We start from the raw sequence: 229,555 nt of genomic DNA on the forward strand, positions 1-229,555 counted from the left end.
TAAGATAAAGGCATAATTAGAGAACAAGAACTCTTGGAGATTCAAAATATGAGAGCTGAAGTCTAAAGACTAGAAAATAAAGTTGAGGAAATCTTCCAGAAGATAGAAGAAAAGACAAAGAGATGAAGAATAGCCAACATCTGACTACCAGCAGTCCAGAAGCACAGAACAGAGGAATGGAGGGAAAGAAATAATGAGACAAGTGATACGATAAAATTCCCAAGAATTGAGGAACATTTGTTTCCAGATTGAAAGGGCCCACTGTAAACAGCATAATAAATGAAAATAAATCTACACTGAAGTACAAAACAGTGAAGTTTCAGAATATCAAGAATAAACAGAAAAAAAATGTTTCCAGATAGGAAAAAAATAAGTCACACACAAAGGATCAAGGATGAGAATGGCTTTAGACTTAATAACAAAACCAGAAGCTAGAAAGCAATGGATTAATTCCTTTATAACTCTACTGGAAAATTATTTCTCACCTAGGATACTCTACCCATCCAAATGATCCATCAGAAAGAAAGGTAAAACAAAGTTCTTGAAACTGCATTTTCCACCATGCCAAGTTTCAAGAACTTTACCTCCCATGTGACCATTTTCAAGATGTTATTGAAAAAAGTGACTACAAAAACAAGAGCATAAGCCAAAACAAAAAGGAAAAATGGGCTCCCAAAAACAGCAAATTTCAAATAGAAGAGAGAGAATTCCAAGAATGGTGGCCAAGGGAGATCCCAAGATGATAAGAGTGCAGCAGGCTTGGAGAGCAACTAGCCCAAGTGAGTGGCAGACGCCAGGCTCAAGGAGGGATATTTCCAATGAAAAAATACATGGAGGGGACCCAATGGATCTGACAGATGTTGAAACTTGAAAAGTTTTGCAGCTCTCTTAGGAAGTTTGGAGAAGGATGAGTAATCGGCTCAGTAAGTTAAGGAAACCAAAAAATGGCATAATTATTAATTCCAGGAAAAAGAAAATGTTATATAAGAAAATATATTTAAAGTCCAATATGTGGCTCAGCTATAAATAACTATAGAGTCACAACAATGAAAACATTAATGGATTTAACAAAAGTTATAACTATATTGAAAGAATGGGGTTAGGAAAGGATGCACATATGTGTGTGTTTGTGTATAGAATTGGTAAGAGACTTCAGTCTTTATCTTCCACAGTTAGTAAGAAGTCAATAATGTCTAAAATTGAAAAAAAATTTAAATTGCAGTATAAACATGTTCTTTATAGATATGGAAATAAACCCCAGAAAAAAAAAAAAGCTAAAAGAAATGAAAGTGATTTTTTCTGTGAAGAAAGTTTGGCAATGGGAAGGGATATAGCACTGTATTGCTGTTATTCATGATAAGTCTTAGAGTGCCACTTGAATGTTTAAACTATGTATATGTATTACTTTGATAAAATGTAAAATTATATTTTAAAAGTGAATTAATAGGTGAATTAACAAGTGCTCTCCCCATGAAGGGAAATAGATGTCATTCTCAGTCTGACACCTCAACCATTTCCTCCTAGGAGGAGCAATGTGATTTGTTGGGTGGTTAGAGAGTCTAGATGAGAGGTCTTTTGTTTACTTGTTTCATTTTTTTCTTTCTTTATTCCTTGTTTGTTTTGAAAATAAGAAAGTCATAGAAAGAGAGTTCTAAGATAGATAAATTGATTGATGGATGGGTAGTGTTTCCCATTTGAAGTGGTCTTTGAGTTGCAGCCCCTGAGGCAGCCCCCCCATCTCATGCCTTGTTAGTGGAAAACATAGTAAAAGCATTTTAGATGCCTTTAATCCTGGAATTCCACTTTTAGATATTTATCTAAAAGAAATAATCATGGAGTTTTCCAGAGATATAACATCAAGGATGGTCATCATGGCAATGCTTATAAAAACTAAAACAGATAAATTGTAATTTGTTTTAAAACCCAGAGCTTTTTGGAGAAAAGGTTGATTTCAGGACTTGGGCAACGAAAATACAAAATGTGCCTGGAGTATCTTGTAGTACCAGAAAGTAAGGAAATGTTGAAAAAGCAAAAGGATAGAGCATGTCAAAGGGACACAGGAACCAGTCTGAAAGAACTTCCAGCCAAAGCCAGAACAATTTAAGCAAAAAAGTGAATAATGTATGCTGGATTATAATTCAAAGTATAAAATAAATATACATTACTTCATATTAATATTAATAAATGATTGCATAAATAAATGTGGAAGAAGAGACTAATTTTCCTTATAGAAAAATTCTAAGTGATCTGTAGTTACTGCTATCTTTAAGAAGTGAATGAAGTTTAATTCCCTCTCTTCTCCCACCTTCAGGGTATGCTAGACTTGATGACTCACTTCCAAAGAACAGAGTTGGGAAAGACAAAAAGCGTATTTTACAGTGGAGAAACCTGGCAAACACTACCTTAACCAATTAATGAAAGTTAGCATCACCAGTGATGTTATATAGATATAAACAATCCCTGATATAATGTGACAAGAAAGGTATTTCATCTTTGTGGTTTCTTTCCAAAAACCCACAAACCCAGTCTAGTAATGAGGAAAACATCAGAAAAACCCAGGTTTGAGGACATTTTACAGGATATCTAGTCAACATTCTTCGAAACCATCAAGGTCATGAAAACCAAGGAAAGACTGAGAAACTGTCACAGACCAGAGGAGATTGGAAAGATATGACGACTCAATGTAATATGGTAGCTTGCATTGGATCCTGGAACAGAAAAAGGACATTAATGGAAAAACTGGTGAAATCCAAATATAAGCCTAGAGTTTGGCTAATAGTAATGTACCATTCATGATCTGCTTTTTAGTTTTGACAAATGTACCATAATAATATAAAATGTTGCCAATGGGGAAAACAGTAAGGGGTATTCAGGAACTCCGCATTATCTTTGCAACTTTTTTTGGGGGGGGCACAGAGTCTTGCTGTGTCACCCAGGCTGGAGTGTAGTGGTGCGATCTTGGCTCACTGCAACTTCCGCCTCCTGGGTTCAAGTGATTCTCCTGTCTCAGCCTCCAGAATAGCTGGGATTACAGGAGTGCACCACCACGCCCACCTAATTTTTGTATTTTTAGTAGAGACAGGGTTTCACCATGGTGGCCAGGCTGGTCTTCAAGTAATCCACCAGCCTTGGCTTCCCAAAGTGCTGGAATTACAGGTGTGAGCCACTGCGCCCAGCCCTATCTTTGCAACTTTTCTTTTCTATTTATTTATTTATTTATTTATTTATTTATTTATTTATTTATTTATTTTTCTGTTGCCCAGGCTGGAGTGCAGTGGCATGATCTCGGCTCACCACAACCTCCACCTCCCGGGTTCAAGTGATTCTCCTGCCTCAGCCTCTCAAGTAGCTGGGACTACAGGCACACACCACCATGCCCAGCTAATTTTTGTATTTTTAGTAGAGACGGGATTTCACTATGTTGGCCAGGCTGGTCTCAAACTCCTGACCTCGTGATCCGCCTGCCTCAGCCTCCCAAAGTGCTGGGATTACAGGTGTGAGCCACCATGTCTGGCTAACAACTTTTCTATAAATCTAAATTTATTCCAAAATAAAAAGTTTATTTTTAAATTCCAGAAAGTATAATAGGGCACCTGCTTGAGCACACAGGTTTACCCAGAGTACTGGTATTAGTGTTCAAAATCAGAGAATATTTTGTAACATCATAAAATATAGATTTTTTTTTCCAAGATGGAGTCTTGCTCTGTCACCCAGGCTGGAGTGCAGTGGCACGATCTCGGCTCACTGAACTTTGCCCGGGTTCAAGCGATTCTCCTGTTTCAGCCTCCCAAGTAGCTGGGATTGCAGGCGCATGACACCAAGCTTGGCTAATTTTTGTATTTTTAGTAGAGATGGAGTTTCACCATGTTGGCCAGGCTGGTCTCGAACTCCTGACCTCGTGATCCGCCCACCTCAGAATTTTAAAGCTAGAAGGAGACTTAGAAATGAGTCTGCACCCTTCACTTTTATAGATGAGAAAACTCAGTCTCTGATTTGCCCAAGGTAACATCATTAGCAGCAGAGCCAAGATTAGAATTTATCCAGGTCTTAACACTCCCAGTTAAAATGTACAGAAATATTATGGGGTCAATTCCTATTTTGGAAAGGCAGAGAACCAAACAATACGAATCAGAATATAAAAGTTAAGAAATCATTATGCCTTCAATATTTACAGCTGGGACTTCCAGGTTCTGGTTCCCCATGTAAGGAGCTTAAATGGCATCAATCTGTCCTAACAACAAGTAAAAAGCTAAACAAACTGAAAATCAACAATTCTTCTTAGATCCATCAGAGAAGTGAGGTCACAGGACAAACCACTGTCCCCAGAATTGGAGAGACAGACAGGTGGATATACAGAGAATCACAGCTCCCCAGAACACAAACTCATTTGCACAGGAACCAGTACCAGGGTAGGAAAACCTGAATTATCATTGTTAAATCACTCAAGGCTCAGTGTGGACAAGTATAAGAGTCAAAAACTCCAGGGAGCCCGAGTCATAAAGAGGCCCTCACACTTTGTGAGTTTTACCTACAGGAGCTCGTATAAGAACCATCAAGTTCTCATAGCAAAGATTAGAGAAAATAGCAGGTAGCAGAGGGACAGAGGGGAGTAACCATTTTGAAATATACTAGAGCATTTCGTTCTTCTTAACAAGGCCTGCTGTATTAGTCCGTTCTCACACTGCTATGAAGAAACACCCGAGACTGGGTAATTTATGATGGAAAGAGGTTTCCTTTATAAATTCCACATGGCTCGGGGAGGTCTCAGGAAACTTACAATCATGGCGGAAAGCAAAGGAGAAGTAGGCACCTTCTTCACAGGGCAACAGGATGGAATGGGTGCAAGTAGGAGAAATGCCAGACACTTAAAAAACCGTGAGATCCCATGTGACTCACTCATTATCATGAGAACATCATGGGGGAAATAGCCCCCATGTTCCAATTACCTCCATCTGGTCCCGCCCTTGACATGTGGGGATTACAAGGATTACAATTCAAGACGAGATTTTGGGTGGGGACACAGCCAAACCATATCACCTGCCCTCAAGAGAAACTATTTTACAAGAGCCTAACCTAATGGGAAAGAAAATACCCCACTACAGCCCTCTCTTGCCATCCTGTACCACCTAAGTGAAATCCACCTGAACCACAATTAACACAATTTGTGAAGTTCACAGTCCAGAGGCACAGGCTCACTAAAAGACTGAGACCTAATCATAGGGCTGTCAAACACTTCCTCTCCCTTCACATCTTGTCATCACCTCACTAAAGGTCTGTTTACCCCAGTTCCTTTTACCTAGTACATCATGTTCACCTTTCAACAAAATGTTATAAGGCATACTAAAAGGCAAAAAACACAGTTTAAAGAGACAAAGCAAGCATCACAACCAGACCCTGATATGGTATGGATGTTGGAATTATCAGACTATAAATATAAAATAACTATGATTAATATGCTAAGGGTGAGTGGAAAAAGTAGACAATTTGCAAGAATAGATGGATATCGTAAGCACAGAATGGAAATTCTAAGGAAGCATAAAAAGGAGATGCTACAGGTTAAAAACACTAACAAAAATGAAGAATGCCTTTATTGGGGTCATAGGTAGACTGGACATAGCTGAAGAAATAATTTCTGAGCTTGAGGATTTGACAATGGAAACTTGCAAAGTGGAAAAGCTAAGAGAAAAAAACTAAAAATAAATAAACAACAGTATCTAAGAATTTCAGGACAACTGCAAAAGGTGTAACATACTCATAATGGGAATACCAGAAAGGGAAGAAGGAAAAAAGAACAGAAACAATATTTAAAGCAGTAAAAACAGAGACTTTCCCAAATTAACATCAGAAAACAAACCAAGGATCCAATAAACTCAGAGAACACCAAGTGAGATAAATTCCAGAAAAACTACACCTAGGTATACCATTAAAACTGTAGAAAATGAAAAGTAAAATGACTGTTTTTCACTTACACATAAACTATATTAATCAGATACATTGTTATAATTATTATTACTTTGAACAAACTTATCTGTTAGGTCAACTCACAATAAGAAAAATAGAAGTGTTTCTTTTACCTTCACTTATTTCTTCTGTGATCTCTTCCTTTCCTTATGTAGATCTGAGTTTCTGACTCATATTATTTACTTCTCTTGGAAGAACTTTTAACATTTCTTGCAAGGCAGGTCTACCGGCAACAAATTATCTCAATTTTTGTACGAGAGTTTTTATTCCTCCCTCACTTTGAAGGATAATTTTATAGGATAAACAATTCTAGGTTGGTGGGGTTTTTTTTCTCTTAACACTTTAAATATTTCATTCTACTTTCGTCTTCTTTATATGATTTCTGAGGAGACATTGGATGTAATTCTTTTGTGCCTTTATAGGAAAGGTGGTTTATTTTCCCCTCTGGCTCCCCAGCATCACACAATATACCATGTAACAAACTGGCACATGTACCCCATGATTCTAAAATAAAAGTTGAAATTACAAATAAATAAAGTAAAAAAAAAAAATTCATGAATTAGCAATGGCCATGCTAGCACCAAATATATACCAAACACCTCAATAAAGAAAGTTGCAGAAGGAAGATTGCATTTTACATACACAAACAAAAGGAAACAAAAGAAATCAACTTTAAATATAAAGACACATATAGATTAAATATAAATGGATAGAGAAAGAGATATCATGCTAACACTAATCAAAAGAAAGTTGAAGTAGCTGCCTTAATTTCAGAAACAGCAGACTTCAGAGCAAGAAAAGTTATCAGGGATAAAGAGGGACATTATATAATGGTAAAGGGGCCAATTCTCCAAGAAGACATAACAGTCCTTAATTTGTATGCATCTACCAACAGAGCATCAAAATACATAAGGCAAAAACTGACAGAACTACAATGGGAAATAGAAGAATCCACTATGATAGTTGAAGATATTGACACCCCTGTATTGGAAATGGACAAACCCAGTAGGCAGAAAATCAGCAACTACATAGTTGAACTCAAAATTCATAGCTGCAGAATATCATTATCTTCATTCTTTAAATAAGAGCAGGAACTCACTGGCAATATGTAAGATCTGCCACAGAGAACTTAACAGGGACTGGAGGACATATTTCCCACCACTGACTGCACTACTTCCTCCTAAAGTACTCCAGAAAAATATGACATTTCTTTTTCTGGAAATCATTAGAAAACGTTGTTCACTTCCTGCAGAATCAAGCAATGTTTCCTGAAATCCCAATTTTCTTTCCACCATGATTTCTGGGACCACAGGAAACACTGTGACAAGATTGCAAAAGAAAGAAATGCTCCCTCTCCTTTTTCAAACCTAATTTGGTACTGATAATGTAATTTGGAAATCCTAACTGCATCGACCATGGCTAAGATAAACATGTAAAGTGGATCCCCATGTGTGGGCACATGCATGCAAAAGGGAAGATTAACCTGAACAGAAGGGGTGGTGGGGACAACTTGAGAATGCAGGGCCTAAAGAATTTGGGCAGCAGAAGTATGCTGATGAGGGCTAACATAGGTTGTGGCAGCAGGAAAGACGGGGCAGAGCTGAGCATGTAACAGAGAACACAACAGAGTACAATCCCAGACGAAACTGGCTGGAATGGACAATTAACACAATTGAATCAAGTAACACTAAGGCTGGAAGGGGAGAGATTTAATCCATGAAGCCCCGACTTTCAACGCAATTCCACAAACATAACTCAAAGTTGGATCCTGTGCTTGACACTGCGGAAGCAAAACTGAGTAAGGAACGGGCCCCACCCAGGAAAAGTCCACAACTTAAGTGGGAAAATGGACACGTAAACAAAGTGCTATAAATGAAAATGGCAAGTGTTGTCAGAGGTGTGTATAAAATGCTATGGGAAATGGGAAAGGTAAGTCATTAATTCCGCCCTAAGGGATGTGAGTCCCTGAAAGTTATTTAGAGAAAGGGACATTTCAGCAGAACATGTTAATTGAAAGTAAATGTTCAAAATGATAAAGTGACAAGTATTCCTGGTAGAGGTGTGGAACAACTAGGCATTTACTGGCACCTGCAATGGGGCCTCAAAGCCATGCTGGTAGCCTTTGACTATACCTCTCATATACTCCCATACACCTCCCATAGTGGGTCCAATAGTGGCCCACAGAAGATATGTCTACCTGGTACCCTAATATGACCTTACTTGGAATTGAGTCTTTGCTGATATAATTAAGGTAAAGATCTCGAAATGTGATCATCCTGGATTAGGGTGGCCCTTAATCTAATAATCAGTGCCCTTGTAAGAAACAGAAGAGACAGACACAGAGAGACACAAGGAAAAACCACATGACTAAGTAGAGATTGGCAAGATGTGTCTACAAATCAAGAAGCACCAAGGATTGCTGGAGCCACAACAAGCTAGGAGAAGGAGAGGCATGAAATAAGACCAGGGGCAGTGACTCATGCCTGTAATCCCAGCATTTTAGGAGGCTGATGTGGGAGGATTGCTTGAGGCCAGGAGTTCAACACCAGCTTGGGCAACATAGCAAGACCATCTCTTTAAAAAAAATTTTTTTGTTTTTTTTTAAAGAAAAACATGGAACAGATTCTCCCTCAGAGACTCCAGAAGGAACACTGCTGACATCTTGATTTTGGACTTTTGGTCTCCAGAACTGTGAGAGAATACATTTCTGTGGTTTTTAAGCCACCAAGTTTGTGGTAATTTGCTACAACATCACTAGGAAATGAAGAACACACCCTTTCATCACGATAGGATCCCAGGTTACATGTGGTTCATAGACCTGGCTAACTCACAGGATCCTCTCACATGGGAATGTGAAACAAAGTCAGCTGAGTGGAGCTATCAGGTGATGGGTTCTGGCAGCCCTGTTTTAGACATGCGAGAAAAGAAAGATGGCTAAGGAGAGAGTGAATAAAAGCAAAGAGAGAAGCAAGGGTGAGAGTCCATGTGATGACTGACAGTTCAGTACAGGTGCTCATGTGGAACACAAGAGACCCTGTTGTATTAAGTCCCTGCCTGTGGATGCCCATGACATTGCCTATTATATCAATGCAATAAACTGCTGCTTATTAAAGTAGATTGAACATGTTTTTGTTCCTTGCAACCAAATGATCCCTGATGTAACCATGATGCTAAGAAGTAACTTAGTTTTAAGAAAACATGAGGAGGTGAAAATAAAATGGAAATTGCTAAACAAATGAATAAATTCAAAGTGTAAATTGATTGAGAAAGAAAAGGTAACAAGTGGAAAATTTTAGCAATAAAAGGTCTCTGAATAGAAAAGCAAACAAGTTTTATTTTATAATATAGCACATTGATTGTTTCAGGCCCCAGATTAGATATTCAAATCAGGAGAGAGAATGATAAAGAGAGAGTGTCAAATGGTCCAGAGACAGAAATAAGCACAGTTCTACTGACAACCATTTACATCCCCCCATGGAGTAGGTCTTGTGGTCCCTCTGCCTTGGATCAGATCTCAATATCTTAATCCCAGATTAATTACTTGATTCCTTCAGTCTCTAAAGATGTAGAGAAACATAGCATCTACTATGTGCCAAGGATGGTGGCAGGCCCTGAGATACAAAGATGAAGATTGCAGCCATTATCAGTCAGTGGGCTCATCAAGGAAAAATGTAGAAATGGGCCATCATTACAGCAATGAGAAAAATACAGGCATAAGAAAAACACAGGAATATTCAGGGCAAGCATTTAATTTTGCCTGCAAAGTTCAGAGACAGCTGCCCAAAGGAATACACATTTGAGCTGAATCCTAAAGAAATGAATAGACAGATGTACACCAGCAGAATAAGACAGCAAAGGGCAGTCTAAACACAGAGAACATACAAAGCTTAGAAGGTGGAGAGAATGAAATTTACTATTCCAAGAACAGCAGGTCCTTCAAAATGCCTACTACATCCCAACCCATGAAGGCAGGACATTTTTTTCTGTTCTATTTGCTATTAAATTTCCAAGTCAATCATCAGAATGTAAGTTCCACAAAGGCAGCGATTTTGTCTTTTTTAGTCCTTGTGAAATCCATGGAGCTTAATCCAATGTTCAATTCCCAAACCTTACGTTACTAACCTCATCTTAGCAGCACTTGACATAACTGATTCCTCTCCCCTTGATACTCCATCTTCTCTTGGCTTCCAGGCAGTAGTGTGCTGGTAAATGTTTAACAACAGGTTCTCCAGAAAAATTTTCAAAAGTTCCGATTTGTTGCCTTTGCTGATTTCTGTGATGTAAGTACTCCCACTATGGCCAATTTCAGTCTACCAGCGTGACTGCTGAGTTAGAAAGAGATGAACAGTAGTACACCCCATTATGTAGTATTTCCACCACACAGATGCAACAGCCATAATCTCAGGAGCATAGATACTAGTAAAGTCTACCAAAATAATTTAGAAGTGGGCCATTTCTTTTTAGCCCTGCCGAAGTCAGGTGTCTGGTCTGTTTTGACACCAGACCACATAAGAGACAATGATGTTGGGCAGCAAAGGTGGCGAGGGGTTTATGTTGAAGGTCCACGGCTTGCCCTGGTCTTGCTTGGCCGATGAAGTGCAGCGTTTCTTTCTGACTGCAAAATTCAAAATAAGGCTCAAGGTATTCGTTTCATCTACAATAGAGAAGGCAGGCTGGGTGACAAGGCTTTTGTTGAACTTGAATCAGAAGATGAAGTCAAATTGGCCCTGAAAAAGGACAGAGAAACTATGGGACACCGTTTTGTTGAAGCATTCAAGTCAAACAACGTTGAAATGGATTGGGTGTTGAAGCATACCGGTCGAAATAGTCCTGACATGGCCAATGATGGCTTTGTACAGCTTAGAGGACTTCCCTTTGAATGCAGCAAGGAAGAAATTGTTCAGTTCTTCTCAGGGTTGGAAATCGTGCCAAATCAGATAACATTGCCAGTGGACTCCAGGGGAGGAGTACAGGGGAGGTCTTCGTGCAGTTTGCTTCACGGAAAATAACCGAAAAGGCTCTAAAGAAACACAAGGAAAGAATAGGGCACAGGTATATTGAAATCTTTAAGAGTAGCAGGGCTGAAGTTAGAACTCACTACAATCCACCAGAAAAGCTTATGGCCATGCAGCGGCCAGGTCCCTTGACAGACCTGGTTCTGGCAGAGGTTTTAACAGCATTGGCAGAGGAGCTGGCTTTCAGAGGATGAGGCATGGTGCTTATGGTGGAGGATATGGAGCCTATGACAATTATAATGGCTATGGCTATGGATTTGGGTCAGATGGATTTGGAAGAGACCTCAATTATTGTTTTTCAGGAATGTCTGATCACAAATATGGGGATGGTGGCTCTACCTTCCAGAGCACAACAGGACACAGTGTATACGTGTGGATTACCTTACAGAGCTACTGAGAATGACATTTGTAATTTTTTTTGACTGCTCAATCCTGTGAGGGTACACATTGAAATTGGTCCTGATGGCAGAGTAACTGGTGAAGCAGATGTTGAGTTTGCAACTCATGAAGATGCTGTGGCAGCTATGTCAAAAGATAAAGCAAATATGCAACACAGCTATGTAGAACCCTTCTTGAATTCTGCAGCAGGAGCCAGCGGTACTGCTTACGGTAGCCAAATGATGGGGGGCATGGATTTGTCAATCCAGTCCAGTTATGGTGGCCCAGCCAGCCCGCAGCTGAGTGGTGGTTATGGAGGTGGCTATGGTGGCCACAGCAGCATGAGTGGATATGACCAAGTTTTACAGGAAAACTCATGTGATTTTCAATCAGACATTGCATAGGTAGCCAAGGAGCAATGAACAGCAGCTACTACAGTAATGGAAGCTGTGCATCTATAGGTGTGAATGGAATGGGAGGGATGTCTACCATGTCCAGTATGAGTGGTGGATGGGGAATATAATTGATCACCGACCCTTGCTCAATTTTTTTTTTAAGAAAAACCCAAAACTTCAGTTTAACAGTTTCTGCAATACAAACTTATGATTTATGCTTACACTCTAAGTAGAAATCAGGATTGTTATGAAGACTTAAGGCTCAGTATTTTTTAACACAATACTCATCTAGGATGTAACAGTGAAGTTGAGTAAACTATAACTGTTAAACAAGTTCCAGCTTTGCTCAAGTTAGTTATATTATAGGATGTTCTTAAGCAGTAAGTGTATTGAGGTAAAAGGAGTTGAATTATGTTCACTGTTGCCCTTTGCTGCATTACATTGAACACTGTGTAGATGCATGCTGAAAGACATGGGATTTTTGTTGTAAAACTCAATATAGGAGCTGTATCTGTCTACAATTAAAGTGAAACATTTTGGCTTCTTTGTTAATTCTAGTTTTATTTAATAACCTGTAAGGCACACAAGTTTAAGTTTTGTTTTTTTTTAAGTTAATGGGAAAAATTTGAGACGCAATACCAATACTTTAGGATTTTGGTCTTGACGTTTGTATGAGATTCTGAGGCCTTGATTTAAATCTTTCATTGTACTGTGATTTCCTTTTACGTATATTGCGCTAAGTAAAACTTGTCAAATAAATCCTCATTTTTAAAAAAAAATTAAGAAGAAATGAGTTTTGAGTACTACTTTTTAAAAGTACAATTTATTTAAGTTATATAATTTTTATTAATGACCATACTTCAACCTGTTTACTAAATTCCAGAAAATTTACCAATCAGCCCTCGTGAACTGACAGAAGCTGGTTCCAGGATACCATGGCTTCTGGAGCACCACACTCTCCTGGTTCTCCTCCTGCCTCACCGGTCTTTTTTCAGTCCCTTTACCTAGGCCTCCTGTTCTCCCTGACCTCTCTATGTTAGAGTGCCCCAAGGCTTAGACAGAAGGAATGGAGGGAGAAGGAAAGATGGAAGAGAGAGAGGAAAAAAAGAGAAAATCTACAAATGACTTATTTTTACTTTTAGCATATTTGTATTTTATGACATTTTGAAAAATACAACTTTACTGTTTAATTATAAATTACATAATCTTTGTAGTGATATGGCGTCTAGAGCTGTGCTGTCCAATGCAGTAGCACTAGCTACAGGTGACTACTGAGCAACTGAAATGTGACAATTCCAATCTGAGACGTGCTGGAAATCCAATACATACAAGGTTTTGAAAAAAAAGAATGTAAAATTCTCATTAAAAATAATTATATTGATCATAATTTAAAAACACTTTGGGTTAAATGATATATATTATTATAGTTAATTTTATCTTTTTTACTTTTTGAAATGAGGTTCACATTGTGATTTTTTTTTTTTTTAATATGGAGTCTTGCTCTGTCACCCTAGCTGGAGTGCAGTGGTGTGATCTTGGCTCACCGCAACCTCCGCCTCCCAAGTGATTCTCCTGCCTCAGCCTCCCGAGTAGCTGGGATTACAGCTACCCGACACCACCCCTGGCTAATTTTTGTATTTTTAGCAGAGACAGGGTTTCACCATGTTGGCCAGACTGGTCTTGAACTCCTGACCTCACATGATCCACCAGCCTCAGCCTCCCAAAGTGCTGGGATTACAGGCTTGAGCCACCGCTCCCGGCCTCACATTGTATTTCTATTGGACAGCGCTCCTCGAGATCTTTACTCCAGACTTGCCTCTACCTCTCTCCTCCTCTACTCCGCCTCTGAAAATCTTCAGCTGCACTATACTACTTTTTGGTGTTAAGTCAAAGACTATTTTCCTGGCCCAGCTCAAATGGAGGTTGCAAATATGTTACTGTTTCTTTAAACTTCTGACTCCCTCCTTCTTCCTTCAATTTAATAATTATTAAATTATTGTAATTAATAATTATAGCAGGAACTAATTACACAGCAATCTGCCAGTTAATAATTATAGCTCTATGAAAACAATAAGAATCACTGGCAGCCTTTCCATCCAGGTTCCTTATCTGAACCACAAAACACAGAAAAGAATTTAAGTGACTCTTATTTTACCAAGAATGGAACATAATTAGTACCAATCTAAATGTACAGAAGAGAAGTTAATTCCTATCACATACAATATGTACTATATACAATGGATACCTTTAGGGAATCAGGCTTAATTCTTGCACAGAGCCCTGGCTGAGAAAGGCCAGTTGACGTGGATATCCAAAAGGGCAGACGGAATTACTGAATGTTGAGCAACTGCAATATCCTTGAAATACATTTGTGGTCTTATAAGCAGACACCCTGATGGATAACACTCTTTCAGATTACTAAATTCTGGTTTGTTTTCAAAAAATAAATCTCTAGACTGTATAGTTATGCCTTCTGCAGTGCTCACCTCCAACTCTATACCTTCAAGAAGAAACAATCCCATTCCCAGGGCTTGGGAGCTTAATAGGCTAATCACGGAATATGGTTGTGGTTACACTAACTCAGCAGGGAAAGCTGCAGTAAAATGCCCAAACCTCTGTGCACACTGTCCCTAAGAACAGTGATGTGAATAAGAAACTTTCAAATGCAGTTTCTGAAGTCTCCTTTTCTGAAATATAATAGAATCACATAACAACTTTCCGAGGAAATACTCACCTGTGGACTCCACTACATATTCATGCCAAGCACTAAAGCAGTACCATGCTTTCTGGAAACTCTACCAGCCTTTCAATCATTCACCTCATTAATCTTCAAAAATATTTCTTTAAGACCATGAAGGGAAAGTATTATTTGCATTTTCATCACATAATTAAGCATAGCTCACAGTTTTTCCACATCATTATAATTAAAAAAGAAACCATGAAGAACCCATAGACAGTTAGCAGTTGTTCATTTCTTCCTTCATTGTTTTATTATCAGCTGAAAACCAGTCAGTTTGCTACAGAACTTTGCTATTCAAACTGTGGCCATGATCAGTCACATGGGCATTAACTGGAAACTTGTGTAGAAATGCAGATTCTGGCCAGACGTGGTGGCTCATGCCTGTAATCCCAGCACTTTGGGAGGCTGAGGTGAGAGTATTGCTTAGTGCCAAGAGTTTCAGATCACCCTGGCAGCATGGTGAGACCCCCATCTCTACAAAAAAAATAAAATAAAAATAAAAATAAAATAAAAAATTGGGCCAAGTGCAGTGGTTCATGCCTATAATCGCAGAACTTTGGGAGGCCGAGGCAGGCAGATCAGTTGAAGTCAGGAGTTTGAGACCAGCCTGGTCAACATGATGAAACCCCGTCTTTACTAAAAATACAAAAATGAGCTGAGCATGGTGGCGCATGCCTGTAATCTCAGCTACTCAGGACGCTGAGGCACAAGAATTGCTTGAACCTGGGAGGTGGAGGTTGCAGTGAGCGGAGATCATACCACTGCACTCCAGTCTGGGTGACAGAGTGAGACTCTGTCTCAAAAAAAAAAAAAAGTTAGCTGGTACTGGTGACATGCATCTATAGTCCCAGCTACTCAGGAGGCTGAGGAGGAAGGATCACTTGAGACCAGGGGTTTGAGGCTATGATTGTGCCCCTGCACTCCAGTCTGGGCAACAGTGTGAGACCCTGTCTCTAAAAGAAGAATAAACAAATAAAAAAGAAATGCAGATCCCCAGGCTTTGTTGGACCTGCAACTCAATTCAGAGTTCTCCTTCTGCCCAAGCCTGCTCCTGCCCCTTCCCATTCACAGGCATTGATAAACACCCTATGTCCCAAAAGTCCCAAAGTAAAGCAAGCACAGGAAATTTCCACAATACAAGAGGAAGTTGGCCATGCAGCTTGGCGTTTGGCAATATATTAGGCCATGAATATTTATTGAATGAAGGTATAGACAGACCAATCACTGTCTCTTGCAAATCTCACAGCAATCTTTCATATCCAAATTTGTATCTCTTCTAGAGCCATGTTTCTCAACATAAAAAGTTCACTTTTTTTTTTTTTTTTTAGATGGAGCTTCGCTCTTGTTGCCCAGGCTGGAGTGCAATGGCATGATCTCAGCCCACTGCAACCTCCACCTTCATGGTCAAGTGATCCTCCTGCTTCGGCCTCCTGAGTAGCCGGGATTATAGGCATGTGCCACCATACCCGGCTAATTTTGTATTTTTAGTAGAGATGGGGTTTCTCCATGTTGCATCCCCCCACCTCGGCCTCCCAAAGTGCTATGATTATAAGCGTGAGCCACCGTGCCTGGCCCACTCTTCTTATCAACATGAAAATCTGACTCACTCCTACTCTCAGAGATAGCACATAGTCGGTGACTTTCTCTACTTGAAAATCTCTGACTTATTGAAGATAGAGTCAGTTCTCTGTGTATCCCATGAGACCAAGAAGATTTAGTCTAACATGACTCTATAATTTTTATTGGGAATGTAATAGGCTTTTTTGGTTTTGATTTTAAATAAAGAAATCTTTATTTTCGGTGAGTTACATTCAACTTTCTGTCTCTTACTTGTTAATCTTTTATAGACAAGATGCGCAAGCTGCACAATTGGGTCACTCGGAGCCTTACAATGAGAAGGTCCCTGAATTTGGTTTAATGCCTTGCTATTGCTGTCTTGAAATTCTTAAGTTTCTGAGCCCAAGCCCCATATTTTCATTTTGCACTAAGCTCCACAACGTATATACGTATATAGCCAGTCCTGTCCACAGGTCTGGGTTTTTGTTTTGTTTTGTTTTGTTTCTTTGAGATGGAGTCTCACTGTCGCCCAGGCTGGAGTGCAGAAGCGCGATCTGGGCTCACTGCAAGCTCCGCCTCCTGGGTTCACGCCATTCTCCTGCCTCAGTCTCCCTACAGGCACCTGCCACCACGCCTGGCTAATTTTTTTGTATTTTTAGTAGAGATGGGGTTTCACCGTGTTAGCCAGCATGAGTCTCGATCTCCTGACCTCGTGATCTGCCCGCCTCAGCCTCCCAAAGTGCTGGGATTACAGGCATGAGCCACCGTGCCCGGCCAGGTCTGGTTCTTAATGAGGGGTGCTAATCAGAATCATCTAATTCCTTTCCCAAATACACATGGCAACCATAACTAAAATTCATCATTGCAGTTTGCATTACTTTGTCTCTACTGTCACATACATTTTCTGTGATTCCTAGGCTTTCGTCTCTGGTCACATCCTATCTCTCCCATGGCTTTCTTTCCTGGCACAAAGGATGGAAGCTGAGCCCACAGCAGTGAGTGGAATGTAGCATAAGTACCAAGGGGATCCTGGCACAACCAGCCAGCTACCACTTATTGGGCACCCACATATTAACATGCTAGTGCCACACAGTCCCTTCTCATGAAAGGCTCACAGTCTCAGCAGAATGTGAAACATACTTACCACCAAATCAAAGTGAGCCAGTAGGGAAGCCTTCCTAGAGTGATGGGTCTCAAACAGAACTTCAGAAGAGGAAAAACATGTGGCTCCACAGAGTGAGAGCATTCTGAGTAAAGGACTGACAGGTGCTACATCCCAGAGCACAGTGGAGAAGGAGTGTTTGAGGAGCAGAGGAGTGTTTTTGCCAAGCCAGAGCAGTAAGCTTATTGCGAGCTATGTTGGAAAGACCCTCCCATAGCTCATGTGCTGGATAACTGGGTCTCATAAATTAGATGAAAATTAAGAACCATTGTGAACCTCAAAAAAAGGAACAACAGCATCAAAATGCTATTTGGGAAGGATAATTCACTGGGAATAGCCATTTTCCAAATGGTACCCTAGAAGAAGAACTCACCATTCTCTTTCTCTTTCTTCAAATAGTTCTTGAAATTCATCTTCTTGTGACACTCCCTCACTTAATGAACATGGAATGAATCATGCTTACAATGGTACTGATGTGGTGCAGGTAGGCTCCTCAGTGGGCACTGAGCTAAGTATTTGAAAAGGCTTGTTGACTGTGATGAGAGTTCTGCCAGTAGGGCTGCCTCAGTGTAGCGTCAGGCTTTGTCACATGGGTTAGTCCATTCTTTTTTTTTTTTTTCAAATTACAACTTTTAATACATCATTAATACTAATGATTAAAAATTATTGCATAGTCTTATGCATTAAAACATTTTCTGAAAGTAAATGAATTATATAAAAGACAAATAACCCTTTAAAATGTGGATGGCCTTTACTACCTCGATCTTCTATCCTTTTTTGTCTTTTCAGTACTTTTTGTCGATGGTTTTCTCATTATCTTCCCCGCACTTTGGGCAATACCATGTCCCCTTTGGTTTATAGGTAAGTGAAACACATGAAAAGTGAAACCATTCGATTGGACACTGTTCATTGTCATCCTATCATCTCCCCATAAGACACTTGGTTGCATAAGCAGTATGTAGGTTCATTAGGATCTATTGCAAACTCAACAGGTGAAGCTTCCCTTTCCTGCTTGGCTTTGGAGCGTTTATTTTTCTTTGCTGACTTGGATTTCTTTTCTTTAGGTGGCTGATCATCACAGTCTTCAATCCCATTTGCCATGTGACATAAATCACGGCTTTCACTGGTCTGCTGTCTGCGGAGTCTTCTTGAAGATCTTTCTGGTTGGCTGGAATCCATCTTTGCTTTATCTGAGGCTCGTTCACTTTCAGCAGGATCTTGGAAACACTGTGAATGTAACTCCATTCGTCTTGCCCGATTTTCCACCATTCGAGCAACAATCTGTATTTTTTCATCTCCCAGTTTTTGACTATTAATTAGTGCTCTCTGGAGAAGCTGCTGTAGACGTTTCTTCTGGTTTAAATCATCTTCTTTCTTATATTTTTCACAGACATCATCAATTTCCTTTAACGTTTGCGGAGCCAGGATCCGCGACCGTCCAAGCTACTGATCGCCGTCCTGATCCATTGGTTGGGAAAGAGATTGGAAACATCACCACAAAACATGCTGCAAACCCCGACTCGGACTCCGCTGGGGCCGAACCAATGCCCCCGCACAGCCCCGACTCCCTCCCCAGCAGCCGGCTCGCCGCCGCCCCTCTCGCGACCAGCCATTTTCCAGGCCTGTGTTAGTCCATTCTTGCATTACGATAAAGAAATGCCCGAGGCTGGGTAAAGAAAAGAGGTTTGATTGGCTCATAGTTCTGCAGGCTGTACAGGAAGTATAGCAGCATCTGCTTCTGGGTGGGCCTCAGGAGGCTTCCAATCATGGCAGAAGACAAAGGGAAAGCAGGCACATCACATGGCGAAAGAGGAGCAAGAGAGAGGGACAGTGAGGGGGAGGTGCCACACAAGCAACCAGGTCTCATGAGAACTCACTATTAGGAAGACAGCACAAAGCCATGATGGATCCACCCCCATGACCCAAACACCTCCCACCAGGCCCCACCTCTGCCTCCAACACTGGGGATTAAATTTCAAAACGAGATTTGGGCAGGGACAAATATCCAAACTATATCACCACATGAGAATCAAAGCATCTGTTTCCCTGAACGACACAGAGCACAGAAGCCACCTACCTACCTTCTCAGGAGAGGATGACAGAATCAAAGCCAAGGTTTATAAAAATCAAAACCCCTACCAGAAAGGGGTTTTGTCCCTGAGACTAACCACTGCCTCTGACACAGATCTGCCCCAAAGCTGGGACAAGGGATACATCACTGTGTTAGTCTGTTTTCACATTGCTATAGATACAACCTGAGAGTGGGTAATTTATAAAGAAAATAATTTAACTGACTCACAGTTCCACATGGCTGGGGAGGCCTCAGGAAACTTATAATCATGGTGGAAGGCGAAGGGGAAGCAAAGGCACATGTTACATGGCGGCAGAAGCAAGCGCGCTAGAGGGAGGTGGGGAAGTGCCTCACTTTAAAACCATCAGCTGTCATGAGAACTCACTCACTATCACAAGAACAGCAGAGGAGAAATCTTCCCCCGTGATCCAATCATCTCCCACCAGGCCCCTCCTCCGACATGTGGGGATTACAATTCGAGATGAGATTTGGGTGGGGACACAGAGCCAAACCATATCAATCCCACACTGGTAACTGCAATCTTTTCCTTCATTCCTTGGAAGTCTGCAGGATATGTAAGGTGAAAGGGAAGAGTGAGTTAATCTGTTACAAAGTAAAGCCTGTCATAAGGTGGAATATGAGAGCTGATTTAAAACTTACATGTACTCTGTATTTATCCTAAGGGTCCAAAGAAGCAGATAAAAATAAATCAAGGTCTAGGTCTACGTGGTATGGAACCACCAGATCCAAACACAGCCTGCACTATTATTGGGGTGCTTATTATAATGCATGAATGGAAATCAGTCTTGGCCAAGTAGAGCTAAAGCCAGAGAGCACAGGACTTACATTGCAATTTGTCAAAGAATTTTGAAAAAATCAAAAGACAGTTGACACAGATGGCCATTAAATCTTGCTATATGGATAAACTAAAAAACCAAAAGATATGTATGCACACAGAAGGTATCCTGAAGACACTAAGAATATAAACATCCCATTAACCAAGTTGGGATGAAGCTTTCTTTCTTGGAAGATTATGTGTACTCTTCATTTTGTTATCATTGTGTGTGTGTGTGTGTATTGTTGTTGTTGTTGCTGCTGTTGTTTTGTGAGAAACAATTCTGTAAGATTCTACATTAACTACAACAAGGACGTTTTGTGTTCTGCTTTTGTAATATAGCTTTTACGTTGAAGATTACTTATAGTTATATTTGTGGAAAATGTCTTGCTTATTCTAGGTCATAGAATGCTGAGTTCAGACTTTGGCTTAGAATGTAGAAAACTGCAAGAGAATGTATGTCACTTCTACACTAACAACAAAAGCCAGATTACATACACATATAGTTTGGTGGCCTGTGTTCCTCTTAGTAGTCATGCTCCAAAGAGGGTGACTACAGGGTACATTGAGGGTGGCCAGGTCTTGGGAACAGGAGCTCTCAGCCTTGACAAAGACTCCCTGCCCCAGGATGGCACAGCAGCAGCAAGGCTACTGGCCCCGAAAGCACTGCCTATGGAGCTGAGAGCACCACAACTAACTTGGAAGTAAGCAGTGTGGACAGGCAATTGATAACTGAAGAGTTTCCCGAGGGCTTTAGTGGTGCTCATGACCCTGGAACCTCAGCACAAGCATGAGTGTGTGTGACAAGGTGAGGGGTTCCCTGCTAATGACTGAGATAAAACTTCCAGCTATTCCAGTAGGATGGGGACTGTCAGATTCAAGTTGAATTTTTAACGCTGTGACATTATTACATTCAAGACATGTGGAATAAGATTCAAACCCATACCCTTGTTCTAAATGGTATATCATTCATGCAATAATTTGCATTCTGTGGTAGACAGCTTCTAAAATGTCTCCCAATTCGCACTCTTATATAATGTTCTCCTGAGTGTATGTTGAAACTAGTGAGTGAGTCATTTCTAACAGAGTACAGTAAAAGTAACGGAATGTCACTTCTGAGATCAGGTTAGGAGACTGGAACTTCTTTCTTTCTCACCCTCCCTCCAGCCCTCTCACTCACCTGCTCTGATGAAGTCAGCTACCTTGCTGTAAACTGCACTAGGGAGAGGCACTTATCGTAAGGAACTCAGGGCAGCCCTTGGTCAACAGCTCATAAGAAACTGAGACCTTTAGTCCAACAACCCAAAGGAACTGAACCTTGCTAACAACCCCAAGTGAGCTTGGAAGCAGATCATTTCCCAGTTAATCCCTGAGATGGGTGCATCCTAGCCAACACCTTGATTGTATCCTGTGAGAGACCTAGAACCAGAGTACCCAGGTAAGCCATGCCCAGGCTCCTAATGCGCAGAAAGAGTGAGATAATACATGTAGTTTTTCTGCCACTTAGCTTTGGGGTAACTTATTATGCAGCGATGGGTAACTAAAACAAATTTCAAGAAGGCAGAAAATGAACAGAAGGTGTTACTATACATCTACCTAAACATGCTGTCTATATCTAAAGTCTAGCCAGTGGTTCTTGAGCGGGGTGCACATCAGAATAACCCAAGGCTAAGGGGAATGTTAGAAGGGAGAATATATGGAAAAGGTAAAGCAGGGTCACACAAAAGAAGGAAGGCAGAGTCCATTTCAGGGAGTCCAGTGCCTGAGCCTCTTGTTCAGTCATTGGCAGAGAGGGCTGTCAGGACCACTATCCCAAAATTTGGTCTCCAAATCTTTTTTCTATAAAAGGGCTTTTGCTTGCCACATTTTTTATGTGGTCTCTGAGGATCCTTTGGTTTCCTCCTCCTATCTACCATTTGAATTTAGTTCCCAAATTGCATTAAAGACAAATAACAGTGCAGATGTTCACCACTGGAATGTCATCAGAATCTTATCCCCAGTCCTTAATCCTAAACAGGTTTAACAGTTGGATTTGGGGAAAATGGTTCCAATTGGGTGCTGAAGCCCACAGAACATTCCACAGTTTCATTTGTTCTGCCCTGGCAGAGCTTATGATAGTTCACAGCAGTCCCAACAGAGTCAAGTGAGAGGATCCATTGCATGTGTGAAGGGTCTTCCCAACTCCTTCCACTTTAGACCCATCAGCTAGCCAAATGAGTGAAATTTCATTTTTAGTCATGTCACTTATTTCTCAAAATTCTTCAAGCTATTCCCAGAAAGGCTTGGCATGATTTAAGATTCCAAAAATCCCTGGAAAAGGTAAACATCAGTAAGGGAAAAAAAAGGATATATGATCTGATAGGGTTTTTTTTAGACTATGTTGACCTTTACAGAACAAGAGACTTTGGTCAAAGAAAAAACAGAAAAGAAACTGTATTCTTCTCAGCTGGCAGACAAAGAATTTACATAGTCTTGGGAAGCTCACTGGAACATGTTAGGAAGGCCTAAAATGGAGAGGCCAAAGACAAAACCTGCCAAACTCTAGATGTGATGTAGACACTGTTTATGATGTAAAAGAATACTGTATCTCATCAAACCTAAGACTTTTTGATGCCAGGGTTTTCTTGACTTTACACAAGTGTCAAAAGAAGCTTTTCATAGAACTAGATCGTAAACTGTTACCTGACACTACAATTGTAGGACATCAATTGTAAAATGCATCCTGCTTTCAGAGATGTTAAAGTGTGAGAAAATGTGCCTTCTAGAATAGATGAGAGTAGTTTTGGGCCTTGACAATAGAAGTGATTTCCTACTTGAGGAGCCTGGTTCCTGGCAAAAAAAAAACCTGAGTGATTTTTCAGGACTGATCATAGGCAATTACAAACACTTTCTCTGACAGGCCTCATGGGTGAAAGCTGCTCTCTCCACATCAGACTTAGTGGCACTGCCAATGCACTGCAGTCTCTGGAAGTCATTACAGTCCCCTGGCCCACCATGACCTTACACGTAGCTGCATTCCTGGCTCAGCTGCCTCCATTTAGAGGTATCCTTATCGGGAAAACTCGAAGACGATTTGCTCCACCCTGACTCAGTGCTTTTGCACTCCTAGCCCTTCCCTCTGCCTCCTGCTAGGCCCTGGGCCCATAAAACTGCCCAAGCCTTTTGTTTGGAGCTCTCAGACAGTGAGGACAACTCCTCTCTCTGTGCTGGTCTACTTGACTTTCAACTAGTGGGCCATTCCATGGGGGCTGCGAGAGGAATGGAATGGAGCAGGTGCTTTCTCTGGTTTAGACTCTTGTTTATACTATTGCAATAAGTGATGAAAAGCTTGACTGTCACTTTCATTTTGATTGTCCTTTAATCCAGTATTCCAACAACACCTGGCAGTTCAGCACTCTCTCTCCAGTTGAGCCGAGCTCCTGACACTACTCAAGACAAGAGAATGCAGTAAAGCAATCTGAGCACAAAGCATGGAACAGTCAGAGGTTCTTATGTTTATTACCCAGGATTTCTATGGTGTTCTTGTTTTCTGTGTACTCAAGCAAATGTTAAGCAACTGCCACTTATCAATCACTGAGTTGGATGTGCTAGATGTGATGACACTCAATAATCAAATGGGAAACAATTCACAGCATTGTAGATACATAGTATTTGGTTGACAAAATATTTGGTTGTTACCATGAGTGAGAAAGAAATTCAGGGAAGGGAGGGATCAATGTGAACTACAGTAATCAAGGAAAGCTTTGTGAAAGAAGGTCGACTCGAGTAAAGCACTGAACTAGTAAAATTTGGGTAGTACAAAAGATGTCTGGGCACTAGGGTAGAAGAGTCACATTCTCAAAGAATAGAGTGCTTTTTTCACACAGGATATTTGGCAGGTTAGATTTTCAAAATTAGATGTGCATGCCCCTATAACAATAAAATTGTTTCCTCTGCAGAGTGACATGGAATATGGAATGGGACATAATTATTTTCAGAATTTCAACCCTAATTGTTTTGACTACATTCATGTTTACTTTATAATGCCCAAATGCAAACCAATGGATTACAGAAATGACAGCTTAAAATTTTCCTCCACAATTGGTTAGCTAACCGTTATGTGGCAATTAACATGCAATTTGACCAGAATTGCCAGCCATTGGGCTAGAAAGAGGCATTCTCCAAAAAAAGGTATTGATCTAAGTATCTGCACTTCGCATGTTTACCAGGAATAAGTTTTTGAAATAAAGGTTTAGCTTTGGAAGTCTGGCTTTCCTCCAGCTATTCAATTAAATTAGCTTATTTATTAAGCACTACTTTCAATTCTATTTTAGACATTTTAAAACTACATTAATATTTTCAATCCACAAACATTTTTTGAGCTTACAGTCTAAACTCAATCTAGACTCTAGAGTTGTAGTGTCAATGTGGTAGCCACTAGCCACATGTGGCTATTGAGCACTTGAAACATGGCTAGTGCAATAAGAAATTGAATTTTAATTTTATTTAATGTTTCTTAATCTAAATTTAAATTTAAAAATTGAGACTTGATTCAGCTGTTGGAAAACTTTCAAGTATGTTTGGACAACTTGGGTGTGTGAATCTATAACTACACATTTCATACACTCTAAATACAGATCAAGTATTTCCAATGATAACTTAGCGTCCAAATTGAGATGTAAGCATAGGCAAAATACGTACTGGGTTTCAAAGATTTAGCACATAAATGTAAAATACCTCAATAATCATTACATTTGACTACATGTTGAAATGACAGTATTTGGGATATATCGACTACATATATGGCTCACATTATATTTTTACAGGACAGTTCTAGAGTAATGATTTGTCCAAGAAAAGCTTAGACAACACAAGGCCACTTTATTACAAGACATAGGAATTGGAGAAGCTCTACTGCACCTCAACTCATGATCATTTTCTGTTCCCCTTTTACCTTCTTCTTCCTCTCCTTCCTCTAACAATGATGTGTACTGAACTCTTAAGAGCTAGAAAGATTGCTGACCCAAGGTTTAAATGATTTACAGTAATTTCTCTCTCGTTGATAGAGGATTTTAAGACAAAAGAACAGTATAATGACTTGGCAACTCAAATACAGGAGTATATTAGTAGCCCAATGGAAAAAAAGGTGTGAAAGAAACAGCTTTGCTTTTCCCCACGGACTGTCTTAGAAGTCATTTTCTAATAAGTCACTAAAACTACTTAATCACTTTTTTAAAGTTTTAAAATCCTGAGTTCTGGATTATTTATGAAAGATGAAATACGATTACTTTATTCCAAATTGCATTTATTTTATAAATATTAGATACTAGATTTTAAAAATCATCATGAATGGAGAAGAGCTTTCAGCCAAGCATTCTGTACCATCACAGAATGGATTTCAGTTATCATTATCTATATTTCCATGGTCACTCTCCTTCATGCTGCAGAAAGCAGAGAATGGGAAGGTGCCTTATTTAAGAACTCTTAGCAGCTTACACAGATTCCTTGATACGTGAAGATCAAGAAGTCTTGTCCTGACTCAATTTACTACAGAAATCCATTGACCATCCTGGAGAACAACCCATTTCATCAGTATTGGCAAAAACTGCTAGCTGATTCCCAGCTTTCTGAGCACACAGATAAGGCCACATTTCCCAGTCTCTCTTACAGTTACATGTGACTAAGTTTGTAACAGTGGAATCTGAGATGTATACGCCTATTTCTTTGCCTGACCCATAAAAATGTTCCACAAGTCCACTTTGTTTCTCTCTCCTCCCCAACTCTTTCCCTTTCTCTGGCTTGATGAAGAGAAGCATAAAGATCTTGGAAGCTGTACCAGACTGCAGAGCCACAGGATGGAAGGAACCTGGATTCTTAAGTAACTACTGGGAAGGACACCTACCTACCAGGAATACCCTTTTTGGACAGTCAGGTGAGCAAAAAACATACTTCTATTTTGTTAAGCCACTGAAGTTTTGGGGTTGTAACAGCAGCAAATGTCACCCTAAAGATATAATGAGCAATCCAAAGGACTGTAATTTAGCCTAAGGATAAACTATTTTCACAACTCTTGGTATCACCACTGAATAGCAAGACAGCACCTCATCCTTTGATCCCAATGATATAGGAGTTTAAAAAAATTATTTAGGCAGACAGTGAGGGTAAGGAAGTCCTTGATCAGGTTTCCCTTTTAATAAAAAGCAGCCTTCAAATCATTTCTTTTCTAACAAAAAGCAGCCTGTAAAATTGAGCCGCAGACATAGAGAAGCAAGCTAGAAGCTTCCACGGGTGAAAGCTGGCAGCTGTGACAATAGGAAAAGGCTACCTAGGGGCTAGGCATGTTCAACATGGTGGCTCCAACTTCCCTTTTCTTTGTCAGCCATATGTACAGTAGGGAGCAGACAACATGGCACCAGCCAGGTAGAAAATCTGTTTGCATAATAAAAGATTAGATTGGGGTGGCCAGCTTCTTCGACTGTTATATAAACATCACACCTGGTTCAACCAATCTTTGGGCCCTATGTAAATCAGACACTGCCTCCTCAAGCCAGACTATAAAACCCTGTGCACTTCACCATGGGACCAGAAGACCCACTCTGGCATCCCTCTCTCTCTGCAGGAGAGAGAGTTATTCTCTTTTCTCTTTTGCCTATTAAACTTTCTGCTCCTAAATCCACTCCTTGTATGGCCGCATCTTCGATTTCCTTGGCATGAGACAATGAATCTCAGGCATTACCCCAGACAAACAACACCACTTCACCACCTTTTCTCCACCCCCTTTTATGTGACTGGACAGACACGTAAACAGGTGAAGAAAGAAGGAAACTGCCAATGAGCATATGAAAAGGTGCCCAATATCACTAATCATCAGGGAAATATAAATTAAAACCACAGTAAATGGCTAGAATTAAAAACAACAGTAACACATACTGATGGTGAGGATGTGGAGCAAACAGAACATTCTTATAATGCTGGTGGCTATAGTAAATGGTACAACCATTCTGGAAAACTCTTTGGCTGTTTCTAATAAAAAGTTATACCCTATGTTCCAGCAATTCCACTTCTGAGTATATGCCCAGAAAAATGAGTCCTTGTGTTGACCAAAAGACTTGTAGTAAAATATTTGTAGGAGCTTTGTTCAAAATCTGAAAACAATCCAAATGCCTGTCAATAGGAGACTACAAAAATAATTTGTAGTTATTCATATGATACAATAAAAAGAAACTATTACACAAAACAACATGGATGAATCTCACGGCTATTATGTTGAACAAAAGAAGCCATATACAAAAGAGAGATACTCTATGATTCCATTTATATGACGTTCAAGAACAGGCAAACCCAATTTATGGTGATAAAAATCAGAATAGTGCTCTGGGCCAGGGAGTTGACTGTAAAGGGGCAAGAGGAAACTGTCTAGGGTGATAGAAATGTTTCACATCTTGATTTAGATGATGGTTACAAGGAGCACACATAGGTAAACATTTAAGCTGTAAACTTAAGATTTGTGCATTTTATTGTAGGTAAGTTTTATTTCAAATTAAAAAAATTAACTTCCCCAAGATCACACAATTAGTAATAGGATTCAAACTTTTGTTAATCTGAGTCATTTCACCAGAGTAGGGTTCATTTTCCTAGTGAATTACATACACAGATGAGAAAACTACAGGTTTGTTACTATTTAAATAAGTGATTGGCATTACTCTCAGTACATATAGTATTCACACTACAATAAACTGAACTTATTTTGGCACGTATACATTCTAAATTCTACTCCAAATGATAGTGTTTTCTTTGTGGCATCATAGCAGCAGTAATTCTGTTTATAAAACTGAAGTAAATTATTGGAACCAAACTTTCCACCTATCCAGATGACTGCTAGCCCAATAAAATACCTCAGCTGAAGAACAAACATGTTAAGATAAAATTGCCAGAACTTGTATTGCAACATTTAACTGGCATGAACACACTGGGAAGTATGCTTAGCTGATTGGCATCAGTGGATTATCATGAATAAATCTCCAGTAATGGAACAATCTAAGATTAATGAAACAATTGCTAGAGGAGGTATATAATAAGATGCCAAGATGGTCAATTAACAGGCATCACTCTTGCTGTATGATATCCCAAGGGCAAACTGTATCACAATAGAGATTCAACCACTAGAGTTGGCAAAGTGATCACTGACTTCTTAAGAATCAACTCTCTAAAATCGACAAAGCAGTTAATGCAATACCAGAATAAGACCTGAGCATTAAAATCCAAGTGCACCAGCATTCAGCTATGATACTGAGCCTTCTTACACAGGGCTGCCTCTTAAAAATACTTTATGTAACTGTATGGACTGTGTGACTTCATCAGATGGAGATGTGGGGGAAAAAATCTAGTTATTATCTTCCTTTTACACATAAGCAAATCAAAGCCTAAAGCAGGTCATTGATAACGCTAGGTACTACACAAGTCGGCAAATACAGCCAATGTTAAGGCTACTCCAACTAGTATCAGGCTTACTTTGTTATACAGAAGCAGCTTCTCCTGCTATCCATAATTTTTAAAACTATTTTAAAGTGCTTTGATTTCTGTTGAGAATTCTTCAATCTCCCACACGGTAAGCCTCATTCCAAAACTAAAACCAAGTTAAAATATCCAAGATGGTGGGATAGTAAGTTCCTATGTTCAGAAGGAGAGGGAAAAGATTTTTGATTCTGAAAAAGAATCCCACAGAAATATGAGACTCTAAATCCAGAAAACTCTGATGGAGACAAAAAAACTTTCAAGAAATCTCCCACAGAAAAGTGTCTTCCAGATGACCTACTTTGATGATTTGATAAACATCCTAAAAATTACAGCAAAACAATGAATCACTTAGGTAAAGATCAAAGAACTGGGACAAATCTCATTTGCTCAGTGTCCAGCATCAGTGTCCCCACACGCCAACCCCTGGTCCCCTGTCCCCTCCTGGTATGGAATCCCTCATGGCACCATCTGTCTCTAGAGCAGGGGTCAATGTGCAGTTCTTGGCTCCCTTGGGTGGGTCTGTTAATGGATTTCAAGGAGGTTAAAGGTTAAAGCCCCTGCAATTTTATGTAAAACTTGGTTCTATAATTTATGTGATCCAGAGAGATCAGAACTGCTATTCTAAAGTGAGAGCCCGAGGAAAACCCGCGGGTCCAGCCTAGCTGCGCCGCGCCCCACAGTGCCACTCACCTGGGTGTGGCCAGCCCGGGCTCCCGGGGCAGGAACCGCGGTGACTCTCGGCTCAGTCCCCCGATCCTACCGGGCCAACCTCTCGCTCCGCCCCTGGGAAGCCTCCCGCCGCTGGCTGGGAGAGCGTCAGGACCACCGGGTCAGGGCCGCCCGTGGAAGCCCGCCTCCGCGAGCTCGGGACACGCGGGCGGAAGCAGCTTCGCCGCGGCTCCCCGCACACAGCCACCCACCAGCCCGCCCCGCGAGGCGTTCTCCCGGCCAGGGCCCCGGGACATCGGCGACTCCTTTCTGGACTGTTTCACGCTGGAGGTACTAGGATCGCGCTTCGGTGTGGACCGGGGAATCTAAATCCAACAGTGAGCATAAGCACATACTGGCAAGTCGAAGTTTTTAGAAAATGCTTTAGAAAACAAAATACCACCCTATTTCCAATACGCTAAAAAAAAAATCGATGAAGGCCACACCGAACAAAATGAAAAAATGACTGCTCCCAAGTTAGGGCACTAATGAGAGAGAACTACGCAAACCAGCACAAGTGTGAAGCTATGGGGAAGGTGCGAGGGGAAAACTGACCACTGCTGTCGTCCTATATAATAAAAATGTTATCAAGGCCAGGCACTGTGGCATGTACCTGTAATCCAGCACTTTGGGAGGCCAGGAGTTCGAGATCAGCCTGGCCAACACAGCAGGACCCTGTCTCTAGTAAATAAATAGGGGAAAATGTTGTAAGTGCAAACAATGAAATCAGAAAAGACATATCTACTCCACCCCCAAGATCCCAGGGACTGGTGGAACAGGTAGGTTATCCATCCTGTGTGATATCAGGTACCCCCTGATGTTCCTTCCCCACTACATCACCATTATTCCCCAACTCTCACATATGTAGCTGGTGTTTGCGATTCCACATTTTGAGCTTCCTTTTAGCTAAGGCCACAGTCTTTCGCTCCTATTAAAATGCAAAGAATTCAAGGAAGAAAAGTTAAGCCTTATCAGTCACATCTCAACCTCTGCCTTGAGAGCAGACCTTGAAATAATTAGAAAAAGGACACTCAATTCTAAGGGCTGAGGGGAAAAGTACAAAAATGGAATAGCTTGCAGAATCTGACGAAAGCTGATCTTGAGTTGCATTAAATATACCAAACGGACCCTTACAGTGGTTAAACTTACATGACTTTTTGACTTTATGATGGTGTAAAAGCGATATGCATTCAGCAGAAATCGTACTGTGAATTTTGCTCTTTTCCCAGGCTAGCAGTATGTGGTGGATGGAGACTGTGATGATGGGCAGCAGCAGCCAGACACAGCTTTTAGCCAGCCATGAGACCACGAGTGTAAACCACCCAAACGCTACAGCGTTCTGTGTGGATGCCCAAGTGCTTATTCTCCAGCCTCACCAGAAGAGAAATTGATTGCCCTGTCACCGTGGCATCCCTGTCATCCAGCAATTCTAGATGTTTCAAACATTCTTCGGCCCAGTGTGCTTTCAGCTGTGTACGTTAATAGTGAGTGCCCATATACAACCAGTTTTTCACTTTCAGTATTCAATAAATGAGATGAGATATTCAACACATTATGAAATCGGCTCTTTATAGATGAATTTGCCCAACTTTGGGCTAATGTAAGTGTTGTCAGCACGTTTAAGGCAGGTTAGGCTAAGCTATGATGTTTAGCAGGTTTAGGTGTATTTAATGGATTTTTGGCTTACTGCTATCTTCAACTTACAGTGGGTTTATCGGGATGTAATTCCATTGTAAATTGAGAAGCATGTGTACCTACAACTTATAAAATGATCAAGGGTTAAGATATCTGACACCAAGCAGCAGAAAAACAAATGATCAATATAAGACATGATTTCTTAGGTTAAATTCCAGGAATTTAAAAAGCACTAGTAAAGCAGAAAATTCACTATTATTAAGCAACATTTAAACATATATAGAGTGAGCAAGCAAGCTCTGGAGAATTAAAAACAATTGCTAATAAAATGGTTGAAAGTAAAAAATATATACTAGAATATAAAAGATGAAAAAAACACAAAAGATACAATAGAGAATTCAGTTCTGGAATCTAATAGAAGCTCCAAAAATAGAGAACAGAGAAAACTTGGGGAAAAAATTATCAAATACAAAAAACACTCCTAGGGACCAAGAAAAAAAAAAACAATTTTCAAAGCACCCTGAGTATCACACAAAAGTCGCATTCATCATAAAAGTGAAGACAACCAATATCTTTTGGGATCTTTTAAGAAAATTAACATCAAACCTAGGAAGGTAATATGAAAAATGCATGATTTGTCTCCTGCAAAACAAAAAAACACTACAAACAGGGTAAACAAATTGCTCAAAAATTGTGTGATCCAAATTCAAAGCAAGCTGGTATGTGGAATGGCTTTGAGCAGTTTTCATTTGACCCTGACACTTCCCATTCTCCCTGCAGACACAAAAGTCATAAAATTAGGAAGATAGTAAAGGTGAGGCAATCAAGACTGTATGAATTGGCCCATCCAGTGAACAATATTTATATAAACACATGCTTTTGATTTTCAATTCTGGAACCTGTGTATATAAGGGAGACTTTATGGTTATCGAAAATGCAAATGTTAACTTGGGAAATGTAAATGTGCAGTTTACAGATGTTATGACATACAAATAGAGGAAAGGAAAAGGTGCCTTTAAAATCATCTCACAGGTATACTTCTAAGGCGAGTCAGAGATGTGAGTTAAATCTTTATATATCAAAGTCAACAGACGTCTGGTTGGTGAGATAAAAAATACAGGTTGAGCATCCCTAATCCAAAAATTCAAAATCCCAAATGCTCCTAAACCTGAAACCTTGAGCACCAATGTGATGCCTCAGATTGTCCACATGGGTGACTGAGATAGTGACACCTTAGTTTTCAGACGGCTCAAGGTACACAAACTTTGCTTCATGCACAAAATTACTTAAAATATCAAAACTTATCTTCAAGTTGTATATGAGGTATAATGAAACAAATGAATTTCATGTTTAGGCTTGGGTCCCATCTCCAAGATCTCTCATTATATATTATGCAAATATTCCAAAATCCAAAAAAAAAATCTGATATCTGAAACATTTCTGGTCCCGAGCATTTCAGATAAGGGATACTCAACCTGTATATGATGGCAGTGAACAGAAATTGTTAATAATAGCTGATTGTTGGATGTGGAATGGCAATTTGGAAGGGGAGGGGCAGAAAAATATTGCTTTCTATTATAAATGCTTCTATGGCATTTTCTTTTCTAATTTATGCATGTTACTTTGATAATTTTTAAAGAGATGATTCAAACCTATACCTAGAAATGAGGAGAGTAATTAAACATAGGGACATTTACAGTTCATCTGTAATGGCGGTAGATGTATGATACATTTCCTTTCCTTTTTTATATTTGATTCAGTAATGCTACTATGGCACTCTGACAAATCAAGCAAAAGCTTAAAAGGAATCAGTTCAGAGGGAGCAATCTCTTAAAAAAAAAAAGCAATGAAAAAAATGAGACAAGACTGGCCTATACTCTTCCTAAACGAAACTAGAAAATTAAGACATACAGATATTACAAATAACAATCCAAACACCTTCATTCATTTAGCCTTTCCCAGAAGTGAGATAACAGAATAAAAGTGAAATATGTCCCATATTTTTATTAACTGAACTTCCCTTTTTGAGTTTTTTTTCTTGTTGTCAACATTTTTTCTTTTTATTATTATACTCGAAGTTCTAGAGTACATGTGCACAACATGCAGGTTTGTTACATATGTATACATGTGCCATGCTGGTGCCCTTTTTGAGTTTCTATGTTCTTTGTATTCTTCTATTAGTATATCCACATATAAAGAACACTGATAACCACTGTGGTCATAGTAATATTTTTCCTTGTCTACTTTTCACTATTTTTTATGTAGGCAACTAATCCTTCCTTGAGTGATCAAATCTGTTGTTTCCTTTTTGATTTCTGTTCCCTAGCTTAAAGTCAACCCTTCAAAGGGTTAATATTTAACTATTAGCTTTAATATTTTATAATTCACATGAAGTTAATTTTAAATATGGCATGAGGTAGGCATCTACCCAGTTATTCTAACACTATCTGTTGATATGCCTTCCTTTTTCATATGTGATGCCTCATTTATTAACTAAATTCCTATAACAAGATATACATCAGGGACATGTCACTTTGGATTGTTTAGGTGAACAGTAACACTTAATACCAATCATTTTTGTCTCCCCAGTATTTACACCTCACTGGGTCTTAAATATTTGGGTTCGTTCATTTAACAATTAATAACTTCGGGCTGGGCGCGGTGGCTCACGCGTGTAATCCCAGCACTTTGAGAGGTGGAGACGGGCGGATCACGAGGTCAGGAGTTCGAGACCAGGCTGGCCAACATAGTGAAACCCGTCTCTACTAAAAATTAGCTGGGCATTGTGGCGCGTGTCTGTAATCCCAGCTACTCGGGAGAGGCTGAGGCAGGAGAACTGCTTGAACCCGGGAGGCAGAGGTTGCAGTGAGCCAAGATCACGCCATTACACTCCAGCCTTAGCAACAAGAGCAAGACTCCATCTCAAAAAAAAACAGAACTTCATTATTCTAGGCATAGTAAGTTCAAGATATATAATGGAAAATGAAGAAAGACAGAGTTCTTTCATCAATCTTAAAATATGAATCAAAAACTTATGGAAAGAGTAAGCAGCATTGTTTTTTGTTGATAAACGGGTTTGAGTCCTAAGATTGATTTTCATTGCCACATCTGTGCAGTAATGTATATTATACATTAATATTTAATTTATGTAAGACTTTGTTCACTGCACTGGTTACGCAAGACACAAAAAAACAGTTTCAAAAATATAGGAGTTTGGGCTAGGATACGCAACAAAGAAAAATTTAAAGTGCTGATGGAAAACTTAAGGGAAAAGTGTTTCATCCTTTATTTCAAGGAAAGATTGTACATTATAAAAATAAACATTGTTATGCCATTGAGTACAGAGCTCCCATCACAAATATTTAACCATTTTCATCATACATCTGATGATCTAAAAATAAAAATCACTTTGAAAGGCTTAAGTATTCTACTTTTTCTTAAAGATTATCACATTATAGTGACACACTACTGTTTTAAAGACTCAAGTAAAAATGAGACCCAGTAATTTTTAACCAAAAGTGAATCATATCCTATTTGCTTGTTTTATAAGATCAATAAACACTATAGTAAGACTTGGCATTTAAACATTAAACATGTCTAAGCCCCCTAAAGAATATACCAGAAATAAGAAAGACATTTAGAATGCTTTAATATTCCCAGTTAACACCATTTGTATCAGTAACTGCAATGTTGTAAGTTTTAGCATCTCACGTAACTAGTCAGTAAGGATTTTTTTTTTTTTAAGTGTAGGAGTGAGAATACAAGGACAGGAGCTATGAGAATGTTAAGTTTTATACTTCTGTTAAAAACTCAAAAATCAAAACTATTTTCTTCTCTGCATCAAAACCACAGACTTGAAGGATGTTTTGGCTTTAATCCCATGACTCATCATCTACTGGATTGGGAGCTTGTGAAGAAGAAAACCCAGCTGTGTTCAAAGTGCTCTTGCCCTGGTAATTATTTAAAAAAAAAAAAAAGAAACAAACAAACATTTAATTTTATGACAGCTTTAAAGTTACATCACTCAGACTGAGAGCAAGGACTCAAAGTATCTACCATGTCTTCCCCAAATAATCAAAGAACTTTATTCTCACTAAATCTGATTCACCTGAAAAAAGGCTCCTGTCAAATGAGGAAATCTAAATTGCACAAAATGTTTCAAGAAAAATTTTTTAAGTCAATAGTTTTGACAAGTGGGGAAAACTTAATGCACTACACTCAATGAATCAGCATAAATATTTAATTAACATGCTCATTGTTTCTGTATAAAGGCGGTGTTCAGCCTATAAAAACCTGACATACCAGAAAAGACTTGTAGCCTCGTGGCTGGGCGCAGTGGCTCATGCCTGTAATCTAAGCACTTTGGGAGGTTGAAGCAGGTGGATCACTTGAGGCCAGGAGTTTGAGACCAGCCTGGCCAACATGGTGAAACCCTGTCTCTATTAAAAATACAAAAAAAAAAAAAAAAAAAAAAACAACAGCTGAGATGGTGGCACATGCCTGTAATCCCAGATACACCGGAGGCTGAGGCATGAGAATTGTTTGAACCTGGGAGGCGGAGGTTGCAGTGAGCCAAGATCATGCCGCTGCACTCCAGCCTGGACAACAGAGCCAGACACTATCTCAAAAAAAAAAAAAAAAAAGAAAAAGAAAAGACTTGTAACCCCAACAGGTCCTGTATTTTATATTAATTAATGTCAGAATTCAAAAATTAAATAATTCCATCAGAAGTTTAAAAGATTCCAAATTAAAATTTAAAATCTGGGAAAGGAGACTGTTTAGGCATAAATCTCAAAGTTAATTCCTGACCTTTAAAACCAAAAATATGTATATACATAAAATGTTAATGAAATAATAAAGTAGCTACCTTCCAGGCACGAAAACAATGGCTTGATTATTAAATATTATAGTTACTTCACAATATTAAGCACATTAAGAGTAACTAGAAGACAAGTTCTCAAGTTTTCCTTTCTACTAACCTTTCTGGTATCAACTGATGCAAACACGTTTCCTCTTGTACTACCACTGAAGCCAGGAATGTATGTACTAAAGGCAATTTCTTCCAACCATGCAGGAACATCCTGTTGAGCCTTTAAAAAAAATTGACTTCATATGCAACATAAAGTATTAAATATTGGAAAAGTTTACTTGTTATATACATATGCATAAAATGTCTACTTTCAACAACAAAGTAAGAAAACTACCCATTCCATCATAAAAGTTTAACTTACATCTGTCAATACTTTTACTAGAGGCTGTGCTAAATGGTTATCCGATTCAAGATCAAAAAAGGAAATTGCTCTGCCAGTATTCCCACAACGACCAGTACGCCCAATTCGATGAACATATTCATCAATGGTAGAAGGAAGATCAAAATTGATAACATGTTGCACATTTTCAATATCCAGCCCTCTGGCAGCTACTGAAGTAGCAACAAGAACTGGGCACTTTCCAAAGCGAAAATCTCCAAGAGCTTGCTCCCGCTCTCTCTGTTCCCGATCACTTGAAAGAAAAGAAAGCATGTTATTAGAACCACTCTTAAAATCATTGAAGTGAATCATTAAAGTTCAACATACAAATTTCTTTTTAATAATAGTAAGAATAGCAGCATTTGGCTGGGCGCAGTGGCTCACACCTGTAACCCCAGCACTTTGGGAGGCTGAAGCAGGTGGATCACAAGGTGAGGAGATCGAGACCAGTCTGGCCAACATGATGAAACACCATCTCTATTAAAGATACAAAAAATTAGCTGGGCGTGGTGGCATGCACCTGTAATTCCAGCTACTAGGGAGGCTGAAGTAGGAGAATCACTTGAACCGGGGAAGCAGAGGTGAGCTGAGATCGTGCCATTGCACTCCAGCCTGGATGACTGGGCAAGACTTCGTCTCAAAAAAAAAAAAAAAAAAGAATAGCAACATTTAACATTAATGTTCACTTCTTACATACCAGGTACTATACTAATTCCTTCCAAGCTACCATTTTATTTAATCCTCACTATAATACTTTGAGTTGCAAAAATTATCCCCATTTGCAAATAAGGTAAAGTAACAGCTAATATGTAGAGACAGACTACAATCTCAAGTCTGACAAAAATCAAATCCTATTATAATCTCTATGCTTTATAGTCTTGACATAAAATATACAACTACTTGATTAGAATGCTTGCTTAAAAACATATTTTTAAAGTATAATTTCACAACACTATATACTACATGATATTTTAGGATCTACTAATAAAGTGCCCATAAAACTGTATTAATATGACATTTTAAAGCACTCCAATTTTAAAAAGCTCTAAGAAAGATTAGATTTAGCAAAGGAAAATTTGATAAGGGGCCAGAGATCCTTAAGTGAGATCTCTTGAGAAGTTTCCACTCCTTATTTTGAGAGTAAGGCAGACCTTTATCTTACCCACCACAACCACTTAGTTCTAAAAACTAAGAATGAGGATGAAAAATAATAGTTTAGTACTCCTGGGTATTATCCCTTTCCTCATATAAAGGAGAATAACAGTTTAGATCTGAGAGAATTCTGAATCCCAATCCTAGGATTATATCATATTAGTTATATAAACTGATGTTTCTTAAATACCAAATAGAAGTCATTCCCCTAATAGGTAATTATATTCATCTACTCACCCATGAATACTTGTAGTTGATATTTTTTCTTGACAAAGAAAAGTTGCAATAAAATCTGCTTTTTTCTTAGTTTCAACAAAGACCATAGTTCTTTCATCCCCTACAAGACAATGAAATTATTAATATTCAAACTTCAAAATCAGGAAATGAAAAATAAAGCAGGGATAGGAGGCAGTGCTTGAATATGAAACTTTGTCCACCACTGTATTTACTACCAGCACCACAGCCAAGCCTGGTACACAAGAGGGACTCTAATTCCAGAATGGATGTCAAAGACACAGGACTGTTTTCCTAGTTTAGGGATTTAAAAAATTAGCTTGTCTTTCCTCCTCCCAGGCCAACACAAGAAGTAGAACCTTAGGGAAAGGTAAATCGTATCTGCCTGCCAACTCTTAGTAATATAAAATTGTCTCAGTCCTTTCCTCCCCTCCATTTCCCTCGCTCTATAAATGTTTTTTGCTGTCTACCTCTCAAGATAATCCAATCTTTCATTCTCCCATGATTGCCCGAGGTGTTTACAATAGTGGCATCTGACCTGGGGCTGCTTATAATCAGTGTTCCAAACATTATCTCTAATTCAAATCCCTTCATTCCCAAAATATCTTACATATTAAAAAATTAAATGACAACCTTATCCCAGGGTCTTAACTTGTTAAGGAATATTTACTCCTTAAAATATTTAACCGGTAGAAATTCAAGCATGGGCCGGAGATTTTCCCACACGGAATTTCCCTATAAAATGTTGGAAAAGAAAGATAATTTATAGCTTTAAAGCATATAAAAATGTATTACTGTTCATAAGCTCTCTCCCCATTTCTCTGTAAGCTCACTTCATTCATTTATTCAGCAAACATTTAGTGCCTACTAGATGCCTGTCATGTTTCTGTTGGAAATGCGGAAATAAAAGCCCCTGCTTTCACTATGGGGAGGCAAATAAATATTATGCATTTAGTACTAAAAAGGAAAAAATCAGCAAGATAAAGGGTCCAGAGATGATTACTTTAGATACTTTAAGACAGGCTTATTAGACAGGCCTACTTTAGATACCCCAATTAGATGGTATCTTAGTAAAGATACAAAGATAGTGAACTGTGCAGGTATCTAGGAAAAGAGCTTAAGGAAGAGTGAAAGACAAGTCTAAGCCTCTGAGAAATGCATTTTTTTTTTTTGAGACGGAGTCTCGCTCTGTTGCCCAGGCTGGAGTGCAGTGGCACAATCTCGGCTCACTGCAACCTCCGCCTCCCGGGTTCACGCCATTCTCCTGCCTCAGCCTCCCGAGTAGCTGGGACTACAGGCGCCTGCCACCATGCCCAGCTAATTTTTTTTTGTATTTTTAGTAGAGACGGGGTTTCACCATCTTAGCCAGGATGGTCTCAATCTCCTAACCTTGTGATCCGCCTGCCTCGGCCTCCCAAAGTGCTGGGATTACAGGCGTGAGCCACTGCGCCCGGCCCCTACAGAAGTATTAACACATTAAATTATAAAGTCTCTTAAAGGAATTCTATTCAAATTTGTTTATAAAGATGAATAAAAGAGAAATGTTATCAAGGTAAATATTCCTAAAATCTCAGAAAGAAATTGAACTTGTACTTTTGAAAAATATACTTTAAACTATATTAAACTTTTGAAAAAACATATTACAAGATCAGAATCATTTTAAGAATCCAAGTTTACATAATTAAGTGAAATCTTTGGTAAATGAGACTAATACCTTTAGTTAAAAAAAAAACCAAAACATCTTTTCCCTATTATCCCTATTAAGTGTAAAGCTTAACACACTTACTCTACTTGGGTTTGTTTTTCCTAATGTATAGAGGTTTACTAGCCAAATAAGCTAGTATTATTCCTCCATGATGTTTAAGAGTATGAAAACGGAAATCTGTGTTCAACTAAATTTAGTCATTTATTCAACAGTATTTATGTTTTGAAAAATATCATCTTGAAGATAATTTCCAAAATCTTCAGGTAACTGAAAACAGTAGACAATGCTTGTGTATGACATCTCCCAGTTTCCCATCTCCCTGCTCCCAATTTCCTTTATGAAATAGAAGTTACTATGATTAAAAGATATAATTAACATAAGTGGTTGCAACTACACTAGGAATAACAGTGACAGAAATAAAAACTGTAATTGTTTTTGTTTCAAGGAAAAAAAGTAGTTTAGTGGCTTTCAAACATTTTGGTCAGTGTTACCTTTAAACTCATAAAACACTGACAATCCTGGAGTTTTTCTTGTGTGTTTTGATATTTACCATATTAAAAATTAACACCAAGATAATCTTTATTTGAACAATATTTGCATATTAAAATAAATAATTCTTAGTATAATTATGAAAACTATTTTTACCTTGCAGACCCCATTAGGGGATCTTAGAGAACCTGGGGGAGACACATTTTGTCCTAAAATGTCAGTTTGTTCCAGAAAACTGAAAAAGCACAATGAAAGATAAAACTTGGAAACTGAATTTTATCTGCTTTGATTTAAAACACTTGGGTCAAAATAAGCTATAAAAGGTGTTAATATTCTAGCAAAGGTCACTCAGTTTGGATGGAATTACTTTCTTAATTTACTGTTTAATGCTTTCACTTATGAGAGTTTTTTTTCCTCAGAGCCATTACACTGGATAAAAAGTTATTCTTTACCTTCCTTGTAATCAGCCTAGACAGCAGAGATTCTGTTGACTTTATTAGGTCTGTTTAAAAAAAAAAAAAAGACTAAAGAAGGGAAAAAAAGAAGAAAAAAAGACTAAAGAGAAAAGGTTCCCTATTTATGAAAGAGCTGTGGTTATTTACAACCATGTCACTATGTTTACTTCTAAATGTTTTGTCACTTCAATTAAATTGATAACCAAATAGTTTCTCTGATACCCACGAATCCTACACTAATCAAATATTCAACTCTCCTCTGACAACTCCTTTTGTCTTTTTAAGATCAAATTAAAAATTTAGAAGAAATTCACCTAGAAAACTTTTGAGATTTCTCAGAGAGAGCCCCAGGAAAAGCACAAAGGTTTATTATTTCACCTTATAAAGGAAGGGATTCTAGAAATTTTTTTTTAGATGTATTACTATTTAAGAGTTGTATGGTAAGAGTTGTCAAACCAGAAAAGACTACACTTTTCCAAGATTAAAGAGAATAGATAAAATGTTAATACAGGTTGAGCATTCCTAATTTGAAAATCCAAAATCCCAAACTCTTTGAGTACTGACATGATGCTCAAAGGAAATGCTCACTGGAGCATTTCAGAGTTTTGGATTAGGGATGATCAAGTGATAAACGTACTGCAAATATTCCAAAAGTTAATTTAAAAAAATCTGAAACATGGCCGGGCATGGTGGCTCATACCTGTAATTCCAGCACTTTGGGAGGCCAAGGCGGGCGGATCACCTGAGGTCAGGAGTTCTAGACCAGCCTGGCCAATGTGGTGAAACCCCATCTCTACTAAAAATACAAAAATTAGCCAGGCGTGGTGGCAGGCGCCTGAAATCCCAGCTACTGGGGAGGCTGAGGGAGGAGAATTGCTTGAACCCAGGAGATAGAGGCTGCAGTGAGCCAAGATCATGCAGTCACACTCTAGCCTGGGCGACAAGAGCGAAACTCCGTCTCCAAAAAAAGAAAAAATAAATATGAAGCACATCTGGTCTCAAGTATTTTGGATAAGTGATACTCGGCCTCTATTTTTTTTGTGTGTGTGTATGCTTTACGGGAGTCCCTCATGATTTGTAAGTTCTCTCACCATCCAAAGTATATTTTTACCCTCAGGAGAAACACTGCTCAAAATTCTATAAAGTAATTCTATAGAGTTTCCCTATATTTATCAAAGTCCTGAAGGTATGCTGCCTGATCCAACAGTACAGTGTTGCCAATCATAATTTCACTTTTTAAAACGTCTCTAAACTTACCTCTTTCCTAACTTGAATCTAACATCTTCTTCAGTGGTTCTTCACTAGGGATGTACATCAGACTTACACATGGCATTCTGTAAAAATATAAATGTCTGGACCCTATTCTACATCTACAGGTGAACTCAGTTCCCATTTTGTCTTTCATTGTGCTTTTTCAATGTTCTGAAACAAACTGACACTTTATGACAAAGTAAGTCTTTCCCAGAGTCTCCAAGATCCTCTAAAGAGGTCTGAGAGGTAAAAACAATGATGTCATAATTATACTGCTAAATCTATTTACTTTATATTCTTGATATGAAAAATTATATCTGCCCATTTTCATAAATCAGGTTTCTTCTTTGAAAATAAGCTTAATGAGGGGTGGAGCCAAGATGGCCAAATAGGAACAGCTCCGGTCTACAGCTCCCAGCATAAGTGACACAGAAGACGGGTGATTTCTGCATTTCCAACTGAGGTGCCGGGTTCATCTCACTGGGGAGTGTCAGAAACTGGGTGCAGGACAGTTGGTGCAGCACACCGAGCGTGAGCTGAAGCACGGCCAGGCATCGCCTCACCTGGGAAGCGCAAGGGGTCAGGGAATTCCCTTTCCTAGTCAAAGAAAGGGGTGACAGACAGCACCTGGAAAATCAGGTCACTCTCACCCTAATACTGCACTTTTCCAATGGTCTTAGCAAAGGGCACACCAGGAGATTATATCCCACGCATGCCTCAGAGGGTCCTACGCCCATGGAGCCTCGCTCATTGCTAGCACAGCAGTCTGAGATCAAACTGCAAGGCAGCAGCAAGGCTAGGGGAGGGGCACCTGCCATTGCCTAGGCTTGAGTAGGTAAACAAAGCGGCCAGGAAGCTCGAACTGGGTGGAGCCCACCGCATCTCAGGGAGGCCTGCCTACCTCTGTAGACTCCACCTCTGGGGGCAGGGCACAGACAAACAAAAGGCAGCAGAATCCTCTGCAGACTTAAATGTCCCTGTCTGACAGCCTTGAAGAGAGTAGTGGTTCTCCCAGCACGCAGCCGTACATCTGAGAACAGACAGACTGCCTCCTCAAGTGGGTCCCTGACCCCCGAGGAGCCTAACTGGGAGGCACCCCCAGTAGGGGCAGACTGACACCTCACACGGCCAGGTACTCCTCTGAGACAAAACTTCCAGAGGAACGATCAGGTAGCAATATCTGCTGTTCACCAATATCTGCTGTTCTGCAGCCTCCGCTGCTGACACCCAGGAAAACAAGGTCTGGAGTGGACCTCCAGCAAACTCCAACAGACCTGCAGCTGAGGGTCCTGACTGTTAGAAGGAAAACTAACAAACATAAAGGACATCCACACCAAAACCCCATCTGTATGTCACCATCATCAAAGACCAAAGGTAGATAAAACCACAAAGATGGGGAAAAAACAGAGCAGAAATACTGGAAACTCTAAAAATCGAGTGCCACTCCTCGTCCAAAGGAACGCAGCTCCTTACCAGCAATGGAACAAAGCTGAACGGAGAATGACTTTGATGAGTTGAGAGAAGAAGGCATCAGATGATCAAACTACTCCGAGCTAAAGGAGGAAGTTCAAAGCCATGGCAAAGAAGTTAAAAACCTTGAAAAAAAATTAGACAAATGGCTAACTAGAATAACCAATGCAGAGAAGTCCTTAAAGGACCTGATGGAGCTGAAAACCAAGGCACGAGAACTACGGGATGAATGCACAAGCCTCAGTAGCCGATTCAATCAACTGGAAGAAAGGGTATCAGTGATGGAAGGTGAAATGAATGAAATGAAGTGTGAAGAGAAGTTTAGAGAAAAAAGAATAAAAAGAAACGAACAAAGCCTCCAAGAAATACGGGACTATGTGAAAAGACCATATCTACATCTGATTGGTGTACCTGAAAGTGACAGGGAGACTGGAAGAAAGTTGGAAAACACTCTGCAGTATATTATCCAGGAGAACTTCAATCTAGCAAGGCAGGCCAACATTCAGATTCGGGAAATAGAGAACGCCACAAAGATACTCCTCGAGAAGAGCAACTCCAAGACACATAATTGTCAGATTCACCAAGTTGAAATGAAGGAAAAAATGTTAAGGGCAGCCAGAGAGAAAGGTTGGGTTACCCACAAAGGGAAGCCCATCAGACTAACAGCTGATCTCTCGGCAGAAACTCTACAAGCCAGAAGAGAGTGGGGCCCAATATACAACATTCTTAAAGAAAAGAATCTGCAACCCAGAATTTCATATCCAGCCAAACTAAGCTTCACAAGTGAAGGAGAAATAAAATACTTTACAGACAAGCAAATGCTGAGACATTTTGTCACCACCAGGCCTGCCCTAAAAGAGCTCCTGAAGGAAGCACTAAACATGGAAAGGAATAACCGGTACCAGCCACTGCAAAAACATGCCAAATAGTAAAGACCATCAAGGCTAGGAAGAAACTGCATCAACTAATGAGCAAAATAACCAGCCAACATCATAATGACAGGATCAAATTCACATATAATAATATTAACCTTAAATGTAAATGGGCTAAATGCTCCAATTAAAAGACAAAGACTGGCAAACTGGATAGAGTCAAGACCCATCAGTGTGCTGTATTCAGGAGACCCAGCTCATGTGCAGAGACACACATAGGCTCAAAATAAAGGGATGGAGGAAGATCTACCAAGCAAATGGAAAACAAAAAAAGGCAGGGGTTGCAATCCTAGTCTCTGATAAAACAGACTTTAAACCAAAAAAGAACAAAAGAGACAAAGAAGGCCATTACATAATGGTAAAGGGATCAATACAACAAGAAGAGCTAACTATCCTAAATATATATGCACCCAATACAGGAGCACCCAGATTCATAAAGCAAGTCCTTAGAGACCTACAAAGAGACTTAGACTCTCACACAATAATAATGGGACACTTTAACACCCCACTGTCAACATTAGACAGATGGAGACAGAAAGTTAACAAGGATATCCAGGAATTGAACTCAGCTCTGCACCAAGTGGACCTAATAGACATCTATAGAACTCTCCGACCCAAATCAACAGAATATACAGTCTTCTCAGCACCACACCACACTTATTTCAAAATTGATCACATAGTTGAAAGTAAAGCACTCCTCAGCAAATGTAAAAGAACAGAAATTACAACGAACTGTCTCTCAGACCACAGTGCAATCAAACTAGAACTCAGGATTAAGAAACTCACTCAAAACCGCTCAACTACATGGAAACTGAACAACCTGCTCCTGAATGACTACTGGGTACATAACAAAATGAAGGCAGAAATAAAGATGTTCTTTGAAACCAATGAGAACAAAGACACAACATACCAGAATTTCTGGGACACATTCAAAGCAGTGTATAGAGGGAAATTTATAGCACTAAATGACCACAAGAGAAAGCAAGAAAGATCTAAAACTGACACCCTAATATCACAATTAAAAGAACTAGAGAAGCAAGAGCAAACACATTCAAAAGCTAGCAGACGGCAAGAAATAACTAAGATCAGAGCAGAACTGAAGGAAATAAGAGACAAAAAAAACCCTTCAAAAAATCAATGAATGCAAGACCTGGTTTTTTGAAAAGATCAACAAAATTGATAGACTGCTAGCAAGACTAATAAAGAAGAAAAGAGAGAAGAATCAAATAGATGCATAAAAAATGATAAAGGGGATATCATCACCGATCCCACAGAAATACAAACTACCATCAGAGAATACTACAAACACCTCTACGCAAATAAACTAGAAAATCTAGAAGACATGGATAAATTCCTGGACACATACACCCTCCCAAAACTAAATCAGGAAGAAGTTGAATCTCTGAATAGACCAATAACAGGCTCTGAAATTGAGGTAATAATTAATAGCTTACCAACCAAAAAAAGTCCAGGACCAGATGGATTCACAGCCGAATTCTACCAGAAGTACAAGCAGGAACTGGTACCATTCCTTCTGAAACTATTCCAATCAATAGAAAAAGAGGGAATCCTCCCTAACTCATTTTATGAGGCCAGCATCATCCTGATACCAAAGCCTGGCAGAGACACAACAAAAAAAGAGAATTTTAGACCAATATCCTTGATGAACATTGATGCAAAAATCCTCAATAAAATGCTGGCAAACCGAATCCAGCAGCACATCAAAAAGCTTATCCACCATGATCAAGTGCGCTTCATCCCTGGGATGCAAGGCTGGTTCAATGTATGCAAATCAATAAATGTAATCCAGCATATAAACAGAACCAAAGACAAAAACCACATGATCATCTCAACAGATGCAGAAAAGGCCTCTGACAAAATTCAACAACCCTTCATGCTAAAAACTCGATAAATTAGGTATTGATGGGACGTATCTCAAAATAATAAGAGCTATCTATGACAAACCCACAGCCAATATCATACTGAATGGGCAAAAACTGGAAGCATTCCCTTTGAAAACTGGCACAGGACAGGGATGCCCTCTCTCACCACTCCTATTCAACATAGTGTTGGAAGTTCTGGCCAGGGCAATTAGGCAGGAGAAGGAAATAAAGGGTATTCAATTAGGAAAAGAAGAAGTCAAATTGTCCCTGTTTGCAGATGACATGATTGTATATCTAGAACACCCCATTGTCTCTGCCCAAAATCTCAAGCTGATAGGCAACTTCAGCAAAGTCTCAGGATACAAAATCAATGTGCAAAAATCACAAGCATTCTTACACACCAATAACAGACAAACAGAGAGCCAAATCATCAGTGAATGTCCATTCACAATTGCTTCAAAGAGAATAAAATACCTAGGAATCCAACTTACAAGGGATGTGAAGGACCTCTTCAAGGAGAACTACAAACCACTGCTCAACGAAATAAAAGAGGATACAAACAAATGGAAGAACATTCCATGCTCATGGGGAGAAAGAATCAATATCATGAAAATGGCCATACTGCCCAAGGTAATTTATAGATTCAGTGCCATCCCCATCAAGCTACCAATGCCTTTCTTCACAGAATTGGAAAAAACTACTTTAAAGTTCATATGGAACCAAAAAGAGCCCGCATGGCCAAGTCAATCCTAAGCCAAAAGAACAAAGCTGGAGGCATCACACTACCTGACTTCAACCTATACTACAAAGCTACAGTAACCAAAATAGCATGGTGATGCTACCAAAACAGAGATATAGACCAACGGAACAGAACACAGCCCTCAGAAATAATGCCACATATCTACAACCATCTGATCTTTGACAAACCTGACAAAAACAAGAAATGCGGAAAGGATTCCCTATTTAATAAATGGTGCTGGGAAAACTGGCTAGCCATATGTAGAAAGCTGAAACTGGATCCCTTCCTTCCACCTTATACAAAAATTAATTCAAGATGGATTAAAGACTTAAATGTCAGACCTAAAACCATAAAAACCCTAGAAGAAAACCTAGGCAATACCATTCAGGACATAGGCATGGGCAAGGACTTCATGTCTAAAACACCAAAAGCAATGGCAACAAAAGCCAAAACTGACAAATGGGATCTAATTAAACTAAAAAGCTTCTGCATGGCAAAAGAAACTACCATCAGAGTGAACAGGCAACCTAAAGAATGGGAGAAAATGTTTGCCATCTACTCATCTGACAAAGGGCTAATAATATCCAGAATCTACAATGAACTCCAACAAATTTACAAGAAAAAAACAAACAACCCCATCAACAAGTGGGCGAAGGATGTGAACAGACACTTCTCAGAAGAAGACATTTATGCAGCCAACAGACACATGAAAAAATGCTCATCATCACTGGCCATCAGAGAAATGCAAATCAAAACCACAATGAGATACCATCTCACACCAGTTAGAATGGCGATCATTAAAAAGTCAGGAAACAATAGGTGCTGGAGAGGATGTGGAGAAATAGGAACACGTTTACACTGTTGGTGGGAATGTAAACTAGTTCAACCATTGTGGAAGACAGTGTGGAGATTCCTCAAGGATCTATGACTAGAAATACCATTTGACCCAGCCATCCCATTACTGGGTATATGCCCAAAGGATTATAAATCATGCTGCTATAAAGACACATGCACACGTATGTTTATTGTGGCACTATTCACAATAGCAAAGACTTGGAACCAACCCAAATGTCCATCAATGATAGACTGGATTAAGAAAATGTAGCACGGGGAGAGGAGCCAAGATGGCCGAATAGTAACAGCTCCGATCTACAGCTCCCAGCATGAGCGACGCAGAAGATGGGTGATTTCTGCATTTCCATCTGAGGTACCGGGTTCATCTCACTAGGGAGTGCCAGACAGTGGGCGCAGGTCAGTGGGTGCGCGCACCATGCATGAGCCGAAGCAGGGCGAGGCATCGCCTCACTCGGGAAGTGCAAGGGGTCAGGCAGTTCCCTTTCCTAGTCAAAGAAAGTGGTGACAGACGGCACCTGGAAAATCGGGTCCCTCCCACCCGAATACTGCACTTTTCCGACAGGCTTAAAAAATGGTGCAACAGGAGATTATATCCTGCACCTGGCTTGGAGGGTCCTACGCCCACGGAGTCTCCCTGATTGCTAGCACAGCAATCTGAGATCAAACTGCAAGGCAGCAGCGAGGCTGGGGGAGGGGTGCCCGCCATTGCCCAGGCTTGCTTAGGTAAACAAAGCAGCCCAGAAGCTAGAACTGGGTGGAGCCCACCACAGCTCAAGGAGGCCTGCCTGCCTCTGTAGGCTCCACCTCTGGGGGCAGGGCACAGACAAACAAAAAGACAGCAGTAACCTCTGCAGACTTAAATGTCCCTGTCTGATGGCTTTGAAGACAGCAGTGGTTCTCCCAGCACGCAGCTGGAGATCTGAGAACGGGCAGACTGCCTCCTCAAGTGGGTCCCTGACCCCTGACCCTTGAGCAGCCTAACTGGGAGGCACCCCCCAGCAGGGGCAGACTGACACCTCACACGGCCAGGTACTCCAACAGACCTGCAGCTGAGGGTCCTGTCTGTTAGAAGGAAAACTAACAAACAGAAAGGACATCCACACCAAAAACCCATCTGTACATCACCATCATCAAAGACCAAAAGTAGATAAAACCACAAAGATGGGGAAAAAACAGAGCAGAAAAACTGGAAACTCTAAAAAGCAGAGCGCCTCTCCTCCTCCAAAGGAATGCAGTTCCTCACCAGCAACGGAACAAAGCTGGACGGAGAATGACTTTGACAAGCTGAGAGAAGAAGGCTTCAGACGATCAAATTACTCTGAGCTACGGGAGGACATTCAAACCAAAGGCAGGGAAGTTGAAAACTTTGAAAAAAATTTAGAAGAATGTATAACTAGAATAACCAATACAGAGAAGTGCTTAAAGGAGCTGAAAACCAAGGCTCTAGAACTACGTGAAGAATGCAGAAGCCTCAGGAGCTGATGCAATCAACTGGAAGAAAGGGTATCAGTGATGGAAGATGAAATGAATGAAATGAAGCGAGAAGGGAAGTTTAGAGAAAAAAGAATAAAAAGAAATGAGCAAAGCCTCCAAGAAATATGGGACTATGTGAAAAGACCAAATCTATGTCTGACTGGTGTACCTGAAAGTGACGGGGAGAATGGAACCAAGTTGGAAAACACTCTGCAGGGTATTATCCAGAACTTCCCCAATCTAGCCAGGCAGGCCAACATTCAGATTCAGGAAATACAGAGAACGCCACAAAGATACTCCTTGAGAAGAGCAACACCAAGACACATAATTGTCAGATTCACCAAGTTGAAATGAAGGAAAAAATGTTAAGGGCAGCCAGAGAGAAAGGTTGGGTTACCCACAAAAGAAAGCCCATCAGACTAACAGCAGATCTCTCGGCAGAAACTCTACAAGCCAGAAGAGAGTGGGGGCCAATATACAACATTCTTAAAGAATTTTCAACCCAGAATTTCATATCCAGCCAAACTAAGCTTCACAAGTGAAGGAGAAATAAAATACTTTACAGACAAGCAAATGCTGAGACATTTTGTCACCACCAGGCCTGCCCTAAAAGAGCTCCTGAAGGAAGCAATAAACATGGAAAGGAACAACCAGTACCAGCCGCTGCAAAATAATGCCAAAATGTAAAGACCTTCGAGACTAGGAAGAAACTGCATCAACTAACGAGCAAAATCACCAGCCAACATCATAATGACAGGATCAAATTCACACATAACAATATTAACTTTAAATGTAAATGGACTAAATGTTCCAATTAAAAGACACAGACTGGCAAATTGGATAAAGAGTCAAGACCCATCAGTGTGCTGTATTCAGGAAACCCATCTCACGTGCAGAGACACACATAGGCTCAAAATAAAAGGATGGAGGAAGATCTACCAAGCAAATGGAAAACAAAAAAAGGCAGGGGTTGCAATCCTAGTCTCTGATAAAACAGACTTTAAACCAACAAAGATCAAAAGAGACAAAGAAGGCCATTACATAATGGTAAAGGGATCAATTCAACAAGAAGAGCTAACTATCCTAAATATATGTGCACCCAACACAGGAGCACCCAGATTCATAAAGCAAGTCCTAAGTGACCTACAAAGAGACTTAGACTCCCACACATTAATAATGGGAGACTTTAACACCCCACTGTCAACATTAGACAGATCAACGAGACAGAAAGTCAACAAGGATACCCAGGAATTGAACTCAGCTCTGCACCAAGCAGACCTAATAGACATCTACAGAACTCTCCACCCCAAATCAACAGAATATACATTTTTTTTCAGCACCACACCACACCTATTCCAAAATTGACCACATACTTGGAAGTAAAGCTCTCCTCAGCAAATGTAAAAGAACAGAAATTATAACAAACTATCTCTCAGACCACAGTGCAATCAAACTAGAACTCAGGATTAAGAAACTCACTCAAAACCGCTCAACTACATGGAAACTGAACAACCTGCTCCTGAATGACTACTGGGTACATAACGAAATGAAGGCAGAAATAAAGATGTTCTTTGAAACCAACGAGAACAAAGACACAACATACCAGAATCTCTGGGACACATTCAAAGCAGTGTGTAGAGGGAAATTTATAGCACTAAATGCCCACAAGAGAAAGCAGGAAAGATCCAAAATTGACACCCTAACATCACAATTAAAAGAACTAGAAAAGCAAGAGCAAACACATTCAAAAGCTATCAGAAGGCAAGAAATAACTAAAATCAGAGCAGAACTGAAGGAAATACAGACACAAAAAACCCTTCAAAAAATTAACAAATCCAGGAGCTGGTTTTTTGAAAGGATCAACAAAATTGATAGACTGCTAGCAAGACTAATAAAGAAAAAAAGAGAGAAGAATCAAATAGATGCAATAAAAAATGATAAGGGGGATATCACTATCGATTCCACAGAAATACAAACTATCATCAGAGAATACTACAAACACCTCTACACAAATAAACTAGAAAATCTAGAAGAAACGGATAAATTCCTCGACACATACACTCTCCCAAGACTAAACCAGGAAGAAGTTGAATCTCTGAATAGACCAATAACAGGACCTGAAATTGCGGCAATAATCAATAGCTTACCAACGAAAAAGAGTCCAGGACCAGATGGATTCACAGCCGAATTCTACCAGAGGTACAAGCAGGAACTGGTACCATTCCTTCTGAAACTATTCCAATCAATAGAAAAAGAGGGAATCCTCCCTAACTCATTTTATGAGGCCAGCATCATCCTGATACCAAAGCCTGGCAGAGACACAACAAAAAAAGAGAATTTTAGACCAATATCCTTGATAAACATTGATGCAAAAATCCTCAATAAAATACTGGCAAACCGAATCCAGCAGCACATCAAAAAGCTTATCCACCATGATCAAGTGGGCTTCATCCCTGGAATGCAAGACTGGTTCAATGTATGCAAATCAATAAATGTAATCCAGCATATAATCAGAACCAAAGACAAAAACCACATGATCATCTCAACAGATGCAGAAAAGGCCTTTGACAAAATTCAACAACTCTTCATGCTAAAAACTCTCAATAAATTAGGTATTGATGAGACGTATCTCAAAATAATAAGCGCTATCTATGACAAACCCACAGCCAATATCATACTGAATGGGCAAAAACTGGAAGCATTCCCTTTGAAAACTGGCACAAGACAGGGATGCCCTCTCTCACCACTCCTATTCAACATAGTGTTGGAAGTTCTGGCCAGGGCAATTAGGCAGGAGAAGGAAATAAAGGGTATTCAATTAGGAAAAGAGGAAGTCAAATTGTCCCTGTTTGCAGATGACATGATTGTATATCTAGAAAACCCCATCGTCTCAGCCCAAAATCTCCTTAAGCTGATAGGCAACTTCAGCAAAGTCTCAGGATACAAAATCAATGTACAAAAATCGCAAGCATTCTTATACACCAATAACAGACAAACAGAGAGCCAAATCATCAGTGAATGTCCATTCACAATTGCTTCAAAGAGAATAAAATACCTAGGAATCCAACTTACAAGGGATGTGAAGGACCTCTTCAAGGAGAACTACAAACCACTGCTCAACGAAATAAAAGAGGATACAAACAAATGGAAGAACATTCCATGCTCATGGGTAGGAAGAATCAATATCGTGAAAATGGTCATACTGCCCAAGGTAATTTACAGATTCAATGCCATCCCCATCAAGCTACCAATGACTTTCTTCACAGAATTGGAAAAAACTACTTTAAAGTTCATATGGAACCAAAAAAGAGCCCGCATTGCCAAGTCAATCCTGAGCCAAAAGAACAAAGCTGGAGGCATCACACTACCTGACTTCAAACTATACTACAAGGCTACAGTAACCAAAACAGCATGGTACTGGTACCAAAACAGAGATATAGATCAATGGAACAGAACAGAGCCCTCAGAAATAACGCAGCATATCTACAACTATCTGATCTTTGACAAACCTGAGAAAAACAAGCAATGGGGAAAGGATTCCCTATTTAATAAATGGTGCTGGGAAAACTGGCTAGCCATATGTAGAAAGCTGAAACTGGATCCCTTCTTTACACCTTACACAAAAATCAATTCAAGATGGATTAAAGACTTAAACGTTAGACCAAAAACCATAAAAACCCTAGAAGGAAACCTAGGCATTACCATTCAGGACATAGGCATGGGCAAGGACTTCATGTCTAAAACACCAAAAGCAATGGCAACAAAAGACAAAATTGACAAATGGGATCTAATTAAACTAAAGAGCTTCTGCACAGCAAGAGAAACTACCATCAGAGTGAACAGGCAACCTACAAAACGGGAGAAAATTTTCGCAACCTACTCATCTGACAAAGGGCTAATATCCAGAATCTACAATGAACTCAAACAAATTTACAAGAAAAAAACGAACAACCCCATCAAAAAGTGGGCGAAGGACATGAACAGACACTTCTCAAAAGAAGACATTTATGCAGCCAAAAACCACATGAAAAAATGCTCACCATCACTGGCCATCAGAGAAATGCAAATCAAAACCACAATGAGATACCATTTCACACCAGTTAGTATGGCAATCATTAAAAAGGCAGGAAACAACAGGTGCTGGAGAGGATGTGGAGAAATAGGAACACTTTTACACTGTTGGTGGGACTGTAAACTAGTTCAACCATTGTGAAAGTCAGTGTAGCGATTCCTCAGGGATCAAGAACTAGAAATACCATTTGACCCAGCCATCCCATTACTGGGTATATACCCAAAGGACTATAAATCATGCTGCTATAAAGACACATGCACACGTATGTTTATTGCGGCAATATTCACAATAGCAAAGACTTGGAACCAACCCAAATGTCCAACAATGACAGACTGGATTAAGAAAATGTGGCACATATACACCATAGAATACTGTGCAGCCATAAAAAATGATGAGTTCATGTCCTTTGTAGGGACATGGATGAAATTGGAAATCATCATTCTCAGTAAACTATCGCAAGAACAAAAAACCAAACACCACATATTCTCACTCATAGGTGGGAATTGAAGAATGAGAACACATGGACACAGGAAGGGGAACATCACACTCTGGGGACTGTTGTGGGGTGGGGGAAGGGGGGAGGGATAGCATTGGGAGATATACCTAATGCTAGATGACGAGTTAGTGGGTGCAGCACACCAGCATGGCTCATGTATACATATGTAACTAACCTGCACATTGTGCACATGTACCCCAAAACTTAAAGTATAATAATAATAAAAAGAAAATGTGGCACATATACACCATGGAATACTATGCAGCCTTAAAAAATGATGAGTTCATGTCCTTTGTAGGGACATTGATGAAGCTGGAAACCATCATTCTCAGCAAACTATTGCAAGGACAAAAAAACAAACACCACATGTTCTCACTCATCGGTGGGAATTGAACAATGAGAACACTTGGACACAGGAAGGGGAACATCACACACTGGGGCCTGTCGTGGGGTGGGGGAGGTGGGAGGGATGGCATTAGGAGATATACCTAATGTAAATGACTAGTTAATGGGTGCAGCACACCAACATGGCACATGTATACACACATAACAAACCTGCATGTTGTGCACATGTACCCTAAAAAAGTATATAATAAAAAAAGGGTTTACTGTAAAAAAAAAAAAAAAAAAAAAAAAAGAAAGAAAATAAGCTTAAACAGATTTTTTGCCTAGTATTTTTTGAATGGCTTTATTACCTTTATTTTGCATGTCATAGAAAAAAATTTATCAGTAGCATTATTCTTATCATGAACCTTCCTCAGACCCTCAATATTTAACAATTACCGGTAACAAATTTATCATCATCATTAAATCTGTCATCTTCAGACAGCTTTTGTTTTCTTTAGATGCTTGCCCAAAGGCTGTGCTGTCAGCTATAGATCAGAGTCTATGTCCTAAAGGACAGACTCCAAGCCTTGTGAAGAACTATTAATACTTCAAAGAATAGAGTCTTGGGTAGAAGGTTCTAAAGTTGACTGCTTTGACAACTTTTAGACCCTATCGCTGGACTGAGTGAGATTTCCAGGACTAGTCCTAGAAACAGACAGAATCATGCAAGCTGATCCCTAACATATACAATGAAATAAGAATTACATAAGGACTGAATGAGCTTTTGGAGAAAATCTCTCTGTGGCCATTTGTTTGCAATACTGTTAATATTATTTTAATATTCTATTTTCTGGATATATGAAGAAGGCTTTTTTCCTCTTAAGCTAGCTGTCATTTACACATTTTAGTAGACTCTGCTTTTGTAAACTAAAATCAAACATTCTAAAATCATATCTGATCTCGCATCTCACTGACACCCCATCCCAACCCAAATTCAGATTTCTTAACTAAGTCTCCTTAGTTTTCATGGTAGTTACCTGCAACAGTTAAATAAGAATCTGTCTGCCTCCTTTAACCAAGATATAAGTGGACAAGTTACCTGTGCAACTAACATCTCACCTGGATTTCATATTTGAAAATGGAATGGTAGGTAGGACCAGATATTTTTTTTTAAGGAACAAAGGTTGGCTTTCCTTATGGAACCAATGCCTACAAAGACCTCCCATATAAGCTGACCTGGTGCTTGGCTTACATGGCCCAGCCTTGGAGATTTTAAGGAAGGTCATACACTTCCTGACAGGACAGAAACCACAGGAAATATGGGGGACCTTTCGTAGAGTGAGATTCATTCCAATTTATAGGTACTGCAGGTGAAGCCTAGTAGAGAGAGTTTCTGAGACTTAGTTTCCTATCCCTTAGATAGCAAATAATAAAGGATTTTTAAAGTTCAATCTGACATTCCTTATGAAAACTTCCAGACAAAAGTTAATTTTGTGACTTTAGTAAGTCAATACTGTTCAGCAAATTTAAGGAGGCCTATTTATTGTTAATGAACAATCTTGCTGCACCCATGCCAATAAGCAAGCCAAACATAAGACCAAACTTCTTGTCATCAAGACTATCTCTGAGATTATTATGGTCATGAGGTAGACACAGGCTGTCAGAAAAAATTATGGAAGAATCTGAAGTAAGCAAAAAAGATTACTGTCTAGCGCACTCTTTGTGCCTTCTATATTCTTTTTCATAACTGTTGCAATGGATAGCAATGCCAATGATTCTCAGTAAAAATGCAAATAAAGTTTTCCCCTGAAATGTGATTACTGCATTTGAATAATGACCAGTTTTACATCTACCTCTAAATTAATTTTAGCATTCCTAATTGCCTAAACCAGTGGTGTCCAATCTTTTGGCTTCCTTGGGCCACATTAGGAGAACTGTCTTGGGCCACACATAAAATACGGTAACACTACTGATAGCTGATGAGCTTTAAAAAAATGTTTTTTTAATCGCAAAAAAAAAAAAAAAACAACACCTCATCATGTTTTAAGAAAGGTTATGAATTTGCGTTGAGCCACATTCAAAGCTATCCTGGGATGCATGTGGCCTGTGAGCTGTGGGTTGGACAAGCTTGGCCTAAATATACATGTATTTTTTTAATTCTCCTTTTGACTAGCTGTAACATCTTACTGGTTCCTTTGGTAACTAAAGAGCTCAATAAACTCTTTGATCTCTGTTGACTTAGAATTAAAATTATGAAAAAGGCAGTTGGGCTATACCACTCCGAAATAAACCTATATATTTAAAGGCAAAAGGAAAAAAATAGCATAATTAAGTGAAAGAGTAGAAAAGGAGATAAATCATATGAACAAAATTTATATAATTTGAGGATATACTGGATGGATATTACATGCAAAGTTAAAAAGGTATCAACTATGAACACTAAACCAAAAAAAAATTTCACAGCTTAAATAATACAGAAGTATATCAATAGTGCTCATATATAATACATTGACCTTTTCTCAAGGGCAAACCAGCTCTTCTGAAAAACTCTCTCCTTTTGGATTACTTGCAAAATAAACTTTATCCCACAAGCTCATATATAAAAAAAATCTTGGCCGGGCACAGTGGCTCATGCCTGTAATCCCAGCACTTTGGGAGGCCGAGGCGGGCAGATCACAAGGTCAGGAGATCAAGACCATCCTGGCTAACATGGTGAAACCCTGTCTTTACTAAAAATACAAAAAAATTAGCCGGGTATGGTGGCATGTGCCTCTAGTCCCAGCTACTCGGGAGGCTGAGGCAGGAGAATGGCGTGAACCCGGGAGGCAGAGGTTGCAGTGAGCCGAGATTGTGCCACTGTACTCCAGCCTGGGTGACAGAGCAAGACTCCATCTCAAAAAAAAAAAAAAAAAAAATCTTAAGGTGACTATATTAGAAATATGTTCTAACTTCAGCAAAACCACATAGTGCTCATCTCTTCAGCATTAGCAGCATCAATTTAAGGTGGACAAGTTATTTGACCTCTCTATATTTGTTTCTTCATCCCTAAAATGGGGATAATGACAAAATCTACTTCATAAGGTTGTTTTGGGAATTAAATGAGATAACACATGTCCAATAATTAGAACAGTATGTGGCCCATAGCTATTATTATTTTTATATGCTATTAGTGTATATTATGAAACATTTGATGAAGCCAACCAATAAAATTTCTCAAACTCAAGATGAGTATTTGGTTTTTAAAAGTTTTTATAAAACTCAGCACAAATTAAAGACCAGAAGCCCGTAAGTGCTTTTTAAGTCACCTTTCCATTTTTTCTTTTTGCTCATTATTGGAAATTAGCTGATGAACCACCTTCGCATTTCTCTCTCAACACTGACATTCAAGCTGAAACGCAAGTACTAAAATGGAGGGTGTGGATGGAGAAAGTGTAACATATAAGTAGAACTAGCCTATGAGGTAATGAGAAGGTATTAAAATGAACATATTTAAAATTTTTGCTTCCAGTCTCAAAATAAGGCTAAACAACCGAACTAAAAAGAATGACTTCAAAAATAAAAATTGGGCCAGGAATGGTGGCTTACACCTGTAATCCCAGCAGTTTGGGAGGCCAATGTGAATGGATCACTTGAGCCCAGGAGTTCAAGACCAGCCTGGGCAACATGGTAAAAACCCCATCTCTACAAAAACTAAAAAACTGGTTGGGCATGGTGGTGCACGCCTGTAGTCCCGGCTACTCAGGAGACTGACGTGGAAGAACTGCTTGAGCCTGGGAGCTTGAGGCTGCAGTGAGCCATGGTCATGCTACTGCACTCCAGCCTTGGCAATAAAGCAAGGCCCCGTCTCAAAAAATTAAAAATAATAAAAAGTAAAATTGGGGTGAGTACAGTGGCTCATGGCTGTAACCTCAGCACTTTGGAAGGACAAGGTGGGAGGATCGAGGCCAACAGTTCAAAGCCAGCCTGGTCAATAGTGAGACCCCTATCTCTACAAAAAATAATAGAATTAGCTAGGCATGGTAGCGCATGCCTATAGTCCTAGCTACTTGGGAAGCTGAGGTGGGAGGATTGCTTGAGGCCAGGAGTTTGAGGCTGCCGTAAGCTATGACTACACAATTATTTCAGGCTGAGCAACAAAGTGAGACCTTATCTCTAAAAAGATAATAAAAATAAAAATTGATTGGGGGAGTAGAGGAGAAAAAAAATTTCCCACAGATATTGTGAAGGAAGAGAACTAGATCTTAAGCCCCTTTTAGCTAAAAAAATTATTCAAATCTATGAATTCGGGAAGCCTTAGGAAGCAAGAGCTAGGAACCAGAAACAGAAAAACAATCTGCTTTTGATGGAGTAATAGTGTGATGTAAATATGTGTCACTACTAAGCCTTTCTAGTTTCCTAAAACAAAAAATAGATATACTTCTGGTGGAATAGTTAAAATGAAGTCTCAAATCCTTCCTATTTTCAAACTTAATGGTGGAGAAAGGACCATATTTTTATATAATTTACCCAGAAAACTGAATCATAAAATTTTTTATAAAAGAGCTTTAGAGGGAGAGAGACTTAAAACAAACTTATTAAAAGTCAGACCAAACAATTCTTTAGTGATTTTTTAAATTATTCATTTAAAAAAATCAAAATCATGACAAAAAAAATGTATCAACGTAAGATACCTATGTTTCGTAGAATTTCAACAAGCTTTTCTCTTTTTGAGAACTGGCCAACTTGGAGAACGGTCTGCTGAACATCTCTACATGCTCCACCCACTTGTCCAACAGCAACAAACAGATAATTTGACTTTAAAAACTCTGCAGCCAACCTTGAAAAACAAAAGATTATTCTTTAACTTATCCTCCTCTCCATCAGTATCCATAATATCCACTGAATTCCTGTAGGTGTTATCTCAATATTAATCAGACAGCAGATTATAACAGCTATAAGATGGTTGGTTACTTATATCACCCAAGTACTATTTTGAAAGATCAGTATAAAATATTAGGATTTTGCAAAATACATAACTACTAGAGAAAAAGTTTGTCAAAGTATGGATATGGTAATTACAAGTGGATTTGCTATCCACGCAAAACTATATAAAATATGTGTATAACACTTAAAAAAAAAGCATGAACTAAAAGAAAGAAACTGCAATAAGCAGGAATTATTTTTTAGTAAAACCTGAAATGTAAGCCTGAGACACAAATTCTGTTCTCCACTCATTGCTTTTATGTATGCTATTATTAGTTGTTTTCTGAAAATATTACCTATTAAATTACTCTACTTCAAATGAATGATTTCAAGCAAACCAGATCTTAGGTCAGTGCTCTCTCTGTCACGACACACATAGAAAGTAGTATTTGCATAGCACAACTGGGCAAAACAAGTGAGACAAGATGAAAGGCCCAGGGACATAGCGGAATCAGGATAGGTGTGCCTGCCCCAGAGGTTAAGGGTATCAGTATCTTGACACACAGTTAACTCACTATCAGCATGCAACTGAGAAGTCTTGCTTTAGATCACATAGAAATATGGGGGAGTGGACAAAGTTGCTAATGAGAAAGGTGAGTTTTTAGGGATAAATGGGGAGGCCCAAATCTCTCTTCAATGCCTCTCCCTCGTATGTAGCAGTGCCTTATTTACCAGCTGAGTCCTTCATGAAAACAGCTCAAATTCAGCATATCCAGACTCTTAATAAATCACTGCTTCTTCTTTCTCCTTACTTGATCTCTTATCATAAAAGAAAAGCTTTTTTATGCCTTCTTTTAGAGTCACTCTCTCACCCAGGCACAAATCTTGAAATCATCTGAAATTCTTCAGATGATTATCCATCACCCTTTTCATTCACTAAAACTACTGAGTGTTTTGTGTCATGTGTACAAGGTACTGGGAGTACAAAGATGAACATGATGGTGTTAGCCTATGAGATCCTTACTTCAAGTAGGAAAGATATATTAAGGAAAATTACAATTTAGTGTTAGTTAATGTTTACTGAACACTATGTTCCAAGAAATGTGCAAAGTGACTTAAACAGTTTCTTTCACAAGATACACTGGCAGGAAATGAATGAAATGATGTCTATTTAGAAAAATCCTCAAGTTTGAGGCGGGGCACAGTGGCTCATGCCTATAATCCTAGCACTTTGGAAGGCCAAGGCGTGTGGATCACTTGAGCCCAGGAGTTTGAGACCATTCTGGCCAACATGGTGAAACCCCATCTCTACAAAAAATAAAAAATTAGCCAAGTGCGTATGCGCATGCCTGTAGTTCCAGCTACCCAGGAGGCTGAGGTGGGCCTAGGATCGCTTGAGCCAGGGAGGTCAAGGTGGCAGTGAACCATGATTGTGCCTCTGAACTTCAGCCTGGGCGAGAAGAGTGAGACCTTGTCTCCAAAAAAAAAAAAAAAAAAAAAAAAGAAAGAAAAAAAAAAAGAAAAGTCTTCAAGTTTGAAGCTTGATCTAGGGAAGCAGCAGGCAAGAAAGTGGAACACTAATGATTGTGGAAAGGCATTCTAAGCAGAAGGAAAGAAGAAACAAGCACAAATAATGAGGAAAGTAAAATTCAGCTTTCTCAGCCAAGAGGAAATAGCTCTAGTAGACTAGAAACACAGGACTCCAGGTAAGAAAGTAGCAGGTGAGCCTGAGACTGTCATGTGTTAAAGAGTTTAAAAATCAGTCTATGAAGATGGAAAGATATGGGAAGGTTTATTTTAAACAAATGTTTAAAAGAATCAGACTTTATTTTGGCATTGCCACTAATGCAGAAGTGACACTAGAAGCAGGGAGACAGGTTAAAAAGCCACTTCCAGTGAGCAGGGCAAAATTGATAAGGACCTAAATTAAGGTGGGAAATAGAGAAGCTAACAGATATGAAATATTTTAGAGATTACTACTGTAATGGTTAATATTTGGTGTCAACTTGATTATATTGAGGGATGCCTAGATGGCCAGTGAAACATTGTTTCTGGATGTGTCTCTGAGGGTGCTACCAGAGGAGACTGACATTTCAGTTGGTAGACTGGGAGAAGAAGGCCCACCCTCAATGTGGGTGGACACCATCCAGTTGGCTACCAGCGCAGCTACAACAACGCAGGCAGAAGAAGGTGGGATAACTTTGCCTGCTGAGTCTTCTGGCTCTCTTTCTTCTTCCCACGCTGGATGCTTGCTTCTGCTCCTACTGCCCTTGGACATCATACTCCAGGTTCTTTGGACTTTGGACTCTGGGACTTGCACCAGCAGCTTCTTGGGGGAATCTATCAGCTTCCTTGGTTTTGAGGCTTTCAGACTTGGACTGAGCCACTACTGGCTTCTCTCTTCTCCAGCTTGCAGACAGCCTATCATGGGACTTCACCTTGTGATTGTGTGAGCCAATTTTCCCTAATAAACTTCCTTTTATATCTACATATATATTATTGGTTCTGTCCTTCTGGAGAACCCTAACATCATTGCCACGTTGTACTGAGGCAGGGTCTTACTCTGTTGCCCAGGCCAGAGTACAGGGGCACAATCATGGCTCACTGCAGCCTCAACTTCCTGGGCTCAAGAGATCCTCCCACTTTAGCCTCCTGAGTAGCTGGACCTACAGGTGCGTGTCACCACACCCAGCTAATTTTTTAAATGTTTTTTATAGAGACAGGGTCTCACTATGTTGCTCAGGCTGGGCCTGAACTTCTAGGCTCAAATGCTCCTCCCTCTTTAGCCTCCCAAAGTGTTGGGATTATAGGCATGAGCTACCGCGCCTGGCCCAAGTTCAGTATTTTTAAAAGCGGAGTTAAAAGACTGTGAGAGAAGAATCACCACGATTCAAACAATTCTGGCTTTAAAAGATCATGATGCCAATAACCAGAATAAAGAAAACTGGAAAAAGGGAGCTGAAGAAAAATTACGTTCTATTTTGGACATGAACGTGAGTTACTAGTCATTCATCTGGGAGAACAAACACCCCAAGAAGTTAAATTTAAAAGTCTGGGCCAGGTGCGGTGGCTCACGCTTATAATCCCAGCACTCTGGGAGGCTGAGGCGGACGTATCACCTGAGGTCAGGAGTTCAAGACCAGCCTGACCAGCATGGAGAAACCCCATCTCTACTAAAAATACAAAATTAGCCGGACGTGGTGGTACATGCCTGTAATCCCAGCCACTCAGGAGGCTGAGGGAGGAGAGTCGCTTGAACCCTGGAGGCGGAGGTTGCGGTGAGCCGAGATCGTGCCATTGTACTCTAGCCTGGGCAACAAGAGTGAAACTCTGTCTCAAAAAAAAAAAAAAAAAGAAAGAAAAGGTCTGGGGCTACAGAGAGAGATTAGGAACACAGGGAAGAAATTTGGGAGAGTTACAGGTATAAGTAGAAGCCAAGGGAACGGATATATCATAACTCAGGGAATACGCACATTGAGAAAAGGACTTCGCACAGAATGATGGGCAACTGGTAACATTTAAGAACAGACAATGAAGCAACTGAGGAAGAGTCAGGAAGCAAAGAATGTAAACAACTCAAGGTCAGATAGGAGCTTATTTTGTTTAACATATATCCCCAGAGCTTATAATCAAATATGATTCACAAAAGATCCTTGACAAATATTACTGACTGACAACAGTACGTTTGCCATTTTGGGTGGCCAACATACAAACACTTTCCCATTTCAGGGTGAATCTAAAAAGAGTCAGGCTGCTAATTAGATAGTTACCAAAGCAAATGGTGGGAATGCAAATACCCCATCTCCAACTGAAAATACTATATAGGGCCGGGTGTGGTAGCTCATGCCTGTAATCCCAGCACTCTGGGAGGCTGAGGTGGGCAGATCACCTGAGGTCAGGAGTTCAAGACCAGCCTGGCCAACATGGTGAAACCCCGTCTCTACTAAAAGTACAAAAAAAAAAAAAAAATTAACCAGGCGTGGTGGCAGGCACCTGTAATCCCAGCTACTTGGGAGGCTGAAGCAGGAGAATCGCTTGAACCCGGGAGATGGAGGTTGCAGTGAGCCGAGATCGCACCATTGCACTCCAGCCTGGGGGACAAGAGCAAGAGCAAGACTTCATCACAAAAAAAAAAAAAAAAAAAAGAAAGAAAATACTATTCAATTGTTAAGAAATGATTGTTTTATGTACCACTAAGAAAGAAAAATATCCTGCCAATTGACCTAATGCTGTCTTATGAGTTCTATTTTCCCCCAATAAAGAACTCTTCCTAACTTTACACAAAGATTTACCATATAAAAAATAAATCAATAGCCAGCACCACTATTCAAGGGCTTGGGAATGTTTGATATACTAGCACAGGATCCCATGTAACATTCTATCAAACCAGGGGACCAACTTTAAAGCAAAAGAGGTGTTGGGACAGGCCCATAACCATAGGATTCACAGGTAATATATATACTGCACCACTCAGAAGCTGCCAACCTGAGAGAACATTGGAACATTGGAACTGTCTGCAGAAAAAACAGTTCAAGAGTGAGTTTGGAGGCAACTCTTTATGAAGACAGGGCATTATCCAACAAGACACGGTAATTCCTCAAATCAAATATCCATATATGGTGCATGAGTCTGGGAATCCAGGAGAGCAAGCACTACTGGCCCACCTACCATCACTCTCAATGACCCACTAGGGAAATCTATGCTTCCCATCCCTTCTTGTCCTCCAACTTTATGTTCTACAGGTTTTGACGTCTTGGTTCCCAAAGAGAACGCAGTTCCACTAGAGAAAATAGCAAGAGTCCTGCTGAATTACAGATGGTTCCCAACTTACAACAGGGTTAACATCCCGATAAACCTATTGTAAGTCCAAAATATCTTAAGTCAAAAATGCAATTAATACCTATGATAAACCATTATAAAGTAAAAAAATCATAAAATCTTATGTTGAACCATAGGACCATCTGTATAAGCTTCTGCTGTTGCCTGGGCACTTCTGGCTCCTTGAGACAAGGGGCTGGCAGGAAAAAGAGTCACCATTCCAGTAGGGATGTGTCACCCTAATCTCTGAATTCATTAGACCACATGGTATATAACATGATCCTCAAATATCTGCCAATAATTGGTATATGAATTTTCTACCAAAGCCTCAGTTCTCCCAAATCCTATAGATTTAGGTTTGAAAAGGCATAATAATAAAAATAACTTAATTTAGTAAGCACTTATTAAACCCCAGCTGGATTCTATGCAACAACAACAACAACACACACAAACACACACACACACACACACACTTTTTAAATAAAATGTGATGTTAACACAAAGCCAGGAATAAAGGTAAGAAACAATGGAAAATGTGGCAAACGTTTTAGAAATACATCTACTTTTTAAACTACCTATATTAAAATCTTAAAGACAAATCTCTAAAAATAGGATATTCACAGTGCTTCCACTTTGATAAAAGTATGTGTGTATATATATATAATTAAATTATTTTTAAGAAAAAAACTTAACCTTTGAATTTCCTCTGGAAAAGTTGCACTGAACATAAGGGTTTGGCGCTGTTCCTTTGATGGCATTCCTGGGCAAGAAATTAACTTCTTCATTTCTGGACCAAAACCCATATCCAACATGCGATCAGCTTCATCCAAAACTAAGTATTTGATCTGTTTGAGACCAATCTTTAAGGATATTTTCAAAGGTAAAACAGAAAATGTATATTAGTTTATATTAAACTATTCTCTACAATTCCAACTGTTAAAATACTGTTAAGAAAAAAGACTAGAAATCAGTGTATAAAATGAGAATTGTTATGCTTAGATAATATTACTGTATATTTCAGTTCAATTTTCTGTTATAAAGCATTTTTAAAATTAAGTCTAAAAGAAACCAAATGTCTAGATCAACACTGTGCAATAAAACTTTCTGCAATTACTTAAAAATTCTATTAACTGCGCTTTTTTTTTTTTTTTTTTTGAGAAGGAGTCTTGCTCTGTTGCCCAGGCTGGAGTGCAGTGGCACAAGCTCAGCTCACTGCAACCTCTGCCTCCTGGGTTCAAGTGATTCTCCTGCCTCAGCCTCCCAAGTAGCTGGGGCTACAGGCACATGCCCCCATGCCTGGCTAATTTTGTGTGTGTGTGTGTGTGTTTTTAGTAGAGACGGGGTTTCACCATGTTAACCAGGATGGTCTCTATCTCCTGACCTCGTGATATGCCTGCCTAAGCTTCCCAAAGTGCTGGGATTATAGGCGTGAGCCACTGCACCCAGCCTATCTGCATTGTTTAACGTGTTAGTCATTAGCCAAAGGTAGCTAGGTATTAGGCGCTTGAAATGTGGCTACTGTGACTTGGAACTGAATTTTTATCATTCTTAAATTTAAATTGTTACATGTGGCTAGTGGTTACTGTATTGGACAATACAGATCTAGATTACAGTATTTGATAAAGTTAGACTCTAATGTAAGAAAGAAAATATCCTAACAACATGACATATTCAAATATCTTCTAACTGGTAAAATTTTTTCTAACCTCTTTAAATCCTTAGTAAATTCTCCATTCTCTAATCACTCGGGAACAATCAGGAACCTCTTACCTTTGCATGAACATCTTTTACTATAAACAGAAGAACACACTTGCAAAGTGATTTTGGTACCACTATGAAGATGTTTAGCAAGAAAGTAAGGTAGATATCTCTGGGTCCTTTTAATAAGCATACTAAGAAAGGTGTGTTTATGCAGAAATAACATTTTTTTGAGTAACCCAGAGGGATGAAAGTGACTCTTAACTCAGAAGCACCCTTTAAAGAGTTTTTAAAAAGCAAATCTGGTTCATTAAGGTGAACTGAAAGTACTGATTGAGAGATATAAAAATATAGTATATGAATTCCTAAATAAGTACATGGCCCTAAAATCTTTTTAAAGATTTAGAAAATTAACAATCCTGGTTAATATCATTCCCATGCTTACATAGGAGACAGAATTATTGATGCCACAAAGGGTTTCTTACAGGAGAAAAACTATTTCCCCAAGACATGTATGAAACCAGATAAAAAGTTATTAACTACATTTTTCCCCCAGCGTAGTGGGACGTAGAATATGGATTCTGGAATCAGACCCAGATTCTAACATTAGCTCTATACTTACTAGAGCTAACTCAGGGATTTTTAAAATAAATCACATAATCTCATTGAGTTTGTTTTCCCAAGTATAAATTAGAAAACACTATTCCCTGCGATTATCTTGAGAATTATATAAGAATGCATTCAAAGAATGTGATGGAGGCTAACACATAAATAGTGCTCTAGTAAATACATCTGTTTTTACCTCATTCTTTCCTTTTCCCATACCAAACAAAAAGTATCAATCTCACAACTTCATTATTCCTATAAGGCGTACCTTTTCTTTGCCTATGATATCCATCAGTCTTCCAGGAGTAGCACATAATATATTACAGCCTTGTACTATTTGTCGAATTGAATGTCCCAGCTGGGTTCCCCCATATATAACAACAGCTCTTACACAAGTCCTATTAACAAGAAAACTAAATGTTATTTTCTAGTTACTTAAAAATTAGGCATCTGTTTCTATCAAGATATAAAACAAAATCCAAAAAGAAAAAAAACAAACATTCAACTATCTAAAAAAAATATTAAATTCTGGCTGGGTGCAGTGGCTCACGCCTGTAATCCCAGCACTTTGGGAGGCCAGGGCGGGCAAATCACCTGAGGTCAGGAGTTTGAGACCAGCCTGGCCAACGTGGTAAAATCCAGTCTCTACTAAAAATGCAAAAAATTGGCCAGGCATGGTAGCATGCTCCTATAATCCCAGCTACTCGGGTGGCTGAGGCAGGAGAATCGCTTGAACCCAGGAAGCAGAGGTTGCAGTGAGCCGAGATCCCACCACTCTACTCCAGCCTGGGCAACACAGCGAGTCTCCATCAAAAAAACCAAAAAAGGTGATATTTTACTTGATTTTTTTTAAAAATTACAATACTTTTGGGGGAACAGGTGGTATTTCATTACATGGATAAGTTATTTAGTGGTGATTTCTGAGACCTTTTACTTGATTTAAAAGCCTGAAAGCAACATGTTACATGAGGATTAGCAAGATATAAACGCTGAAATAAGCAATCCACATGTTTTTCCAAAAGATCTATCAGGTTTGATATTAAAGTGATTTCAAGCATGGAAAAGAATAAAATCACCTGTGGTGGTTTTAACATACATATACAAATTCTTCAATATATTCCTTCCTTCAAATATGGATTCTACCTTCCCCCTTCAGTGTGGGCAAGGCTGGCCTCATGAGTGTGCAACCTGTCCAGTCACACAGAGTCCCAAGTTCAGAAGAATCCTGTGTTTCATTTAATGCTCTGTTGTCGCTGCCTTGAAATCTGTAATAATTTTACAACAAAGGACCCTGCACTTTCAATTCTGCACTAGTTCCAATAAATTACAATATAGCCACTCCCGAGTGGGGTCAAACTTAGTGACTTGCTTCTTACAAAGAGAATGTGGCAGAAGGACAATGTGTGACTTCTGGGACTATTTCATAAAAGCTATTACAGCCTCCTCTTTGTTCTTACTGATCACTTAATCTAGGGGAAGCCAGTGCCATTTAATCATGCATCCCTATGGAGACAACCAGTGAAGCCCTCAGATGACTGGCTTGACATCTTGTCTGGTTGACAATAAAACCAGGATTGGTTGACATCTCGTTTACAATCTCATAAGAAACTCTTAACTCAGAAGGACCCAACTAAGCCAAGCTGTTCCCCAATTCCTAAGCCCCCAAAATGGTGAGACAGTAAATGTTTATTGTTGAAAGCAACTACGTTTTAAGGGAGTTTGTTAGGCAGCGATAACTAAATGTTGGCAAAGGGTATACTGAAATTGGACTTCTGATAGACTGCAGGCACAAATACACATTAATTGCAAGCTTTAAAATAAGTTCCTGCTCTTTAACATTAAAATTGATAAAACTCTATTCTAAGAAAATACTTAAAACAGAAAACCGTTGTTTTTTTTTTTTTTAAGTCAAGGTCTCACTGTCATCTAGGCTGGAATGCAGTGGCGCAATCACAGCTCACTGCAGCCGCAACCTCCCAGGCTCAGGTAATCTCTCAGGCTCCCGAGTAGCTGGGACTACAGGGGTGCACCACTACACCTAGCTAGTTTTTGTTCTTTTTTGTAGAGATGGGTTTTCACCGTTTTCCAGGCTGGTCTTGAACTCCTGGGCTCAAGCTATCTGCCCATCTTGGCCTCCCAAAGTGCTAGGATTACAGGCTGGATACATCATATCCAGCCAAAACAGAAAAACTATGTAGCAAGATGTACATTGCAATTTTGTTTACGATAGCCCCACGTTAGAAAGAACCTAAATACCTCAGAACAGAGAAATAAAATGTATACACATGGGCAATTTAAAAGTCATTAAAAATCAGTTCTTATTATGCAATAAGAATTTTCTGTTATAAAGTTTTATGTAAAAGAATAGGAAATTATTAGAATACCCTGAGTTTATTTTTAAATATACATTAAAAACTACCAAGAAATAATACCAGTATGTTCACTATTTTCTACTTCTAGTATTATCTGTTTTTTAAATTAAAATTTTACTTTTTTAGAGACAGGGTCTCGTTCTGAGTGTGGTGGTACAATCACAGTTCACTGCAGCCTCAAACTCCTGGACTCAAACAATCCTTCTGCCTCAACCTCCTAAACTCCTAGGACAACAGGTGTGCATCACCACATGCTGGCTAGTTATTTTATTTTTTGTAGAGATGGGGTCTTGCCATGTTACCCTGGCTGGTCTCGAACTCCTGGCCTCAAGCAGTCTGCCTGCCTGGGCCTCACAAAGCACTGGGATTATAGTCATAAGCCACCAAGTCCAACCTATTAACCTAATTTTTAATCAGCATATTTCTTTTCAAAAATGAAAAGGATTCCATAAACAAGATAATAAAAAAATACTTTAAGTAATGCTAAAAATTACATGAGTGCATTATTACTGAGTTCTTCCAAAAGTGAGGGGAAAAAAATCTCTAAAGAAAAAACTATTTTGTGAGTAGCATTCTGATGTACTTACCCAAAAGAAAATTTTCTGGCTTCCAAATAAATCTGGTTGACCAATTCTCGAGTTGGTGCTACAATAATACACTCTGGTTCCTGCAACTCTTTAAAACGACTGGCAGTTATTCCATCATGCATCATATGAGCCAAAATTGGTAGGAGAAAAGCCGCCTAGAAGTTAAGTTGCTTAGTTTACAAACTTACAGCACAACACTTTTATCCCTATGGAAAGCTAATCCTCATGTCCTTATAGCCTTTAGACTCTACTTCCATCTTACTGGTAAATTTAAGATGAGAAATGAAAACAACTTTCATTTCAAGGTGTTCTTAACATTTAGGTCTTTATGCTCTTATTATACAATATAAAATTTGGTAAAATTCATCTACCCTATCAAATTTTTTCAGTGTATTTTCAAAAGCATACCCACGAATTCTAAACAGATCAACAACATTAGCATATTTATAGAGGAATATAATAGATGTAATTGCTGCAAATCATTACAGTGAACAATTACTCTAAGTTAGTCCTTTTGAGGTCATAAAATTATCATTCAGAATGGATGACAAAAGTGGCCCACAGAGTAAAAACTTAGAAATCATCACCTGTATTACTGAACACATTACCCTTATTGAAGTTACATCTGGCAACGAAAATTTTGTGCTACAGTTTTCTCATTTAAGCAAATAAGACACTTGCTAAAATCCACCTCCAAAACCATGTTTAACACTCTCATCAGCTGCTATACAATACCTATTTTTCCCTACAATTCTACTATGAAGGCTGATTAAGACTAAAATGGTACGACCTCATGGACTCTATGATCATAGAAATAAGAGTCTCATCTTATGGAGTCGTAATTAACACACAAATCTCCCAGATTAGTCCTAAAACCAACTGGTCTCATCAGACTTCTTTTATAATTAGCATAACCTGAGGTCACTGAATACTAAGGAATCATGCACAATGCATGTAACTGTTTCTCATTCTTTAATCTTTTGACTTCAAGAGTGTACCAGCTATAATACAGAAATTACTTTCTCCCTCTCTGTTTTATAATCTCTGCTTTGACTTTCAGTCACTTTGTTTAAGATACTACCATGTTTCAGAAAGAGCTGCACACAGAAAAGATTAAACATCTATGGACAGCAACACCACCCCAGGAATAGTTCAGAATTCTTTCTTCCGAAGTACACAAATCCTAATAAAAATCAGAAGCAAAACCATCAATACTTATGACAGGTAACTGAAACCATCTACAAACCTTCTACTCAAAAGAAGAAACCAAGTTACTAAGGAAGAACCAAAGCTCAAAAAACCTAACAGTTTGGACATGTGGGGAAAGACTTACAGTCTTCCCAGACCCTGTTTGAGCACAAGCCATCAAATCTCGTCCTGCAAGTATGATAGGAATACTGTATTTTTGCACAGGAGTAAGCTTAGTATAACCAGCTTTAGCAATGTTGTTATTCAGTGTCTGACAGAGATTAGCTTCTTCAAAAGTCTGAAAATTAAAAAAAAAAGCAGTGATTACATTCTACATATCATATGCAGATCATTTATAAGCATATTTCATTCGAGCTACTTTCCAAGTTCTGTTAATTCTACTTTATATACTAAAGTGACTTTAGTAACATGCCTCCACTCAGAAGTAAATATTCAAAGCCTGTATATTATAATATGATTTGACAGAATCATGAAGTATTCTCCACAAATGGTGGCTTTAAAAACATTTTTCCTGCCCCCTTAAAACCTATGAGATATGAAGAATTCTGCTCAGTAATGGCTTGTTCTAAGTATAATTATCAATAGGAGACAGAGGGCTCCCCCTCTCAGAAAAATCACTGCCCTAAGACACACTTTCTCACAATCTTGGGGAAACATCTTGAATCACTAGGAAAAGCATTTTTTAAGTAAGTTTAAATAAAATTCTCATCCTGGTATGGGGAGTGGGGATGAAATCTATTACTCTCTTTTGACATAGCAATTAATTCTATTGTAGATGGTAAGACATCATTCTAAATTTCCAACCTAAGACCTTATATACGAAAGGTGAAATCTATGTGTTGATATCAGCTTTACAAACTACATAATGTATTTTAAAAGCAAAGTTTGCTACATAGCTAATACAGAAACAATTAATACACTGACCAGAATTGCTGGTGGTGCATCATGTCCAGACACTTCCACAAGAATAGTGTCGTATTTGTCGAAGTTTATGCCTGTCTGATAATGTGCAAAGATGGAGTCCTCATCCTCAGGTGGAGGAGGGGGTATGTAGGTCACTTTTGGTCCTTGGAATTTAAATTAAAAACATAATGTACGTTACAGAGACTAAAAGAAAATATAAGAGAAAATAGACAAAAATTGACAAGATCAAATTTTAAATACTATGGAACTTCCCACTGTTTAAAGGTGCTTCCCACCTTTAAAGTTTTCACTGTTCAAATTTTTAAAAGATAACTTTGTTTTTAAGTAAAATACTTAAGCATTATTAAAACACAACATACTTCTATGTGAGTCACACAAATGTTAATATACCTTGAGTATCACTACTTTCTCCTCCTTCTGCTTCTGACTTCCAAGAATCTTGAAGAGAATCAAATAAAAAAGAGATACATGTTTTTTAAAATTGAAAGGTAAAAGAACTCTCACTATAAAAATCAAACACCTTGTTTAAGGAAAACTTACTCTTTCCAGAGCCTGTTATTACTTCTTCATTTAAACCTTTGTAACCACCTATTAAAGAAATTCATAAGTGACAATCGGTCAAGATGTAAGGCTGTGCACATCTTTATTTTCGTTGCTTGTCTTCAAAGAGAACAAGTTCCAAAAAACTTTAAACTCCCTTCTTACAAATACTTGAAACAATTAAATAGAACCTTGTATATTTTTAGTTTCTGTAGTATTCAAGATGATTTTACGTAGATGAGACTATTATATATTACTACATTTTGTTTAAACTGTTATATTTCTTTCCTAATCAGCAAAGGAATGTATTTTCTAAAAGAACCTGTGTGGGGGGGTGTCCCCAAGACCATTCCCAGTTCAGTAGTTGCTAGGAAGACTCACCAGACTCAGAATATAGTCATACTCATGGTTATGATTTATTAGTGAAAAAATAGGGAGTACTATCAGCAGAAGAAAAGGCACATAGGCAAAACCCAGAGAAAACCAGGCACAAGTTTCCAAGTGTCTTCTACTGCAGTCACACAGGATGTGCTTAGTTCTCCCAGCAATGAGCTGTGACAACACATGTAAACTCTACCAGAGAAGAGTATTAGAGACTCAGAAGCTCATTAGAGACTCAGTACCCAGGGTTTTTATTAGGGGCCAATAATGTACTCACCTTCTGCCTGGCACATACCAAATTCCAGACTCCCAGAAGGAAAGCAAATATTCAGCAAAAACCACAATGCACAAATGGTTTACGCACAATGAGTTGCTCTTACCAATCAGGATGGTGGGAACCCGTCCCAAATCCAAGTTTTCAGATGCTAGCTGTGATGGTTAATTTGCGGTGTCAATTTGACCAGATTAAGGGATACCCAGGTAGCTGATAAACCATTATTTCTGGGTATGTCTGTGAAGGTGTTTTAGAATAGACTGGCATTTGTATCAGTGGACAGAGTAAGAAGATCGACCCTCATCCAATCTGGGCAGGCACCATCCAATAGGCTAGGGGCCAGATAGAACAAAAAGGCAGAGGAAAGGCAAATTTTCTCTCTCTTCTGGAGCTGGGACACCCTTCTTCTCTTGTCCTTGGACAGCAGAACTCCAGGTTCTCTGGCCTTTGGACTCTAGGACTTGTACCAGCAATCCCCTGTCCCCTGACTCCGCCCCACCAAGAGGTTCTCATGTCTTTGGCCTTGAACTGAGAGTTACACCATCAACTTCCCTGGTTCTCATCATTCTCAGCAAACTATCACAAGGACAGAAAACCACTCATATGTTTGTTCTCACTCATAAGTGGGAGTTGAACAACGAGAACACATGGACACGAGGAGGGGAGTATCACATACCAGGGCCTGTTGGAAGGTGGGGGACAGGGGAAGGGATACCATTAGAAGAAATACCTAATGTAAATGATGAGTTGATGGGTGCAGCACACCAACATGGTACATGTATACCTATGTAACAAACTTGCACATTGTGCACATGTCCCCTAGAACTTAAAGTATTAAAAAAAAAAAAACTTTACTGGTTCCTTTGGACTTGAATTGAACAATACTACTGGTTTCCCTGGTTCTTAGCTTGCAGACAGCCTATCATAGGACTTTCTCAGGCTCCATAATCTCACGAGCCAATTCCCCTAATTAGTTCCTTCTCATCCATCCATCCATCCATCCATCCATCTCCTCCCTCCTTCCTTTTGGTCTGTCTTTGTGGAGAACCCTAACTAATATACACTAGCCAAGGAACAGCCTTTTAAGTAAGATTTTCAATTTCGTTTACTGATGAATTTTTGATGAACAATCAGGCCTGTTAACTCCTTTCTATATATTACCTTTCTGGTTTTTAGATAACGAGTAATCTGTTGTTCCACTTTTAGGTACTATGACTGCATTAGATTCAAAAGCTAATGAGATGTAACATTTTTTATATGTGAACTCTAATTTTCTTATCTTGTATGTCCACAGGTCTTGAAATCCTCCTTCATATAGGCTGTGAATATTTGTAGGAGATTTGGTTTAGCTAGTCTTTAATAAACTCTTTCTATATTGAAGAATCCAAGAATCAGCAGGGGTGGGGGAAATGTCACTCTGAATTCTCTCAGACTAATAATAATTACTGAGAATCTTCCAAATACATCGAGCAAGCTTCATTGATTTACTAGTCTGGAGAGCATTTTAACTTTTATGACACTGAAGTATTTATACTTTGAAAAAACTTTAAGGTCAGGCGCAGTGGCTCATGCCTGTAATCCTAGCACTTTGGGAGGCTGAGGTGGGCAGATCACCTGAGGTCAGGAGTTTGAGACCAGCCTGGCAAAGGTGAAACCCCATCTCTACTAAAAATACAAAAATTAGCCAGGTGTGGTGGCAGGTGCCTGTAATCCAGCTACTAGGGAGGCTGAGGCAGGAGAATGGCTTGAACTCTGGAGGCAATAGTTGCAGTGAGCCGAGATCACACCACTGCACTCCAACCTGGGTGACAGAGTGAGACTCTGTCTCAAAAAAGAAAAAAAAAAGAAAAGAAAAAACTTTAAGAGTAAAAAATTATATATTGAGCTAACTTTATCCTTCAGACCAAATCAACTATTCCATAAGAAAAAGCATATTGTTTTAATAAGGATTTGTACATATTATATCTGTCTTTAACTTCCACACAGCATCTCATTTCATGATTATTATTTTATTAAACAGGTTTTTTTGGTTTAACAAACAAAAAACTGGTGACAGTCTCGCTCTGTCACCAGGCTGGAGTGCAGTGGTGTGATCTCGGCTTACTGCAACCTCCGCCTCCCGGATTCAAGCGATTCTCCTGCCTTAGCCTCCTGAGTAGCTGGGACTACAGGCACGCACCACCATGCCCAGCTAAGTTTTGTTTTAGTAGAGACGGGGGTTTCACTATGTTGGCCAGGATGGTCTCATCTTGACCTTCTGATCTGCCTGCCTAGGCCTCCGAAAGTGCTAGAATTACAGGCGTGAGCCACCGCACCCGGACTTAAACAGTTTTTTATTTATGAATTTTAGGTGATTTTCAGTTTTTACTTATTATAAATGACATCTCAGTGAACATCCTTGTACATGTATTTGCAAATACATCTATAGTATATAATTCCTATAATGGAATTGCTGGATCAGACAGGCAATAACCTGGAGAGTATTAAGGAACTATCTAAAACAGGCTGTGTAAATTTATGGTCCTCACAGTGTATAAAAGCAATAACAGTTACCTTTAACTTCAAAAATTAAATTTGTTTCCAACCAGTGAAGTACAGAAAAAAATTAAATTTGGAATACAATGATTTTAACTTCTTTCGGGTAAACAAAATAAGAACTTACCTCGTTCACTTCCACTGCCACTTCTGCTTTGAGAAGTATCACCATTACCTGTAAGGCATTGTTTCGCAACATATTTAGATAAAACACAGCTGCTGCTCAAGCACACAAACCATGTTGTTATTTCTATTCAACAAAGTTATTACTTAGGAATCCTGGTCCTTTAACCCATCCATCTCTTAATTTTAGATTTAACTTTTTTTTTTTTTTCAAGTCTCACTCTATCACCAAGGCTGGAGTGCAGTGGCGTGATCTTGGCTCACTGCAACCTCCATCTCCTGGGTTCAACCAATTCGCGTGCCTCAGGCATCTGAGTAGCTGGGACTACAGGCACATACCACCACGCCCAGCTAATTTCTGTATTTTCAGTAGAGATAGGGTTTTGCCATGTTGGCCATGCTGGTCTTGAACTCCTGGCCTCAAGTGATCCACCTGCCTCAGCCTCCCAAACTGCTGGGATTACAGGCATGAGCCACCACGCCCGGCCTCTAGGTTTAACTTTAACCTTAACCTCATTTGAACATTTTCCATCAATTGTGTTTTCATTTTCACTTCAACTCACACAAATCCTTTTCCCCTAACTCAGAATCCTTTATTCCTCTAGTTAATAATTCACACCTCAAATTAACTGGTAGATAACACAGAATAAATAATTCACATTGCACAAATTTTATAAGGGAGACAAAATTGTCCACATATTTTTACCTACAGATCTAAAAGCAGAGAAAATCATAAGCCAAACTAGTATACTTTAACATATATATTAGGTTTACTAATCCTAGTGCTAAAAACATACATCAGTAACTAATATTCAGTAATAAGTTATATTTCTCACCTGTGCCACTTAATACTGGTCTTCTAGAACCAAAAAGGCCACCAGTGCGCTGCATACATTCGTCTGGGTCTAAGTCATTATCTTGATTTGCAGAAAGTAAAATTAGATTACATTACTTTGAAGAAGTTTTTTAATCATTCAGTAAACAGAAAAAAATCAAGTTATGGTATCAGAAGTTAAAAGATGCAGTGTAAAATAGAAAAATACTGTCCTATTAAACTAAGTTAAACTATTCTATTAAACTAAGTTAAACTATTCTATTAAACCAAGTTAAACTAAGTATTGTGCAAAGGAATTATCTACAAATAATGTCCTTCAATGATAAATTACTTCCTCAAAATGTATTTAAAATATTTCATAAAATAAATTAGGGCCAGTGCTATGCCAAAATATGATACAAGCAAGTTAAATCTCTAGAAATTGCCTGAGAAACTTCACATTGCATCATTTCACTACTTATTCTTCAAAATAGCACCCCTTGCTCCCACTGTTGCCAAATCAAACCTTACCAGTCCTGCACGGTAACCCTTCAAAATCCCTAAACTTCTGTGAAAGTGACAATTCACTAGTCTGCTACGCATCTATTAAATCATTATTACAAATTTATGTTTTTAGCTTCCAAAACCATAAATCTGTTCTCCTCTGTTAAGAGGCACATACATTCCAACAGTGACCTCTGAAGTCAGTACCTTATGTCTAAAAAATGATGGCTGGAAAAATTTAAGGTAGAAAGCCACACTGGTGAAAGAAGGTATGTGGGGAGGTAAAGCCATATAGAAGGTCACCTGTTTATAAGGTCAGCCATATTATCAAAGCTCTAAAACAATGAATAGTATGTAATATTAAAGTACTGAGTCACTCAAACTTATTTTTTAAATTCATATATTTCAACTTAACCAATATGCAATTAAATCTCTCTAAAAAATAATGTTATATACAATGTGGTGATTAATGTGTATTAGTCACTGAGCTAAGCTATTCTCATATAATCCTCATAACAACCTTCTTTGATACATATATTTTTTAATCATTTTCTTTTTAACAGTTCATGAAGCACATCATTTGCAAATCCAGTACTAACTTGGACTTCCTAGACCAAATCCTCCACGGCAACCTCGGAAACTACCTCTTCCACCTCTTCTGTATGGCCCTGAAGCTTCTGAATTATTTCCATCTCTATAGCCTATAATGTTAAAACACACACAAGAACAACACAAAACAACAACAAAGAAATCTTGGGGACATGGTCAAATTTAATTTAAGCCTTGAATAATTCAGTAACTTTAAACAAGTGTTTTAAGGCATTGTTGTCAAAAAGAAATGACATTTTGACCTATTAAGTGTTCAATTTTACTAATATAAATAGATATGGCTACAATTTTTTAAAACCTCACTGCTTGCTTTGAGAATTGAGTCTAAAAATCACCTAAAGGAAAAAGTAGCACTTGAATTAAAACACTAAAAGTCACCAAAACTGCATCATTAACTGGATTTCCACAATGCACAAAAGAATTAAATAAATCCTAGGTTTGTATCTGCTCCATATAGAATATAGTAAACATCTTACTCAAAGCACAGACATGCAGGCACATATAAAGTCTGATTTCCAGGTAAGAACAATTTTTAATTGAATTGAATACCAAAAGATTAGTAGAAACAGTTCAAGTAAAATTTAATTGCACATAGAGCAGACTCATAGGGCAGACTCATAGGGCAGAACCAGATTAATGCAAAACCAAAGTGCCAACTGGGCAGGAAATAGAGACTGTTCCGTTTGTAAACTTGCAACTATTTACGCTTAAAGAGAATGATGAATAAAGATAAATTCTATATATGCTATTTCTGAATATTAGAGTATATGTATTTTAAAACCTATTTAAAAATGAAACAAAACTCTTCAAAAAAATTGTATCTTCTGGAACCTTTTCTGTAAAGGTATATTTTCATGAAAGTAAAAGAACACACATGTAAGTTAAAAATATAATAAAATGAAAGCTTATCTCCACTGCCCAGCTTAAGACTAAAATGTTTCCAACATATTTGCAGCCCATGTTTTTCTTTTGCCCTATGCTTCTCTTCTCCCTGAGCACTCCTTCCAACTAACATCCAACAAGGCAATATCCTGAATAGTTTTTCATTTCCTTGCTCTTAATTTTATCAACTATGTACTTAGCCTTAAGCAACATATTATTAGTGTTATGTTAGAGTTTTACGAACTAAATGGAACTAACATATCGTCTTCCACATCTTTTTTTTTTTTTTTTGGAGGCGAAGTCTCACTCTGTCACCCAGGTTGGAGTGCAGTGGCATCATCTCGGCTCACTGCAACCTCTGCTTCCAGAGTTCAAGCGATTCTCCTGTCTCAGCCTCCCAAGTAGCTGGCATTACAGGCATGAACCAACATGCCCGGCTAATTTTTGTATTTTCAGTAGAGACAGGGTTTCACCATGTTGGCCAGGCTGGTCTGGAACTCCTGACCTCAGGTGATCTGCCCACCTCGGCCTCCCAAAGTGCTGGGATTACAGGCGTGAGCCACAGCGCCTGGCCCCACGTCTTTTTCCTTTTATTCAACTTTGTTGACATATGAAACTACTTCATTTACTTTTACTGCTGAACACTCTATTGTATCTGTTTCTATTTCATTTATGTCTACTACCTTTTTTATTTGAGTTTTCTCCCTTCTAACTACTTGGCTTGAACACTTAACTCATTATTTTTTCTGAGAAAAGAAATATTTAAACTATTTTTAATCTAGTCTTCTTCCTACAAAGTTCTGTCCTACTAGATTTCCTCTATTAGCAAGTTTTACATTTTATCCTTTCTCTGATGCATTTAAGGCTATAAAATTTCCTCTAAGAGTCAGCTGCTTTAGCTATATCCTCAAAGTTTTCATGTGCTCTGTTCTTACTGTTATTAAATTCTAAATATTTCAGGATTTCCATATGAACTGTTATTCATAAACTGAGAAATTCAGTTTCTAAATCATGAAGGTTAGACTTATTGATTTCTTTTAATAAGAGAACATGACCTATGATATATTTATCATAGGTCATCCTTAAAAGATGATCAAATTGTACATATTTTCCATACATGCTGGAAAAATATATGATTTATAATTTTAGAGTATATGATTCCAAACAAATATTAAATCAAGCTGAGTAAGTGGCACTCAGATCTTCTATATTCTTATTAATCTCTGTTCTGCTGTCTCAACTTACTAGGATTTGCGAATTTTTCCTTATGTCTATTTACCTTTGTGCATCTTAGTATATTGTTAGATTAGAACCATGTTCAGAACTATAATGTCTTCCTGATGAATTTATCCTTAATAATTCTACCTTACAGTATACTTTGTCTCTATTTCTATTCAGCTTTGAGTTACTGAACACTTTTTTCTCTTTAAGTTTCAGGGTACGTGTGCAGGATGTGCAGGTTTGTTACATAGGTAAACATGTGCTATGGTAGTTTGCTGCACCTGTCAACCCATCACCTAGGTATTAAGCCCAGCATGCATTAGCTCTTTTCCCTAATGCTCTCTTCCCCCGCCTGCCCTCCCCCGACACCTACAGCACCTAGTATTCCTAGGCAGTCTCCCATCCAAGTACTAACCAGGTCCAACCCTGCTTAGCTTCCAAGATCAGACGAGATCGGACACGTTCAGGGTGGTATGGCCATAGCCTATTTTCTAATTAAAAAAAAAAAATTTTTTTTTTTGTAGAGACAAGATTTAGTTGCTCAGGCTGGCCTTGAATTCCTGGCCTCAAGAGATCCCTCCCATGTTGGCCTGCCAAAATGCTAGGATTACAGGCATGAGCCACCATGCCTGACCTCTTTACTTTCAACTCCATATTGAAATATGCTTCCCTATATTATGATTACTGATACATAGGTCTTTTATTTCTACAATCTTTGTGTTTTCTCTTTACAGAGTTTTTTCGATGCTTTTTGTTCTCCTTTCTGTCCTGTTTTCCCCAAATGGTAAAGCTATGTATTTTATTTTTTACCAATTTTCACCACGAATATTTAGGAAATAAACTATTTTCAATCTACCTTCCTTCATACAAAGCTCTGTCCTTCTATTGGATTTCCTCCATTAGCAAGTTACACATTTTATCTTATCCCTTCTCTGATTACCCTTCATTTTACTTATTAAGAAATATTTTTCCTTTCAACTGAGCTGGCAAGAATTTCAGTCTTTTCATTTGCTAGTATTTTAATTCACTTTTGTTTCTGGAACCCCTAAATTAATAGTCATTATTGCTAGTTTATATAGTCAATACTTATTTAAGTTTACCAATATGTTTACCTGTTTTACATATCTTTTTTTTCGCTCATCATTGCTTCTTGTTTCCTATGCCTTTCTTCCTGCAATCAGTTGTCTTACTACCGTATACAATTTAGTAGTTCTTACTCAATAGTATGAGAGTATTAAACACCATTTTTATCTGAATGGCATTATTTCTCCCTGGCACCTAATTATCTGAATATAGTTATTTGGGTTCAGAGCTATTCTCCTTCAGCATTCTGAATATACTATGCTATTACATTCTGAAATCTACCTTTACTGAAGAAAATTCTGTTGTGAATATAATGTTCTTCTAAAGGTGAATCTACCTTTTTTCTCTAGTAGTTTTATAGGTTTTAAAAAATCTTTGTAATACTATAATTTCAATACATGCATAAGGGTATGAATTTTTAAATTTTATTTGCTGAGGACTCTTGTGCCTCTCTAACTCTGGAAAAGTCTCATCTATTCTCTTTGAATATTCTTCTTTCCTGTCCTTCTCCCATTTTCTGGCCACTCCTCAGGAGACAGTCATATGTTGAACCACAGGTCTTAGTCTATCTTCCATACCTTATTTATTAACCACTCTCGTGTTTTCCATTTCCAAGTTTAGAGAATTTCCACAGATTTATCTTTGAATTAATTCATTCTCTTCATCTGTGTTTAATCTTTACCTTTAATCACTCTGTTCTTTTCTGTAAGTTTCTAAAAATTCAAATTGAGTCCTTTTCTTGTTTTTTGTTTTTTGAGACAGAGTCTCGTTCGGTCACCCAGGCTGGAGTGCAGTGGTGCCATCTCAGCTCACTGCAACCTCCACCTCCTGGGTTCAAGTGATTCTCCTGCCTCAGACTCCAAGTAGCTGGCACTACAGGGCTGCACCACCATGCCCAGTTAATTTTTGTATTTTTAGTAGAGACGGGGTTTTAACATGTTGGCCAGGTTGGTCTCAAACTCCTGACCTTAGGTTATCCACCCACTTCGGCCTCCCAAAGTGCTGGGATTACAGGTGTGAGCCACTGCGCCCGGCCAACATTAACATATTTCTTAAAGTAACCTGAGTCCTCCCAGAAGGTATAGTCTGCATTTCATAAGGGACAGCTGACAATCTAACTCTTAAAGATGTTTGGTGACAATATCTTCAGAAAGAAATTAGCTTATAAATCATCTAACCTTTGTATAAAAGAAAATGGAACATCTTTTATTACTTTTTAAAAAAATACTTACCAGATAGTTATTATATTTCTACATACTAATGAATAAAATGAAAACACTAAAATGATATGTATCACTGACATCAGCAAAAATGGCCAAGTAAGGAACTCTAAATTCCACTACTCCAAAAAGGCAAGGAAAAAAATGGGCAAGAACTGTCAGAATTAACTTTTTCCAAACTCTAGAAATCAATAAAAGGCTTGAAGCAACCCAGGGAATTTTTTTTTTTTAAACAGCAAATTTCGCAGCATTTTAACTTACCTAGTTCCATCTCCCGGCAACTCAACTTGTAAGTATATAACCAAAAGATTTGAAAACAGGGACTCAAACAGATAACTGTAGGTGAATGTTCATAGCGGACTTACAATAGTCGGAAAGAAGAAACAATCCAAGTGTCCGTCACATGGATAAACAAAATGTGGTAAATACATTATATTATTCAACCATTAAAAGAAATGTAGTTTTGATGCATGCTACAACATGGATGAACACTGAAAACAAGATGCTAAGTAAAATAAGCCAAATACGACAGGACAAATATTGTACGATTCCACTTGTATGAAATACCTAAAATAGACAAATTTCATAGAGAACATGGAATAGAGGTTACCAAAGACCAGGGTCAAGGGAGTATACAGGGAATTGTTGTCTAACGGAATACAAAGTTTCTATTTGGGTGATGATAGTGATGACAGAATACTGTGCACTTAATGCCAAAAATTATACACTTAAGAATAGTTAATATGGGAAATTTTATGTTATAGAGATCTTACCACAAAAAAGCTCAAAATATCCCAAGTTTCATGAAAACTATTAATCTATAAATCCAAGAAGCTCAACTCCAAGGAGGGTAAACCCAAAAAGATCCACATCTAGACACATCAATATAAAACATCAACAAATGGTGCTAGAACAACTGGGTATCCATATGCAAAAGAATTTGGACCCCCACCCTACACCATCTATAAAAATGAATTCAAAATGCATCAAAGACTTAAGTGTAAGAACTAAAACTATAAAATTCTTAGAAGGAAACAAAGGAAAAAGTCTGCAGGACTCTGGATTAGGCAACAGTTTTCTAGTTATAACACCAAAAGAACATAAAAAGATAAACTGGGTTTGATAAAAATGTTAAATTTTAGTGTTTCAAAGGGTACTATCAAGAAAGGGAAAAGACAACCCACAGGAGGTTATTAAACATTTGCAGGCCAGATGCAGTGGCTCACACCTGTAATCCGAGCACTTTGGAAGGCCGAGAAGGGAGAACTGCTTGAGCCCAGCAGTTTGAGAAAAGCCTGGACAACATAGTGAGACCCCATCCCTACAAAAAATAAAGAAATTAGCTGGGCATGGTGGCACATGCCTATAGTCCCAGCTACTCAGGAGGCTGAGGTGGGAGGACTGCTTGAGACCAGGAAGTTGAGGCTGTTGTGAACCATGACTGTGCCACTGCACCCCAGAGTCTGGGTGACAGAGCGAGACTCTGTCTCAAAAACAAAAAAAAAATTAGATAAATTAAAAAAAAATAAACATTTGCAAATCAGGTAGCTGATGATACTCATATTGAGAATATATAAATAAATCTTAGAACATAAAAAGACAACCCAATTGTTAAAATGAGCGAAGGATCTGAAAGACATTTCTCCAAAGATATACAAATGGTCAATAAACATATGAAAAGCTGCTCAACATCACAGTCATCAAAAAATGCAATCAAAACAACAATAAGGGCTGGGCACTGTGGCACACATGCCTGTAATCCCAGCACTTTGGGAGGCTGAGGCAGGCAGATTGCTTGAACTCAGGAGTTCAAGATCAGCCTGGGCAATGTAGTGGAACCCCATCTCTAAAAAAATACAAAAATTAGCAGGGCATGGTAGTACACGCCTGTAGTCCCAGCTACACAGAGGGCTGAGGTGGAAGGATTATTTGAGCCTGGGAGGTTGAGGCTGCAGTGAGCCGAAATTGTGACAGAGCCCTCCAGCCTGGGTGAGAGTAAGACCCTGTCTCAAAAAAATAAAAAAACAAAAAACCCACAATGAGATACCACTTCATACTCAGTAGAATAGCTATAATTAAAAAAACACCAGTAATAACTAGTATCGGTGGATGTGGAGAAATCAGAACCCTCATAACACTGAGGGTGGGAATATAAAATGGTACAGCTACTATAGAAAATAATTTGGCAGTTCCTCAAAAAGTTAAACATTAAGAGTTAGCACGACACAGCAATTCCACTCCTAAGTATATACTCCAGAAAAATGAAAACATAGGTTCACACAAAAACTTGTACACAAATGAATATGGCAGCATTAGCCATGATAGCCCAAAAGTGGAAACAACTCAAACATTCATCAACTGAAGAATAAACAAATGTGATGTAACCACACAACAGTAGAGCCCTCATGAATGGAATTAGTGTTCTTATAAAAGAAGCCCCAGAGAGCTGCCTGGCCTTATCCACCATGTGAGGACACAGAGAGAAGACACCATCTATGAACCAGGAAATGGGCCCTCACCAGACACTGAATCTGCTGGAGCCTTGATCTCAGACTTCTGACTCTCCAGAACTGTGAGAAATAAATTTCTGTTGTTTACAAAGCTACCCAGTTTATAGCATTTTGTTATAGCAATGCAAATTAAGATAGCTTTTTCTTCTGGAAATTGATTAAGCTGATTCTAAAAATCACACAGGAATGCAAAGGACTAAAAATAACAGGCAATCTTGAGGTTTTTCATTTGTTTTGTGTTGTTATAAAGGAATACCTGAGACTGGATAATTAATGAAAAAAAAGGTTTATTTGGCTCAAGATTTGATATCTGAAAATGTTCAAGACTGGGCATCTGGGAAGAGCCTCAGGCTGCTTCCACCCATGGCTGAAGGTGAAAGGTAGCTGGTGTGTTCAGAGATCATATGATGCAGAGGAAGTAGAGGGTACCAGGCCCTTTTAACAACTAGCTGTCAAGGGAACTAATAGGCAACTCACTCAACAGCCCCACAAGGAAACAGGTCTATTCATGAGGGATCTGCACCCCCATGACCCAAATACCTCCCATTAGACCCTACCTCCAACTCTGGGAATCAAATTTCAACATGAGAAGGACAAACATCCAAACCACAGCACTTGAAAAACAAGCACTTGAAAGACTTACAATGCCAGATATCAGGACCTATTATGAAACCACAGTAATTAGATTATGGGGCAATGGTACAAAAATAGAAAAACTGACCAATGGAATAAAACCTAGAGAAACAGATACACATATATAAGCCACCTAATTTAGGACAAAGGCAGCCCTGTAGTGCAGAGTGGAAGGGACAGTCTTTTCAGTAAGTGATACTAGGTCAACTGAACATCTATATGGAAAAAAAATGTATATTGATTCCCACATTATATACAAAAATAAACTCCAAATTAATGACAATTACTTTTTTTTGTTTTAGACGGAGTCTCTCTCTGTCGCCCAGGCTGGAGTGCAGTGGCGCGATCTCGGCTCACTGCAACCTCTGCCTCCCCGGTTCAAGCGATTCTTCTGCCTCAGCCTGCCGAGTAGCTGGGACTACAGGCGTGCGCCCAGCTAATTTTTGTATTTTTAGTACAGACGGGGTTTCACCATATTGGTCAGGCTGGTCTCGAACTCCTGACCTTAAGTGATCTGCCCGCCTCCCAAAGTGCTGGCATTACAGGCATAAGCCACCGCGTCTGGCCTATCTGTATGTACTATTCTTGCAACTTTTAAGTTTTAAATCATTTACAAATAAAAAGGTAAAAGTAAAGATACTCAACAGAAAAATGGGCAAATGACTTGACAAAAGATATCCAGATGTCCAAATGGCCAATAAACATAAGAAGTGCTCCACATTCCATTAGTCCAAAAAAATAGAAATTTAATACAAAATGAGTACACCACCACACAACCAGCAGAATGGTTAAAAGGAGAGAAAAAGAAAATACCAAGCATTGGTTAGAATGTGAGTGTATCTTAGTTTAAACGCTGAAAACATTTGACAATACTATTAAAGCCAAAAATATATATAGCCTATGACCTAGCAATTCTTCTTCTGAGTATGTACTAATGACAACCAAAAGAATACTAGAATGTTTACAGAAGCACTTTCACAATGGCCCCAAACTGGAGGTAATCCAAATACCTATCACTAACAGAAAAACAGTAAAACAAAAGAATACTAAACAGTAATAATGATCTACAATTGCAACAAACACACTAAGAAGGTAAACATAAAACACTACATACTATATGATTCCATTTATACCAAGTATAAAAACAGACGAAATTATCGTATGCTGTTAGAAGTCATAACAGAAGTTTTGGGGGTAATGAGTCATTAGTGAGTAAAAAATGAACATGAAAAGGGGCTTTTGAGGTGCCAGTAATTTGTATTTCATGACCTGAATGCTGGTGAACACACTGAACTCAAGTGAGTTCAGTTTGTGAAACATAATTGAACTATACACTTACGGTATGTGTACCTGTCTACATATTTTAATATAGACATATATACACATGTGTATTTTCTGAGTGACCCCTATATGCCAACTTCCTATCCTCAAATGTATACATCTACAGAGAATGGAAATCAGGGATACCCTGAAAAATGGCTGTGCCCCTGCTAATTATCCTACACTAATCTGTAAGTCAGGACCAAGCACATAGAGCTGCAAATGGTTTCGACTGCCTCATTTAAATATGAATTAAATTGATTTAAAGTAAATGTTAATAGTACAAAAGATATTCACTGGTCTGAAGAAAAAAATTTCAAATATGAGCTACGTTTTAGGAACATTAAGTGCCAAAAATTGCTTGTTAAAAAAAATATGGTAAAAGATGAGTCTTGTTTTTTCTTAGCTTAACTTTCTCCCCACCACCACCCCTCTCCACAATTATCGTAAGAAGTAATTAAGGAGACAGTCTTCCCTCATTCTGAAATCCACAAGTCCTACCTTCACTAGGGAGGGCCTAAATCAGCCAGCTACCTACCTAACGGGCAAAGGAAAAGAATGTCTCCAAGGCGCGGCAAAAACACTGATGTATCTGATTACTATGTAGTTCCAAACAATAAAACCTCTTATCATAGATTTGCACATCCTTAGCAATTTTATAGTAAGTTCACTATATTCTTCATACGTTTTGTTGTCATTGCTATTTTAACATGACTGCCCATATATAATCAAGAATTAAGCATGGTAATTTTTGATACAATCTCATCTCAAATTCAATAGAAGCTGAATTACCAGAGTATGGTGAAATACAGCTAGACTTGAACAAAAAATAATCTACAATTTCTTCCCCCCTCAAATTTCCAATTACTCTATTCAGAGACAAAGACATCCCCAGTTCATCTAAATTGCAACTGACCAAGATTCACATTGTCCCTCTTCTGTAATTTATAGCACATTCTGGAGATCATAGGGGGGAAAAAAAACCACAACCAACAGATCCAGTGACATTAGAAAGTAAAACAAGGACAGGCACAGTGGCTCATGCCGGTAATCCCAGCACTTTGGGAGGCTGAGGTGGCAGCTCCTGAGGGTCAGGAGTTCCAGACCAGCCTGGCCAACATAGTGAAACTCCATCTCTACTAAAAATACAAAACTTAGCCAGGCATGCTGGCACATGCCTGTAGTCCCAGCTACTAGAGAGGGTAAAGGCACAAGAATCACTTGAACCTGGGAGGTGGAGGTTGCAGTGAGCCAAGATCACACCACTGCACTCCAGCCTGGGTGACAGAGTGAGACTCCGTCTCAAAAAAAAAAAAAAAAAAAGTAAAAGAAGGCATTATTTTTGTGCTCTCTATTCTGTTCCACTGGTCTAGGTATCTGGTTTTGGACCAGCACCACGCTGCTTTGGTTATTATAGCCTTGTAGTATAGTTTGAACTCAGGTAATGTGATGCTTTCCAGCTTTGTTCTTTGTGCTTGGGATTGTCTTGCCTATTCATGCTCTTTTTTGGTTCCATATGAATTTTAAAATTGTTTTTTTCTAATTCTGTGAAGAATGTTATTGGTAGATTGGATCTGTAAATAGCTTTGGGCAGTATGGCCATTTTAACAATATAGTGGATAGGAATGCTACTGATTTTTGTACATTGATTTTGTATCCTGAAATTCTGCTGAAGTAATTTATCAGATCAAGGAACTTTGGGGCAGAGACTATAGGGTTTTCTAGGTATAAAATCATATCATCTGCAAATAGGAATTCCACACACCTACAACCATCTGATTTTTGCCAGGGTTGACAACAACAAGCAATAAGGAAAGGATTCCTTATTCAATAAATGGCGCTAGGATAACTGGCTAGCCATATGCAGAAGATTGAAACTGGACCCCTTTCTTAGACTGCATACAAAAATCAACTCCAGATGGATTAAAGAATAACATGTAAAACCTAAAACTATAAAAACCCTGGAGATAACCTACAAAATACCATTCTAGACACAGGCCCTGGAAGATTCTGTGATGAAGATGCCAAAAGCCACCGCAACAGAAACAAAAATTGACAAATGGGACCTAATTAAATGAACAAGCTTCTGCACAACGTAAGAAACTATCAGCAGAGTAAACAGACAACCTACAGAATGGGAGAAAATATTTGCAAACTATGCATCCGACGAAGGCCTAATATCCAGAATCTATAAGGAAATTAACTGTACAAGCAGAAAAACAAACAACTCCGTTAAAAAGTGGACAATGGACATGGGCACGTTTCAAAAGACAATATACAGCCAACAGGCAGATGAAAAAATGCTCAGCATCACTAATCGTTAGAGAAATGCAAATCAAAACCACAATGAGATACCATCTCACACCAGTCAGAATGGTTATTATTAAAAAATCAAAAAATAACAGATGCTGGCAAGCTTGCAGAGAAAAGGGAATGCCTATACACTGCTGGTGGGAGTGTAAATTAGTTCAGCCATTGTGGAAAACAGTGTGGTGATTTCTCAAAGAACGTAAAACAGAACTACCATTCAATCCAGCAATCCCATAATTAGGTATATACCCAAAGGAATATAAATAATTCTACCATAAAGTCACATGTACACATATGTTCACCACAGCACTATTCACAATAGCAAAAACACAGAAATCAACCTAAATGCCCACCAACAGTAGACTGGACAAAGGTAATGTGGTATATATGCACCATGGAATACTAGGCAGCCATAAAAAAGAATGACATAAAGTCCTTTGCAGGAACATGAATGGAGCTCCATTATTCTAAGCAAACTAATGCAGGAACAGAAAGCCAAATACTGAATGTTCTCAGTTATAAGTGGGAGCTAAACACTGAGAACACATGGACACAAAGAAGGGAACAACAGACACTGGGGCCTACTTTAGGGTAGAAAGTGGGAGGAGGTACAGGATCAAAAAACTACCTATCAGGTACTATGCTTATTATCTGGGTGACGAAATAATCTGTACACCAAAACACCATGACATGCAATTTACCTAGATAACAAACCTACACATGAACCCCTGAACCAAAAACTTAATAAAATAAAAGAGTGAAAGGAGGGGCACCCACTGAATACTCACTCAAATATTAAAAGCAGAAAACATATACCAAAGTATTTTTCTTCAAAGGTTTTCACCATCAGTGTTTTTCATCCAGCTCCTTCAAAATCAGTTTTACCAGTTTAGTGTCTCTGTGTTAAGTACAAATTGTTCCAAAATGTGGTCCTTACCGCCTCTCTTGGAAAACCCTCTGTTCCGTGTTGGATTATCTTCACAGTCATTACTAGACTCTTCAATAAAAATTTAACATGTAAATAGCATTTAATTAACTTAAATGATGCAATATATAAAGAATAGCACTGTCACAAGATAAATTAGTAAGAAGACAAAATATTTTCAGAAGTTAAAATATAAACATATTTCTTCAAATAATTTTAACAGATATATAAAGACATTACTCAGAGTCGATTCCCTATACAAATCATCTCATGTATCTAAATATTAAATGTTTATTATATGAAATTGAGAACCTACTATTTGCCAAGCATTATACTACACAAAACAAAACAAAACAAAAAATAAGAATTTCATAAATTTCAGTTTGACCAAAAATGATTTCAGGAACATCTAAGCTATTAAGTAATCAAGTGGTTCTCACATAAGGTCCATAGACCACTAGACTCTTCTATTTATAATGTCATATCTTTTCTGTAATTTACTTTTTTTTTTGGAGATGGAGTCAAGCTGTATTGCCCAGGCTGGAGTGCACTGGCACAACCTCTGCTCACTGCAACCACCGCCTCCCGGGTTCAAGCGATTATCCCCACCTCAGCCTACCGAGTAGCTGGGATTACAGGCATGCACCACCATGCCTGGCTAATTTTTGTATTTTTAGGAGAGATGCAGTTTTGCCATGTTGGCCAGGCTGGTCTTGAATTCCTGAACCTCAGGTGATTCGCCCACCTTGGCCTCCCAAAGTGCTGGGATTACAGGCGTGAGCCACTGCACCCGGCCAATTTACCATTCTTAATAAACTCAAGACATTTGTGCTTTCTTAAATATATGCAAACTTTCCCCCATTCATCCTAATGAAATAATTTGGGGATATCCTAGCTTCTCCATTTTTGATATTAATAAGTAACATTCCCAGAGTTTTAAAATAGTAGTATGAGAGATTACTATACTGAAGGCTGCCTGAAAACTACCTGGAGAGTTGGTTAAAAATAAATTCCTAGGCCCCATTCCCAGAAATGTTTATTCTGAAAGGAATGATTTTTCGAAATGTAAAAGTTCTATGTTATTACTATGACATCAAGCTTTCCAGAAGATTCCAAAAAAAGTCACATTTGGGAATACAAAGATGGTTTCAAGGGATCTTTGTACATGTCATTAATATTTAATATCTGGGAACATTAAGTCAAAATAATGACAGCAAGTGACTAAACAGCTTGCAGGTTATTAGCTAAGTTCCTGTGTAAAAGTCCCAATCCATTTAACAACTAATAATGTTCTACAATAAACAGTGACCCAAAGCTCTTGTTGCAGTCTCCTATTTCAGCTGCTGCTGACAACTGACAAACAATCCTGAAGAGCCATTAACAAGACAACTTTCTGGAAAGTAGGACTTAATACAATGTAGAAGGGCAGGAAAGAAATAAGTTTTGAAAAGTTGGCCCTGGAATAACAATGATGATAACTAATATTTACTGCTTTCGAGAAAAAAAAAAACAAAAAACAAAACTACTTATCTGGGACCTGGCAAGGGAAAGAGTCTCACAATATCTTTGGCCAATTATTTCCCTAAAATAAACCTACAGTTATTTTGATCACAGTGGGAATAAAAATAGAAAACATTAAGAGAAGTTGGGTGATGGGTACATGAAAAACCTCTGTACTATTTTTGCAACTTCTTATGAATAAAACTATTTCAAAATAAAAAATTACTTTAAAAAATAAGTGATCTCTATACAGTTAGGAAATAAAGCTAAGCACAAACAAAAATGAGATAATGATACCAAGATTAGTTACAACCTATTAATTATATAAAAATAACATGGCCTGGCGCAGTGGCTCATGCCTGTAATCCTAGCACTGTGGGAGGCCGAGGCGGGCAGATCACGAGGTCAGAAGTTTGAGACCAGCCTGGCCAACGTGATGAAACCCCGTCTCTACTAAAAATACAAAAAAAAAAAAAAAATTAGCCGGGCGTGATGGCGGGCCCCTGTAATCCCAGCTACTCAGGAGGCTGAGGCAGGAGAATCACTTGAACCCTGGAGGCAGAGGTTGCAGTGAGCCAAGACTGTACCACTGCACTCCAGGACAGGTGACAGTGCGAGACTCCGTCTCGAAAAATAATAATAACAACACATAAAGTATGTACCTGGCCATGTTCTAAATGTATCATATGTATTAACTTTAGTCTAAAGTTTCACAAAAACCTTGTGAAGTAGATATAATCATCATTATACAAATAGAGAAAATGAAAAGCAGAAAGTTACAGGTTTTCTCAAGATAATACAATTGCCAGGAGGAGGATCTGAGTCTCACACCTAGGTGTTCAAATCCAGTATCTGAGTTCCTTATCACTACAATATACCAGCTTAAGCAAAGTAGAGGACAGGGGAAAAAAATTTAAAAACATACTATCCATTTGTGTCCAGAGTAAAAACCTTCTACCGTGAGCTCAGAACTTGGGCTTGCTAACAACTGAGACAATGAATGAATTCAATCCATATCTATATCTATCTATCTATCTATCTATCTATCTATCTATCTATCTATATATATATATTTTTTTTTTTTTAGGGGAACTAAAAACGAAAAAAGAAGAAAGTAGATCAAAACAAAGCAAGCAGGCCACTTCGGAGAGAAGTTCTCTCAAGTGCCATGAGAAACTGGAATTTGTATTCAAAAGCTCCCTGGCCCACCATCTCTACAAAGGGGTCAAGTAGGTAGAAAGGTCTGTGTATAAGTAGAAATGATCTTGAATATTAAATGAGTTAGAAGTTAAGAGATCAGAACAGAAACACATAGAAGTGGAAAAGAATAAAAATGATGGTATTTTTCTTCTCTCACAAATACTAGTTCTACATCATATATGTTTTCATTTGAATGGGATAGGAGAAAAAAAGAGAAGTAGGGAGAAAGAGACTGGCAATAGTTTGGAGAAACAGTCTCATTTGATAATTAAAATCCGGCCTTACACCAAAAGTGTTTTAAGGTGATCAGGTCTAGGCTTGGTTTTGACTTTGGGAATCAAAGTGTTTAATAAGATCAAGCTTCAAATATTTAATGAAGAAAGATAGATGACATCTGAGTGTTTGTCATGAATGTGCCTGGTATTCAGCTGTGTGCTTTTACACGCATTCTCACTTAGTCTGCCTAACCACCTATAAAATGAATACCTTCCATTCTATGGAAGAGAAAACTGGCTTAGAAAAATTAAGCAACTTGTTCTACTTCAACTAGCAGGTAGCAAGGCAGAGACATGAAGCCAAGTTTGGCACCCTAAAGTGTTCTATGTTATAAAGATTTCATACATCAGTGGTTACCAAACACAGGAGGTATCAGGATCACCATGCATGCTTTTAAATACAGGTTCTAAGGCCTCACCCAAATCGACTCAATCAGATTTGGGAATGCACTGGTTTATTGTAGTCCATCTTCTGGTATCATTATTTTCATCATTCTCATCATTCTCTGTATTCCTGTAGAGTGTCAGTACCTTCAATGGAATTGTCCTTAATTTCAGCACTGATTTACATTCTCATGAAACTTTTTCTTAGATTTATTTGAATCTAAATGTGACCCTATACATCACAAACTGTATTTATATAGAGTGAAGTTTCACTTCTTGACTACTTCTTTTTACTATCTATCCCCATTTTCTTAAGTTTCAGAGCATTCAAAAGTTGTACCTCATGGATTAAGGCAGATGGCAACAGGCCAAATTAGGACGCCTGAATTCTTTATGTACAAAGCAGTAATATCCTTGATTAAGGCTTTGGATATAGCTACTTCATAAAATCTGGTTTAAATAAGTTAGAATTGGCCCGGACTAAGAGACTTAATCTTAATTTCTCTTTTTTAGCATGTACTCTTGACATTAAATTTTAAAACACAAAAATATCAACCTTACCTCTCCAGAAACCAGAGCTATCACCATCTTCAAACCTGCTGTTTGAAAAACCTATACAAAATATAAAATGAAACAATTTCCTGTACCTCTGTGGTAAAAATAATAACCACACAGGAACTACTAGTTATGATGCCTTCTAAGATAAGCGATACACAACTGTATACATAGCTATCACATGCAAATTCACTCAGGCTGTACAACAATTTCTGCTTTGTGTCGGTTTATCAACTCCATTCTCTTAAGGTTAAAAACAACTTTCTTTTCAGCCAATTCTGTATTACCTCAATTGTCATATACTCCTCTGTATGCACATGGGCAAAACAGAGGAATATGTCAGTGTAACCACTATATGTTTTCTATTTAAAACCATCAAAATTCTCAAAATTTTACAAACTCAATCTCTTCATCTGCTAAGGACAATACAACTAAATTATAACCCAATAACTCAGTGATTTTCTCCTCAATAACATGAAAATCTTGTTAGCTTCTTTTTGTTTACTCTTTTTTAAAAAGTCGTCAAGTTTTGCTTTCAAACTTATTTCCTAAAAACCTATGTCTAAGAGTTATGCATCTCTGAAGCATACAGACATGTCTCTAGAATTAATTTTAAAAGCATTCATCAATAATCTTTCATAAAATTAAAAAATGTTTTTAATAAGTTTTAATAAGATAATCTTTAGTGCAAAGGCACTCACAGAATATATACCTTGAAATTAAATGTCAATATGGAATGTCTGTCAATCAGTATTTAAACTCAATTATTAAAAAATCACTCAAGTTTTGATTGTAAGATATCATAACCAAGTAATTACCTCTGTTTCCAAAACTCTTTCCAACTCCAAAACCACCCATTGTGGATGTATTATCTCGTTTATTACACTCACCAGCATCTGAAAAAGGTTGGACAGTTAAACTCTTTAACATATAAAATTAAGTGTGTCATCATCAAAAACTAAGAATTAAATGAATTTCTGGCGTAAACGGACTTCCAAGGATGGGAAAAGAGTAGCACAGAAACCTAAAATTAATTAATATACCTGCAACTTAAAAGAAAAACTCTTAAATTATGATACCAAGGTAACAACAAATCTACTACTGGTGAAACACAGCTTTCTACTAGTTGGTATTATATTGGAGACCTTCAAGCAGGAAAATTCTGCTCCATAGTTTTCTATATGTTGAATTCTCATTCTGATAGAGCCAGCTATTACGCTCTGCCCTGTGTGAAAGTCATTGCTATTGAAAATCTTACACTCGTGTCCTGTTTAACTGTTCTATTTTTTATTTTTCTATTTCTTATATTTATCATATCCTTTCCATTTTTAAAATTAAAACAAGGGGCTACATAAGGGAAAAACCTAAGACTACCACTCCCCTCCTGGCCTCCCCATCTCGCCATACTATTTCCCCATACTAACCTTCTTAGCTTTGTTTCTCACTATGTAATTCTAAACACCCAACATTTTAATTCACACCAAACAACTCCAATACTCCACATTGTCAACTTCTAATGTTTTGTATCTTTGTACATGCTATTCCTTTGGCATGGCATTCCCTACTTTCTTATTTGTCTTATCAAAATTCACTTCATTCTTCAAAAAACCAATTATGTGAAGTCTTCCTTTAGAACCTCCAGTCGTAATTTATCCTTCTTCCACATTCCCACAGCATACTATCTGTACCTTTTTAAAGTAGTATTTCTTTCCATGTGTTTCTCTACCACTAAATTAAAAATCTCGAGAGCAGAGATGTGATAGCAAGAACGATTATTTAAAATAAAACATTAAAAAAAGAACAGGAGAGACATCCAAAACAGCATAAAATGATGCTTTAAACTATCACTGAGAAAAAAATTAAAGCATTCCCTGTGATCCCTATACACTGTCTTACTTACCTCTGTAATACCCTTGTAGAGGGGAGTTAAAAGGGATCTGTGTAACTCCTGAAACCACCTGTAAAATTGTGTATGCCCAACTATAAAAGTATTTTAATCAGATTTCAAAGATGTGTGATTCAAGAAGTCCAAGCTACTCAGACATACTTCACAGGACATAACAAGCTAGTCGATATTTTAAGCAATGAAGAGTCAACTTCAAAAACCACATTATTAGTTATGCAAGTTCTACTGAGAAGAAAATCAAGATTGAAACTATACAGTACAGGCGTGGTGGCTCACGTCTATAATCCCAGCACACTGGGAGGCCGAGGCAGGTGGATCACCTGAGGTCAGGAGTTCGAGACTAGCCTGGCCAACATGGTGAAACCCTGTCTCTACTACTAATAAAAAAAAAATTAGCTGGGCGTGGTGGCGCACACCTGTAATCTCAGCTACTCGGAAGGCTGAGGCAGGAGAATCACTTGAACCTGGGAGGTGGAGGTTGCAGTAAGCCGAGATTGTGCCATTGTACTCCAGCCTAGGCAACAAGAGCAAAACTGTCTCAAAAAAGAAAAAGAAAAAAAAAAGGAAACTATATAAAATGTTAGAAGAGTCATATGGAAAATAAGTTATACTCATGGGTCTACAAATGTCCCAGGTAATATAAAGCTAATTGTTTAAAGTATTAACAACTGAGAGTTCTGATCGGAAATTTTATGTGTATTTCAACCTAAAACATGAAAATAATTTGTGGTAAAATCTGCCTCAGTGATGATTTTCTCACTGAAAAAGGTTTTATTCAATAATATTTAGAAGCCTGTATCAAAATATCACATAACCTCTACTAAAATATAATTTTAAAAGATATGTAAATAATAAATATGCTCCTAAATGTAATATTAAAATATTTCTAATGTTAGTAGTAGCTAACAAAATCTCATCTGAATTCTTAGCACAATTACATTGTCCAAATAAACAATGCATCTTAATATGCAGGCTTAAAAACCAATATATATGTGTATACTTGAATAAATCATTTCCATTAGTGGCAGAAACATGTCAAAATATAAAACTTAAATTTGTGTTCATTGTATCTAAAGAAATTAAATTTTCCAAATGTCAAATAAAACATCATGCATCTTTTAGTTTCCACAGCAAAAATATCTGCAAGTCTCAATAGAGTTTTTCAAAAAATAACATCTCATAAATTCAAGAATAAGTGTCAAGTATGTTTAACAAATAGCCCTCGCTATGGCATCCCCTAAAAGATAAAAAAATGACCACATGGATTTTCAAATAAATTTAACTTGAAGTTCTAATATGTTATTGCACTATAATAAAATATAGCACATATTTCTAGCATGTTAATATTAAGTCTAAAAATGGACTCTAGAAAGGTGTTTTGCTGTGTCATTATCTGTCATATCAGGTGGTTGTTCTAAAAGTAAAATTTAAAAATCCAATAAAGGCAAAATAAACTCTTAAAAAATTAATACTAATGAGCTAACAAATGTTTCCTATACTGCCTTTTCTTGAAAAATATAAAATTCAAGAAAGAGTCCCTCTCACCTCTAATCCCTGAAGCTTTTACAAACATTCTTCCCACATCAATTGTTGGAAATCAATATCACAAACACATTAAGAAGCAGCTCTGTGAATCATCCAACCATCCAACCCATCCATCCCTCCAACCAATCTGTCTAATCAACTTAACACTACTCCCTACTATCCCAAAGAAGTAGAACAGAAAAAAGAAAATGAACTTGGAAAAATGATGAACTCATTATCTCAACACCAAGTCTACTACACACTGACTTACAACAGACTTAGCTTTGTACCAAACGGCCATGAAAGCCTCTATATATCCAATTATTCAACAGTTCAGGAGATTAAGGAAAGACAAAGATGCTTACCTCTGTTTCCAAAATTCCGCCCAGAGGCAAATCCACTTTTCATGAAATGATCTCTTCGAGAAGGTCCATCATCCATTTCTAAAGCAAACAACATTTTGAAGTAAGTCAAATAAAAACAAGTATCTAGTACTTGCAAACCTTAAGCCTTCTCAATGTGCCACATGTGGCAAAGGAGAAATTTTATATAGCAGTAAAAAAGGTGACAAACAGCCCAGTAAAAAAAAAAAATGGCTATATGAATAGACAGTTCTCCTAAAGAAAAATAAATTGTGACTAAATCTCATTCATAAAGAACTAGAAATCAAAAGACAGCAATTTTTAACCTCATAATTGAATGGGAAAGTCCTTTCTATTCCCTGAAAGAAAATAACAAAATAAATAAATTTTTAAAAAATGGAAAACAGTCTTAAATTTGCTAATAGCCAGAACAAGGACACAGGGAAACAAGCACAAAACATACACTGTATTTAGATTATAAACTAGATCAATCTTGATCCTAATTTAAAAGGCATATACTCTGAAAGTACAGTAACATGAATTTCTCCTCTGGATATAATCACATGGTTATCCAGACAGACATAAAAAAATTTTTATAAGCACTGTCTGTAATACCAAATAAATGATCAAAGTGGAATAAAGAAATTATGGTCATCCATACAATAGTATGCACAAGGATTCCAAAGAAATATACAACATTCAACATTAAAGAGCTCACATTCCTCAACAATGGAGAGTGTTTATAAACTGGCCATGTAGAAGGGCCATAATGCAAATTCAACAAAAGAGTTCAAAAATCAATTCATATACACGAGATTCTCTTATCACAATGCAATCAAATCAAAAGCTATTAAATATGAAAAAAATTGTTTAAAATCCCATTTGGTGACGTATTTTTAAAAACATTTCTATATAACCCACAGCTCAAAAAAAAACTCACAATGAAAGTTTAAAAATACTTCAAATTATATGATAAAAATGTGACTTTATCAGTAAATATTTATACTAGAAAATAAGAACTCAATAAGCTTAATAGCCATCTCAACAAGAATATTAGAAAAACAAAGTAAATCACACAAAAGTAAAGGAAATAAAGAACGAAAATTAATAAAATAGGAAACAGCTTTGGGAGACCAAAGTGGGAAGAGATGCTTGAGGTCAGAAATTTGAGACCAGCCTGGGCAACATAGCAAGACACTATCTCTACCAAAAAAAAAAATTTAAGTAGCTGGGTGTGGTGGTGCACACCTGTAGACCCAGCTATTTAGGAGGTTAAGGCAGGAGGATCACTTGAGCCCAGGAATTCGAGGCTGCAGTGAGTTATTATTAAATCACTGCACTCCAGCCTGGGAAACAGAAAGAGACCTGTCTGTCTCTTTTTTTTTTTTTTTTTTTTTTAAGGAAACAAACGTAATACAGCAGCTCAAAAAGGCCAAAACTTGGTTCTTCGAAAAGACCTATAAAATTTGCCAGGGTAACCAACTACTAGAGGACTAATAAGGGGGGTGAAGGGAGAACAGATACAAAGACACAAGTGAACAGTATTAGAAATGTGTTTAAAAAGAATCTCAAAGAACAGAAAGACAACTAGAGAACTTCTCTGAACAACTTTATGCTAGTAAATTAAAAGAAATGAAAAAGTTCCTAGAAAATTGACTCACCAGAAGTGACTCAAGAATCAATAAAAAACCCAACTCTCCTACAGAAGTTAAATCAGTACTTAATTTTCTGCATCGGGAAAGATGCAGAGAGATCGGGTTTTACAGGTGAGTTCTACCAAACTCTCAAAGGACAAATAATTCAACTGTCATACAACTCTTCCAGGAAACAGAGAAATTACTCACCAACTCATTCTACAGACCAACATAACCTTGATATGAAAGTTCAGAAGAAAATTATAAACCTCTTACTCATAGATACAAAATCTCAAAAACAAATATTAGCAAACCAAACCCAACAGTAAATTGAATGGATAAAATATATTATGACTAATTGGGTTTATCCCAGTATGCAAGGGTATTTAACACTACCATATCTAAAAAAAGGTAACACACAACATTAATAAAAAATAACTAATCTCTCCAGATAAAGTATATTACATAATTTAACACCTTTCATGACTTAACATATACTTAGCAAACTAAGGAATGATGAGAGTTTGTTCATAACAGCAAAAAAGGAAACAACCCAAATGTGCATGAGAATTTTTTTGTTTTGTCTTGTTTGAGATGGAGTCTTGCTCTGTCACCCAGGTTGGAGTGCAGTGGCACAATTTCTGCTCACTGCGACCTCTGCCCCCTGGGTTCAAGCAATTCTCCTGCCTCAGCCTCCTGAGTAGCTGGGACTAGAGGCGTGTACCACAATATCCAGCTAATTTTTGTATTTTTTTGTACAGACAGGCTTTCACCACATTGGCCAAGCTGGTCTCGAACTCCTGGCCTTAAGTAATCCACCCACCTCAGCCTCCCACAGTGCTGGGACTACAGGCGTGAGCCACCGCGCCCAGTGGGTAATGTTCTTAAAATTAGTGGTGGTTCAAAACATTAAGCTTTATGGTTTACATAAGACTTCAATACAGTAGATTTTTTTCATGAAAAGGTCTTCAATAAAGATTCTACAATAAAGTCACAGGGTAACAATTATTCTTGGGAATCCTACCTCTCACTAGTTGGAAAAGAAGTCATTATATGAAAAGATACTTGCAAACGCATGTTTATAGCAGCACAATTTGCAATTTCAAAAATATGGAACCAGCCCAAATGCCCATCAATCAATGAGTGGTGTATATATACACCATGGAATACTATTCAGCCAGAAAAAGAAATGAAATAATGGCATCTGCAGCAACCTGGATGGAATTGGAGACCATTATTCTTAGTGAATTAACTCAGGAATGGAAAACCAAATAGCAGATATTCTCACTCATAAGCAGCAGCTAAGCTATGAGGATGCAAAGGCATAAGAATGATACAATGGACTTTGGGGACTTGGGGAAAGGAGTGTGACGAGGGGTGAGGGATAAAAGACTACAAATTGGGTACAGTGCATACTGCTCAGGTAATGGGTTCACAAAATCTCACAAATCACCACTAAAGAACTTACTCATGTAAGCAAACACCACCTGTTCCCCAAAAACCTATGTAAATAAAAAATACATAAAAATGATGGTACAAGAGTAGAAGGTTCTAAGAAAGAATTAACCCAGTTTACCTTGTTAATAGCACACAATCCTAAGGAAAATATACAATTATTTCCTTTCCATTTTTTAGTAGTTTTAAATCTCACAGTAGTTTCACATGTAAATGTGAAAGTTTACATTCACTTTCATGAATGTAATGATATGCTGTCATTGATATATATCACGGCAATCCCCACAATACATATTATACATAGCAATAAAAATAAATAAGCCTCTAATACCAATAAATGATGGAGTATAGATGCTCTTCTTGAATGCTATGAAATCCACCAAAATAAACCAAAAGAAATAAAAATGAAGTCCATTTAAAATGAATTTAGTGTTAGTGTACACAATCCCCAACTGACCACAAAGAATATCTCTCAATATAGTTACACTTGGACCAAATCCAAAGAGGCTCAAATATTGAACAAGAACTTAAAAAAAATTCCATATACTAAAACCACCAAGCAAAAGAACCCAATTACCTATGAGACTTCAGTATGTGCTCTAAGACTCTATAATCTTCCAACCTTTCTCCAGTGATTTGCCTAACCAGAGTGAGGAAAATTAAAGGAAGATGAGAAAAGACTTGGTGGCAAAGAGTTTTGAAACTATTTAGTGGTGCTTAGGGCTGCCAGCTCTCCTAACTTCTAATCCCTTTCATTACCCCAAGTAGCTGAAACACTAACACTTAGAATTCAGTGTCAAGTCTTCCAAATAGAGACTTCAGAGTGTAACAGTAATGTGCATACAAATTACCTGGTGATCTCATTAAAACATACATTCTGATGCAGTAGTTCTGGCTGCGGTATGAGATTCTTCATTTCTAACAAGTTCCCAGGTGATGCCAATGCTACTGTTCGGCCAATCACATTCAGAGAAGATTTTTATATCCACCGAAAGACATGAATTGGAAAACATTCTTAAGAGAACCATTCATAACAGGCAAATACTGGAAACTACAAAAATGACCATCAATATTTTAATTTACGGTATATTTACATAGGGAATATCATACATCCACAAATAACCTATAACTACTTCTAACAACCTAGAGAAAACCTCAACAAAAAAAGAACACGATGTATGACGCCATTTTATATGACTGCCATTTATAGGGAAAACTGATCTATGCTGTTAGAAATCAGGATAATAGTCACCTCTGGACAGAGGGACGGTGCCTGGAAGAAAAAGGAAGGCTTCAAGGGTGTTGTAAATAATGCTGTTTTTCTTGATCTGAGTGCTGGCTTTCAGGGAGTGTTCAGCTTCTGATAATTTAGTGAGCTGTACACTTATGCTGTGTATCTTACTGAAATACATATTGAATCTATGTGTACATTATGCTTCAATAAAGTTTTTAAAAAAAGAGAATCTGCCCTGGCCTAGACAGTTTTATGGACAAATTCTATACAACTTGTAAAAAAACAGGTAATTTTCATGTTCCGGAGCTTACTGGAAAACATGAAAAGCTTGAAACCAAAACCAAGTGAGGACAACATGACAGAAGAAAACTATACGCCAATCTTACATTAATTCAGAAGTGCTAAATAAAATATCTAATTTCACCCAATACTACAATAAAAGAGTCACGTAAGGTTTAGCCCAGGAACATAAAGTTCATTTAAAAATTCATTTACTACATTAATAGATACAAGGGAGAAATAATAGAAATCAGTAATTCTAAAAAGCCATTTGATAACATTCAACTGCCATCCTGAACAAAACAAATATTCAAGTAGAAATGAAAAGAAACTCTCTTGGCATGATTTAAAAAAATAACTATTAGTAGCCTAATGCAAACATCATAATTATAAAAATTTGGGAGCATTCCCATCGAAGTGAGGAAAAGCCTAGATGTTTGTTACTTCTACTACTCGTCAATGAACTGTAGATTTTATCCAATGCTTTAAGACAACAAAGAACAAAATCGTTTAAGAGATGAAATTTGCATCACACATCAACAAGGAAAAGACAGAATGCTTAGATAGTGCTGGAAAAAAACTAGGTTGTTATAGGGACAGAAATAAAATTGGATCCCTATTTCTCACCATATTGAAAAAAAGGGATTCAACGATACATTTAAAAATGGTTACTACCATCAGAGAATACTACAAACACCTCTATGCAAATAAACTAGAAAATCTAGAAGAAATGGATAAATTCCTGGACACATACACTCTCCCAAGACTAAACCAGGAAGAAGTTGAATCTCTGAATAGACCAATAACAGGACCTGAAATTGTGGCAATAATCAATAGCTTACCAACGAAAAAGAGTCCAGGACCAGATGGATTCACAGCCGAATTCTACCAGAGGTACAAGCAGGAACTGGTACCATTCCTTCTGAAACTATTCCAATCAATAGAAAAAGAGGGAATCCTCCCTAACTCATTTTATGAGGCCAGCATCATTCTGATACCAAAGCCAGGCAGAGACACAACAAAAAAAGAGAATTTTAGACCAATATCCCTGATGAACATTGATGCAAAAATCCTCAATAAAATACTGGCAAACCGAATCCAGCAGCACATCAAAAAGCTTATCCACCATGATCAAGTGGGCTTCATCCCTGGGATGCAAGGCTGGTTCAATATATGCAAATCAATAAATGTAATCCAGCATATAAACAGAACCAAAGACAAAAACCACATGATTATCTCAATAGATGCAGAAAAAGCCTTTGACAAAATTCAACAACACTTCATGCTAAAAACTCTCAATAAATTAGGTATTGATGGGACGTATTTCAAAATAATAAGAGCTATCTATGACAAACCCACAGCCAATATCATACTGAATGGGCAAAAACTGGAAGCATTCCCTTTGAAAACTGGCACAAGACAGGGATGCCCTCTCTCACCACTCCTATTCAACATAGTGTTGGAAGTTCTGGCCAGGGCAATTAGGCAGGAGAAGGAAATAAAGGGTATTCAATTAGGAAAAGAGGAAGTCAAATTGTCCCTGTTTGCAGATGACATGATTGTATATCTAGAACACCCCATTGTCTCAGCCCAAAATCTCCTTAAGCTGATAAGCAACTTCAGCAAAGTCTCAGGATACAAAATCAATGTACAAAAATCACAAGCATTCTTATACACCAACAACAGACAAACAGAGAGCCAAATCATGAGTGAACTCTCATTCACAATTGCTTCAAAGAGAATAAAATACTTAGGAATCCAACTTACAAGGGATGTGAAGGACCTCTTCAAGGAGAACTACAAACCACTGCTCAACGAAATAAAAGAGGATACAAACAAATGGAAGAACATTCCATGCTCATGGGGAGAAAGAATCAATATCGTGAAAATGGTCATACTGCCCAAGGTAATTTACAGATTCAATGCCATCCCCATCAAGCTACCAATGACTTTCTTCACAGAATTGGAAAAAACTACTTTAAAGTTCATATGGAACCAAAAAAGAGCCCGCATCGCCAAGTCAATCCTAAGCCAAAAGAACAAAGCTGGAGGCATCACACTACCTGACTTCAAACTATACTACAAGGCTACAGTAACCAAAACAGCATGGTACTGGTACCAAAACAGAGATATAGATCAATGGAACAGAACAGAGCCCTCAGAAATAATGCCACATATCTACAACTATCTGATCTTTGACAAACCTGAGAAAAACAAACAATGGGGAAAGGATTCCCTATTTAATAAATGGTGCTGGGAAAACTGGCTAGCCATATGTAGAAAGCTGAAACTGGATCCCTTCCTTACACCTTACACAAAAATCAATTCAAGATGGATTAAAGACTTAAACGTTAGACCTAACACCATAAAAACCCTAGAAGAAAACCTAGGCATTACCATTCAGGACATAGGCATGGGCAAGGACTTCATGTCTAAAACACCAAAAGCAATGGCAACAAAAGACAAAATTGACAAATGGGATCTAATTAAACTAAAGAGCTTCTGCACAACAAAAGAAACTACCATCAGAGTGAACAGGCAACCTACAGAATGGGAGAAAATTTTCGCAACCTACTCATCTGACAAAGGGCTAATATCCAGAATCTACAATGAACTCAAACAAATTTACAAGAAAAAAACAACCCCATCAAAAAGTGGGCGAAGGACAAGAACAGACAGTTCTCAAAAGAAGACATTTATGCAGCCAAAAACCACATGAAAAAATGCTCACCATCACTGGCCATCAGAGAAATGCAAATCAAAACCACAATGAGATACCATCTCACACCAGTTAGAATGGCAATCATGAAAAAGTCAGGAAACAACAGGTGCTGGAGAGGATGTGGAGAAATAGGAACACTTTTACACTGCTGGTGGGACTGTAAACTAGTTCAACCATTGTGGAAGTCAGTGTGGCGATTCCTCAGGGATCTAGAACTGGAAATACCATTTGACCCAGCCATCCCATTACTGGGTATATACCCAAAGGACTATAAATCATGCTGCTATAAAGACACATGCACACGTATGTTTATTGCGGCATTATTCACAATAGCAAAGACTTGGAACCAACCCAAATGTCCAACAATGATAGACTGGATTAAGAAAATGTGGCACATATACACCATGGAATACTGTGCAGCCATAAAAAATGATGAGTTCATGTCCTTTGTAGGGACATGGATGAAATTGGAAATCATCATTCTCAGTAAACTATCGCAAGAACAAAAAACCAAACACCGCATATTCTCACTCATAGGTGGGAATTGAACAATGAGATCACATGGACAGAGGAAGGGGAATATCACACTCTGGGGACTGTTGTGGGGTGGGGGTGGGGGGAGGGATAGCATTGGGAGATATACCTAATGCTAGATGACGAGTTAGTGGGTGCAGCACACCAGCATGGCACATGTATACATATGTAACTAACCTGCACAATGTGCACATGTACCCTAAAACTTAAAGTATAATAATAAAAAATAGAAAAGAAAAAATAAATAAAATAAATAAATAAAAATGGTTAAGATGGTAAATTTTCTATTATGTCTAGTTTACCACAGTTCACAAACAAAATTCCTCAATAACTAGAGACCCATGGTCAGGGCTGACCAGAAAAACTTTAGCGTCAAAGATTCCTTTTTTGTGAGTCATTTAGGTATATTCATACTGCATACACTATGTCTTGATTTGACACTCAAATAAATATGGCCACCATGATTCAAAAAGGATGAGTTCAGACAATTAAAAGCTCAATGTGAAAGGCAAAAGTCTAAGGAAGATAATGTAGGAGGCTACTTTTTGACAGAGATGGGGAAGAATTTCTTAAACTACAAAATCAAATCAAGAAGCAAAAAAATTATTTAATAACTCCAGAATTAAATTTTTGATTAATAAGTCATATCATGAACAAAGCTGACAGACAACAGAATGGAAGAAGATATTCAGTGTCTAAATCAGGAAAGAGCCTAAAATCTAGAATATTAACAATGCCTGCCAATCAACAATAGTAAGAGCTAGCTCAATAGAAAAATAGACTAAAAATATAAACAGGCAACTTACAAAAGTAGAAACTTACAGAATAACAACATGTATATAAAGAGACAGTCAGATACATGCATAGTAAAGCAATGATGCTGGGCATGGTGGCTCACGCCTATAATCCCAGCACTTTGGGAGGCCAAGGCAGGAGGATCACTTGAGCTCAGGAGTTCAAGACCAGCCTGGGCAACATAGCAATACCTCATCTCTGCTAAAAATTTTAAAAATCAGCCAGACATGGTGGTGCAAGTCTGTAGTCCCAGCTACCCAGGAGGCTGAGGCAGGAGGATTGCTTGAGCCTGGGAGATTGAAGCTGCAGTGAGCTATGATTGCAGCACTGCACTCCAGCCTGGACAACAGAGCAAGGCCCTGTCTCAAAAAACAACAACAAAAAAAAGATTTTACTTTATACCCAAATAGATTGGCTAAAATTAATTAAAATTAAAAATGTCAAATGTTGGTGGGAATATAGGGACTATGAGAACCCTCACATCCTAATGATGGGAGTATAAACTGGTATAGCTATTCTGGAGAGCAATTTTTGAAATATTTAGACAAATTAAGTACATTACTCCTTTCCATAACCCTGTAATTCTACTCGATTCCACTATTCAAAGTAATTCTCACTCTGGCCCATAAATGAACATATACAAGAATGCCCATCCTATGGTAACAGAGGGGAACAGGAGGTAATCTCAGTGCCTATCATGGAGGAAGAATGGGAGTAGATAAAACTTGGTGATAAAAGTATATGAAATACCACACAGTCATTAGAAATAAGGAAATCAATTATCAATTAGGAATATATCTTAAAAACAGTGATGAGGGGGAAAAGTAAAAAAAAAATTCTAAGTTAAAAATACACATCAAAATATGCTCAGAAAACACACGTTTAAAAACATACACAGAGCAGCCATGTCCTCCACCCTTCCCTTCTGTGCTGATGCTGCCCGGCTCATGTCAGCCTCTAGCCTGCCTTCAATTAGTTGTGGAGTTCCAATGAAGAAATATTTGAGGTTAATGTAGAAATTGCCAAACAATCTATACTATCAAGATCACGTTGGAAGATTTGGGAATGAATGATTGAAGGATATGATGACCCCCAGTCCTCTACCAAATAATGAAGCAGTATTTTAAAAGGTCATTCAGTGGTGCACCCCCCCATAAAGATGACCCTCCTCCTCCTCCTAAGAATAATGAGAAGAAAAATGAAGAGATAAAAATCCTGTTTGGGACCAAGAATTCCTGAAAATTCACCAAGGAACTCTCTTTGACCTTATTCTAGCTGCAAGCTATTATCAAAGGTTTGTTACATGCAAGACTGCTGCCAATAAGATCAAGGAGAAAACACCTGTGGACATTCCCAAGACCTTCAATATCAAAACGACTTTACTGAAGGGGAGGAAGCCCACGTACACAGAACCAATGGTGTGAAGAAAAGCGAAATGTGCCTGACACTGTAAAGATTGTTCCAAATACTAGTTGCACTGCTTTAGAGTTTATAATTATTAATATAAAAAAGTAGACAAATACAACAGCAAATCGACTGCATTAGCAGAATACTGTCATTGCATGTGTAGTTTGAGTACAGATTCCAAATCTATTGCTGAGTTTTTTCTAGTGTGATTAAAAGTTTTTTTTTTTTTGCTCTGAATAAAACTGAACTGTGGATTCTCTACAGAAACTGACATTTTGGTATTTCCCTCCTTTTGTAAAGCAATTTCTGCCTAGTTTGTAATCCAGTTAACTTTAGTGGCCTTTCAAAGGGCATTGCAAATAAAACAACTTGCAAAAAGTTTTCTGAAAAAAAAAAAAAAAAAAAAAAAAAAAAGACACACACATACAAAAGAATTGCTCCTTTGGGGAAGGGGAGGGCAAGAAATCCCTAAAACTTCCTCCCACAAACAGCTTGTTTCAAATCAAACATGAGTAATAAAGAAATCAGCAAAAGCAACATAGAAGCTGTACAATATAGTGAGGACAGAGAGGGAGGAAGGAAAGGCTGGAACTAGCATATACAGTTACAAAAACTTAAATCTCAGAGACTAGAGGATCCTGCTCTCCCAAACAAAACAGCCTGGCCCTGGCCCAATCACTTGACGGTAGAGCCCATCAGTGCGTCCCGGCACAGAGTTGACTTTCTAATCAGCATTTTAATGATCCACCCTCAAATACAAGGCAGGCAAGGTTCAGCAGAATTTTTTTTTTAAGAGACAGGGTTTCACTCCATCAGCCCTGCTGGAGTGCAGTAGTGTGATCAATGCTCACTGTAACCTCAAAATTCTAGGCTCAAGCAATCCTCTTACCTCAGCCTCTTGAGTAGCTGGGATTACAGGTGCACATCACCACACCCAGCTAATTTTTAAAAATTTTTTGCACAGACAGTGTCTCACTTTGTTTCCCAGGCTGGTTCTGAACTCCCGGCTTCAGGCAATTCTCCCACCTCAGCCTCCCAAAGCAAAGGGATTACAGGCATAAGCCACTACACCTGCCTCCTATTGACATTTTAAAGCCAAGTAATGTGAAATTGTTTTCGCTTAATTTTGGAAATAATCATATAATACCAGTTGTTTAGAAGGGTTTCCATGACTATTAAAAGAAAGATGTGATATAACACGATTCCATTTCTATAAAATACAGAATGAAAAGACGCATGTCTAAATACAATTTTAAGAGCATGAAAAGGGTATGGAAGGTAAGCATGGGTAAGCAAAGGAAAAACAAGACAAGTATTTATAAAAAAGGAACATATGTATTAATACATTATGCCAGTGGCATACGATCATGTATGTGGGAATATACACAGGAATCTAAAAAATCAGAGTCAATAGACATCAATGGTAGCTAAATTTAGGGGCTAAGATTTCAGATTTTATTTCTCCCTTTTTCCTTTTTTTTAAAACAATAAGCATATTTAGGTATTAGCTTGGCTTACATTCACTGGCCTGGTTTATATTTCTCTAATAAGAAAATTTTCATAAAAAATTATGAAGAACTACAAAAAGTACTTGTTATCTAGAAGAAGGTAAGCAGGCAATCAATATTTTTCATTAGTGATTTTCATTAATGATTTCATTTCATTAGCCTAAACATTCATAGGTCTAATGCTAAAAAAAAAAAAAACCTAGCTTTTAGTTGGTGGTTATTTCAGTCTAGTTTCTTGAAAATTCCAATACAAAACAGTGTTATGCGTTAATATACTATAGACCTAAACTTTCATTCCTTTACAAATATTGGCTTCTGTTCATACCTCAAAAAACCAGGTTTCTCCTGATTACACAGCAATCAATGCAAATAGACATGTTAAAAGGTATCTATTACGTTTATCCATTTGTCTTTCCGGAATACTCTAAGTACACAGAGTTTATATGGTAGAAGCAAAATCAGCCCTTTGCTGGGGTTTCAGCAGGTAGGATTCCAAGAACTTCTGAGAATCTGAATATTTCTGTATTAAACCACTGTGTTTAAATGCTTATAAAAGATAAACATATTTTGAAAATAGCAAAGTCATCTCTTTTAAACTTAACTTTTGTCAAGATATTTACCCTGAACTTAAGATCCTCATGAGAATTAGATTTGCTTTAACCTGATAAACTGACTCTCAAACTATCCTCACATTTTGGAAACTACCTCACCATGGGTGTTTTCCACCATAGGCCAGGTTTCAGTGGGCATGCAGCTCCCTTGACCATAAAATGTTTTACCTCATCTACTCATTTTTTATAAGAAAAATGATAAAACTACTACCTGATGCCACCAGGCCCTCTTCCTTATGCTAGTCAGCCTTAAAAATAGTAGTAACTCGATTTAGAGACTCATAGTAAAGTCATAGTAACTCAAATTCACTGGAAGTAGATGGTGGTTGCCAGGATCAGGGGAGAGGAGGAAATGGGGAGTTATTTTTCAATGAGTACAGAGTTCCAGTTTGGGAAGACAAGAAAGTTCTGGGGGTAGATGGTGGATGATGGTTACAGACTAATGAGACTGTACTGAATGCTGCTGAACTGTACACATTAAAATGGTAAATCTTATGTATACTTCATCATAGTTTTTTAATGTTTTTGTTTTGTTTTTAGAGACAGGGTTTTGCTCCATTGCCCAGGCAAGAGTGCAGTGGCATCATCATAGTTCACTGTAGCCTTGAACTCCTGGGCTCAAGCAATCCTCAACCTGCCAAGTAGTTAGGACTACAGGCACAGGCCACCATGACCAGCTAATTTTTAATTTTTTTTGTTTTTGTTTTTTGAGACAGAGTCTCACTCCATCTCCAGGCTGGAGTACAGTGGCGTAATCTCGACTTACTGCAACCTCCACCTCCCGGGTTCAAGCGATTCTCCTGCCTCAGCCTTCCGAGTGGCTGGGACTGCAGGCATGCAGCACCGCACCCAGCTAATTTTTGTATTTTTAGTAGAGACGGGGTTTCACCATGTTGGCCAGGATGGTCTCAATCTCTTGACCTTGTGATTCACCTGCCTCAGCCTCCCAGAGTGCTGGGATTACAGGCATGAGCCACCATACCCAGCCTAAATTTTCTGTAGACAAAGACTCCAACTATGTTCCCCAAGCTGGTCTCGAATGACCTCAAATGATCATTTGATCTCCTGGCCCCAAATGGTCTTCCTACTTCGGCTTCCCAAAGTGCTGGGATTACAGGCATGAGCCACTGAGTCCGGTCAAAATTATTTTAATATAGTAACAATTGCATTTCATCCTGCTTTGGACTTCAACAATGTGAAAAACTACTGCCATGAGTGAAATTTCCCAGCCTAGTCCTACCACTTTCAGCCATCTTCCCATCTACATCCACTCTGTAAATAGAGTTGGACAACCCCAGGGGAAAAATGATGGTGGGAGGGGCAACCAAAGTGAAAACAAGTTCAGAGTGGGGTTGGCAGGAGGGCGCAACAGGAAGGATATGGGTTCCTTTACCTTGACACGTTTCTACTGTTCTCCTAAGACCTTTCCCAAATTAGTTTTCTGATCCCAAAGAAACTCAAGATATCCCGATGGTATGACAGATTTGGCTTAAACAGTTATTATCCTGACAGGTCATCACCATTGTAACCTGCTTCGACAACCTTATAGTCCTATATTCTACTCCCTTATGTCAGGAACCCTGATGATGATGATGCCCTAGCAGCCTGGAAGCTGAATGTGCAACTTCCAAGTTAGGCAAATGTTTTATAGTAATCCATTAAATCAAATAATACAGTCTATTCTTTTCCCTCTCTCAATTCCTCTAACTAGAAGTACCCCCATTCCACAATATCCAAATCAGAAGGAACTTTCACTAAGAAATTTTTTAAAACACCCTCTACAAGATGTCTACTAGTCTGTGGCTCTTCATTCACTAGATGAAACCCTTAAACTAAAAAGGGTTTTACCTTTTTCCCATAACACATACCTGATGATGAAGCTGGAGTCCTGTTAAAATTGTCTCCATTTTCTCCAGAATATCTATCCTGTGAGAAAGAAGAAAGAAAAGACTAGTTTCCTACTTTGAATATGAATGTGTCATTTATTTCACAAATACTAGAAAACTGTAACAATTGAGCTTTGTTCAGAACAAAATAATGATAGACTGTAAGGTTTTCTAAATCACTGGATGTTCCTTTACTAATTATTCCAAGACATCTTCACTTTAACATTGTATATATAGTACTAATATATATCACTAGAACAGTGGTCAGAAAACTACAGCCACCAGCCAAATCTGGTGGGCCACCTGATTCTGTAAAGAGTTTGACTGAAGTACTACAACAGCAAAGTTGTGACAGACAGGTAAGGCCTATAAAGTCTAAATTATTTATTATCTGGCCCTTTATAGAAAGGGTTTGCTGACACCTGACTTAAAATAAAAGTTTAGTCATTTAAGTCACCCATATTCCTGAAAAGTACAATCAGGCTGGGTGTGGTGGCTCTCGTACGTAATCCCAGCACCATGGGAGGCTGAGGCAGGAGGATCACTTGAGCCCAGGAGTTCAAGACCAGCCGGGGCAACATGGTGAAACCCTAGCTTTACTAAAAATACAAAAAGTTAGCCAGGTGTGGTGGCATGAGCCTGTAGTCCCAGCTACTCGGGAGGCTGAGATGGGAGGTTCACTTCGCCTGGGAGGCAGAAGTTGAAGTGAGCTGAGATCACACCACTCACTCCAGCCTGGGTAACAGAATAAGACCCTGTCTCGAAAAATAAAAATAGAAAAGAAAATATAATAAAATATCATTATAAAATCTGACAAGTAATACATGAATAAATCAACACTGGTCAATACACACTATTGTATGCCAAGTTCCATATATTACAGTATATTCATCAATATTACAGAGTATTAGTGATTTAACACTAATCTTTGCTCTAGAAAAGTACTACAGAAATTTTTAAAATCTCTACTGCGTTTATAGTGAAACCAATTAATGGTACTCTCATGTTTTAAAAAGGAATTCACTGGCCGGGCTCAGTGACTCACACCTGTTATCCCAGCACTTTGGGAGGCCAAGGTGGGCAGATCACCTGAGGTCAGCAGTTCAAGTCCAGCCTGACCAACATGGAGAAACCCCATCTCTACTAAAAATACAAAATTAGCCCGGCATGGTGATGGGCGCCTGTAATCCCAGCTACTCAGGAGCCTAAGGCAGAAGAATCACTTGAACCCAGGAGGCAGAGGTTGTGGTGAGCCGAGATCGTGCCACTGCACTCCAGCCTGGGCAACAAGAGCAAAACACTGTCTCACACCATCTCAAAAAAAAAAAAAAAAAAAAAAAAAAAGGATTCACTGTAAAGTAAATTCACTTATGGACTGGAAACAATTTATATATGCAACCTGCCACTGCACTACAACTACAATGAAAAGGTATATCCTCAGCTGTAGCATCAGAATATTCATGGTTAATTTTAATCACATTTGTCACAGCAGTAGCTGAAGACTGTCTTTGCTCCCAAATACTAACTGTTCACTTTCCCTACTTTAGGCTAAAGAAAATCATTTACTATTAACACACATGCATTACATGAGCAGTGGTAGAATGACAGCCAGATTTAGAAAATTCAACTTATTATAAAATCAATAACTGAATGCAGGTTAATTTTGGAACCTTCCAACATTTCTCCGGATAGTTCTAGATTAACGACAATCTGAGTAATTTTTTTCTCAGTAACTCTTAGGGTGTCCTTATCATCATTAATCCACATCTTTATTTCTTCTCACATAAACTTCCTTTAATTATGGCAAAAGTTCAGAATACAGCTCTGAAATTCTTGCACATGACAATCAGAATTTAATAATTTAAGAATGAAAGGAAATCTACAGATGATCTCTTAATCAACTAACTTACAACAGTTACAATGTTCCTTCAAGTAAGTTCATTTAACTAAGTCCCAAACCTAGAGAGAATGCACCAAGGTAGGCATCTTTAGGTAACATCTATTTGCTAAAATTTCTTTCTCAAAGACATTGACTTTTAAAACTACTTTTAAAAAGCTCAAGAGTCGTCCAAACATTTTTCCGAGTCGTCATTAAGGGCACAAAAATAACAACATACTTGAAATGACTTGGGGTTTTGGTAATTGCTACAGTAAAAAAAAGTTCCAGTTTATTACTACCACAGACATTAAAACAAGAACAATTATCCAATATTTTCTATTTAAAATCTAAAGACTTTTTTCTTGTAAGGCTCAAAGTACTATAGAGTGAATAGAGGCAAAAAAAAAAAAAAAGGCTGGTTTTACAAGTGTTATAAAACACTCTTACACTAAAGAACTGAAAAACTTATTATTAAGCTTCAAGCTATGGAACTTAATATCCCACATACATCCAACTTACAAATTCCAAGATGAATTTTGAAAAAATACATCAAAAATAATTTCCAACAGAATTTTATCATTAAAAAAGCTTAACTGGTTGGGCGCGGTGGCTCATGCCTGTAATTCCAGAACTTTGGGAAGCCGAGGCAGCCAGATCACCTGAGGTCAGGAGTTCAAGACCAGCCTGTCCAACATGGTGTAACCCCATCTCTACTAAAAATACAAAAATTAGCCAGGCATGGTGGCGGGCGCCTGTAATCCCAGCTACTCAGGAGACTGAGGCAGGAGAATCGCCTGAACCCAGGAGGTGGAGCTTGAAGGGAGCCGAGATTGCACCACTGCACTCCAGCCTAGGTGACAGAACAAGTCTCTGTCTCAAAAAAGAAAAGAAAGAGAGAGAAAAGGGGTCACAGCAGATGAAATTAAGTTAAAGATTTTGAGATGAGATTACCCTGGATTATCGGCATGAGTCCTAATTGCCATCACAAGTGTCCTTATAATAGAGAGGCAGAGGGAAATAACACAAAGACCCACAAAGGAGGTGCAATGTGAAGACAGAGCCAAGAGATATGCAGCCACAAGCCGAGGAATGCCCTTAGCCACTAGAAGCTAGAAGAAGCAAAGATTCTGTCCCAGAACCTCCAGAGGGAGGGCAGCGCTGCTGACACCTTGATTTTTAACTTCAGGCTTCCAGAACTATGAGAATAAATTTATGTTGCTTTAAGTTACCCAGTTTGTGTTAATTTGTTATAGCAGCCACAGAAAACTAACACATTGGCCTTCTTGTTGCCCTAATACCCCAAGTTTGTTCCCTCCTCCTTCTCAAAGGTTCCTTGAGAACCTTTGCACCTGATGTCCTGCTGGGACTCCTTTAAGTCTCAGGCTCATGAGTCACTGTCTGAGAGAAGCCTTCCCTCTCCAACTAAATCCACCCCGCACCAGTCTCACACACACATTTCTCTAATTTTTTATAGTACTTTTCACTATAATTATTTGGTTCTCAAACGCGCTTATTCTGTCTTCTCCAGTAAAATACAATGTAACAGCAAGCACCTTATGTTCACCACTCTCTCTCCAGCACCTACTAGAACTCAAAAATATGTTGAATGAATCATAGGTCTCGTCTTTAGCTTACCTCTTAAAATACTTAGCTGTAAACCATTATTATCTCTCAAACCACCCAAATGCACCAATTCAGAAATTTCGAATGTTTAACACATAAGTGTTCTCACATGCAGCTACAAATAATCCTTTTGCATTTTGATGAACACATTTTTTTCACCTGTATTCTTACTTTCAATTTTGTAATATCATATATATGTTTATTTTCTTATCTCAACAATTATTGCTAACATTGCTACTGCTGCTTAATAAAATTATAATTGTGGATGGTCTAATTACTCAATTACTGTTTCCATTTTAACCACAAGAGATTTCGCCTTCTGAAATGTGCCACAAAAATGGCAAATAGATCAGACAGAAGTGATCACTATACAGGCTTACATTCACTGTCAGTTAACAAGAGGCCTCACAGCTAGTAGGTAAGCAATGGAATTATCTAATACACTCACCATACCCATCCATTCTAACACTCACCCCAATAAGCCTGCAGGCAACGTGCAAATGCCTAATGGTTGAGATTTCTGGACTATATAATTGCCACATTATAAAATCTTTCTTAACTTCACATCTTTCGCTGTTCTATTCCCAGGTGGTACACTCACTTTAAAATTTAGAATTGAGAAGTTCTACCCAAAATTCTATCTGTTATACTAGAACAATGACAAATTATTTCAAAATTATATAAGCGTATGTCAACATTAAGTCTCCAAATAAAGCTCCTGAGAAGCACTCAGAAAAGGATGATCACAGATAAAGCTGCTATAAAAGAGAAGGCCAGCTTTTTCTTGAAAACCAAATTCAGTTAGAACAAATCAAAATGGTGTCTTTAAAAGAAACGGAATGAAAGACTTTAGATTTGTTCTACATAAAAATGTAATGTATTCATCTCTAGTTTCTGCACTTTTTTTTTTTTTTCAGACAGAGTCTTGCTCCATTGCCCAGGCTGGAGTGCAGCTGCCCGGACTCGGCTCACTGCAATCTCCACCTCCCAATTTCAAGAGATTCTCCTGCCTCAGCCTCCCGAGTAGCTGAGGCTACTGGCGTGTGCCACAACTCCCAGCTAATTTTTTGTATTTTTAGTAGAGAAGGGGTTTTGCTATGTTGGCCAGGCTGGTCTCGAACTCCTGGCCTCAAGTGATCTGGCTGTCTCAGCCTCCCAAAGTGCTGGGATTACAGGCATGAGCCACCGCACCTGGCCATCTCTGCACTTTTTATTCAACCTAGGAAGGCAAATAAAGATCCTGATTGCACCATGTTCCTTCGAGTCAACTAAGCAAAGAACTAATGGCACAACCAGCACAACACCAGGTGTTAAGTTTGCAGACAAATGCAAAAGATACACTACAAATTCACCCAACACAAATGTATTAAGCATCATAAGGTAGACTGGTCAACATATTCAATTTAGTATTCCCAATGTGAAGAAACTATGTTACTGAATAGCATAAAGATCCCAAAAAGGGAAATTTGAAAGATTTGACAGTCATCCTTAATTTCAGAAACCCAATGCAATAAATATGCACAACACGCTACAGTGCAGTGTGCTGCTTAAACACTTCATGAAGACAAAAATCTCAAACTAAGAAAAAAGAAATTGGACAGATGGCTATTAAGACCAGGGGGAATAAAGTACCTATCTGTGAATTAAACTTTGTGTTATAACAAATCTATTGAGAACAAGGAGGAAAAAGAATGATAAAAAATGTCCTCTGAACAAGTAATTCCATTTTTGAAAAAAATTACCAAATTAAAACAAGTAAGATGTAAACATTAATGACAATACCACAGTGAGAAGCTAACACCACTGAAATTCCCACAAAAGTTGTAATATGGAATAGTTAGTGCTGAAGTGTGAAGAAAGATGGATTCAAAAGTTACTGTTATATGGCTGGGTGTGGTGGCCCATGCCTGTAATCCCAGCACTTTGGGAGGCCAAAGTGGGAGGATCACCTGAGGTCAGGAGTTTGAGACCAGCCTGGCCAACATAGTGAAACCCTGTGTCTACTAAAAATACAAAAAAAAAAAAAAAAAAAAAAATTAGCGGGGCGTGGTGGCACACATGTGTAGTCCCAGCTACTTGGGAGGCTGAGGCAGGAAAATCGCTTGAACCTAGGAGGCAGAGGTTGCAGTGAGCTGAGACTGCACCACTGCACTCCAGCCTGGGCAATAGAGTGAGACTCCATCTCAAAAAAAAAAAAAAAAAATTACTGTTACATACTATCATCAAAACTATATAAAACATGTTTGGGCTGGGCACGGTGGCTCATGACTGTAATCCAGCATTTTGGAAGGCCCAGGTGAGTGAATCACCTGAGATCAGGAGTTCAAGACCAGCCTGGCCAACATGGGGAAACCCCATCTCTACTAAAAATACAAAAATTAGCTGGGCGTGGTGGCATGCGCCTGTAGTCTCGCTGAGGGAGGCTGAGGCAGGAGAATTGCTTGAACCCAAAAGGCAGAGGCTGCAGTGAGCCCACACTGCATGACTGCACTCCAGCCTGGGTGACAGAGCAAGACACTGTATCAAAAACAAACAAAAAATGTTTGGAAAAAACAGAAGAAAATTGACTAAAAATTTTAACAGGAGTGCTTGTCTATTGGGCAAGATTTGTAGGTGACTTTCTCCACTTTTCCCAAAAAAGCTATATTTTTATGATGAGAAGAGAACTATAAAAAGATAACACAGTCCAGGTGCAATGGCTTGCGCCTGTAATCCCAACACTTTGAGAATGTCGCCTGAACTCAGGAGTCGGAAACCAGTCTGGGCAATATAGTGAGACTTCATCTCTACAAAAATTTTAAAAAATAAAAAAAAAGGTAACATGTTATTTCTTTTAAAAAGTTCCAAGAAAAGAAACATGATAAATTTATATTAGTATTTTGGGTATTTTAATATAAACTTCACATATAGATCAAATTCAACTAAGACAAAATATTGCATATTTTATATTTTTGTCTAAAATAAGAACTTCCACTAAGGCAAAACTTGAAATCAGAAAGTGTCAGAACTGACATACACTCAAACTGGAAATTCTGAAGGGGAACAAAAAAATCAACTTGTAGAGACACCATAAAGTAAGTAACACATGCAAAAATAATCTATTATCTTTTAAAGTACCTTCTACTCATCTTTTTAAAGCCAATTTCCAAGTCAGAACTGAAGCCCAAAAAACTTACCCCACTGTCCCCTAAATTACAATGTAACTCCCCAAATGCCATTAAGAAAAAAGATCTGAAGATTCATACAAACTGATGTTACCAACTCAATCAGCCTAGGATCATTTATCCTGAGAACCCTCCTTGCACAAAATCAATTTTCAGAATTTAAAATATCTCCCAAAACGTAATTATTGTTTTCTATTTTCCATACAAGCGTCTTTCACTGATATCAACCACATTTGCCCAAATTTGCTTTCACCTGAAGAAGTCCTAAATCACTGAGATTTAAATTAGGTCATTAATATTTTTACATCTATTTTAGCTTTTAATTATCAAATTGCCTCAAGCTAGCGTATCCTATAGGAGGCTTAGGTTGTCTCTTATTCCCCATATAATAGTTAATAACAATCACATGGAGATAAACACTGACACAGACTGTATAATTTAGAACTCTCACCACAGTGATTTTCAACTTTGATAAAATCCGTAGCATTTAATAATTAAACTTTAAATGTTATTACCTTCTCAAATATGGGAACATAGGAAGACATATGAGGGTTGATTTCTGCTTCCCAATCTTCATCTCCCATGGTGGCTTCAAGTTCTATTCAGAAAAAAAAAATGCACATTTGGACTCAATTAGATCAGAATCATAACTTTAAAAGTATAAACTCATTGTTTCACATACACGTCTTGAAACTACCCAACTAGGTGATGATACCCCAAAAGTTTTTTCCAAAGAAGGAATTAGGTCTCTTCTTATCTAAAGGTGGCATTTATCTCCATCCTTTCTTATCTTTAGAAACTAGTTGAACCTCTTACCTAGTCATTCTAGCAATCGCCATGTCCCCAGCAAGACTTAGGCTTTTCCCAAAAATCTGTTCATAGACTTTAATCTCCTCCCTCAGAGGGTCCCCAAACGACTTACTGAATATTAAGGGAGAGGCAACTTTTTTCAGAAACTACTTAAGATTTCTCCCTTCCCATGATTAACGTCCAAGGTGGAAAGGATGTTTGCTTTGGGGTGTTTGTGGCGTGCGTGGGGGCGGGGACAGGGGTACGGGAGTCGACTGGGTAGGGGGGCGGCGACTGGGTGAAGAGGGAGGCCTTGGATTTTAGTGGGGAAGGGAAGAAGGGTATGGTTGCCCAAATCCTGCCGACGAAGGACAACCAGCTTCATCAAGAAGGGTTTGTACACAAATGGTACTAGGACCATGTCTGTTCAGAGAAAACGCAGTGAAGAGGCCAGGAATAAGGCCCCTTCGCCTCCTCTGCAGGTCTCAAGCCCAGACTTTGGGCACCCGTGGGACTCTGAGACCCCGAGGCAGAAAGGCTTCGAAGGACGGCTTCAAAACTCCTCCTACTCCATCCACACTTTGGCCAAAGGTCGGTTACTGGGGAGCCTGTACGGCCGAGTTCAGGCCAGTTCCCGTAGAAAAGCGGCCCACTCACCTCTCCGCGGCTTGCTCTCCCAAGTCCTCGCAGGCGCCCACGCGACTTAAACGGCTGCACGTGCAAGACGCCCACTGCGTCAGGTGCGTGGCTCCAACAACAAATGGCGTCTGTTGACGATTGGCTGGTGACTAGCGCCACCAGCCAATCAGCGCTCAGACGACCAGTGGCGTCCCGCCTCCACTTCTAGCCTGCGGATTCCCTAAACGCTAGCGTTCGGGCCTCTATGGCGACGCTCTGGCCTCATAGCCAAGTGGCCTGTTGGGCCTGTGGGTACAAGGCTGGCTGAGGGCCCACTTGTGTCCACGTTCTCTCGTGGGACCCTTATTCTGGAGACGCTCTGGATTTTCCTTGCACAAGCTTTGCAAGCTAAATATGTCCACCTGCCTTTTTCTAACAAAAAATAATAAAAGGGGAAAGGGATAATGTCCTCCCTACTTGGCCTCTTTAGTGCTCTCTCCCCTTTTACCCATCACAGTCCATGGGTTGGCCCCTCGGGTTCTGCATTTCAGAGACTCGCTCCACATCCGGGGATTCCAGGTGCCTCAAAGTGCAGCTGAGGCTCATGGAGGAGGTGCATTCCCTTTTCCTCCCAGTAAGGGGGGCAGGGATGAGACTCAGTCCAGCTGGGACCCCAGGAAATTGTAAAGAAAGTTAGACTCAGCTGGGCATGGTGACTCACGCCTGTAATCCCAGCACTTTGGGAGGCCGAGGCGGGCCGATCACATGAGGCTAGGAGTTCGAGACCAGCCTAGCCAACATGGTGAAACCCCGTCTCTACTAAAATTACAAAAATTAGCCGGGTATGGTGGCGGGTGCCTGTAGTCCCAGCTACTCAGGAGGCTGAGGCAAGAGAACCGCTTGAACGCGGGAGGCAGAGGTTGCAATGAACCGAGATCATGCCATTGATCTCTACCTGGGCAACAGAGTGAGACAGAGGAAAAAAAAGAAAAAAGAAAAAAAAAAAAGCCTGTAAGATTTCGGGGGTCCACCATTTTGGAAGGAAACAGGCTCTGATCCAGAAGGAGGGAGGAAATTGGTGCTGGCATAGGTCATTCATCAAGGCTTGGATTTGTGGCCCACCTGTTTATATTTCTACGGGCACTAGCCAAAGTGGCCAAGGGTTATTTTGATACTTCATGCTGTCTTCAATCAGATTTTCTTGTTCTGCCCCCACCCCCCACCCCAAAGCAGGTAAAATCCCTCAGTATTTTCCCAGCCCTTCAAAAAGCGTGACCATGGGCTGTTTTAAAAGTGTAGTTCTCAGAGGCCGGGCGCGGTGGCTCACGTCTGTCTGTAATCCCAGCACTTGGGGAGGCCGAGGCGGGTGGATCACGAGGTCAGGATATGCAACCATCCTGGCTAACACGGCGAAACCCCGTCTCTACTAAAAATACAAAAAATTAGCCGGGCGTGGTGGCGGGCGCCTGTAGTCCCAGCTACTCCAGAGGTTGAGGCAGGAGAATGGCGTAAACCCGGGAGGCGGAGCTTGCAGTGAGCCGAGATCGCGCGACTGCACTCCAGCCTGGGCCTCAGACCGAGACTCCGTCTCAAAAAAAAAAAAAAAAAAGTGTAGTTCTCATTTTTGTTGTCGTTTCTGTCATTTTCCCTTCTCTGAATCTGAAGAAACTCCTATCTCATTCAGGAACATAAATAGCAACACAGTTTGATACTGGTACATAAAGGATAAAGCACTTAATAGGCTCAGGCTTGCTTCATACTTTTTATCTCTAGAACCATCACCACCAAGAATGTCAGGATTCATCTAGTTAGCAATAAACTTTGTCAGACGATTCTCAAGGTGATCAAAATGAATATATTTTTTATTTATTTATTTATTTATTTATTTATTTTTGAGACAAGGTCTCACTCTGTCACCCAGAGGGGATTGCACTAATGATCATAGCTTACTGCAGCCTCAACCTCCTGTGCTCAAGTGATCCTGCCACCTCAGCCTCCCGAATAGCTGGGACTACAGGCACAAGCCACCATGCCCAGCTAATTTTCAAAAAAAATTTTGTAGAGAAAGAGTCTCCCTGTGTTGCCCAGGCTGGTCTCCAATTCCAGGCCTCAAGTGAGCCGTCTGCCTCAGCCTCCCAAGAGTCCCCCTGTGTTGCCCAGGCTGGTCTCCAATTTCTGGCCTCAAGTGAGCCTCCTGCCTCAGCCTCCCAAAGTGCTGGGATTACAGCCATAAGCTGCCACACCCAACCTTAAAAGATTATATTTAGGCTGGGCACAGAGGCTCACGCCTGTAATCCCAGCACTTTGGGAGGCTGAGGCAGGTGGATCACGAGGTCAAGAGATCAAGACCATTCTGGCTAACACGGTGAAACCCCATCTCTACTAAAAATACAAAAAATTAGCCGCGTGTGGTGGCACGCACCCATAGTCCCAACTACTTCGGAGGCTGAGGCAGGAGAATCGGTTGTTCAAACCCAGGAGGCAGAGGTTGCAGTGAGCTGAGATCGCGAGACTCGGCTCAAAAAAAAAAAAAAAAAGATTAACAAAGGCCAAACCAAAATACAGTTTGATATAATTCATTTTAAATAATTTCCATTTTTAAACCAAATTTTCACATCACATACCCTCAAGGCATGGTGGAGGACAGCAACCAATCTTCAAGGTTCTGAATTTGTATTCCTCTGAGGTATTTTAATTCAATTCAATTGAATTATTTTAATTCAATTCAAATTAGAGATTGTTCCTGCAAAATTTTTAATTCTATGGGAAAACATTTACTAAGCAGAAAAAGCAAGATATAAAATCATGTAGAGAGAATGACAACTAGGTTTTTTTTCAAGTATGGAAAACTTGGGCAAATTTTCTAAAATGAAGACATTTTTTAAAATCACTTAGCAAACATTCTCTGCTATTCACTCACTTGGAGAGTACAGATTCTTGTTGCTTTCAGGTATTGCAATAAAATGACTTAATGAAAAAGTCTGCATGTATAATGTGTGAGAGGAATCCTTGGTTAAGAAAAAGCGAATTCTGATGAGAACTGAAGTTCAATATTGAGGAAAGGATAAATAAGCAGTGCATAAAAATAATATAATTCAAATATTGACCATGAATAGTGAAAAAAGACAGTTTTGTAAAGATTTGCTCCTTCATGTGTGTTCCAAGAAAGTGAAACTAATATTCTATTTTCTGATTCCCTCTTATAGATCTTAACTTGGTGTTAGTGATATTCTGTAACATAAAGAAAAGGTAGGAATTCGCTTAGTTGTAAAATAAGCCTTAAATGAGCACCTACTATACACCAGGTACCAGGCTAGGTGCTAAGTAAAATTGGCCCATATCTCAAGCAACATTCTAGTGGAAAGAATGGCAGTGGCAACTGGAATTTAAAATCTTAAGACTGCTGTGTCAAATGATTAACTAGAAAGCTTAGGTGAAAAAAAAAACTTTATTGTATACAGTTTCCTCCAAATTCTCTAAATCCCATATTTAGAAGGACTGATTAAAGCAAAACAATTTCCTCAAAGAAGTCTCAGTTTTAAATCAAAGTTTGTAGTTAAGACCCTTCACACTTTTGAAACACTGAATTCTCAAAGTTAATACAAATAAAGAGAACTGATATTTTAGTCTTTTTATCTTTTCAGCATTATCTTCATCTTATTCAAATAATGATTTTTTATTGATGTGGATTGTGTCTAGCGCCATGTCGACACTGTTAAAAATTCTTTTAATCCACCAGTAGGCCAAAATTAATCACCTCAAATGGTAGAGTATATGTTCATTCTTAGGTACTATAAATATTTGAGAATAGTTAGAAAATATTCAAGAATATTAGGTACACAAATATTTGAGAATCTCTTACTATGCACAAAATCACAAATACTAAAGATAAAATTTCATATTTTATCTTTCAAATACTGTAGGTTGAAGGCCGGGCATGGGGGCTTACGCCTATAACCCCAGCACTTTGGGAGGCTGAGGTGGGTGGATCACTTGAGGTCAGGAGTTCAAGACCAGCCTGGCCAACATGATGAAACCCTGCCTCTAGTAAAAATACAAAAATTAGCTGGGCATGCTGGCAGACATCTGTAATCCCAGCTACTCGGGAGGCTGAGGCACGAGAGTCACTTGAACCCGGGAGGTATAGGTTGCAGTGAGCCAAGATTGCACCACTGCACTCCAGCCTGGGCAACACAGCAAGACCCCATCTCAAAAAAATAAAATAGAATAAAATACTGTAGGTTGGAGCCCTGTAAAATCAACACAAAATAGAGGGGGTGGGTACAATGATGGTATAAGATACCATGACGCTAGTACACACCTGAGGAAGAAATTCAACAGACAGAGGTGTTCAACATACCAACCAGGATTCAGAGAAACTTATGTATTTTATTTTTCCAGTAATGGCTAGGGCAATATTTACTAAGGTGTGGTATATACACCACTGAGTTTAAGCAGTTCATGGACATTTTCATTTTGGTAGTTATTTTAATGTTTATATTTATTTCAATATGTGTTAGAAAACTAGCACACCAAATATGATTTCAGAAATATAATTGCTTAGAAAGAAGCTAAAGTAAATGTTTTGTTTTAAAAACTTATTCAATTAAGAAAACTAAGGGCCGGGCGGGGTGGCTCACGCCTGTAATCCCAGCACTGTGGGAGGCCGAGGCGGGCGGATCACGAGGTCAGGATATCGAGACCGTCCTGGCTAACACGGTGAAACCCTGTCTCAACTAAAAATACAAAAAATTAGCCGGGCGTGGTGGCGGGCGCCTGCAGTCCCAGCTACTCGAGGCAGGAGAATGGCGTGAACCCGGGAGGCGGAGCTTGCAGTGAGCAGAGATCGCGCCACTGCACTCCAGCCCGGGCGAGAGAGCGAGACTCCAAGGAAAGAAGAGAAGAGAAAAGAGAAGAGAAGGAAAGAGGGAAAGGGAGAGAGAGAGAGAAGGAAGGAAGGAAGGAGGGAGGAAAGAGAAGGAAGGAAGGAAGAAAAGAAAAGAAGGAAGGAAAAGGAAAGAAAGGAGGAAGAAAGGGAGGGAAGGGAGGGAAGGGAGGGAAGAGAAGGAAGGGAAGGAAAGGAAGGAAAGGAAGAAAACTAAGTATGTGTGTATTGAAATGCAGGAATGGTAAAATCATAAAGGTGGTATTCAAATGACTGAAGCTTGGGAAACACTGGTGAAAATTTAAAAGACTCTAAATCTGGGGGCTGGCCACTAGAGAAGTGTTCTCTATTATGAGTAAAGATATTTCATCAGCACCTGTTCTGATTCCATGCTTACTTAGCAACTTCTTGACTAATCACTCAATTTCCCAAGTGATTGGATACTGGGAAAGGAGGGGCATAAATAAGACATACAAGCCTTACTTGCTCCTTATTATGAATTCATACATTGAAATTCTGGTTTACAAATCAGTCTTGTTTGAGCTTAACTAGTGTTCCTGAGAGGTCCTGTTTGCAATCAACCAGCCTTCCTAGATGACATTAACACATTCAGTGGCACCTAAACTCTGTTATAAGTGTGTTTAATGAGAGCTTAAAGTAAGTGAAGGATAAAAGTCAAACACTGTGTCAGGTTACCTTGGACAATACTTCCTTAGACCAAGGGGTCTTATTGGCCCTTTGTCACAGAACAGTGTTTGACCAGTGAACTATGGAATTTAGTGAAGAGTCACTAGGAAAGCATAGTACCCTAGGAGGAGAAGCAGTGACCAGACCCTGTCCATGAACCTTGGCCAGGAATGAATCTCTTTTTGTCTACCTCTCCCAAGACTGAAGGATTATAGCTTTCAAATAGGAGGAAAGTCACCAGGAATTGGCTGTGAATTCAACATTGGTAATCTCTGATTATTCATTTATTAGCCATATGACCTTGGGCAAGTTATTTAATCTTTCTCTGTAAAACGGGGATAACCAGGGCCATCAGATACAGATATGGAGGTTGTATCCTGCACAAAGGCACCAAACCAAAAGGCAAGAAATAGCTGAACCCTCTCTGCCTGCTCTCTAACGAACAAGCCAGGCACCTGCACACCTGCATCGACTCATATGAGGCACCATTCCAATTCTCACAAAGGTTAAATTCCCTCTATTTTAAATACTTAGAATGGTTTCTATTTGCCTGATTGGTCCCTGACTGATACAGGGGTTTTATTGGAAAACTTCTTTGCCTGAAATCTGTCTTTTGGAATTCTGAAACTTATATGTAGTGCCTAATAAAAAGACTATCAATTTAGGACCTCACAAAGAGTTATCTACACTTGTTCCTTCTACTTCCTCACCTTTCAATCCTCAATCCACTGCAATCTGACTTCCGCCTCATTGCTTTATTGAAATTGCTACTGGCAAGGTCACATTGACCTCCTTGTTACTAACCCTATTGGCAGTTTTCAGTTCTTAACCTAGGGGACCTCTTAGCAGTCAGTGACACTGTTGACCACTTCTTTATGAAAATACTCTATATGTAACTAGATAGCCATATGGAAAAAGACAAAATCTGACCTGTTTCTCACATTATACAGAATAACAAATTCAAATATGAAAACAATAATACTATGCAAAAACTAGAAGAAAACACTGATGAATTCTTCTGTACTTGCAAAAACTTTTCTACCTATGATTTAAAATCCTGAAGGAATAATTTTATGTAATGTGACTAAGTAAAGGTTAAAAATAAAACTTCATAGCAAAAAATAACTATAAGAAAGCCAAAAGACAAATGAAAAGCTGGAGAAATATATTTTCAACATACACCCAGTAAAAAGATTAAGATCTGTAATATGGAGAGAGCTTCTAAAAGTAAAAAAGAAAAAGATTAACAAATCTCAAGAAAAATGGGCAAGAGATATAAACAAAGAATTTCACAGAAAAAGAAAAGCAAATAGTCCTTAAATAAATGAAGAGAATCTCAACTTCATTTTAAGAGCAATGCAAATGAAAACTACACTGAGAAACAATTTTTCACCTATTAGAATGGCAAATGTTTGATAATGTACTCTGTTAGAAAGCTGTAAAGTAATAGGCACTCATATATTGCTCTTGGGAATGTACCATGGCATAACCCTGAGGGAAGGGAATTTGACAAGATCTAGCAAAATTACACATGCATGTACCCTTTGATCCAGCAACCTTCCTTCTGGAAGTTATCTCAGAGATACACTGGCAAAAAATACAAAAGGATTTTACACAAAGTTATTCACTGCACAACCAAAGGCTAAAGACTGAAAACAACTGAAAACTTGCTCAATAGCAGGCCAAAACATCTACCAATGGAATACTCTGCAGCCATTAAAAGAAAAGAGGATTATCTCTATACACTGCTATGGAGTGATTGCCAGGATGTATTATTGGAAAAAAGCCAGAGTAGTGTGTCCAGTATGCTAGTTTATATCTAAAAAGACATATTTGCTCATTTTTAATGGAAGGATAAACCAAAATTAATAAAATGGAAAGAAAAGAAGGAACCAGCAAAGGATAAGAACGTGTGCTAGGCCGGGCACAAAGAGATTTCCCAGCCAGCAAATCTCTTTCTTACAGCAGAATGCTAGCTAACAAATGTAGAAGAACTAATAGAGGAGTTTTTTGGTTACCATTTTGCAACTATCATACTAATATTTGATTCTGGCTTACTAAAACTAGCAGCTGAAAGTCTGATGAAAAAAGGACATTAATAAGGTCTTATAGTGTCTCCCCATGAATTAGTTATCAATTATAAGGAAAAAATAACTGTACAATGGAGAAACCTGGAAGACACTATCTTAACCAAGTGACCAAAGTTTACAGTACTGTTCTGGTGATCTATTGCTGAATAACAAACTACTCCAAAACTTGGTGGCTTAAAACAATTTATTATTATCTTTCATGGTTCTGTTGATTGAGGGGGCTCAGTTGGGATCTCTCATGCAGTTACCTTCAGATGTTGGCTGGGACTTGATTCATCTTAACGTTTGATATCAATTTGTTTAACATTCAAGATGGCTTCTTTCTTCAGCTATCTGGTGACTGGGATACCTGGAACAGCTGGGTGCTGGCCAGGTGTCTCTCTCTCTCTCCAAGTGGCTAGCTTGGGCTTCCTCACAGTTGGTGGTCTCAGTCAGACTTCTTATGTTGGTTGCTTACCCCCAGAGTGAGCATTCCAACCAAGCAAACATTGCAAGGACAAAATTCCAAGAGACAAGGCCACTTGTCTGCAAGGCTTCTTCAGATCTAGTAGAAGAAGAAACAATCACATCTGCCACATTCTATTAGTTAAAAGAAAGTCACTGGGCCAGTCCAGATTCGAGGAGAGGGAACAACATAAGGCCATGAAAACTGGGGACATAGTTCACTGAAGAACTTGGAGACTAGCTATCAGTGATGATCAATATGCATCATGTGCCTCCAGATGTAATGCAGTAAGAAAGACACTACAATACTCATGTGCTATTTCTGCCAGAAATGTTTAACTTGAACCTCATCATGAGGAAACTTGGGATAGATTCGAATTAAGGGACATTCTACTAAATAGCCTATACTCTTCAAAAATGTCAATGTCATGAAAGACAAAGAAAGGCTAAGGAATTAATTCAGATTAAAGGAACCTAAAGAGACATGAAGACTAAATGCATGATTAATCCTAGGTTGGATGCTGGATGAGAAAAAAAGAATGCTATAAAGGACACTATTGGAACAATTGGTGAAATTTGAGTAAGGTTTATAGATTAAATAAGAGCACTGTGTCAATAAAAAATGATCTAATTGTAATAACTGTACTGTGAACATCCTTGTTTTTAGGAAATATACACTGAAGAATTTAAGGGCAGAGGCATATTGTCTGCAACTTAATCTCAAGTGGTTTAGGAAAAACTATATGAGAGAGAGAGAGAGAGAGAGAGAAAGCCAGGAGCAGGGAAGAAGGGAGAGAATAAAAAACAAATATGGCAAAATGTTAACAATTGGTAACTCTGGGTGAAAGTATACGGGAATTCTTTGTGCTATCTTTGGAATATTTTACAAGTTTGAAGTTTTTTCAAATTAAAGAAAATATCTTCAAATGACTGAAACATATCAAATATATTTTTAAATTTTATGACTTCGTCATTAACAATGCAAAAAAAGTCAAAACCCAAAAACTTTATTGGCCCCCTTTGCTGGATGCTAGGGAATCAACCAATTTTGAAAACTAGTAAAAAGAAAGAAGCAACCAGGTGCAGTCGCTCACGCCTGTAATCCCAGCACTTTGGGAGGCCTAGGTGGGTGGATCACGAGGTCAGGAGTTCGAGACCAGCCTGGCCAATACGGTGAAACCCCGTCTCTACTAAAAATACAAAAATTAGCTGGGCGTGGTGGCATGCGCCTGTAGTCCCAGCTACTCAGGAAGCTAAGGCAGAAGAATCGCTTGAACCCAGGAGGTGGTGGTTGCAGTGAGCTAAGATCGTGCCACTTCACTCCAGCCTGGCCAACAGAGTGAGACTCCGTCCCCCACCCCCCAAAAAAGAAAGAAGCAAATGTTTATACTACATTTCTTAAGCACACTTTATCTTGGGGTAACCAAACTGTTGAGGGAAAATTCTTCTCCTTAGAAGAATTCCAGCTAATAAATGAAAAATTCCTCTCTATTTTGTAGGCCAGGGGTCAGGAAACCAACATCCTCAGGACAAACCTAGCCCAACACCTGTGTCTGTAAATAAACTGGAATACAGTTGTGTTGGCCCGTTTGTGCTTGTTATAACAAAAATACCTGCGACCGGGTAATTTATAAAGAACATAAACTTATTTCTCACAGCTCTAGAGGCTTGGAGTCCAAGATCAAGGCACCAGCAGGATCAGTGTCTGGTGAGGGCTCAGTTTCCAGTTCCAAGATGGCACCTTGTTGCTGCATTCTCTGGAGGGGAAGAACACTGTGTCCTCACATGGCAGAAGAGTAAAGAGAGCAAACGTACTCTCTCAAGCCCTTTTATAAATGCCCTACATTCACGAGCGCATGGCTCTCATAAGCATCACTTCCTAAAAAGGCCCCACTTATTGCAATGATGGTGATTAAGTTTCACCATGAATTTTGGAGGTAACACACATTCAAAGCACGGCAACAGTCACTCCATTTGTTTACATATTGTCTATACTGGTTGCATTCACACCATAAAGGCAGAATTGAGTAGTTATGACAGAGACCGCATGGCTACTAGGCCTAAATATTTACTACTGGGCTGTTTACAGAAAAAGTTTGCCAATCCTTGCTCTAGTCCGGGAGAATAATGGCCAATGACCTCCAGTGCCCAAACCGTGAGGGCACTATAACAAACTCACAGGGACATCACAGTAGGTATTTTAAATTTTGGGGGAAACAACGATGACATCTGTCAGAAGCCATGTGAACTACCAACTTGAGGTAATTCAAAGTTTCAACATTAGAGCAAATTACATTCTTTTGACTAACCTATCTTTGCAGTCAGGTTTTCAGTGGTTGCTATGGTCTCAAGAAAGTGTTGTGCAGAATCCAGTTAAGAACAGGAAATGAGGGTAGTGGTGTCCCACCTGATTTCAAGGTTTCAGAAATTATGAGGTGCCCAAGAGGTATAGACATCCCATTAGTAAGCGAATGTGGTTATTTAAGAATGAAATTAAAGTATTACTCTTTCAAATTATGTGTATATTTTAAAGTCGCTACTAAGTTATTAGGACATAAATACATATGTTAAAAGTAGTAGCAAAAACCATAATTTTTGCACCAACCTAATATTAATTTGTTTGACCCTAACTACTTAATAAACAGAAATGTTAGGTACTTCTATTGACCTATGGGAACTGAGAAAAAATTATTCAGACACTAAAGGTGTCACGAACTTCTGATCAAGTAGATGATCATCAACGGCTGCTGAAACGATTAGGTGAAAAGCAGATGAGGAACTTTGTCGTAGACAATATTTGAGCCCACTGAACAGCCTTAATCTCACAAAAGAAAGACCTCCAGAAATCATGTGCTTCCCAAAGTGTTACAATAGAAGTACAAAACACTATCTATAAAGGCTTGATTTTAAAAAATCAAGTGTGAATATGATCAATTGTTCAACTCTCCAGACTTAACTACCAGCCTACAGCAATTAGAGGGAATAGAGAATGTTAAATAACATTGCAGGGATATAATCAGCAAAAAATCTAGACTACAATAAATTTTACTGGAAAAAAATACTTCAGTTTCTTTAAAAAAGGAAAAAAGAGGTGGTTAACTTAGAGACTAAAGGGGATGTAAGAAACATAACTAATTGCAATGTGTGGATCTTGTTTGGATCCTAACTCAAACCAACTGAATTAAATTACAATACAATTCAAGAATTTGTAAACTCATGATACTAAATGATACTAAGTAAATATTAATGTTTTAGATATGATAATTATATTGTGGTTATAATTTTTTAGATGAGTCTTTTGATGTTGTTTTGAGACAGGGTCTCACTCTGTCACCCAGGCTGGAATGCAGTAGTGCAATCTCACTGCAGCCTCAAACTCCCTGGGCTCAGGTGATCCTCCCATCTCATCCTCTCAAGTAGCTGGGACTACAGGTGTACACCATCATGCCCAGCTAGTTTTTGTATTTTTTTGTAGAAACAGGGTTTCCCCATGTTGCCCTGACTCTTCTTGAACTCCTGGACTCAAGGGATCTATCTGCCTCAGCCTCCCAAAGTGCTGGGATTATAGGCATGAGCCACTGCACCCGGCCTTAAAAGAGTCTTTATCTTTTAGAAATACATACTGAGTTGCCAGGCACAGTGGTACACACCTCTAGTCTCAGCTACTTAGGAGGCTAAGGCAGGAGGATCCTCGAGCTCAGGAGTTTGAGGCCAGCCTGGGCAACACAGATGAGTGATATCTGTGATAACACAGATAAGGCAACATCTATAAGTGATAGATACAGGGAGTCTCTACCTAGTCCTTAAATGTTGGGGTTGCTTGGAATTTGTTCTCAATTCCTGGCCCCATACTTTCTTTGTCTTGAGTGATTTTATCTTCTCTCACAGTGCACGAGTGTATTAATCAAAAATGTTTTAGGGCCTCTGGCTACAATGGCACGTGCCAGTAATCCCAGCACTTTTGTAGGCTGAGATGAGAGGGTCACTTGAGGCTAGGAGTTGGAGACCAGCCTAAGCAACATAGGGAGACCTCGTCTCCACAAAAAATTTAAAAATCAGGCAGCTGTGGTGGTGCACGTCTGTAGTCCCAGCTACTCAGGAAGCTGAGTAGGGAGGATCTCTTGAGCCTGGGAGGTAGAGGCTGCAGTGAGCTGTGATCGTGCCACTGCACTCCAGCCTGGGCGATAGAGTGAGACCCTGTCTCAAACAAACAAAAACAAAGTTTTAGTGGCTATGATGTTATGATATATACTGGTTTTTTGTCCATGGTTCCTGACCCCTATCTCCCATAGTCCTTGTTACAATGTTGGGGCACTTAAGGCCTTAGGAAATAGACTCTCTCTCCTTCTTTCTCCTGTCCTCCTTTTACCTGCCCAAGCCAAGACTGTAATCTGATTGTGGGTCAAAACACCCTTATTCCAGAAAGCACCCTGCCCCACACCTTAGAGGAAGGAATACAATGCAGAGAGGCTAAGAAAAATCTGAAAAGACAAGCCTTGCCGGGTTTAAATCAAATTTTTTTTGTCCAATCACATTTCTACACAGTTGTCAATCATGCCTATGCAATGAAGCCTCCATAAAAACCCAAAATGACAGGGATCAGAGAGCTCCTGGATACCTGCACATGTGGAGGTTCCTGGAGGGTGGTGCACCCAGGGGGTGCATGAAGCTTCATGCCCCTTCCCCCATACCTCGCCCTATACATGTCTTCACTCATATCCTTCGTAATATCCTTCATGACAAAACATTACATATAATTAAGTGTTTCTTTGAGTTCTGTGAGCCACTCCAGCAAATTAACTGAACCCAGAGAGGGGGTCATGGGAACCCCAACTTGAAGCTTGTCCACCAGAAGTTCCAGAGGCCTGGACTTGCAACTGGTGTTGTGAGGTTGGTGGCAATCTTGGGCACTGAGTCCTCAACCTGTGGAATCTGTTGCTATCTCCAGTATCAGAATTGATTGGAGGACTCCCAGTTGGTGTCCGCTGCAAAATTCATTGCTTGCTTGGTGGTGGGGAGAAACCCAAGAAACACGCTTGGTCACAGAAGACTTTTTCTGTGTTGATGACTGTTGTCATGGTAGTATGAGAGCAGAGGAAAAACATGCATTGAGAGTTTCTCCCAAACAGTAACAAACCTTATTCAACTCACTTTAAAAATAACAAAACAAAACAAACAAACAAACAAAACAGTGAAGGAGATTTATCTGAGAAGAATACAGAATGAAGATCAGAGTTGTAGGAACCCAGACATCGGTCCTAGACTTAGTGCCACTAGTCTAGGCACTCTAACTCCATGCATCAAGTAGAGATGTCTTTGTTCTAAAGACAGGCTCTCTTTATGCTGCAGGGAAAATGATGACTACCGTCAGCCCCAGAATCAAATTCATCTAGTTTAGCCATCTGGTGAACAAATAAGCAACTCCAGGAAGAGAGTTTCTTTCTCTTCCTGTCTAGAGACCAATTCTAGGGAAAGACTCTGATTTGCCTTTTGAGTCATGTTCCCCATATGGGAGGATGACGTAGAATGACGAGGCCTGGGTAAGACCAAGGGAGCAGGGTCTACTGTCAGAAGAAAGGGAAATTTTTACTGGGCAAATAAGAGTAGCTATCTCCGTTCCCTAAAGAAAGCTACAATGACCCCTTGCATGTTGATAACTCTCAAATGTAGAGTTTCACATCTGGCCACCCAGCAGCCCACTAGATACCTACAGTCAGATGTTTTACAGCTACTCTTCACTCAGCATTTCCAGTGCTGAATTCATCCTCTCAACCTCTCTTCCCAATCTGTTTTCCCTCTTTATTCTCAATCTCAATGAAGGACACTACCATTCACAGACTTGTGCAACTCCCAAACCTGGGAATCCTATTCTTTACTCCTCAATATCCACCACTCCCCACATTCAGGTAGTAAAATCTGTCAATTCTACCTTGGATATCTTGAATATCCTCATATCTTATACGTTGAATGCTCATTTATCTGTTCTCCACTGTCACTAATGTAGTTTGGTGGTTATCATCTCTCATCTAAACTACTCCAGTATCCTTTTCTGATTTTTGATTTAAAGTAGTACCCTCAAAGCATTATACTGTACAATGGCACCCAGTTTATTTATGTAACAGAACTTACCATAACATCTATTTATTAAATAAAATGTTTACTTTTAATTGTTATTGTTTTTCTCCTTGACTTGAATATAAGTTCCTTCTTGGAAGAGACCATGTCATTCCTATTCACTTCTAGTAGATTAGGGTGTCTAAATCAACTCAAACTGGTGTGGTGAGGTGGGGGGCAGACTTGGGGACTGAGTTTTGTCCAACTAAGCAGGCACGGAGTTTTTTACAACACACAGAGTTTTTTATAACTTATATTTATTGCTAAATAAATATGAATTTTTCTCTTAACAAGCAGGTATAAAGTTTTTTACAACTTATATTTTATACCTTTGTATTTTTACAACCTATATTGCTAAATAAACAAATATTGTAAAAAAAAAACTCTATGCCTGCTTAGCTAGACAAAAAGTACCATTAAACAGGTAGATTTTGTTAGAGGAAGGAAATGAGTGGAGAAAAAGTGTGGCACTCAAATTTTTCCCTTTGTTAATCTTTTTTTATTTTATTTTATTTTTTGAGGAAGAGTCTTGCTCTGTCGCTCAGGCTGGAATGCAGTGGTGCAATCTTGGCTCACTGCAGCCTCTGCCTCCCGGGTTCAAGCAATTCTCCTGCCTCAGCCTCCCAAGTAGCTGGGACTACAGGTGTGCACCACCAGGCCTGGTTAATTTTTGTATTTTTAGTAGAGATGGGGTTTCACCATGTTGGCCAGGCTGGTCTCTAGCCTCTGGCCTCAAGTAATCCACCCACCTCGGCCTCCCAAAGTGCTGGGATTACAGGTGTGAACCACAGGGCCCCACTGTCCCCCCAGTTAAACTTACTGTGTTTCATTAATCTTCTTGAATCTGAAGTTTTATTTTTCACAACATTAGGGGAATTTTCCAGATTTTATTTTTATTTATTTATTTTTTTGAGACAGAGTCTCACTCTGTCACCCAGGATGTAGTGCAGTAGTGCAATCTTGGCTCACTGCAACCACTGCCTCCTGGGTTCAGGTGATTCTCCTGTCTCAGCCTCCTGTGTAGCTGGGATTACAGACATGTGCCATCATGCCCAGCTAATTTTTTGTATTAGGTTGTATAGGGTTTCACCATGTTGGCCAGGCTGGTTTCGAACTCCTGACCTCAGCTGATCCACCCACCTCAGCCTCCCAAAGTGCTGGGATTACATGCATGAGCCACAGGCCCCAGCTGTCCCCCAAATTAATCTTATTGTGTTTCATTAACCTTCTTGAATCTGATGTTTTATTTTTCACAACATTAGGGGAATTTCCCACCTTTTATTTCTTCAAATATTCTCTCTCTTCTCATTTTCTAGGAAAATAATTTCATTTATGTTAGAACTTTTGATATTGTCCCATATCAAAAGGGTCCCTGAGGCTATTTTTTTCAAACATTTACTTCTCTGTTGTTCAGATTATACAATTTCTGTTGATTTATCTGCAAGTTTACTGACTCTTTTCTGGCACTTCCATTCTGCTGTTAAGCCTATGCACTAAAAAGGTGAATTTTTAATTTCAGATATTAAAATTTTCAGGGATGTTTTGTATCTGTATATATGTCTGGTTTTTAGTTCTCTGCTAATATTTCCTACTTTTTCATCATTGTTATCTTATTTCCCTTCACATCCTTGACTTAGTTTAATAGCTACTTTAAAATCTCTGTCTACTAATTCAAACATCTGGGCATCTTAGAACTGGTCTCTCTGTTAGTTGTCTTTCCTCTTGAAAATGGGGTGTGTTTGGCTGGGCGTGGTGGCTCACACCTGTAATCCCAGCACTTCGGGAGGCGGAGGCAGGCAGATCATCTAAGGTCAGGAGTTCGAGACCAGCCTGGCCAACATGGTGAAACCCCGTCTGTACTAAAACTACAAAAATTAGCTGGGCATGGTGGCAGGCGACTGTAATCACAGCTCCTCGGGAGGCTGAGACAGCAGAATCGCTTGAACGCGGGAGGTGGAGGTTGCAGTGAGTGAGATGGCGCCACTGCACTCTAGCCTGGGCAACAAAGAGTGAAAATGTGTCTCAAACAAAAAAAAAAAAGAAAAGAAAATGGGGTGTGTTTTCCTGTTTTTTTCTCATACGTTGAGTCACTTTGTATTGTATCCTAGACATTATGATTTTAAAAAAATCTTCAAGTAAATTTTTATTGCTACTAAAAATGACACAGAAAAATGAAAGCAGAGGATTCAAATGAATTAATATTCATATTAAATATTATGATTAACTGCCACATGATGCATATGATGCATGTGTACTATATAGTCAACTGTCTCTAGCCATGCATAAAATAAAACATAATACAATCCCAGCATTTCCTCTTTTATTAAGAGCTTAGAATATGACTGATCCTTTAATGTCATTTTTTAAGTATGGTATTTTGTAGAAACTGTGGATTATTTTATGTTCCCTCAAAAAAACATTGATTTTCTTTGTTTTAGGAGTCACTTCACTTATTTGGACTCAAACTGCAAACTCTGTCTCATGGGTGGCAACCCAAAAAGCAGTTTGGGTCTTTAATTTTTAACTGGACTACTTAGAATTTATTCTACATGCATGATTTAGTGGTCAGTGAAAGATTGGGTAGAGTTTATGCATAAAATTTGGGGTTCTACCCTCTTTTTTACTTATGGTATTCCCCCTTACTTTCCAGCAGCTGATCGTCTCAAATTCTGTCCTCTAGTTTTTTAGACCAGAAAAGCGGTGATCTACCAGATTTCCAGCCACTTCTCGTGATGCAGACTGGAGCCTACTCTCATGCTGGAATCTGCAAAAACAGGGGAAACTCACCCAGTGCTGTTCCCTTGTTTCAAATGTTATCTACCCTCCTGCTTTTGCTTACTCTTTAGTGCCACAGATGGCATTTATTGTATTTTGTGCAGAGGTCAAGAATTTAGTTACAGGAGAAGGTTCGTGTGTTTGGAGCTTATGCAGCTCTTACAAGAAAAAACTCCACTCAAACATTTGGTATGAGGTTTAAATTTTTGTAGAACAATTGAATGAGAATTGAGGGTTGTAGTGTGCAAGAGCTATAGATTCCAGATTAGAGAATTTAGAAGAATTTGGATCAATCCTAGTTGTTTCTGACACTGTAAGTCTTTGCCAATCTATTTTTGATTCAATTACATGCTTTTGGTAGTTTATCCGGACTCTTCCCAATCAACTCTCATTTTTTCATCACATACCAGTCAATTTTCTAAGAATCTGTCCATTTCTTCTAGCTCATTGAATTTGTTAACATATAATTGTTCATAATATTCTCTCATAATCCTTTTTATTTCTGTAAGTTTGGTAGTAATAACCACACTTTCACTTCTCTTTTAGTAATTTTCTTCTTTTTTTCTTACCAGTCTAGCTAAAGGTTTGTTGATGTTGTTGATCTTTTGGAAGAACCAACTATTGGTTTTGTAGATTCTCTCTATTGTTTTCTATTCTCTATTCCTTTTTTTTTTTTTTTAAGAGAGACAGGGTCTTGCTCTGTCACCCAGGTTAGAATGCAGTGACACAATCATACAGCTCGCTGCATCCTTGAACTCCTACGTTCAAGCAATCCTCCCATCTCAGCCGCCCAAGGGACGGACTTCAGGTGCATGCCACCACACCCAGCTATTTCTCTATTTTTTTGTAGAGACAGGATCTCACCATGTTGGACAGGCTTATTTAAAAAAAAAAATCAATTATCTCGTCTAAAATCCTAATTATTTCCTTTCTCCTGCTAGCTTTGGGTTTACTTTGCCCTTATTTTTCAAGTTCCTTAAGGTGGAAAGTTTGATTATTGATTTGAGATCTTTCCTTTTCTTTTCTTTTTTTTTTTTTTTTTTTTTTTTTTTTGAGACAGAGTCCCACTCTGTCATCCAGGCTGGAGTGCAGTGGTGCAAGCTTGGCTCACTGCAACCTCCGTCTCCCAGGCTCAAGAGATCCTCCTGCCTCAGCCTCCTAAGTAGCAAGGATTACAGGCAGGCGCCACCATGCCCAGCTAATTTTTGTATTTTTAGTAGAGACAGGGTTTCACCACATTACCCAGGCTGATCTCGAACTCCTGGGCTCAAACAGTCCTCCCACCTCAGCCTCCTAAAGTGTTGGGATTACAGGCATGAGCCACTGCACCCTGTTCAATAAGTTTTAAAAGACTAAAATCCTACAAAATATTTTTGGATTTTTCATCTCTAAAAAAATACAAAAACTAGGTGGGCATGGTGGTGTACACCTGTGGTCCCAGTTACTGGGGAAGCTGAAGTGGGGGGGCGTATCACTTGAGCCTGAGAGTTTGAGGCTGCAGTAGGCCATAAGCATGCCATTGCACTCCAGCCTGAGTGACACAGTGAGACCCTGTCTCAAGAAAAACAAGAAAAAAAACAAAGAAACGAAAAACAACTTATTGAGACTTGTTTTGTAGCCTAACGTATAGTCTATCCTGGTAAATGTTCCATATGCACTTGAGAAAAACATACACTGTATTAGTCCTTTTTCATGCTGCTGATAAAGATATACCCATGACTGGGCAATATACAAAAGAAAGAGGTTTAATTGGACTTACAGTTCCACATGGCTGCAGAGGCCTCACAATCCCAGCAGAAGGCAAGGAGGAGCAAGTCACATCTTACATGGATGGCGGCAGGCAAAGAAAGAATGAGACAGAAGCAAAAGTGGAAACCCTTTATAAAACCATCAGATCTTGGGGTCAGGCACAATGGCTTATGTCTATAATCCCAGCACTCTGGGAGGCTGAGGTGGGAGGATCACCTGAGGTCAGGAGTTTGAGACCAGCCTGACCAACATGGAGAAACCCTGTCTCTACTAAAAATACAAAATTAGCCGGGCATGGTGGCGCATGCCTGTAATCCCAGCTATTCAGGAAGCTGAGGCAAGAGAATCACTTGAACCTGGGAGGCAGAGGTTGCAGTGAGCCGAGATTGTACCATTGCACTCCAGCCTGGGCAACAAGAGCGAAACTGTCTCAAAAAAAAAAAAAAAAAACCAAAACAAAAAAACCATCAGATCTCATGAGACTTACTCACTGCCACAAGAACAGTATGGGGAAGACCACCCCCATGATTCAATTATCTCACACCACGTCCCTCCCACAACGTGTGAGAATTATGGGAGTACAACTCAAGATGAGATTTAGGTAGGGACATAGCCAAACCATATCATTATGTCCCTGGCCCCTGCCAAATCTCATGTCCTCATATTTCAAAACCAGTAATGCCTTCCCAACAGTCTCCCAAAGTCTTAACTCACTTTAGCATTAACTCAAAAGTCCATAGTCCAAAGTCTCATCTGAGGCTGGGTGCAGTGGCTCACACCTGTAATCCCAGAACTTTGGAAGGCCAAGGTGGGGGCATCACCTGAGGTCCAGAATTCAAGACCAGCCTGAACAACATGGTGAAACCCCATCTCTACTAAAAATACAAAAATTAGCCAGGTGTGGTGGTGGGTGCCTATATTCCTAGCTACTCAGGAAGCTGAGGTAGGAGAATCACTTGAGACCAGGAGGTGGCGGTTGCAGCAGTGAGCTGAGATCATGCCACTGCACTCCAGCCTGGGTGACAGAGTGAGACACTGTCTTAAAAAAAATAAAAGTCTCATCTGCGACAAGCAAGTCCCTTCCACCTATGAGCCTGTAAAATCAAAAGCAAGTTAGTTACTTCCTACATACAATGGGAGTACAAGCATTGGGTAAATACAGCCGTTCCAAATGGAAGAAATTGGCCAAAACTAAGGGGCCACAGGCCCCATGCAAGTCCAAAATCCAGCGGGGAAGTCAAATTTTAAAGGTCCAAAATTATCTCCTTTGACTCCATGTCTCACGTCTAGGTCACGCTGATGCAAGAGGTAGGTTCCCATAGTCTTGGGCAGCTCTACCCCTGTGGCTTTTCAGGGTACAGCCTTCCTCCTGGCTGCTTTCATGGGCTGGCATTGAGTGTCTGTGGCTTTTTCAGGCACATGGTGCAAGCTGTCAGTGGATCTACTATTCTGGGGTCTGGAAGACGGTAGCTCTCTTCTCACAGCTCCACTAGGCAGTGCCCCAGTAGGGAGTGTGTGTGGGGGCTCCCACCCTACATTTCCCTTCCACACTGCCTTGGCAGAGGTTCTCCATGAGCACCCCCACCCCTGCAGAAAACTTTTGCCTGGGCATCCAAGCGTTTCCATACATCCTCTGAAATCTAGGCAGAGGTTCCCAAACCTCAATGCTTGACATCTGTGTACCCGCAGGCTGAATACCATGTGGAAGCTGCCAAGGCTTGGGGCTTCCACCCTCTGAAGCCACAGCCTGAGCTGTACCTTGACCCCTTTTAGCCATGGCTCTGGAAGGAGTGGCTGGGATGCAGGGCACCAAGTCCCTATACTGCACACAGCACGGGGACCCTGGGCCCAGCCCATAAAACCATTTTCTCCAAGGCCTTGGGCCTGTGATGGGAAGGGCTGCCATGAAGGCCTCTGACATGCCCTGGATACATTTTCCCCATTGTCTTGGGGATTAACATTCTGCTCCTTGTTACTTATGCAAATTTCTGCAGCCAGTTTGAATTTCTCCTCAGAAAACGGGATTTTATTTTCCATTGCATTGTCAGGCTACAAATTTTCCAAACTTTTATGCTCTGCTTCCCTTATAAAACTGAATGCTTTTAACAGCACCCAAGTCACCTCTTGAATGCTTTGCTGCTTAGAAATTTCTCCTGCCAGATACCCTAAATCATCTCTCTCAAGTTCAAAGTTCCACAAATCTCTAGGGCAGGGTCAAAATGCCACCAGTCTCTTTGTTAAAACATAATAAGAGTCACCTTTACTCCAGTTCCCAACAAGTTCCTCATCTCCATCTGAGACCACCTCAGCCTGGACCTTATGTCCACATCACTATCAGGCGTTTGGCCAAAGCCATTCAACAAGTCTCTAGGAAGTTCCAAACTTTCCCACATTTTCATGTCTTCTTCTGAGCCCTCCAAACTATTCCAACCTCTGCCTGTTACCCAGTTCCAAAGTCGCTTCCACATTTTCAGGTATCTTTTCAGCAGCATCCCACTGTACTGGTGCCAATTTACTGTATTAGTCCATTTTCCCGCTGCTGATAAAGACATATCTGTGACTGGGGAATTTACAAAAGAAAGAGGTTTAATTGGACTTACAGTTCCACACGGCTGGAGAGGCCTCATAATCATGGCAGAAGGCAAGGAGGAGCAAGTCTCATCTCACGTGGATGGCGGCAGGCAAAGAGATAACAAGAGAGAAGCGAAAGCAGAAACCCCTTATAAAACCATCAGATCTCATGAGACTTACTACCACAAGAACAGTATGGGGAAAGCTGCCCCCATGATTCAGTTATCTCCCACCAGGTCCCTCCCAAAACATGTGGGAACTATAAGGAGTACAATTCAAGATGAGGTATGGGTGGGGACACACAGCCAAACCATATCATACACTTTGCTGTTCTTGGGAGGGAGTGATGTCCTATAAATGTCTGTTAGATCTAGTTGGTTTATGTGTTGTTCAAGTCTTCAACTTTTTTGTTGATCTTCTATCTGGGCCTTTATGGAATGCAAGGTGTTGAATTCTCCAACTATTAGGGTAGCACTGTCTAAAATTACATCTTTACATATTATGTGCTCATTAACATAGATTTATAATTATTCTTTTATGCATTTATTTTTTAAATCCTTTTTCCTTAAAAAAGAGGAGTTACAAATCCAAAAATAGAAAACTACTTACTTTTAATTTCACCTATGTAGTTACCTTTACTGATATTCTTTAGTTCTTCATATGGCTTTGAGCTACTCTCTCCTGGCCTCTTTTCAGGCTGAAGGACTTCCTTTAGTATTCCTTGTAGTTATGAACTCCTTCCGTTTTGTTGTTCTAGGAACATATTTATTTCTCCTTCATTTTTTAAGGATACTTTTGCCAGATTCAGGATTCTTTTTTGGCTTTTCCTCGCAGCACTTACGTCATTCCACTGCTTTCTGAGCTCCATGGTTTCTGATGATAAGCCTACTGTTAATCTTAATGAAGATTCCTTATACATGACCAGTCATTTCTCTCTTGCTGTTGTCAAAATTCTCTGTTTTTGTCTTTTAACAATTTAATCACAATTTGTCTTGGTGTCGATCCCTTTCAATTTATCCGCCCTGAAGTTCATTGAGCTTCTTAGATATGTAGACGCCTGTCTTTCATTAAATTTGGTAATTTTTCAGCTATTATTTCTTCAAATATTCTTTACACTCCTTTCTTTTCTCCTCTCCTTTTGGAATTCCCACTGTGCAAATGTTTGTTTGATAGTGTCCCACAATCCTTACAGGTCTTGTTCATTTTTCTTATTTTTTCTTTCTGTTCCTCAAACTGTATACTCTTGATGTATCTTCAAATTCCCCAATCTTTCTTCTGCCTGCTCAAATCTGCTATTGAACCCCTCCAGTGAACATTATATTTCAATTATTGTGCTTTTCAACTCCAGCAACTCTATTTGGTTTCTTTTTATAATTTCTACCTCTTTAATAGTATCCTCTATTTATTGAACAATTCACTTTTCCTGGTTTCCTTTAGTTATTGTCTATTATTTTCTTTGTTCTTTGAGCATATTGAAGACAGTTGACAATGTCTGGGCTTCCCAAAGGAATGTTCTTTAAAAATTTTTTCCTTATAAATAAGCCATACTTTTTTTCTTTGCACGCCTCATAATTTTTTCTTGTTGAAAACTGGACATTTTGTATATAATATGGTAATTATGGATATCTGCTTCTCCCACTCCCCACCAGAGATTGTTGTTGTTGTTTATTTCTTTTATTAAATGTCTCAAACCAAAAAATAAAAAGATAAAAGCCCAAAATGTGAGAAAACACTCCCAGTCTTTGCCAGTTAGCTATGTGTTGTGGCACCCCTTCAATGCTTAACGAGGTAGTTTACAACGCCACCTTAGCCTTCACTTCCTGCTTGCATGAAAGCTGACGGTCAGTCAGAGGTGAGAGTTTACGGTGTTCTTAGGTTTTTCTCTGAGTATGCATCCAGACCAGGGCATGCCGATGGCCTTCTAGATTCCCCAGAATAAAATGAAGCTTTCCAAAGCCTTTATTCCCCCAACTATCTCCTTCTCCAGCCTCTTCCTTCCCAGGATTTTTGGTCTGTTTATTGCTTGTCCTGGCTTTCATACCTTGCTTTCTGTGACACTGGCTGTTTGCCTTTAATGTTTTTGACAAACACTGCCTGGGAAGCTGCCTGAGCCCTGAGGAAGCTCTGAGGCAGGTGAAACAAAGGCAAGCCGTTGAGTTGAACCTTCAGGAAACCATCAGAGAGGTCAAAACACACCTACAATTCCTTGAGGATAAGGTCTATAGTGCTCCCTCTGGTGCCAGCAACCCACACCAGGAATGTGGCTGCCATCTTCAAGGCCACTGACAACTTGGAGAGTAGAAGATGACCACAGAACTCTCTTACCAAAATTCAGCAGTTTTTTCTTCATTACATGTTCCCCTGGATTTTGTGAGTTTTTTTTTATCAGTTTCAGAGTTTCCAAAAAAGGTGCTCCTGACAGTTTTGCCAGCTTATTCATTTTCGAGTTCCCTACTTTTTTCCCATTTTTTGCTGACATCATTTCATACTATTTACTTTTGTGTTTCCCAGCCTTGCTTGAAATTATTTGCTCAGCCTGGAATGCAGAAAAAAAAGAAAGGTTGCTATCACTGAAACTATCAAAAGAATGTATTACTGACTTGTGTTACTTGACCAGCCCTGACTTGAAGGCAGGGCCAATGAGCAGTTAAAAAAGTTTTTGAACAAGAACACCATCAGCAAAACAACTTTTATCTCCCTTAAAGACAACATTCATTAAATCGTTTGCCTTGCATTTGTCAAGCCCTCCATAATAGACGCAATGTTGAGAGCACGCAGGCTTTGGGATAAGATCTTAGTATGAATTCCAGATCTTCTGCCACTTAGTAGTTGTTTAGCCTTGTACAAGGCACTTAAATTCTCTGGGACTATTTCCTTTTCTGTAAGACAGGAAAAATACACATTTCTAGAGCTGTGATAAAGACTTAAAGAGATATTATCATTTCCAGAACTGTGGTAAAGACTTAAAAAGATATACACATAAAATTCTTGGCATTCAATGTTAGCTATTTGTTAAATTTGAATTTTTATTTTATTTCATTTTAGAGATGGAGTCTCGCTCTGTCGCCCATGCCAGAGTGCAGTGGCACAATCTTAGCTCATTGCAACCTCCGCCTACCGGATTCAAGCGATTCTCCTGCCTCAGCCTCCAGAGTAGCTGGGATTACAGGTGCACACCACCACGCCTGGCTAATTTTTGTATTTTTAGCAGAGATGGGTTTCACCATGTTGGTCAGGCTGGTCTCAAACTCCTGACCTTGTGATCTGCCCTCCTCAGCCTCCCAAAGTGCTGCAATTACAGGTGTGAGCCACCGCACCCAGCCTAAATTTGAATTTTCAAGTTTAGGTTTTTTGTTTTGTTTCGTTTTGTTTTTGAGACAGGGTCTTGCTCTGTCACCCAGGCTGCAGTGCAGTGGCACCATCATAGCTCACTGCAGCCTTAACTCTTGGCCTCAAATGATCCTCCTGCCTCAGCATCCCAAGTAAGCTTGACTACAGGCAGGTGCCACCCTGCCCAGTTAATTTTTTAAATTCTTTTGTAGAAATGGGGTCTCCCTATGTTGCCCAGACTGGTCTCCAACTCCTGGCCTCAAGTGATTCTCCCACCTCAGCCTCTCAAAATGCTGAGATTACAGGCATAAGCCACGGAGCCGGCCTAAATTTTTAGTTTTTTTTCTGGCATTACAGACACTGTTTCTTCTGGTTTAAAAAGAAAAAAGAAAAAGAAACAAAAAGAGCCACTGGCTTCCTTTGTAAGAAGAGCTTAGGGTGGCCATATGCTTTTCAGGGACTGACCTTGAACTGATTTTCATAACAAGCACATTAATTTTACTTAGACTGTATGTTTACTTGGGGAGGTTTTGGGGAAAATTGCTGGGTATGTGGGGTGGGCCTCTAAAATCCTTCTAAAGCCCCTTTTAGCCTAGAGACTAATTTGCAAACACATTTTTAAAAAACAAACCCAAATATCTAGACGACGGAGGGAGCATGCCAACTCAACAGTTTTTTCAAACCAGCTTCCCTTTGTGTCTGTAGGGTCCAAGGTCGTAACCAGATCATACAACACGCGCCAGGAAAGCCCAAAAGAGGGGTGATCCCTCGATGGAGGTGCCGCATCAGCGTTTTCTCACGTGGCCTCCGGGGCTCTATGAATGGCAAGAGATTGCATTCTTTCTACTACCCCTCCCAGCCTCCAGCCGGGACAAGGAACTAGAGCAAACTCGGGGTTGCAGTTCCGACTGGACTCGCCCGCCTGGGCGCGCCGGCTGCCCAGCCTCCTGAAGCCTCGGGGCTGGGCCCTGCGGTGATGGGCGTGCTGGCCGTCGCAGAGCCCTCTGGGAGTTGTAGTCCGTAGCGGCGAGAGGTTTGACAGCGACCGCGGGCTTGGCGCATTCAGAACTCCAACTCCCGCCGGCCCCTGCGACCCAGGCTGTTGCCGCTTCCTGTTTGGACTAGGAGCCCCGCGGTCGCAAATTGCGAGAATTTGGGAAGGGAATCTTTATCTTCTCGTCTAGTTCTCCGAGGTTGAAGGCTTGGCCTGCTCAGGTAGATCACGTTCCCACGTCTAGCAAACTCGCCCCTCGGGGAGGTGGGAAGGTATCCGAGGGAAGGCGGCGGGAAGGGTTGAGGTTGGGGCGAAGCCGGCTGTCACCTGGGATAGTTCTTTGCAGCGCATCGGAACCGTCTCTTCTTTTGGGGCTCAGGGAGGCCATAGCCTGGAGCCGCGGAGACTGCTCCGGAGGCACGGCGCGCGCTCCTCAAGGGCTCAGGGAAAGAAAGTCAGGAGTCCCTCGGGGTCTGAGGGAATCCGAGTGTCTATGGGAGTCGGTGTCAGCTGGAGCCTTAGAGAAAAGATAGGGTTGGGGTAAATGAACACCCTGACCCTCGGGTGAGAGAAGGAGGGAGTAGGAGAATTGTGGGACTTGCAGGAATGGGAGCACCCTTCTTTCTCTCTCTTGAGATAGGGTCTTGCTCCGTCGCTTGGGCTTGAGTGAGGTGGCGCGATCACGGCTGGGAGCACCTTTCTCCATCCCGAGTTGGGGACATCTAGAGGGGGAACATGAGGGAGGAACCCCCTTTGGGCCTTGAGCTAGGACCACAGATGGGGTGAGGGCCATGACTGGTAAGCCCTCGCCACGCTTTTCACACGACTCAGTTGTGAGAGTGAGTGTGTTGATAGTGGGTAGCTTGACATCTCAGCATAGTAAAGCTGGAAGAGGGGTTTGAGAGCAGCTAGTCAAGCGCATTCACCTCATTTTACAGAGAAGGAAACTGAGGTCCACCGAGTTGGAGAAACCCACTCAACACCAGGTAACCATTTAATGGCAAACTCGACCAACACCTAATTGTCATGACTCCCAGGCAGTGTCTTATCCATTGCCGTGCTCTGTAGATGAGCACACTATAAGTTGTAAGTTGTACCTCCACCTTGTTTTCTTTTTTCTTTTCTTTTCTTTCTTTTTTTTTTTTTTCAGACAAGAGTCTCGCTCTGTCGCCCAGGCTGGAGTGCAGTGGAGTGATCTCGGCTCACTGCAACCTCCGCCTCCCTGGTTCAAGCGATTCTCGTGCCTCACCCTCCTGAGTAGCTAGGATTACAGCTGCCCGCCACCACGCCCCGCTAATTTTTGTATTTTTAGTAGAAACGGGGTTTCACCATGTTGGCCAGGCTGGTCTTGAACTCCTGATCTCAAGTGATCCGCCTGCCTTGGCCTCCCAAAGTGCTGGGATTACAGGCGTGGGCCACTGTGCCCAGCCTCTTTTTTCTTTTTAATACCTTCAGACATGACAAAGATCTGACATATGTAGGATAGGCAGCTGCTGAGGAGAAAGATTTTTTAAAAACGTTTCGGCCAGGTGCCGTGGCTCACACCTGTAATCCCAGCACTTTGGGAGGCTGAGGCAGGCAGATCATGAGGTCAAGAGATCAAGACTATCCTGGCCAATATGGTGAAACCCCGTCTCTACTAAAAAAAAATACCAAAATTAGCCAGGTGTGGTGGCACATGCCTGTAGTCCCAGCTACTCAGGAGGCTGAGGCAGGAGAATCGCTTGAACCCAGGAGGCGGAGGTTGCAGTGAGCTGAGATCGTGCCACCGCACTCCAGCCTGGTGACAGAGTGAGGCTCCGTCTCAAAAAAAACAAAAACAAAAACTAAACAAAAAAATTTCAATAGGTCAAAATTACCCATGTCCTAACTTGAGAAAAATCTCTCTGCCTCATAAACAACTACAAACTTCGTGTTAAGATAGAAGGTTCGGCCGATTGCGGTGGCTAATGCCTGTAATCCCAACACTTTTGGGAGGCTGAGGTGGGCGGATCATTTGAGGTTAGGAGTTCAAGACCAGCCTGGCGAACATGGTGAAACCCTGTCTCTACTAAAAATACAAAAATCAGCCAGGTGTGGTGGTGTGCATCTCATCTGTAATCCCAGCTACTTGGGAGGCTGAGGCAGGAGAATTGCTTGAGCCCGGCAGGCGGAGGTTGCAGTGAGCCAAGACTGCACCACTGCACTCCAGCCTGAGCCACAGAGGGAGATCCTGTCTTAAAAAAAAAAAAAAAAAGTTGTCACCTGTAGTTTCTTTGTTTCTAAGAAAAGAAAATTTACCTTTCCTTCCCCTAGACTTCTGAGAACAGTTAGACTTAGATTCCTTTTCTTTTCTTTTCTTTTTTTTTTTTTGAGATGGAATCTTGCTCTGTTGCCAGGCTGGAGTGCAGTGGCGCAATCTCAGCTCACTGCAACCCCTGCCTCCCGGGTTCAAGCGATTCCCCTGCCTTAGCCTCCCAAGTAGCTGGGACTACAGGTGCACACCACCATACCCGGCTAATTTTTTGTGTGTGTTTTGGTAGAGATGGGGTTTCACCATGTTGGCCAGGATGGTCTTGATCTCCTGACCTCTTGATCTGCCTGACTCGGCCTCCCAAAGTGCTGGGATTACAGGCGTGTGCCACACACGCCCAGCCAGTTAGCCTTAGATTTCTAATCACAATCTTAAATACTATATATTTCAGTTACATACATAAAATAATATGCTTTTAATTGTGATTTTATAATACTCTAAATACTTACAATAAAGGGTAAACTCAGCATAGGAGGATGGAATACCAACCTGAACTACAAATTGAAATAGTATTGTTTAGTATTTTTTTTTTTCTTTTTGGGGTTAGGGGCAGAGTTTTGCTCTGATACTCAAGCTTTAGTGCAGTGGCACTATCATAGCTAACTGTTACCTTGAACTCCTAGGTTCAAGCAATCCTCTTGCTTCAGCCTCCCAAAGCATTGGGATTACAGGCATGAGCCACCACACTGGACCTATATGGTATTTTTTAAAAAGTATATATGGGCTTAAAAGTTAAAAAAAAAAAAAAATCACTTAGAGGTTAAAAATGTCTACCAGGCCTACATTTTATAACATACTTAAATTTCTGTCCTTTGCTAGGGTTTTTTCTTTCTTACCACTGAAATATAACTTGAGAGCATTTAGTGTTCCCATTGTAGAAGGAGAGATTCTTTGGTACCACAGCGTTGCTTTGGTAATTTCTTTGTGAGACCACACTATCCTCCAGCACTGTCAAATTTAACGCCTTTTGAAGCATTTATTGATCAGGTTGGAAGCATGTTCCAACTGTCACATCAGAATAGGAGAATTATAGATCCTATTGGCTAACCAGTAAATGATTCATCAGGAAGAGATTTAGATAAGTTTGTTATTGGAGTTTATAGCTGTTACAGACTAATACAGAAGAAAATATATATACATAGCATAACTGCTTCCACCAGGGTGACTTTTTTGTGGTGTGGTTCCATTTGCTTTTATGTTGGCATACTACAGAGGTAAGTAAACTATGACCAAATTTGGCCTGCTGACAGATATATTTTTTTCATAAAGTTCTATTGGAACACAGCCATGCACACTCAATTGCCTTTCATGCTAACAGGTAGAATTGAGTAGCTGCAGAAACTATATGGCTCAAAAAGCCTGAAATATTTATTATCTGACCCTTTACAGAAAAAAATATGTCAACCTCTAGCCTAGGACACTGAGTATAAATGTAGTATCTGAAACTCTATAACATACACAGAAGTATTCAGTAATATTCATTTTTAGTCTCTGAGAAAGAACATATATAATAGTTGTATGTGGGTCCATAGTCACATTTATTTGGGCACAAGCTAGTGTATTCTATTGCAGATTGATGCTAGCATCTTGGCATAGATTCTATAGATTTATTTTTGCAAAGAATTGTGAAAAGACATTTCTGAGCCTAGTATGGAAAGGGCTGATATTCTTTGAGATACGCCAATAATCACAGTCAATACCTTTTTAAAATAATGTCATACCAGTTTACTTTGATTGCTCTCTATGTCCTTTTTATGGAGAGAAGTGCTTCAGTACAGGCACTAACATTTTTTGTTCTTTTAGAGACAGAGTCTCACTCTGTCACCTGGGCTGGAATGCAGTGGTGCCATTGTAGCTCGCTGCAGTCTCGAACTCCTGGGCTCAAGCAGTTCTCTCACCTCAGCCTCCCAAGTAGCTGAGATTACAGGCATGAGCCACCATGCCTGGCTCAGTCACCAACATTTTAAATAAAAGTCGAAAGTACCAAGCAAGTCAACTAAGCTGTTCATTCCCTATTGGGACCTATCTCAGTCTCTTGGTGCTGCTCTAATGAAATACTTGAGGCTAGGTAATTTATAAACAATAGAAATTAATTTCTAGCAGTTGTGGAGGCTGGGAAGTCCAAGATCAAGCCACCTGCAGATTTGATGTTTGGTGAGGACCTGGTCTCTGCTTCCAAGATGGTGCCTTGATGCTGTGTCCTCACATGGGGGAAGGGATGGAAAGACAAAAGGGGTCTAGCTAGTTCCCTTCAAACTTTTCATAAGGTTACTAACTCCATTCATAAGGGTTCTGCCTTCCTGACATAATTACCTCCAAAAGGGTCTACCTGTTAATACTATAACATTGGCAATGAAGTTTCAACATATGAATTTTGGATGGGACACAAACATTCAAATCATAGCTGGACTCCTTATTAAAACCAATCTTAAACAATTAGAAACTCATTTAATGACTTAGATTTGACTTAGTGGTCTTGCATCTGGGACTTTGTTTTAAAACTCAGAGATTGAGTGAGATGTTAAAAGTGATTATGTCTGGGTTTTGTTTTGAGACAGAGTCTTGCTCTGCAACCTCTGCCTCCTGGGTTCAAGCAATTCTCCTGCCTCAGCCTCCCGGGTAGCTGGGACTACACGTGTGTGCCACCACTCCTGGCTAATTTTTGTACTTTTAGTAGAGACAGGGTTTCACTATGTTGGCCAGGCTGGAATATGTCTGTTTATGTCATCTTGTATATTTAGCCCCTACCAAATTATATCAATGTAATGTCTGACAAATTAATACTATAGAAGTATTTAGCATTTTTGTTAATCATTGATAAACTATTCTGCATTATCACCTATGTAATATTTGCTGTAGAACTCTAATTCACCTCTCAACCTAATTCATCAAACTTCGGGATATTTTATACTTCTCATCAAGACATTCAAAAAAGCTTTAAGACTAGGCATGGTGGCTCATGCCTATAATCCCAGCACTTTGGTACTTTGGGAGGCTGAGGCAAGAAGATTACTTGAGGCCAGGCTGGGCAACATAGTGGCACACAGCTGGGATCCCAGCTATTTTAGAGGCTGAGGTGGGAGGATAGCTTGAGCCTGGCGGGAGGAGGTTGCAGCAAGCCCAGATGGCACTACTGCACTCCAGCCTGGGTGACAGAGTGAGACCCTGTCTCAAAAAAAAAAAAAAAGAAAAAAGAAAGCATATCTGTTGTCACCTGAAATTCTCAGGAGCAACGAGTACAGTTGTTTCTGTTGTGACAAAACTTGCACCATCTACACAAAAAAATAAAAATTAAAAAATTTAAATAAAAAAATTCCACCTTGGCTCTGTGTGGGGAAAAAAGGAGGGGACATTAAATTTCTGTTGAAAATTTAACATCATGCTAATTGACTAATTGAGACAACTGCAAATTACCAATTTTCTTACAGTTCTTCATATTTACTTGAATATTATAAATCTTTGAAAGGCACCAGGGACTTTGAACTCCTCATTTATGATTTGTTATTTGAAATCATCAGTTTTCTACTTATTTAGAATAAATAGCTAATTCTGCTATGCTGCAGAACTTTGGATTTGCTCAGAACAAATACACATAGGTGACTAAACTGGAAATTTTAATTCCTCAGTGGCCCTTACATTTTTCCCCAACCTTGATTTCACTTTTTGATAAGGTTCACTGAAATCCAAGGATCTTTCTAGATTTCTCCTCTTTGCTGGTTTCTTCACTTTCAATCTTTAAGTAAAGTATTAATTTCCAGAAAGTGAAAGGATCTTCTCTCTCTAAACTCACCCACATTCTCAGTTTAGTTTAGGAACCAATACTACAGAGTATATTGGTTTACAAAGTAAATTAGAAAGTATAGCCATATATTTCTGCCATTGTTTAGGCAGATATGTTTTTGCTACTCTGACTTGGCTTCTGTCCTTTCCCTTGTTTCACTGCCACTGGAAGGGTTGTTGCTGGCTAAGGAAATATTGAGCCTTGAGACAAAAAATTTTGCAACAAAAGAAATTTACCTAAACTAGCTTGCTTCAAGAAAAACAGATTCATGGTGTTTAATGTGTAATCCAGATACCCAGGCATGAAGTTTCACTCATTCTAGCCCTGATTATGTCTTAAAGAGTTTAAAGCCAGCCAGGCACGGTGGCTTATGCCTGTAATCCCAGCACTTTGGGAGGCCGAGGCAGGCAGATCACAAGGTCAGGAGTTCGAGACCTGCCTGGCCAATATGGTGAAACCCCGTCTCTACTAAAAATACAAAAAAATTAGCTGGGTGTGGTGGCAGGCACCTGTAGTGCCAGCTACTCGGGAGGCTGAGGCAGGAGAATTGCTTGAAATGGGGAGGCGGAGGTTACAGTGAGCCAAGATTGTGCCACTGCACTCCAGCCTGGGTGACAGAGCGAGACTCCGTCACCAAAAAAAAAAAAAAAAGGGTTTAAGGCCATTTGCCATTATAGCTATTATTTTATATTTACAAAACTAAACAAAGAAGACCTGATTTTCAGATGCTTCTTTTGTCCTCCAACCGAACTCCTCCTTTTTAAGGCAGACATCAGAGTATACAGGAAATAACATTTAGAATCAAAGTGATCTGGTTTCAATCCCAAGTATGGTTTTCTTAGCTTAGTGATTTAGGACAAATTACTTCTCTGAGCTTCAATTAATTTCTTTCTTTCTTTTTCTTTCTTTCTTTCTTTCTTTTTTTTTTGTAATATGAAGGTAATACCCATTTCCCAAATTCTAAGGATTTATTGGATTTAAACAATAACATGTAAAACATTAGGCCAGTATTAGGCATTCAATAAATAAATGTTAGTTCCATCTCCCACTATCTTCTATTAACTTGTGTTTTTCTCTCAATTTTCCTTCAAAAATGACACCAAGTTTTGTCTTTTTGATATCCTTTAGTGCTGTCTTGTTTGTGGCAGTTCAATAATTCTATTATATAAAGGTCAACCTTTTTATTTTTCTTACCTTGCTGAGTTTGCTCACTTTATACTAAAGGCATGTAGATACATCAGCTGATTTTGTTCAGGCCGCTAAGTTAAGGCAATACATATTTTTTCTTTTTCTTTTAAAAAAAGTTTCTTCTTGTATGTCCTTCCAACGAGTAATTTTTCTAGTTTTAAACAGCTAAATTCATAATAAAAGTGATAGCTATGTTTGTTGAATATTCACTGTGTACCAGCCACATTATATGTATTATCTCATTTTAATCCGAAACCCTGTAAGACTAGTATTTTTATTATCTCCAAAACCAATGAATCTTAGGGAATTTAAGTAAGTTGCCCAAAGTTGCACAGTTAATAAATGGCAGAACCAAGATTCACATCCAGGCAATCTTACTTGTGAGCTATCAACCACCACACACTACTTGATAGCACCAGAATAGCCCAAATCTCAAATTACCCAATGTGTGTAATTCAGACAAATTAATGCCTTGCAGTTCTTTCTGAAAGTGCTTTTATGCATTGTTGAAGATTTAGGAGTGATACGGTTCTGGCTACTTATCAATATTAAAATTTTTCTCTAGCATTTCTTAACAATTCTATGGATTGCTGTTCTTCCCTACAATATAAAAATTTTATTAACCTTCGTTAAGTTCAAAAATAATAATAGCAAACTCTTACACAGACTTTGGTAAAAGTTTGACATTGTTCTAAATGCTTGTACTTACTAACTTATAGGTTTTTAAATTTTTCATGTGTTTCAGAGTTTCCTGAATAAGTTTTTCCCAAGTTCTGTGTTATTCTTTTTGATGAAAGGATATTGGCTTCCCTACAATCATCTTTTCAACTTCTAAAATGTTTAATTTTTTAAATTGAGGTAATGCTTTAAAAATCAATAAAGCTATAATACAATTCTAAATAGAACTTCTCTACAATATGTTTATTTCTTTCCTAAGCTTTTAATTCTGGTGCTACACCCAGGTTAATTTAAAATGTATTTTCTGTTGGTATTGTATTTTATTTTATTTTTTGAGACAAGGTCTCACTCTTCCGCCCAGGCTGGACTGCAGTGGTGTGATCATAGCTCACTGAGACCTCAAACCCTCTTGCTCCAACTGTCTTCCCACCTCAGCCTCCTGAGTAGCTGGGACTGTAGGTGAGCACCACCATGCCTGGCATGCATATATATATATCAATCAAATTTTGTAGAGACACGGTCTTGCCATGTTGCCAGGGTTGGTCTCAACTCTGAATCTCCTGGCCTCAAAGGGTCCTCCTGCCTTAGCCTCCCGAAGTGCTGGGATTACAGGAATGAGCCACCATGCCAGGCCTATTTATATAGAATGTTTTCATTTATTACATCTGGGGAATCATCTTTTCAAGTTAATTAGTCAATTTGACAGTTTTAAACTAAGAAGATTTAACAGATTCTATCAATCCTAACTTCATTCCATCTTAATGTCATAAATTAGTAGGTTAATTTTGAAAAATTCTGCCTTTTAGTTTTAAAACTTAAGACCAAACAAGTCAACCGAATTGTTAATCAGTTTTATTATGTAAAGGAAGGAAGAGAAAGAGCAGGCTTTTGTTTTTTGCTGCTCAACTATTTTAATGAAATTAACAGTAATGAGTAACTTTATCTCAGTTGGTCCCATCTTACTGGGATTTTTGTAACAATTATCACTGAATTATGTACTTTATAGTCAAGAACATTTTTATGCTATAGATTTTCGAATACGTATAATACATTATATGAATCTGTGTCTCAAAGAGTCAACTTACTTATTCTTTTTACCTTAAAAGAATAAATTTTACACTGATTTATTACTAAGCTAATTTGACAGCTAGAGCTAGCAGTTGGTATAGATTTGAGCTGAAAGTGAAATGATGAACTGAAAATTGGAATTGGTTATTAGCATCCTAATGTGTTTTATTATTCAAGTGATTTAGGACAAGTTACTTGACTTCTCTAGGCTTCATAAATGATTTTTTTTTAACTTTATTGAGGGTAGGGATCATGACTTAAATTTTTTTTCTATGTTTTTCAATACCTCAGTATATTGTAGGGACTTGTTGAGAACTTGTTGAATGAATATATTGTTCAGAGTTTACCATTACTCAGTATTTTAGTTGTCACATCTTAAAATAGATAATCATTTTTACCATCACACTCCCTTCATAAGATATAGAAATAAAGCCCTTCTTGTTTGGAAATGGTGGTATTTTGGTTTTACTTTTTTTTATGTTACTGTTGTAAGGTACTACTTTAATATTTTTATTTAACTTTATTTGTTTGTCTTTAGTAGAACTAAGCTAATGAGAGCTTTGACTTGCTTAAACGTTGGGCAGGAAAGCAGAAGAGAAAAGGGAAGTGGAAATCAAAACAACAGAGAAAAGAAAATGCACATATTTGGGAAATAGAACATGTTACTAACATCTGTGTCACATAATAATCAGTGGTAGGTTGACATCATTTGCCTAGATGTTCATGACTGAAGAAAAATTTTTCACTTAAAAAAGGAAAAACCTGAAGAGGCTGCCTATGTTTAAAAAAAAAGAGCAAGTATTTTCATTTGGTTTTTGATGGAAATGATAATACATTTGAACATTTTTTTTTTCCCATTACAAAGTACTAAATGAGGTCAGACATGGTGGCTCATGCCTTTAATCCTAGCACTTTGGGAAGCTGAGGCAGAAAGATTACTTGAGGTCAGGAGTTCAAGACCAGCCTGGGCAACATAGTGAAACTCCGTCTCTACCAAAAAAAAAAAATAGCCAGGCATGGTGGTGCACACTTGTAGTCCTAGCTACTTGGGAGGCTGAGGTGGGAGGATCACTGGAGCCCAAGAGGTCGCGGCTGCAGTGAGCCATGATCATGCCACTGCACCACTCCAGCCTGGGTGACACAGTGAGAACCTGTCTCAAAAAAAAAAAAAATTAATGCTAAAATGTAATATGTATAATCTCATTTAATCCTCAAACATTAATTTGTTTAAATTTTGAAGATGCAGAGATAGTCTCATGGAGATTAAATGGTTAATGCTAAGTTACACAGGTAGTGAGTGTTAGATACAGGATTTCTAATTCAAAAACTTTATTTTCTTCCTACTGTTTCATAAATGTTACATTTAGAAAATTAAGAAAAGTGGACATATGAGTCCGTTAAACAAATATGGCAACAATAAAACTGTACTTGTTAAGTAGTCTGGGCAGTAACAAGTAACAGAAGAAAGTGAAAGATACAAGGGACTGAGAAAGAAATGACAAAGAACAGGAAAGACAGCATAGCACAGTGGTAAAGAGAACAGGCTCTGGATTTAGACTGCCTCGTTTTTAATTCCAACTCTGCCACTTACTAACTTTGTGATCAGTTACTTCTCTGCTGTGTATCCTTATCTATAAAATGAGGATAATAATAGTAATTTACAGGGTAAGTAATAAAGCTACATCCCTTGCTTTTACATGTTAAAACCTATTTATTTCATCAGCATCCCCGACCTCTACCCACTGGGTGTCAGTAGCACTCCCTTTAATTCTAACAACCAATTGGGTAAGGCCAAATTCCTTATTACCCTTTTCTACAATTCTTGACATGCTGTGTAGAGTACAGTGTAGGGGGATAAGGATAGAAGCAGGGAGCTCCATTAGAATGCTGTTGTGGTAATCTTGGTAAGAAATGGTAGTGATTAAATTCTGGATATATTTGAAGGAAAAGCCAATAAGATTTCCTAATGGGTTGAATGTAGACTGTGAGAAAAAGAAGTCATGAGTGATTCCAAGAATTTTGGCCTGAGCAAGTAGAAAGAGATTTTATCAACTGAAATAGGAAAACACTAGGTGGGGTAGTTTTGGGGGAAGAAAATCAGAAATTCCATTTTGGACATGTTAGGTTTGAGTTGTCTATTACATCTAGCTAAAGATGTTGAGTAGGCAGTTGAATAAGCAAGCCTGAAATTCAAAAAAGAAGTTTAGGCTAGAGATATTAGTGTGGAAATTGTCATTGCCTAAATTAATAGAACTTTCTACAATGATGGAAAAATGTTTATGTCTATACTGTCTAATATGGTAGACACATGTGGCCACATGTGGATTTTGAGCACTTCAAATGTAGCTAGTGTGACTGAGGTACTGAATTTTTTTATTTTAGTTAATTTAAGTAGCCACACCTAACTAGTGGCCACTGTATTGGGCAGCACGAGCTATGATAGTAAAACCATAAGACTGCATAAGATTACCAAGAGATCAAGGGTAGGTCAAGACTGAACCTTGGAACTCTGCAACTGTAAAGGGATCTGAGAAATGAGAAAGCAGCAAAGGAGACAGAGAAGGAGGAGGGACCAGTGAGGTAGGGAAAAAACCTGGAGGCCCAGTGAATCCAGCTTGTCAAGGAGGAAAGTGATTCTTTTGGCAAATATTTCCAATAGGTCAAGTAAGTTAAGGACTGAGAAATAACCCTTGGGGTTACCAATGTGGAGATCTTTAGTGATCCAATAAGAACAGCTTCTGTGTAGTGATAGGAAAGATATCATGATTAGCATAGGCTGAAGAAAGAATGAGAGGATCTTATTTATCTTGTGCTTTCTATTTTTTCCCACCTATTTTATATTTTTTTCTCCTCTTTTGCTTTCCTTTAGTTCAGTTATTTTTTATCCTTCTTCTTTCCCCTCTACTAAATTTAAGGTTATACACTGCTTTCTATTAATAGTTACCTTAAAATAACAACATCAATGTGTGATGTTGATCTGGACAACATGAGGACCTTTGGACATTTTAATTCCAAGACCTTCGTCTGACTTTTTTTTTCCCCTTTGGTCTGGGATTTTAGTTCTTTTTTTTTTTTTTTTTTGCTTGTTTTATTTTTTTTAATTGGGGTCTCACTCTGTGACAACGAGGCTGGAGTGCAGTGGTGCAGTCTTGGCTCACTGCAACCTCTGCCTCCCTGGTTCAAGTGATTTTCCCACCACAGCCTCCCAAGAAGCTGGAATTACAGGCGCCCACAACCATGCCTGGCCAATTTTTATATTTTTAGTAGAGACAGGGTTTCACCATGTTAGCCAGGCAGGTCTCGAATTCCTGACCTCAAGTGATCTGCCCACCTCGACCCCCCCAAAGTATTGGGATTACAGATGTGAGCCACTGTGCCCAGCTGTAATTATTTTTTTCAAACCCTGTAATGTTTATTCTCTTACATTCATTAAATTTCATAAATCTGTAGATAGGTATCTTTAATGGTCAGCCATTATCTCTACAGATATTACTTCTGTCTTCTTACTTTCTGATTCTCCAATTACATGCTTTTCAGACCATCTCATTCTATCCTTCATGTTTCTTAAACACCTTCCACATTTTCTGCCTTTATTTTTCTCTCTCTGCCACATTCTAGGTAGTTTCTTCTGACTTATCTTCTACGTCGTTAATTTTCTCTTCAACTTTTAAACTCATTCATTGAGTGTTGAATTTGGGCTCTTGAATTTTTTTTTTCCTAAAAATTCACTCTGGTCCTTATTTAGACATACTAAGTCACTTTTTGAAAATGTCTACTTTTTCTGTTATTAAACATAGGGAACATTATTTTATATTTTTATTCCATTGATTTTTATAGTTGAAGTTCTTGTGGGTCTGTTTCTGCTTTTGTTTCTTGTTCTCACTCATAGTACTTTATTTCCTCATATGCTAGGTTATTTTTGACTCACTGTTTGTTGTCTTTAAATGATTGTTAGCAGGACTTCTTTGAGGCCTACGATGAAGGTGTATCTTCACAGGAAAGATTTACATTTGCTTCTCTTGGTTACCTAGAAGTGCTACCAAGCAGGTTAATCTTAAATTACATTCATAGCTTTAAGTGTTCCTTGCAAATTCTCATGAGGTGCAGTTTATGGTAACAAAAAAGCTCATACACACACATGATGTGGTCAGTAGTTTTGGGTGTTTTTTTATTTATTTTTTTGAGATGAGTCTAGCTCTGTCACCCAGGCTAGAGTGCAGTGGCACGATCTTGGCTCACTGCAACCTCCATCTCCTGGGTTCAAGCTATTCTCCTACCTCAGCCTGCCAAGTAACTGGGATTACAGGAGCGTGCCACCATGCCTGGCTATTTTTCTATATTTTTAGTAGAGACAGGGTTTCACCATGTTGGCCAGGCTGGTTTTAAACTCCTGACCTCAGGTGATCCACCCACCTCTGCTTCCCAAAGTGTTGAGATTATAGACGTGAGCCACCACTCCTGGCCAGTTTGTTTTTTTGTTGTTTTTTGTTTGTTTGATTTGAGACAGGGTCTCACTCCATCATCCAGGTGGCTGGAGTGCAGTGGCGCAATCATAGCTCACTGTAGCCTCCAAATCCTGGGTTTAAGCAATCCTCCCGCTTCAGCCTCAGCCTCCAAAGTAGCTGAGACTACAGGCATGTGCCACCATGCCCAGCTAGTTTTGTTTGTTTTTTAGTGGAGATGAGGTTGTGCCATTTTGCCCAGGCTAATCTCAGACTCCCAGCCTCAAGCGATCTGCCTCAGCCTTTCAAAATGCTGTGATTACAGGTGTGGACACTATAGCCTCTGGTCCATTTTAAGAAGACTTCTTTGTAGTTCCCTTGTGAGGGAATAAGCCATTTTACTTCTTGTTAAACCTTACTCTGATGGCAAAGGTCTTTATAGTTCCAGCTGTATTGTGGTGGGGAAGTGGGGAAAGGGGATGATTTATTATTATAATAATTCCTTACTTTGGATGAACACTGAGCTTTGACTTCTGTTTCCCAAATACTACACAAGGCTTTGAAAACCTCAGCTGGAATTCTTCTGGTACAGCAAATACCCTCCAGGCAGCAGCAGTTTCCTTCAGTCATTTTCCTCTCTTGGTTCTTTAATTTCACCTACAAATGGCCTGATTTTCCTTACTGTTTTTGATGCTTTTCAAAGATTTTAAAAATATTTTATTCAGTATTTTTAGTTTTTTTCCGCAGGAAAAATGAGTCCGAATAGCCTAATCTGTTTTATTACTGAAAATGAATTGCCCCACTTATTTTTTAGTAAGCTGAAAAACAAGAAATAACTCAATTTAAGGTTAGCAAGTTTCTGATAAATATTTCAGGCATATACCTCATTAAGATATCTTCAGCAAATTCCAGTATTTTTCCAATTTGTTATTCATGAATATTTATTAGTGATGGATAATAAAATATTTTAAAATTAAACTAAATTATTTATCTTCTTTGTGTAGGACTAACTTCTTCAGTGCTTAGAGTGTGAGAAAAATGGCAAATATGAATAGTGATTCTAGGCATCTTGGCACCTCTGAGGTAGATCATGAAAGAGATCCTGGACCTATGAATATCCAGTTTGAGCCATCGGATCTAAGATCCAAAAGGTAAGCATTTAAAATAAAACACATTTTATAATTAGGGTCTTTAATGATTAAAATACATCTAATTATAACCAAACATGTATAGATTTGATTATAAAATATCCACTTTCTTACAGGATTTGTGTGTATACATGTGGAGAGAAGTAAATAGGAATACTATTTACTGGTTTATATTTGATTTTTTTTTTTTTTTCCCACTAAACTCAACATCTCTGTTGGGGGAGTGGTTGGGGTAACTTTACAAAGTAAGGTACATTGATATAATTCATTTAACAAATATGTATTGATTACCCACTTTGCGCAAGGTAATATGCTAAGTGCTCGAGGTAGAAGAGTAAAAGTAATAGAAAATCTTCATCTTCATTGAGGTAAAATTTCAGCAGATAGTTTAAAATAATTTGAGTTTAAATTTTATTTCATTGTATACCTGTAAAACCCAAAAGAATCCACGAAAAAATTATAAACAGTAAGAGAATTCAATAAAGTAGCTGCTTACAAAACAGGCAAAAATAAATAGACTTCCAATGAGAAAATGTAAGAAAAAATAAAATACATAGAAATGGTCTTAACATGAATGTGTAAAATCTATATGAGAGAAACTAAAATGCTTCTGACATAAAATAAGATTTAGAGTATTTCATAAAATCTGAGATGCTACTGATTATAAATTGCATATTTAAAAAAAATTTAACACTAAGAAAAACTGCTGCCCATAACTCTGATGCAATAACCTCTTAGGACTTAGAGTTTTTGTTTTGTATTTACTGCAAGAACTCTTGGGCCACGCACGGTGGCTCATGCCTGTAATCCCAACACTTTGGGAGGCTGAGGTGGGTGGATCACTTGAGGCCAAGAGTTCCAGACTAGCTTGGCCAACATGGCAAAACCTGATCTCTACTAAAAGTACAAAAATTAGCTGGGCGTGGTGGCGCACAGCTGTAATCCCAGCTATTTGGGAGACTGAGGCATGATAATCACTTGAATTTGGGAGGCAGAGGTTGCAGTAAGCCAAGATCGTACCACTGCACTCCAGCCTGGTCATAGAGCAAGACTCTGTCAGGAAAGGAAAGGAAAGGAGAGGAGAGGAGAGGAGAAGGGTGGGGAGCGGAGGGGAGGGGAGGGGAAGGGAGGGGAGGGGAGGGGAAGGGAAGGGAAGGGAAAAGGGAAAAGGGAGAACTCTTGGACTTATGTGATATTTTATCCTATATTTCTTGTGCAATTATAAAAATGAAAATAGAAACAAAGTATATTGATTAAGGTATTACTGACACCTCACATTTAGAATATGATTCTTCTGAATTATTTTTTGATGTAGAGTCATCAAAATAGTTGTTTCCCCCACCACACACACACACAGAATTTTCCTTAGTGCCATTAAGAACCCTGGTGCTGTAACATTTCCTGAAAAGATTTTCTTCCAGGTCACTGACACTTAAGTTTTGATGCTTGCACTTTCCTGATCTTACCAGAAGATGTCACAAAAGGTTTTCTAACAAGAACATGACCCATCTGTCTTCCTCAAATGGTCCTTAAATGGTTTGTCTGACATGACCACGGATGGCAGTTACCTGTCATGCCATCAGGAATAACTACTATCATATTGTCACTTGCTGACAGTGATTTTTTTTTTTTTTTTTGAGACAGGGTCTCACTCTGTAGCCCACACTGGAGTGTGATGGTGCAATCATGGCTTGCTGCAGCCTTGATCTCCTGGGCTGAAGCAGTCCTCCCACTTCAGCCTCCTGAGTAGCTGGGACTACAGGTGCATGCCACTGTGACCAGCTAATTTTTTTTTTAATTTTATTTTGTAGAGAAGGGGTCTTGCTGTGTTACTGGGGCTGGTCTTGAACTCCTGGGCTCAAGCAATTTGTCCATCTTAGCCTCCCAAGTAGCTGGGACTACAGGTGCACACCACTGCACCTGGCTAATTTTTCAAATTTATTTTTTGCAGAGATTGCATCTCACTTTATTGGCCGGGCTGGTCTTGAACTCCGGGGCTCAAGCAATCCTCCCACCTTGCCCTCCCAAAGTGTTGGGATTACAGGTGTGAGTCACCATGCCTGGCTCTGGCAGTGATGAAAAGGTGTTCTAGATTATGAGATTCATCCTTACTTAGAAGTGTTTAAATATGTATATTAGAATCAGTAAAATATGATGTAATAAAAAGAATTAAATGAGGCATATTCTGCTCTCATTGGGAAGACTCTGAAGATGTCATAGTCTTCAAATTTTAATCCATAAATTTAATGTGATTTCCCCCCTAAAATGCCAGCAGCCTATTCCAAAGTTTATATGGATCAGTAATTTCACTTCTAAGCATTAATTCACATTGTCAAAAATTGTATGTGTACAAGGTTGTGTAATGCAGTATTTGTTATAGTAGTAAAGATTAAAAGCAATCAAAATTTCTTACAGGATTGGATAAATAAGTTGTGGCACATTTATACAATGGAATATTTTTTCCTCTATTAAAAAGGAGATGGCTTTATTACATATCAAAATGGAACAAGTCTTCAACTTATTTTGTTAAGTGAAAAATTGAAGTACAGAGCAGTGTGTATAGTATGCCACCATTTGGGTAAAAATAAATAAATATAATATGTATAAATGAAGTTTTGGGTAGTAAATAGGAAACTGTAAGACGGTTGCCCCCTCAGAGGGAAACTGAGTGCTTTAGGCGGGATGGTGTGGCAGATACTGTTAGGTAGACACCCAAAAATTAATCAGCAACCCTACCTATTCCTTAATGTCAACAGAATCCTTATTTTTTTGAGTCACAATGGGTCTTCATCCAAGAGATGAAAGATGGTTGGTTTAAGCTAATCTTGATAATCCTATTTTCATTCGCACATACTTAAGTTTTTAGTCTTTCTTAAAACTAGAGGTGGAAATGTGAAATTTATCACATGAGAAATTTATCATTGTCATTTATAGTGGCCATCAGAAAAGATAATGAAATAAGACTTTTGATTCTTACTTATATAATCCAATGTCAGTAAATATAAGCACTAATGAATGCTGACTTGAATGCTCAGGGTTTTCTTGAAAATTCTAAATTCTGTGATAAATAATTGACCACTGTGACAACAGAACGTAAGTCATTAAAGTGCATTCCATTACAGTAAGTTGGCAGGAGTTCAAACAGTTCTCTGTAAATTTGTTTAACTGCGTAGATTAAATGGCAATATATTTTCTATAATGAAACTTGTTGAAATGAGAGGGAATCAGCTATTTACAATCATGGCATAACTACCTAGGTAAGCATGTTTTAAGAAAGGCAAATATAGAGACTTAGCAGTACTAAATGCTAATTTGCTTGTGGAATAATTTGTTTAGGAAAACAAACTATTTAATGAGAAAAAATGTAAGTACCTTCAAACATTGTTATTTCTGTTAAAATATGGATTACTTCACATTACATATATAAATAAAACTCATCTACACTGTGGGAAAATTATCTTCCATTTGAAGAACCAGATTAGGACAACTATTTCCAAAACTGTAGTTATTTTAGAGTTACCTTATGACTTTGGCAATATCTTCAATAGTACCTGTATAATATAAGTGAATGTTTCTTCAAAAATCTATTTACTTTTTAAAATTAGGGTTAATTTAGCCTCAACCCAGCTTTGTAAAACGATGGATTTGAAGTGTTGTTTATGCTTTTTTTCTAATACGCATTGCATTAAATACCAACTAGTTTAAATAGCATTTATTCTTGTGCTACTTACAATCATCTTACATATTACCATACTTTGAGAAACTGTCTTTGGCTGTCAGAGTATGTCAAGTATATATTTAGATTACTTATCCTCAGTTTAGCTTGTGGTTTTCTATCTCTTCCACTAGGTGGCAATAAAAATCACATAATTTTAATAACTGCTTTGGACTGAAAGTATGATGGTTCGCTTATCCTTTTAGTGGAACTGGGGTCTAACTAAACTTAGGTGGAGGAAGGAGCTTGTTGTTATAGGGGAATAATATATGTCAAGTCATTTGGGGGGCTTTTTCAAACTATGCAGGCCTACTTTTTATTCTGCATACCCCTCCCCCACCAGTTTTCCCCCTGATTTGGGGGTGGAATAAGGAGTGTGAGTGGAGGGACAGAAAGGTTTAGAAATCTCCTATCTTGATATATGTGCTACATTCCATTAGCAAGTACCAGTCTAAGAGGTTATTTTCCTGTTTTTCTCAGACTTTCTGGTAGCCAAAGATAGAACCTGATTTTCAGTATTGCTTGATGTTGCTGCATATTCAGGATTGCTGCTATTCTCGGACTATGCCCTGGGGAAGTTGACCATCCAGCTAGCCTACAAACAGATTGTGAAATAGTTAATTTGTTTTTGAGCTTCTCTGGTTTTTCAGTCTTTCTCTATCTCTGTTTCCTCTTCTTCCATTTTCCCCAGGGCCTAGGGATTTCATATCCTTCTCTGTATGCCCAGTATTACCCAGGGCAGGAATTCATTCAGACTTAACCCCTTAGGCAATTCTTTGTAAACCATATTTTTCTTCTGCCCCTTATTCACCAGTACTTATCTGTCCTATTCCCTCCAGGGCTCTGTTGTCAGCTTGGTATTATAATGGTAAACAATTGGATATGTCAGAGACTTAGTCTATTACATTTCCATGGCTATTTGCATTTTAACATGGAGAATCCGGTAAATATGAAGTCCTAACCAAAAGTTTCAAGATTTTTCTAACTGAGAACATTTCAGGTGCTCTGATAAGCCAAGTGGGGTACAGGCAGCATTCCTACTGCCCTTCAAACAACCTAGGTATGCTGTGGCACTCTTTTTTATAATGTCCTCTAGTGTGCACATCTGTAAATTGGTCTTTCTGTTTTACCTGTCACTAATACTGTCACTATAGAGCAGCCTAAGTTGACTCTTTTTGGTACTTGAGGTCTTAGGAGAGAGGAAGAAGGAAAAATATATAAGGACAAAGAATTTGAGAGAATAAAAGGATTCTGATGGGATTGTAAATAAGGTCGCAGTCTAACAAGTTTATATTTAGATTTAAGACATCTCTAACTGCACATCTCAGATTGTCCTCTTAGCACTTTAGAAAAAGTTCCTTTGGGGAATCTAGTACATCTAGTAAAATGATATTTACTAAGGCAAAGTGAAGAGTTTATCTATTAATAGGTAACAGTAGATAGATCCTGGCCCAGTGACAGTGATTGGAAGTAATTGAGGCTTGATGGTTTCATAGCTGGGATTATACAGATGTTCAACAAAAGACAGAAAAGTAGTTTTCCCAGGAGGGGTGGTTTCCAGAGTTGTATAAATTATATTTTGAGGAACTTGACATCAGTGTTAAACAGATGAACTAGGACCTTGGTCATTAATCAGTGGCTAGTGCGGATGGCCAACTTGCTAGTTGTATTACTTTTATACCCTTCTCCATCCTCTTTCCCTTCCATTCTCTCACACTTGGGCCTCCCTCTCTTCTCTCCAACTTTCCACCGTTACTTTTCCTCAAAGGAACTGTCTTTTTGCTAAACACTTGAAGAGTGTTTAGCAAATCCTGGCCTTAGAGTCAGAGATGCCTTAAATCTAAATACAGGCAAGGCACAGTGGCTTACACCTGTAATCCCAGCACTTTGGGAGGCTGAGGGAGGTGGATTGCTTGAGGCCGGGAGTTTGAGACCAGCCTGGGCAACATAGCGAGATATATGCAAAACTTAGCAAATTTCTACAAAAACAAAAAAAATCTAAATACAAACTTTGTTAGACTGGGATCTTATTTCTAGTCCCATTAGAATCCTTTTATTCTTTCAAATTCATTGTCCTTATATATTTTTCTTTCTTCCTCTCTTTTCAAATAGTTTTGTTTGCTTAATTGCCCTTTTGTATCCATAATTGCTTGCCTGAGTGGCTTCTTTCTTTCCTAGATCAATCTGTTCTAATTGATTTTACTATTTGTTTACTTGCCTGGAAGTTAGTTTTGCTTTATCATCTTTTCTTCCTGTCTCATTATTATTATGATGCTTCTCCACTTATTTTGGGGTGTTCCTGATAAACCCATCATAAGCCAAAAATATCCTAAGTTGAAAATGCATTTAATACCCAGATAAAACCATCATAAAGTCAAAAAATCATAAGTTGAACTGCTGTAAGTTGGGGACTGTATTAGAGAAGCCTGAAGAAAGAGGGAGCCTCGTTGGGTTTGACTGGTACTCTTTAGGGCCAAATCAAAAGTGTGGGTTTTTTGGAGGAAATAATATGAAGGGTTGGGCTAGCATTGTTCTCTGTCTGCTCAATATTGTAACACATCCAAGTATATATTTAGTCAAAAGGGTTTTAGTGTAATAGTATAATTATGCTATAAAAGCAGTAAAACCAATTGCAAGTATATAACAAGAGATTTGAAACTTCTTTTAACAAGCAGACTTAAAACCAAATATTATTGAATTGATGGAGGCACATGAAATGCCAGTGTCTTGTTATAGCTCAGTGGCTGACTATAGGCCAATGATAAGGAATTGGTGTGAAAATTACACATTGAGATTATGCATCTTTGACTTGCCTGATACTTTTTTTAGTCTCATTCTGAAATTGTCCCCGAAGTCTATTACATAGCTTTTCTATGCCTTATTTTAAGTTAGGAGATATGTTTTCTATAAAATCATATTGGGAATTGTTTTGGTGCTATACTTATAAAAAGCCCTGGTTCATTTGCTAGAACATCATGCTTCCTTATTTTTTCTACTTCAGTAGTTTATAGTTTATCTTGGTATATTATCACTACTTCAACTAAGTTTATTTTTATCTTTGTTTAGTGTATACAGATCTGACCTGATACTTATTCTAACACTAGCTTTTTTAAAATAACACTAGTTTTTACTTATGTCTATCAAAACTTCTGCTTTTTTATTTACCTATACTTCATATACAGAATGGCTTCTAGTTTTACTTCTCTTAAATTGTCTTATTAATTTCAAATAGGGGCAAGCACTGGCCTTCTTTATTATGTCTTTGAGTGTAGCTATGCCTGGGAATTTACATGTTAAAATACAATTTCATTATGTTATTTTCATTTGTTTCTCTTTTCTATTATAGTGAGAGTTATTTTTATTTTTTAAAAATTATGTCTCTAGGTAGTTATATATTTTCTATTTTATTAAGGCTAGTAAATGGGATATTAAAAATAATTGCTTAAAGAGGTCATGCCCTAGGGCCGGGCGCAGTGGCTCACGCCTGTAATCCCAGCACTTTGGGAGGCCGAGGCGGGCGGGTCACGAGGTCAGGAGATCGAGACCATCCTGGCTAACACAGTGAAACCCCGTCTCTACTAAAAATACAAAAAAATGAGCCGGGCATGGTGGCGGGCACCTGTAGTCCCAGCTACTCTGGAGACTGAGGCAGGAGAATGGTGTGAACCCGGGAGGCAGAGCTTGCAGTGAGCCGGGATTGGGCCACTGCACTCCAGCCTGGGCAACAGAGCGAGACTGTCTCAAAAAAAAAAAAAAAAAAGAGAGATTATGCCCTAATTCATACATTGCTGGTGGGATTGAAACATGGTACAAAGACAAGGATGCCCTCCCTCACTACTCCTATTCAACATAGTATTGGAAGTTCTGGCCAGAGCAATCAGGCAAGAGAAAGAAATAAAGTTCATTCAAATAGGAAGAGAGGAAGTCAAACTATCCCTGTTTGCAGATGACGTGATCCTATATCTAAAAAACTGTATCGTCTCAGTCCAAAAGCTTCTTAAGCTGATAAGCAACTTCAGTGAAGTCTCAGGATACAAAATCAATGTGCAAAAATTGCTAGCATTCCTATACACCAACAACAGTCAAGCCGAGAGCCAAATCTCGAATGAACTCCCATTCACAATTGCTACAAAAAACTAAAATACCGGCCGGGTGCAGTGGCTCACACCTGTAATCCCAACACTTTGGGAGGCCAAGGCGGGCGGATCATGAGGTCAGGAGATTGAGACCATCCTGGCTAACACAGTGAAACACTGTCTCTACTAAAAATACAAAAAATTAGCCGGACATGGTGACACGCACCTATAGTCCCAGCACTCGGGAGGCTGAGGCCAGAGAATCTCTTGAACCCAAGAGGCGGAGGTTGCAGTGAGCTGAGATCACGCCACTGCACTCCAGCCTGGGCGACAGTGAGACTCTGTCTCAAAATAAATAAATACATAAATACATAATAAAAAAATAAAATACTAGGAATACAGCTAATTAGGGAAGTGAAAGATCTCTACAAGGAGAACTACAAACTGCTGCTCAAAGAAATCAGAGATGACACAGACAAATGGAAAAGCATTCATATGCTCATAGATAGGAAGAATCAATATCATTAAAATGGCCATACTGCCCTAAGCAATTTATAGATTCAATGCTATTTCCATTAAACTACCATTGACATTCTTCACAGAACTAGAAAAAAACTTTTAAAAATATGTATGGAGCCATAAAAGAGCCTGAATAGCCAAGGCAATCTTAAGCAAAAAAAAAAAAAAAAAAAAAAACAAAGCTGGAGGCATCATGCTATCCAACTTCAAATTATATTACAGGAGTACAGTAACCAAAACAGCATGGTACTGGTACAAGAACAGACCCACAGACCAATGGAACAGGATAGAGAACCCAGAAATAAGACCGAACACCTACAACTATCTGATCTTCAACAAACCTGACAAAAACAAGCAATGGGGAAATATTCCCTATTGAATAAATGGTGCTGGGATAACTGAGTAGCCATTTACAGAAAATTGAAACTGGACCCTTTCCTTAACCATATACAAAAATTAACTCAAGATGGATTAAAGACTTAAATATAAAACCTAAAACTATAAAAACCCTGGAAGACAACCTAGGCAGTACCTTTCAGGACACGGGCACAGGCAAAGATTTCATGACGAAGATGCCAAAAAAATGGCAAAAAAGGAAAAATTGACAAATGGGATCTAATTAAACTAAAGAGCTTCTGCACGGCAAAAGAAACTATCAATAGAGTAAACAGACAACCTACAGAGTGGAAGAAAATTTTTGCAAACTATGTAGCTGACAAAGGTCTAATATCCAGCATCTATAAGGAAGTTAAACACATTCACAGGAAAAAACAACCCCATTAAAAAGTGGGCAAAGAAATGAATAGGCAGACACTTCTGAAAAGAAGACATATATGCAGCCAACAAGCATATAAAAAAAGCTCAATATCACTGATCATTAGAGAAATGCAAATCAAAACCACAATGAAATACCATCTCACACCAGTCAGAATGGTTATTATTAAAAAGTTAAAAAGTAACAGATGCTGGTGAGGTTCTGGAGAAAAAGGAAGGCTTATACACTGTTGGTGGGAGTGTAAATTAGTTGAGCCATTATGGAAGATAGTGTGGTGATTCCTCAAAGACTTAAAGACAGAAATACCATTCGACCCAGCAATCCCATTACTGGGTATATACCCAAAGGAATATAAATAGTTATATTATAAAGATACATGTACACATACGTTCACTGCAACACTATTTACAATAGCAAAGACATGGAATCAACCAAAAGGCCCATCAATGATAGACTGGATAAAGAAATGCATACACCATTCAATGCTGTGCAGCCATAAAAAAGAATGAGTTCATGTCTTTTGCAGGGACATGGATGAAGCTAGAGGCCGTTATCCTTAGCAAACTGACAGAGGAACAGAAAACCAAATACCACATGTACTCACTTTTAAGTGGGAGCTAAATATTAAGAACACCATGGACACATAGAGGGGAACAACACACACTGGGGCTTACTGGAAGGTGGAGGGTGGGAGGAGGGAGAGGATGAGGAAAAATAACTGATGGATACTAGGCTTAATGCCTGGGTGATGAAATAATCTGTACAACAAACCCCCATCACACATGTTTGCCTATGTACATAGGCACATCCTGCACGTGTAACCCTGAACTTAAAAGTTAAAAAAAAAAAAGGTACAGCCATTTTTGAAAACAGTTTGATAGCTCCTCAAATGTTAAATACAGAGCTGTCATATGACCTAGCAATTCTACTTCTAGGTATCTATCCAGAGAATTAAAAACATATGTCTACACAAATACTTGTAAACAAATGTTCCTAACATTCATGATGGTCAAAGTGGAAACAACTCAAATGTCCATCAACTGATGAACAACAATATGTATCAACCTTGAAGACATTATGCTGTGTGAAAGAAGCCACACAAAAAAGACTACATATTGTATGATTCCATTTATATAAACTTTCTAGATTCGGTAAAGCCATAGAAACAGAAAGTAGATTAATGGTTTCCAGGGGCTGGGGAAAGGGGAAAATGGGGTCTGGGACTTCTTTTGGGATGGTAAAAATGTTCTAAAATGGATTATGGTGATGGCTGTACAGTCATCAATCTGTGAATTGACAGATTAAGGAATTTGGGCTGACCAAGTTGTTGAGAATAACTAGAAAAGCTGACAAAATGTTTTTAAAAATATGCTTGAAGACATAGGACAACTAATAAGACAATGTAGAATACCGAGGTCTAAATCAGGAAGAAGACAAAGCCAGAAAGGAGAGCCCAGCATTTCCTCAAGAATATCTGCCAATTCCAGTTTATTAGCTGAGAGGCTTAAAACAGAGCTTTTGGCCAGGCGTGGTGGCTCACATCTGTAATCCCAGCACCTTGGAAGGCCGAGGCAGGTGAATCATCTGAGGTCAGGAGTTCGAGACTAGCCTGGCCAACATGGTGAAACCCTGTCTCTATTAAAAATACAAAAATTAGTTGGGCATGGTGGCAGGCGCCTGTAATCCCAGCTACTCGGGAGGCTGAGGCAGGAGAATCGCTTGAACCCAGGAGGTAGAGACTGCAGTGAGCTGAGATTGCACCACTGCACTCCAGCCTGGGCGACAGAGTGAGACTCCATCTCAGAAAAGCAAACAAACAAACAATAACAACAACAACAAAAACCAGAGTCTTTGCCAGCCTATAGGGCTAAAGGAAGAAAATTTGGAATCCAGGGTCCACTAAGAGAGACTTCACGTAAACTTTAGGTTGGAAGGCCAAAGGCTACAGCCTAGAAATGTGAATGAATTTGAAATAGAATGGCCTCCTTTCAGGAACCGAAGCCCAACTTTAACTCATCTCAATCCCCCAAACTGGATTAAGGTGATCTAGGATTGCTCCTGTCTCAAATTGACTTCCCAAAGCCAATATAAACTCTTTCTAAAGAAAATACTTTAGATTTCAAGTTATTTATACAGTTTTTTTATTTACAATGTCAGGAACTTGCTAAAAACTAGCCAAGTGTAAGAGAAGCCAGGACAAGATGATTGGAAATTAAGAAACTCAATACACAATAGAAAGAGACTTACAGGTGATCCAGATAATGGAGTTATCAGGAACAGACTTTTAAAGAACTGTCTTTAACATGTTCAAGGAAATGAAAATAAGACTGAGAATTTGGCAGTGACTAGAGATAAATATGAAAAAAATAAATTTGTGGAAAATGTTTTTTCAAAAAGAATCAAATAGAAATTCTGTAATTACAGTACCCAAATTAAGAAATCAGTGACAATAATGAATGTTGACTAGAATGTGGAACAGTGGGAATGCTCATATAGTACTAGAGTAAGTATAAGTACAGTCATTTTGGAAATGAGTTTGTAATTATCTGCTACCATTGAGTATACACCACGTTTATAATCAGTAAAAATGTATGCACATTGCACAAAGGGACATGTAAGAGAATATAAATTAGAATTGATTTATAAGAGCTCCAAAGAAACCCAGATACCCATCACAGGAATGGATAAGTAAATTGTTGTGTTTTTTTTTTTTTTTTTTTTCTTTTTTATTGATCATTCTTGGGTGTTTCTCGCAGAGGGGGATTTGGCAGGGTCACAGGACAATAGTGGAGGGAAGGTCAGCAGATAAACAAGTGAACAAAGTTCTCTGGTTTTCCTAGGCAGAGGACCCTGCGGCCTTCCGCAGTGTTTGTGTCCCTGGGTACTTGAGATTAAGGAGTGGTGATGACTCTTAACGAACATGCTGCCTTCAAGCATCTGTTTAACAAAGCACATCTTGCACCGCCCTTAATCCATTCAACCCTGAGTGGATACAGCACATGTTTCAGAGAGCACAGGGTTGGGGGTAAGGTCACAGATCAACAGGATCCCAAGGCAGAAGAATTTTTCTTAGTACAGAACAAAATGAAAAGTCTCCCATGTCTACCTCTTTCTACACAGACACAGCAACCATCCGATTTCTCAATCTTTTCCCCACCTTTCCCCCCTTTCTATTCCACAAAACCGCCATTGTCTTCATGGCCCGTTCTCAATGAGCTGTTGAGTACACCTCCCAGATGGGGTGGTGGCCGGGCAGAGGAGCTCCTCACTTCCCAGTAGGGGCGGCCGGGCAGAAGCGCCCCTCACCTCCCGGACGGGGCGGCTGGCCGGGCAGGGGGCTGACCCCCCCACCTCCCTCCCGGACGGGGCGGCTGGCCGGGCGGGGGGCTGACCCCCCACCTCCCTCCCGGACGGGGCGGCTGGCCAGGCGGGGGGCTAACCCCCCCACCTCCCTGTTGTGTTTTTATATAATGGAATGTTATACAGCTATGAACATGAACAGACTGTAGCTACATACAGAATATGGGTGAATGTCACAAAGATAATGTTGGCAAAAGAAGTCAGACAGAAAAATATATATTGTATTATTCTACTTTATGAGAAGTTCGAAAGCAAATGAAACTAATTTCATTCATGTGTGTACATATATGTGTCTAGGAAATGCACTAAAATGTTAACAGTGGTTATTTCTGATAGGTGATTTCATTTTCTTCAATAACTTCTTGATTATCTTAAATGTAGACAATGTGCTACATTTCTAATGAGAACAAATTATTCCGAAAATATGGCATTCCTATAACTTAGGATAAAAATGGTATATACAAAATGAAAAACTCATTTTCTTAAAACTTTGTTTAAATTACCTTGGTAGTCTCAGCTACTCAGGAGGCTAAGGCAAGAGGATTCCTTGAGCCGAGGAGTTTGAGTCCACAGTGCACTATGATCGTGCCTGTGAATAGCCACTGCACTCCAACCTGGACAACATCATGAGACCTCATCTGTAAAACAAACAAAAAAACCTTTTGGTATATTTACTGTATTTACTCCTAGCCTTCTTTTCTATGATGTTTTTAGGTGAGATCACATAGTATATGTAATTTATTGTGCTGCTTTTTCATTTTAAATTTATATTACATGCCATCATTACTTCTGCAAGTTATTTGCTAGTTGTCTGTCTGCCTGCCTCCTTCCCTCTCTTCTTCTCTTCTTCCCCACCTCCCTGCCATCTTTCTTCCCTCCCTCCCTCCCTCTTTTCCTCCTCTGCCTGCCTGCCTTCCTTCCTTCTTCTATTCTTTTGTCAGCAAACATTATGTTCCTTCTGTTTGCCAGACACTTTACTCAAACACAGCTTTACTGAAACACAGCTCCACCCTCCAGTGGGGGAGACGGATACCTAGCAAAAAATAAGGGGTGCTAAATACTTAATTTTGTGTGTATAAACACACACACGTTTGTCTGTTTTTGAGGCATGGTCTCATGCCATGCTGGAGTGCAGTGGCACGATCACAGCACCTTGTAACTTTGAACTCCTGGGCTCAAGCAGTCCTCCTGCCTCAGCCTCCCTGGAGGCTGAGACTACAAGTGCATGTCAGGATGCCTGGCTGCTTTTTCTATTTTTTGTAGAGAAAGGGCCTTGCTGTGTTCCCCAAGGTGTTCTTGAACTCCCGGCCTCAATCAGTCCTCATGTTGGGATCACAAGCATGAGCCACCACACCCAGCCTATACATGTATATATTTAGAACTCATTTTTCATTAGGAAAAATACAAATTGAACTCATCCTGTACTAGCATTACCAAGAATCCTGTGGCATACTCCTGTGAGTGACTATGCTATAGGTTCTGGTTGTACCAGGAGTGGAATGAGGCCATATGTAATATTGATGACCAGGTGCCTTGGGAAGGTTTCTGTGCAGGTGCTGCTCTGTGCAAGAACATTTATTGTAGTTGTTTTGGCTGAGGTTGAGGATTTTTTGTTTGGCTTTTGTTTTTAAATGTGAGAGGTAAATTTTGCAAGGGATTAAGCCTAATGACACCTAGGGACATCTGGTTATAAATATTACTAAAGGAAAAACCTATTCAGATGCTCCCTGGCATGGATCTGTTAAGGGCATGTAGGCTCCTCCCTCATTCATCTCCTTTGCCCGTCAAGGAGGAGAGTGGAAGACTCTTTTCCAGATCTGAGTCCTTAAGGGGGCCTTAAGATGGTCTAGGACAGGAGTTGGTAAATTTTTTTCTATAAAGGACACGTTAGTAAATACTTTAGGCTTTGTGGGCATACGGACTCAACTTTGCCATTGTGGAGTGGAAGTAGCCATAGACAAAACATAAGTGCATGGGCCTGGCTGTGTTCCAGTAAAAATTTTATTTACAAAAACAGGACATTTATTAAAACAGGACATGGGCTTGGATTTGTTTTATCAGGCCATAGTGTACCGACCCCTGGTCTGCACAGAAGGACTCTAATGTCAGCAACCATAGGGACTTGTACTTCGTACTGCTGTGACACCCATAGGGATACCTCTTGCCTTGTTTCTGAGGAAGTTAATAAAAAGGTCAGGCTCGTTCACCTTTATTTCAGTCTACCCCCACAGTTCTAATAAAAAATGTTCTGATCAAAATGGCTCTTTGGACAACAAAACAGCAAAACAGTCTCCAGCCTCTCCTAAACCCTGAAGCAAACCTGCAGTCCTTTGGCAAGGTCATCCAAAGATTTTAACTGCCATAAACCATAGGGGTAGAGACTGAAGCTAAGAATGATAGATAAGGGGAAAATACTGGCTTTCAAACAGTAGTAAAAAGTTGTATGATAAAAATTGTCCTTAAGACTCACTGAAATGCCAAAAGAAGAAATTTGTTTTACAAGCACTCTTCCGTATTAGGAATTCTTTCTAAATATCATCTTAAATTTAAATATACATAATTTAAGAGTGTTTTAATATTAAAATGTTTACATTTTTAATTATTTTAAATGCGGTTATTAGCAGCTTTCTGCATAATTTTTATATCATATTTTGATTTCTTTCTAACAGAGTCTCAAAGATATAAGTATTATAATGAAGGGTATGAACAGAATTAAGGTTCATAATATATATTGCAAATTGCTTTCTAGAAACATTGTGCCAACTTATACTTCTACTAGCAATGTGTGAAAGTTCTTATTTCAGCATATACTTTCTAGCACTACTTTTTTCTTTTTTTCCTAAAATATCTCATATTTAGTTTGTAAAACTTTCCTATGGATAAAAATTAGTTGATAGGAGCCAGTTGGCAGGGCAGGTTTCACTTTGAGCTGTTGCCTTTATCTGTTCTGTTATTCTGGGATTGATCTGCAGAATGCGACTAGCAATAGATTCTGATCAGGCTACTACAATATTTGCCATCTGGATTGAAAATACAGCCATCATCTTTTGAATGACCAGTTTGTGTAAACCATTTGTTGACAGTGTCTTTCCAGTGGTAAAGCAGAATTTCTCTTTGTCTGTCTGCCTTTCTTGAGAGCTATGATGAGGATTTCTAAGGCTTGATGTGTAGAATCCTTTCCTTAAGTGCCTTAGTCCATTTGGTGCTGTGTAAGGAATACTTGAGACTGGGTAATTTATAAAGAACAGAAATTTATTTCTCACAATTCTGGAAGCTGAGAAGTCTGAGATCAAGGCACTGGCATTTGATCTGACACGGGCCTTGTTGCTGTGTCATCCATGTCAGAAGAGCTGAAGAACAAGCTAGCCAAATGCTATGCTAAGCCTCTTTTGTAAGGGCCTTAATGAGGGGGGACCCCTCCCGGCCTAATCACCTCCTAAAGGCCCCATCTCTTAATATCATCACATTGGCAATGCCTTAATTTTGGAGGGAACACACTCAAACTATAGCATTAAGATATGGGAAAGGAACAAGAAAGAGTCTACTTTTCTTTGGTGATCTGTTTAAGGAGTAGATGTGTTTCGTTTGCATCACATCTATGTACAGTATTAAAAATAAAATGTATCTCTCTCTCTCTATATATATATATATATACACTGAAACCTTTACTGTCTTTCATTGTCTTTCTAGTTTTTAAGGATAGGAAATTTTAGTTAAAATGCTAGCCTGGCATTTTTCTTATTCCCCACTTTTATTTCCCCCATGGGGAATTGGGTTATGAAACTGGAAATTTTATTAATTTTCCAGAAATTGTTCTGGTGGGTTTGTGTAAGGAGGAGAGTAATAACTGGCATGGCATTGCAGTTACTCTTTATTTATAATTAAGACATGCTCTTTATTTCAAAATATTAAGTTAATAATACTCTTAACTTATTGCACTTAAGTAGATTGAGACAATTTGTGATTTATTTTGACATCCTAATAAAGTGGATAAAAGGAGAAGCTGCTTGGAAAACTTTCCCACTTGGGAATTTTTTCCACATTCCTAATTTTCCTTTGTGGAATGTCACTCACCATTTCCCATTTGGAACTGCTGTTTCTAGATAGTAGATGGAATGGAGTGGTTGCAGTGGTGGTGGTGGTGTTACTGTTTACATCAACCTAGAGAAAAATGGAAGCATCTTAACTTGGTTAAAATGTTTCTGTTGTTTATAGAATTCTTTAAGCCTCATTCCAGTGCTGCTGCTATTAAAAAAAAAAAAAACTAAAAACTTGCATTTCTTTTACTGATCATTTTGTAGACATAAAAATAAGAGATTCTCAGCATAGTAGAATTTTTAAAAATTAATGGATTTTTTTAAAACCAAAATTTAAGAACATAAATTGCATTGAAAAGAATTTTGAAATTTATTCTCAGCAGAATCTGTAATAAAATACATGGGCCGGAGAATTAATTTTCAGGTCAAGTTCTTTGTCTATATGTTGTTGATGAAGTTGTTTTCTTTCAGCTAAGTAACAGTTTGGAATTCTAAAACAGAGAACTCATAATCTTCAACCAAGTGTTTATTAACATTTACTTTCTTCAAAAGCTTTTTCACCATGCCACTTAGTTAAAAAAAAAATAACAATCTTAAAAAAAGAGACTGCTTATGTGTGTGTGCGTGCACATATTCATTTGCAAATTATGTACATATACTTCTATACTTACATATTATATTCTCTATAAAACATAATAGAAATTTTTAATTATTAGAAAGACATAATCAATCTTGATAAAATTAACTTTAAATTTGATTTATTGGCAGTATAGTCAATTTTTTGTTTTCACTTTAACATTGTAATAGTCTTTATTTTTTAATAGTTTTTCACACAGTAATTTAAACTGATTCAAAGTTTACTCCAGGCCAGGCACAGTGGCTCATGCCTGTAATCTCAACATTTTGGGAGGCCAAGGTAGGAGGATTACTTGAGGCCAGGAGTTAAGACAAACCTGGGCAATATAGCAAGACCTCATCTCTACAAAAAATTTAAAAAATTAATCAGGCATGTGGCACATGCCTGTAGTCCCAGCTACTCGGGAGGCTGAGGCAGGAGGATTACTTGAGCCCAGGAGTTCAAGGTAATAGTGAGCCAATGATCATACCGCCACTACACTCCAACCTGGGTGACAGAGCAAGACCCTGTCTCAAAAGAAAAAAAAAAAAAAAAAAGTTCATTTCAGTCTTATCCAACAATTACATGTGATGTTTTTTGTTGAAATTTGCATGATGAATTTTCATCCTCCATAATATCATTCAATTCTTACAGTTAGTGATTGCAGTACTAGTTTGTATATTTAGTATTCCATGCTATTTTTTAAGCTCAAAATACTAGTGTTTTCATTGATTTAATACTGTTAATTTAGAAACAACCAGTAATTGGCTGGGCACAGTGGCTCATGCCTGTAATCCCAGCACTTTGGGAGGCGAAGGCGGGTGGCACACCTGAGGTCAGGAGCCTGAGATCAGCCTGGCCAACATAGTGAAACCTTGTCTCTACTAAAAATACAAAATTAGCTGGGTGTGGTGGCACATGCCTATAGTCCCAGCTACTCAGGAGACTGAGACAGGAGAATTGCTTGAACCCGGGAGGTGGAGGCTGCAGTGAGCTGAGATTGTGCCACTGCTCTCCATCCTGGGCAAGACAGAACAAGACTGTCTCAAAAAAAAAAAAAAAACAACCAGTAACCTTGTTCACCTTTTGTGGTTTTCTGTCTAGTCTGAGTTTTTCTCTCTAGCCTGTCCCCTAAGCTCTCCTCTCTTCTACTTTTCTGCCTTCCCCTTCATTTCTGACACCCTCCTAGCTCTACTTTACCACCCAATTGTTCCAGCCACTACCCTCCCTCCCAACACACTACACACACACACACACACACACACACACAAAAGAAAAAAAAAGTATTGATTTAGAGGGACCCCTCAGAAGGTGGCAAGTCTCTCTGTTGGGGGAAGGAGAAGAGTTGATAGACAGAACAATTCTTGGGCAGGCATGTTGGCTCACACCTGTAATTCCAGCATTTTGGGAGACAGAGGCAGGAGGATCAGTTGAGATCAGCCTGGGCAACATAACAGCCCCATCTCTACCAAAAAAAAAAAAAATTTTTTTTTTTAATTAGCTGGGCACGGTGGTGCACACCTGGAGTCCTAGCTTCTTGGGAGGCTGAGGCAAGAGGATCACTTGAGCCTCTTGTTGCTGCTGCGAGCTATCAGCGCACCACGGTACTCTAGTCTGGGTGACACAATGGAACCCTATCTCAAAACAAACAAACAAAAAAAGACCTACAATTCAGTAGCTTCTGTACAGAGTGAAGGAGCTGCCTAGCTGGTCTGAAAGTTCCATTGGAGGAGTACTAAACACTTTAGGAAGGTCCTGACGTCTTTCTGGACTGATTACTTGAGAGGTGTCATTTTGAAAGACACACTGGGTGGAAGTTTACAGAGGGTAAAGAAGCATTGCATACAGTCATATTGAATACTTTACGTTAGAATCATAACTGTTTAATGTTTATGTTTTTATTTTTTAATGTTTAAGTTTTTATATATTAATGTTTTATTTGATACTTTATAATGTTTGTAAATTTCCACATTTGAAGTATGTTGAGTATTTAATTTCACTGATTTCTAAACATTGTTATACTTCTGCACACTTTTCAATTAAAATATTAGTATTAATACTTGCATTACATGGAGTAAATACCTGGACACTGGTAGTGCAATTTGCTTTAGAATTATAATTATTACTTTGATTTTTCTGTCATGTTTAATGTCAGGTTCAAAGACCATTTAAATTCTTCATTTGGAAGTTTTTAAATCTTAGAAAATTTTGAATCCATGTGTGTGAAATTGCAGATGGGAGTTTTTATTGGTGACGGACATGTTCAGCAATAAAACCATCTAACAATGGAAACGTTTCTAAACATTTATTATCAGAATGTTCTTTGTGTAACATGTTTTTTTTTTAAAGCAACTACTTTCTCAGACGATTAAAATACCATCTTTATCTTGAAGGGAGATAAATTAAGTATATGGGATGGCGTTGTTTTTGTTTTTAATATCTGCTGTGTACCTACGTAGCATACTATTGACACCTATGTGTCGTCGTAGAAAAAGTCTTCAAATTCGGAGCAGTTGTTTCTTGTAGAAGAAAAATAGGTAGCTTGTTTAAGTTTGCCACAACATAACCAATAAATTTCTGTATGATACAAAATATTTTTGAGTCTCTCTCAATCTCTCTACTAAATTTTGAAAGGATGTGTCCACTTAAAATCTATTTTTAAAGGCTTATCTTTGATATATCACATGTACAAAGAAGTGCATTGTATATGTACAATTTAAGAAATTTATAGGCCAGTACGGTAACTCTTGCCTATAATCCCAACACTTTGGGAGGCCAAGACAGGAGGATTGCTTGTGCCAGAAGTTTGAGACCAGCCTGGGCAATATGGCGAGACCCTGTCTCTATAAAAAATTTTTTTTTAATTAGACGGGCATGGTGGTGTGCGCCTGTGGTCCCAGATACTTGGGAGGCTGAGGCTGAGGCAGGAAAGTTGCTTGAGCCCAGATGGCTGAGGCTGCAGTAAGCCATGTTAATGCCACTGCACTCTGGCCTAGGCAATAGAGTAAAATCCTGTCTCAAAAAGAAAGTAAGAAAGAAAGAATAATAAAGCCAACACCCATCCAAGCAACATAAGGTCAAAACACAGCAGTAACCTAAAAGTTCTCCATGTGTCCTTCACCAAACACATCCTCCATCCTCCCTAGGGATGACCACTATCTTGACTTTGTATAATAATTTCCCTATGCTTTATAATAGTTTTATTGTCTGTATATCCCTAAATACTGAATTCAGTTGTACCTGGTTTTGTACCTCATTTGGGGTACAGACCTTCTTAAGAGTGATGGCATTGTTATTAAATTTCAGAGAAGCATAACTGGTCAGTAGGAGGGTGGAGACAGATGTATAAGCCAAAAATTTTTAAGGAATTTAAGGAGTGGAACCTAGAAAAGGTGTTAGGTAGAAATAAGGTTTCTCTGTTTATACATGTATTAAATGAAAATATGAGGTTTGACTCATATTTTAAAATATTTTGTACGTTTTGCTTAATATTAAAAGCATTTTTTCTGTGGCATGACCATAAATATTTATAAGGTAAGACAAATATGACTTCTTTATTTTTAGTGTGGCACAGCTGAACTACATTTCAAATGAGAAGTAACATTGATAGGGAGCAGTAATGTGAAACTATGTTCAAAAAAAGAAAGCCCAAGTTTCAAAAGTCTTATTCTGAATATTGTTCTCTGTATAGTATTGTTTAATTTTAAAAGTGTTTTCAGATCCAACTAAAGTTCAATTTAAAAATATAGTTTATATTTTTTCTTCCCAAATGAAGCTTTAAACATATGTTTCTAATAATTCAGTTAAATATGCTGTTGTATATTTTTTGAAGAGAATCTGTTTTGAAAAGATTCCAAAATATTTGTTTGAACAGGCACTCAGCATCTCGATGAAAACTGTTGGAAAAGAAAAACTGTCAGAGTCATTCTGCCCTCAGAGTAGTCAAGCCAACTAAACTGGTACAGTTAACACTTCTGTAAGAAACCAGGAGCCAAGAAATTTAGCACTTCCTGACTGCTTTTCAGCAAGCAGGCCTCAAACCAACTTAGTGGTTGGAACCAATAATATTGAATTTTTAAAGTAAAAGGCTAGCAGTAGAACATCTACATCTCTTTCTATCAGTATGATATTTATCAGTCTCTTTTGGTAATCCATGACTAGTTTCAATCTTTGCCTTATGTTGGTATTAAAGCTATCATTCTTTCTTGAATTTTGTAGGGCATCATTTTTGCAAAGCAAAAAGAGAATGCACTATAGAGTGTGACCCCAGGTATAATTAAACCATCTGCCAGATATAAATATTTTTATGTTGCTTTTTAGTACCACTGAGTGTCATAGTGGAGATGCAAATTATATTGGACATCATAATGCTTTGGGATAATTGGTAGTTACAGCAGACTACCAAATTTACAAGTAGGGATTGCTTTTTCAGCTTCTGATCCATTCATTTTTATTGTATCTCTTTGAAATATATTGACACCACTTAATTCACTTAACAATAATATGCTTATTGTCTTAGTTCCTTTTATTCTGCTGTAACAGAATACCTGAGACTGGGTAATTTTAAAAGAACAGAGATTTATTTCTTATAGTTCTGGAGACTGGGAAGTCCAAGGTCAAAGGGCCCACATGTAGGGAGGGACTTCTTGCTTATCACCACATTGTGGAAGGGCCAAAGAGTACGTGAGAGAAGGTAGGGGGAAGGAAGGGAACTGAACTCATTCTTTTACCAGGATCCCACTCCTATGATATTAACCTGCTCCCAAGATAACGTCATTAATCTGTTTGTGAACTCAGAGCCCTCATGACCTAATCACCTCTTAAAGGTCCCACTGTTGGGACTGTTGCATTGGAGATTTTCTTCCAACACATAAACTTTGGGGGACATATTCAAACCACAGCACTAGTATATATAATATGTCATATTGATCCCTTTATCCACATATTTGCTCTATAAGTGCTCTATTTACATATTCATTGAGTTGACCTATATAGTACCCAGCATATTTAGGTTTTGCGGTAGAGAACAAATAATAAAAGATTCAAAGATTCTGTATGCTAACTAGAGAGATAAAACTAAGTTTAACACCTCTGCTACCATTTCTCAAATATCACAGAATTAATAAGAAAAATAGCAGAAATTAAATGTTCAGTCACTTGGTTTTTCAAGTACTTCCCACAAGATTAGATTAACGGCTGGGTGAGGTAGCTTATGCCTGTAATCCCAACTCTTTGGGAGGCCAAGGCAGGTGGATCACCTGAGGTCAGGAGTTGGAGACCAGCCTGGCCAACATGGTGAAATCCTGTCTCTACTAAAAATACAAAAATTAGTCAGGCATGGTGGTGCACACCTGTAGTCCCAGCTACTCTGGAGGCTGAGGCCAGAAAATTGCTTGAACCCAGGAGGTGGAGGTTGCAGTGAGCTGAGATCGCGCCACTGCACTCCAGCCTAGGCGATAGAGTGAGACTCTGTCTCAAAAAAAAAAAAAAAAAGATTAGATTAACAGTATCTCCAGAAATGGTTACCATATGTTACTACATTTTAAGTTTCTTTCAGAACCATAAGTATAGAGGAGTTATGTGGAACCAATGATAAATCTGGAATTTTTTTCTTCTTTCTTTGGATCTGTGCCTGAAATGGCAAATTATGTGCAATTTGGGGCACAGTGTCACTTATGATTTCAAGGAGCCTAAGAATCAGCAGAGGGATACAGTCTTTTGATAAAACTCTGCCTGGTCTTTTCATTTTGGATAGTATATTACTGGAAACTTCAGAAGAAAATGAGGGAGTTTCAGAAAGGAACTGAAGAGGTTGATGACTGAAAAGGATGATTGAACACCAAAATCTGCAGTTGATTAGGATGCAGACGTGGAAAGGAAGCATGTATATAAATAAAAGGGTATGTTACTAAAATCCGCAAAAAGTAGAATGAGGCAAAATATCTCCATTGTCATGATGTTCCATTTTATACTGAGTTGGATAAGTCTCATAAGGGATCTGATAGTTGAGGTCACTAATCCTTAATACATGAACCAAGGAATAAGAATTCTGTTTATCATAAGAAATAACTTGGGCCCATAAGGAAGGAGTAGAGACTCTTCAGGAGAGGGACATTTTAGTCCATAATTTCTCTGATTTAGTGCCAAAAGCTTTTTTGAGAGACTATTCAAAGCTGTCTTAAGTTTCATTGTTGGAAATTGATAGCTGCTATATTTCTTTTTAATAACTGTTTTAAGTTCTTTCTGTTTTGTCTTCTCGGTTGCTAAATTCCTGAAGATTACAAAAAAGTGTGCTTAAAGTAAAAGTGTTATGAGACAAAAGCTTTATTCTGTGGATAGGATAATACTTCTTTTGTGACATTTTCTGTTTGCACCAAAAGTGAGAAGTCAATGCCTTGCCTTTGTGCATCCCATTACTAATGGAGGATAAGAAGTTATTTTCTTCAAAGGCTGACTTCCAGAATTTTTGGCTGAACACTTTTTGTCAAGTGTATATTCCCTTTGTAGGCCTTTCTGTATAGAGCCCACAAACATCGTGAATGTGAATCATGTCATTCAGAGGGTTAGTGACCATGCCTCTGCCATGAACAAGAGAATTCATTACTACAGCCGGCTCACCACTCCTGCAGACAAGGCACTGGTAAGAGACAAAACATTACTAATAGTCTAAAATTCAGTTGAAATGAACAGTGAACAATATAAGCCAGGGCACCTCCCAGTGATTGAACTTCTTTCTGACTGTATTTCAAGGACAGCATCATGCAAAGTCAAAGATAGTAATTAACACACATCCTACATCTCAGGCCAGTTCATTCTTATCTAAATTTGAAACAATGTTTCTATGTTGACAACAACCTGGAGATTTTTTTGGATTAAATTCTCCTGATCCCCATTCCCCAAATCTCTGAGGAGGATAAATTACTTTTGAAATGGCAAGTTAGGCCATTGACTAATAGCAAATAATAACATGTTCTGCTTAGTGTGGACAATTTTAACTTTGAAGCTGTAAGGGAAATATTTTTTTAGAAATTTTCTACAAGAATGGGAAACTGGCCAAGCACAGTGACTCACTCCTGTAATCTCAGCATTTTGGGAGGCCAAGGCAAGAGGATCACTTGAGCCCAGGGGTTCAAGACCAGCCTGGAGAAGATGGTGAAACCCTGTCTCTACAAAAAAAAATTTTTTTAATTAGCCAAGCATGATGGCTCGCACCTATAGTTCCAGCTACTTGGGAGGCTGAGACAGGAGGATCCCTTGAGCCCAGGATGGATCCCTTGAGGATGCAGTGAGCTGTGATTGTGCCACTGCATCCCACCCAGACTGAGCAAAAGAGTGTGACCCATCTCTTTTTTTTTGAGATGGAGTGTCGCTCTATCACCCAGGCTGGAGTGCAGTGGCGCAATCTCGGCTCACCACAACCTCTGCCTCCTGGGTTCCAGCCATTCTCCTGCCTCAGCCTCCTGAGTAGCTGGGGTTACAGGTGTGCGCCACCACGCCTGGCTCATTTTTGTATTTTGAGTAGAGACACGGTTTCACCATGTTGGCCAGGCTGGTCTTGAACTCCTGACCTCGTGACCCACCCACCTCAGCCTCCCAAAGTGCTGGGATTACAGGCGTGAGCCACTGTGCCCGGCCATGTGACCCCATCTCTTAAAAAAAAAAAAAAAAAAAAGAATGGGAAACTGAAATATGTACACGTAAATATAGTAGTTTCTTATTTAGCATTATTCTTTTATTGATCAAAACCAGGAGTCAAAGGGCCAGATACTAAATGTCTTAGACTTTGAGGTCACATGATATTCTTCATTTTGTTTATGATCATCAAAATTATAAATTATAAAAACCATTCTCAGGAAAGAGGCTGTATAATAATCAGGTTGAAACCAGATTTGGCCTATGGGCCAGAGTTTGTTGACCCTTGATCTTCTAAAAATCTCTATTACTATTTTAGGATAAAAAATATGTAAGTAATTTGGTAGTTTATAAAAACTACCGCATATGAGATAGTCAGAAACTTGCAAGTTTAACTGAAAATAAGAACATTCTGGGAGAAAACAGGATTTTGAAATTAGTATTATTAATAAAAAGAAGAGAACCAACATTCATTACCATTTAATAAGGACCAGTGATTGGGCATCACTGGAATGTAGCTATCTCATTTAAGCCTAAACAATAGCTATGTGAAATAAATATTAAGATTTCCTCTTGTATGGCCAAAATAGGGATTTCCAAAATGTTCTGGGTAGGATAATTTTTTTCCCAATTTTTTTTTCGGCTTTTTCCCCTTAGGCCTTGACATCAGTAGTTGTGGCGAAGTCTTAGTTCCATAATGGAATTACTTAAGCCCTTGGAGGAGTAGAGATAATCCTGTATCTCTGGGTCTAGTTGAGACCTTCTAGAGGCTCTGCTCTTGGAAACAAACCTCCAAGATTCCAGATGAGCAAGTTTATACCTGCATGTATATTGTTTGCCTGGAAATAGAGTCAGCATGTGCACCAAAGTTGAATGCCATTTGTTAACTGACACTGAGATGAGTCTAGGAAGTCAAAGTATATAAACAGTGATGTAAAATTAACAATGATATAACCATTCTTAATGAATGTGTGTATACATCCGCACTCGTTTTCTGAAAATCCCAAAACTATTTTGGATTTTTAAACTCTTGCTTTTTTAGTTAGATTTTCTATATTTGAAAAATAATTTTTAAATTCACTAATCAGGGATGCATAGTACTTGCATCCACACTCGTTTTCTGAAAATTCCAAAATTATTTTGGGTTTTTAAAACTTTTGCTTTTTTAGTTAGATTTTCTATATTTGAAAAGTCATTTTTTAATTCACTAATCAGGGATTCATAGTACTTGTTTATGATAGTTAAAATGTGTCTAGAGGGCCAGGCGTGGTGGCTTACGCCTGTAATCCCAGCACTTTGGGAGGCCGAGGCGGGTGGATCATGAGGTCAGGAGATCGAGACCATCCTGGCTAACATGGTGAAACCCTGTCTCCACAAAAAAATACAAAAAATTAGCCAGGCATGGTTGTGGGCACCTGTAGTCCCAGCTACTCGGGAGGCTGAGGCAGGAGAATGGCGTGAACCCAGGAGGCGGCGCTTGCAGTGAGCTGAGATCGCGTCACGGCACTCCAGCCTGGGTGACAGGGCGAGACTCCGTTCAAAAGAAAAAAAAAGGTGTCTAGAGTCAGGTGTTCTGATGTGTAACAAATATCCTATTTTGCATTTCCTGGTTCTGAAATTTATCTATGTTTCCTTTTTACCAGATTGCCCCAGACCATGTAGTTCCAGCTCCAGAAGAGTGCTATGTGTATAGTCCATTGGGCTCTGCTTATAAACTTCAAAGTTACACTGAAGGATACGGTAAAAACACCAGTTTAGTAACCATGTGAGTGAAACTGCTTTTTGGAGCATGACTTAAACTGTATATGAATGAAAATTACTGGTTTTTTAAATTTTTGTCTCAATTAAAATGTTTGAAGAGTGAAACTCCATTTTTTTACTGCTATTACTCTGTGTTTTCAGTTTTATGATTTGGAATACCATGATGGGAACATCTATACTAAGCATTCCTTGGGGCATAAAACAGGTAATACTAATTTTTCAGCACACTTTTTGCCTAAATGTTTTTCTCTTTATATTGTAAGTTTTATAACAGAGGTTTTAATAAATCTACATAAAATTCATTAAAGAAAATAGATGGTTATATTTAGTTTTTCATGAGTTGTCAAGTTTTTATCATGATTGTTTAGGGTAAAATAATTGCATATGAATTTATGCTTACATGATGATATATGCTGTTTTATACTTTTATTTTTAAACAGGCTGGATTTACTACTGGAATGTGTGTCATCATACTGATGGGCCTTTTAACACTTTATTGCTGCTACAGAGTAGTGAAATCACGGACTATGATGTGTAAGAATTTGACACAGTGACAATAGATTATGGGTATTAATAAGCATTTCCCTTTGAGGCAGATCACTAGTGTGTATATGCCACATGTGTGTCAGCTGTCTACTTTGTACCTAAAGATTTACTTCTGTAATTCATCGCTTTCAGCTAAATTGATTTGCTAATAATATTTAGTGGCTGCTTTTGAAATTCAGAGAAGCTGGGAGTTATTTGCAGAGTGCATTCACTTTGGTGCTAGTTTCTTCATAAGAATCATTTAAAAACTCATATTTATAAAATAATGTCTTTGCCAAAACTAAATTGAGAATTCTGTGCTTCCTGTCAGTTAATGGTGACTTGTTTTGACCTATTCATACCAAAAGATCTAAATGTTAGAATCTGCTAAAAGTAGAAATTATAACTAGAAAAATATGAAAATGTAAGCAACTCCCTAGTAATGAATATTTGAAGTTGTGTGAACACCTTACCTCTACTCATATCTACAAATTCTGGATCAGGGAAATATCTTTTTTAGGTTGTTTTAAAGTAGTCTAGGACCTAAACAAACATGCATTATTTCATTAAATCTTAGCAAGTATGAATCAACGGCCAGACTTTGCCTCCAGTTTTTTTCTGTGCCTACTAAGCAGCTTCCTTCTTTATGTTAACCAGATCTCCTATTAGTCACTGGGCAAGTATTTGTTTAAAAGTCTTGAGAAGCCAGACCTGGTGGTGTGTGTCTGTAGCCCTAGCAACTCAGGAGGCATAGGTGGGAAGATCACTTTAGCCCAGGAGTTTGGGGCCAGCCTTGGCACTGTAGCAATACTTCATCTTAAAAAATAAAAAATAAATGAAAAATAAAAAAGTCTTGAGAGAAGATTCATTCTGGTTTCTAAATGGTAAGAGGAGATAATTTTAGCCTCTGGTTTCTAAGGCAAATTGTGGCTGAACTTGGAAGACTTCTTTAAATGTATACAGTAAGTTCATGTCTTATCTAATTCAGCATCTCATTTAAAATTGGAACAGAGCCCCCACAGAGTTCTCTCTATAACTGATTTTTCTTTTATTTTCCTTTTTTTTGGAGACAGGATCTCACTGTCACCCAGGCTGGAATGCAGCAGCGCTATCACAGCTCACTGCTGCCCGGACCTCCCGGGCACAGGTGATTCTCCCACCTCAGCCTCCCAGGTAGCTGGGACTACAGGTGCATACCACCATGCCCAGTTAATTTTTTGTATTTTTCATAGAGACAGGGTTTCACCATGTTGCTCAAGTTGGTCTCGAACTACTGGGCTCAAGTGATCTGCTCACCTCTGCCTCCCAAAATGCTGGGATTATTGGCTCTATAACTGTTAACTTCCATGTTATTAAACTACTCCACACCATTTAAAAAGAAGAGAGGCTGAGGCACGAGAATTGCTTGAACCCAGGAAGTGGAGCTTGCAGTGAGCCAAGATTGTGCCACTGCGCTTCAGCCTGGGTGATGGAGTGAAACTCTGTCTTAAAATAAAATAAAATAAAATAAAAAGAATAAAAAGAAGAACTTCCACCAATTCATTTTACAAAGTCCACACACCCCTAACACAAAGCCTGACACTACCAAAAAGAAAGAAAATAATATAGAGATGTAAAATTTATTTGTAAAACATTATCATATAGAATCCAATAGTATATCAAAACAATATCCTGTGTCTAAGATAAGGTTTATTCCAGTAATGCAGGGATGTTTCATTATTAAGAAATCCAACATAATTCACTACATTAGCAAATTAAAGAAAAATTCATAATTACATCAATAGATATCAAAAAGGCACTTAATAGAATTCAGCACCTGTTTCTGATTAAAACTCTTAAGTGAAAAGCACTACTTAAAAATAGCAAAGTCTATTTATTCCCAGACAAGTACCGGCACCATTCTAAAATTATGAAATGCTAAAGCAGTTTTTATTAAAGTCAAGAAAACATAGAAATATTCATAATTAATCAGTTTTTTTTTGGAGATATTGTCAAATGCAGCAAAAAACCCCTAAATAATATAAAAACTAGAAGAGACTTAGAATTATATTATCAGTCAAAAGATAATTTTATTAGAAATGCTAAGAGTCACTCAGCTCAATGCAACCTCCTCCTCCCAGGTTCAAGCAATTCTTATGCCTCAGCCTCCCGAGTAGCTGGGACTACAGGCGCCCACCACCACGCCTGGTTAATTTTTGTATTTTTTGTATTTTTATTTTTTTTGAGACGGAGTCTCACTCTGTCACCCAGGCTGGAGTGCAGTGGCGCGATCTCAGCTTACTGCAAACTTGGCCTCCCAGGTTCACGCCATTCTCCTGCCTCAGCCTCCCGAGTAGCTGGAATTACAGGCACCCACCACCACGCCTGGCTAATTTTTTGTATTTTTAGTAGAGACGGGATTTCACTGTGGTCTCGATCTCCTGACTTCGTGATCCATCCGCCTCGGCCTCCCAAAGTGCTGGGATTACAGGCGTGAGCCACTGTGCCTGGCAATTTTTGTATTTTTTGTAGAGATGGTGTTTCGCCATGTTGGCCAGGCTGGTCTCGAACTTCTGACCTCAAGTTGATCCACCTGCCTCAGCCTCCCGAAGTGCTGGGATTACAGGCATGAGCCACCGTGCCCAGCCGAAACAGTTATTCTTGATAATGATATTGTCCTCATGTTCTTTATCTAGATGTGAATTCTCATATTCTAATGTCCCCAACTTTTCAGGCTTATGACTGCTTTCTGCCATGTACTAGCTGCCATATTTTGCTTCAAAGGTGGCAGAACTTCAGTTTTTCTGTATTCATCAAACATAACAATTATTTCAAAGTAGTTCAAAGCATGGGATCATAGAGGAAAAAAGACTGTAAAATTATCCTTTGATGACAATTAAAATACTCTTTCATAGGTTATACTTATCTATATTCTTTCTTGAACATTGAAATGTAAAACAAAAAGTTTATATTACTAATATAATAATCCTATCATGGAAAAGCAAATGGTTTTAGTTTTTTGTTTTCTTATGCAAATTTCTATCCTAAATGATAGGAATCTCTAAATACATGCTTTTTAAAGTTAATCATATTGTATTTTAGTTGTCTTCTACTTTATCACCTATTTTTTAGTACATGTTATGTTTCTACGATCACCATTTGTGTCTCTTAATGATTGTATACAGTTGCACATGGCAGCTCTATTGTATTTGCTTAATCATTGCCCTAGGTCTTATGTTAAAGTCATTGCTAGTTTTTGCTATTCTAAAGAATACTCTTCTAAAAATATTTTATATATACTTTCTGTATTCTTTTAAATTACTTTCTTTTTGGTGCAGTGGTGGGATCATGGTTCACTGCAGCCTCAACCTCCTGGTCTCAAGGGATCCTCCCACCTCAGCCTCCTGAGTAGCTGGTACTACAGGTGCACGCTGTCACACCTGGCTAATTTTTGTATTTTTGTAAATATGGGGTTTTGCCATGTTGCTCAGGCTGGTCTCCAACTCTTAGGCTTAAGCAGTCTGCCCACCTCAGCCTCCCAAAGTGCTAGGATTACAGACCTGAGCCACCATGCCCAGCCCTGTTTGTCTTTTTCATTGTAATTTGTTTCTTCGGTTGCTAGAAGATAAACTTTCATGTTCTATTTCTACATTATGTTTTCTAACTTTTTTATTATTTGATTTCTTTCTTTTGTTTTTTTTCTTTTTTTTTTTTGAGATGGAGTCTCGCTTTGTCATCTAGGCTGGAGTGCAGTGGCATGATCTCAGCTCATTGCAACCCCTGCCTCCCAGGTTCAAACAATTCTCATGCCTCAGCCTCCAGAGTAGCTGGGACTACAGGCGCGCCACTATGCCCAGCTAATTTTTTTGTATTTTTTGATAGATATGGGGTTTCACCATGTTGGCCAGGCTGATCTCAAACTCCTGACCTCAAGTGATCTGCGTGCCTCGGCCTCCCAACGTGCTGGGATTACAGACATGAGCCGTCGTGCCCGGCCTGTTTGACTCAATTTTCTGAAATTTATATTGGCATGTGGTAGAAAGTGTGACTCAAGAAACTTTCCGCAATGTTGTTATCTGAATATGCCAAATATTAAGTAATATTTTCTGGCCCTTACTGATGCATTTGTCTAACCTTAGTTTATCACTTGCTTTTATGAATTATAAAATGTTATGATACTATAATCTGTTTCTCAGGTTATCTGTACTATTTTATCTACATTTCTTTTATTTTTCTATAATGTTTTAATTTTATTATCTTATAATATATTCTAATGTCTAGCGATAGAATACCCATAATCTTTCGCCAAATATTTTGAGTTTATTTGGGGAACACAAATTATGAATATGGAATATATGTTCAACATTTAGTTTTATTCTTTCTCTTATTTTATCTAGCTTCGTTGGATACCACTACCTGGGAATATCCAGATGTCTGCAGACATTATTTCGGCTCCTTTGGGCAGTGGTCGAGTCTCCTTTTCTCCTTGGTGTCTCTCATTGGAGCAATGATAGTTTATTGGGTGCTTATGTCAAATTTTCTTTTTAATACTGGAAAGTTTATTTTTAGTAAGTATCTATATCATATGCTTTTAACACAGTACTTTCAAATACTATTACCACTGTAATGTTAGTTCTAGCCTTAAATTCTAGGACTTGGGATAAATAAAATAAGAAGTAACATATATAATTTTGGAAAATATATTTTATTCAGTTGGTTTTCTATGGTTGTGATCTCAAATATAGTGTATGCTTATTTCCAAACATTAATCTTTGAAGGAATAATATTCCTCCAAAATCTTTAGTTAAAATAAAATATGTCTATAATCCAACAGATCTTTTAAGTTTGTTTCACTAAAGAATTTGGTATGTAGACTCTAGGGAAAACAAATTTCAGCCACTTATTTTCAACATGTTAGGATATAAGATTAGGAAGTCAAAGAATAATGGAATTTATGTGATAAATATATTATTAATGTTTACATATCACAGAATTATAATTTACCCAAATCAGCTACTTAAATTCTGAGGAGAGTCTTAGAAATCAGTCCAAATACTTCTTATAATTTTTTTTAGGTTAGATAGAGGAAGTTCATTTTTTTAATTAATGAATTTTTTTTTTCTTTTTTTGAGACAGGGCCTTGCTATGTTGCCCTGGCTGGTCTCAAACTCCTGGGCTCAAGTGATCCTCCCACCTCAGCCTCCTGGTTATAGACTCACGCCACTGTACCGAGCTGGAAGTTTATTGTAAAAGATACCAAACCTTTTTCTGTATAAAGGTTTTACTAAAGTTTTCACTAAACCTAAAGTTTAATATATGTTTAGCAGCTTTAAATAAAGCATATATTTAAAATCTGGATTTACGTGAAAACCAAATTTCAAAGTAAGTCCTAACATAATCACAACAGCTAATTTCCCTAAGAGCCTTTGAATGAGGGAGATAAATTCTATTTCATTTTAAACATTAAAGAATAAAATTAGCTTTATAATTTTTATTGCCAAGCATTTTTTTTTTTTTGAGGGGTTTTTTGGAGACAGAGTCTTGCTCTGTCACCCAGGCTGGAGTGCTGTGGTGCGATCTCGGATCACTGCAACATCCACCTCCCAGGTTCAAGTGATTCTCCTGCTTCGGCCTTTCGAGTAGCTGGGATTACAGGCACCCGCGGTAACACTCAGCTAATTTTTGTATTTTTAGAGATGGGGTTTTACCATGTTGGCCAGGCTGTTCTCGATCTCCTGACCTCAAGTGATCCTCCCACCTCGGCCTCCCAAAGTGCTGGGATTACAGGCATGAGCCACCGTACCTGGCCCCAAGCATCTTTATTGTTTAAAAAACTATGAAATATTTCAAACTACAAAAAAATGCAAAAGCTAATATAAATACCAGTATACTGACTAATGAGTTTTTGTGTCTCATTTTGTCATATTTTTATTAGATCTCCTTTTTTTTTTTTTTTTTTTTTTGTAGAGACAGAGTATCAGTATGTTGCCCAGACTAGTTTCTACCTCCTGGCCTCAAGCGATTCTCCCACCTCAGCTTGCTAAGAGGCTTGAATTATAGGCACAGGCCAGGCACGGTGGCCCACGCCTGTAATCGCAGCACTTTGGGAGGATGAGGCTGGTGGATCATCTGAACTCAGGAGTTCAAGACCAGCCCGGCCAACATGGTGAAACCCTGTGTCTACTAAAAATACAAAAATTAGCTGGGTGTGGTGGCACATGCCTATAATCCCAGCTACTCAGGAGCCTGAGGCACGAGAATCTCTTGAACCTGGGAGGCAGAGGTTGCAGTGACTGAGATTGCACCACTGCACTCCAGCCTGGGCAACAGAGCAAGACTCTACCTCAGAAAAAAAAAAAAGAATTATAGACACAAGCCACTATGCTTAGGTAGTTCTGTATTCCTATAAAAAGAAAATATTATGGATAGAGTGGAAGCCCCACATGCACTCCTTCTCAATCTCATTTTCCTTCTCTGAATTTGGTGTTTATCAATCCCATGCACTTTTTGGACTTTTACTACATGAATATATGAGCAACATACACTATTTGTTTTGCATTTTTTTTTTTTTTTGGTTTTTTTTTGTTTTTTTGAGACGGAGTCTTGCTCTGTCACCAGGCTGGAGTGCAGTGGTGAGATCTTGGCTCACTGCAATCTCTGCCTCCCAGGTTCAAGCGATTCTCCTGCCTCAGCCTCCTGAGTAGCGGAGATCATAGGCGTGCACCACCACACCCAGCTAATTTTTGTATTTTTAGTAGAGACAGATTTTCACCATGTTGGCCAGGATGGTCTCGATCTCCTGACGTCGTGATCCGCCCACCTCAGCCTCCCAAAGTGCTGGGATTACAGGTGTGAGCCACGGCACCTGGCCGCTTGTTTTTAATCTACATAAACGCTTTTGCAACTTGCTTTCTGTCTTTCATCATCTCTGTTAATACACAAAGTTCATTCTGATTGCTTATAGTATTTAGTAATATGAATATACAACTTTTTTATCTGTTCTCATTGATAAACATTTAATTTGTTTTCACTTATTGTGCTATTACAAGCAAGGCTTTATTAAACATCCTTATTTCTGTCGCCTTGTATACATGGGGGGGAATTTCTCCAAGTTATGGACCTTATAGACACATTTCTGGAATTTAAGATATTCACATTTTCAACCTTACTTGAAATTGCAGAATTGTTCTTTATCATGCTTGTACTACTTACACTCCTGCCAACAGTTTATGAAAGTTACCCTTGTTCCACATCCTCACTCACACTCAGTATTATCAGACTTAAATTTTGCCATCAGGATGTGGTTTTAATTTGCATTTCTCCTCATAAGGAGTGGCATTAATCATCTTTTCTTAATTATATTGACCATTAAATAGCTTATTCATATCCTTTGCCCATTTTTCTATCGGGTTGTTGGTCCTTTTCTTACCTATAGGAACTCTGTAAAGTTCGGATACTAACCATTTATCCATTATTGTGTTGCAAATATCTTCTAATTAGTGGCTTGTCTTCTCTTTTTATATGGTAGCTGTGTGTTATTCAAAAGTTTTTTATTTTAAAATTAGTGTTTTTCTCCATTATGATTCACAACTCTTCCATATACATTTTAGAATCAACTAATCAAGTTCCACAAAATTCCAATCAGAACTTGACTGGAATTGCATTGATTTTATCAGTTGGTACACCGTATAGTAATTGATATTGTAGCGTATTGAGTTAGAATTTGATTGACATTGCACTGGATTTATTGATGTGGAGAGAATTGATATCATTTAGATACTGAGTCTTCCTTTTTTTTTTTTTTTTTTTTTGAGACGGAGTCTTGCTCTGTCACCCAGGCTGGAGTGCCGTGGCGAGATCTCGGCTCACTGCAAGCTCCGCCTACTGGGTTCATGCCATTCTCCTGCCTCAGCCTCCCCAGCAGCTAGGACTACAGGCGCCCACCACCATGCCTGGCTAATTTTTTTGTATTTTTAGTAGAGACGGAGTTTCACCGTGTTAGCCAGGATGGTCTGGATCTCCTGACCTCATGATCCGCCCACCTCGGCCTCCCAAAGTGCTGGGATTACAGGCGTGAGCCACTGCGCCTGGCCTAGATACTGAGTCTTCCTACTCATGACTTTGGCATGGCATAGTTCTTTGTTTATTTAGGTCTTTAAAAAAATTTTTCTTAAAGTTTTTCTTGATAAAGATCTTGTGTATCTTTTTTTTTTGGACTTTTTCCTCGGGATCTTAACATTTTTTCTGTAACAGTAGTTCTAATATACAAATATGCAGTTTTTATTATAAAAAATCTCAAACACATACAAAAAAAACAGAATAGTATAATTTCTCCTTACCTAGTTTTAACAGTTATCAACATTCTGTCATTTTAAAATCACCTATAGTAGTGTTTTTCAACCATTTTTTCATTATTGTCCCTTCAAGGAGCCTTTTAGATATTTTTTTCTGATCACCCCCCCATGAAATTTTAATACCAAAGATATACTGTAAATCTCTTTATGAACTGTATGCATATATATGCTTTATCTGTAGGAAGAGTTTCTTTCACACCCTGAGAATGAATTTTGTCCTTCTTGAGAGTAACATCCATTAAGAAGACATAATCCATGCTATTCCCACTCCCCACCTAGTTCAGCTATTAGTATATGTATAGTTCTTCTTTTAGATAGAATTTATTCATTGAAATAAACAAGTCTTAATTATACATACATACATCTATACACCTCCTTCAAGAAATAGAACATTTCCATCTTCCCAGAAAGTAATGATAAATTTTTGATTATACATTCAAATTATTTGTTGCTGTTATAAAAGAACCTAATTACATTTTGAATGTTTTTTTGAGACAGAGTTTCACTCTTTCACCCAGGCTCTGGGGTGCAGTGGTGTGATCACAACTCACTGCAGCCTTGACCTCTCCAGGCTCAGGTGATCCTCTCACCTTAGCCTCCCGAGTAGCTGAGACTACAGGCAAATACCACCACCATGCCTGGCTAATTTTTATATTTTTTGTAGAGACAGGTTTCGTCATGTTGCCCAGGCTGGTCTTGAACTCCTGAGTTCAAGCAGTCTGCCCGCCTTGGCCTCCCAAAGTGCTGGGATTACAGGCGTGAGCCACCGTGCCCTGCCCCTTGAATGTTTATCTTTAATCTAGCAAACTTGCTGAACTCTTACTGATTCTAAAAATTTTGTAGCCAGGCGTGGTGGCTCATGCCTGTAATCCCAGCACTTTGGGAGGCCAAGGCGGGCGGATCACGAGGTCAGGAGATCGAGACCATCTTGGCGAACACGGTGAAACCCTGTCTCTACTAAAAGTACACAAAAATTAGCCGGGCATGGTGGCGGGTGCCTGTAGTCCCAGCTACTTGGGAGGCTGAGGCAGGAGAATGGCATGAACCTGGGGCGCGGAGCTTGCAGTGAGCGGAGACCATGCCACTGCACTCCAGCCTGGGCAACAGAGCTAGACTCTGTCTCAAAAAAAATAAATAAATAAAAAATAAAAATTTTGTAGATGCACTTTGTGTTTCCTATTTAAATAATCATATCATCTGTGAATTAAAAAAGCTTTCTGTTTGGGCTTAGTGGCTCACGCCTGTAATCTCAGCACTTTGGGAGGCCAAGGCAGGTGGATCACCTGAGGTCAGGAGTTTGAGATCAGCCTGGCCAACATAGTGAAACCCCGTCTCTACTAAAAGTACAAAAATTAGCCAGGCGTGGTGGTGGGCACCTGTAATCCCTGCTACTCAGGAGGCTGAGGCAGGAGAATTGCTTGAACCCAGGAGGTGGAGGTTGCAGTGAGCCAAGATCGTGCCACTGCACTCAAGCCTGGGCAACAAGAGTGAGACTCCATCTCAAATCAAAATAAAATAAAAAAAAAAACCTTTCCAGTTTTTTTAATAGTTCATATATGTATACATACATTTATATTTATATACGTATGTAATTATATATACGTACACAGACATATACGTATAAATGTGTATCTATATGTATATATTGATTTTTTTTTAGTGTGAAGTTGCATTGAAGCAGTGCTTGTAGATATCCTTATATTGTTCATAAGGAAATCTTTCTGATGTTTCACAAATATTATGTTTGTTGTGGGATATCAGTTGTACCCTTTAATAATTTAAAGACATTCCCGCCTATTGTCTACTTAAGCATTTTTATTAAAGTGGTTGAATTTTATCAAGTATTTATTCTGCATCTCGAGATAATCAAAAGATATGAAGAGACAATCAAGAGATTATCTTAATTAAATTTCCTCCTTTATCAATATGATGAATTAAATGAATACTTTTTGTAAAATTTAAACCATCCTTGTATTGTGGGGTAAACTTAAATAAGTTCATTAGTCATGACATATTTTTCAAATGCCTTACTGGATTGAATTTGCTTTTTTGGAGGGGTAGGAGCTAATATTTGTTTAGATCTTTTGTGTCTTTTCCTAACAAATATTGGCCTATGGTTTTTCTTTTTCATGCTGTCCATGAACCTTGGTGTGTTAGTTTCCCAAGGGTGCAGTAACAAATTACCATAAATATGCTTACAACAACACAGATTTCTTCTTTCATAACTATGGAGACTAGAGATGTGAAATCAAAGGGTGAACAGGGCCCTGGTCCCTCCTAAGGCTCTATGGAAGAATCCTTCCTTGCCTCTTCCTAACCTTTGTTGGTTGCTGGTGGTCCTTGGCATTCCTTGGCAAGTAGGTACATCACTCCAGTTTCTCCCTCCATCTTCACATGGCCTTCTTCCCTCTGTGTGTCTGTGTCCAAATTTCCCTCTTCCTATAAATTGGGCTGGGCGCGGTGGCTTATGCCTGTAATCCCAGCACTCTGGGAGGCCAAGGCAGGCAGATCACCTGAGGTCAGGAGTTTGAGACCAGCCTGGCCAACATGGTGAAACCCTGTCTCTACTAAAAATACAAAAATTCAGTGGGTGTGGTGGCAGGCACCTGTAATCCCAGCTACTCGGGAGGCTGAGGCAGGAGAATTTCTTGAACCTGGGAGGTGGAGGTTGCAGTCATGCGACTCCACCCCAGCCTGGGTGACAGCAAGATTCTGTCTCAAAAAAATTAAAATAAAATAAAATAAAATAAAATAAAAGACATCAGTCATTGGCTTTAGGGCCCACCCTAATCTATTATGACCTCATCTTAACTTGATTGTATCTACAAAGACTCTATTTTTAAATAAGGTCACATTCTGAGGTTTCTAGTGGACATAAATTTGGGGTAAGGGGAATGCTATTTAACCTAGTACACTTCGTGTCAAGATTTTACTAGCCTTACTGTAAGTCTTTGGCATCAAGAAATTACACAAAGATTCATAAATTCCAATCTTAAATCATAAACAACCTTTGGAGATATTATAAAAACCCAGAGTACTACACTGTTTCTTTTATTCTATCTTGAGAAACAGACAGTGAAGATGAATAATTTAACTATTTAACTTACTTTTATGACCTTAAAACCTAACCCAGCACCTTTTACTATCTTATTCAAGTTTCACAACAAATACTTTTATTAATGCTTACTCAGGTTATAGAAGGTTAATATCAAACAGAATAAAGTAAACCCCCTGAGGCAAGTAAACACATTCTCTGCCTGTTCTCTCTTTCACTGTAGAATGATGAATGCTCAGCCATCTGCATGTGCTTTGTTCTTTGTTACTTCCTTTAGTCTAACTCAGTGGTTCTTATGTAAATAACAATTTGTATATGGCCTTAGATCTATAAAAGTATGTATTGTACTTTTTAAAAAAAAAAAAAAACTTTGATTTTCCAGGTAAGATCAGCTGTGTATGAGTGTTGGTTTCCCCTTTTTGCACACTTTAGAACTGTACTCTGTGTGAAATATAACTTTAGTGTGAGGATAAGAGAAAACTTACATACATATCTTTATTCCGGGGCTTTAAACTATCATTAATTCAGTGTTGTGGATAGATTTTTTTGAAATCTTCAATTTACATGTAAAGATTTTCCACAGTGGAACTGTGAAGACACTAATATTATCATACCCATAAGTGAAGAAAACTGTAGAAGGTGAAGCTATGTTAACAGTGAAGTAGTCTTTGTTCAGTGTACTAAATTACTACACAGATATTAAAAGATTTTTATAGGCTGGGCCCGGTGACTGACTTTGGGAGGCCGAGGTGGGTGGATCACGAAGTCAGGAGATCGAGACCATCCTGGCTAACACGGTGAAACCTGTTTCTACTAAAAAAATACAAAAAATTAGCCAGGGGTGGTGGTGGGCGCTTGTAGTCCCAGCTACTCGGGAGGCTGAGGCAGGAGAATGGCGTGAATCTGGGAGGCAGAGCTTGCAGTAAGCCGAGATCGTGCCACTGCACTCTAGCCTGGGCAACAGAGCAAGACTCCGTCTCAAAGAAAGAAAAAAAAAAAAAGATTTTTATAAATAAAAGACCTTAAAGGGTAATAGATTTAGTATCTTTCATTCAGTGTTAAATTATATTTTTTCCTTTATTTTTAGATTTTATTCATCACATTAATGACACAGACACTATACTGAGTACCAATAATAGCAACCCTGGTAAGTAGTTTGGGATGTTGTTTGTTTCTTTACTCTCCACCTTGCTCCAAAAAGGATTTAAGGTAGAACATGTGACCTTATTTTAGGTAAACGATTAGTAGAAAATTATTATGTTTACTGAGCTGCTACTAAATTGTTGGTAGTGTGTTTAAAAAAAAAAGAACCTCCAAAAAGGCTGTGCTAATGTAACCAAGCAATAGGTTGTATTAATGTGAGCTAGGCAACATTTAGTTCATATTATACAATTCACAATTTTATCTACAGTATCCATATTTGCCTGTGAATAATCAGTATTTTCAAGAATCTATATCACTATTAATTATATCAGATGTCTAGAAGCATAGTTCTCAGTTTAACTTAGTTTTAGAGATCTGTTGTTTTAGTTATTAATATATATGCTATACAAATTTGTAACCTGTAAAAGAATTCATTTTCTAGTAATAAACAGAGGTTAGTAACTAAATATGGAAAAATAAATTGAAGCTTTTTCAATTTATTTATTAATACAACCAAGCAATAGGTTGTATTAATGTGAGCTAGGCAACATTTAGTTCATATTATACAATTCACAATTTTATCTACAGTATCCATATTTGCCTATGAATAATCAGTATTTTCAAGAACCTATATCACTATTAATTATATCAGATGTTTAGAAGCATAGTTCTCAGTTTAACTTAGTTTTAGAGATCTATTGTTTTAGTTATTAATATATATGCTATACAAATTTATAACCTGTAAAAGAAATTAATTTCTTAGAAATTTTTCTTTATTTTTAAAAAATAAACCCTTGTGGGCCAATGAGTTTAATCCAGTATGGCCGTTACAGGGAAAGTGAATATAAACATTAATATAACTTTGGTAACAGTTATGCTGTTAAACTTGAACATCACCTAAAGCTTTATGTATTTAGATTTCAGGGATACTAAATTGATGTCATGTTGATGGAGATGCACATTGATCACTAAGAGGATGATTCATTAAACACATTTATTAAGCCTACTATGTGTCAGAAACTGTTCTAGGCTCTGGGGATATAATAATGAACAGACAAAAGTCCCTCCTCTCATGAAGTTTACATTCCAGTGTTTGCTACTCAGTGTCTTACTTTTCCCCCTAATTAAACCTGTCTTTTGTTAATGCTAGAAAATGAGTGAGTAAAGTACTAGCTTTTATTCCTGTGGACACATACACATATACCTTTGAATTATTATCCTAAAATCTCTTGTGCCCTATCCCTTACTTCAGAATTTTCAAAGGACCAAATAACATTCTTGTATTTAAAGAGAAAATTATTTTACTATACCTATTCTGATATTAATTGATGAAACTAGTTTACTAATATCTAAAGTTAATAGTACTTCTCCAGTAGGGAGTCAGTTCATCATTAGGGTAATAAATATTAATATCACAGTCACATTGATGATTTAGAGAACCCCATCAGCAAAGTCAGTTTACTTTATATAGTGATATCTTATATCCAGCACTTCTTGATTTCTCTGCTAATGTTTATTTTGAACAGTGTAGTAAACAATGAGAGTATGAAGCAATCCATTTCAGTTAATGTAAAAAATTTTAGCTGCTGAGCATGGTGGCTCACGCTTTTAATTCTAACACTTTGGGAGGCCGAGGCAGGAGGATTGCTTGAGCCCAGGAGTTTGAGATCAGCCTGGGCAACATAGCAAGACGCTGTCTCTACAAAAAAAATTTTTAATTAGCTGGCCATAGTGGCATGCGCCTGTAGTCCGAGCTACTCGGGAGGCTGAGGCAAGAGGATCACTTGAGCCTGAGGGGTTGAGGCTACAGTGAGCCATAGTTATGCCACTGCCCTCCAGCCTGAGTGAGTGAGACCCTGTCTCAAAAAAAAAATTACAGCTAACATTTATTGAATGTTAACATTTATTGAATGCCTGTGTGCAGGCATTGCATTAAATGTTTTATAGCAACCTTAAATGGTAGATACTGTCAACTCCATTTTCCAGGTGAAGAGACCAGGGAACATAGAAGTTAATTTCATCCAAGGACACCTAAATATTAAGTGGCAGAGTTGGGATTCATTATTCAGTCAATTAACTTCCATCCACAGCCTGTGCTCTTTTTTCTTTTTTTTTTTTTTTTTGAGACAAGATCTCTCTCTGTTGCCTAGGCTGGCCTATAGTGGCATGATCATAGCTCACTGCAACCTGGTACACCTGGGTTTCAGCAATCCTCCCACCTCCACCTCCCGAGTAACTGGAACTACATCCCATCCAGCAAAATTTTGTTATTCTTTTAGAGACAGGGTTGCCATGTTTTCTAGGCTAGTCTCAAACTCTTGGCCTCAAGTGATCCTCCTGCCCCAGCCTCCCAAAGTGCTGGGATTAAAGGAATGAGCCACTGTGCCCAGCTGCCATAGCCTGTGCTTTTAACCACTATAATTAGCACAAGAAAATTTCTGTCCAGAGCGTAGAAGAAAAAAAGCACACTAAAATGTTGACTAAGAAGGAGAAAGAAAATTAAATGTTTGGCTTTATGGCATGCCAAATAATGGATAGAGAATAAAATTAAAAATAGAACTGACAATGAATATTCTTTCTCTTTGACAAATGATGAGCATAAGGATTACTTAATACGAGTATTTTCTACCTGCATTAAGAGTTCTTTACGAAAAGCTGATTATTAGCAAAAGCTCTACTGTGACATTAGAAACACAATGAGAATGGCTGGTACTCTGTCTGATAACAGAAGAAATTGCCACTTGTAGATCAATATTTAAGAAACATACGTTTAGGCCCAGTGCGGTGGCTCAGGCCTATAATCCCAGCACTTTGGGAGGCCAAGGCGGGCAGATCACGAGGTCAAGAGTTCGAGACCAGCCTGGCCAGCATGGTGAAACCCCGTCTCTACTAAAAATACAAAAATTAGCCTGGCATGGTGGCATGCGCCTGTAATCCTAGCTACTCAGGAGGCTGAGGTAGGAGAATCACTTGACCCCGGGAGGCAGAGGTTGCAGTGAACCGAGATCGCACCACTGCACTCCAGTCTGGGCAACAGAGCGAGACTCCATCTTAAAAAAAAAAAAAAAAGAAACATACATTTTACTGATTTCCCAGTCATCTGGATACCATCTGGACTCTTAGGCTTCTATCAAATGTGATCAACTTCCAGAATTATTTTGGATTGTTGGGATTCAAGATTCTTGCATTTTTATCAGTGATTATGATATCATGGCAACTGTTTCAATGATGTTTGCTTTTTATTCCAAACCCATAGATTTTGTTTGTTGTTAAAAGAAATCTGCTCTTTGGCCTTTTTATGGGTTATTTGTGTAATAAACAGTCACCCTAAATGATATTTTTTATATTATTGTGTAAATAAGACCAAATACAGTCCAGCCCAGTATTTTCTCTCTGGCAATGGAACCAAGGGATATTTGGTGGGATATTTTTATAGTTTCCAGTAGAGTTTAAAGATAATATCTCAGGGCTGGGCGCAGTAGCTCACGCCTGTAATGCCAGCACTTTGAGAAGCCAAGGTGGGTGGATCACCTTAGGTCAGGAGTTTGAGACCAGCCTGACCAACATGGCAAAATGCCCTCTCTACTAAAAATACAAAAATTAGCTGGGCATGGTGATGTGCGCCTGTAGTTCCAGCTACTTGGGAGGCTGCGACAAGAGAGTCGCTTGAATCCAGGAGGCGGAGGTTGCAGTGAGCCGAGATCACGCCACCGTACTCCAGCCTGGGCGACAGAGCGAGACTCTGTCTCAAAAAATAAATAAATAAAAATAATGATAATATCTCGGAAATTTTAAAGATTCCCTCACCCTTATTTATTTTTAGGTGAAGGAGTCCTAATATTCCTAAAATTAACCCTCTATTTTTTCCAGAAAAGAGAAATTTAGGCTCCTAGGAAGAGTTGAGGTTGGTAGAGCAAGTGTCTGTCTCTAGAGGCCGTCATTTTCTGTTTTTTGTTTTGTTTTTTGTCATCTTCTCTAATCTGGTGCTTTCCTATTGCAGTGATTTGTCCAAGTGCCGGGAGTGGAGGCCATCCTGACAACAGCTCTATGACTTTCTATGCCAATGACACAGGAGCCCAACAGTTTGAAAAGTGGTGGGATAAGTCCAGGACAGTGCCCTTTTATCTTGTAGGGCTCCTCCTTCCACTGCTCAATTTCAAGTCTCCTTCATTTTTTTCAAAATTTAATATCCTAGGTAAGTAGTAGCACTGAATTATGGAGACTGTGTAATAGAATACATGGTGGAGTCTAGGGAAATATGGTCTGATTGGGGAGTTACCTTCCAAGCCTGTTCATCTGTGTTTAATTTGTTCATTCGTTTTTTTTCTTTTTTTTCTTTTTTTTTTTTTTTGAGACGGAGTTTCACTGTTATTGCCCAGGGTGGAGTGCAATGGCTCAATCTTGGCTCACTGCAACCTCTGCTTCCGGGGTTCAAGCAATTTTTGGCCTCAGCCTCCCAAGTAGCTGGGATTACAGGTATGCGCCACCATGCCCAGCTAATTTTGTATTTTTGGTAGAGGTGGGATTTCACCATGTTGTCCAGGCTGGTCTCAAACCCCTGACCTTAGGTGATCGACCTGCCTCAGCCTCCCAAAGTGCTGGGATTACAGGTGTGAGCCAGCACGCCCGGCAATTTGTTCATTCTTATGATAACCTGATTTTTTCTATTTTTTTTATGGAGTTTGGCATGGAGAAAAGTGTAGATGACCATTTTTGGTTTTGTTGTGTTTTTTTTTTTTGAGACATGAATTATTTGGTTTCTCATTCTAAACTTACTGAACAATTCTTCCTCATTTTCTCTGAGGATACAACTAGACGAAATACACGAAAATTTCAGGAGGAGAGATCCAAATTGGATATTATAGGAATTCTCGATTCTAACGGTTGGAAACAGAACTTACTAAGGAAAGTTATAGAATGTTTTTTCCTACAGTCTCTAAGAGTATTATGCAGAATTGTCACCTGACTTTGAACCTGGGAAATCATTCTCTATCTCAGGCTTCTTAGATTTATTCTGCTTTTGCTCTCTTCCTCAGTGCTTTTTTTTCTTAGAACGCTATTGCCTTCTTCAAGGAACAGACCTCTTTCTGTGAGCCCTGCTTTTCAGAAACCACTAAACGAATGTTTTTACTCCACTTAAGATGGCAAAAGGGGCCAGGTGTAGTGGCTCACGCCTGTATTCCCAACACTTTGGGAGGCTGACGCAGGTGGATCACGAGGTCAGGAGTTCAAGACCAGCTTGGCCAAGATGGTGAAACCCTGTCTCTACTAAAAATACAAAAATTAGCCGGGCGTGGTGGCTGGTGCCTGTAATCCCAGCTACTTGGGAGGCTGAGGCAGAGAATTGCTTGAACCTGGGAGGTGGAGGTTGCAGTGAGCCGAGATTATGCCACTGCACTCCAGCCTGGGTGACAGAACGAGACTCTGTCTTAAAAAAAAAAAAAAAAAAAGATGGCAAAAGGAACCCCCCCCAGTGAAAGTTCATGGCTAACCAAGGACAAGGATATCATTCATAAGGAATCGATAACTCCACATAAACCATACGATTTCACTTCCTCCCTGTGGATGTGATCTCTGGCAGGCAGTCTAGAGCATAAAATAGATAGGCTGGGTGCGGTGGCTCACGCCTGTAATCCCAGCACTTTGGGAAGCTGAGGCAGGCGGATCACCTGAGGTCAGGAGTTCGAGACCAAACTGACCAACATGGAGCAACCCTGTCTCTACTAAAAATACAAAATTAGCCAGGCATGGTGGCACATGCCTGTAATCCCAGCTACTCGGGAGGCTGAGGCAGGAGAATTGCTAAAACCCAGGAGGCGGAGGTTGCAGTGAGCCGAGATCATGCCATTGCACTCCAGCGTGGGCAACAAGAGCGAAAACTCTGTCTCAACAAATAAATAAATAAATAACCCATCATATCAAGGAACAAGGCAGTGGCTTCTAGGTTTCCAGAAGACCAAAGGAAAAGTTAAAATTATTTCTCTTTGCCTGTCTGCCTCAGGAACAGGATTCACTGTAAGCTGCCATAGACACACAGAAGATGAAGAGTTGTGGTTATATAAGCTCTGGCATCCTGTTTTCATCCTTTCTGAATCAGCTAATCTCCAAACCCACAGTACTGCTTATATCGCTCATTCGTGGTTTCCTGATTTGCTTGCCAACTTTTCTGTGAAACAGATCTTTTAAAAGAATATAAACTTATAGAAGGATTTGCTCAATTGGGCACAACAATCACCAGACTTCCAACCAGGTTGATTGTTCATTCTTCAGCTCCTTAAGGATATTCTGCTTTTGTTCTTTTCCTTGGTACTTTCCCTTTCTCTTAAAACCATAGCTTCATTAGAGGAATTAGCATCTAAGGCCTTCCTGAATTTTCTGACTCTACTCCATAATGACTAGACTTGATTTCTTAAAAGGAATAATCTTCTACCTTCTACACTACTAAAATATTCTGAATGCCCATTTTACCTTGTATATAATACCTGAGAATGGAGTCTGGAATCTCTGTCTAGCAAGTAGTGCTACCCAATCAAAACCTCATCTAGATACTAGATCAGGATTGTTCATGTATTTGGCTTCTCACCTTTCTCAAATATGCTTTTGATCCACATTCACTGCTTTTCTTTCTTTACCTTCTTACCATCTCACATTAAATACTGTGACAGACTGACTAACACTTCCAATTCAAAGAATAAAAGTAAGTTTCATGTTGTTTTTTTCAATCCTATGTAATCCTACAATTTTGTAATGGACTCTCTGCTTGTATCTTCTGCTTAAATTCAACTCATAAGTAAATGAAGCAGTTTTGCATTCAGCAATGTATGAGCTACCTTCATCTGATTCTTCTTTTCTTATTCTTTTTTTTTTCCTTTGAGATGGAGTCTCGCTCTGTTGCCCAGGCTGGAGTGCAGTGGTGCAATCTTGGCTCACTGCAAACTCTGCTTCCCGAATTCAAGTGATTCTCCTGTCTCAGCCTCCCGAGTAGCTGTGATTATAGGCGTGTGCCACCACACCTGGCTAACTTTTGTATTTTTAGTAGAGATGAAGTTTCGCCATGTTGGCCAGTTTGGTCTCGAACTCCTGACCTCAGGTGGTCTGCCCACCTCAGCCTCCCAAAGTGCTGGGATTACAGGTGTGAGCCACCATGCCCAGCTCATCTGGTTCTTCTTAGGCCTACTACATAGAGTGTTTTTGTTTTTTTTCTGGTAGCTCCCTCAGCTTGCTTCTAGTCTTTAGATCCCAGCTGGGTGTTAGTGGAGATAATCAATGCAGGTAACAGTTTCCCACACTTTGCTGAGACTATGGAAACAATGCTTGATTTTAAAATAATCTGTAAAACACACAAAGATAATAAATGGTTTCTGAATTTTTTCCTCACAGGCACAGTGTCTGTCCTTTATTTGATTTTCCTTGTCACCTTTAAGGCTGTTCGCTTGGGATTTCATTTGGAATTTCATTGGTTTATACCAACAGAATTTTTTGTACCAGGTGAGCTTTTTGGCAAAATAATAAATTATAATAATGTGATCTTAACCATTGTCATATGCTATTCTAAAACAAGTAATGATTTTTTTTTATGCTGAGCATTTTTATAAATGCTATTAAGTTAAAAACAGGACTACAGTTGAGATTATTTTGGATTTCCTGCAGTTAGTGGTAACCAGGGCCCTTTGTCATTTCTACTTGTTAGTTGAAATTCATTTAAGTTGTAGTGCACTAATACTTGCATTTTCTGTGTTTTTCATCTAGCCTTTCTTATGGGTATATAATGTGCTATTACATTGTGGTTTTGTGGTTTTTAATTAAAAATTTTTATTGACATATAATAGTTGTACATATTTGGGGGGAACATATGATATTTTAATACCTCTATGCAATGTGTAGTGCTCAAATCAGGGTAATTGGGATATCCATCACCTCAAACATTTATCTTTTTGTTGGGAACATACAATGTGGATTTAATTTGCATTTCTGTAATGATCAGTGGAGTTAGCAACTTTTCATATGTTTGTTGGCCATTTGGATTTCATCTTTTCTGAAGTGCTTCTTCTGTTTTTCTATTTAACTGTCTGTTTTTTTCATACTGATTTATAGGAGTTCTTTACACATTCCAAATATGAATCCTTTCTCAAATACATGTAATGCAATTATCTTCTTCCTGCTTACATCCTTTCTTGATATGCCTTTTCAAAGGAATAAAGTAAGCAGTTTGAAAATGATGAGAAGTTTGGAGCTTCTTTAAAACCATTTTGTGAAGGAGTCTGTTATTTAATGTATTATGTAATAATCATGGTGTAAATGTCTATGTTCTTTAAAAAAGTGTATTTTCCACACAAAAACTTGTACATGCATGTTTATAGCAGCATTATTCATAATAGCCAAAAATAGAAACAGCCCAATGTCTATCAATAACAAATGGATAAATAAAATGTGGTATATCTTTCTTTTTTCTTTTGAGACAGAGTCTCACTGTGTCGCCCAGGCTCGAGTGCAGTGGCACAGTCTCAACTCACTGCACCTTCCCCCTCCCAGGTTCAAGTGATTCTCCTGCCTCAGCCTCCTGAGTAGCTGGGATTACAGGCACGCACCACCATGCCCGGCTAATTTTGTATTTTTAGTAGAGACAGGGTTTCACCATGTTGGCCAGGCCGGTCTCAAACTCCTGACCTCAGGTGATCCACCTGCCTCAGCCTCCCAAAGTGCTGGGATTACAGGTGTGAGCCACCACACCCGGCCAAAATGTGGTATATCTGTACAATGGGATATTATTTGGCAATAGAAAAGGAATGAAGTGCTGTGGTTATGGTTGTACAACTCTGTGAATATGCTATTCAATTAAAAACTAGTTGTACACTTCAAGTAGGTGAAACATGAATTTTATTTCAATAGTGCTGTTAAAAAGAATCTCAGGTTTTCAAGAAATTTTCTCAAAAAGATAGCTTTTGTTAGTTAATGGGAAAAAGCTGACTATTTACCCACTGTAATATGACAAGTTAGAAACCTAACAGTGGTCTTACTTGCCTTAATTAGAAAAGATAGAAAAGGATAGCTAACAAATTGCTTTACAGGGTATCTTAACTAAGTAATATAATTGATTACTCTGAGAGACAGGAAATTCAGCTAAATTGAAAAGAACGTGTTGAAAACTAATAGATCTTATTTTATTTAGATTTGTTTATTTTATTTTAGAGCTAGTGCTTGATTCTTAATTGTTTTCTCTTCTTTTCCTAAAATAATATAGCAGAGTCAGTGGACTTTTTATACATTTCTACTTTTTACACTAAGGAATCCTCTGAGATGGGTTTGGCTAGACCAGCAGTATTTTCAAGTAAATCATGGTTTTATTCTACATAAAATCATTTTTTTCTTTCTATTAGCAGTCAAAACAGAAATTGGCAGTGCTTTTGCAATGTTATTTTATTCTCACTTTAAAGCAGCTTTGTGTTTATTGCAGAACATTTAGAGATTATAGGTAAGTGGTTAATTTAAAATAAATTGCAAAAAAAATAAAAAATAAAAAATAAAATAAAATAAATTGCATAACCTGACATAACCACTATTTATATTTTTGTGGATACCCCCTCACCAGTCTTTTTTCTTTGCATACACACATCTATATACACACATATATTTTAAAAATAAAAGTAGGCCAGGCACAATGGCTCATGTCTGTAATCCCAGCACTTTGGGAGGCTGTGGTGGGAGGATTACTTGAGTTCAAGACCAGCCTGGACAACATGGTGAGACCCTGTTTCTACAAAAAAATAATTCTTTTAAACTTAGCTGGGTGTGGTGGCATGCACCTATAATCCTAGCTACCAGGGAAGCTGAGATAGGAATATCACTTGAGCCCAGAAAGTTGGGGTTGTAGTCAGCTGTGTTTGTGCCACTGCATTCCAGCCTGGGTGACAGAGTGAGACCCTATCTCAAAAAGAATAAAACAATAAAAAGTAAAATCACAGTATGTATGCTATTTCAATCATAGGGAAAAAAAGAAACTGCCTCCACAACATAATTTTTGATACCATATACCACTGCACAACTGTATCTCAATTTAATGAATCCTCTGTAGGTGGACACTTATTTCTAATATTTTTAAATAATGTTTTTTAGATTTGTCAGTGAAGAATGTTAAATGACCAGTTTGCCCTTTCATAATTCCTTTTCTAGAGGTACTTTTCTGGCAAATTCAGGTATTAAAAAAATGAAGGACTTTAAAGTCAGACAGACCCTAAATTTGAATCCTGCCCTTCTCCATACCAATTTTATGACCTCAAATAGGAATAATTGATATAAAGCGCCTGCACAGAGTATACTTTTTTTTTTGAGATGGAGTCTCGCTCTTTCACCCAGGCTGCAGTGCAATGGCGTGATCTCGGCTTACTACAACCTCTGCCTTCTAGGTTCAAGCGATTCCCCTGCCTCAGCCTCCCAAGTAGCTGGGATTACAGGCTTCCGCCACCACGCTGATTTTTGTATTTTTAGTAAAGACAAGGTTTCGCCATGTTGGCCAGGCTGGTCTCAAACTCCTTACCTCAGGTGATCCGCCCACCTTGGCCTCCCAAAATGTTAGGATTACAGGTGTGAGCCACCACACTCAGCCAGAGCATACCTTTTTTCCCCCCTTTTGAGTGCTTCGCCCAAGTATAATGCTGGCCTCGAGGAACTTTGTAAAGACATTTTAATATTCTTATTCCCTGGATAAAACAGTGACAACTGATTTTTAGTAGTCAACTTTTGGCTACCAATACTCATTTTCTAATTGTCAGTTTTAATGTTCTTGTTTTTATTTTTCTCCTAGAGATAAGATTTCAGTTTCCACAGCTGACTGGAGTGCTTACCCTTGCTTTTTTTATTCATAATTGTATCATCACACTCTTGAAGAACAACCAGAAACAAGAAAACAATGTGAGTAATTATCTTTGGAATTGACTTTTGTATCTCCCGAGGATAAATTTTTTAAGTCAATATTTGAGGCACTTTATATTTGGAGTACAATTAGGCAATTTTGTTACAAGATCTTAATTTTTAAACTTAAACCATAGAGCAGTCGTCAGCAAATTTTTCTGTAAAGGTTCAGATGATAAATATTTCAGGCCTTGTAGGCCTTATGGTTTTTGTTGCAGCTCCCCAACTCTGCTGTTATGTTATGAAAGCAGCCATAGATAATACATAAACAAATGGGTGATGGCATTGTTTCAGTGAAACTGTTTACAAAAACAGACATCAGACAAGATTTGGCCCATGAGTCATAGTTTGCCGGTGCCTGCCATAGAGCAACCACTGAAAAAATAGAGGTATGGCTAATAAGCCATTAATGGTGGTAAAATCTTTTAAAGATACCCTGGGCGTGGTGGCTCAGGCCTGTAATACCAGCACTTTGGGAGTCCGAGGCAGGAAGATCACTTGAGCCCAGGAATTCGAGACCAGCCTGGGCAACATGGTTAGACCCTGTCTCTACAAAAAAAATTAGCCTGGTTTGGTAGCACATGCCTATAGTCCCAGCTACTTGGGAGGCTGAGGCAGCAGGATTGCTTAAGCCCAGGAAGCCAAGGCTGTGGTGAACTGTGTTCATGCCACTGCACTCTAGCCTGGTCAACAGAGCAAAACCCCATCTTAAAAAATAAATGCGGCTGATAAAAAATGATGAGTTCATGTCCTTTGTGGGGACATGGATGAAATTGGAAATCACCGTTCTCAGTAAACTATCGCAAGGACAAAAAACCAAACACCGCATGTTCTCACTCATAGATGGGAATTGAACAATGAGAACACCTGGACACAGGAAGGGGAACATCACACTCTGGGGACTGTTGTGGGGTGGGGGGAGTGGGGAGGGATAGCATTAGGAGATATACCTAATGCTAAATGACGAGTTAATGGGTGCAGCACACCAGCATGGCACATGTATACATATGTAACTAACCTGCATATTGTGCACATGTACCCTAAAACTTAAAGTATAATAATAATAATGCAGCTGGGCACAGTGGCTCACGCCTGTAATCCCAGCACTTCAGGAGGCCAAGGCGGGTGGACACGAGGTCAAGAGTTCAAGACCAGTCTGGCCAAGATGGTGAAACCCCGTCTCTACTAAAAATACAAAAATTAGTCGGGCATGGTGTTGGGCGCCTGTAATCCCAGCAACTCAGGAAGCTGAGTTCAAGAGAATTGCTTGAACTGGGAGGCGGAGGTTGCAGTGAGCCGAGATAACCACTGCACTTCAGCCTGGGCAACAGATCCAGACTCCATCTCACAAAAACAAACAAACAAAAAATGCAACTGATCCAAAAGAAGCCATGGAAAAGGGACCAAAGAATAGATGTGACAAATAGAAAACAAATAGCAACATAGTAGATTTAAACCCATTGTATTGATAATCACATTAAAAGACACTGCAGTTAAAAGATTAAAAGAGGCCGGGTGTGGTGGCTCACACCTATAATCCCACCACTTTGAGAGGCTGAGGCAGGTGGATAACTTGAGGCCAGGTGTTCGAGACCAGCCTGGCCAACATGGTGAAACCCTGTCTCTACTAAAAATACAAAAATTAGCCAGGCATGGTGGTGCACACCTGTCATCCCAGCTACTCAGGAGGCTGAGGCAGGAGAATTACTTGAACCCAAGGGGTGGAGGTTGCAGTGAGCAGAGATCATGCCACTGCACTCCAGCCTGAGCAACAGAGCAACACTCCATCTCAAAAAAAATCAATCAATAAATAAAATAAATAAATAAATAAAAGATTTTCAGACTTGTTAAAAAACAAAGCCTAACTATATGTTGTCTACAAGGAATTTATATTAAACATAAAGATATACCAAGCAAATATTAAACATAAGAAAGCTGGAGTGGCCAAATTGATATCAGATGAAATAGACTTTAGAACTGGGAGTATTGCCAGAGATAAAGAGGAACTTTACATAATGATCTGTAGGGATCAGTTCATCAAGAAGACATAATAATCCTAAATGTATATGTACCCAGTGACAGAGCTTCAAAATAAATGAATTAACAATTGCAAAACTGAAAAGTGAAGTAGACAAATCCACAATTATAATTGGACATTTTATCACCCTCCTTCAAGTAATTGATAGAACAAATAGATTAAAATCAGTAAGGGTAGAGGAAGCATGAAAAACACTGTCAACCTACTTAATCTAATATATATTTATAAAGTTTTCTCTCAACTGCGGAATGCACATTCTTCTTAAATACATAAGAACATTTTCCAAGATAGACCATATGCTGGGTCATAAAACAATTCTCAATAAATTTGAAAGGATTTAAATCATACAGAGTATGTTCTCTAACCATAATGGAGTGAAGATACAAATCAATGACAGAAAGAAATTTGGGAAATTCACAAATTGTGGAAATTGAACAGCATACTCTTAAATAACCAATGGGTCAAAGAAGAAATCACAAGAAAAATTAGAACTACTTTGAGATTACTTAAAGCAGTGCTTACAGGGAAGTGTATAGCTGTAAACACCTACACTAAAAATGAAGATCTCAAAAACCTAACTTTCTACCTTAGATGATAGAAAAAGTAAAGCAAACTAAACCCAAGGCAAACAGAAGTTAACCAGTTACTTGTTGGCTTGTCTGCAGATTTTGTGTTCAATTTAACAGCTTCTGACCTTGTAAACAAAAGTCATAATGAAGTTCTAATAGAGGTCTATACAGTTGTTACTGAAATGCAAAAGAAGGAAGGATTTGCTGTGCCTGGAGATTCTGAGAAGGCTTTGAGTAAGGGGTAATATTTGGCAGTCATTAAGAAGGCAAAAACCTTTCTAAGTAGAGGAAGTAAGCTCTCTAGAGCAAAAATATAAATTAAGCTTTTCCATCTTCATCTTTACTGACCATACATGTAGCATGTTACCTGTAAATGGAGTTGGACTTGAGTCAATCTGGATTTTTCATACTTCCTATCTTGGTGAACTTATCTCAAATTCCATTTTTGTCATATGTAAAAATTATAGCTACCTATCACGGTTGTGATGTTAACATGATCTAACATACAATAGAGGCTGGAAATTTTTAGTATTTTTACCCCTCTTACCCTTTCTTTCCTGATATTTACAGTCTGTTCTTGAAAGCCAAGTTAGCCCAAGTGCCCTAGAAACTCATTTTGTTAAGAGAATTCTCATGTATTGGATGATCCTATCCATAAGGCTGTGCTTCTCAAACTTTACCACCAAAGTCTCCCTAATAACAGAACAACCTCATGTACCTAGGAATCTAGGGAAGACAAACACAATCTTATTGAAGTGTCATGTTTTATCTTAAACATTTACACATATTTTTATCATGCTCATTATTTGTTTGTATTACTAGAAAACAGTCTCAGGCTGGGCACGGTGGCTCACGCCTGTAATCCCAACACTTTGGGAAGCCGAGGCGGGTGGATCACAAGGTCAGGAGATCGAGACCTTCCTGGCTAACACAGTGAAACCCCGTCTCTACTAAAAATACAAAAAATTAGCTGGGTGTGGTGGCACATGCCTGTAGTCCCCACTACTCAGGAGGCTGAGGCAGGAGAATCACTTGAACCTGGGAGGTGGATGTTGTGGTGAGCCGAGATCGCACCACTGCACTCCAGCCTGGGTGACAGAGTGAGACTCCGTCTCAAAAAAGAAACTAGGAAGGGAAAGGGAAAGGGAAGGGCTCAAAATGAGTTAGATTACAGGCAGTTCTCATGTTGCATGGTTCTTACATGCACCAGTTTCATTAATCTGGTTTAGTTCAATTACATCAGTTCCTCCTAATAACATTTGTTCAAATCTCAGTTACCAAAGAATTTGAACTATTAGTACTTGTAAAGTAGTAGCTGCTAGCCCTCACTTCACAAAGCACTACATAAATAACAAGTGCACGTGATAATTAGTAACCAATCACATAACTTCTTTCAAAGTCTGTCAATGACTGGTCACTGTGTATGTTTTTCACTGTACAGTCTGCAAAGCAGATAGTTGTGTTAACTCCTTGTCTCCCAGTGATAAACTGACATGATATTTTACAAAAAATGGATACTTGAACGGGGAATTGTCAAACAAAGTGAAAGTGCTACAGTGAAACAAAACAATAATGCAAGAAGTGAAATTTGAATTGAACTCTATATAGAGAGTTATAAAAGAAATAGCCAACTGTGGAAATGTTGACACTGCTGCCATACAAGAGACTCCAGATATGCAGCTAGAGAAACTTAAGGAAGGTGAGCTTATCAACGTGCATTCGGAAAGTGGTTATGATTACAAGAATGAAGATATCCCAGAGGAATTGACATTGTCAGAAAACTTCACATTAATCGAATTCTCAGAGATGTCTGACAACATTGAAAGCACAAAAGATGAAATGTTAGAAGCTGGTGCACAGTAAGGATAAAGGAGTATGGCAGTTCACCAAGGCATGGAAAAGATGCCTGCTCCATATTGTTAAGTTATACAGTGAGAAGAAGGAGGCGAACATAGTTCAGACTACTCTTGGTACGTTTTTACCAAAAAATAAAATATTTTAAGCTCAATATTTTTGACATTGCAATGTACTTTAAAAGATGTTGGCCGGGCACGGTGGCTCATGCCTGTAATCCCAGCACTTTGGGAGGCCGAGGTGCGTGGATCACCTGAGGTTGGGAGTTCGAGACCAGCCTGACCAACATGGAGAAACCCCATCTCTACTAAAAATACAAAAAAAATTAGCTGGGCGTGGTGGCACATGCCTGTAATCCCAGCTACTAGGGAGGCTGAGGCAGGAGAATTGCTATTTTACTTTTTCTTCATTTCCCTATACATTTATAACTGACAGTAAGAGTATTTAATGTTTTGACAATTGTTAAAGATCTTAGAACAATTATAATTTTTCCCATTGATTATTGTGATCACTTTGCACAGTTTCAGGTTGCATAGTACCCTGCAAAGTGAGGACTGTCTGTGCTTAACTTTTCACTCGCCAAAATTCTCAAGTTGAATTGCTTTTCTGGAAAGTCACACCAGTTTATCTGGAGATGTATACGCCCCATTGTGAGAAGCTCAGGGCTGGATTAAGATGGGCATTCTTAGTTCATGGTCTCCCAAAGACTGAGGACATGTCTTTGCCTTTCTTAGTAGAACACTCAGTGGGCCTTGAAATCCGTATTTCATATGTAAATACCATAAAATGAGTTCTTTCCACTTAGTATTAGGACTAGGGCTTTGTAGAACTATTATGTTAGGTTCAGCTAATACAATTTGATTCACCTTTTGTCACTTGTGGAAACTATTTTTAAAACAAAAGCTTAAAAGCAAAGGTTTAAATGGCTGGGCATGGTAGCTCACACCTGTAATTCCAGCACTTTGGGAGGCTGAGGTGGTTGGATCACCTGAGGTCAGGAGTTTGAGACCAGCCTGGCCAACATGGCAAAACCCCGTCTTTACTAAAAATACAGAAATTAGCCGAGCATGGTGGTGGGCCCCTGCAATCCCAGCTACTTGGGAGGCTGAGACAGGAGAATCACTTGAACCCAGGAGGCAGAGCTTGCAGTGAGCTGAGATCACACCACTGCCCTCCAGCCTGGGCGACAGAGTGAGACTCCATCTCAAAAAAAAAAAAAAAAAAAAAAGCAAAGGTTTAAATGGATTTTTTTTTTTTACTGTCTTAATTGAAATTGGGTTATGAAGTGATGGTCTACCTTTCAAAAAACTAGTTGTACTTCATGTTAACTTCTTAAAATATTAATAATTACTAAGGATAAAGCTAACATTTATGAAGCACTATGTGCCAGCAACATTCTAAACACTTTGACTATATGTAAATATATATACTCTCTTTTTGATTATACTGAAATTGGCTTTTATGTTAGCAAAAATCAACCTAAATGGGTACTATATTCTGAGAAAAACTTTTTGTCATTTCATTTATTTAATGATTATACCTTTCAGCAAGTTTCAGTAAGTACTTTGAAAGAAGTCCTGTTAATATCATGGCATAATATTTTCTTGAGATTAAAGTCAGAAAATGTAAAGCTTGCCAGGGACTCTGAATTCATAATGTGGATACTGGATCATTCCAAGCTCAGTAAACAAGAGTTTGAAAATAGAAAAGAAGACAAAAGAATAGAAAAGGCCTCCTCTTCTGTATAAACTATAGCTGGACTTGGAACTAAAGACATTTGCAAAGAAAGAAACAAACTCCTAAATAGGTGTAGTGATCAAATTTTCTAGGTTTTCCAAGTTCAACTTCATTTCATACATTTTTTTTCCACGAAATGTAGTTTGTTTTATGTGTAAATGGGATATCATTTCTATTCTTTTTTTTTTTTTTTTTTAGACAGAGTTTCATTCTTGTTGCCCAGGCTGGAGTGCAGTGGCACCATCTTGGCTTGCTGCAACCTCCGCCTTCCCAGTTCAAGCAATTCTCCTGCCTCAGCCTCCCAAGTAGCTGGGATAACAGGCATGTGCCACCACGTCCGGCTACTTTTGTATTTTTAGTAGAAATGGGGTGATCCGCCTGCCTCGGCCTCCCAAAGTATTGGGATTACAGGCATGAACCACCGCGCCTGGCCATCATTTCTATTCTTTTGTCATATCTTACCAAAAAAAGGGGATTAGGGAGCTGAAGACCATCCAACTAGTTTATCACCAGAATATGTAGTCCCTATAACCCTCCTGGTTGTGTGGATTGACCTCTTGATATTTCCTCATTGTATTTGAATCAGAACCTCTAAGTGCTTCTTTTGTTTAGTTTTGTTTTGTCTATGTTTAGTTGTATTACCCTGCTTTGTTCTTTAAAACGATTTGAAATACCTCATATTGTGATTTGTTATTTACTTTTTCCTTCTTCATATGAATCTGTGGTTTACCTGGCTATATACCAGGAGAAGTTATGTAAATGTTTGGGGTCAGTCTGTGTGGTCAGTTTCTGTCATTTTTGTTAGTAAATGCTCCACTGAATAGTATTTTCACTATGAATGGTACGTGGAACAAATAATAAACCATGTCTGACAAACAGAATGGGTTCCCAAACCCACTTCTGGGCCTGCTGTAGATCCAGTTTTCATTCTGACTTGGCATTCTACCTGTCTTTAGTTTTCTACCGTCAACCCTGCCAGCCATTTCTTATTCACAAGACAGAATCAGTTACCTTATTAATGTATAGGCTTCTTGACATAATTACCAGCTTATATTGTCACTTGTGTCTCTTTTTAAATATATTTTTTACTTTGAGCCTCATTTTCTAAATAATAGCTTTTTTCTATCCTGTTCCATTAAATGGGCTTTCAAGGCTGTTCCATTAAATAGGCTATATCTTTAGGCCTAATGGCTTGTATTTGAGCCAGAGAATAGCAAAGCCCACATATGTGTATACTGTTCATAAGTGGCATGTTTCCCAGTGTCATGCTAAACCTCAGCTGCTTTTATAATAAAAGCATAATTTCTGTTCATTGGAGTATTCAGATGAAAACACATATGCAGCTCCTGAGCCACTTTTACTTAAGGTATGTTGGAGTACTGTGAAATAAAACTTTTCTGATTTTAGTATCTCAAAATGGAAGCATCCCTGTATGTGTTCTGTTGTATAGTTGTTACTCATAACTTGTTACCTCTCTTTTTTTTATTATTATTATTGTTTATTAACTATGACACAATTGCATTGGAGACTGGTCAGCTCTCCATCATAGTAGCTAAGGACCTGCAATTTGGAACTAAAAAGATCTTGATTTGAATATTGGTTTCACCAGATACTCACTTTGCAGCCACAAACGAGTTTTGTAACCTTGCTGCACTTAGTTTACATCTTTAAAATGAAGAAAATGACAGTATCTACATTATAAGGTTGCAATGAGGAGGAAATGAGATGACACTTGTAATGTGCTTAGCAATATAGCCTGGCACCTACAAGCACTTAATAAAGCCAGTGTGGCTATTATTCTTTATCTACATTTACCAAGTTCCTCCTGTGTACCAGGCGTGGTCCTGGGTATTGGGGATACAAAGAAGAAAAAGACGTGGTCTCTCTCCTCAGAATCCCAGAGTCTTGTGGTACAGACACATTTGGAGAAAAATTAAAATACCAACATGATGCAAGAACTATTAACCTTGGCTATTTTAGGGATGTCAAGGGACATTTTATTTCCACGTGAAATTCTTTATATCATGCACATGGTTTACTTTTATAATAAAAATTAATGACTGTCACAATACAGTAGAATAGTTGTTGTATTTGAGATATGTATATAGTGCCGTGAGAACAGAGAAGCGGAAGGGAAGTCTTATTGGAAGCTGTGCACCATAGCCTTTGCATCTTAATCAGATTTCCCCCTAGGTATGCTCTGGTACACTTCTTTGCAAGAAGTCAGACCAAAATAACGTGGTGATCAGGTAGTAGATAAGCTGAAAACTGTCTATGGGATGGTGGCTGTCCCACTTTACAGAGAGCTGTCTCAGGCCCAGCTGCTTTGCCTCCCAAGATTTTTTTACAAGGCTACCTCTGTTCTTGAGTGGCATTGAGTAGGTTGAGTGTAGAATGACTTTCAACCATCATAATGGGAAACTACTACTTTTGACAAAAAAGTAGATTTGGCCTGGTTCATTGCTGTTCATCCCACACAAGATCATGAGGCAATCCTAGGGGTGACTGAACTCTGACCTCCCGTCAGATCTAGAGCTTCATGAACTAAAGAGGAATGATTTTGAAACCGCTCCCGGTCATCCTCTTCCTCATTCCTAAGCAATTAGACGCATTTTGAGAGGGCTGGAACCAATCTGCATAAGCCTTTAGCTCCATGGGCTTATCCACCATCTAATTTAGGATTTAAAACCCTTGACTTACTTTCAAGCTGATTGTCAATTTAGACCTGACCTTAAGATTTCTCATAACTTGTTACTTGCTTTTTAACTGAATTTGTCAACATTCAATTTTATAAAACTCTACTACGTTAGCCCATTTAAGGAAGAAAGTAATCCAAAAAGTCAGAAATGTTCCCTAATACCAAATGTCCAGTTTTTTTACTGTGCTATCAAATGTTTTTAAGTTTATTTTTTTCTAATTTGTTTCCTTAGCTTTCAAAGTAATTTTTGTTTAAAATGAAAAATGAATAGGCTTGTTGCCATAATTTAATTGTGCTGAATTGTTTGGCCATAACTTTAGTGGTGATGAAGACCAGATTTTTGAGCTGGGGAATCTGTTCTGTTTGGATCTGACAGCTGGCTACATTAAATATCTTGGAGCTTTTTACTTTGCATGGAGATGGGAGGTTGGGAGGGTGGGAACCACAATAGAAGAAAGCAGTCCGCTTTATTTAATGTTCTGCATTTGTTTGCTGATTCCAGTAACATTGTGCAGCTGTTTGAACAGCTGCCTTTTGATTTCCTGTTGTTTACTGTTTAGATTTATTAAGCTTGTCTTTAATACTGCTTGTTGTCTGTTCTTTAACTAGCTTTCTTTCTTTATTAAATATATTTTAGTATGTTCTGCTCTGCTGTGGTCTAGGCATGTTTTAATAATATAAGTTAATTTACCAAAGGATGAATTTTTAAAATGTTGCAGACCATACTGAAGTGGCTATGCTTACTTTCTTGTTGTCCCTTAGCTTTATTATTGTAGTTAAATATTTTGTAATTTGGCAACTATATTATCTTTTGAAATTAAGTCAGAATTTCAGTCATGTTAAACCACCATGTTAACTTCTAAGTCTGCCAACAGGTAGCTTAGTCTACATACTTCAGAGTACTTTTTAAAAAAAAATTGGCAGACTAATTGTAAAGTGTGTGGATTTTGTTTTAACTACTTTCTGTGAACAAATTGAATATCTAGAAGTATATACACACATGTACAAGGTAAAAAGACAAATTTTATATTTATTTGTTAGTCTCTTTAGCCTATTAAGGTAGACTTACTGCAAGGTTCTTCAGTATTATGGAACTTTTGTTCTGTATTTACAGGTGAGGGACTTGTGCATTGCTTATATGCTGGTGACATTAACTTATCTCTATATTGGAGTCCTGGTTTTTGCTTCATTTCCTTCACCACCATTATCCAAAGATTGTATTGAGCAGGTAAGGCACCGTGTACCCTCTCTGTGTGATTGTGTACACTTTCATGTATTTATAGTAGGTAGGGTGATACAGTGGCAAGATATAACATCAGATAGGCCTGGGTTTTAATACCATCTCTGCTATCTACTCCAAGTATGGGAATTTAGGCACCTTCCCTTTTCTTTCTGAGCTTTATTTTTCTTTTCCATTAAATAGTATAATAAGTACCCCCATTTGATTTTTAGATGGACTCTGAGATAATGTACTACATGCCAGGGACCTTGTGGTACTCAAATAAATGTCTACTATTATGTACATATATTTCTCTTTTTGTGGGGAACTGGTACAAGTAGTTCTCATGTAGTTATAAAACCTCACAGAGAATACATTGAAGGAACTCCCTATTTTTAAAAGCCTGTATCAGGAATGCCCTGGATAAACTAGAGTCTTTGTTTATCAGACTCTAATGATTAATCAGACTCTCATTCTTATATTGAGTGACAGGCAGCAAAACAAAAAAAGAGTATTTGGCTGTTAAAAAAAGAGAGAGAGATGTCCTATGAGTCACCAGAGGGTTAAAAAAAAAAAAAAAAAAGAGACAGAGTAAAAGAAAAAAATATTTTAATAAAAGATTGCCATAACTAATATTTTCTTTGATTTAACTCATCAAAAACTTAGCAATAGTATAGTCTTTAGTTATAAGTGACTGAAGAGTTTCTCACAAAAAACAACATTTCACAAGTGACTTTCTGGTCAGAAGAAATTCCTCTTACAGAGTGCAATGGAATATACAATGTGATTTATTACAGCTGAATTATAATGGTTATTTCAGCAAAATAATGTTAATAGTGTTCTCATCTTTATAAGAGAAATAAGTTTGAATTACTGCTATTATGGCAGCTTGGAAATGTTCTTATTTTCTTGATTTCCTTGACTCCAGAAGTTCTTTGGCAGCCAAATGTTTGCTGGAAATTTCCCTGATATGAACAAACTCATACAAAGCCGACTCCCTTGGGAATAGGAATATTTGTGATATTTGTATTTGAAAGAAAAGATAAAAATTCTGAGTAATTAACTTTTTTTTAAGATACCAAATCAAAATGGAGAAAAGGGTCATGAAAGGAAGTAGAGATAAATCATTTTCAATTTAGTGATAGACTAAACAATGATGTAGTAGGTGATAGACATACTCTCACCTTATTCTGTCATCTTTACTTCAAAAGTCCTTACAGTGCTTCAGAGGAGGAAAGCAGGAGAGCCAGAGAGGGTAAAATAACACTGAATTAAATTAGCTCTTTAAATTTTTAAAGCAGACTGGTATTTTCCTTGAACCACATAAAGCAATGCTTTCTCGATCTATCTGTGGTGAAGGACAAAATTGTCTTTGCTGTTGCTTTAATGTTAAATAAATTGCAGGCTGATACTTTTGTAAAATAGAATAAAATTGTGGCAATGTCAGATTTCTGTAAAAGTTTCTGAACACTTTCGATTTCTATACTTACCTCATTGAAAAAATACTTAACAAGTAGTTGTGGATGGGCACTAGTCCACAAACCACAATTGGAGTAGCACCTGTGTTCAAAATAAGCAGAAGACATTCCATTTTATGAATGTGTGTACTGAATTTGATTTTTAACATGACCTCATTATCTTTCTTGGATTAGAATTTTTTAGACAACTTCCCTAGCAGTGACACCCTGTCCTTCATTGCAAGGATATTCCTGCTGTTCCAGATGATGACTGTATACCCACTCTTAGGCTACCTGGCTCGTGTCCAGCTTTTGGGCCATATCTTCGGTGACATTTATCCTAGGTAAGGGCTCTTCTCTTGACCAGCAGGATGTGCCAAGCAACAAATGACTGTGCAAGCAGGTCAGTTTAAAGTGTGACTGATCCTTTTGCTATAAAAATGCCTAATGCAAGTGGTGACTAAAGATAGATCATTGGTGTCCTCTTCCCTGAAGAGCTTTAAAAATAGAAGCCACTCCCTTGTCTAGAATGATTTAAAGTTCATTCCTTCCAGTATAGTTAATTAGCTCCGATACCATTTATATTTATCTTATTATTTAATTGCTATTGATTTACATATTGTCAAGAAGTTTATAGTGTATAGTACCTATATTGGCAATGTGTAGCTAATGAGAAGCAACACTTTTAATTATTGGTCATTGAAACTATCAGGGCCAAGGGAAAACTTCCCCTTTGCCCTCTGAAGTTTTGTTGAAAATGACCGACAAAAGGCAGATTAATAGGCAAAAAGGGCCCGGCTCAGTGGCTCATGCCTGTAATCCTAGCGCTTTTGGAGGCCAAGGTGTGTGGATCGCTTGAGCCCAGGAGTTCAAGACCAGCCTGGGCAACATAGTGAAACTCCATCTCTACAAAATTTTAAAAAATCAGCCGAGCATAGTGGGCATGCTTGTAGTCCCAGTTACTCAGGAGGCTGAGGTGGGAGGAGGAGGATCGTTTGAGCCCGGGAGATCGAGGCTGCAGTGAGCTGAGATCACGCTGCTGCTCTGGGTGATACAGTGAGAGACCCTGACTCCAAAAGAAAAAAAAAAAGGAGAAAAGGCATATAAATGTATTTGAATGTGGTTTTATGTTACATGGGAGCCTTTAGAAAGAAGACCCAAAGATACAGGGGAAATTGTCCATTTTTATGGTTATGTTTATGTGAACAGCCATGTCCAATGCTAATAGACTGAGTGGGGAACTCCAGCAAGGCCCCTCTGTCTAGATTCTTAGCCTCTCTGAGCATGTGTTTTTTTCATCTGCGTCTGGGGCAGGACCCTCTCTGGAATGGGAGTCTTATGACCTGCAGTCAAACAAGACAGGTCAGATCATTTCTTTATGGCTAGTTTTTACACAGAAATAGAGGGAAATTGGAGTGATATTTTTAGGTTTTACGGCCAACTTGAGGGAAAAGGTTTCCATGTTCCACTTTGGGGAAGAGGGATTCTAGTTTCTAAGCTAGCTTCGGGAGAATGGGACTGAGATTCAGAAGGTCAGAGAAAAACTTTTGTTTCTGAGGCTTTCATTTTAGGGTATGGTTTTCTGAGTCCAACAATCCTTACTTTTATATTCATTAACATTTATGCAGTTTTTTTTTGTTGTTGTTTTTTGTTTTTGTTTTCTGAGACTGAGTCTCGCTCTGTCGCCCAGGCTGGAGTGCAATGGCGCGATCTCGGCTCACTGCAAGCTCCACCTCCCGGGTTCACGCCATTCTCCTGCCTCAGCCTCCTGAGTAGCTGGGACTACAGGCGCCCGCCACCATGCCCGGCTAATTTTTTGTATTTTTTAGTAGTGGTGGGGTTTCACTGTGTTAGCCAGGATGGTCTCAATCTCCTGACCTTGTAATCCGCCCGCCTCAGCCTCCCAAAGTGCTGGGATTACCAGCGTGAGCCACTGCACCCGGCCTACATTTATGCAATTTTACATAAATGATCAATTGTTTAGAATTGAAGGTCAGATATATAATTAATTTTTATTTGATATATAACAAGTTTAAATTACTGCTATAATTTGTTAACCTCTTATTAGGGATGAAGGAGTTGTGAGTTCTTTTGAAAATCTTTTCAAAGCTGGTTACCCTCATCCAAGAGAAATTTCTTTTTTTTTTTCTTTCTTTTTTTTTTTTTTTCCAAGAGAAATTTCTATATGTCATTTCAGAGTTTCCCAGCAGCCTTCTTGTGGACCTTTGGTTAACTCCTACCCTTACATTAAGTCTTTTTATAGGTTCATCCTAGTGAAAAGAACCTAGTCCACTTTTATTAGGAATATGTTCTTTTAAAGAAATCTTTCTTTAAAGATTTAAAGTTATCTAACTTAAATAAAATTTGAAAAAAATTGCATTTACAGTGAGCAACTAAACAAGTGATCTTAATCAGTTCTTGTTTAAAATGAACTGATGTAGTCTGCTTCTTCAATAAATAATTTTTGCCATAAATATGTTGGTTTCAAAACAAAGCAACAGTCAGGAGTTACCAGGTCTCAAGCACTGATAAGTATAGCAGCAGCTATGGTTCTAGTGTTATTATCCAGAAGATTGGAGCTCAATAAATGTAAGCCTCTGATTGTGTTTCTACTCTGCTGTATTTATATTCATCAAAGAAAATAAATACAGTGAAGTCATAGATGAAAAAATGCTAAGCAAATACATTATTCCTGTTTTCTACCATTATTTTGCAGAATTGTGGCTATCTTTACAAGAATGTTTTTTCTTCTTAGAAAAAGTCAGAGATTTCCCTTTTGTTTTCACATTACAGTTCTTCCCCTACCACCAAGAACACATTGTCATTTTCATTTATCCGACAGTTATAAGCACTCTATAGAGTGTGCATACTTTGGAGCATAATTTTTGGTCTCAGGACCCTTTATCCTCTTAAAAATGTATTGAGGACTCCAGGAGCTTTAGTTTATGCAGGTATAGCTATCAGTATTTAAATATTAAAAAACAGAATTTAGGTTTTTTGTTTTTTGTTTTTTTGAGACGGAGTTTCACTCTTGTCGCCCAGGCTGGAGTGCAGTGGCATGATCTTGGCTCACTGCAACCCCTGCCTCCTGGGTTCAAGCAATTCTCCTACCTCAGCTTCCCGAGTAGCTGGGATTACAGGCACCCACCACCATGTCTGGCTAATTTTTTGTGTTTTTAGTAAAGATGGTGTTTCGCCATGTTGGGCAGGCTGGTCTTGAACTCCTGACCTCAGGTGATCTGCCTGCCTCAGCCTCCCAAAGTGCTGGTATTACAGGCATGAGCCACCATGCCCAGCAAAGTATTTTTAATTTCTTTAAAATCAATAATAAAACCATTACTTGTTAACATAAGTAACATTTTTGTAAAAAAACACTTTCAGGGGATGGATACCCCAGTCTCCACGATATGATTATTATGTATTACATGCCTGTATGAAAACATCTTATGTGCTCCATAAATATATACACCTACTATGTACCCACCAAAACTAAAAAAATAAAAATAACTGCTTTCAAAAAAATTTTAATTTAGCTGTGCGTGGTGGCTCACACCTGTAATCCCAGCACTTTGGGAGGCCAAGGCGGGTGGATCATGAGGTCAGGAGATCGAGACCATCCTGGCCACCATGGTGAAACCCCATCTCTACTAAAAATACAGAAATTAGCCTGGCGTAGTGGCAGGCGCTTGTAATCCCAGGTACTCGGGAGGCTGAGGTAGGAGAATTGCTTGAACCCAGGAGGCGGAGGTTGCAGTGAGCCAAGATGGCACCACTGCACTCCAGCCTGGGTGACAGAGCGAGACTCCATCTCAAAAACAAACAAACAAACAAAAAAAAAACAAAAAAAACCTTTAATTTACATTTGCAAAACTCTGATGTTTGTTTTACTAGCAGACAATTGGATTCTCCTCTCTACTTCTGCATTCCATGTTATAATATCCTGTTTTCGTTTAGATTTGTGAAGAAAATCCAGCCTCACATAGATAGTTGGAAAAAGAAGGAGTACTTTTAATAGCTTTTTCATATAATTGTGGATATTCTTCTTTGATACTGTGCCAAAACCTGACGAGTGGTAGCTTCTTATGAGTTGCAACGTGGAATCTGAAACTTGTTTACATTAAAACCAATTGGTCTATCGTGCACTTTGGATCTTTTACGCATGCATGATTTTGTAACATCTGTTTGATCATTTGGAAAATATTGGTTCACCGAGTTCTGTGGATCTTCCAAATGTTGACACACTTCATTTTACAATATCAAAACCCACTTTCATTAATACTATCACTAATTTCATCACAAGAGCCTTTAAACATTGGGAAACTGTCAAGCTCAGGGTAGCAAACACAAGTTTTCCAAAATTCTAGTTTTTATTTGAAAACTTTAATTTTATCTTTGGCAACAAATACTGCCAGTTGTTTTCCTTGAAGTGACAAGCTTATATAATTCATTTTTCTGGAAAATATCTGTCAAACACCTGAGTTTGAATGACCATAGTTTGACTGCAATTCAAGTAAAAGTAGCATTTGGTAGGCAAAACAGCTAGGTCCCCTTCAGCTCAGCCACACAAGTACTTTTCCTCAAGACTTCCAGCGTACTGTACTGCAGTATGCGCAGATGTGCTTTATTATGACCTTCCTATTTGATCACATAGAATATTTAAAAGATATATATTCAAACATGAGATTTAGCAAAATTAATGTTCTACTCCTTTATCAAGGACCTTTTTTATACTTTGGAGAGTGTTTGGCATTAAAGAATACAGTATGGAAAGCATGAGTGTTAGCCGGGCATGGTGACACACGCCTGTAGTCCCAGCCATTCAGGAGGTTGGTTTGAGCCCAGAAGTTCAAGGCTTCAGTAAGCCATTATTGCCCCACTGCACTGCAGCCTGGATGACAGAGCAAGACCCTGTCTCTTAAAAAAATAATAATAATTAATTAAAATTTTAGAAAAGGAATACAGATGGATGCAACTGCCTCCCTCTGTGTATACAAAGTTGTTTCCTTTTATAATGCAGAAATAACAAAAGCCCAGCCAATACCTCAAAGCTCTGAAGCAATTTTAAGGTTAGAGTTTCTGGGTAAACAGTAAGATCTGTAAGCCTAATATCTTTCTAATTCATCAGGGTATATGACTAACCACTTATTTATATAAATAATTTTCTTTGTTTTTAATTCTCTGTAATCTTTATCTGGGATTAATTAACCTCTGATAACTTGGGCCCAAAGGGTTGCTTTGATGTGTACATTTGGCTTTTGAGAATCATTTTCAGGGGAAATGGAGTTATTTCTTCAGCATCAAATTTTCATCTACATTATTTTTGTTTGTGTCCAAAATTGTTTCCCAAACCTTGAATTGTTAATATCTAGTTAAAGTATTTAGTAAATATTCTCTTCATGGTAGTGAGTAGCTTTAAGTTCTTTCTTTATGGTCAAAGTATGAAGTATGACCACTTTCTTTAAGTGGTTAAATCTGGAAGATAAAAACCTGCCCATTTTGTCTTTCCCTTAATATAAAGTGTTTAATATAAAAGTAATTTGAACACTTTATGAAAAGTTTGTTAAATATAGAAAGAGGGAATGTTATCCAAAACCCCAAATTGTAACAAAATCACTACTGCCTTCTCAGTGACTACCCTTCTGATTTTTTTTTCCAGATGTTTTTGGGGTTTTCTTGTGTAGTGAAAACGTAGCTGGCTTTTTTTCTGAATTGCCTAGATAGTATTTTACCTGACAAGGTAATAGTGATAAGTTATTTTAAATAATTTTTAACATACTCTGTCAAGTAAATTATTGTCTTGCTATGTCCAGGATTCTTGTGTTTTTTCATAAATATCTTGATATTCATAGCATTTTCATTGTTTGGATTATTTTCTCAAGATATTCCAAATGGAATAATAGATCAAACAATGTGAATTCTGATACACACTACCAGTGTACTTCTACAAAATTTAACCAGTATAATTGCACAGAAGAGCTAATTTCACTTTCTCGTTACCACAATTGAGGACTACTGTTACCTTCTATTTTTGCTGTGATTTTATCAAGCTTAAGACATTTTGATTTTAACGATGTTAAGAATGAACTGTAGTCTCATATTAGTGGTTATAATTTGCCTATTTTTATATTTTTTCTTTCCTCCAAACTCTCTTCTCAACTTCGAGCATTTTCCACGTGCTGATTCTTAATCTAATTATTGTGGGAGCTGGAGTGATCATGGCCTGTTTCTACCCAAACATAGGAGGGATCATAAGGTACTGCCTTGTAAGGGAATGGTGCCCTTACATATATTGGTCTTTATTTTTAGGCTTTTCCTGTTGTTGTTGTTGTTTTAATTTAATTGTATGAAATTCCTATGAGTATTTAAAACTAGTAATATTCAAATGCAGCCCCTTGGTATCAGTTAAGATGCTCATTATCTTCCCTTTCTGTTTGTTCTGGTGGATAACTCACTCTAGAAGCTCCATTATCCCTTAGCCTCAGGCATCATTTTCTTTTTCTTTCTCTCATCATCTTCCACTTTATTTCCTCTCTATATCCAAAATAAAAAGTTATTTTTAATATATGTATAACTTTTTGGGATTACCTGGGAGATCCTTTATTTGTCAGAGCTTCCTTAATCCATTCTAAGTTCCTTAATCCTTTTCTACTCAAAAGTATTTTTCAATGTCAATTGTAGTCAAAAAGTAAGAGTTTAAGTAAGAGTTTAGACCCTAGATGGCTTTCTTTAATATCCTTTTCCTAAAAACGTGACAGGATGAATAGAGTAGGAATAAAGTTGCACCTCAAATTCTCATGGGAAATTGGGATTTAGAATGATCTGATTTCTCCTACTATAGACAGCAGGAAGGAGTCATTTTTTTTGGAACACTCTTACCTAAGAAAGTAACAAGGAACAAGAAGGGGAGATTGTTAGCCTGATGTTTATTGAATATAAAGGACTTACAAGTTCCTATTGAACTGTTCCTCAAGAAAACCCAAGTATAGAGAAAAGGAGAAGAAAGTGCATATTTCTCTGTCACAGTCTCATGTTTAAGTATTTTTGTTATTATCTTTCATAATCATGCTGAATGCCATGGTAGCATTTATCTGTTCTTATACTTAAACCGGGATACTAATGGTCCCTCGAAAACTGAGAATGAGTAATTAGTTTATAAAAGATCAAAGATAGGAGGCCTCGCTCCAGATGTTTCTGAGGAAGTAGCCACAATCACCAAATACAGAGGAACTACAGAGATTTGAGGGATGAATAAAAAGTCTTTGTTAAGCAGATGCTATAAAGATGAGCAGGAAATCATATTTTATATTAACTTAGCAAGTAAAGTAAGTTTTAAACCCAGATGTTTTATGTCAACAACAAATGAATCAAAAATAATTTTTGTTGAGCTATCAGACTGAGGAGGATTTAAATTGTACTATGTTTACCTTAATTGTAAATCAGAAAAAAGCAAAGTGCAAGATGAATATTAACCCCAAAAGCTTTTATTTTGCAGATATTCAGGAGCAGCATGTGGACTGGCCTTTGTATTCATATACCCATCTCTCATCTATATAATTTCCCTCCACCAAGAAGAGCGTCTGACATGGCCTAAATTAATCTTCCACGTTTTCATCATCATTTTGGGTGTGGCTAACCTGATTGTTCAGTTTTTTATGTGAAATACCTCAACTGTTTTTTTCAAGAGCTCTCATGATATTTTGAGCCTTGACAACAGTTCTATATAAACTCACTTGTAAATGCTGCTGTTGTGTAATTCTAAATATTTTCTAAGATAATTTGAAAGCAAGGGAAATAGTGGCCCCTTAATAAGTATTTTTTTATTGGGGTGGGGAAAGGGGCAAAAAGAATGATCTTGGTGTCTTTACCTTTCTCATATTAACTCACCTCTTTATTCTGTGGTCTTTTCTGAATAGAAATGTATGCCCTAGGAAGAAATCATGCTGGGTTTTGCTTTTAGAGATAAAAGGTGGTGGATTTATTTTGCCTGCAGTAAAGATTCTCAGGGTGTCAGAGCAGCATATTGCCAAATCCTGCTTCTGTTTTATGTTTCAGTGTATTCACTTTCATTTTCTTACTTACTAGACCATTTCTGCAGTTTGCCCAAACCTCTACTGTTTGGGACAGTAAGCCAAATACCTCATTTTTAAAAAGAAGTTTTCATGGCATCAGTGTTAATAAAGTACATTTTTAACTGAGTCTTAATCTCTATTTGAAGAAAAAGTAGAGACAAAAGTAATGTCAATGTAATCCCCAGGATCATGAAATATATACAAAATAAATAAAGTAGGAGAGTTTGTTGCTGTCTAACTCCTCTTTTATTTCTAATCCAGTACCAGTGACTTAGATCGAAATTACAGTTCCCCAAGCCAGACTTTGCATAGGAACAAGAATGATTGTACCCATAGACCCAGGGGGTGCTTTTGCTTTTTGGATCCCTGAGATCCCAGCGTAGGCTATCATGATGGACCCAGTGGGGAAAGCATGGCAGAGAGGAGCCTGAGAGGCCCATAGGGGAGAAGGCGAACAGAGAAGGGGCCAGGGACGAAGAGGCCTCAGCCCAGCATATTTTGTGTCCTCTGGGGGTGGAGTGGTTTCTGCACCACAAAAAAGGATTGATTTTGTTTGAGGTATGACCTTCAGAAAGAGACCTCCATCTGCTTGCTTCTGTAACTGGCAGTACTGTTACAGGAAAGGGGTCCTGATCCAGACCGT

The 229,555-nt window shown here is 38.6% G+C and overlaps 2 protein-coding genes, 1 long non-coding RNA gene and 3 pseudogenes across 34 annotated transcripts; 2 read left to right on the forward strand and 4 right to left on the reverse strand.

Annotated features, from left to right (window-relative positions):
- Positions 1-10,479: 10,479 nt before the first annotated feature.
- LOC100990578 (heterogeneous nuclear ribonucleoprotein H-like) lies at positions 10,480-11,758 on the forward strand (annotated as a pseudogene).
- Positions 11,759-17,255: 5,497 nt separating this feature from the next.
- Positions 17,256-18,783, reverse strand: LOC100990224 (inhibitor of growth protein 2-like; annotated as a pseudogene).
- A 15,432-nt stretch (positions 18,784-34,215) lies between these two features.
- On the reverse strand, positions 34,216-121,343 carry DDX4 (DEAD-box helicase 4). Of its 3 annotated transcripts, XM_003827374.5 has the most exons (22): positions 118,619-121,343; positions 117,688-117,770; positions 110,489-110,546; positions 96,445-96,522; positions 93,468-93,545; positions 92,656-92,706; positions 88,748-88,807; positions 76,622-76,723; positions 75,541-75,621; positions 74,709-74,756; positions 71,392-71,439; positions 71,242-71,289; positions 70,852-70,994; positions 70,052-70,204; positions 68,719-68,873; positions 66,028-66,157; positions 64,149-64,315; positions 58,406-58,551; positions 37,592-37,691; positions 36,185-36,455; positions 35,933-36,043; positions 34,216-34,903 (listed from the first exon to the last, which is right to left on the reverse strand). In XM_003827374.5, the coding sequence occupies exons 2-22, from the start codon at positions 117,754-117,756 to the stop codon at positions 34,826-34,828; spliced, it is 2,175 nt and encodes a 724-aa protein (XP_003827422.3). In that variant the 5' UTR covers positions 117,757-117,770; positions 118,619-121,343; the 3' UTR covers positions 34,216-34,825. The 3 variants fall into 3 exon arrangements, with proteins under 3 accessions (XP_003827422.3, XP_003827423.3, XP_054968345.1); XM_003827375.5 differs by lacking the exon at positions 76,622-76,723; XM_055112370.2 differs by lacking the exon at positions 88,748-88,807 and having other exon boundaries at positions 118,619-121,342.
- LOC112439870 (5S ribosomal RNA) lies at positions 79,101-79,219 on the reverse strand (annotated as a pseudogene).
- Positions 121,344-126,060: 4,717 nt separating the features above from the next.
- Positions 126,061-144,173, reverse strand: LOC117980294 (uncharacterized). The gene is made up of 5 exons (XR_004671558.3): positions 143,856-144,173; positions 139,924-142,430; positions 137,334-137,395; positions 128,342-128,442; positions 126,061-126,785 (listed from the first exon to the last, which is right to left on the reverse strand). It is a non-coding gene; the product is annotated as an uncharacterized LOC117980294 (long non-coding RNA).
- SLC38A9 (solute carrier family 38 member 9) lies at positions 144,098-229,137 on the forward strand. Of its 30 annotated transcripts, none has more exons than XM_008952732.6 (18): positions 144,243-144,439; positions 145,157-145,204; positions 152,226-152,338; positions 153,765-153,920; positions 158,673-158,819; positions 182,422-182,554; positions 185,190-185,311; positions 185,449-185,512; positions 185,748-185,841; positions 190,209-190,379; positions 198,308-198,367; positions 202,364-202,558; positions 205,744-205,851; positions 209,165-209,271; positions 219,282-219,395; positions 221,039-221,187; positions 227,007-227,096; positions 228,336-229,137. In XM_008952732.6, exons 5-18 carry the CDS (start codon positions 158,707-158,709, stop codon positions 228,499-228,501), a joined length of 1,686 nt encoding a protein of 561 aa, XP_008950980.1. In that variant the 5' UTR covers positions 144,243-144,439; positions 145,157-145,204; positions 152,226-152,338; positions 153,765-153,920; positions 158,673-158,706; the 3' UTR covers positions 228,502-229,137. The 30 variants fall into 30 exon arrangements, with proteins under 30 accessions (XP_008950978.1, XP_063460524.1, XP_063460528.1 ...); XM_008952734.6 differs by having other exon boundaries at positions 144,309-144,439; positions 153,768-153,920; XM_055112371.2 differs by lacking the exon at positions 145,157-145,204 and having other exon boundaries at positions 144,250-144,439.
- The last annotated feature ends 418 nt before the right edge of the window (positions 229,138-229,555 follow it).

This window comes from Pan paniscus, chromosome 4 (assembly GCF_029289425.2).
Source record: "Pan paniscus chromosome 4, NHGRI_mPanPan1-v2.0_pri, whole genome shotgun sequence".
Lineage (NCBI taxonomy): Eukaryota > Metazoa > Chordata > Mammalia > Primates > Hominidae > Pan > Pan paniscus.

What these genes read in the sequence shown, in the direction of transcription:
- SLC38A9 (XM_008952730.5), top strand. Translation starts at nt 158,707, where the DNA reads ATGGCAAATATGAATAGTGATTCTAGGCATCTTGGCACCTCTGAGGTA. An exon ending in TACCAATAATAGCAACCCTG is followed by an intron (nt 198,368 to 202,363) that starts GTAAGTAGTTTG and finishes TTCCTATTGCAG; the next exon opens with TGATTTGTCCAAGTGCCGGG. An exon ending in TTCGGTGACATTTATCCTAG is followed by an intron (nt 221,188 to 227,006) that starts GTAAGGGCTCTT and finishes CTCAACTTCGAG; the next exon opens with CATTTTCCACGTGCTGATTC.
- DDX4 (XM_003827374.5), bottom strand. Translation starts at nt 117,756, where the DNA reads ATGGGAGATGAAGATTGGGAAGCAGAAATCAACCCTCATATGTCTTCC. An exon ending in TAGCTCTGGTTTCTGGAGAG is followed by an intron (nt 88,808 to 92,655) that starts GTAAGGTTGATA and finishes TTTTTATTGAAG; the next exon opens with AGTCTAGTAATGACTGTGAA. An exon ending in TAGTAAAAGTATTGACAGAT is followed by an intron (nt 36,044 to 36,184) that starts GTAAGTTAAACT and finishes TTTTTTTTAAAG; the next exon opens with GCTCAACAGGATGTTCCTGC.